This window comes from Meleagris gallopavo, chromosome 32 (assembly GCF_905368555.1).
Source record: "Meleagris gallopavo chromosome 32, MGAL_WU_HG_1.1, whole genome shotgun sequence".
NCBI classification, from domain to species: domain Eukaryota; kingdom Metazoa; phylum Chordata; class Aves; order Galliformes; family Phasianidae; genus Meleagris; species Meleagris gallopavo.
The window spans coordinates 559374-834222 of NC_139436.1; the positions used below are offsets into that span (position 1 = coordinate 559374).

Sequence of the window (274849 nt, forward strand, 5' to 3'; positions counted from 1 at the left end):
GCCGTGCTGTGCCATGCAATGCTGTGCCGTGCCGTGCTGTGCCGTGCTGCGCCATACAATGCCATGCCGTGCTGTGCCATACAATGCCATGCCGTGCTGTGCTGTGCCGTGCTGTGCCGTGCTGTGCCATACAATGCCATGCCGTGCCGTGCTGTGCCGTGCTGTGCCATACAATGCTGTGCCATGCCGTGCTGTGCCATACAATGCCGTGCTGTGCCGTGCTGTGCCATGCTGTGCCATACAATGCCATGCCGTGCTGTGCTGTGCCGTGCTGTGCCATACAATGCCATGCCATGCCGTGCTGTGCCATACAATGCCATGCCGTGCTGTGCTGTGCCGTGCTGTGCCATACAATGCTGTGCCATGCTGTGCCGTGCTGTGCCATACAATGCCGTGCCGTGCTGTGCTGTGCCGTGCTGTGCCATACAATGTGCCATGCTGTGCCATGCTGTGCCATGCTGTGCCATGCAATGCCGTGCCTTGCTGTGCCATGCCATGCCATGCTGAGCTGTGCTGTGCCATGCCGTACCATGCTGTGCCATACAATGCCGTGCCATGCTGTGCCATGCTGTGCCGTGCTGTGCCATGCTGTGCCGTGCTGTGCCGTGCTGTGCCATACAATGCCATGCCGTGCTGTGCCATGCAGTGCCATGCTGTGCCATACAATGCCGTGCCTTGCTGTGCCACGCTGTACCATGCTGTGCCATGCTGTGCCATACAATGCTGTGCCATGCTGTGCCGTGCCGTGCCGTGCAATGCCATGCCATACAATGTGCCATGCCGTGCCATGCTGTGCCATACAATGCCATGCCATACAATGCCATGCAGTGCCATGCTGTGCCATCCAATGCCATGCAGTGCCATGCTGTGCCGTGCTGTGCCATCCAATGCCATGCCATACAATGCCATGCAGTGCCATACAATGCTGTGCCATACAATGCTATGCCATCCAATGCCATGCAGTGCCATGCTGTGCCATCCAATGCCATGCTGTGCCATACAATGTGCCATGCAGTGCCATACAATGCTGTGCCATGCTGTGCCATACAATGCCGTGCCATGCAGTGCCATGCAGTGCCATCCAATGCCATGCAGTGCCATGCTGTGCCATGCCATGCCATGCCTTGCCATGCAGTGCCATGCCATGCCATCCAATGCCATGCAGTGCCATGCTGTGCCATCCAATGCCATGCAGTGCCATGCTGTGCCATGCCATGCCATGCCATCCATTGCCATGCAGTGCCATGCCATGCCATCCATTGCCATGCAGTGCCATGCTGTGCCATACAATGCCATGCCGTGCCATGCTGTGCCATCCAACGCCATGCAGTGCCATGCCATGCCATCCATTGCCATGCAGTGCCATGCCATGCCATCCAACGCCATGCAGTGCCAAGCCACGCCGTGCCACGTTGCGCCACTCGGTGCCCCAGCACGGCCTCATCCCGTGCCTGGATACGGGCATCCCTCCAGACAACACAACTCCCACGCACCACAAACACTGCGCCCAAACGCAGCGCTTCCCCCCCCCCCTCCCCGCACCGCGACCCGCATCGCCCGGCGGCCCCCGGAGCGCCCGCAGCACCGCCCAGAGGCGAAGCGGCGGCTCAGGGTGCGGACGCGGCCCGGCTGGGGGGACCCCGGTTCCGGGCACCTCCAGGTGGGGCGACGGCCGGGTCCGGGCTGGGGGCACGGCGCTGCGGGCGGGGGCTTGGGGTCTCTTCCTAACGCTGCTCGGCCACGGGGGGCCGGGAGCGAGGATTCGGCACCGAGTGGGCACTGCAGAGCGGTGCGGGAGGGGAAGGCGGGGGGGGGGAGGGGGGACGCGCCGGGATGTGGGGCTGCGGTGCTTCTGGGGTGCGGGGAGAGCAGCTGGGGTGGGGGGGGGGAGGCCGATGGGTTGGGGGGGGGGAGGGGGCGCACAGAACCCGATATCACCTCCAGCACAGGCAGCACTGTTCACGGATGGGGTTGGGGTTGGGGTCGGGGTTGGGGTCGGGATTGTGGTTGAGTTTGGGATTGGAGTTGGGATTGGGAATGGAATTGGTGGTCAGAGTTGGGATTGGGGATGAGGTTTGGGTTAGAGCTGGGTTGGGGTTGGGGTAGGGTTGGGATTGGGGTCAGGGTTGGGATTGGGTTTGGGGTTGGGGGTTAGGATTGAGTTAAAATTGGGGTTGGGGTTTGGGTTTGGGGTTGGGGTTGGTGGTCAGGGTTGGGGTTGGGGATGAGGTTTGGATTAGAGTTGGGATGGGGTTGGGGTTGGTTTGGGATTGGGGTTGGGGTTGGGTTTGGGTTTGGGGTTGGGGGTTGGGGTTGGGTTAAGGTTGGGGTTGGGGTATGGGTTTGGGGTTGGGGTTGGTGGTCAGGGTTGGGTTTGGGGTTGGGGTTAGGATTGGAGTTAAGGTTGTGGTTGGGTTTGGGGTTGGGGTTGGGGTCAGGGTTGGGGTCAGGGTTAGTGTTGGGGTTGGGGGGTAGGACTGGAGTTTGGTTTGGGGTTGGGATTGGGGGTTGGTGGTCAGGGTTGGGGATGAGGTTATTGTTGGATTTGGGGTTGGGGTTGGTGTTGGGGTTGGGGTTAGGATTGGTTTTGGGGATGGGGTTTGGGATGTGGTTGGGGTTGGGGTTGGGGATGAGGTTGGTGTTGGGGTTGGGGTCAGGGTTGGGTTTGGGGTTGGGGGTTAGGATTGGAGTTAAGGTTGTGGTTGGGGTTTGGGGTTGGTTGTCAGGGTTGGGGATGAGGTTAGTGTTGGGGTTGGGGTTGGGGTAGGGTTGGGTTTGGGTTTGGGGTTGGGATTGGGGATGGAGTTGGTGGTCAGAGTTGGGGTTGGGGATGAGGTTTGGGTTGGAGTTGGGGTGGGGTTGGGGTTGGGGTCAGGATTGGGATTGGGTTTGGGTTTGGGGTTGGGGGTTAGGATTGAGTTAAGATTGGGATTGGGGTTTGGGGTTGGTGGTCAGGGTTGGGGTTGGGGATGAGGTTGTTGTTGGGGTTGGGGTAGGGTTGGGTTTGGGGTTGGGTATGGGGTTGGTGGTCAGGGTTAGGGTTGGGATTGGGGTTGGGGTTGGGGGTTAGAATTGGAGTTAAGGTTGGGGTTGGGGTTTGGGATTGGGGTTGGTGGTCGGGGTTGGGGTTGGGTATGAGGTTAGGGTTGAGGGTGGTTTGGGTTTGGGGTTGGAGATGGGTTTGAGTTTGGGGTTAGGATTGGTGTTGGGGTTGGTGGTCAGGTTTAGGGTTGGGGTTGGGGTTGGGGTTGGGTTTATGGTTGGCAGTTTGGCTGGGGTTGGGGTTAGGTTTGGGGTTGGAGTTCGGTTGTGCTTAGGGGTCAGGGTTAAGTTCTGGGTTGAAGCTGGATTTAGTGTTGGGTCGGCGTTGGGGTTAGGTGTGGGTTTGGGATCAGGGCTGGGCTTGGGGTTAGGGTTGGATTTAGGTTTGGGGTTTAGCTTAGGTCTGGGGTTAGGGTTGGGATTAGGCTCAGGATTGGGGTTGGGGTTTGGCTGGGGTCAGGATAGAGGTTGGGGTTGGGATCAAGTTTGACGTTGGGGGTCAGGATTAGGGTCAGGGATGAGGTTGGGTTTCGGGTCCGGGTTGGATTTGGGTTTAGGATTAGGTTGGGTTTAGGATTAGGTTGGGTTTAGGGTTAGGGTTGGGGTTAGCTGTGGGTTTAGGGTCGGGATTAGGATCGGGGTTGGGGTCGGGGTCAGAGCTGGGGTTAAGCGAACGGTTTCGGCACTCGGGGTTGGGCTCACGTTGGGCTTTCAGGGTCCCCCCCGCCCCCCCCGCCGGTCCTCCCGAAGGGCGCGGGGCACCGGACCCTGACGTGTTTGGGGAGGGGGGGGGGAACGGGGGGGGTTTGGGGAGCGCCGCCCGCGTGCCGAAGGTGCGGGGTTGGGCCGGTTGTGTCATCCGCGGGGGCGGGGAAGGGAAAGGTATTAAACGCGCCCCGATCCCGGGCAGGAAAACGCGGCGGAGGCTTCGGGACCGCGGGCACCTGCAGGGCGCACCCGAACCGAGAGCGCCGCGGGGAGGTATGCGGGGACGGCACGACGAGCAGCGGCCGCGGGGCTGTGCGGGGGCAGCGGGAGCGCAGCCGGGAACGCCAGGAATGCGGCTCCGCCCGCACCGGGCTGAGGACGGAGGCGGCGGGCGCGGGGCGGCGGCTCGGGGCGGGGGGGAGAAGCGGGGGGGTCCCGCGTGGGCACGGAGCGAACCCCGCACAGCACGGCCGAACCGACGGCAGTCGGCGCCGCGGGGCGGCGAGACGGAGCGCTCCGGGTGTCCTCCGGTCGCTCGGCGGCCCCCCGCCTCAATTCTCGCCTCCCAGGGACGCCCCGCATCGGCCCCGACGCCCGGCGCTCCGCGGCGCCCAGCCCCGCTCCCCACCCGCAGCTCCGCCGTTCCGTCCCCGAAGCGGCGCTGCCCGCACTCGGACGATCCCGGCCCCCCTTCCCCCCCCGGCCCCCCTTCCCACCCACCCGTGGGAGAGAACGCGTGGCCGTGCGGGACCGAGCGCCGCGCTGATCGCGGCAGGGAGGGCAGGGAGGACTGGGGGAGCTGGGGGGGGCTGGGGGGCTGTGCACGGAGCCGGGGCTGCGGGGGGTGTGCAGGTGTGCAGCTGGTAGCAGCGGGGTGGTGCTGCGTGTGGAGCAGAGAGGAGCAGTGTGTGAAGCAATGCCTGGAGCAATGCATCGAGCAGTGAGAGGAGCGATGAGCGGAGCAGTGCGTGGGGCGGTGCCCAGAGCAATGCATGGAGCAATGCATCGAGCAGTGAGAGGAGCGATGAGCGGAGCAGTGCGTGGGGCAGCGCCCAAAGCAATGCATGGAGCAGTGCGTGGGGCAGTGCCCAAAGCAATGCATGGAGCAATGCATCGAGCAGTGAGAGGAGCGATGAGTGGAGCAGTGCGTGGGCAGCGCCCAAAGCAATGCATGGGGCAATGCATGGAGCAATGCATGGAGCAATGCCCAGAGCAATGCAAGGAGCAGTGCCCAAAGCAATGCCCAGAGCAATGCATGGAGCAATGCACAGAGCAATGCACAGTGCTGTGCACACCGTCGCCAGGTTGTGCAGTGCTGTGCAGGGCTGTGCAGGGCTGTGCTGTGCTGTGCTGTGCCATGCAGTGCTGTGCAGTGCTGTGCAAGGCTTTGCTGTGCAGTGCCATGCAGTGCTGTGCAGTGCTGTGCAAAGCTTTGCTATGCAGAGCTGTGCAGCGCTGTGCTGTGACATGCAGTGCTGTGCAGTGCTGTGCAAGGCTTTGCTGTGCTGTGCAGTGCAGTGCAGAGCTGTGACATGCAGTGCTGTGCAGAGCTGTGCAAGGCTGTGCTGTGCAGAGCTGTGCAGTGCTGTGCAGTGCTGTGCAGTGCTGTGCAGTGTTGTGCTGCGCAGCGCTGAGGAGCACCTGGAGCGCAGCCAGGAGCCGCCCTGCCCAGAGCTCACCTTACTCACAGTTTCCGTGGGGCTGACGCCGTGCAATGGAAGGGAGCAGCATCCCTCCCTCCCCCCTCACCCCACTGCCTCCTCCTCGTGCCTCCCCCGCCCCCCCATTCTCCACCCCATCGCCTCCTCCCTGTGCCTCAGAGGGCTGCTGAGCTGCGAGCCTCCTTTCCTGCCGGCCCCGCGGAGGCTTTGTGCCAAACCTGAGCACTGCCCCGCTCTGGGCTGAACGTCTGGGGCTATGGAAGCATAAAATCAGAGAATCAGAGATGGTTTCTGAGCCCACAGCAGGGTGGGTTCAGGCTGTGCGAAGCCCTCCGGTGCCCGCTCTGCTCAAGGTGCACGTGGGGCTCCCCGAGCCTGCATGCCCACAGCTGCACCGCCTGCATTGCTGCTGTTTGCTCTGCTGGCGCCAGGCAGGGCTGTGAGCCGAGGGTGGGACCCGCGCACGGCTGCCGCTCAGCCCTCACCTCGGTGCAGCTGCGGCGCTGCAGCGTTTGGTGCCTCGCATTGCCATCCTGCTGCGGCGTCGCAGCCCCGTGCCGCAGGGCTGCCCCCCGCCGGGGGGGCTGTGAGGAGCCGTCCTGAGGCCCCGCAGCTCCGCACAGCCCCCACATCACCACGGAACACAGAGCCGTGCCATGGTTGGGTTGGAAGCGTCCTTCACAATCGCAGAACTGCAGCGCGGCCGGGTTGGAAAGGAGCCCCCAGAGCTCAGCCCCAGCCCTGCGATGCGCTGGGTGACCCCCACCAGCTCAGGGCCCCATCCACAGCCTCAGACACCTCCAGGGGTGGGACACCCATGGCTCTGGGGAAGGGATTCCCCCCCCACATCTGATCCCATTCTCCCCTCTGTCACTTTAAAGTCGTTCCCTCTGGTTTGCACAGCGCGGTGCTCAGCCGCCTCCTGTTGCTTTGGCGGCCCCTGCACACCCAGCAGCTCTCCAAAAACACCTGAGGTCAGCAGTTCCCACACCTCCAGAAGGGTCTGCAGCGCTCACCCGCTTCTCCGTGCCTTCTTGGGGCTTTGCCCACCTCACCCCGGTGCCCTCAGGTGCAGCCCTGAGCTCTCTGCACAGCATCACATCCGTGTGCATCCTGCACGGAGCCAGCGCTGCAGCTCAGGGAGCAGCAGAGGTGTGCCTGCAGCGGCTCCAGCTCTGTGCACCAGGGAGACACACAGTGAATCACAGAATGACAGAATGGTTGGGTTGGAAGGGACCCCAAGGATCACGAAGCTCCAACCCCCCACCAATGCAGGGCCACCAACCTCCACATCTCACAGCAGCCCAGGCTGCCCAGGGCCCCATCTAACCTGGCCTTGAACACCTCCAGGGATGGACGGGGATCCACAGCCCCTCTGGGCAGCCCATGGCTGCTCACCCTCGCTGCCCACGAGATACTTTTTTTCTTCCCCACATGTAGCTTGCAAAGCATAGAAAAGCGGATTTCTCCCTGATTTTCCCCATCCTCTCCCCTCTCAATAGATTGCTGTGAACGGGACACGGCAGGAGGATGGCGAGCAAGGCAGTGCTGAACGGGGCAGCGATGAATGGGGCAGCGATGAATGGGGCAGCAGTGAACGGGGCAGCAATGAATGGGGCAGCGATGAACGGGGCAGCGATGAATGGGGCAGCAATGAACGGGGCAGCGATGAACGGGGCAGCAATGAATGGTCACAGTGAGCACAGGGACGCGCCAGGAGCAAAGTGCCGGGATGCTCTGCCAGGTAAGCAGAAGGCAGCAGCTGGCAGGGATGCAGCAGCGATGCACCTTGATGGTGCAGCTGGCAGGGATGTGGCAGCAGTGCAGCCTGGAGGATCACCCTTGGCGGCAGCTGTCAGGGATGCAGCGGCAGTGCGCAGCAGCGGCACAGCTGGCAGCATCGCCGGCGTGTACGTGGAGGCTATGAAGAAGATGATGAGCTTTTATGATGCCACCAGAGAGCATCTGCTGAGCCTGGAGCCGGCGCTGCTTCTCCTCGAGGCGCAGGCGGCCACGGGTGGCATTGCTGATGTGGGGCAGAAGTCACACGTGTCCGTGGCAGAGGCCGTGCAGAGGGGGCTGGTGGGGCTGGAGCTGAAGGAGAGGCTGCTGGCTGCCGAGAGAGCAGCTGTTGGCTTCACGGACCCCTACACGGAGGAGCAGATCCCTCTGTTCCAGGCACTGCAGAAGGAGCTGCTCGGGAGGGAGCAGGGCCTGCGGCTGCTGGAGGCCCAGTTGGCAACCGGGGGCCTCATCGATCTGGCCACCGGCGGGCGGCTCCGGGCAGAAGCTGCCTGCGAGAAGGGGCTCCTGGATGAGGAGACGGGGCAGCTCCTGTCTGACGGCAGCGAGGAGAGCAAAGGGTTCCTCGACCCCAACAGCATGGAGAGGGTCAGCTATGCGGAGCTGAGGGGGCGATGCGCGGTGGATCCGGCCTCGGGGTTCCTCCTCCTGCCCCTGCAGCTCACGTTTGCGGGGCTGGGAGGGCGAGTGAGCGGCACGGAGCTGCGGGACGCCGGCATCATCAGCCCCGACGTGCTCAGGGCTCTGCAGGAGGGGAAGCTGTCGGCCCGGGAGGTGGCAGAGGACGACGCGGTGCAGCGGTTCCTGCGCGGCGCAAGGAGCGTGGCCGGCGTGGTTCTGCCCTCCGGGGAGCGGAGGAGCCTTTACCAGGCACTGCGGGAGCACCTCCTGCTGCCCGGCGCTGCGCTGGCGCTGCTGCAGGTGCAAGCCTCCACCGGCAGCCTGATCGACCCCGTCCAGAACAGGAGCTTCTCCGTGGACGAGGCCGTCAGGAGCGGCCTCGTCGGCCCGGAGCTGCACGAGAAACTGTCTTCAGCAGAGAGGTCCATCAGCGGCTACAGGGACCCCTGCACCGGGGAGATGCTGTCCCTGTTCCAAGCCATGAGCAAGGGCTTCGTCCCCAGGGACCACGGCCTCCACCTCCTGGAGGCTCAGATGGCCACGGGCGGTGTCATCGCTCCGGGTCGGCACCTCCGCGTCCCCGCCGAGACCGCGTGCCGCTGGGGGTACCTGGATGAGAGCAGCCGGCAGCTCCTCGCCAATCCCACCGAGGAATGCAAAGGGTTCTTCCACCCCAGCTCCCAGGAGAAGCTGAGCTACGCAGAGCTGCTGGCGCAGTGCGTCACCGACCCCAGCACCGGGCTCCTGCTGCTGCCGCTCGGTGACGGAACCGAAGGAAGGCGCCTCTTCCTCGACCGCAGCACCCAAACGGCTCTGGAGAACACGAAGGTGCCCGTGGCTGTAGGCAAGTTCAAAGGAAAGTCGGTGTCTCTCTGGAAGCTCCTTTTCTCTGACTACATCCAGAGCGAGCAAAGAGCCGCCCTTGCCCGGCAGTACCTGGAGGGAGCGCTCTCCATGCAGGAGGTGGCCAAGGCCGTCCGTGCCGCTGTTGAGGAAATGGCTTCCGCGGCCAACATCACCTTTGAAGGGCTGAGGGGACGCGTGACCGCCGACCAGCTCCTGAGCTCCGAGATCATCAACAAGGATCTGTTCAAGAAACTGAAGGAGGGGGAAACATCAGCCAAGGAAGTAGTGGGCATGGACACGGTCAGGAAGTACCTGGAAGGGACGGGGAGCATTGCTGGGCTGCTGCTTCCCGAATCGCAGGAGAAGATCAGCATCTACCAGGCCAAGAGGAAGGGGCTCCTGAGGCCAGGGACATCGCTGATCCTCCTGGAGGCGCAGGCGGCCACCGGCTTCGTCATCGACCCGACGGCCAACAAACGTTACTCTGTGGATGAGGCCTTAAGGGCAAACGTCATCGGCCCCGACGTCTACGACAAGCTGCTGTCAGCAGAGAAATGCGTCACCGGGTACCGAGACCCCTGCTCAGGGGACAAGATCTCGCTGTTCCAGGCCATGCAGAAGGAGCTGATCGTCAGGGAGCACGGCGTCCGCCTGCTGGAGGCCCAGATCGCCACCGGCGGCATCATCGACCCCGTGCACAGCCACCGCATCCCCGTGGAGGCGGCCTACAAGCGCGGCTACCTGGACAAGAAGATGACCGTCATCCTGTCCGACCCCAGCGACGACACCAAGGGCTTCTTCGACCCCAACACGGAGGAGAACCTCACCTACCTGCAGCTGAAGGAGAAGTGCGTGACGGAGCCGGGCAGCGGTCTCTGCCTGCTCCCCCTGAACAGCGGGAGGCGGCAGTTCGTGGATGCTGCCACACGTGAGCTGTTCTGCAGCTCCTGGCTGCCCGTCCGCTTCGGGCGCCTGCGCGGAGAGAGGGTCTCCGTGTGGGAGCTGCTGACCTCCGAGTATTTCAGCGAGGGGCGGCGCCGGGAGATCTTCAACCACTACCGGCTGAAGAAGCTCAGCCTGGAGCAGATCCGGGCCATGCTGGAGGAGGAGATGAAGAAGTGGGCCCCCATCAAGTTCCCGGCCCTGAGGGGCAGTGTCAGCGCGTACCACCTGATGGAGACGGGCATCATTGACAGGACCCTGCTGGAGGAGGTGCTGGAGGGGTCCGTCAGCCCCGAGGAAGTCCTGCGCATGGACTCGGTCAGAAAGTACCTCTACGGCTCCGGCAGCATCGGGGGCATCGTGCTCCAGCCCTCCAACCAGAGGATGAGCATCTATGAGGCCATGAAACAGAACATCGTGGTACCCGGAGTCGCCCTACCGCTCCTGGAGGCGCAGGCTGCCACGGGCTTCATCATCGACCCTGTGAACAACCAGAAGCTCCGTGTGGATGAGGCCGTCAAGGAGGGCGTCATCGGGCCGGAGGTGCACGAGAAGCTGCAGCAAGCAGAAGGGGCAGTGTCGGGCTACAAAGACCCCTTCACGGGCAGGAAGATACCCCTCTTCCAGGCCATGAAGAAGGGTCTGATTGCGGACAAGCAGGCCATGCAGCTGATGGAGGTGCAGATGGCGACCGGAGGCATCATCGACCCAACGTGTGGCCACCACGTCCCCATCGAGGCTGCCCAGAAGCGCGGGTGCCTGGATGAGGACACAAGCAGAGCCCTTTCTGAGCCCAGCGACAGCAACAGAGCCTTCTGCGTCCCAGACAGCAAGGAGAACGTGAGCTACGCCGAGCTCATCCAGCGCTGCCAGAAGGACGAGGAGTCTGGCTTCCATCTGCTGCCTCTGCTGCAGACGGCCGCTCCTGCCTACACGGACGAGCAAATCCAGCAGCTCTTCCAGGAAACCGTGGTGAAGGAGAAAGGAGTCTCCCTCTGGGCGCTCATCCACTCCGGGTACTTCACCGAAGAGCAGCGCAGGGGCTTCGTGGAGAGGTTCCGTGCAAAGGAAATGACGCTGCAGCAGCTGATTGCGCTGGTGCTTGGGCTGGTCGGGGAGATGGAAATGAAAGCCCGCACCCACATCGTGCTGCGGGGTCTGCAGGGCAGCGTCCCTGCCGTCTGGCTGCTGGAGGCCGGCATCATCACAGAGAAGATGTTTGAGGAGCTGGCTCAGGGCATCCGAACTCCTGAGGAAGTGGCTGAAGTGGGCAGCGTGAAGAAGTACCTGCAGGGCACGGGCGGCATCGCTGGGGTGGTCCTAGAGGAGTCCAAAAAGAAAATGAGTTTTTACGATGCCATGAAGAACAACCTCCTCCTGCCCGGGGCTGCCCTGAAGCTGCTGGAAGCTCAGGCGGCCACGGGGTTCCTCACCGACCCCGCCACCAGCCGCAGACTCAGCGTGAGGGACGCTGTGCGGGCGGGCGTTGTTGGCGAAGAGCTCACTGAGACGCTGCTCCGTGCAGAGAGGGCGGTGGTGGGCTACACAGACCCCTACACCGGGAGCCCCATCTCCCTGTGCCAGGCAGTCAGGAAGGAGCTCGTTCCCATGGCTGATGCTCTGCCTTTGCTGGAGGCCCAGCTGGCCACTGGAGGGGTCATCGATCCCATCCACCACCATCACCTCCCACTCCAGGCTGCATACAGGTACGGCTTCTTCGATGAGGACTTGAACCAAAGCCTCGCGCAGCTGAACGACAGCACCCAGATCTTCTTCGATCCAAACACGAAGGAAAACGTGACCTACCAGCAGCTGAAGGACCGGTGCGTTTATGAGGCTGAGACGGGTCTCTGGCTCCTTCCTCTGTCCAAAAATGCGATGTTCTGCGTGGATGACCAAACCGTGGAGGTGCTGAAATCTGTGACCGTCTGCATCAACGTAGGGCGGTTCAAAGGGCAGACGGTGTCCGTCTGGGACCTCCTCAACTCTGAGTACATCACGGACAGCAAAAGGAGAGAGCTGGTGCAGAAGTACAAAGATGAGAATGCCGAAGCACTGCGAGAAATCGTAACGATCGTCACCACAATTATCACAGAGACCGAGGCACAAGGCAAGAAGTTTGCATTCAAAGGTCTGCGGAAAAAGGTGTCTGCCAGTGATCTCTTCCGGTCCCAGCTGATAGACAAAAAAACCCTCGACGAGCTCAACCAGGGGAAGAAAACGGTCCAAGAAGTCACCAAAATGGACTCTGTCCGCATATACCTGGAGGGCAGCAATTTCATAGCGGGGGTCCTCATCCAGCCGAGCAATGAAAAGATGAGCATCTACCAGGCCATGCGGAAGGGCATCCTGAGGCCGGGCACGGCGCTGGTGCTGCTGGAGGCGCAGGCGGCCACCGGCTTCATCATCGACCCGGAGAAAAACAAGAAATTCTCAGTGGAGGAGGCGCTGAAGGCTGGACTCGTTGGAGTGGAGGTTTATGAAAAGCTGCTCTCTGCAGAAAGAGCTGTGACGGGCTACGTTGACCCCTACACAAAAGCACCCATGTCCCTCTTCGAAGCCATGAACCAAGGGCTGATCGTGAAGAGCCACGGCGTCCGCCTGCTGGAGGCCCAGATCGCCACCGGCGGCATCATCGACCCCGTGCACAGCCACCGCATCCCCGTCGAGGTGGCCTACAAGCGCGGGCTGTTCGACGAGGAGATGAACCGCGTCCTGTCCGACCCCAGCGACGACACCAAGGGCTTCTTCGACCCCAACACGCACGAGAACCTCACCTACATGCAGCTCCTGGAGCGGTGCGTTCAGGACGCGGAGACGGGGTTGTACATGCTGCAGGTTGTGCAGGAAGGGGGAAAATACTTCTACATTGATGAACTGACAAGACAGGTTCTGCAGTCAAAGCCTCTTCAAGTGAAAGTTGGAAGATTCAAGGACCAAACCGTGTCTGTCTGGGAGATTCTCTACTCTCACTATATCTCTGAGCAGAAAAGAAAAGAACTGTTAAAGCAATACAAATGCAAGACTCTTACTCTGGAAGACCTTATAACTCTCATCCTCAAAGTAATTGAGGAAACAGAGCAAAAAGGAGAAGCCCTCAAGGTTAAAGGGCTGCGGGGCGAGGTGTCGGTGTCAGAGCTGTTCAACTCGGAGATAATCGACAAGAGGACTCTGGAGCAGCTGCAGGATGGGAGCCTGACACTTGACAGCCTCACCAAGAAGGACGCAGTCAGAAGGTACCTGGATGGCACCGGGTGCATCGCCGGAGTGCTGCTGCCATCGAGGAAAGAGAGGATGAGCATCTACCAGGCACTGGAGAGGGGGCTCCTCTCCGAGCAGTGTGCGCTGGGGCTGCTGGAGGCGCAGGCGGCCACCGGCTTCCTCATTGACCCAGTCACCAACCAGAAGCTCTCCGTGGACGAGGCCGTCTCATCCGGGCTGGTGGGCAGGGAGCTGCACGAGAAGCTGCTGTCTGCAGAGAGAGCCGTGACAGGATACACAGATCCCCAGCTAGGCACTAAGATCTCCCTATTCCAGGCCATAAGGAGTAAGGTAGCAGCCAAGGAGCACGGCATCCGTCTGCTGGAGGCACAGATCGCCACAGGTGGCATCATTGACCCCGTGCACAGCCACCGCCTGCCTGTGGAGGTGGCCTACCGGCGTGGCCACCTGGACGGGGACACGTTCCTCCTGCTTTCTGATCCCGACCATGGCAGCAAAGGATTTATAGACCCAAATGTCCACGAGAAAAGCAGCTACAGTCAGCTCCTGAAACGGTGTTCCAGAGACACGGACACAGGACTGTTCCTGCTGCCGGTCCTGGAGAAAGAAGAGGACTATTTCTACATCGATGAGCAAACAAAGAAAGCGTTGATGTCCACAAAGGTAGAGGTGTCCGTTGGGAAATACAAAGGCAGCGAATTATCGCTGTGGGAACTTCTGTGCTCTGAGTACATCACAGAAGAGAAAAGGAAAGAACTCGTGAAAAAATACAAGGAGGAATCCCACCACATCGTACAGAGGATCATCGACATCATATTGAACATCATCAGAGAGAAAGAGCAACACAGAAGCGACGTTTGGTTCCAAGGCATCAGACAACAAATAACAGCGTCAGAACTTCTCAGTGCACAGATAATAACGGAAGAAACCATGCAAAAACTCAAGGAAGGAAAAGAGACTGCAGAAGAAATAGCACAGAAGGAGAATGTGAGACGATACCTCGAGGGAACGGGCAGCATCGCCGGCGTGCTGGTGCCCTCCAAGGCCGACCCCGCCAAGATGGAGAAGATGAGCATCTACCAGGCCATGTGGAAGGGCATCCTGAGGCCGGGGACGGCCCTGGTGCTGCTGGAGGCGCAGGCGGCCACCGGCTTCATCATCGACCCAGTAAAGAACCAGAAGCTCTCCGTGGACGAGGCCGTCTCCTCCGGGCTGGTGGGCAGCGAGCTGCAGAAGAAACTGGTCTGTGCAGAAAAAGCAGTGACGGGATACAGCCACCCGTGCACGGGACAGAAGATGTCCCTCTTCCAGGCCATGCAGAAGGAGCTGATCGTCAGGGAGCACGGCGTCCGCCTGCTGGAGGCCCAGATCGCCACCGGCGGCATCATCGACCCCGTGCACAGCCATCGCCTGCCCGTCGAGGCCGCCTACCAGCGGGGCTACTTTGACCGCGAGATGAGCCGTGTCCTGTCCGACCCCAGCGACGACACCAAGGGCTTCTTCGACCCCAACACGCACGAGAACCTCACCTACATGCAGCTCCTGCGCCGCTGCGTGCCCGACCCGGACACGGGGCTGCTGATGCTGCAGCTGATGGACAAGGGCTCGGTGCTCTACCAGCTGAGCGAGGACGCCCGCAGAGCCCTGCAGACCGCCCGCACCAGCGTCAGCGCGGGGCTCTTCCAGGGCCAGAGCGTCACCCTCTGGGAGCTCCTCTTCTCTCGCTACGTCCCCGACCGCCAGCGCCAGGACCTCCTGCGCAAGTACAAGGCGGGCACGCTGAGCATCTCCGACATGACCGCCCTTCTCACCGCCGTCGTCACCGGGGCCGCGGGACGGGGCCATGCTGCCTCCGGCCAGGAGACGACGCAGCAGGAGGCCCCGACTGCGGCCCACAGCGGCGATGCCGGCAGCTCCCGGCAGGAAGGCGAGCGACACGTGAACTCGGACGCGGCCGTGGAGCTGGAGCTGGAGCTGGAGCTGGAGCGGGCCCTGTCGTCGCGCTGCGTCGAGGTGTCAGGCGGCGACTTCCACGGCAGGAAGGTCTCCCTGTGGGAGCTGCTCTTCTCCAAGTACGTCTCCGAGGCCAAGAGGCGCGAGCTGCTGGGGAAGGCCCGCGACGGCAGCCTGACGCTGGACCAGCTGGCCAACCTGCTCGCCCTCCTGGTCCAGGAGGCGGTGGAGCGGAGCAGCAAGGTGACGTTCCGGGGCCTCAGGCGGCAGGTGACCGCCTCGGACCTGCTGGACTCGGGCATCATCGACAAGGACACGCTGGCCGACCTGGTCCAGGGCTCCAAGACGGTGGAGCAGGTGACGCAGATGGCCTCCGTCAAGCGCTACCTGGACGGCACGGGCTGCATCGCCGGCGTGCTGGTGCCCTCCAAGGCCGACCCCGCCAAGACGGAGAAGACGAGCATCTACCAGGCCATGCGGAAGGGCATCCTGAGGCAGGGCACGGCCCTGGTGCTGCTGGAGGCGCAGGCGGCCACCGGCTTCCTCATTGACCCGCTCACCAACCAGAAGCTCTCCGTGGACGAGGCCGTCTCCTCCGGGCTGGTGGGCAGCGAGCTGCACGAGAAGCTGCTGTCGGCCGAGAGGGCCGTCACGGGCTACACCGACCCCTACAGCGGCGCCCAGATCTCCCTCTTCCAGGCCATGCAGAAGGAGCTGATCGTCAGGGAGCACGGCATCCGCCTGCTGGAGGCCCAGATCGCCACCGGCGGCATCATCGACCCCGTGCACAGCCACCGCCTGCCCGTCGAGGCCGCCTACCAGCGCGGGCTCTTTGACCGCGAGATGAGCCGCGTCCTGTCTGACCCCAGCGACGACACCAAGGGCTTCTTCGACCCCAACACGCACGAGAACCTCACCTACATGCAGCTCCTGCGCCGCTGCGTGCCCGACCCGGACACGGGGCTGCTGATGCTGCAGCTGATGGACAAGGGCTCGGTGCTCTACCAGCTGAGCGAGGACGCCCGCAGAGCCCTGCAGACCGCCCGCACCAGCGTCAGCGCGGGGCTCTTCCAGGGCCAGAGCGTCACCCTCTGGGAGCTCCTCTTCTCTCGCTACATCCCCGACCGCCGGCGCCAGGACCTCCTGCTCAAGTACAAGGCGGGCATGCTGAGCATCTCCGACATGACCGCCCTTCTCACCGCCGTCGTCACCGGAGGAGACGACGCAGCAGGAGGCCCTCGAGGTGTCGGGCGGCGACTTCCACGGCAGGAAGGTCTCCCTGTGGGAGCTGCTCTTCTCCAAGTACGTCTCCGAGGCCAAGAGGCGCGAGCTGCTGGGGAAGGCCCGCGACGGCAGCCTGACGCTGGACCAGCTGGCCAAGCAGGTGACGCAGATGGCCTCCGTCAAGCGCTACCTGGACGGCACGGGCTGCATCGCCGGCGTGCTGGTGCCCTCCAAGGCCGACCCCGCCAAGACGGAGAAGACGAGCATCTACCAGGCCATGCGGAAGGGCATCCTGAGGCAGGGCACGGCCCTGGTGCTGCTGGAGGCGCAGGCGGCCACCGGCTTCATCATCGACCCAGTAAAGAACCAGAAGCTCTCCGTGGACGAGGCCGTCTCCTCCGGGCTGGTGGGCAGCGAGCTGCACGAGAAGCTGCTGTCGGCTGAGAGGGCCGTCACGGGCTACACCGACCCCTACAGCGGCGCCCAGATCTCCCTCTTCCAGGCCATGCAGAAGGAGCTGATCGTCAGGGAGCACGGCATCCGCCTGCTGGAGGCCCAGATCGCCACCGGCGGCATCATCGACCCCGTGCACAGCCACCGCATCCCCGTGGAGGCGGCCTACGAGCGCGGGCTGTTCGACGAGGAGATGAACCGCATCCTGTCCGACCCCAGCGACGACACCAAGGGCTTCTTCGACCCCAACACGCACGAGAACCTCACCTACATGCAGCTCCTGCGCCGCTGCGTGCCCGACCGGACACGGGGCTGCTGATGCTGCAGCTGATGGACAAGGGCTCGGTGCTCTACCAGCTGAGCGAGGACGCCCGCAGAGCCCTGCATGTCGTCGCGCAGCGTCGAGGTGTCGGGCGGCGACTTCCACGGCAGGAAGGTCTCCCTGTGGGAGCTGCTCTTCTCCAAGTACGTCTCCGAGGCCAAGAGGCGCGAGCTGCTGAAAAAATACAAGGGGAAGGCCCGCGACGGCAGCCTGACGCTGGACCAGCTGGCCAACCTGCTCGCCCTCCTGGTCCAGGAGGCGGTGGAGCGGAGCAGCAAGGTGACGTTCCGGGGCCTCAGGCGGCAGGTGACCGCCTCGGACCTGCTGGACTCGGGCATCATCGACAAGGACACGCTGGCCGACCTGGTCCAGGGCTCCAAGACGGTGGAGCAGGTGACGCAGATGGCCTCCGTCAAGCGCTACCTGGACGGCACGGGCTGCATCGCCGGCGTGCTGGTGCCCTCCAAGGCCGACCCCGCCAAGACGGAGAAGACGAGCATCTACCAGGCCATGCGGAAGGGCATCCTGAGGCAGGGCACGGCCCTGGTGCTGCTGGAGGCGCAGGCGGCCACCGGCTTCCTCGTCGACCCGCTCACCAACCAGAAGCTCTCCGTGGACGAGGCCGTCTCCTCCGGGCTGGTGGGCAGCGAGCTGCACGAGAAGCTGCTGTCGGCCGAGAGGGCCGTCACGGGCTACACCGACCCCTACAGCGGCGCCCAGATCTCCCTCTTCCAGGCCATGCAGAAGGAGCTGATCGTCAGGGAGCACGGCGTCCGCCTGCTGGAGGCCCAGATCGCCACCGGCGGCATCATCGACCCCGTGCACAGCCACCGCATCCCCGTGGAGGCGGCCTACGAGCGCGGGCTGTTCGACGAGGAGATGAGCCGCGTCCTGTCCGACCCCAGCGACGACACCAAGGGCTTCTTCGACCCCAACACGCACGAGAACCTCACCTACATGCAGCTCCTGCGCCGCTGCGTGCCCGACCCGGACACGGGGCTGCTGATGCTGCAGCTGATGGACAAGGGCTCGGTGCTCTACCAGCTGAGCGAGGACGCCCGCAGAGCCCTGCAGACCGCCCGCACCAGCGTCAGCGCGGGGCTCTTCCAGGGCCAGAGCGTCACCCTCTGGGAGCTCCTCTTCTCTCGCTACGTCCCCGACCGCCGGCGCCAGGACCTCCTGCGCGAGTACAAGGCGGGCACGCTGAGCATCTCCGACATGACCGCCCTTCTCACCGCCGTCGTCACCGGGGCCGCGGGACGGGGCCGTGCCGCCTCCGGCCAGGAGACGACGCAGCAGGAGGCCCCGCCTGAGGCCCACAGCGGTGATGCCGGCAGCTCCCGGCAGGACGGCGAGCGCCACGCGGACTCGGACTCGGCCGTGGAGCTGGAGCTGGAGCTGGAGCTGGAGCGGGCCCTGTCGTTGCGCTGCGTCGAGGTGTCGGGCGGCGACTTCCACGGCAGGAAGGTCTCCCTGTGGGAGCTGCTCTTCTCCAAGTACGTCTCCGAGGCCAAGAGGCGCGAGCTGCTGGGGAAGGCCCGCGACGGCAGCCTGACGCTGGACCAGCTGGCCAACCTGCTCGCCCTCCTGGTCCAGGAGGCGGTGGAGCGGAGCAGCAAGGTGACGTTCCGGGGCCTCAGGCGGCAGGTGACCGCCTCGGACCTGCTGGACTCGGGCATCATCGACAAGGACACGCTGGCCGACCTGGTCCAGGGCTCCAAGACGGTGGAGCAGGTGACGCAGATGGCCTCCGTCAAGCGCTACCTGGACGGCACGGGCTGCATCGCCGGCGTGCTGGTGCCCTCCAAGGCCGACCCCGCCAAGACGGAGAAGACGAGCATCTACCAGGCCATGCGGAAGGGCATCCTGAGGCAGGGCACGGCCCTGGTGCTGCTGGAGGCGCAGGCGGCCACCGGCTTCATCATCGACCCAGTAAAGAACCAGAAGCTCTCCGTGGACGAGGCCGTCTCCTCCGGGCTGGTGGGCAGCGAGCTGCACGAGAAGCTGCTGTCGGCCGAGAGGGCTGTCACGGGCTACACCGACCCCTACAGCGGCGCCCAGATCTCCCTCTTCCAGGCCATGCAGAAGGAGCTGATCGTCAGGGAGCACGGCGTCCGCCTGCTGGAGGCCCAGATTGCCACCGGCGGCATCATCGACCCCGTGCACAGCCACCGCATGCCCGTCGAGGCCGCCTACCAGCGCGGGCTCTTTGACGACGAGATGAGCCGCGTCCTGTCCGACCCCAGCGACGACACCAAGGGCTTCTTCGACCCCAACACGCACGAGAACCTCACCTACATGCAGCTCCTGCGCCGCTGCGTGCCCGACCCGGACACGGGGCTGCTGATGCTGCAGCTGATGGACAAGGGCTCGGTGCTCTACCAGCTGAGCGAGGACGCCCGCAGAGCCCTGCAGACCGCCCGCACCAGCGTCAGCGCGGGGCTCTTCCAGGGCCAGAGCGTCACCCTCTGGGAGCTCCTCTTCTCTCGCTACGTCCCCGACCGCCGGCGCCAGGACCTCCTGCGCAAGTACAAGGCGGGCACGCTGAGCATCTCCGACATGACCGCCCTTCTCACCGCCGTTGTCACCGGGGCCGCGGGACGGGGCCGTGCCGCCTCCGGCCAGGAGACGACACAGCAGGAGGCCCCGCCTGCGGCCCACAGCGGTGATGCCGGCAGCTCCCGGCAGGACGGCGAGCGCCACGCGGACTCGGACGCGGCCGTGGAGCTGGAGCTGGAGCTGGAGCTGGAGCTGGAGCGGGCCCTGTCGTTGCGCTGCGTCGAGGTGTCGGGCGGCGACTTCCACGGCAGGAAGGTCTCCCTGTGGGAGCTGCTCTTCTCCAAGTACGTCTCCGAGGCCAAGAGGCGCGAGCTGCTGGGGAAGGCCCGCGACGGCAGCCTGACGCTGGACCAGCTGGCCAACCTGCTCGCCCTCCTGGTCCAGGAGGCGGTGGAGCGGAGCAGCAAGGTGACGTTCCGGGGCCTCAGGCGGCAGGTGACCGCCTCGGACCTGCTGGACTCGGGCATCATCGACAAGGACACGCTGGCCGACCTGGTCCAGGGCTCCAAGACGGTGGAGCAGGTGACGCAGATGGCCTCCGTCAAGCGCTACCTGGACGGCACGGGCTGCATCGCCGGCGTGCTGGTGCCCTCCAAGGCCGACCCCGCCAAGACGGAGAAGACGAGCATCTACCAGGCCATGCGGAAGGGCATCCTGAGGCAGGGCACGGCCCTGGTGCTGCTGGAGGCGCAGGCGGCCACCGGCTTCCTCGTCGACCCGTTCACCAACCAGAAGCTCTCCGTGGACGAGGCCGTCTCCTCCGGGCTGGTGGGCAGCGAGCTGCACGAGAAGCTGCTGTCGGCCGAGAGGGCCGTCACGGGCTACACCGACCCCTACAGCGGCACCCAGATCTCCCTCTTCCAGGCCATGCAGAAGGAGCTGATCGTCAGGGAGCACGGCATCCGCCTGCTGGAGGCCCAGATCGCCACCGGCGGCATCATCGACCCCGTGCACAGCCACCGCATCCCCGTGGAGGCGGCCTACGAGCGCGGGCTGTTCGACGAGGAGATGAACCGCATCCTGTCCGACCCCAGCGACGACACCAAGGGCTTCTTCGACCCCAACACGCACGAGAACCTCACCTACATGCAGCTCCTGCGCCGCTGCGTGCCCGACCCGGACACGGGGCTGCTGATGCTGCAGCTGATGGACAAGGGCTCGGTGCTCTACCAGCTGAGCGAGGACGCCCGCAGAGCCCTGCAGACCGCCCGCACCAGCGTCAGCGCGGGGCTCTTCCAGGGCCAGAGCGTCACCCTCTGGGAGCTCCTCTTCTCTCGCTACGTCCCCGACCGCCGGCGCCAGGACCTCCTGCGCGAGTACAAGGCGGGCACGCTGAGCATCTCCGACATGACCGCCCTTCTCACCGCCGTCGTCACCGGGGCCGCGGGACGGGGCCGTGCCGCCTCCGGCCAGGAGACGACGCAGCAGGAGGCCCCGCCTGCGGCCCACAGCGGCGATGCCGGCAGCTCCTGGCAGGACGGCGAGCGCCACGCGGACTCGGACGCGGCCGTGGAGCTGGAGCTGGAGCTGGAGCTGGAGCTGGAGCGGGCCCTGTCGTCGCGCTGCGTCGAGGTGTCGGGCGGCGACTTCCACGGCAGGAAGGTCTCCCTGTGGGAGCTGCTCTTCTCCAAGTACGTCTCCGAGGCCAAGAGGCGCGAGCTGCTGGGGAAGGCCCGCGACGGCAGCCTGACGCTGGACCAGCTGGCCAACCTGCTCGCCCTCCTGGTCCAGGAGGCGGTGGAGCGGAGCAGCAAGGTGACGTTCCGGGGCCTCAGGCGGCAGGTGACCGCCTCGGACCTGCTGGACTCGGGCATCATCGACAAGGACACGCTGGCCGACCTGGTCCAGGGCTCCAAGACGGTGGAGCAGGTGACGCAGATGGCCTCCGTCAAGCGCTACCTGGACGGCACGGGCTGCATTGCTGGCGTGCTGGTGCCCTCCATGGCTGACCCCGCCAAGACGGAGAAGACGAGCATCTACCAGGCCATGCGGAAGGGCATCCTGAGGCAGGGCACGGCCCTGGTGCTGCTGGAGGCGCAGGCGGCCACCGGCTTCCTCATCGACCCGCTCACCAACCAGAAGCTCTCCGTGGACGAGGCCGTCTCCTCCGGGCTGGTGGGCAGCGAGCTGCACGAGAAGCTGCTGTCGGCCGAGAGGGCCGTCACGGGCTACACCGACCCCTACAGCGGCGCCCAGATCTCCCTCTTCCAGGCCATGCAGAAGGAGCTGATCGTCAGGGAGCATGGCGTCCGCCTGCTGGAGGCCCAGATCGCCACCGGCGGCATCATCGACCCCGTGCACAGCCACCGCATCCCCGTCGAGGCCGCCTACAAGCGCGGGCTGTTCGACGAGGAGATGAACCGCATCCTGTCCGACCCCAGCGACGACACCAAGGGCTTCTTCGACCCCAACACGCACGAGAACCTCACCTACATGCAGCTCCTGCGCCGCTGCGTGCCCGACCCGGACACGGGGCTGCTGATGCTGCAGCTGATGGACAAGGGCTCGGTGCTCTACCAGCTGAGCGAGGACGCCCGCAGAGCCCTGCAGACCGCCCGCACCAGCGTCAGCGCGGGGCTCTTCCAGGGCCAGAGCGTCACCCTCTGGGAGCTCCTCTTCTCTCGCTACGTCCCCGACCGCCGGCGCCAGGACCTCCTGCGCGAGTACAAGGCGGGCACGCTGAGCATCTCCAACATGACCGCCCTTCTCACCGCCGTCGTCACCGGGGCCGCGGGACAGGGCCGTGCCGCCTCCGGCCAGGAGACGACGCAGCAGGAGGCCCCGCCTGCGGCCCACAGCGGCGATGCCGGCAGCTCCCGGCAGGACGGCGAGCGCCACGCGGACTCGGACGCGGCCGTGGAGCTGGAGCTGGAGCTGGAGCTGGAGTTGGAGCGGGCCCTGTCGTCGCGCTGCGTCGAGGTGTCGGGCGGCGACTTCCACGGCAGGAAGGTCTCCCTGTGGGAGCTGCTCTTCTCCAAGTACGTCTCCGAGGCCAAGAGGCGCGAGCTGCTGGGGAAGGCCCGCGACGGCAGCCTGACGCTGGACCAGCTGGCCAACCTGCTCGCCCTCCTGGTCCAGGAGGCGGTGGAGCGGAGCAGCAAGGTGACGTTCCGGGGCCTCAGGCGGCAGGTGACCGCCTCGGACCTGCTGGACTCGGGCATCATCGACAAGGACACGCTGGCCGACCTGGTCCAGGGCTCCAAGACGGTGGAGCAGGTGACGCAGATGGCCTCCGTCAAGCGCTACCTGGACGGCACGGGCTGCATCGCCGGCGTGCTGGTGCCCTCCAAGGCCGACCCCGCCAAGACGGAGAAGACGAGCATCTACCAGGCCATGCGGAAGGGCATCCTGAGGCAGGGCACGGCCCTGGTGCTGCTGGAGGCGCAGGCGGCCACCGGCTTCCTCATCGACCCAGTCAAAAACCAGAAGCTCTCCGTGGACGAGGCCGTCTCCTCCGGGCTGGTGGGCAGCGAGTTGCACGAGAAGCTGCTGTCGGCCGAGAGGGCCGTCACGGGCTACACCGACCCCTACAGCGGCGCCCAGATCTCCCTCTTCCAGGCCATGCAGAAGGAGCTGATCGTCAGGGAGCACGGCGTCCGCCTGCTGGAGGCCCAGATCGCCACCGGCGGCATCATCGACCCCGTGCACAGCCACCGCATCCCCGTGGAGGCGGCCTACGAGCGCGGGCTGTTCGACGAGGAGATGAACCGCATCCTGTCCGACCCCAGCGACGACACCAAGGGCTTCTTCGACCCCAACACGCACGAGAACCTCACCTACATGCAGCTCCTGCGCCGCTGCGTGCCCGACCCGGACACGGGGCTGCATTTCCTTAAGATTTTTGCTAAGTAATCATCATTATTGTTTGTTTTTTTCTCTGTTCTTACCTTGGTGAACAATTTTCCGTCTGTTCCTACTTGCTTTACTTCTTGCATTTTTTTCTCCCTTTTTTTTTCTCACTGACTTACCTTGTTATTCTTATTCTCCTGCGGGCACTTTCAGTATTTCCTCCTTCGCTTTCATTTTTTCACAGTACTCAGGCATGAAATATGGGTTTCAAGTGACTCAGTGATGCATTACGTTATAGCGTCTAATCCTTTTTCTTTTATTACCTTCCTGGAATTCATGAATCAGCCTGGCTTATCTCCGGTCGTTTATGTGCAGTATACTGTATGCTTTCTTCTTATATGGACAAAAATCTCTTACAGTATTAGCTGACGTGAGAACTGAATTTTTGTTTCCCATCTCATGTGTATTCTTTTCGCACTGAACATGTTTGCACCCATCTCGGTGGCACTGACACAGTTTTAGGTTTGCACATCCGACGCTTCCACGCAGGCACAGCATCGTGCTTACGTTGGCTGCTCCTGGAGGGGCTCGCTGAGCTTCCTCTCACTGCCTCAGCCCATCCTGTTTCCCCGGGGGTCTCTGGACCACTTCCTCTCTCAGCTGAGTGCTGGTTGCTTCGCACACTGCAGTCACTTGGTACTTACTTTCATAGCATCACCATCACCGAGGTTGGTTCCCCTCCCTTCAGTTCTCTTGCTCTTCAGAGAGCGCCCATACAGTTGTTCCATGGGATCCTCTGGGAGACAGCAGTGGGTGCCGTGTTGCACTGCTGGCCAGGGCTGTGCTGGTAGCAACAAGGAGCTGCAGGAGGGAGCTGTGCCTCTGCCGCTTCCTTCCCTCATTTCTCAGCTCTGCGATTCCCTGTGTTTCACTCACCTGTCCTCCTCCAGGTGCAGCCCGTGTGCGTGCTCCCACATTGGAGGCAACCCCGGCACTGCTGTACAGTTCTGGGCTGAATAACTCTACTCCTGTTTAATAAAAGGAAACTTAGAATCCTCAGATGCACTGCTTGTGGATGTTTGTAATTAACCCAGTTACGTTCTGGAAAAGCAAGTTTTCACTGTTGTCTTTGGAGCTGACAATAGAAAACAAACGTAGGTGAGATGTGGAAAGTAGCAATGAACCTCAGCGGAGCGCCAGGGATGTGTGGGAGTCCCCATCCCTGGAGGTGTCCCAGAGGTGAGCAGATGTGGCATGCAGGAACAGTGGGCACGGTGGGGATGGGTTGGGGTTGGACTTGGTGGTCTTGGAGGTCTTATTCAACCTTAATGACTCTGAATGTAGGATTGTATGAGTGGGCATGGAGGGGATGGGTTGGAACCCGAACATCTCCACTTGGACCACTGTGATCCTGCTCACCACCCTCAGCTGAGAGCACGCAGTAATTAATGTGAATAATTACACACTACAGCCACAAAGAAGAGCGGCACACACTTTCCTGCCACACGATGCTTTGGGCCAAAGTGCCCTAAAATGCCCCATTTGGAGCAGGATGGGAGATGTGTGACCACACGCTGCCTTTTTGGCCATCACACTGGGCACCACGGATTTCTGATGGCAGAGCTGCATGTTTGCAGTACGGCGCGCGTCCCAAAACGTTGAGGTGCCGCACTGAGGGACATGGTTTAGCAGGAAATACTGGTGATGCAGTTGGACTGGATGATCCTGGTAGGTCTTTTCCAACCTTGGCCATTCTATGAGTGATTCCATAATTCTCTTGGCTGCAGGGTGAACCAAATCCCACCTGCTTGGCCGTCCTGCTGCCTCTGCAGCATCTCTGAACTGCCCTGACCCCATTGCAGGAAGAACCATGGTCTCTTACGGTGCTGCTCTACCACGAGCACAGTGCGAAGCCAACAGGGTGCACAGAGCTGGGGGTGTCTGTGACCTCAGAACACCCAGACCAACCAACAGCCCCAACCCAACCAACAGCCTCAACCCAAAGCCCCAACCCACAGCCCTTCAGCACATTTGAGGTCTGCAGAATCACAGGATGGTTTTGGTTGGAAGGGACCTTTAGGATCACCTGGTTCCAACCCGCTGCTTTAGGCAGGGACACCTCCCTCTGGCCCAGGTTGCTCACAGCCTGCTCGAGTGCTTCCAGGGGAGGGGGCATCCACAACCCCACTGGGCAACCTGTTCCAGTGTCTCACCACCCTCACAGTAAAGAATTTCTTCCTAAGTATAAAACTTCCCTCTTTCAGTTTAAAGCCATTTCTCCTCGTCCTGTCACTACACGCCCTTATAAAAGTCCCTCCCCAGTTTTCCTTCAGGTACTGGAAGGGCTGTAAGTTCTTTCCAGAGCCTCCTTTTCCCCAGGCTGCAGAGCCCCAGGTCTCTCAGCCCATCCCTGTAGGGGAGGTTCTCCAGCCCTCTGATCATCTTTGTGGCCCTCCTCTGCCCCCCTCCAACAGCTCCACGTCCTTCTTGTGTTGGGACCCCCAGAATTGGATGCCGCGCTCCAGGCAAGGATCACGCAAGAGCAGAGTAGGGGGCCTGCAAAGCAGGCAGCTCATTCAGCTGCTTGCAAAGCTGAAAGAGGAGCAAATGTGAGCACCTCGGGTCCAGGTTCCAGAGCACCTTGCAGATTTCCCAGGGCACCACCAGCAGCTCCTGGCAGAGCGACGTCTGCTCCCGCCCTGGGAGGAGAGCAGCGGTGCGAGGGGTAATCGTGCACCACGAGCGGATGGATGGATGCCCTCTGCTGTGCCCGGAGATGCAGAGCAAACTCTCATGCCAGGACTTTATGGGAAGCCGGGAGATCAGTGAGTTCTCTGGAAAGGCTGCAGGAAGTCGCTGCCGGCAGCGCCCCAGGCTCTTTGCACGGCTGCGTGTGCCGCGGATCTGAAGCACCGGCAGAACTTCCACTGATCCGCATCGCACGTCTGGGTGAAAGATGCTCAGAGTTCAGTTCCCACAGAGCTCCGAGTTGTGCAATCGCTCAGAATAAAAAGGATTTTTGTCTCTTCTGTTTGCCCATAGCTGCTGCTCGTGCCCATCCCTCAAGTGCTGGGCTCGGCCGGTTCAGCGTGCGTTCCAAAGAGCTTTAGAATTGCAAAACATCCTGAGCTGTCAGGAGGGACCCACAGGGACGGAATGGCTTCGACTGGAGGGGGTCCCAACCCCACTGCAGGGTCACACAACCGTTAAGGTCGGAGAAGACATCCAAGATCCCCAACCCATCCCACCGTGATCATGCCCCCAAGCGCCACATCTCCACGCTCAGGGTTGGGGACTCCATCGCCTGCCTGGATCCCTGTGTGAAGCACAGCAGATGCGACGTGGGCACCCGCAGCCGTGGGGAGGTTCCCCAAACCCCTCACCGCAGCTTCATGCATCCCCTGCATCATACGGGCCCTGAGCTGCCCCCTACGAGCAGCTCCAGGCGCATCGGCCACAGGGAATCCCGGTGCAAGAGCTCCACCGTGTGCCGCCTTCCGCAGTGCGCTGGGCACCAGGGCAGGTTGGGGCTGAGTTGATGGAAAGCAGCTGTGCTGGAAGGACCTGGGGGTCCTGGTGGCCAATGGCTGACCAGGAGCCAGCAGTGTGCTCTGACTGCCAAAAAGACCGATGGGACCTGAGGTGCCTTGCACAGAGCGTGGCCAGCAGGGCACGGAGGTTTTCCTCCCCTCTGCTCCGCCGTGATGGGTCACAGCCAGAGCACTGCGCCCGGTGCTGGGCTCCCAGTTCAGGGCAGGCTGGGAACTGCTGGAGAGAGCCAAGCAGAGGGTGCGGAGATGGTGGGAGCCCGGAGCACCTGATGGGAACGGGCTGAGAGCCCCGGGGCTGTGCACCTGGAGGAGAGGAGGCTGAGAGGGATCTGATCAGCGCTGATCGATATCTGAAGGGTGGGGTCAGGAGAATGGGGCCAGGTTGGACTGGAGGATCTCCGGAGATCCCCTCCAACCCCTGCAGTTCTGGGGTTCTGTGTCTGCTCTGAGCCCACAGCCGTCCATCCTGGGCTGTGCGGCTGCACGGTACGGCTGCAGGGGAGCCGTGTCAGCACCTCCAGCAGAGGACATTTCCCAAATCAAACATCGACGGAAAGCAACATCCCCCCATTGCCAAAGCATCCTTGAGGAAGGATCTCATCTCTCTGATGTGGTTGGCAGCTGCTCCAGCCAAGGACACCCACACCTTCCGGCAGGTGAGGCCATGCCACCGGGCTGCGATGCCCGTGAGTCCCTTCCAGGCTGCCCTGGAAGCTGCAGGACCAGCTGCTGCGTCACCCAGCACTGCGGGGCTGCGCTGCAGAGCATCCCGTGTGTCCAGGCTTTGTGCAGCGAGGGGCACTCCCTGTGCCCTGCACCCTCACTGGTTTTTTTCCTTATGATTGGCAGCCGTGCGTACAACCAAACGAGGCAGGATGCGGCTGCATGGCACCACAGCACTCCAGTGCCTCGTGCACTGACCCCAGAGCGATGCTGGACAGTGATGCTGTGCTTCTCTGCCTTCTCCTCCAGCATCCCTCCTTCAGATGTGGTGTCATCCGCATTCTCGCAAACTTCCAGCTCCTGGCACAGCAAAACGTGCAGTCACTCCATTTTGGTTGTAAACCAAAAACGGGAACTGCAGCCCAACTCCAAACCCTCTGTTGGTGTGCAAAGTACACGAGATGTGGTGTCGGCTTGCAGCGGCAATTCAGCTGCCTTCCAGAGAAGGACAAAATAGGTAAAACTATCAGTGCTGCTCAGCAAGGACACTGCTTGCTAAATTATCTGCAGGTTTTGTCCTCGTACCAACCCTTGCCAAAGCAAGAGCACCACATCTGCCACTCAGAGGGGCCACACCATGAACACAGCATGGCTGCCACTGAGATCATATCATAGAATCACAGAATCCCAGCATGGCCTGGGCTGCAAAGGAGCCCAGCGCTCATCAGTTCCAACCCCTACTGTGTCGCCAACCAGCAGCCCAGGCTGCCCAGAGCCACATCCAGCCTGGCCTCGGATGCCTGCAGGGATGGGATGAGCATCCACAGCCTCCTTGGGCAACCTGTGCCACTGCCTCACCACCCTCTGCATGAAAAACTGCCTCCTCACATCCAACCCAAACCTCCCCTGGCTCACTTTAAAGCCATTCCCCTTGTCCTGTCACCACCCACCCTCACAAACAGCCGTTCCCCTCCTGTTTATCCGCTCCCTCCAAGCACTGAAGGCCGCAATCAGGTCTCCCTGCAGCCTCCTCTTCTCTTCTCTTCTCCCAGCTGAACCAGCCCACTTCCCTCAGCCTTTCCTCACAGCAGAGCTGCTCCAGCCCTCTGAGCATCTCAGTGCCTTCTCTGGATCCGCTCCAACAGCTCCCTGTCCTTCCTATGCTGAGGTCCCCAGGCCTGTGGCTCCGTGTCCCTGTGGTGCTCAGCGCTCAGTGAAACACAGGGAGGCTCCTGGCACCTGGAGATGCCACCGACGGCCACAGCCCGGTCCTGAGAACCACAGAACCACACTCAAGATGGGCCACACCGCGTGCCTCTGCACCAACCCCAAGGAGCAAGATCCTCCAAGATATCCACAGGACGTGGTGCAGATGGGGAGCAGCTGGAGGAGCAGCTGCAGGGAAGGAGGAGCTGGCCCCATTATGCCAGCATCCCAAGGTGAGGGGCTGGTGCTGCTCCCAGGATGGGATGGGAGCTCTCCTTTAAGCCTCAAGGCTAACGTGGAGCTCCAGGAGCAGCGGAGAGGGACGGGTACAGCACAGCGCAGCACAGCACAGCTGCACACACACAGGCACTGGCTGTAGAGCTTCAGCTCAGCCACTTCCAAACAGCCGCTGGGAGTGCCTTAAGGCTCTGGAGAAAGCAAACTGCCCAGGGGCTGAAAAAGAAAAGGCAATGTCACATCTCAGGAATTGGCCAAGGAATGGGGAGCAGCAAGCAGGATGAAATGCTCAGTCCTCATCAGTAAAGAACGACCTAATTCTCTGCTAATGAGGGAATAGGGCGCAGGTGAGGCACCATCATTTCCAAGGGATGCAGCTCCCGGGATCCGCGGCTGATTCACTGCAGGAGGTGCCTGCATGCAATGCTGTCACCTGGCTGCCCCAGGCGGGTCCACACGTCCTGCAGGAGATGTCTGCTATCGGAGCAGTCGTGCTCTGCTCTCTGATCCGCTCTCCACAGCTGTAGTGGAAGCCTGGGCTGTGCTGCAGTGAAATAAACCACAGCCTCTGCTCTGATGAGTGCAAAGTGATGCATCTCTGAGGGAAGCCGCCAATTGCAGCACTCGGCGCCGGGTGTCCAGGATCCAAGCTGGTGGCCCAAATGAGCTGCGTGGCTCTGGGTGGTGGTCCGGAGTCACTGGGACCACTCAGGGGAGCAGCTGCAGTCAGTGCACGGAGAGCACAGGGCAGTGCCACACTGCCTGCTGCTGCCCCCAGCCAAGCTCGTGCCCAGGGCTCGTGCTGCTCAGAGCAGGGCGTAGAGAGGATCCTCCTGCTGGCACAGGCACCGTTTGCAGCCCTCATACCCAACTCCTGCCGAGGACCCGGCCCTGAACAAGGCTCTGTCTGCAGCACAGCCCAAATATCGAACCTTCAAACCTACACTGAGGTGCACTGGCTCGTGGCATCAGCAGCTGGAAGCAGATTTTTGGTAAGGAAGAGCTTCTGGGGAGGGAGGAAAGGCAGCAGAACCGGGTCCTGTGCGCAGCTCCATCCCCACACGCAGGGACCTCCTGCCCAGGTGCACTCAGCAGAGCCAACCTCTGCGGTGACTCAGAGGGAAAAAGCTCTGTGTGCTGCTCATCCAGTCCGGCGAGCACCCACGCAGGCAGGAATGTGCACCCACAGCAGAGCCCAGGGAGGGAAGGGCAGGGGCTGGGAACGCCTCTGAGTGGGGCACCACCTCACACGCACCCACACGGGGATGGGCGCGCACACACACACACACACACACACACACACGTGCAATCACACAGGTGTAGGTGTGTGAGCGCACCCGTGCTCTCCTTCGCACGTACACCATCAGACGTGCACACGCGTTTGAGTCGCACACCTCAGAGGCGCAGTCACACGTGTGGGTTTACGTGAGCACGTGTGCACGCCGTCGGCGTCCGAGCACACGCACAGCTGCGCCATTACACACCTGAGCAATCCAGCCCAAACCACACTTCTGCTCAAAGAAAGCACCAGGAGAGCTACGTTCACCAGAGCCGTGGCTGTGGTCCGATGGCGCGTGGCTCAAACAGGGGGCAGAGCCTCAGCTCCATCCAGCCCAGTGCTGGGCAGAGCCCCTCGCTCCCCGCTCCTGCACATCCCACGCCAGCGAGCGACCCAGCGGGTGCCCTGAGCCCCCAGGCGGGTGCTGGCCTGGCACTGTGCTGGCTGCCCTGCTCTCCAGGAGCTCAAAGGTAACAGAGAGGCACTGCCCGGAGAGGAGCGTCCTGCTTGGAGACCTTCAACTGCTGCCCGGATCTGACCCAGGTGCACCCACTCTGGGCGGCCCTGCCGGGGTCCCTGCCAACCTCCACTGCTCTGTGATTCCATCGTTTTGAGAGATGTCCATCCCAGGGCACCTCCAGCCTCAAGGACCATCCAAATCCATCCATCGAAAGGATCTCCAGTGCCTGCATGGTCCCAGCCCCACCGGGGGGCAGGCTGGACCTCCGTCCCCCACGGGGAGCGAGGAGGGCCACGGGAGGTGGCTGCAGCTCCTGCCCCAGATGAGGGGCTCAGCCAAGGTGGGCTAGATGAGCCCAGACCCATAGAGACCCCCGGGATATCAGGTCACACATCAGGAGATGGTGGTAGCAGAGCCCAGAAGCGGAACCCTCCACGGCCATCGCTCACTTGACCTCCTGGGGCAGGGGCAGCTGCAGCACTGCCGAGGCACGGGCATGCCACAGTGGTGGGCTGTATTTTGGCTGGGCTCGTGGCACGGGGCAGGGCCCACGTGTCAGCCCCTGGGGCGGGGAAGCCGAGGATTTAAATCGGGAGCCTGCCTCGGCTGCTCGTCCTGCCTGAGAGGCGGTGGGAGGAGGAGAAGTGCAGCCCGGTGGGGAGCAACGGCTCCGGATCGGCGTCCAGCAGGTAGGACACGGCCCGTCTGGGGAGCTGGGGGGCACCGGGACCACTGGGCAGCCTGGTGCAGCTCTGGTGTTGGGTGCACTGGGTCACCGTGCAGATCCCAGAGGCTTGCAAGGGAGAGAGACCCCTCCTCCACCGCTGCCATTTGGAGGGCAGCTGAAGCCGTGGGCTCCAGGTACGGCACAGTCCTTGCTAAGAAGAGACGAAGTGATGGAGCGGCTCTAGAGCTGGTGGAGCTGGTGCTCCATGCGATGCGCTTCGTGTCATAGAATCATAGAATGAATCACGGAATCATAGAATGGCCTGGGTTGAAAAGGACCTCAAAGATCATCTGGTTTCAACCCCTCTGTCACGGGCAGGGTCGCCAACCACCAGATCAGGCACCGGGACAGGAGGATTTGGGGGGAAGCGGCCATTGCTGTGGGACCCTCCTGATCCCGCAGGACAGAGGAGGACAGAGGGCTGTGCTGAGGTCTCAGCTGGGAGCCTGGCAGCGGGGCTGTGAGCACCAGGCTGGGGTGCAGCAATGCGCACACCGCCCGGGGTGCAGGCAGGGCAAGGGGCCACGGCTCGCCCCAGCCAGAAAACCGCTTCCACCACAGCCTCGAGCTGCTGTGACAACCAAAAAGGACTGCGGCTGCTGCCCCGGGAGCTGCGTCTGCAACCCAGCCCCGGCATCAGGAGCGCTGATTAGAGACGGCTAATGATAGCCTGCCACCGGGCAACGTCCTCCGTATGGGGTGTTCACACGACATCCGTGTCCTACATAGGTGTCTCCTGCTCCGGGGTGTGACACTGACTCTGCTTTGCAGTGCTGAGGTGGCACAACCGGCCCCGCACCTCCAGGGGGATTCGGGTGCAGGGAAGCGGCTCTCCGGGGCTGGTGCTGGGGGGTGGGCTGCGGCCCCTCAGCCAGAGGGAGCCCGGAGCCAGGACAGGTGATGCAGGGATGCAGTGTTGCAGCAGCGTGATCAATCTCCACCAGCATCGATGCAATATGTAAATGGATCGAAAGCAATGACTCAGAGACTTCTGGACCAGTTAGGTAAACATCAGGGAACTAAGCTGTGTCCTCCTTGATAATTAAACTTATCATTAACGTCAGTCACTGCAGCTTTATGGGAGATGGGTGTTCCCAGATAAATGTGAGTTTTGTTTTTGCCGTGCTTACGAGATCCATGGCCTTATCACCAAATGATGCTGGGGATGCTGAAAGCTTGCAGAGCTTTCATAAGAGCCTGCTTGGGAGCGATCCCTTCAGAAACACTGAACAGACCCTGAATGTGTTCAGCTCCTGAAATCCACTGAGCCCAAAACAGAGACTGCCGTGGGAAGCAGGGAAACATTACACGTCACCTCATTCTCCATCCTTCCCATTGTCCACTTCCAGCTCAGGATGGAAATGAGGCTGTGGGCTGCAGGGGCCCTCGGTCTGACCCCGCACAGCTCTGAAGAGCACAGCTGTCGTCCTCCAGCACAGCCCAGACAGCACAGCAGGTATCTGGGTTGGGGGCTGCATTTCTGTGTGAAGGGCACTGCAAGACTGTGACTTGTCACGCTTATTGCAAAGCATCCGTGTGAAGGGGAGAGCCCCCTGCAAACAGCTCTCACTGCGACGTCCCGAGCAGCTTTCTGTTCTTAGCCCTCCCTGACTCTGCGTTATATATGCATATATCACTCCAGCTGTCATTTCATCTCCGTAACAATTAGCTAAAAACAAAGAGTGACCGCTCAGTCCCCCCTGCAGCCCAGGGGCTGGGAGATATTTCCTAGAGCTGTGTCCCCAAACATCTGCAGAGCACCCCTGCCACGCTGCAGGGAGAGCACACAGCCAGACCAGCCCTCCCAGTGACCCTGCCCTTGTCCCCAGGCTCTGGAACTGGTTGGAATGGTCCCAGGCTGGTAATGGGCACAGGCCACCAACCTTCCCTCAGACCATCTCCAAGTGCACTTCAAAGTCAGTTCTGGCCACAGAGCCGTGTGAGCGTGCCTGTGGCACCAGCCCTCGGTTAAGGAGGTGAGGAGAGCGTAACGGGACACGAGATGGGGCTCTGCCAGCCCTGGGGCCTCAGAGCCAGCAGAATCCCTGGCACACCTCATCCACAGCAAACCTCGGCCTTACAGAAGGTCTCAGCTAGTTCAGATTCTCTCTGCTGCATTGGATCTCAACAGCCCCCTGCACCCATCTGTCCAACCCCCATGGACCAATCCCACGGGCTGTGTCACACCGGGGTGCCTTGAGAGCACGGGGCAGGAGGATCCCTACAGCACTGAGCTGGGCCGTGTCCACAGCCCACACTCACAGCCCACCAGTGCAAAGCCAGGCAGTGTGATGAGGACGAGGGGACGAGGGCAGGTGACGCACAGCACTGGCCAGCAGCTCTCTGCAGCAGGACAGCGGCCAGTGGCAGCAACACTGGGAAGTCAACACTGCTTCTTGGCATGACTTGCTGCCCAGAGAGGCTGTGGATCCCCGTCCATCCTTGGAGGTGTTCATGGCCAGGTTGGATGGGGCCCTGGGCAGCCTGGGCTGCTGTGAGATGTGGAGGTTGGTGGCCCTGCGTTGGTGGGGGGTTGGAGCTTCATCGTCCTTGGGGTCCCTTCCAACCCCGGCCATTCTGTGATTCTGTGATTCTGTGATGACTTCTGCTGGTCGGGTGATCGCTGGTTAAATCTGCCAAGCCCAGGGCAGCACAGCAGCCAGAAAGAGGTGAGCAGGGGCTGTGCTCACTTTGTGCCCCGTGCCCAAAGCAGGCAGCAGCGGCGTTCCTACTCAGGAACAGGAGCGGAAGCTCTCAGAAGCCAAAGATCCGGGGGTCCAGGAGGCCAAGCAGCTCCTCGGAGGACTCTGAGAGAGGCCAGGTTGTCCGTGCCGCTTCCTGCTTTCCATTGGGCTGCCACGGGGCTTCTCTTCGCTCACACCACGAGAATGGCTCAGGAACCCGTGTCTCACCAGGTCTTTTCTTTCCCTCTTGCCAGACAAACACGGTGCTCCACGGCAGCAGGACTGTTGCCCAGAGACAGAAGATGAGTGGAGCCCTTCAGGACAACAAGCCAAGCAACGCGGCAATGAACCCTACTGCAAGCAAGTGCACAGAGATGCGTGGGGGTGGGAGTAACTTCATAGCTGGCGTCTTCATCCAGGCGAAGAACAAGAAGCTGAGCATCTACGATGCCATGATCAGGGGGCTCCTGACGCCGGGCACGGCCCTGGTGCTGCTGGAGGCACAGGCTGCGTCAGGGTTCCTCACCGACCCCATGAGCAACGCAAAGCTGTCAGTGAAAGAGGCGCTGAGCGCTGGACTCATCGGCAGAGATTTCTACGAGAAGCTGCTGTCAGCAGAGGGAGCCGTGAGCGGGTACACGGAGCCGTACACGGGACACAAGATCTCTCTCTTCCAGGCCATGCAGAAGGAGTTCATCGTGAAGGAACACGCCATCCGCCTGCTGGAGGCCCAGATCGCCACCGGCGGCATCATCGACCCCACCACCGGCGACCGCCTCCCCGTGGAGGTGGCCCAGCAGCGCGGCTACTTCGACCGCGAGATGTGCCAGTTCCTTCTGAACCCCAAGAACCAAACCAGGAGTTGTTTCGACCCCAACACGCATGAAAACCTCACTTACACGCAGCTCCTGCGCCGCTGCGTGCCCGACCCCGACACGGGGCTGCTGATGCTGCACGTGATGGACAAGGGATCCGCGCTCTTCCAGCTCAACAAGGACGCCCGCAAAGCCCTGCAGGCCGCCCGCACCACCGTCAGCGTGGGGCTCTTCCAGGGCTCCTCCAGCGTCACCGTCTGGGAGCTCCTCTTCTCTCGCTACGTCTCTGATCACCAGAGAGAGGAGCTGCTGAGGAAATACAAAGCAGGGACAGTGACCATCCCGGAGATGATCATCATTCTCACCACCATCATCACTGGGGTGGAAACGGGAAGCGGAGACCTGGACTCATCCACAGAAACAGCTGACGGTGAGATAGGAGAGTCACAGCCGGTGCAGGACACGCGCTCCCAGGAGCAGCAGTTGAGAAAGTCTTTAAAGTCTGCAACCATCTATGTCACTGCCGGTGAGTTCCAGGGACAAAATGTCTCCTTGTTGGATCTGCTCTTTTCCACATGCGTCCCTCAGGAGAAGCGGCAGGAGCTGCTGGAGCTGTACAGGGCAGGGATACTGAGCACTGAACAGGTGGCTGCTGCTGTCAGCACCGTCATAAACAAAACAGAAGCTGCAAATATCACACCCACAGCGAACGCTGGGAATCCACAAAATGCAGTGTCAGGGGCAGAGGAAAACGGAGACGGTTGTTCAGCACAAGATAATGTCTTGAAGTCTACCACCATTGACATCCCAGCCGGTGAGTTCTCTGTGTGGGACCTGCTCTTCTCTGACTACATCCCTGAGGACAAACGGCAGGAGCTCCTGGTGCTGTACCACGGAAGGGTATTAACCCTGGAGCAGGTGATAACTGCTGTCACCACTCTCATTAAGAAAAAAGAATCTACAGGCAGGAAATTCCAAATCACAGTCAAGCACTCCAGCAAGGACACTGTGCCAGCAGCCGGAGAGAAGGATGATGACTCCTCCAAAGAGGAGCCACGGGAAACAGCCTTGAAAACCACACTTGTCGACGTGGAGGTCGGAGAGTTTCGGGGCCACAAGGTCTCTGTGTGGGACCTGCTCCACTCCAAGTACATCCCTGCGGAGAACAGGAAGGAGCTGCTCGAGCTGTACCAGGCAGGAGAGTTAACCCTCGAGCAGGTGAAAACCGTTGTCAGCACCATTGTGGCCAAGACAGAAGCAGCAGAGGCAGAGGAGTCAGCACATGTGAGTGGTCCAAGTGCAGAGATGGCTGTCATAGAAGCGGAGCACACCCATCACCTGCAGGACACGACCTGGGAAAAAATCTTGAAGTCCACCACAGTTGAGATGGCAGTGGATGAGTTCCAGGGGAGACGAGTCTCCGTGTGGGACCTGCTGTCCTCCGACTACCTCCCTGAAGACAAAAGGCAGGAGCTCCTGGCGCTGTACAGTGACGGGCACTGCCCTTGGAGCAGTTAATAGCTGTTGTCACCACTCTCATTAAGAAAAAAGAATCTACAGGCAGGAAATTCCAAATCACAGTCAAGCACTCCAGCAAGGACACTGTGCCAGCAGCTGGAGAGAAGGATGATGACTCCTCCAAAGAGGAGCCACGGGAAACAGCCTTGAAAACCACACTTGTCGACATGGAGGTCGGAGAGTTTCGGGGCCACAAGGTCTCTGTGTGGGACCTGCTCCACTCCAAGTACATCCCTGCGGAGAACAGGAAGGAGCTGCTCGAGCTGTACCAGGCAGGAGAGTTAACCCTCGAGCAGGTGAAAACCGTTGTCAGCACCATTGTGGCCAAGACAGAAGCAGCAGAGGCAGAGGAGTCAGCACATGTGAGTGGTCCAAGGGCAGAGATGACCGTCACAGAAGCGGAGCACACCCATCACCTGCAGGACAGGACCTGGGAAAAAATCTTGAAGTCCACCACAGTTGAGATGGCAGTGGATGAGTTCCAGGGGAGACGAGTCTCCGTGTGGGACCTGCTGTCCTCCGACTGCCTCCCTGAGGACAAAAGGCAGGAGCTCCTGGAGCTGTTCCGTGACGGGACCCTCACCACTGAGGAACTTATCCGGGCTATAAGCAGCACCGTGACACACAGCAAAGAAAGACATCTCGCAGCCCTTCCTCAGCAGACAGTGGATCTCCTGCAGTCAGAAGGCTCTTACATTACCTTTGGGCAGTTCCAGGAGCAGAGGGTGTCGGTGTGGGAGCTCCTCTCCACCAAGCAGGTCTCTGAGTACAAACGAGAAGCGTGTCTCGACATTTATGGCACGGGAGGGCTGACTGTGAACAAGATCACCATCACCACCACCGTTGTCACAGGCACACAGGGAAAGAAGAGGCAGCACCAGGACCCCTAGGACCACCCGCCCCAGGGGAGGAGCGAGCTCTGCCTCGTGGGGAAAATACCAGCTGGGGGCTGGTGAGCGCCGGCTCTCCAGGTAGCACAATTCTGGGCAGGAAACAGTGGTGTTGAAGTGCTGTGTGGAACGATGCTGCTGCCTGGTTAAACTCCTTCCTGTCTCAGCTGCTGCTTCCCTGAGATTTTTTTTTCCCAGTGGAGCATTGCTGGGGGGTTCTGGGGAGGGCGTGGGGAGGCTTGTGCCTGTGGACCCACACAGGCATTGACAAAAGACAGGGAAAGAAAAAGGCAGGTGTGTCTGGCACCCACAGCAGATGGGTCAGAGATCACCATCAGTGGGAGCAGGCAGAGACCCCAAAGCAGGAGCTGTGGGCAGCACAACTATCAGCTACAGAAGAGTGCAGAGGGACAGACCACCTCTGGCCAGGATAGCTGGGACCCCGGCCTGGCTGAGGGGAGAGCAGTTTGGGTAGCACACATGGCTGTGGCCGCCTGTGAGACATTTCACCCTGACCCATCCACTCCACTGAGGAAAGTTGGGGCTGTGGGGATCTGCGGGGCTGCTGGAGCTCACTGCATACAGTCGAGGTGGGAATGGGTTTCTGTTTCTGGAGCTCTGATGCAGTCAGCTCCTGGGTGTACTCACAGGAGCCAAGAGCTATCAGGGCCAAGGGGATCAGAGAATCATAGCATTGTTTGTGTTGGAAGGGACCTTGAAAGGCCATCTAGTCCCACTCTGCTGCAATGAACAGGGATAGCACAGCTCAGTCAGGGGCTCAGCACTCCATTCAGCCTGAACTGGGATGTCTCCAGGGATGGGACATCTGCCACCTCACTGTGCCAGTGCTTCGCTACCCTTAGCATAAATAACTTTTTCCTTATATCAAACCTAAATTTCCCCTCTTTTAGTGTAAAACCACTTCCTCTTGTCCTGTCACAACAGACCTTGCTAGAGTCTTCCCCTTCTTCCTAAGAACCATAGAATCATACAGGTTGGAAAAGACCTCAGGGACACGATTTAGCAGAGAGTTCTTAGTTGGGGTAGTATGGTTTGGTCATGATTGGACTCGATGATCTTTAAGGACTTTTCCAACCTGAGTGATTCTATGATTCTACGACATCCAAGATCCCCAAGTCCAACCCCAACCCATCCCTACCGTGCCCACTGACCACGTCTCTCAGTGCCACGGCTCCAGAGCTCTGGAACACCTCCTGGGGTGGTAACTCCTCCACTTCCCTGGGCAGCTGTTGGTGCATCACTACTCTTTCAGAGAAGAAATGTTTCCTAATACCCAACCTGAACCTCACCGTCGCCTCTCATCCTATTACAGCTCCCTGGGAGCAAAGGCCAATCCCAACCTCACTCAGAGCTCCTCTCATGGAGGTGTAGAGAACGGTCAGGTCTCCCCTGAGCCTGAGGATGCCGCAGGGCAGGGCTACCCTCACAAGTGCCAGGGCATCGGGGAGGGGAATCACGCGTGTGGGAGCATCCCCACACTGCCCAGCGCTCCAACGAGCAGCCGTGTGTGTGTGCCACGTAGGCACAGACCACAGAGCATGGGCACGGAGAGTGCATGCAGGCTGTGTGCGTGTGCGTGTGTGTGCCTTTCACCACCACAGGTGTGTGACTGTGTGTCCATGTCCCTGTAACAGGGCAGTGAGTGACACAGAGCTCTCACCATGTCTGTGTGGATGTGACATTGAGTGTCACCCTGCTGCTGCCCCCGATGGCACAGCAGGCCTCAGCAGCTGGGCCTCGGTGGGGCCAATCCCTCAGCTGGGCCTCAGTGGGACCAATCCTTCAGCTGGGCCTCAGTGGGGCCAAACCCTCAGCTGGGCCTCAGTGGGACCAATCCTTCAGCTGGGCCTCAGTGGGACCAATCTCTCAGCTGGGCCTCAGTGGGACCAATCCTTCAGCTGGGCCTCAGTGGGACCAATCCTTCAACTGGGCCTCAGTGGGACCAATCCTTCAGCTGGGCCTCAGTGGGGCCAGTCCCTCAACTGGGCCTCAGGGGGCCAAACCCTCAGCTGGGCCTCAGTGAGGCCAGTCCCTCAACTGGGCCTCAATGGGGCCAGTCCCTCAACTGGGCCTCAGTGGGGCCAATCCTTCCTCTGGGCCTCAGTGGGGCCAATCCCTCAGTTGGGCTGCAGCCAGGCCACAGCCAGGCCCACAGTGGGAGCCTCAATGAGGCCTCAGCAGGGTAAGCCCTCAGCAGGGGCCTCGCCCAGCCCCTCACCCAGCCCCTCGCCCAGCCCCTCGCCCAGACCCCCAGTGGGTCCCTCAGTGGGACCCTCAGCAGGACCAGGCCCTCCACCAGGCACTCATCCTGGGCCTCTGCCAGCCCCACAGCTGGGACCCAGCCGGCACTCAGCCCCACACATCCTGGCTTCAGCTGGTTGGGCTGGAGCCAGACCCTCAGACCACAGACCTGCAGCTGCCCAATGCCCTGTGCTGTGCCGGAGCTGCTCTCCGTGTCCTCCCAACTCGGCCACGTCAGCCCCTCTGCAAAGCCAGGCTGTGCAGGGCATGGCTGCCATCAGCCTGACCCCAGGGCGTGCTGCTCTTCCCTGCAACAGCAGACACGGGCTGGGCCCGCAGCACTCAGCAGCCAAACCCATGCAGGCCCCAGGATGTGCTGCCCACATCCCAAAGCCCCTCAGGGCCCTGTGAGTTCCCATGGGTGAAGGTCCCTGCAGCGTGGGTCCCTGCAGCCTCCAGCATCCCAGCCCTGACTGGGGCACCCAGGCCTTGGCCCATGGGGTCTCATTGCCACCCAGCGTGGGGCCCCATGGTTCCCTGCTCAGGGCATTCCAGTGAACACTGGTGAAGCCTGCACCGACACCAGGAGCTGCAGGAGGTGCCAGCAAGTCCAGCTGGCAGGTTCAGCCATCCCAGCAGGCACAGTGCCTATGACACGGCTGGCACCCGCCCTTGAACTCTGCAGGGAGCACAGAGAGGCAAAGCGAAGCGCACTGGATGTGCCACCTTTGGAGGACACTCCCCATGCACAGAGCTCTGCAGCCGTGTGAAAGAGAGACCCACGGGCAGTCCCTGGGGCTGAACGGCTGAATGGCCCCATCCCAGACACCTTCGTGTGCCACATGGGGACGGCAGTGCAAGTCCTGTGTGCCACACACAGCCTGCAGCCCGGGGACACGGCCATGGGCACCCATCCCTGCTGGGGAGGCACAGAGAGGTGCTGGCAGAGATACCTAAGAGTTACAGCACTTCAGTCTGAGCACCAGGAGAGCCCCTCCACGAGCGGGAGCTCACTAACAAACAGACCAACTAATAGAGATGTGCAGCAGCATGGGCGCTTCAGGCTGAGCCACGCTGCTCCAGAGGGAACGGAGCTGCTGTGAATTACCAGGAAAGGAGCAGAGAACGGAACAGCACCTCCTGAGGTGTTCATTGTCACATCTTATTGTCCCACATCATGAGAAATCAGTCAAGTTCAAGAATGATGAAGCACAGGGAAGCACTGAGTGGGCTCCACATGCTGGAAGAGGCAACCAGGAGGTGCAGGACACAGTCTGGAAGAGGTGACCAAGAGGTGGAGGATGCAGTGGCTGGCGGTGGGGTCGTGTGTTCAACACAAGGACCAGGGATATGGCAGAAGCCATTGGATTGAAGGAAGTATTTTCTGGGCAGTGGAGCTGAGGGAATCCCTGCAGCGTGATGAAGGGCAGAAGTTTGTACTGGTTCAAAAAGCTGTTGGTCTAAGCCATGGAGGAAAACCCATTGAGGATTTAAAAATAAATTACAAGGCAGAGCTACGTGCCAGGAGCCACCAGAGCCACAACTTGGGCTGGAGAGCAGATACCAACCTGCTGTATTCTGCTGCTGTGCTCTCATGCTGCTCACTGCACGCGTGCCCTTGGCTGGCACTGGGGCTGGAAGGACCTCACAGACCCCCCTGCTAATGGCACCAGTCTGTGCCATGGGTTCAGGCAGGGCCATGGGTCTGGTATGGGAAAGGGGAAGGGGAAGGGGAAGGGGAAGGGGAAGGCGAAGGGAAGGGGAAGGGGAAGGGGAAGGGGAAGGGAAGGGAAGGGAAGGGAAGGGAAGGGAAGGGAAGGGAAGGGAAGGGAAGGGAAGGGAAGGGAAGGGAAGGGAAGGGAAGGGAAGGGAAGGGAAGGGAAGGGAAGGGAAGGGAAGGGAAGGGAAGGGAAGGGAAGGGAAGGGAAGGGAAGGGAAGGGAAGGGAAGGGAAGGGGAAGGGGAAGGAAAGGGAAGGGGAGGGGAAAGAAGGGAAGGGGGAGGGGAAAGAAGGGAAGGGAAGGGAAGGGAAGGGAAGGGAAGGGAAGGGAAGGGAAGGGAAGGGAAGGGAAGGGAAGGGAAGGGAAGGGAAGGAAGGGAAGGGAAGGGAAGGGAAGGGAAGGGAAGGGAAGGGAAGGGAAGGAAGGGAAGGGGAAGGGGAAGGGGAAGGAGAACAAAGGGGAGGGGAGGGAAAGAGAACGAAGGGGAGAGGAGGGGAAGGGAGGGGAGGGGACAGAGGATGGTGGGCAGGAGCCCCAAAAGGAGCCCTGGCCATTCCCTGCCCCAGCCCGTTCGGTGAGCCAGGAGGCTCCAGATGGCTTCCCTGGGCTCCAACTGCACTCTCATAGGAAGTGCTGGATTTCCAAAAAAGAAGCTGAATGAAAACAGGACGTTGTGTAAGGAGAGATCTGCATACATTTGCATAGTTATGAGCTAGTTGCATAACGGAATGCATCTGAATAGCATCTGAACACTCTTTGGAGGCATGAGGGCAGTGGGAAAATAAAAGGTCGGGTGGGAAGGAGCTGCTGCCCAGTCCCTTTGGGAGCATCACACCACAGTGGAGCACTGGAGAGCTCCTCTGTTCGATGGGAGAAGATTGGGTTTGGGAGCTGAAGCCCCCAGCACACCATCGCTGTGCCCACGGGTCAGGCCAAGCCGCAGCCACAAGCAGGGAAGCAGCAGCACACCCGCAGCACGGGCAGCTTTCCCTACTGTGATGGCATTCCCTGCCGTGGGGGCCATAGACCCCCTGAGTTGTGCCCCCAGCTGTGGGAAGTCGAGCCCACCCACCCCGCTGCCTCCATTAGAACACACCAGCAGCCAACGCGGGCAGCAGGCCGCCTCCCTGCCCCACAAACACCTGCAAAAGGGGGTGGGCATCCTCTGCCTCTGCTTCAGGAGTCGTTCCAGCCTCCCTCCCCAGCAGCCCCCACGCTTTCAGCCACTCGGTACCATCCGTCAGTTGGAGCAGATCTCCTGCTGCTCAGCTGCTGCGTGCTGATAAACCACCCCGAGCAATCTTATCGCCTGTTCCACCGCGCCGCCACTCCGTGCTGCTCCCACCTCCTCTCTGCATTCCCTCGGCTGCTCTCCTCTGCTCCTTTCCCATACGAATGTCGTTCACCATGTCTGCTCAGTGTCTGTGAGTTGAGCTCTGTTCAGAGGCACTGCTTCTCCCGGACACACATCCCAGCAGAGTTAACACACAGCATCTCTAGGGCTGCAGTCTGCATTCATTCCGGGGCTGCTGGTTGCATTCAGGCCTTCTCCTCCCCAACCATTTCTCAACCCGGGCTCCTAATGTATGGCACAAACGTTTAGTTGGTGAGTGCAGGGCATGACTTTGCATTTTGTACCGTTCCATTTCCTCCCGTGACTCTCAGTTCAACGTCATCCATCGCTCTGAGAGCTGCTCCAGCCCTCACCTGTTGGCCGAGCTCGCTGACACACACCTGATATTGTGCCAAGGCCTGTGATGAAGATACGGCATAGATTTGGCTTTCAGAGTCCATATTCCCCTTTCAGCACAAAGCAATCTCCTGGCAGCAAGGAGGACCTTGGCTGTGCTTACCCTGCTGCAGCCATGAGGCTGATACAGGAGACCAAAGTTATCTTCTGCTTTTGCTGCTCACCAGCTCTGCTGTTGGGCGCAGCTGCTCTGGTTTTGTTTTAACATCACAAAACCAGGGGTCAGCAGTAACACTCCGGGGTGTCTCTGCTTTTGTCTCCTCCTCCAGAAGGGAACTCGGTATCACCTTTAAGCTCAACCTGTTACTTTCTCCTAATGAAAGAAGTCAGACGGGGAAAAGGAACAGAAGATATCGTCATGATGAAATCCCAGCTTAATTTTCCACTTAACTGGTTCTACTTCTTTTTCCAGTCAAAATAAGTGTTTGAAAGCTGTTGGGACGGGGAGCTCACCAGCTCTGATGTGCACTTAACTCCTTCCTGCAGTCACAGGATGGGGCCACGTCCCCCACGTCCCCCTGGGCTGAAGCATCCCAGGTGCAGCAGGCGCCCGCCCTGCTCTCCCCGTGCCCACTGCAGGGTGGGGGTGCTCGGGCTGCACCTATGGGTGCTGCTCCACTGCACCCACCAGCATTCCCCACGGCCAGAATGTCCATGCAGGGCAGGGGCAGAGCCTGAGCCTCAGGACGGGAGGTTGCAGGGCGGCTGTGAGAGCTGGGGAGCTGCGGGGGGGAGGAGGGGGGCAATCCTGGAGGGATGGAAAGGAACCGGCTGAGATTTGCGAAAGGAAACCACGGGCTGAGGGGCAGGAAATTCCCTGGAAGCCGAACACAGAGGTTGGAAAAACAGAACGGTGGGGTCTGGGGCAGCTCAGCCCTGCAGGCACGGCGTGTGCTGCTGCACCCAATGCCCTGCGCTCCGCTGGGCATCGCTACCTGCAGCCCTGCTCTGCACAGCAGGAAGGAGGCAGCAAACGGAGGGGCTCTGAGCAGCCCGGGGCTGGGAATCATAGTCACAGAAGTGCCCAGCTTGGAAAAGACCTGAAAGATCACCGAGTCCAAGCACAGCCCAGCCATCCCAGCCCAACTCTAAGAGCCCTCTGCTAAATCACGGCCCTGAGCACCACCTCCAGACGGTTGTTCAACACCTCCAGGGATGCTGACCCAACCGCCTCCCTGGGCAGCCCATGGCAGTGCTTCACAGCCCTTTCTGCACACAAGTTCCTCCTGACATCCAACCTAAACCTCCCCTGGCACAACTCGAGGCTGTTTCCCCTCCTCCTGTCCCTGTCAGCAGTGAGAAGAGAGCAGCCCTGCTCTGCTGCAACCCCCTTTCAGATACTGGCGCAGAGCAATCAGGTCTCCCCTCAGCCTCCTCTTCCCCACACTGAACAGCCCCACTTCCTTCAGTCTCTCCTTGCAGGCCATGTTCTCCAAGCCCTTCCCCAGCCTTGCTGCCCTTCTCTGGCCCTGCTGCAGCACCTCCACGTCCTTTCTGTACTGAGGTGCCCAAAACTGAACCCAGCACTCGAGGTGAGGCCTCACCAGTGCCGAGTGCAGGGCAGGATGACTTCCAGTCCTGCTCACCAGCCCTGATCCCAGCCAGGATGCCGCTGGTCGCCTCGGCCACCTGCGCACACTGCTGGCTCACACTCAGCCCACTCTCCATCACTGCACCAGGAAACTGCAACCAAGTCTCTGCTGGGGCTCTGAGCACCCCGAGCCCTTTCAGCTGCTGCGAGGAGGGAAGAAAGGAGTTCGGTCTGGCAGAATCCAAGCACTCTTTGCTACAAGCAGAGAACAAAAGGCAGCAGCCCTCTCTGTTCCAGCAGCACCCGCACACCTCGGCAGCTGCCAATGGCTGAGTGCTCCTCCAGACCCCTGGGGTTTGGCCCCAACCCCTGTGTGCCCCATAGCACTGCGCCTTTCACCCCTCTGTGCTGCTGTCCCTCTGCTCTCCCCACTGCCACCTCCATGCCCTGCTCACCCGCAGGGCCTCAGCCGCTCCAATTTTAGCCCTGAGCTCACTGTGAGCAGAACAGCGTGTGCCCCATGTGGCTCACAGCCACACCGTGTGTCCAGCTCTGCCCGTCTGCATGGAGCGCTGCCACTTGTGCTGCTCAGCTTTCCTCTTATGGAAGCACATGTGGTGAGCTGAGGATGTGCAGGAGCTGCCAGGAACGTGCCACGGCCCAGAACGGCAGCACTGAGACCTTACAGAGCGTGCAACCTTCCCAGCTCCATGGGCACAGCTCAGCCCTCCCAGCTCCATGGGCGCAGCTCAGCCCTCCCAGCTCCATGTGCACAGCTCAGCCCTCCCAGCTTCATGGGGCACAGCTCAGCCCTCCCAGCTTCAGGGGCACAGCTCAGCCCTCCCAGCTCCATGGGGCACAGCTCAGCCCTCCCAGCTCCATGGGGCACAGCTCAGCCCTCCCAGCTCCATGTGCACAGCTCAGCCCTCCCAGCTCCATGTGCACAGCTCAGCCCTCCCAGCTCCATGTGACACAGCTCAGCCCTCCCAGCTCCATGCGCACAGCTCAGCCCTCCCAGCTCCATGTGCACAGCTCAGCCCTCCCAGCTCCATGGTGCACAGCTCAGCCCTCCCAGCTCCATGGGGCACAGCTCAGCCCTCCCAGCTCCATGTGGCACAGCTCAGCCCTCCCAGCTCCATGTGCACAGCTCAGCCCTCCCAGCTCCATGGGCACAGCTCAGCCCTCCCAGCTCCATGGGGCACAGCTCAGCCCTCCCAGCTCCATGGTGCACAGCTCAGCCCTCCCAGCTCCATGGGGCACAGCTCAGCCCTCCCAGCTCCATGGGGCACAGCTCAGCCCTCCCAGCTCCATGTGCACAGCTCAGCCCTCCCAGCTCCATGTGCACAGCTCAGCCCTCCAGGCTCCATGGGACACAGCTCAGCCCTCCCAGCTCCATGGGGCACAGCTCAGCCCTCCAGGCTCCATGGGGCACAGCTCAGCCCTCCCAGCTCCATGGGGCACAGCTCAGCCCTCCCGGCTCCACTGAACACAGCTCAGCCCTCCCAGCTCCATGTGCACAGCTCAGCCCTCCCAGCTCCATGTGCACAGCTCAGCCCTCCCAGCTCCATGTGCACAGCTCAGCCCTCCCAGCTCCATGGGGCACAGCTCAGCCCTCCCAGCTCCATGGGGCACAGCTCAGCCCTCCCAGCTCCATGTGCACAGCTCAGCCCTCCCAGCTCCATGGGGCACAGCTCAGCCCTCCCAGCTCCATGTGCACAGCTCAGCCCTCCCAGCTCCATGTGCACAGCTCAGCCCTCCCAGCTCCATGGGGCACAGCTCAGCCCTCCCAGCTCCATGGGGCACAGCTCAGCCCTCCCAGCTCCACGGGGCACAGCTCAGCCCTCCCAGCTCCACTGGGCACAGCTCAGCCCTCCCAGCTCCATGGGCACAGCTCAGCCCTCCCAGCTCCATGTGCACAGCTCAGCCCTCCCATCTCCATGGGCACAGCTCAGCCCTCCCAGCTCCATGTGCACAGCTCAGCCCTCCCAGCTCCATGGGGCACAGCTCAGCCCTCCCAGCTCCATGGGACGCAGCTCAGCCCTCCCAGCTCCATGTGCACAGCTCAGCCCTCCCAGCTCCATGTGCACAGCTCAGCCCTCCCAGCTCCGTGGGGCACAGCTCAGCCCTCCCAGCTCCATGTGCACAGCTCAGCCCTCCCAGCTCCATGTGCACAGCTCAGCCCTCCCAGCTCCATGGGGCACAGCACAGCCCTCCCAGCTCCATGGGGCACAGCACAGCCCTCCCAGCTCCATGGGGCACAGCTCAGCCCTCCCAGCTCCATGTGCACAGCTCAGCCCTCCCAGCTCCATGGGGCACAGCTCAGCCCTCCCAGCTCCATGGGGCACAGCTCAGCCCTCCCAGCTCCATGTGCACAGCTCAGCCCTCCCAGCTTCAGGGGCACAGCTCAGCCCTCCCAGCTCCATGTGCACAGCTCAGCCCTCCCAGCTCCATGGGGCACAGCTCAGCCCTCCCAGCTCCATGGGGCACAGCTCAGCCCTCCCAGCTCCATGTGCACAGCTCAGCCCTCCCAGCTCCATGTGCACAGCTCAGCCCTCCCAGCTCCATGTGCACAGCTCAGCCCTCCCAGCTCCGTGGGGCACAGCTCAGCCCTCCCAGCCCCCTGAACCCCTCCCGAGATGTCTGCAGAGGATGCACCTCTGGAGGGTGAGCAGGAGATGCTCTCAGCAGTGACCGTTGTCAGAAGGGCTTTCAGGAAACTGCTCTGCTTTGCTCCCAGGAGGGCTGTGGTCCTGCAGCATTAATGCACGCCGTGTGCCCCGCTGTGAGCACAGCTCTGGGTTAGCAGCAGGGCTGTGCATTTGTGCAGAGGAGGTACAGCCCGGCGCATTCACACAGATCCCTCATTTGCTGCCTCACGTTTGCCTGGCAGGAGCTGCTGAGTGCTGAAAGGAGGCAGTGCAGAGGATGTTTGTCCACCCCCACGGGCTGTCTGCCACCTGGACTGACCCTTCCTCTGTGACAAAGTGCCACTTGTGCAAAGCCACACGGCGTCACCGCGTCCCAACCCCATCCATCACATGGACGTAAACAAAAGGAAAGCAAAGGGTCTCGAGCAGCCAGGAGGGAGGGAAGGAGGGAGGCAGGGGGTCCGGCCCCAACCTCGGTGCTGCCCACATTTGCACCGCTGGAGCCCTGGAACAGAAGGGGGGTGGGGGGTTCCAGCTGCGTCCCTGCATTTCGCTGCCAATCCAGAGCCGGTGGAGCGCTCTGCAGAGGTCTGCGTGTGAACCAACCCTGAAAGGGGCTCACAGATCCCCTCACACTGGTTCAGTTTAAATGCAGGCTGCGCCCAAATGGTACCGAATCACAGAATGGCAGAGGGAGGTAGGATGGACCTCCAGAGGTCACCTGCTCCAGGCCCCAGCTCAAGGGTGGGCACAGTTATTGCGCATTAAACAGCACCAGGAGCTCCTGCCCCACTGCTCCGTCGGGACCACGGCTCTTTGAAGCTGCTTTCAGATCCCCACTCTCCTCCATCCAAACCACAGCTGGAAGCACAGCGGTGCAGTTCCAACCCAAGTCCTTGGGGCAGCAGCGTCTGAAATGTTGACCAACCCGGACCTGAGACAGGCAGGACAAGCAGGAGATGCTTGAATGTGGACAGGCAAGGCAAACGGAGGCTCCACTCTGTGTTTGAGTGGTGAGATGCTGGAACAGCTGCCCAGAGAGGCTGTGGATCCCCGTCCATCCTTGGAGGTGTTCAAGGCCAGGTTGGATGGGGCTCTGGGCAGCCTGGGCTGCTGTGAGATGTGGAGGTTGGTGGCCCTGCGTTGGGGGGGGTTGGAGCTTCGGGATCCTTGAGGTTCCATCCAACGCAGGCCATTCTGTGATGCTATGATTCTGTGATTTTTCCAGTGAGGAAAAAGGATGTCGTAGAAAGAAGATTAAAAGACATAGGAGTGCAGGGGGTACTGAGGATAAGGGGTGAAGAAACGGCGATGGATGTGGGTGTGCTGTGCAGTGATGGGCACCGATGGCCCTGGGGAGGATCACTGCAGCGGAGCATCCACTGACCCAGGAAGTCACAGTGCCACGCTGGGAACCTGCACTCAAAAAGCTGGGGTTGGAATGCAGGACCTCAGCAATCCGTGCTGCCAGAGGGGATTTACATTCCTCAAAGGATCTCCAGGATTTGTGCAGGAGCCACCTGTGCACGGGAAGCACTGCGGCTTCGGGGCGCAGCCAGCGTGAGTGCAAACCACAGCCGAGCTCAACCAAGGCCTCGTGTGGATGGAAAGGGTTTCCTCCCCACAAAACAGGCAGCAGAGAGCAGCACCCCTGGGCAGACCCACAGATCCCCGATCCCATCTGTGCCCCTTTCTGGCGGCTCATCCCAAGGGGAAGAGGTGGGGGCCGGGCAGCGATGGCCCCATTGCAGACCTGCAGCTTCTGGCGCAGCGCAGCTCGGGGCCCTCCTGAGCCGAAGGCTGCATCTGCATCCCGCTGTTTAATGGCCTTCAATCAATTTCCCTCCCGCCAATTTGCCTAATGGCTTTGAAAATCATTTTCTACTTTGGCTGCCATAAACACCCGACGGCGATGAATTCCACAGCTATAAAGAATTGCTGCCCTCGTGCGCTGTAAAGCCCGCTCTATCAGGCGTCCCAAATACTGATGCTGTGTGGCTGCGGGTTCCCACTTCTGTGTGCTGCCCTCATTCTGCACATCCGCTCAGCTGCTTTCCCAGCTTCCAGCTCTGCTTTGTGCCCGGGCTCTGCTGCCCTTCCTGCACCCCGAGAGCCTCTGCAGCTCTTTGCAGCTTCAGAGCTGAGTGTGCCCACACTTGGTGGCACCTCCAAGTGCTTCCAGCTCCGCTCGTCCCTCTTGCATGATTTGTGAGCACTGCACAGCGGTGCCAGCTGCCATCCGCAGCACAGCCAGCGCTCCAGCAATGGGATGTTTGCTCTCCTCCAAACCTATTGGGCAAACGTTTCGCTCCGGCAATTTGTCACCATTTCTGGTATGGGTTTGTTCTATACATAATTCTGATCATTTGCCACCGCATTCGGAGGCTGCTCCTCCAACTTGCCTTGCACAAGGACTCCATCCGTGACCGCTCTGCAGCCAATGCCACACTTTGCTGTTTTCTTGTAGCAACACCTCCCCGGTGACCCCACTGAGACCCCCTCAGCTCTTCACACCCTCTGTTCAGGTTCTTCCCTTCCACGTTTTTGAGCACCGCTTTTTATCTCCGGCCCACGCTTGGCCTGTGCTGGGATTGAGCTCCCACCTGCTGAGGGCAGCTCCTGGAGGCAGGCGGTGCTTCCCAGCACAGGGTTTGCACTGAGGCTGGGAATGGGGGACGGCGGCAGCAGGAAGGCAGCATCCAAGGCCAGGTTGGATGGGGCCCTGGGCTACGAAATGCTGTGAGATGTGGAGGTCGGTGGCCCTGCGTGTGGTGGGGGGTTGGAGCTTCATCATCCTTGGGGTCCCTTCCAGCCCAGCCATTCTGTGATTCTGTGTGTGACCCACAGATGGGGGCATTCACCAGAACACCGCAGGGACGCGTGGGGACGGATGCTGTAGGAAGGGCTCTGGGGCACAGCGTGTGCTGCTGTCTGTCCCCAGCCCTTCTATTCCCCGTGCTTATTGCCAGCCAAACTTTTACGCTCTGATAAGAAGCAGTGACTTCCTTACCCGCAGGGCCGGTCTGGTGCAGGATGGGGTCACCCAGGAGCTCACAGCTACAGGGCAACAATGGTGTAACTGGGGGGGGGCACTGGAGGGATGGTCTTCTGCAGCTGGGAGGTGATGGCAAAACTGCCATAGGGCGTTCTGTGGCACGGTGTCCCTGCAGGCACCATATAATAGAATCACAGAACCCTTGCAGCATGGCCTGGGCTGCAAAGGAGCCCAGCGCTCATCAGTTCCAACCCCTGCTGTGTGCAGGTCGCCAACCAGCAGCCCAGGCTGCCCAGAGCCACATCCAGCCTGGCCTCGGATGCCTGCAGGGATGGGATGAGCATCCACAGCCTCCTTGGGCAACCTGTGCCACTGCCTCACCACCCTCTGCATGAAAAACTGCCTCCTCACATCCAACCCAAACCTCCCCTGGCTCACTTTAAAGCCATTCCCCTTGTCCTGTCACCACCCACCCTCACAAACAGCCGTTCCCCTCCTGTTTATCCGCTCCCTCCAAGCGCTGAAGGCCGCAATCAGGTCTCCCTGCAGCCTTCTCTTCTCTTCTCCCAGCTGAACCAGCCCACTTCCCTCAGCCTTTCCTCACAGCAGAGCTGCTCCAGCCCTCTGAGCATCTCAGTGCCTCCTCTGGACCCGCTCCAACAGCTCCCTGTCCTTCCTATGCTGAGGTCCCCAGGCCTGTGGCTCCGTGTCCCTGTGGTGCTCAGCGCTCAGTGAAACACAGGGAGGCTCCTGGCACCTGGAGATGCCACCGACGGCCACAGCCCGGTCCTGAGAACCACAGAACGGGGCTGGGCTGCGGCGATGGAACGTCTCCCAAAACAGCAACCAGGCAGCCGGGTGGAGCGAGCAGGGTGGGACAAATAATGAACGTGCTGAAAGGAACCAGAACGGCCAGAAAGAAAAGAAAAAACAGCAAACGAGCCAGGGAACTGACAGAGGAATGAGCACAGCCGGGAAGTTCCTTGCTTAATGCAGCTGAGTGGTTCCTGCTGCAGAGCGTGAGGCCCCGCGGGGGTGCAGCTCTGTGCCAGCTCTGCACCCCAGCACAGCACTGATGGGCCAGGAAGGTCCTGAGCTCCACTCTGCGCCCGGCATTGGTGCAGAGACCCCACTGAGAGGGGATGGGGTGGGGAGTGGTGGAGGTGGGGGCAAGGAGAGGGCTGGAAGGGATGGGGACGGCACCGCGCAGCGGCGTGCGGCGTTTCTGCAGCTTGTGTCACGCACCGGGTATGAAGGCTTGGCCACGGAGCTCTGCTTGGGGCTCTGTTGGGTTTTTGTTGTTGTTACTCTATTTTTTCTCCTTTAAATTTAGAAATTGATGAGGTGGAGACCCCATTCCTGTAGGTGCCGGAGGCCGTGGATGGAGCCCTGGGCAGCCTGAGCTGGTGGGGAGCAGCCAACCCACGGCAGGGGTTGGAGCTCAGTGCTCTTCGAGGTCCCTTCCAGCCCAACCGCTCTGTGTTTCCGTGATTCTGTAAGTCCCAGAGCCGCAGCCCTGCTGCAGGCCGCATGGACACGGGGCGGGATGGAGGTCGGACATCCACGAAGGGCAAAACACAGCATTTGGCTTCATCAGACCGATGGCTGCAGCACACCGCAGGCACACCTTTGGTCCGGTCCCACACCACACCCCTATCTCCAAATTGGGGAGAGTTGGGTTTGATTTCAGCTTGATATTGGGAAAAAGTTCCTGTCCAAAAGAGCGGTGATGCCACCGCACAGCTGCCCGGGGAGGGGGGGGGGGGTCCCCATCTCTGGGATGTTCCAGAACCGGGGAGATGCGGCCCCCTGGGGACACGGTCAGCGGGCATGGGGGGGGGAGGGAGGGGTCTCCGGTTGGACGTGGAGATCTCGGAGATCCGCTCCAACCTCAACGATTCCGCGGTTCCGAGCCCCGGGGCGGGCGCTGCGCGGGGCGGCCCCTCCTCTCCCCGCGGGGCGGTCCGGGGGCGGTCCGCGTGCGGCCTCACGTCGGAGCGGGGCGGAGGGGGGAGGGAGGGGGGCAGAGCCCGATCCGTCCAGCCCGGAGCGGAGCGGTGCGGGGATGGCGGTGCCGGAGCCCGACGCGCGTTTGGCGCAGGAGAAGGAGGAGGAGAGCGAGGAGGAAAGCGAGATCCTGGAGGAGAGCCCGTGCGGGCGGTGGCAGAAGCGCCGCGAGCAGGTGGGGGCCGGGAGCAGCTCCCGGGTGCGGGCGGTGCCGCGGGATCCGCCGGAGGGCGGTGCGGGAGCGGCCCGCGGGGAGCGGGGGGAGCGGGGAAGGTGCGGAGAGCGCGCGGCGGGGAGCGGGGCTCGGCGCGTCCCGGTGCGGGGAGCGGGGCTCGGCGCGTCCCGGTGCGGGGAGCGCCGCGCGGTGGCTCCGGTGCGGGCCGTCCCGGTGCGCGGCGCTCCGCGTCCCGTCGCGGCGGCAGCGCGGTGTCCGCGGGTGAATCGCGGAGAAGCACCGCCGCGGCCGCCGCCCCCGGGGCGGAGGATCCGGTTCGTCCTCTCCGGAGGAGCGCCTCGGGCCGCCGCAGCCCATCCTCCGATCCGGGACCCCGCAGGGCGCTCACGCGGTGCCCGCCCGCGTCCCGCGGACCCGGGGTCGCCCTCGGAGCTCTTTCCCCGGCCGCGTCCCCGTACCCGTGCGACGCGCCCTGGGAGCGGTTCCCGAATTCCCCCCCGCCCCCATCGGGGCGCCCGAGAACGGCGCCAGAGCCGCGGTAAATCCTCGCCCCGGGCGGAGGTGGGACGGCGGTGGCAGAAAATGGCCCGGCCCACAGTAATCCCCTCTGTATGTCCCGCGAACAGCCCGGTGCGGCTCCCGGCGCTCTGCTCTGCCTTTGGGCGCCCCTCGTTCAGGGTCAGACATCAGAGAACCATTCAGGTTGGACAGGATCCCCAAGTCCGCCCTCCAACCCATCACCACTGTGCCCATCGACCACGTCCCTAAGCAGAAGCATCGACTTATTAAGGATGGTGAAGATTTCCAAGTCATGCCCGTCCCACCGTACCTGTCCCCATGGGTGTCCTCATGGCCGTGTCCCCGTGTGCCACATCTCCACGGTTCTTGAACACCTCCAGGGCCGGGGGCTCCATCACTTCCCTGTCCCGGCCCAGTCTGTGCTGTGCTGAGATGTGGGTCACCCTCCTGTGGTGGTGCTCCCACCAGCACCTGCCCGTCCCGTGTCCCCCTCCTTCCCTGCATCACCTCCGTGCCCGTGGATCACAGTTCCATCCCTCTCCCCGCCTCCCCTGCTGCACATCAGGGTCTCAGTAGCTTTGCCTGATGCAATGACCAGCGTGCCACATCTGCACCCCCAGCTTGTCCCGTGTGCTCCCAGCCCAGCATCCTGCCCACGGCTCCTTTGGGATGGGCTCTGGAGGTGCCCACCACCATCACCTGAACGCTGCACCCAACGGGTGCTGAGCTCCGGCTCCGGTGCTGCGTCGCAGTGTCCCTCATACCCAGGGGTCACGGTGTGGAGTGGCTGCTGCAGATCCCAGGTCTCTGTGGGACAGCCTGAGGGGTGGGGAGAGCTGTTGGGAAAGCAGATTTTCGGCTGAGAACACCACGATGCACCTGCAATGAGAGCTATGGGCACCAAATGACTCCTGCTGCGTGAGCCGAGCGGCGGGGACACGATTCTTCCAAGCAGTGCATAATGGCTGGGATGGAATCGCAGCTGACCCGGGGGTGGGCTGTGTTTTATCAGAGCTCTGGATGATGAGTGTTAATTGATGGCCCACCATCAGAACACCCTTGTTGTCCGTGGCAGAGGGACGACCTGCAGTCATTTCTCATTTGGACAACCCATGTTGTCCGTGTTCCTCCTTGCCCAAGGAGGCTGTGGATGCTCATCCCATCCCTGCAGGCATCCGAGGCCAGGCTGGATGTGGCTCTGGGCAGCCTGGGCTGCTGGTTGGCGACCTGCACACAGCAGGGGTTGGAACCAGGTGAGCGCTGTGGGCCATGCTAGGATTCTATCGTGATTCTATGATTATGGCACCCCATGTGTCCCTGCGGCATTCTGTGTGATCCCTGTGTCACTTTACGCATCCTTATGGCACCCTATGGATCCTTATGGCACCCTATGGATGCTTATGGCACCCTATGGGTTCCTGTGGCACCCTATGGGTTCTTACGGCACCCTTTAGATCCTTATGGCACCCTATGGATCCTTATGACACCCTATGGATGCTTATGGCACCCTATGGGTTCCTGTGGCACCCTATGGGTTCTTATGGCACCCTTTAGATCCTTATGGCACCCTATGGATCTCTGTAGCACCCTATGGATCCTTATGGCACCCTATGGATTCCTGTGGCACCCTGTGGATCCTTATGGCACCCTGTGGATCCTTATGGCACCCTATGAATCTCTATAGCACCCTATGGATCCCTATGGCACCCTATGGGTTCCTGTGGCACCCTGTGGATCCTTATGGCACCCTATGGATCTCTATAGCACCCTATGGATCTCCATAGCACCCTATGGATCCTTATGGCACCCTATGGGTTCTTATGGCACCCTTTAGATCCTTATGGCACCCTATGGATCCTTATGGCACCCTATGAATCTCTATAGCACCCTATGGATCCCTATGGCACCCTATGGGTTCCTGTGGCACCCTGCGGATCCTTATGGCACTCTGTGGATCCTTATGGCACCCTATGGATCTCTATAGCACCCTATGGATCTCCATAGCACCCTATGGATCCCTATGGCACCCTATGGGTTCTCTGGGCAGCCTGGTCTGGTGACTGGTGACCCTGCACACAGCACGGGGTTGAAACTCACGAAACCCAATTATCATTATGGTCCTTTTCAACCCAGGCCATTGTAGGATTCTGTGATTCTGTGTCGATGCTGACCCGTAATGATGTATATTTTAATGCCACGAGGGCGCTTTCGGCAGCAGTGCCGTGGCCAGAACTGACCCCAGACTTTTGTCCCCTTGTCCTCTGCTGCAGCACGTGGCAGAGCTGCAAACAACCGTGGCACCGTCGGTGGCACAGCCAGCAGAGCTGAGTGGCCGCATCACAGAGACGTGGCAGTGGTGCCTGACGGTGCCAGCAAATGTGGGGGAAGTTCTGTGTGAGACATCGCTGGTGCTTCGGTCGTGCACCAGGAAGAAAACACGCTGATGGTTGTGGCTGCTGTTTCCTAGCACTCACACAGCCCTTCTGTTTCACAAACATTCTGATTTCCACGAGCACAACACGCCTTGCCACCACAGGGATTCCCTCTCGCTGCCCCGATGATTGGCTCTCGTTATTTATGCTCTTTCATTTGCTTTTGCAGAACAGCCGTGGCCCTGCACGGGTCCTGCATTGCTGTCCTGGGTGCATGGCGCAGCGTGCTGAGTGCACGGTGCTGCACGTTGGATGTGCAGTGCTGTGCTGGTGCTGTGCTGGGTGTGCAATGATGTGCAGTGCTGTGCTGGGTGTGCAGTGCTGTGCTGGGTGCACAGTGCTGTGCTGTGCTGTGCTGGGTGTACAATGATATGCTGGTGCTGTACTGGGTGCACAGTGCTGTGCTGGTGCTGTGCTGGGTGCTGGTGCTGTGCTGGTGCTGTGCTGGGTGTGCAATGACGTGCTGTGCTGTGCTGGGTGCACAGTGCTGTGCTGGTGCTGTGCTGGGTGTGCAATGACGTGCTGTGCTGTGCTGGGTGCACAGTGCTGTGCTGGGTGTGCAATGATGAGCTGTGCTGTGCTGGGTGTGCAATGATGTGCTGGTGCTGTGCTGGGTGCACAGTGCTGTGCTGGTGCTGTGCTGGGTGCTGGTGCTGTGCTGGTGCTGTGCTGGGTGTGCAATGATATGCTGTGCTGTGCTGGGTGCACAGTGCTGTGCTGGGTGTGCAGTGCTGTGCTGTGCTGTGCTGTGTGTGCAATGATGTGCTGGTGCTGTGCTGGGTGCACAGTGCTGTGCTGGTGCTGTGCTGGATGCCAGTGCTGTGCTGGTGCTGTGCTGTGTGTGCAATGATGTGCTGTGCTGTGCTGGGTGCACAGTGCTGTGCTGGTGCTGTGCTGGGTGTGCAATGATGTGCTGTGCTGTGCTGGGTGCACAGTGCTGTGCTGTGCTGGGTGCTGGTGCTGTGCTGGATATGCAATGATGTGCTGGGTGCTATGCTGGGTGCTGGTGCTGTGCTGGTGCTGCACAGTGCTGTGCTGGGTGCTGGTGCTGTGCTGGTGCCATGCTGGGTGTGCAGAGGTGTGCTGATGCTGTGCTGGATGCATGGTGCTGTGCTGGTGCTGTGCTGGATGCTGGTGCTGTGCTGGTTCTGTGCTGGCTGTGCAATGATGTTCGGTGCTGTGCTGGGTGCACAGTGCTGTGCTGTGCTGGGTGCTGGTTCTGTGCTGGTGCTGTGCTGGCTGTGCAGTGCTGTGCTGGTGCTGTGCTGGATGCACGGTGCTGTGCTGGTGCTGTGCTGGATGCACTGTGCTGTGCTGGTGCTGTGCTGTGTGTGCAAAGGTGTGCTGGTGCTGTGCTGGGTATGCAATGATGTGCTGTGCTGTGCTGGATGCACGGTGCTGTGCTGGCTGCTGTGCTGGCTGTGCGATGAGGTGCTGTGCTGTGCTGGATGCGGGTGCTGTGCTGGTGCTGTGCAGGGTGTGCTGTGCTGTGCTGTGCTGTTCTGGGTGCTGTGCTGGATGTGCTGTGCTGTGCTGGGTGCTGTGCTGGATGCTGGTGCTGTGCTGGTGCTGTGCTGGATGTGCTGTGCTGTGCTGGGTGCTGTGCTGGGTGCTGTGCTGGATGTGCTGTGCTGTGCAGGGTGCTGTGCTGGATGCTGATACTGTGCTGGTGCTGTGCTGGGTATGCAGTGCTGTGCTGTGCTGTGCAGGGTGCTGTGCTGGGTGCTGGTTCTGTGCTGGTGCTGTGCTGGGTATGCAGTGCTGTGCTGTGCTGGATGCCGGTGCTGTGCTGGTGCTGTGCTGGCTGTGCAGTGCTGTGCTGTGCTGGATGCTGGTGCTGTGCTGGATGCACGGTGCTGTTTGGATGCATGGTGCTGTGCTGTGCTGGATGCACGGTGCTGTACTGTGCTGTTCTGTGCTGGTGCTGTGCTATACTGTGCTGGTGCTGTGCTGGATGCACAGTGCTGTGCTGGTGCTGTGCTGGATGCATGGTGCTGTGCTGGATGCACGGTGCTGTGCTGTGCTGGATGCACGGTGCTGTGCTTGATGCATGGTGCTGTGCTGTGCTGGTGCTGTGCTGGATGCATGGTGCTGTGCTGTTCTGGTGCTGTGCTGGATGCACGGTGCTGTGCTGGCTGCATGGTGCTGTGCTGTGCTGGCTGCATGGTGCTGTGCTGTGCTGGATGGACGGTGCTGTGCTGGATGCACGGTGCTGTGCTTGATGCATGGTGCTGTGCTGGATGCACGGTGCTGTGCTGTGCTGTGCTGGTGCTGTGCTGGATGCATGGTGCTGTGCTGTGCTGTGCTGTGCTGGTGCTGTGCTGTTCTGTGCTGGTGCTGTGCTGGATGCATGGTGCTGTGCTGTTCTGTGCTGGTGCTGTGCTGGATGCATGGTGCTGTGCTGTGCTGGATGCACGGTGCTGTGCTGGATGCACGGTGCTGTGCTGGATGCACGGTGCTGTGCTGTGCTGGATGCACAGTGCCGTGCTGCTGCTGCTGTTGGGTCCAGCGGGGTGGCAGAGCCCCAGGCACCCACACAGGGCTCTGCTGCTGTGCCGTGAAGTCCGAGCGCAGGAGGAGTGCTGTGGTGATGAGCTCAGCACGCGGGCACCGCAGAGATGCACGCAGGGCTGCACTTTGTTTTCCCCACTCGCAGTGCTGCGCCGCTCTCCAGCTGTGCGTGCAGCAGTGTGCGTGCAGCAGTGTGAGTGCACCGCGTGCCAGGAGCAAGGAACGTCACGGCTTCCTCTGCGTTCTCCTGTTGCATTTCATTGTGGTGCACGTGAAGTTGTGGGTGAGGAAGCAGAAGCATTTGAAGTACTTTGCAACGAATGTGGAGGAGCGGCCGCCAGCCCTTCCATGCCTTCGCATCAGCGCAGCTCAGGTGATGCCCCCTCACCTCCCTGCCCCTCACTGCTCTCACAGCAGAGCTGCTGTTGCAGATGTTTCCACTTCGGAAGGATTTGTTTTCAGCATTGGTTTGGTGACTGCGTTTACTTTTTTCCACCCCCCCTGAGCAGTCGGAGCAGCGGGGCCGGCAAAGCAGCGCTTTGTTTCTGCTGGAAGTTTTGCAGGGCTTTGGCAAACTCTGATCCCGTGTTGCTCAAAACAAATGTTTTCGTATCCATGCGGCGTTGCTTTGGCAAACACGTGTGCAATGGGAAGAGGCTGCTGCCCCTGGGGTATTTGCTGCTGCAGCTCTGCCCCACATCTCCTCCTTTGGTCACCGTTTGGTACGGCGTTAATGCCCATCAGGAAAGGGTTAATGACTGCGTGGGCCCTGAACTCTGAGCTTTGGTTCACCTCTACGCCCAACAGGCGGGGAAAAAAAGGAAAAAGAAAGAGCAGTAGAAAGAGGAGAAATGCAAAAGCAGATTTTAGGGAGAACGGAGTGGGAAACCTGCCGGGTGGGGAGGTCCAGAAGCGTTCCGAAAGGCCCCAAAGCAAAACAGAAGGCAGGGAAACAACCCAATGTCTGCAGGCACCGAGGGGCTGCAGCTTCCCCATTTTTGAGTGTTCCTGGAGGCTGTGGTGAGGATCAGCGGCGCTGCGATGTGTTCTGCTGGAAAGCCTCCAGCTGTTTAATTTTTGCCACCGGAGCTATTTCTGACAGCCGCGCTGCTGCCAGCCCTGCTGGGAGGGAGGGCTCCGGGCTGCCGGGCTCCGCTTTGCTTTTGCGCAGCCGAGAAGCCTGGAGGACTTTGCTCCTTCTCCACACACCGTCTGTTTTCCTTCCCTCTGCTTTGGGGGCATTGCAGTTTGTGGGGGTCCCGGCAGCCCGCTGAGCCCAGCGAGCAGAGGGTTCTGTGGCACTGCAGCGCTGCGCTCCGTGCTGGGATGGAGGTGTGGGCATCGCGGGGGTTTGCTGAGCGCTTTGTTTGCAGCGTGGCACAGCTCACCGACGGGTGACCTTTGCTGCAGGGAGGCAGCGCAGCCTCTCCTCATCCCGTCGGTTTGGCGGCGAAGTGAGCTGCTCTCGCTGTCCCACTCATGCCCTCCCAGTCTGTGTGGGTGATGCACCGAGGTGGTTCTGCATTTGTTTCAGGTCCGCTTTCCGTGCAGCTTTCCCCATCCCTGGGATCCCTCCGTCCTCCCCAGCCACGACAACCCGTGTTCTCGGCGCTGGGTGGGCGCTGACGTTGGCTGCCCAAGGTGGGTGGAGGGGTGCAGGAACGTCTCCTTCCTCCTGCAGCGCACACTGCTTTATTTCCATCCGTTCTCCCCACCGGAACGCCGTCAGTTTGCAGTTTGTGGCTGCGTGCTGTGCTCCTCGCTGCCCATCTGCTCCAATCCTCACCGTGTCCCAAATGCACGCAGCTGCTCCCTCTGTGCTCCTCAGCCCACATGCCAAGGAGGGCTGCTAAAATTACCCAGGCTCTCCGTGTTCTGTCCCTTCCTGTTTTTACCAAGCTCGTTTCTGCCCTTCCGCTTGTTTTTGCCTGCAGGTATTTTTGTGTGCAGTGGCCAAGTGCGTAGGAGCCTCGCGGGCTGTGCACCTCGTGTGCCCGTCATCTCCTTCCTTGTTTTGCTCCACTGCAACCAGGGAACACACACACGGTCCCGGGAGCCTTGGTTTTGTACTGCTGGGACGAAGGAGGTGCCCTCAGCCATGTCACAAAATGGTGCAAACACCGTTGGTTTGCTCTTCCATTCCACACGTTGGCCCTGGGCAGTAAGGATAGGAGAGGTGGTGCTGGAGCGTTCCCCAGCGTGGGCATGCGGGGGTCAGATGTGAGGTCCTGGTGCTTTCAGGGAGGAAGAGTGGTGGCATCGTGCAGGTTGAGCTATGGTTTGTGCTGCAAAGGACCCTGCCAACCCAACCATCCCATGGTTCTGTGATCTGTAAGGACCCTGCCAACCCAACCATCCCATGGTTCTGTGATCTGTAAGGACCCTGCCAACCCAACCATCCCATGGTTCTGTGATCTGTAAGGACCCTGCGAACCCAACCATCCCATGGCTCTGTGATCTGTAAGGACCCTGCCAACCCAACCATCCCATGGCTCTGTGATCTGTAAGGACCCTGCGAACCCAACCATCCCATGGCTCTGTGATCTGTAAGGACCCTGCCAACCCAACCATCCCATGGTTCTGTGATCTGTAAGGACCCTGCCAACCCAACCATCCCATGGTTCTGTGATCTGTAAGGACCCTGCCAACCCAACCATCCCATGGCTCTGTGATCTGTAAGGACCCTGCCAGCCCAACCATCCTATGGGTCTCTGATCTGTAAGGATCCTGCCAACCCAACCATCCCATAGTTCTGTGATCGGTAAGGACTCTGCCAACCCAATCATCCTATGGGTCTCTGATCTGTAAGGACCCTGCCAGACCAACAATCCCCTGGCTCTGTGATCTACAAGGACCCTGCCAACCCAACCATCCCATGGCTCTGTGATCTGTAAGGACCCTGCCAGCCCAACCATCCCATGGTTCTATGATCTACAAGGACCCTGCCAATCCAACCATCCCTTGGCTCTGTGATCTGTAAGGACCCTTCCAACCCAACCATCCCATGGTTCTGTGATCTACAAGGACCCTGCCAACCCAACCATCCCATGGTTCTGTGATCTGTAAGGACCCTGCCAACCCAACCATCCCATGGTTCTGTGATCTGTAAGGACCCTTCCAACCCAACCATCCCATGGTTCTGTGATCTACAAGGACCCTGCCAACCCAACCATCCCATGGTTCTGTGATCTGTAAGGACCCTGCCAACCCAACCATCCCATGGCTCTGTGATCTGTAAGGACCCTTCCAACCCAACCATCCCATGGTTCTGTGATCTGTAAGGACCCTGCCAACCCAACCATCCCATGGTTCTGTGATCTGTAAGGACCCTGCCAACCCAACCATCCCATGGCTCTGTGATCTGTAAGGACCCTGCCAACCCAACCATCCTATGGGTCTCTGATCTGTAAGGATCCTGCCAACCCAACCATCCCATAGTTCTGTGATCGGTAAGGACTCTGCCAACCCAATCATCCTATGGGTCTCTGATCTGTAAGGACCCTGCCAGACCAACCATCCCCTGGCTCTGTGATCTGTAAGGATCCTGCCAACCCAATCATCCTATGGGTCTCTGATCTGTAAGGACCCTGCCAGACCAACAATCCCCTGGCTCTGTGATCTGTAAGGATCCTGCCAACCCAATCATCCTATGGGTCTCTGATCTGTAAGGACCCTGCCAGACCAACAATCCCCTGGCTCTGTGATCTACAAGGACCCTGCCAACCCAACCATCCCATGGCTCTGTGATCTACAAGGACCCTGCCAACCCAACCATCCTATGGGTCTCTGATCTGTAAGGACCCTGCCAACCCAACCATCCCATGGCTCTGTGATCTGTAAGGACCCTGCCAACCCAACCATCCCACGGCTCTGTGATCTGTAAGGACCCTGCCAACCCAATCATCCTATGGGTCTCTGATCTGTAAGGACCCTGCCAGACCAACAATCCCCTGGCTCTGTGATCTACAAGGACCCTGCCAACCCAACCATCCCATGGCTCTGTGATCTACAAGGACCCTGCCAACCCAACCATCCCATGGTTCTGTGATCTGTAAGGACCCTGCCAACCCAACCATCCCATGGCTCTGTGATCTGTAAGGACCCTGCCAATCCAACCATCCCTTGGCTCTGTGATCTGTAAGGACCCTTCCAACCCAACCATCCCATGGCTCTGTGATCTACAAGGACCCTGCCAACCCAACCATCCCATGGTTCTGTGATCTGTAAGGACCCTGCCAACCCAACCATCCCTTGGCTCTGTGATCTGTAAGGACCCTGCCAACCCAACCATCCCATGGTTCTGTGATCTGTAAGGACCCTGCCAACCCAACCATCCCATGGCTCTGTGATCTGTAAGGACCCTGCCAGCCCAACCATCCCATGGTTCTGTGATCTACAAAGACCTGCCAACCCAACCATCCCATGGCTCTATGATCTGTAAGGACCCTGCCAACCCAACCATCTCATAGTTCTGTGATCTGTAAGGACCCTGCCAACCCAACCATCCCATGGCTCTGTGGTGATTCTATGATTCCTTTGCCCTTCAGGAGGAAGTCCTCTGCCCTGAGGTACCAACCAGGCATTGCCTTCAGCCCGCAGCGTTGTGCCTGGCTCTTATCTGAGCCAGCAGTGGAAAAATAGACTTCTGTGCCCGCTCAGCAGTGGAACAGAGGTCAGGGATCCCAGGTTTGCTGCAGCAGGTGCAGGGCAAGAAGGAGGGGCAGGCTTCAGCATGGAGAGAAAGGCACCAGGCCCCCACCGCTCCGGTGGTGGTAGGGCTGATGGTTGGACTGGGTGATCTTAGAGGTCTTTTCCAGCCTTAATGATTCCGTGATTCTATGAGTGGGCTCGGTGGGGATGTGCTGGGGTTGGATTTGGTGACCTTGGAAGTCTGCTCCAACTCAGTGATTCTATCATTCTTCTTCTGCCCGTGGTTCTGCCACCTCTCTCCTCTTTGAGGTCCACCCGTGCAGGACAGCTGTTGTTCACCCGAGCATTTCTCTCCATCACAGCACGGCGTTGAGCTGCAGCACAGTGACTGTGCACGGCTCCCTTCCATCCCGGCTCTGCTAAGTCCTGCAGCTGGCAGCGCGTTCACCCTCTGCCCACCCGGCTCTGATCTCGTGCTGAGCGTTTGTTTTTGTGAGAGCAGGATCAAATGCTTCACTAGGATCAAAATATTTTCCATCTCATGTGTTCCCCTTCACCTGCTCATTGTGTAACACGATCGTGCAGAGAAAACAGGTTTATCTGGCAGCTCAGATCCCTCGTCCTGCTGCTGCTCCGCCGCCGTGGGCTCAGGCTGTTGTTCTGCTGCAAACCGCAGATAGCAGAGGGTGGATGTCAGCCATCAGCTTCTGTCACCTGCTGCCAGGTGAGGTCCCACAGCAGCTGAGCACATCGCAACCTGGGCAGGAGGGGCTCGGGGGAGACCTCACCGCTGTCTCCCACCCCCTGAAATGAGGTTGGAGCGAGGAGGGGGTCGGCCCCTGCTCCCAGAGAAGCGCGATAGGATGAGAGCTGATGGCCTCACACTGCACGAGGGAGGGTCAGCTTGGATGTTAGGAACAACTTATCCCTGGAAAGAGAGGCGATGCACCGGCACAGGCTGCCCAGGGAAGTGGGGCAGTCACCGACCCTGGAGGTGTTCCAGCACTGTGTGGATGTGGCACCGAGGGCAGTGGGCACGGCGGGGTGGGTTGGGTTGGACGTGGGGATCTTGGAGGTCTTCTCCAGCTGCGCTCAGCATGCAGCCAGAGCTGTCTGTCACCCACAGCCCTCAGTGAGCTGAGACGGGCAGCACAGCTGTCAGCGTGGCTTCAGCCATCTGAGCTCCTTTTCCTTTTTACGTAGACGGAGGATTCGTTCCCGTGTTGCAGCATTTCCCCCCACTCCAGCACACAACTCTGCGTCCCTGCGTGCGCTGCTCAGAGGGCGCAGGCGCTGCACCCAGGTGTCCCTGTGCAGCTCTGTGCCATCCGTAACTCCAGCAAAGCCCCCGAAGACCCACGTGCACATTTTGCTTTTAGCCAGACTAATGAGATCCCAGAGCGGAGGAGCGGGTCGGGATTTGCTCTGCTCTCCTGGGCACAGCATTCCCTGCTCAGCCCCAGGAAATCCCAGCAGGGACCCCACTGTGTGCCCACTGTGAGCATCGCCGCCTCTGTGCCCTGCGTGTCCCCCCTGCTTGCAGCTGGGCTTCTGCTCCATGCCGTGGGGTTGGGACCCGTGGCACAGCAGATGCCTGCGGCCACCAAACAACCGAGGCATCAGCGCTGCTGCTGGTGAGTTTCGTTCTGTGCCCGCCCTGCAGCCCCCTGCCCAGGGAGCCCAGGATGCTGACGTGACCCTGTGCTGCTCAGGCTGAGCGCTGAGGCTTTGCCCTGCTCAGTTGCCTTGGAGACAAAGCAGCAAAGCCGTGCCAAATTTTGGAAGTGCTGTGAGTAAAGCTCCTGCAGGCAGGAGGTGGCCTCCCCGCGCCTCTCCACCCCCGGGTTGGTGCTGTGCTGTGTGCACACAGGAGGGCAGATCCGGATGGGAAAGGGATCTGGGGGTGCTGGTGAGAGCCAGCTGACGTGCGTCCAGGTGGCCAAGAAGGCCGACGGCATCCCGGCTTGTATCAGAACCAGGGAGCCTCAGTGCTCAGCAGCGGTGAGAGTGCATGGGCAGAGAGCAGCAGTACAGCTGGAGGAGGGAGCAGACGACACAAGGGGAGCAGGGGAAGGAGCTGGGGCTGCTAATCTGCAGAAGAGGAGGCTGAGGGCGGACCCCATCTGCAGGGACGTGAAGGGAGGTCGCAGCAAAGAGGGTCGGTCTCTGTTTGCGGGTGGCGATGGGATGTGAGGAAGCAGCTTCACGTGCTTCGGGTTGGATCAGCATCTCTGCACGGAGGGGCGGCTGGGCGCTGCTGTGAGCATTCCCAGCCCTCCTGGTAGAACCGCTGCTCCCCCACGGCCCCGGTGCTCCATCACCAAACCTTTTTCTGTCTGCAGTTTCAGCCTCCGTAATGTGAGAAGCACAAAAGGAGCGATTTATTGTAAGACGCAATCTGATCTATCGTAACCTCCGCTTACCCGTCCCCATGGTCCCCCCACGCAGCCTCAGCTCCTGCCAGGGCCTTTCTGGAAGGAACCCGAGAATTTCCCAGTCCGCTGCAGGAGGAGCTTTGCCTCACAGAGCTGATGGGCAGAGAGCCCTGAGAGGCGCAGGCTGAGATCACAGCCGTGGCTGTGGCCGCTCCTTTTGCCCTCAGTCCCCTCCGTGATCATAGACAGCATTTATTTAGAGGTGCAGCTGGGAGCTCCGTGCGTGGGGCTGCTGCCCAGCCTGAGTTCTGCGGCCGTTCAGCACACAGTGGCTGCTCGCTGGTGTCAGCTCGGGGTTTTTCTCAGGACCGTGAGGTGGTTTTCCATTGGTGTTTTTTGAGGTGGACAGAAGAGCAGCTTCATGGACACTGAAGGAAGCACAGGGGCTTCCCTCAGCCCTCCCCTCCCAGCACAGCCTCATGGAATCGTAGGTCATAGAATGGGTTGGTTGGAAGGGACTTTAAAGATCACCCAGAGGGTGGTGAGGCAGTGGCACAGGTTGCCCAAGGAGGCTGTGGATGCTCATCCCATCCCTGCAGGCATCCGAGGCCAGGCTGGATGTGGCTCTGGGCAGCCTGGGCTGCTGGTTGGCGACCTGCACACAGCAGGGGTTGGAACTGATGAGCGCTGGGCTCCTTTGCAGCCCTGGCCATGCTAGGACTCTACAATGATTCTATGATTATGGGTCCCTGTGGCACCCTTTGGATCCTTATGGTACCCTGTGGATCCCTGTGGCACCCTAAGGATTCTTATGGCACCCTGTGGATTCCTATGGCTCCCTATGGATCCTTGTGACACCCTTTGGATTTCTGTGGCACCCTCTGGATCCCTATGGCACCCTATGGATCACTGTGGCTCACTATGGATCCTTATGGCACCCTGTGGATTCTCTGTGCAGCCTGGGCTGCTGGTTGGCGACCTGCACCCAGCAGGGGGTTGGGACCAGATGAGCACTGTGCTCCTTTGCAACCCAGGCCATTCTATGATGAGATCACAGAACTGTGTGATGGGATGTGTTGGAAAGGTCCTTAAGGATCACAGAACCGAAGACTGGTTGGGCTGGAAGGGACCCTCAGCCCCACCCCCGCAGTGGGCTGTGTGCCCCCAGCTCAGCTGCCCAGGGCTCCATCCACAGCCCTGAGCACCTCCAGGGATGGGGCACCCCCACTTCTCTGGGCAGCGGAGCCGGGGCCTCACCGCCTCCGGGGAAACAGATTTCCCCTTCGCTTCCTACCCAAATCTGTTCTCCTTCACCTTGTCCTGTCCCCACCGGAGCAGCTGAGCGCACGGAGCCCCGGCAGGCTGAGCCCATGCAGGCTGAGCCCAGGCCAGCTGGCTGCATTGCTGAGCTCTGCTGGGCACGCGGAGCCCGCGGGCGGGGGGAACAAATAATAGAAGCTCTTTGTGCCCTTGCAGCAGGAACTGGGCCACGAGCGCCCATCTGTTCCCTGCCAATGAGCCGGGGGTGCTGCACACCCCCCCGGCGCCGTGCCCACGAGCTGCCCCGTGCCACAGCGTCCGAGCCCCGAGCAGCAGCAGAACAATCCTGCATTCATCCGCATGCCGGCAGCTCCACGCCGTGCCGGAAGAGGCAGGGGGTCCCATCCGCCGGGAGGGGGATGCAGGGCTGCTCGTGTGCAGGGGGGACTCTGCTCCTGGTGGGGAGAACCCCCTCACGGAATCACAGGTGCTTTGAGTTGGAAGGGAGCTGTAAGAGCATCCGGTCCAACTGCCCTGCACTGAACGCTTCTGATGCAGCCTGGGGTACGGTTGGCTCTCTGGGCTGCGAGGGCACAGTGCTGGCTTGAGCCCAGCTGCCAACCACCAGCACCCCAAATCCTTTTTGGCGGGGCTGTGCCTTGCCTTGGGCTTGTTCAGCCTGGAGAAGAGAAGCTGCGGGGTGACCTCAGTGCAGCCTGCGGGACCTCAAGGGAGCCTGCAGACAGGAGGGGATCAGCTCTTGGAAAGGGGAGAGAACAGCAGGACAGGGGAATGGTTGGAAGGTGAGGGAGGGCAGATTTCAGTTGGATGTGAGGGGGAAGTTGTTTGGTGTGAGAGCGGGGAGGTGCTGGAACAGCTGCCCAGAGAGGCTGTGGATCCCCGTCCATCCCTGGAGGTGTTCAAGGCCAGGTTGGATGGGGCCCTGGGCAGCCTGGGCTGCTGTGAGATGTGGAGGTTGGTGGCCCTGCATTGGTGGGGGGTTGGAGCTTCGTGATCCTTGGGGTCCCTTCCAACCCAACCATTCTGTCATTCTGTGATTCTACCCTTCCATCTCCCAGCTCACACTGATAGCCGGGTTGCTGTGACCCACGTGCTGACCTCACATTTGGATTTACTGAACCTCCCTGGGTTCCCGTGGGCTCAGTCCCCCAGCCCACCCCCATCCCTCTGGTGCCATCCCTTCCTTCTGTTGGGTCGGCCGCACCCCACGGCTTGGTGTCACCCAACCCCTTTGCTGAGGGAGCACTCAGTCCCACCGCTGCCGTCACTGATGATGATGCTGGATGCAGTTTGCAGCCTTGCTGATGGCAGAGTCGCTGTCTGTTGGGGTCACAGCTCAGGGGATGGGAGCTCATCAGATGTACCCCGGGTTGTGATGTAGCCACAGTCAGCCTGAGATCATGGAATCACAGAACCCTAGAATGGCCTGGGTTGCAAAGGAACACAGTGCTCACCTGGTTCCAACCCCCTGCTGTGTGCAGGTCACCAACCAGCAGCCCAGGTGCCCAGAGCCACATCCAGCCTGGCCTCGGATGCCTGCAGGGATGGGATGAGCATCCACAGCCTCCTTGATGTTGACAAGGCTGATGTGATGCCTTTGGTTGGTCTGGACCTTCCAGTCTGCCCTGTCCACTGCGTCTGCAGCCATCAGCTCAGAGCGTGGGACGTTCCCCAATGTCTGCTGGGGTGTGGGGTCCACATGGGCTGTGGCTTGGAGCTGGGTGGCTCTCACGGTGACATCCTGCTGTGCTGGGAGCTGCTCCCAATGTCTGGCTTCGTTCTGTGCCCTCGTGTCCCGGGGACCTGAGCCCCCAGGAATGGGGGTCCTGAGGGCCGGGCAGGGCAGGCTGGGTGCCTGGGTGCTCCTCGTGTCCCAGCCTGAGCGTCCTGTGGACGGGGATCCCGGAACAGGAGATCCACGCACATCCATGTAGTGCTGGGCGTGAGTCTGTGTGTGGGGTGGGAGCTGCGGGCAGGGCACGCTCGTGGGCGGCCTCACAGCTTCTCGTGCCTCGCAGGTGAACCAGGGGAACATGCCGGGCATCCAGAGCACCTTCCTCGCCATGGACACGGAGGAAGGCGTGGAGGTGGTGTGGAATGAGCTGCTCTTCACTGACAAGAAGGCCTTCAAAGCACACGAGGTAATCACCCCTCGTGGTGAGGAACGTGCCCACGGCTCCCTGTGTCTTCTGTACCCCAAAAGCAGCTTTTCCCCGACCTGGAGCTGCTCCCCACCTTCCTGTGCTCTCTGTGGTGTCCTGCCGTGCCCCCAGAGCTGCCATCTCAGCTGTCCTTTCTCTGCACGTAGGAGAAGATCAAGACCATGTTTGAGCAGCTGGTGCTGGTGGACCACCCCAACATCGTGAAGCTCCATAAATACTGGCTGGATGTGAAGGACTCGAAGGCACGGGTAGGGGGATGTGGGGGTCGGATGCCAGGCTGGGAGGGATGGCGGTGGGATCCCGGGGTCCTCTGCTCACCCTGCTCCCAGGACTGCCCTGCTTCAGGTTGGAAATTAGGAAAAATTTCTTCTCTGAAACCGATCGGGCATTGGCTTGGGCTGCCTGGGGAAGTGGAGGAGTCTCCATCCCTGGAGGTGTTCCAGAACCGCGGAGATGTGGCACTTCAGGGCACTTCAGTTTAGTGGGCAGGGTGGGGATGGGTTGGCAGTCAGACTCGATGATCTTGGAGGTCTTTTCCAACCTTAATGATTGCCCAGGACACGCAGCAGGACGCTCAGCCTCAGCCTCGCGTGGTGCAGCACGTGAGCTGGGCAGGAAACTGACACCTCTGTCCCCCCCAGGTCATTTTCATCACAGAATATGTGTCTTCGGGGAGCCTGAAGCAGTTCCTGAAGAAAACCAAGAAAAACCACAAGGCCATGAATGCCAGGGTAGGTTGCCTAGGAGCGCATCCATGGAAGGGAGCAGCTCCGTGCCTGCTGGGAGGGTCTCGGCTCTCTTACAAAGCAGAGCAGATGAGTGCTGTTCCAACAGTGATGTTCATAGCAGTGGTGGCCTCCCGTTGCTCCGAGGGATGTTCAGGTTGGATATTAGGAACAATTTCTTTCCAGAAGAGTCAGGCATTGGTACAGCTGCCCAGGGAGGTGGGGGAGTCACCATCCCTGGTGGTGTTCAGGAGCATGGAGATGTCCATGGGGTCATGGTCAGTGCACACCGTGGGGATTTAGCCCTGCAGGGAAGGACCTGGGGGTCCTGGGGGGTGAAGAACTGAACGTGAGGCAGCAGTGTGCTCCTGCAGCTCGAAAGCAAATGGGATCCTGGGCTCCATCAGCAGAGGGGTGGCCAGCAGGGACAGGGAGGTGATCGTCCCCCTCTGCTCGGCTCTTGTGAGGCCCCACCTGCAGCACTGCGTCCAGGGCTGGAGCCCCCAGGACAAGAAGGACAGGGAGCTGTTGGAGAGGGTCCAGAGGAGCACAGAGATGAGCAGGGGGCTGCAGCACCTCCACTGCGAAGCCAGGCTGAGGGAGCTGGGCTTGTTCAGCCTGGAGAAGAGAAGCTGCGGGGTGACCTCAGTGCAGCCTGCGGGACCTGAAGGGAGCCTGCAGACAGGAGGGGATCAGCTCTTGGAAAGGGGAGATAACAGCAGGACAGGGGAATGGTTGGAAGGGGAGGGAGGGCAGATTTCAGTTGGATGTGAGGGGGAAGTTGTTTGGTGTGAGAGCGGGGAGGTGCTGGAACAGCTGCCCAGAGAGGCTGTGGATCCCCGTCCATCCCTGGAGGTGTTCAAGGCCAGGTTGGATGGGGCCCTGGGCAGCCTGGGCTGCTGTGAGATGTGGAGGTTGGTGGCCCTGCATTGGTGGGGGTTGGAGCTTCGTCATCCTTGGGGTCCCCTCCAACCCAACCATTCTGTGATTCCGTGTGCGTGATGGGTTGAGGTTGGACTGCATGGTCTTAGGGGACTCCAACCTCCACGACTCTATGATCCCCTGCATCACCCAGCTGTGATTCTGGGATCTGTGCTGATCCCATTGCCCTCCCCCAAGCCTGAGCTCACTGCCACAGCCGTGCAGCGGTAGAATTGGGATTCACCGTTGGTACAAACCGTGTGCACGGACCCCATGAGCGCGGCGAGCTTTTGCCCCCTCTGTGGTGCGTGTGTCCACACTCCCACTGGGTTTTGGTGCCCTGCAGAGCTGTGTCTGCCATTGAGGATCGCAGCACTGAGGTTCTCAGCTTTGCTGGTGTTCGCTGAACCAGGACTGGAAAGGAGGCTGTTGTGGCTGGGGCAGTGCGTGGCTCATCCTCGAGCTGCGATCCCTGCGGGGCGGTGGGGGGCCGGGTTCCCAGCTGCCGGGCGATAGGTGGTCCTGGGTTGTCTCACACAGCTCTGGTCTCTGCCGTAGGCCTGGAAGCGCTGGTGCACGCAGATCCTGTCCGCTCTCAGGTAAGTTCTCTGCCTCGCCGTCCTGCTGCTGCGGGCTGCGTTGGGCAGCGTGCTCAGGGCAGCTGTGTGCCCCCCAGCTTCCTCCACTCCTGTGAGCCCCCCATCATCCACGGCAACCTCACCAGTGACACCATCTTCATCCAGCACAACGGGCTCATCAAGATCGGCTCCGGTAGGACGCGGCCCCGCAGCTCTGGGGCTGGGGATGGGGAGGGCAGCGGGGAGCTGTGGGGAGGGGTCAGAGCTGAGAGTCCCCTGAGGGATCACTGAGCATCACGCGTGCGCAGTGCCCTTGTGGCACAGAAGGAACTGGGGGTGCTGACCATGAGCCAGCAGTGGCCCAGGTGGCCAAGAAGGCCGACGGCAGCCTGGCTTGTGCCAGAAACAGTGCAGCCAGCAGAGCGGGAGGTGATCATCCCTCTGTGCTCAGCTCTGGTGAGGCTGCACCTCAGTGCTGTGCTCAGTGTTGGGCCCTCGGTGCAGGAAGGACGCCGAGGCCCTGCAGTGCGTCTGAAATGCTGGGTCAGAAATTGGCACGGCTGCCCTGGGAAGTGCTGGGGTCACCACCCCTGAGGGGTTACGGAGCCATGGAGATGTGGCACTTGGGGACGTGCTTAGTGGGCACGGTGGGGATGGGGTGGGGGTTGGACTCGATGATCTTAGTGGCTTGTCCAACCTTAATGATTCTACGGCTCTGAGGCGTGGCATTACCTTGTCTTCTGTTTGTGTCCCCTGCTCTGCACTTCTCACTTACCTCCTTTGGCATCGGCGCTGACCGGCAGTGTGGCACCGGGTGTTTGCTAACGGTGAGTGTCCCTCTGCTCCCCCTGCAGCACATCCACCTCATCACCGGGTGGATTTTGTCCCCACTGGGCACCAAGCAGTGGTCCTGGGGCTGCAAGCAGGAGGGGAACCGCCGCTGCTGTGGCCTCTCCTGGGGGAGTGGGTGCCACGCTGCTGTCTGCGCGGGCAGGGACACACTCCAAAGTCCCATCTGTGCTCACTGCAGAGCCGTGGCTCAGATTATTTCTTGTTCCCCTGCAGCCCTTCCAGACGACCTGCGGAGCCCCATCCGGATCGAGAGGGAGGAGCTGCGCAATTTGCATTTCTTTCCCCCGGAATACGGCCGTGAGTGGGGCTCAGTTTTGGGGGGGTGAGGGAGGGCTGTGGTTCAGTGTTTGGCCGCTGCGGGTTTGCAGTTTGGTGCCTTTAGAGCTGAAGCTGTCAGCCGAGAGAAGATCTTGTGAGTGTGGATGGTTGTGCCAGCACTGTAGGTGAAACATGGCGCTGATGAGCACGGAGCGCATGGGGAATAGCCGTGCCCACATAGCGGTGAGCTGGGCTGAGAGTTGGATATTGGTGGTTCAGAACCAGGTCTCAGCACCACCTCGGGTCGCTGTCTGAAAAGGTTCTGGCTCAGAAGCGCTCAGCAGCGCGTGAAGTGTTCGAGTGAGTGGGAAAAAGGAGCAGGGAGCCTTTGTGCCTTGTGCACACACAGCGCGAGCCCCATCTCGGGTCTTCTGAGTGAATCGGGGAGGTTTGTGCAGAGCTCCGGGTGTCGGGGCAGGGAAGCAGGCACAGGTAGAAGTGTGTGGGGAGAAGGGTCCGTAGGTGGGGACGTCGGCTGCTCCTGGGGGGGCGGGGAGAATCCCACCACAACTGGGCTGATGGGCTCCTGGTTTGGTTCTGCAGAGAAGACCGACGGGACCGCCGTGGACATCTTCTCCTTTGGGATGTGCGCGCTGGAGGTACGGAGCTGGGCTGCTGCACAGCCTGGGAACCTGCGGGACCCCCACTTATGGGGCAGGGTAGTGCCTTGTGGGGCCTGCTGGCTGCCCGGGAGCTCCCCACACCTGGCTGTGAGCTGCGGGTCCAGGCTGGATGTGGCTCTGGGCAGCCTGGGCTGCTGGTTGGCGACCTGCACACAGCAGGGGGTTGGAACCAGATGAGCATCGTGCTCCTTTGCAACCCAGGCCATGCTAGGATTCTATGATTCTATGATTCTATGATTCTATGGAGGTGGAGGCACTACTGCTGGGCTCAGCAAAGCATCCACTGCTGCTCTGGCTCAGCCTCCACGGGCTGTGGCACCCCCAGCGAGGGGAGCACATGGGACAGGGACATTCAGTGCTGCTGTGAGGGGCTGCGGGGCTGTTGGCGTTACCTGTGCAGCACCGGGGTAGAGAAATGGGCCCCGAGGACTGAGCCAGGGCTTGGCTGCCTGCAGACACAGCTGCGCTCCTCCTTCCCCAGATGGCAGTGCTGGAGATCCAGACCAACGGTGACACGCGGGTCTCGGAGGAGGCCATCATGAGGGCACGGCATTCTCTGGATGACCCCAACATGAGGGTGAGTGCGGGCAGCCGAGCTGTGGGACGGAGCCACTGGGACACAGCCGGACCCGCATGTTTCGGTGGCCCTGGAGCAGCCTCCTGGGAGCACGGGCAGCAGTCTGGCAGGCTGAGGGGCACCAGGATCCTTCCTGCTCGGCTGGTCGTGATGAGATCTTGTCCCCACATGTTGTCCCACTGGGACAACAGATCCAGTAGGTGCACGTGTAGACACGTGTGCACGCTCTGTAGAGAAGGACCTGGGGGTTCTGGTGGCCAGCAGGCTGACTGTGAGCCAGCGGTGTGCCCTGATTGCCAAGGGGACTGATGGGACCCTGGGGTACATTGCGCAGAGCGTGGCCAGCAGGGCACGAGGTTCTCCCCACTCTGCCGTGCCCTGGGGGGGCACCGCTGGAGCACTGCGCCCAGCACGGGGCTCCCAGTTCAGGGCAGGCTGGGAACTGCTGGGAGAGCCCAGCAAAGGGTGCGGAGATGGGAGGGGGTTGGAACATCTCCCGATGGGGAGTCTGAGAGCCCTGGGGCTGTGCACCTGGGGGAGAGAAGGCCAAGAGGGGATTTGATAAATGCTTATCAATATCTGACGGACGGGGCTTGGTGAGAAGGCAGGGCAGGCTGAAGTGCTCGGTACGGGGCTCAGACGGCAGCGTGCATCTCTCCGTGTTCATCCCCAAAACGTTCCGTCGTGTGTGCATGCGTGTTCCCCCCATTCTCTTGTGTCATTCCGCAATTCTCCCAGGCATCCTACGAGGTAAGGCAGGATGAGAGGTGACGGCTTGAAATTGACCAGGGGAGGTTCAGGTTGGATATTAGGAACAATTTCTTCACCAACAGAGTTACCGAGCACTGGAACAGACGTGGAACGGGGCTTTGCCTCCAGCTCATGCTTTGTGTTTGACCCTCAGGAGTTCATTCTGTCGTGCCTGACCCTCAACCCCGACAAGCGGCCGACGGCCAACAGCCTCCTCTTCCACCGCGTGCTCTTCGAGGTCCATTCCCTGAAGCTGCTGGCAGCACACTGCTTCATCAACAACCAGTGTGAGTAACAGGAGACTGCCCTGCCCCACTGAGCTCGTGCTCCTGGCCCCGCAGAGCTGGAGGGATGGAGGAGCCGTGGAGAACGGCCGCGAGCGCAGAGCCCAGCCTGCAGCACCTCCGGGCTGATGCCCCTCTCTGGCTCTGCCCTAGATCTGATGCCAGAGAACGTGGTGGAGGAGAAGATAAAGGAGCTGGACCTGAACATGGTGATGGCAGAGATCCGGCGTGAGGGTCGGCCCGGAGCACAGTGGAGGTGAGGGTTTGTAGCCCAGGACCTGCATCCACCCTGACCGCGCTGTCACCACCGCAGCCCTTCGTGCTGCTCTCCTGCCCTGCTCTCGCGGTGACATTCCCATCCTTCCCTCCCAGGTACTCGGAGGTCTCGTTCCTTGAGCTCGACAAGTTCTTAGAAGATGTCAGGTGGGTTTTGGGACATCCCCGGATCCCATCACACGGAGTGTCCCGCTGGCAGGACCGTGCTTAGTCGCCCATTTGAGCCCCTCTGTGGTCTCCGCACGGACGGACAGAGCTTCACCGTGGCAGCAGGAGGACGGGGCTCAGCTGGTTGTCTCCTCTCTCTGTGTCTGTACCAGGAATGGGATTTACCCTCTGATGAATTTCGCTGTTTCCAGACCCCATGCCCTCCCACGGGCACTCTCTCAGCCCCCGGAGGACCCTCAGAAAGCCAAAACCCCCACGCCAGAGCCCTTTGATGTGGAGACCAGGAAGGTAAGGTCAGCCCAGGTACGGTCAGAGTGGCTGTCGGAACAGGAAAGTGGGGGGTCTGCATCCCTGGAGGCACCTGGTGGCACCTGGTGGCACCTGATGGCACCTGGGGACGTGGGCAGTGGGCATGGTGGGATGGGTTGGGGTTGGACGTGGGGATCTTGGGGTTCTTTTCCAACCTCAGCGATTTGATGAGTGTATGAGTGGGCACAATGGGGTTGTGCTGACAGGTGGCCTCGATGTTCTTAGAGGTCTTTTCCAACCTTAATGATCCTATGATTCTCTGGGATGGTGTCCTGAACCCTTTTAGCTCTTATTTTCAGTGATTCTGTGGTGGCAGCTTAGTTTTAAAGTCTTCTTTCGCAATTTTCTGTATTATTAGCATCCTGGAGTCAGTTTCAGGTGCCAGGAATAAGCTCTGTGAGATCATCTCTGTCTCCCAGGTTGCTGGATTTCACTCAGCATCTTCGATTCAAGGGCTTTGTGTGTTTGTCCCAGGGTTGTTTGCAGGAAGGGTGGGCGCCGTGGGTCTGACAGCATTTTGAAGTGCTGAATCCACTTCTGGTCTCAGGAGCAGCTTCCTGGATTAATCACTGCTGAATGAACTAAATTGGGTATCCAGTGCTGGGTCTCATTCTGCCACGCAGTTGCTAAGCTGGGAAAGGACATCAGGAGTCCAACGGGGTCCTGAAATCCTCAAGGGATGGAGATCCAATAGCCTCTGTGGGCCCCTGGTCCACTGTTTGAACATTCTCACCAAGAAAAAGGATTTCCTTGGGTCCACCCAGAACATCCCTGTTCAGGTCTGTCTCTTCTCTCCTTTCTCTCCGCCAACAGCCCGGTTCCTCCATCCTCTCAGCACCCAGCAGCTACAGGCGTGCTGCCATTGGGTTCCCCAAAGCCATCGGGCAGAGCAAATCCTGCTCCCTCTGCCTCCCCTCCCAGCGCTGCAGCCCTGCACGGTTTTGCCATCTCTGCACTGAACTCGCTCCATTTTATCAGTGCCTTCTATTGGAAGCCCCGAGTTGGAGGCAGTAGGGGCACTTTGCTGACAAGCGCATGGGTAGAGGAGGGTTGGCTGCTGTCAGCAGGACGCAGCCCCAGCGCGGCACGGCTCAGCTGGCTTCCATCTGCAGAGCTGCAGAGCTTTGGGATCAGGCGTAGGTCTGCGTGCACCTCTGTTCCTTAAAACAACGTTCTTGCCTTTATTCCCTGTACGGGGTATTTCCCTGCGCTGCTGCTATCATGCCATTCGCCATCCGTCGCCTGTGGCACTCTGTGCTACCGTGGATGTTACGGATGCAACTCCATCCTTGCACTGAGTTAATGTTAAAAATACTACGCGGGCCCCAAACTGGTTCTCGTTCCTGCAAGGTGCTGGGAAACGCCTCCTACAAAGCATCTCTTCAGTGGTTCCATCACGGCTGTAAATCAGCTCTCAGAGCACTTAACTTATGGTTTATTCATAGCGCTCCGGGCTTATTTTTAGAGCTGCTCAGTTGGATCAATTGGAGGAATGTCAGTGTAAACCCAAGCATTTATGCTGTCTCCCCCTCTGCATTTGCTATATGCTGCGTTTTCATCCAGTGCCCCAGTTCTGCAGGCGCCTGGTCTGGCTAACCAGAAACAGCTGGTGAAAAAACACACATTGATTTCACTGGGGTTGAGGGGGGTGCGGCGATCTGAGTTTCATTGCATGAAATCTTGCATCTGGACAAACCTGCAAGTGCCAAAGGAATGTGACCGCAGCGCTGACAGCTGTGGGAGGAGCAGTGGGGTGCCTGGTGAGCCCCATGGACGGACCTGAGGGCACCCGTGCAGCCCTGAGCGGCATTTCTGAGCACAGGAGCGTGCCTGTGGGCAGCTGATGGGTGGGCTTGGAAATAGCTCTGCACTTCAGCCACATTTTTAGTGCCACGCAGAGGGTGCTGGTGCTGCTGGTTATCGGCCCCTGGCATTGCCTGGGGTAATGTTTGCGAGGGTGGGTGGTGACAGGACAAGGGGAATGGCTTTAAAGTGAGCCAGGGGAGGTTTGGGTTGGATGTGAGGAGGCAGTTTTTCATGCAGAGGGTGGTGAGGCAGTGGCACAGGTTGCCCAAGGAGGCTGTGGATGCTCATCCCATCCCTGCAGGCATCCGAGGCCAGGCTGGATGTGGCTCTGGGCAGCCTGGGCTGCTGGTTGGCGACCTGCACACAGCAGGGGTTGGAACTGATGAGCGCTGGGCTCCTTTGCAGCCCAGGCCATGCTGGGGTTCTACAATGATTCTATGATTATGGGTCCGTATGGCACCCTATGGATCCTTTTGGCACCCTATGGATCCTCATGGCACCCTATGGATCCTCATGGCACCCTGTGGGTCCTCATGGCACCCTATGGATCCCTATGGCACCCTGTGGATCTTCATGGCACCCTACGGATCCCTATGGCACCCTCTGGATCCCTATGGCACCCTATGGATCACTGTGGCTCACTATGGATCCTTACGGCACCCTGTGGGTTCTCTGGGCAGCCTGGGCTGCTGGTTGGCGACCTGCACCCAGCAGGGGGTTGGGACCAGATGAACACTGTGCTCCTTTGCAACCCAGGCCATTCTAGGATTCTGTGATTCTATGATTGCCTCCGTATCCAAAAGGTGTTGCAGCACAATCAAGAACCCGTGTTGCTGAGCTATCACTCACTACAATTAATTTAAGTGGAAGTGAAGTTTCCAGCCTCTTTATGCTTGCTAAATGCACTGCAGGGAGATGTTTCCTCACTGAACCTGTGTGGAGCAGAGTTCTTTCTAGGTCGCTTTAGAACTTGTGAGATAGCATCGCTGTCCTGTGCTGGTGACTCAGGCTGGACGTTAGGAAACATTTCACCTACAAAGAGTGGTGATGCAGTGGCACAGCTGCAAAGGGAGGCTGGGGAGTCACCGTCCCAGAATGGTGGAGATGTGACACATGGGGATGTGGTCAGTGGGCATGGTGGGATGGGATGGGATGGGATGGGATGGGATGGGATGGGATGGGATGGGATGGGATGGGATGGGATGGGATGGGATGGGATGGGATGGGGATGGGATGGAATGGGATGGGGATGGGATGGAATGGGATGGGGTTGGACGTGGGGGTCTTGGAGGTCTTTTCCAACCTCAGTGGTTCCATGATTCAGTGGCTCAGTTGGGCTGGCAGGAGACTCATTCAGGGTCTCTGCACAACTCAGGTGTATCCTAAGAGCTTTGAACAATTGGTTGTGTGTTTTCACGTGGAATCACAGTTGAGATTCTGTGTCCAATCTCCCTCCTCAGGCTGTGCCACCCAGAGCAGTTTGTCTGGGACCATGGCTATAACATGCACATCAACCCATTGGGTGTTCCTGTAGCCCACACACTTGTTTGTGGGCTCAGCTCTTTGGTATGAGATCAGAGAGCAGCCAGGCTGGGGAAGATGGCAGAGGGTGCTCAGGAGTGCATGGAGTGAGGTTCCAGTGCTGGAAGTGGTGGCCAGCAGGAGCCTGATGGAGGCCTCCATCTGTACCGCTCCATTTAGCAAGCAGAAGAGATGTGAAAAGCAGAAAAAGAGGTGAGAAGGAGAAGTGAGAGTGAGAGGAGATAAGAGAGGCGGTGCTGATGTGTGAGTCCTGGGGAGGGAGATTGGACACAGAATCTCAACTGTGATTCCACGTGAAAACACACAACCAATTGTTCAAAGCTCTTAGGATACACCTGAGTTGTGCAGAGACCATGAATGAGTCTCCTGCCAGCCCAACTGAGCCGCTGAATCATGGAACCAATGAGGCTGGAAAAGACCTCCAAGACCCCCACGTCCAACCCCATCCCATCCCACCCCACACCACCCCATTCCATCCATCCCATCCCATCCCACCCCATCCTATCCTATCCCATCCCACCCCACCCCACCCCATCCCATCCCATCCCATCCCATCCCACCCCACCCCATCCCATCCCATCCATCCCATCCCATCCCACCCCACCCCATCCCATCCCACCCCACCCCATCCCATCCCACCCCACCCCATCCCATCCCATCCCATCCCACCCCACCCCATCCCATCCCACCCCATCCCATCCCATCCCATCCCACCCACCCCATCCCATCCCACCCCACCCCACCCCATCCCATCCCATCCCATCCCATCCCATCCCATCCCATCCCATCCCACCCCACCCCACCCCATCCCACCCATCCCATCCCATCCCACCCCATCCCATCCCATCCCATCCCATCCCATCCCATCCCACCCCATCCCATCCCATCCCACCCCATCCCATCCCATCCCATCCCATCCCATCCCACCCCATCCCATCCCATCCATCCCATCCCATCCCCATCACCTCCTCTGCTCTGGAACCAAATATTTGAGCTGCATCAAAACTGCAAAGTCAGCAACAGGAGGTGATGACTGATGGAAATGTCCATCTCAGGGGGAGCGCGGCTGCTTTCTGCAGTGGTGGAGCGGGTCAGGAGTTCAGGGTGAGAACTCACTGTGCTTCCCCAGAGCACTGCTTTCTTCAGCAGCCAAATGCCTTCATTCCCTGTGACTGCTGAGATCTGTCTGAACGCAGCAGACTGTGAATAAAACTGCATAGGATGAGGTATCAGTGGGATCGTGCTCAGCAATGGAACATCCACGCTGTCATTATTCTGCATCTGGACAAGACAGGAAGACACTGAGAAAGTGGAACGAGCTCAAAGGAGGGCAGCAAAGTGATGCTGGGCAGCCTCCTCTGAACTCACTGCCTTCTTTTGGGCAGGGGGGGGGGGTCTAAAGAGCTCCTGATGTCCCCTCCCACAGGATGATGATGTGGGCATCAGACAAAGCATCTCTGGTGTTACTCAGTGTAAGGAGGGGGCGTCCACCTTGGGCACGTCGTCGTGCTGGAGCTTGAAGCTGACATATTAAGGAAAAGCCGTACTGGTCTATTTAATTTCAGTGTGCTGCAGTGCAATGCCGCGTTCCCAAAAGGAACTCTGTATCATTTCAATAGTTTTTGACATTTTGGTTTTGTTTTAAGAAGTTGTCATCCCTCGGGGACATGAACTAAAGCACAACACTGAAACGTAACCGAGAGTTTGGGCATGGCCTCGAGGGGAAAACCCACCCAGACAAATAAAGCAGAGGAATTCATCCTGATGTAATGCTGCCCCTGAAATGCACCTCCTGCAGGGCTCCCACCCAACCCCCCATCAGCTGATGGCAGTTTGTGGCCGGGTGTTGGGCTCAGCGAAGCCTCAGCTGTTCTGGACAGCACCTGGAGATGTGGGCAGAGGAGAAGATCAGGCCGGTAGCCGGGTTTTAAGTGGGATTTTGAGAGCTGTGCTTGGAAAACAGGAGCAAAGCAGACCTGGGGGAGTTCAAGGGGCTGTGTCCAGGCTGACCCTCACTTTGGCCTCTTCCAGGTGGTGCAGATGCAATGCAACATGGAGCTGAATGAGGACAAGACTCAGTGGCATGTGAGTGCGCAGCCCCACCAGGATGCAGCGGGCAGCATCTGTTCTCTGCAGCGTGGCACGGCTTGCTCTCAGTTCGCTGCAGGACCCGCAGGACCTGCTCTTCTCTCTGAGGCAAAAGAAGCCCAGAGAAGAGCAAAGCCGACAGACGCCTCTGCTACAGCAGTCCGTGACGTCTTTGGACACCTCTCAGCTCTGCTTCTTTCCAGCTTAACAGAGAGAGCATCTCTCTGAGTCACCCAAACTATGCCCCAAAGACACCCCACGTGTTGGCGTTGACCAGCATCTCCCTGCCCACCCTGCCAGCAGCTTCCAGCATTGATACTGTCTCTTACTGAACGAACGTACAGAGCTCTCTCTTCTCTCTGCAGCTCACGCTCCTGCTGATCCTGGAGGACAAGCTGCACCGACAGCTGAGCTACGACTTGCTGCCCAGTAGGTCTCCTCGTTTCTTGTGCCTGAAGTATTTCCTGGAAGCCCCGGTCAGGTTTGGGGTTAGGGCTCGGCACAGACCGATGCACTCAGCTCTTCTCTCCTTCCTGTGCTGGGAGAGCAGACCAAACTTCATATCCTTGTGGCACCATTCTCGTTCCCTTTGGCGTGCGGTGCCAACCTGCAGCTGAAGTGAACTTTGTGAGTCCCGTGGCCATCAGGAGGGTGCACTTAACCCAGAGATGTGTGACTGGGGCAATACCATGAATGAGTGCATTCTTTGCCTTTTCCCAGCTCTGGGGCAGTCTCTGCAGCACCTTCCAAGGAGCTGCTGCGCTCGTCTCTTGGGGAGCCCCATGGCTCTGGGGAAGGGCACTTCTCCTGGGGTCTGTCCATCGCAGCAGCTCCTTCCTAAGGTGTGCAGGAGCCCTCTGCAGGCTGCACAGCTGGAGTCCCTTCCAGGCAGAACAAAAACACAAAGCTTGGAAACCGACGCTTGGGATTTGCTGCTCCACCGGCTCCTCCTGTTCCTACCTGCAGGAAGTGGCCTGCTTCCTTTTCATGCTGAGCCCAAGCATGGCAAGCCCATAGAGCTGACGGTGACGCACTGCCAAGGCATTGTGCTGCGTGATGTGGGGCTGGAGCTCAGTCCCGGCTCTCACTCGCTCCCCTCTCTGCTCCGTTGGCCCCAGCGTTACTCAGAAGTGTGAGCAGAGCACGCAGTGTGTGCCCATAACGCGCAGCGAGGCGCAGCGCAGCTGTGCCGTGGGCCGGAGGGGTGTGCTTTGTGGGGAGAGGATGAGCTGGGATGCACCAATGTTCTCACTGTTCCTTCCCTCCGCAGCTGATAACTCCAAGGACCTCGCCACAGAGCTGGTGCACTATGGGTTCATCCACGAGGTGAGGCTGCTTGTACGCCGTGCCACTGTCATTGTGCCACACGGCTGATGCCTCGTGCCTTATTCCCCATCTGCAGCCAGGAGCAGCCACGTGGCCCAGGCTGCAGCTCTGTGCTGCGCTCCTGCCTTTGCTCAGTGCCTCTCTGTTCGATTTTTCTGGGCTCCGTACTTTGCTCCCGTTGTTTTGAAGGGTCAGCCGTCTAGCAGTGACGGGTCACCACACCCGCTGCATCAACTCACTGCCTTTCTGAATGTGAAAGCCTGAGCAGTGCCAGGGAGAAGCAGCCAGGACCCAACAGCCCACGCTGCTCTCGGGTCCCTTTGCAAACTTCTCCCTGTCAGAAGTGCCCTACGGCAGCACTGCTGCTTCTGCAGCTCCAGGCTCTCCCTTGGTGTCTGCAGACCGACTCGAGGAGGAATGCAGAGCTGTGCAGTCATTTGGGCAGCCTGGTCTCAGGGTAAAGGAGTGTGGAGAAAATGAAAAATGCATTTATTTCTTTATTTTGTACAAGTTAGGAATTCTGGGGCTGTAGGCAAAGTTTTGAAGCGTTTCTCACTCTGGATGTTGACATTAGACAAGGCAGGGGTTAGCTTCGCTCACTGAAAAATGTATGTGAGTATGCCTGGAAAAAAAAAGTGTATTTAGACTTCCTTCTTTTCTTCATCTGAGCACAGCAACTGCACAGCTTGGAACTGAAACAGCAGAGTGCTTTCTCCTGTCTCCTGGAAAAAGCATGGCAAACTAATCTGTTGGCTTGCTTTTTCTTCTATATTTAGGACGACTGTGAGAAACTGGCTAACTTCCTGGAAAATGCCTTCCACAAGCACCGGTCTCCTCCCTTGTGAGTCACCCCCGGGCAGTGGGGTCCCTGCGCCATGGGGACGGGCACATACCCAGCAAGGAGCAGCCATGGGCTCTGGAATCAACTCCTCCAGCGGAGCCGCTCCAGACTGAACCTTTGCAGCCCACGAGAGGTGTATGCCTTTGTTGTGGCGTGGAAAGACAGCAGCAAGTGGAATAGCAACCAGCTATAACACAAGGAATGGCCTCTGCACGAGCACGTGCCCCGGCCCCTACTCCTGGAGCAGCAATCCAGGGGGAGTTGCGGGGCCTGGGGGAGTGCTGACGGTGTTTGTGAAGACGTGGAGCTGCTGCAGGAGTCCCACGGACTGATAAATTTGCCTCTGGGAGTGATAAGCTTTTCTCACCGCAGGTCCTAAAGCTCTTTTTTTTCCTCTTTGCCAGCTGGTGATGGGTGCGGAAGGGAGGAAAGCTCCAGCACAGTTTGCAATCTGCCACGTTCCATCCTCTATCTCCATTTCCTGCTGTTTCGTTAACGTTTCCCACGCACAGATGAACCACTGTGATGCCTTTCAGTTAGAAGCTCGCATCTTGGTGTAAGCCGACAGGTGGACTTTGTGAGCTGGACTTGGCACGGCAGGAGAAGAAACTGCAGCAACCCAAACCCACCAGCTGGATCCCGACACAGGGAACAGCAGAAATGTCACTGGTGCTGAACAGAACCGTTTTCACTCCTGTCTGTCTCATGGCCTTCAAAAATCTTACGGCATCCTAAGGGGAAAAACCCCCGTGTCTCTTCCTTCCCTGTGTGTGTCCTGGGGTGTTTGGAACTTCCATCGCTTGTGCGTAGAAGGGGGCAATCGTAGCTGCTGCACATCGGCTTCCATTGGTAAAAATCACCAACAGAAATTATTCGTGTAGCAAAAGCTGTGCTGCGCTCACGTCGTGCTGTGAGCAGCCCTGCTGCCGTGCTGCGCTGTGCCGAGTCTCCCATTGCCTGCATCGTGCTGTGTGGTGTTGCACCAGCTGTATGGCTGGGTCTGCCGTGCTACCACGCTGCGCTGAGCTGTCAGCTGTGCTGTGTTTCCCAGTCGTGCTGCGCTGTGCCAACCTGACAGAACTGACAAATCAATAAAGCCATTGCACGCAGCTTATCTCATGCGAGGAGCTGGTCTGCTGAGCGAGCACTCCGTCATCTCTTAGTCACTCTTACAGTTAAGAAGAGTGAAACAGCTTCCTCGAGTTCAACGCCGATCCAACACAGTCGGGTAGATTGGATAGAAATTATTCACAGGCATTCACAGGAAAAACAGCATTCAGCTGTGTGATGCAGAAATTGCTTTCTCCAGAACAAGCTTGCACTTGCCTTTGCAAACTAAGAAATGCCTTCATACACCAGCTGCTGCTTCCCTGATCAGCCAGTGAGCCCTTCTTAGCACATTTCACCTGTCTCAATTCTTTGAATGTCATTACGACTCAGCTCGAGTGATGGATCTCCCTCCTACTGGCTGCACTCAGCAGTTATAAGTTTGTTAACTGGCAGCCACAGGATGTTTCATGCACATGTCAGGCAGCAGTCACAGCCTCACAGAAGATCTGAGGTTGCTGAAGACCACTCGAGGTCCAGCCACCCTCTGCGGTCCTCCAGCCCAGTGTCGGGTGGTCCAGTGCCATGTACCCATGGCCAGTCAGGTCTGAGAACCCCCACAGGTGGAGACATCCAGCCTCTCTGGATAACCCGTGCCAGTGTTCAGCCAACCTCACTGAAAAAAATATTTTCCCATTTTTCAATTTGGACCCATTGCTCAGCCTCTTGTCCCAGTGCTGGGACCACCAAGAACAGCCCAGCTCCATCTTCTTGTGTTGGAACTGGATGATCTTTAAGTCTCCTTCCAATACAAACCACTCCATGGTTCTGTAGACTTTAAAGACCCTTCCAACCAAACCTGTTCTATGATTCCATGATTCTTCACCCACTGATCAGGCATCTGTTCACAGTGATGTACAGCCGCCCCAGCTTTCACACTCTCCCATCACGCCTGCTCCAGGCCCTCTGCCATCTAGGCAGTCTGTGCTGGGCTCTGTGCTTTGGATGGAGCCTCATCAGCGGAGCAGAGGAGGGTTCTTCCCTCAGTCAGCTAATGAGGCTTTCCTGGGGCAGCTCAGGTGGCCGTGGGCCTCCTTTGCCGCAGGAGTATTGCAGGCCCACAGCTCAGCATCCAGAGAGACCTGCATGGCCTTCTCTGCAGAACTGTCACCAGGGCAAGAATGGAAATCCTGCCCTCGTGTTTGCAAGTCAGCCAGCAGTCCTGCCAGACAAGGGAGGGGATGTGTCCTTGGCACTAATGGTCAGGTCTGTCAGCTCACGATGCCTGAAATTCCTGTCCGTGTATCATAGTTGCGGTATGGCACATAGAATCATAGAATCACAGAGGTTGGAAAAGACACCCATATCATCCCGTCCAGCCTCCCACCTCTCCCTGCCCACAGAACCACGTCCCTCACTATATCTAAACGTCCCTTCAACACCTTTGGGGTCGGTGACTCCACCGCCTCCCAGCGCCGCCCGTTGCAGCTCCCGACCACCTTCTGGAGCAGAAGTTTTTCCCAATACCCGACCTGGATCTCCCCTGGCTCCGCCTGAGCCCATTCCCTCTCGTCCCATGGCTGTTACACGGGAGCGACGGCCGAGCCCGGCTCCCCGGCCTCCCTCTCTTAGCGACACAGGTCACTGCAGGGAGCAGTCGGGCCTCCCCTGAGCCTCCCCTTCCCCTTCCCCACGCTGAACAAATCCCGTTCCCTCGGCCGCTCCCCGTAGGATTTGTGCTCCGGACCCCTCACGGCTCCCTGCCCTTCTCTGCAGCACTGCAGGGCCTCGGCGTCCTTCCTGCACCGAGGGCCCAGCACTGAGCACAGCACTGAGGTGCAGCCTCACCAGGGCTGAGCACAGAGGGATGATCACCTCCTGCTCTGCTGGCTGCACTGTTTCTGGCACAAGCCAGGCTGCCGTCGGCCTTCTTGGCCACCTGGCTGCCATGTACTCTACGTCTTGCAGAGTATCTACTAGAAGATCTGCTAGATCTACTAGAAGGTGTTCTGGAAGAGCTACGGTCATTAGCAATTGCACAGTGTAGGAATCCACTGAGCCTCAGGAATTAAAGTCTGCCAGTGGCTAACTGCTCTCACTTAAATTCAGGCTAGAAATAAGGCAGATAGGTTTTGTGTTCTAATTCACACTTGCACCTTTTCTGCTAGCTGAAAAAAAGATGCTTTGCAGTGCAGAACTTCCTGACCATCAGCACTGAGACGTTCATTCATCACACTGCCTTTGGGAAGCTTTATTGGCTTGAACTTTCTGAATCGTTTATCAGAACCTTAAGGATCCGCAGAACTCCTCTGGCATTTCCACCCTCTGTGGCAGAAATGGCATTTCCACTGCTCTGACCTCGCCCGTGCATTTAAATCTGTACCTAAAAGATTGGGCCACCCTAGGATGAGCAGGGTCACAGTGCTGCAGCAGCCCCACACCGCACATCGGCCCCACATCGCACATCAGCCCCATATCGCACATCGGCACCTATCGCACTCCCACAACACCCAGCGCGGGCTCAGCGCTCCGCCCAACGCGCAGGGGGCGCTCTGCGACGGGGGGGGAGGGGTGGCAGCGGAAGCGGAAGCAGAGCGAGGCTGGCGCCAAGTCCGTCGTCCCGCCCGCTCTCACGGGAATTCTCGCGAGATGTTTTCCCAAGTCTTTCTACAGGAGCTCTCGCGAGAGTTATCCCTTTGCGCGCCCCGAAGGTTCTCGCGAGAGTTCTGTGCCGATCGCCGACGGGGTGGACAAGATGGCGGCCACGACGACCATCTCCTTGGTGAGTCGCAGCCCGAGCCGGCTCAGCTCCGTGCGACCCGGGCTGGATCGGGCGGGCGGCTCGGCTCGGCTTCCTTCGTTCCGTCCTGCGGCTCTCCGAGGCCCGGCTGCTGCTCGGGGCCCTCTGCTCGCCCCGCGCTGGGTCGGGCCGGGGCTGCGGCCTGTCCTGGCGCTGCCGGCCGGCGCTGCGCTCTGCAGGCCGGCGCGTCGCTCCCGGTGCTCGAGGTTCGTTCGGGAAATAAGTTCTCGCCGTTGTCATGAGAGGATTTTGGGGTATTTTAGAATGTTTTCCGGCCCGAGGCCTCGTAGCGTATGGCCCCGAGGTTGGGCTGTTGGCTTTAGCTCTGATGGAAGGGCTTCGTGTGCCTGAGGCGTTGGTGTTTTTGTGTTCGCTGCCAGGTTATCTGCTCGTGAAGGGATCCCAGCCCTGCCGATCTCTGTAGGAGTCCGTCGTGTTTTCGGAAGGTTCGGTAGTTTTCTTCTCAAGGAACCGCCGATGCTGTGCGAAACCAGAAGTCTCATTTCAGAGGCTTGTTTGTTTTCTATCTGAGCGAAGTCTCAAATTTTGAAAGCGAAATGCTTCGTTCAGGTGCTGTTCCACCTTTCTTGGACTGATTTGTTTTGTTGTCGTTTTGGTGTTTTTTGTTTTTTGGGTTTTTTTTTGTAAATGGAATTGTGTGAAATGGAAACCTGAAACCTCTGCTGTGTCACACCGCTGGGGGAGCCCGTGGGGTGAAAACTGGACGCTGGGGAGCTACCAAAGGGATGGCCGTGCTGATGTGCCTCCCCAGACACCATCTGATGCTCACAGCTTTGCATGGACCACTGGTGTGACTCAGCGGGAGGCTTCATAATGTTTTTCTGTTTTCTGCTTCCTGACCCCGCCATCGTTTTCATTAATTGGATTTCTGTTGTGAACAGAACTGATTGTAAAGCTGTTAACCTTCAACCCACACGAGGGTCTGCCTTTGTATTATGAAGGAGGTGTTTCTTAGAGCCCTCCTTGTTTGACTTCATGAATGTTGGTGCTCAGAATCAGGAGTAAATACAAATAACTCACAGCTTGATTTCTATCTTGTTTAATGAGGTCTTCGTTAAGTTAGGTGATTAGCCAAATTAGTGCTGGGAAGAAGCACTCAAGCTTTAAGCATGTAAGGCTAAATTTGATTCCAGTGATGTTGAAGGATGAAAGGAATGTTATGTTGCTCAGGAAATATGAGAGTAAAATGTTAGTTCTCCCTCAGAGCTGAGGCAGTGACTGTTCTTTGTCTCTTGAGTTGCTTTCCTACAAATCTAACATTCGGATTGACTCTTCTTAGGAGCAAAGCATAAGGAGTTGGATTATTTTTGTCTAATTGCCTTCTAATGCTGAGTACTCAGGTTGAGCGGATCTCAATAGACTTGAAAGGTGGGCCTAAGTGAGGGTACTGAGGTTCCCAGGCATTTATACAGACTAGAAAGAGAAGTCTAGGAGAGCAGCCTTGCAGGGAAGCACTTGGGGGTTCTGGGGGGTGAAAAACTGCACGTGAGGCAGCAGTGTGCTCCTGCAGCTGGAAAGCAAATGGGATCCTGGGCTCCATCAGCAGAGGGGTGGCCAGCAGGGACAGGGAGGTGATCGTCCCCCTCTGCTCGGCTCTTGTGAGGCCCCAGCTGCAGCACTGCGTCCAGGGCTGGAGCCCCCAGGACAAGAAGGACAGGGAGCTGTTGGAGAGGGTCCAGAGGAGCACAGAGATGAGCAGGGGGCTGCAGCACCTCCACTGCGAAGCCAGGCTGAGGGAGCTGGGCTTGTTCAGCCTGGAGAAGAGAAGCTGCGGGGTGACCTCAGTGCAGCCTGCGGGACCTCAAGGGAGCCTGCAGACAGGAGGGGATCAGCTCTTGGAAAGGGGAGATAACAGCAGGACAGGGAATGGTTGGAAGGTGAGGGAGGGCAGATTTCAGTTGGATGTGAGGGGGAAGTTGTTTGGTGTGAGAGCGGGGAGGTGCTGGAGCAGCTGCCAGAGAGGCTGTGGATCCCCGTCCATCCCTGGAGGTGTTCAAGGCCAGGCAGGATGGGGCCCTGGGCAGCCTGGGCTGCTGTGAGATGTGGAGGTTGGTGGCCCTGCATTGGTGGGGGGTTGGAGCTTCGTGATCCTTGGGGTCCCTTCCATCCTGAACCATTCTGTGATTCTGTGCAGTTCCCAGTGTCAGCTTAATGTGGGTGTTTCCACTCAGAGGGCTGCAATCCTGTTACAGACAAAGCATTTCATGGAGCCCAAGCAGGCCTTAATGAAGCTGGTGTTACTCTTGTAACTGAGACCAAGAGTTAACATTGGCTCTCTGAACTGAAATAAACTTTAGGTTCCTGTAATGGCTGTCCGTGGCAGCAGCAGCTGGGAGGTAGCACTGATGTGCAGGTGGAATTGGCAGCAGCAGTCCTGGGACTGAAGCTCACACCTCAGCGTGTGACAGGGATGGGAGGTGAGGAACGATGCGCATGTTTTGGGTGTATGAATTTCTTCACAAAAAGAGTGGTCATGAGCTGCAGCAGGCTGCCCAGGGAGGGTGATGGAGGCCCCCTCCATGCAGGTCTCAGAGGTGTGGATGTGGCATGAAGGGATTCTTAATGGTCTGTGTGGTTTTTATGTGAGTTTTGTTCTGATCTTACTGGAAACCAGCTGGATCTGACCATCCAGTATGGTGTTAATTCATCGGGATTGGAGGCACCGCGTGTTTTTACTGACCCACACTTGTTTATAGCCCTTAAGATACAGACTGAGTTAAACACCCCAGCCATCAGCCATGCTGTGTGTGATCACTGGCACCTTTCCTTCCGAGTTCAACGTTGGTGCCTCTCGCTGCTTTCAGTCTCCCCTCTGTGCTGGCAGGGAAGCAGGCTGCTCTGATGTGCCAGGAGTCAGTTCAGTGCTGCTGCACAAACTGCTTCTCTCAGTGCAGCCCCAGTGCTTTTCTGTTGAGATTGAGATTGAGATCGTGGTGGCTGGCTGGGAAAGCTGGAGAGTGAGGGACAAAATAAGTTCAGTGAAGACAAACAAACGGAGCTCTGGGGTTTTGCAAACACAGGTTTTGTTCTCAGCTTACTTTCTGAATGGAGATGTCCAGTGTGGGCTCTGCTGTCGTACTGGAAGCAGTTCATTGGGAAAGCAGTAACAAATGGAAAGGAGAGGACGTTCCTTTGTCAGAAGCAATGCATCCTTTAAGGAGATTGAATTGGGTCTTATAAATCCTGTGAAAGCTGTGCAGTGTTTGATCGCTTTCATGTTCATTGCGTGCTTATCTGGTGCCACAGATCTACCAGGTATTGAGTCAACCAGTTTACATTTGTTGAATGTATTTTATGTAAACGTCACACCATTCTAGCAGACAAGATATCCTTTATCATCTGGCTTCTTCCATCCCTCCTTTCCCAACGTGTTCTTTCCCTGATCTCTGTGTCACTGAGAACAAGGATCCTTATTTCCCACACCTGGACTTCACGTGGAAGCAGGCTGTGTACTGAGCCGATTCCACAGCTCTAGCTTTCTGAATGCCACACGCAGTCAGTCAGCACCAAGGCTCTGTTAGGGCTTTTCCTTACCAGAATGTCACTGTTGTTTACCCAGGGTGGCTCTGCTGTTTCTTCTTCTCCATCTGCATTTATTTCTCAGCGCTTCCTTTGGATCCCTTCATCCCCTGCTGTTACTGTAGGCCGTGTGTCTCTGCTTGCAGGACAGGCAGACAGGTGACACGCTATTCCACACGGCATCGTGTCTGTAATTCTGGAATGGCATCTTTTCCTTTCTTTAGGGCCTGGACAGCAGCAGCTGCACTCATCCATTCAGACCTTTGCTGTTAGAGCAGCGCTGTGGAAATGTCACTGCACATTGCAGCTTGGAGTATTGGCTCTTGATGTCATTTCATTGCAAGTCCTGCCTTAGTGCAGCACCTCTGGGTGCCCCCCTGGCTTTGTCCTCTGTCCACAGTGCTCCCTCCCAGGTGCTGTGCTTTGCGGCTGACGCACTGAGACTCCATTGGGAATCAGTGACTTTTCCCCAAGGGACTGAGATGATGGACAGGAGGGCAGTGTGTAGTGAGTAGTGCTGGAAGTCATCCTGCCCTGCACTCGGCACTGGTGAGGCCTCACCTCGAGTGCTGGGTTCAGTTTTGGGCAGCTCAGTACAGAAAGGACGTGGAGGTGCTGCAGCAGGGCCAGAGAAGGGCAGCAAGGCTGGGGAAGGGCTTGGAGAACATGGCCTGCAAGGAGAGACTGAAGGAAGTGGGGCTGTTCAGTGTGGGGAAGAGGAGGCTGAGGGGAGACCTGATTGCTCTGCGCCAGTATCTGAAAGGGGGTTGCAGCAGAGCAGGGCTGCTCTCTTCTCACTGCTGACAGGGCCAGGAGGAGGGGAAACGGCCTCGAGTTGTGCCAGGGGAGGTTTAGGTTGGATGTCAGGAGGAACTTGTGTGCAGAAAGGGCTGTGAAGCACTGCCATGGGCTGCCCAGGGAGGCGGTTGGGTCAGCATCCCTGGAGGTGTTGAACAACCGTCTGGAGGTGGTGCTCAGGGCCGTGATTTAGCAGAGGGCTCTTAGAGTTGGGCTGGGATGGCTGGGCTGTGCTTGGACTCGGTGATCTTCCAGGTCTTTTGCAAGCTGGGCACTTCTGTGATTCTATCCAGAATGGTGTTGGTTTGAACGTCTCGGTTCTGATGCAGCTGAGAGTAGTTTACAGAGCATCCCAAGAACTGTGTCAGGGGAGCATGATTCGTTTGTTTGTGTGTGTTTTTAAGACTTCCCATATTTTCAGAAATTAGACTTGCATTGAATTTAGAGCTCTGGGAGAATTGAGTAAGCTGCCAGTTAGCATCAGTGAAATATGTTGCAGAATTTCCTTTTTCACTTCTGTGGAAGAGGTGTTGCTCACACAGACGGGTGGTTATTCAGGCACTCAGGATGCTGGAAGGATGCTGTGTTTCAGAAGGTTCAAATGCCTGCCCATTCTCTGTGCAGCACTGTTGGAAGGACTACTTTTAGGTGAAGCTTCTTGTTGGTTAATTACTCGTCAAGTATCATCAGTCCTTCTTCCACTCCTGCCTTATTTCATCTCCTGTGTTGCTCACTTGCTGTGGTTCCTAAAATAAACGAGCCTCTGTATTTTTTTTCTCTTGTGTTTGTACTTCAGAGAAGTGCTCAGCCCTGTAATAGCTTTCCAAGGGATGTGCCTGAACTCATGGAGTTCAAACCACGCAAAGGGCCCCGCAGCGCTCAGAAGCAGTGTCCGTAGCACCAGGTATAGTTTGTGTTTCTCTCTCTGTAAAGGCAGCTCGCATCCTCCCTCCTGCTGGCAGCGTGGCACCCGTTCCTGCTGCTCTCTGCTGTTGGAATCAGGCAGTTTGCAAGGAGTGCGGTGTGAGGCACAGCCTGCTTTTTCAGAGCTGCCGTCCTGCTGCTGCCTGACAGCTCCACCTTCATCGTGCTGAGGCTTTTCTTGGTAGTGCTGTTACCCTTGGGAACACGTTGGCTTTTTTTCAGCCTTCCGTGGTCACAATTAATCCTGGTGATGGCGCAGCTTTCCTGCACTGCACAGATCACCGTTGCTGTATGGCTTTGCTGATTGCTTCCTGCTCTCAGTTTTAGTGTGGGCCGTGCAGTGCTTCCTTCTGATCAGCAGTGTGCTCCTGAGCTTCCCAGTTTGAAGGCTGCAGTGGTTCCAACTGCCACTGTTTTTATTTGGGTGTCAGCTTTTCTTTTTTGCTCTTTTTAATTCACCTCAGGTACCTGTGTGTTATTTAATGGAGTTGTGAACAGTCCACGGGGTCCAGTGAAGCAGTTGCAACTCCAGAATGTTGTGTTCCGATGCTTGTGTAGTTGGTATTTATGTTAGCAGGGTTTATTTCCTTCCAGTGCTTGGAGGGAGCGGATAAACAGGAGGGGAACGGCTGTTTGTGAGGGTGGGTGGTGACAGGACAAGGGGAATGGCTTTAAAGTGAGCCAGGGGAGGTTTGGGTTGGATGTGAGGAGGCAGTTTTTCATGCAGAGGGTGGTGAAGCACGGGAACAGGTTGCCCAAGGAGGCTGTGGATGCTCATCCCATCCCTGCAGGCATCCGAGGCCAGGCTGGATGTGGCTCTGGGCAGCCTGGGCTGCTGGTTGGCGACCTGCACACAGCAGGGGTTGGAACTGATGAGCACTGTGGGCCCTTGCAACCCAGGCCATGCTGGGGTTCTGTGATTCTGTGATTATGGCACCCTGTGGCTCCCTATGGCACCCTGTGGCTGCTGGTTGGCGACCTGCACCCAGCAGGGGTTGGAACTGATGAGCGCTGTGCTCCTTTGCAGCCCAGTGCTGGGGTTCTGTGATTTCACATCTGCTTAATGTTTGTTATACCAGAAAATGCTCACAACCCCCTTAGGGTGAGCTCGAGACTGACACGCAGTCAGGATTTGCTATGGAATAGGCTATGAATGATTTAGGGCATCTCTGGATGTCAGTGAGCTCACCCTGCAGCTCCATTTGCTGTCCTGGCATGCAGCTCCCTGCCCTGCAGAGCAGCAGCTGTGCTGTGACCTGCTGGGAGGCAGCATGCAGACCTCAGTGCTACACTGGGACAGGCGGGCTGAACTGGGAGGAACCTTTCAGTGTGTTAAGGATGGGTTTACATTCATGCATTCTGTTCTTAGGTTTGCCTGGTGGTGATTTTTATACTGGTACCACTTTGCGTGCGGAGGTCCATTCAGCCTGATACCTCTCTGCTGCTGGACAGATGGGGATATTTGTTCATTCTAGGGTTTTCAGCTGGGTTGGGAGAGGAGCTGAGTTCTGCTTTAATGGATGGTGCACAGAGCTGATAGGAGCAGCAGAGCAGGTTCAGGTGTGTGGCTTCAGGCCAAGGATGCAGTCCTGGTGTGGGATGGATGGCTGCAGCTGTGGGGCTGCGGTGCTGTGGTCCATTCTCACTTCTGCTTCTGTAGGAAAGCAGTTTCTGCCATGGCCCGGTATCTTTCCTCTTCTCCCAAGCAACAAATAGGATCCCTGAAATGGCCAAAAGTTGTGCCGGAGGAGATTTAGATTAGATGCAAGGAAAAACAACTTCTGTCAAAGAGTGGTCAGGTGCTGGGATGCCCAGGGAAGGGGTGGAGTCACCGCGTTCAGGAAGCGTCCGCATGGGCTGCTCTGAGATATGGTTTGGAAGCTTAGTGGTAGTGATGGTGATAGGAGGACTAGATGATCTTGTAGGTCATTTCCGACCTTGTGGTTCTATGATTCTCCATCCACATGAAGTCAGACCAGTTCTGCACAAGGAATGAGCAGAGTTCTGTTGGGAAAATGAGGACTGTTTACTCGTGGTAAGGAATCTGTCGTCCAGCAGGGTGCTCTGGTGGCTGTCACGTAGGCTGGAATAGTCCCCATAGCGAGGCCTACAGCAGCGGGTGGGTCTGGCTGTCAGACTCCTCAGGAGCAGCCTGAGGTCAGGGCGTCACTGAGAGCATTTCCAGATGTGTTTTAAACACCGACAGGCACGGGGCACAGACACCTCTAGGAAGTCTATCTTAGAGGGCATGCCACCCCACTTTATGCCCAGCTTGAGAAACAAGAAGCTGGTTAATGAGCTGGCTGGGCACCCATCAGCACTGCTTTTCCCCAGGTCTGCTGGTGGGAGGATCAATGGCTGCACTGCCTGCGGGGGAGGGAGCTGAGTCCTGGGGCAGCCCCAGCTGTTGGTGCAGAGCAGTGGATCAGGTGGGCCCTCAGGGGAGGCGCTTGGTGGCACTGCTGTTAAGGATTGCTGCATCTGAGCTTCTGTTGGTGCAGGTGGAGTTTGCAGTTCTGTAGGTAAGCAGGATGCAGAGGAGGCCCTGAGCTGAGGGCCCTTCTTCCACTCTTTCCAGTGGGGGGCTTGAGGATGGCTGTGTTGGCTCTGTACCTCAGGGTGTCTGCAGAGAGCACAGGTATGTGGCATTTCCCTTCTCTCTGCTGTTCACTTCTTGGACTTGGCAACCTCTGTTATTTCCATGGCAATTTAAAAATCAAATTGAGTACTGAGAATAACACGAATGCACTGGAGCTGCATTAGTGTTGAGGTGGTGTCCGTCACTGCTATGGAAGGAATTTGTCTGGTTAAAGTTTGGGAGCGCTCTTGCAGTGCCTGTGGCTCCTGAGGGGGACGTGTGCGTGCTGTGCCTGACCCCAGAGCTGGTGCTGGGTAAAACACAGCCCTGTGCTTCACAGGGAGCTGCAGCAGCAGCTGGTGGCACTGCACGCTGCCTTTGCTTGCGGTGGGATAAAGAGAGCACAACAAAGTGCAGAGTTTGTGTGCAGGTGTGATGCAGATCTGCTGCTTTTGGCAGAACGGCTTTTTCTCTCCGAGGCGTCGGCTGATCCCAAGAAGCAGCTCTTTGCTGTTCTCTGCTTTGGGATCAGGGCCGTAAGACCTCGATGTGTCAGTGAGATCCTTTTTGTGGGGAGGACCGCTGGTCTGTCACAAGTGTTTGTGCCTGCAGGGAAACTCTTCGCTGTTGGTCAGTGCTCAGTTGGAATGGATGGGAACCCGATGAGCAGAGGGGATGGCGGTACTGCTGCTAAGCTGCTGCTTACTTTCATACTGTTGTTTTTTCCTGGCTTTGTTGTGGTGCCAGGGGAGCTGTTCTTGTTTTACTGACTGAACCTGAGTGGGTCTTCCTCCTTCCTCCTTCCTCCTTCCTCCTTCCTCCTTCCTCCTTCCTCCTTCCTCCTTCCTCCTTCCTCCTTCCTCCTTCCTCCTTCCTCCTTCCTCCTTCCTCCTTCCTCCTTCCTCCTTTCCTCCTTCCTCCTTCTCCCCAGTACTGTTCTTGTTGGAGAGTTCTGCCATATTTTTGCATTTGTTTTTAACTGGAGAACTGAGATGCCCACTAAAAGGATCTCAGTGCCTGGCAGAGCTGTGATGGGGATGGGATGCCAGAGCACATGTCAGGAATAGGAGTTGGTGGGGGCTTAGCAGGAAGCTGTGAGCTGTTGCAGTGCAGGTGCTTTAGAGAAGTGTTACTACGTGGTGGGGATAATCAGTCAGTTACGTCACAGGAAGAAACCTTGGCATAAAACACAAGCACGAAGGCAGGAGGGTACGTTAAACCCAAAGAAGGATTTCGTACATCAGTAAAACCATGAGAAGTTGGTTCAGGAGCCCAGCACCTCCGTTTATTCCTGTGTTGGGTGTGGGACTTTGCACGTGCAGCTAATGTGCATTGTAGCAGGGGTGAGAATGGTGGTGTGTGGCTCGGGACCTACGGCAGTGTTTGAATTTGGGGAGCTGAGAGAAGATTGAAAACGAGAATGTGAGAAACCGAGGGTAACAAACCGGTGTGGGGAGTGATGGAGAGAATGGTGGTGATGTTTGGTGGAGTGGAGCTGTTGGGGGATGGAATGGAGGTGGCGTAAGTGAAGGCTGGGAGTTATTTAATTTTTCTTTGTTGAAAATATGATGGTTGGGGAACTCTTCAGGTTGAGCTGCCAAGTTGTTTGGCACTTTGTAGAGTGGTTGGATGGTGCTCCGTGGAAGGGGCCATAGCATTTGAGAACAGGGTTGCATGACATACCAGCAGGTTTGGGAAGGCTTTTTAGCCCAGGTTGACGTGTTGGGATTCTGGAAATACAAAATCTGCATGGTTTTGTCAGAACAGCTTTTCCACGAGTGCTTTTCTATTTCTTTAGGGTACAGAGTCCATTAAGATGGAAAATGGTCAAAGCACAGCAGCCAAACTGGGGCTCCCCCCCCTCACACCAGAGCAGCAGGAGGCCCTCCAGAAGGTGAGTTTACCCCACGTCACTCTGTGTCTCACACTTAATCACTCTTCTTCTTTCTTTGTTTGCTTTTACTTTTCTGGTTTAGTTTTATTTGCTTGATGGTTGCTGTTTTTTTGCTGTGTTTTGAAACACACCTTTGTTGTTGATGTTACAAGAGCAGAACTCCCCTGCCAGCAGTGTGCAGGGGTAACGTCTTTCCTCCCTCTGGATTCACTCCTTCGGCGCTGTGCCCAAGGATTGCATGGTTTAGCTTGCAGTTTAAAGATGATTTTTGAAGAGCACATCGTGGAATTACCATTGGGGCAGGAGCTGTAATTTTTTTAATAAATCCCAATCATAAGTAGGTAACACTTCAGATCACACTATAATTCTGAGACAATATGTAACTGGCACAGAGCTCCTGTGAGGAGCAGCCTTGCACCACAAGCAGTAGGATTCTGATATGCTCCAGCTATTTCATTTGGTCCACACGAGAACGCATCACAAAACACCAGTTGTTCCCTTATCCTCCTTTCCACGTAAGGAGACCCAGTAGCACGCAGCAATTTGCAATCCCACTCGAGCCCTAACGTAGATGAAACTTCAGTCCAGCTCTGTTTCTGGAACCGCTTTGTGCAGCTGGTGGGGAGCTTACTGCTGACTTGTGGCCCACTTTGCTGCTGAGAGCAAAACTGGGAAAAGGGGAGAAAGAGAACCAAAGCAGGGGGTGTGGGAGCTGTGGGGCAGGCGCCTTCTGCATCCTGGTGAGGTGAGCCTAGTGTTGTTGTGGCTAGGCTTCATGTGAATGTTCCCGTTGTGCTGAAGCTGCTTGTGTGTGTGTTTGGCTCACAGCGTGAGACGGCCTCGTTTCCTCTGGCTTCTCTGTAGCTGACAGATGTACATCCTCCCCTTGTCCATTTCCAGGTTTCCGAAGCACACGTCTCAAATCCACGGTTTAGAGCCTACTGTTCCCTGGCACCTCCCAAACACGTACAGCCATGGACAGCAGGTGCCTGAGGGGTTTTGGCTGAAGGTGTTTGTCCCGTGGGCGCAGGCACATCTGTGGGTGTTAGGTTTCCTTTGACGAAAAGCCACCGTTCTGACACCGCTGGGTGTAACGCTCGGGCTTTGTCAAATTTCTAGAAGACTGGAAAAAGAAAAAAAAAAAAAAAAAAGACGAATCAGCTTTGTGTCCATAGGCTAGGAGCTGGAATGCTGGAGCATTTCAGCGAGCGTGAGCAGTGGGTCCTTCAAATCGGAAGAGGACAGATGCAATGAGGCAAGGGAGGGGTAGTGCAGAGCCGAGAGACTGGGCACGGGCATTAGGAGCCCCTTTCCCTTCTGTAGAACCTCTTTGTCCAGATGTTCTGAGTGGAAAGGATTTGAAGGAGGCTATCTGTGCTGCCCTCATCCCAGCAGGTAAGGTGCTGCGGTGGGATCTGAGGGGCAGAGGGAGGAAGAGGGGAAATACTGAGTGTGTAGTGCATGCTGCTTTCCTAACATTGCGCCTGCTGCAGACTGAGTCCATCCAACCCTCTGCTCGAGCGTTGTGCTGTATTTCAGGGCTTGCAACTCCGAGGTGCAGACCGAGACGTTAGTGAGCTGCTGGCTGCTGCCTAACGTACCGTGCCGTAGTGCTTAGGGCTGGAGCACCAAAAAGCACCATTGGCAGCCAGCTGTGTGGTTCTGGGGAGCGATGGTGTGAAGTCAGACGCCATCCCGTGTCCTGTGGTATTGCCTTGTGATTACAGAGCCTGTATTTCCTCGTAGGCAAAGAAGTATGCGATGGAGCAGAGTATCAAGAGTGTGCTGGTGAAGCAAACCATCGCCCACCAGCAACAACAGCTAACCAACCTGCAGGTGAGAGGCCTTCCCAGATGCTCTTTCTGTCTTACTCTCCCCAACAAGGTGGAGTTCTTTTTACACTTAGAAGCAGAGCACAGCCCTGAGGCATGCCCGGAGCCAGGTACAAGCACTTCTATTTCCACAGTGAAATCGAAGTATACTGCCTTCAGCCCTGTAAAGAAATGCCCTTTGCTCACCTGTACAAATTGCCCCCCCAGTTTCACGTATTCAGAGAGAAAGTCGTTAAGAGTTTCTCTCCTGTTAGTTGGCCAAACACTTCTCAAAACACCGGAAGCTAAAGAATTAGCTGCGGGTTTCCCCTTCAGCTTACGTGGAAGGTGGTGTCTGGGGTTACTGAGATCCCCTCGCCACCTTTCCCACCTCAGGGGAGGGTGCCCTCTCTCCTCTGTTGTTGACAGTGCTGCCCCACTTCCTTCCCCTTCAGCCAGGTGCCCTGCCGGCCTCGCTGGGAAGTCATTGGCTGTTCCTGAAATTTAGGCTGCAATGCTTACATCCTGGGAAAGGATTGCAATTGAACTGCCATTTACATCTCCCTTCTGCTGGAGATTTCAACACATCTCGCTGCTTTCTATTCAGTTGGGGAGCCCAAAATAACGGTTCTGGGGTCCGGATGTGTTTAATGAAGTGTCACTGTGGATGTGCTTGCCACGTTAGGCAGCTCCGGCCTGTCAGGGCCGTGCGTGCTTCTGAGTGGCCGCTCTGGTTTGAGGGGCTTCTTTTTAAATGCTGGGGGTGAATCAACGACAGTGGTTGCAGAGGTTACTATTGCCTTGAGTCCCCCCTGGGAGAAGACCCTGCTTCCTGAGGCAGTGGCAGCAGCACAACTCCACCCTGACCTGGTGGCCTGGAATCTGCAGGGTCCCAGCGCTGGACAGTCCTTGGGACCAGGCAGTGAGGGGCGAGGAAGGAGAGGCCTCTCTCACAGGTTCCCTGTGCCGCCGCTCTGCTTGAGTTTGTACAAACAGCCGTAGTATGCTCAGCTCCAACAGACTGAACTCTGTCTTTACTGTCTTTCAGATGGCAGCAGTGACAATGGGCTTTGGAGATCCTCTCTCACCTTTACAATCGGTCAATAGACATATTCACTTCTTCTTGGGCACTTAGTCAGGGACTAGAATGGGGAAGTATGTAGCGGTGATACAATGCTCTTAATTCAACCCAGCACAACCCTCCCACTTACCCACCTGTTATGGACAAGCACAGCAAGCAGAGGCAAAGTGTAAACTCCCCAGAGGAAGACCCTGTGGGCTGAGTGCAGTCTGCTGGGACACGGGCAGTCGGGGCCCTGGAGTCAGTTGGCAAAGACAGCTTTAGATTTCGAACAGTACTGAACACACCTGTGAAATTGTGGGAGCTGCATTTCTAGGGACGCTACAGTTCTGAGGTCCTGACCTAAAACTAACTGCCAAGGTAACTCACAAATGGGCAATTTCTTAACGAAGCAAACTGACAGCAGCAGAAACCTGGCAGCCGCAGTGCTGGGGAAGGCTGGGGCACTGCAGGCTTGCAGAACATACTGTAGCCGAGGTGTAAGAGTGTTCTTACTGTACAAATGTCCAGACTAGGGGAATACGGTACGTTTCAAGTCAAGTGAAAGCCTAATGAAAGCGACAGAACCGCAGAGCTGCTCAGCTAACCCGTGTCTCGTTAGTGCTGCAGTTTTTAATGAGCTATCGCAAAGAAATCGATGACCCTGATTACCTGGCATTATCCACCCCCTCCTTTTTCCTAGACGTGTCGGACAGTGGCCACTGCAGAAAGTGTCCAATAAGCTCCACTCTGCATGCAAAGGTTCATTTGCAAGTATTTTCCATCTTGTTGGAATATAATGTTTCTGTTGGGTGTAAAACGCATCTGGTGGCCCGTCCTCCAAAGTGTAAAATAGAAGTAAAACTGCCTGTTTTCCCTCCTGTAGTGCTGTCATGGTAGGTAGCAAGTCAGCAGGACAGCCAAGATAAAACTGATGGATGTGTGGAATGGAACAGGAGCAGGTATCTCAATGTGAATTGTGCACAGGTGGTTTCTGACCCCTTGTGCCCAAGAAACCTTTACCACTTAACGTAGATGCTTACTTCCAGCTTTAACCCCACCAATTTTCGCTTAAATTTTATAGCTCATTAATAAATGGGCAATAGATGAAAAGTACGTAGCGATGGCGTAACAACAGGAAAGGATTGATTTCTCACTAGGCTCAGGGGCGTAGTTGGTGTTACGAATCCTTTCCCTCAGACTGTGGGCAGTTGGAGAGTGCTGCTGATGGGGCAGAACCTGGAGGCAGGAGCCTGCTCTGAATCACTGCGCTGTGCTACGGCTCAGTGCAGTTTGGGTGTGCTTTACCCAGCAGGAATGTAGGAAATGCATCTGGCTGCGTCCAACACGTCCTGTTGGTGAGATTCCTCATTTCCTGTGTGAAGGAAGTGCAGCCTGAGCTTCCCATTGGGATATCTTAGTGCCTGTCATTAAAGCTCCCTGTCTACTTAATCCTCCAAGTATTACAGCTCGAGATTTCGATTTTGCATCAGCAAGATGAGCACAATTTCCTGGCGTTGCTGTGTTAAAACCGAGGCTGGTGGTGATGGCTTTGCATCGCCTCCTGCATTTAAAAGCAGCATTCCAAGGTGATGTTTGGGCTTCTCCTTAAAATCACCTTCATAAACACTTAGCAACATTACACTGATAAAAATATTAACTGTTGCCCGTGTGATGAGGATTGCAAGTACCTTAAGCTCCGTTTGGAGATGGAGTAGGAGGATCAGTGGCCAGCAAAAAACAACTTGATGTAGTTAGTGAAAGGCAGGGCTTTTCTGTCCGTGAGTTTCGGACGCACAGGTGTGCATTACATCATTCCCCCAAATTGGTGCTACTGAACCGTGTCAGTGATCTACGTCTGCCTGTAGTCATGATGATCTGTCTCAAATTCTGCCTTTGTCAGACCGGTTTTCCAATGTGCTCCAGATGTAACAGCCCTAACGTGGCCCCACCTATTTCAGAGTCTGTGCAGCAGTGTAAGATGTGGATATCCTCTTCTGAAGGCTGCTGCCTTGGGAGAAGGCAAAGGCCACGTTTCTTGCCACTGTTGCATTGATAACTGAAAAGAAGGGAGCCGTTAATTTTAAACACAGTCTTCAGAAGGTGGGGTTCGCCTCTGCCCGGCGCAGGGCTGCGGTGTCTTGTCCAGAGCACCCTAAATTTGTCTCACAGTCTGTGTCAGTGTGGGTGAGGCGCTTTGCTCTGACACGGGGTTAGAATGGTGGTGGCTCTGAAGCGATACACGGATGCAGCGCACAGACTGAGGGTCTGCTGGTCACTGGCTTTCATGCACCAAAGCTGGGAAGGTGGTGGAGAACCTGGGAGACAACACGTCAGCTGTCGTGCTCGTGCCCTGGTCCTCCCGGTCACAGCACTGCAGAGCTGTTGACAAACAGCTGGTTTTTAATTGTGTGAAATACTTAAAACCCAATCAAGAGGCAAGTTTAATATCGCTTCAGGAGCAGCAGTACGGGGTGAGAACCGTTCCTGTTTATAGTATCCCTGTTTTGTGCAGTAATAGGAGTTGAACCTTCACCGTTTGTTTCCTCCTATGGTCAGGGAGAAGAATTCCTTCAGGTACAGTTCACGTCTACAGTGCCACGATTGTCAAAGATGGAACACTGCCCTTCTGTTCTGCCATGCGAGCCGTGGCATCCCCAGACACGTCAGAGCTCATTGTGCTCATGCTTGTTACAGCACTCTGAAAGTGGGTCACTCATAAAGGCCTCGATTGCAGACCCCTTCACCGGCAGCGGTGGGGGTGACGTGGTCGTCCAGCACTGCCCACCTCCGTGCCAGGAGTTGTGGTGCTGGGAAGGGAGAGGCATCAGGCTTAACGCTGCCTGCTCTGCTACAGCCCGTGGGCCGTCCTGCCCTACGTTTGTCCCATCTGTTCCACGTAGAACAGCAGCGCAGCCCTGTGCACACCTCCATCACACCAACTCAGTCCTGCTGGTTGTAGGGAGCTGCCTCTACAGAGACTTCCCTTCTGCCTTGGTCCCAAGACGTGCTCGTAGGACATGCTGGCCAAACTGTGACTTTAGTAGGCAGTGTCTTCCCAAAATAACGTTAATTGGTGTTAGTATTCTAGCATTGCCATATGGGTGAAAAATAATTGAAGGATACTGCTTTATTGGATACCTGCTTTAAGAAATGTCTGGATTTGTCTTGTAAACAGGTTTTCAGGCATACTTAGGAGAAAATAGCACAGAGACCTTCTCTGCACCGAAACTGATAAGGGCGGAGCCTTGGGGGGCTGCACCACTATCTGAGCCAGTAACGACAGGCAGTGATAAGTACTAGCACCACACACTTAACTGAGAAGTTTCGTTTAACTTTTTTATTTTATTTTATTTTTTTTGCTTTAGCTTCTGTTTTGTTTTCCTTTTGAAATGTGCGGTGGAAGTGGTGCCTAGTACTGGATCTCATACTGCCTGGGGGGGGTGGAGGGGAGGAGGAGGTGTGTGATGCTCGAGGGGGTGGGGAGGAGGTTCCCAATTCCAGATCCTTTGCTGTCTGGGAGGATGGGGGGGGAGGGAGTGAGCAGGTGGTGCCCAGTGCTGGATCTCTTGCTGCCCCATGAGGGAGGGAGCGGGAGGGATCGCAGTAGTGTCTAGAACTGAGACCTTTGCTGCCAGGAGGGGGTAGGCTGTCCTAAAATGAAGTGATTTCCTCCTCCTGCAAGCGTTGCTGGAGATGTGATCACGCTGGGGAGGGTCAGACCTTATCACTGGGGTTGGAGTTAAGGCTCCTGCGGTGGCAGACCCCAGCAAAGATTTGACTGCCCCGGGAGTGAGCTGTACCGCTTATCCGCTCCAGCAGTCTGTGCATTGAGCAGGAAAATACTTCTTTATCACTGCGTGTGCCAGGCTGTGCTGCAGCCCAGTGAGGAGCTACTTGCTGTTGGGTCAGAGCTCCTGGGAGGGAAGGAGGAAGGGGAGGAGGTCCTGACGTCCATGACCACCCCCTGATCTAACCAGACAGTTCTTCTTTCCAATACAGATGGCAGCCCAGAGGCAGCGCGCCTTGGCCATCATGTGTCGTGTTTATGTGGGCTCCATATACTATGAGCTGGGAGAAGACACCATTCGCCAGGCCTTTGCCCCGTTTGGACCTATAAAAAGCATTGATATGTCCTGGGACTCTGTTACCATGAAGCACAAGGTTGGTTAACAGCCCTTGAGCTGTGCGTGTTCCTTTTCTCGAGGGCCTTACGGAATTTATCAAGGAGCAGAAGGAGCCTTTATTCTCATAGGTGGCTGCTTTAGTGCTTTGACTTGAGATAAACGTTTGCAGCTGCCTGCTCTGCCCACTTTGCTCAGGATTCTGTAGGTGTGCACAAAGATGCTAAACAGCTGGCAGCCCTGCATGTAATGTCTGTTAGGTCTCTAGATCTGAGAGGCTCTGAAAACAGAACAAGTGGCCTTGGATCTGCTCCTCAGCTTGCAGATTTCACTTCTAATTCCTTGAAGTCTTGTCAGGCCACGATAGTCAGAATCTGGAAGATGGGAAGATGTTAGCTGGCACTGGTGTTGAGACAAGGTGCAGCTGGCAGGGCTGAACACGAGCATCCTTCTCTCCTAGGGGTTTGCCTTTGTGGAATACGAGGTGCCTGAAGCTGCACAGCTGGCCTTGGAGCAGATGAATTCCGTCATGCTGGGAGGAAGGAATATAAAGGTGAGTAGCAGGCGTGCTCTGAGAACTCTCAGCTCTCTTTACTGTGAATAAAGACTTTCTTGCCTAGAAACGCTTCCTGTAACGCTGTTCTGTGGAAGAGAATCTAAAATCTGTTCCCTGACAGATCTTGGTTTTCAGAGCACGGTGGTGTTGGTCCCTTACCAGACCCCTGTAGCACGCTAATAAAAGCAGGAAACTTGTTCTTGTAAGCTGGCAGTGTTACACACGTGCACACCATGAGAATTTCTCGAGGACAAAACCAAAGGCGATTCCCGATGCTTCGTGCATTTTGTATACAGTCGTGTGTGGGTGGTAGGTGGTAGCATCAGGCTCTTGTTCCTCAACAGAGTGAGGAATTTCGAGTACCACTCCACCCTTCAGCACAAACTAAAAAGAGCAGTAGTTTCAGCTGTGTATTTTCAGGCAATAACAGATGATCTCTAAAAGGTGAAACTTTGGAGATTGAAATTTTGGGGTGAAAGTTAGTATTTTTTGTGACTTGTTTTATATCTTGCATTTCTCTGATGCGTTTTTGCAGCGTACTGCTTCCAAGGGCTTTTAGCAGTCTTGAAAGGAAGGACGTAGAAGCGTTACATTTTGCTTTCGGCGTTGTTTTTGCTCCCTGGAAATTGTTCTTCTGCCGGTCAGGGAACAAAGCTGCTTAGCTTGAGGGAAGTGTGGTGGAAGGGAGGGCAGTCAGTCCAGGCTGTTCACACTTCTGGAGTCGTAGTGCAGGTTGTATCCCAGAGCTGAGAGTCAGCTGTTGCCCTTTGCTGATCGTGAGCCTACGAGGGGTTATGTGGTTTGAAAAGGAAGTGGTTGTTTGAGTGCTTGTGTCTCGGCAAGTCGTGCTTCAGATGCTTCACAGACTGCTGTGTTCTCTGCAGGTGGGGAGACCGAGCAATATAGGACAGGCACAACCAATTATAGACCAACTGGCAGAAGAGGCACGGGCTTTCAACCGCATCTACGTGGCTTCTGTACATCAGGACCTGTCAGATGATGACATCAAGAGCGTGTTTGAGGCCTTCGGAAAGATCAAATCCTGCACGCTAGCCAGGGATCCCACAACAGGAAAACACAAGGGCTATGGTTTCATTGGTAAAATGGCTCTTTGATATTTGCTCTGGGGTAAAGAAAGTTGTTGGGATTGTCCTCACCAATTTTAATTCGGTGCAAGGATTACTTGAAACGGTGGGACAGAGATAAATTTGGAGCAGATAAGCACCTGTATCCAGAAATCTAATGAGTAATTGGATGTTTTTACTCAGTATTTACGTGGATTAAGTGGTCTTACTGCATCTACTGTTCTCAACACCTCTGCAGTCAGAGGGCTGACTTGAGCAGGCTAAGCAATGAGGGGCTTCTCGCTGGAGCTCTCAAGTCAGTTGTATTTGTGTGTTCTTGGTTTTTGTTGTTTTTCTTTTCTTTACAAATACAGATCACGTTTGTGCAGTGAGGGTGTTGTATTTAGAAGTTAAATACTCCTCCTCCTCCTTGCAGAATATGAGAAGGCACAGTCTTCTCAAGATGCTGTTTCCTCCATGAACCTCTTTGACCTTGGGGGTCAATATCTACGAGTTGGTAAAGCTGTGACTCCTCCGATGCCTCTCCTGACACCTGCCACACCAGGGGGATTACCTCCAGCAGCAGCTGTTGCTGCTGCAGCTGCGACAGCAAAGATCACAGCACAGGTAAGACACCGGCTGGACTGAGGGAAGTGGATGTTTACTGTCCCCCTACTAGAACCAAGCATGCATGCTCTTCCTGCCAGTTGTCCTGGCTAGTTTGAGTGGAGGCTCTTGGCCTTGATCAGTCTGATTCCAAGACTTCACGTGTAGAAACTTGCCCAGGACACTTGTGAGCATTTGAGGAGAAGGATTTGGGTGTGTTGGTGGGTGAAAGATTCAACGTGAACCAGCAACGTGCACTTGCAGCCCTGAGGGCCATCTGTACCCTGAGTTGCATCAAGAGAAGCGTGACCAGCAGGGCAAGGGAGGTGATTCTGCCCCCCTGCTCTGCTCTTGTGAGACTGCACCTGGAGCACTGCATCCAGTTCTGGAGCCTCCGACACAAGAAGGAATGGAGATGTTGGAGGGAGTCCAGAGGAGGGCCGCAGAGATGATCAGAGGGCTGGAGCACCTCCCCTGTGAGGACATGCTGAGAGAGCTGGGGCTCTTCAGCCTGGAGAAGAGAAGACTCAAGGAGACCTTATAGCACCTTCCAGTACCCGAAGGGGCCTACAGAAAAGCTGGGGAGGGACTTTTTATAAGGGCACGTAGTCACAGGATGAGGAGAAACAACTTTAAACTGGAAGGGAGTAGATTTAGGCCAGATAGTAAGAAGAAATTCTTTAAATCATAGAATCACGGAATCCTGAGAGTTGGAAAGGACCTGTGCAGGCCATCTAGTCCAGCTCCCTTGCAGTGAACAGGGACACCACAGCTTGATCGGATTGCTGGGACCTGATCCAGCCTCACCTTGGAAGTCCCCAGGATGGGGCATCAACCACATCCCTTGGCAGCCTGTTCCAGTGCCTCACCACCATCACAGCAAACCCTCCAGCTATGGGAGGCGTCACAATTGCAAGCACTCATCCTACTGAGGGGACTTCAACCACCCAGCCATCTGCTGGAAAAGTAGAGCAGCAGGCAATCCAGGAGGCTCCTGGGGTGCACTGGGAACAGCCTCCTCCCCACCAGAGGGGTGCAGTACTGGACCTGTTGCTTAGCACTGTAAATGAACTGGTCGGTGACATCAGGATTGGAGGCTGCCTGGGCTGTAGCGAGTGTGCTTTGGTTGAGTTCATGCTCCAGAGGGTAAAATCAGGAAGCTAAACTTTAGGAAAGCTAAATTGCAGGTCTTCAAGGAGTTAGTCAACAGAACACCCTGGGAAACTGTCTTCATGGGCAAGGATCGTGGGGAAGGGCAAGAGCTGGCATCTCTGTAAGGAGGCTTTCTTCAGGGCGCGAGAGCTCTCCGTCCCTGGGTGTAACAGGTCAGGAAGGGGAGGCAGGAGACCAGCGTGGCTGAACTGGGACCTGTTGGTCAAACTGAAGAGCAGTAAGAAGACGTACAGGCAGTGGAAACAGGGACAGGTATGTGGTGAGAGTATAAGGAAGCCGTTAGGCTGTGTAGGGGTGGAAAGCCAAGGCTGAGCTTGAACCGAACTTGGCTGGGGATGCCAAAAAGAACAAGAAAAACTTCGACAGTTGCCTTAGCCAGAAGTTCCCTCCTAGTGAGTGACACAAGCAGGCTGGTAACAGCAACCAAGGAGAAGGTTGAGATCCAGCTCTTAAGGGTTCTATGATTCTATGACTCTTTGTCTGGGGAGATATATCAACAGTTAGGAAAGTGGTTATAGTAGAGGCTAAAAGAGTGCATTGGTGTGAATGGGCAGACAGGTGTGAGGGCAGTAATAGTTGCACAAGAACAGTGCTGTTGGAAAGGACCCTTGATTGTATAGCAAAGTGGAAATTGGCCAGTCATGGCTTTCAGCTGTTCGGAAAGCAGGAAATGCAGTGGATTCAGCAGAATTGGATGTCAGTGCAGGAGTCTGGCAAGGTTCAAAACTTATTTTGCTCGAATAGAAGCTCCTGACTGACTGATAGGTACTGATGGGAGATTACCTTTCAGAGTAACCCCTGTGTCTGTGTCTGTATTCCTTGCCGTGGGGGCAGGATCTCCACCAAGAAAGCAGGGAAGCTGGTCGGCAAACTCAGCAGGGCAAAAGAAATGAGAAGCAAGAGAGGGAAATTTTAAGTCAGAAATGCAACTTTTATCTGGAATTCACATGCAAGCCAAGGAAGAAGAAAGAGACTCCATACTTAAAAGAAATTAAGAACAGAGAGTGGTTCTGAGCAGCAGAGGAAGTTGTCTGTGACAGTCACAGTGAAAAGGTCCACCTTGAAGCCAAAAGTAAGAAAACCGTTTTGCTATTTAAGAAGAAATGAGGCAGCTAATTGCCAGGGTGGTCAACGTTTTGGTAGTCTTAGAGAGCACTGAATGCTTACTGAAGTGTAGCTCCCTACCTGGTGTAGGGAACCTGCTTTGGCAGGGGGGTTGGTCTCGATGATCTCTAGAGGTCCCTTCCAACCCCTACAATTCTGTGATTCTGTGTTCTTCCCCTTCATTAGAAGCATAAGGCAGACTGGCTAACGATGCAGACAGAATTATTGCGTCCTCCCTTGGTGGGAGGTTGCCACGTGTTGCCACGTGCCGGGTTCTTTGTAATTAATCTTATCAAATCAGGGATATTACTGTGTGGTGAAGAATAGCTTATGTGGCACTTCTGCGTGAGGTAGCATGGGAGTAATTCTGTGATACCTGCAGACTCTGCTCTGACCCCAGCAGTAGGGAAAGGGCGAAGACGAGCTTTCAAGGAATAAAAAACTGCTGAAGAAACAGCTACCTCTTTATATCTGGATGTTTTAGGACAATATCTCTGCCAAATGGACATAACTTCCTTGGATAAAACTGCTGTTACACTTGATAAGGAGAAATATTTACTGCACGTTCTGTCAACAATTCAGGAGCTGGTGGAGACCCATAAGCACGTGAGAAGCTGCTACGTACAGGAGTGAGACTGCTGAAATGAATTCTGAGGTGCATAACCATGTGAGAAGAGGTGGAAATGAGCTCTGCTTGGAAACTGCTCACCCTTCACTCTCCTGGTGAAGTCCTTAATTTATCTCCGTTCACAGAAATGTTACTGACCTTACTGTGCACATTAGGAGAAGAATGCTAATTAAATTAGCTGGTAACGCATGAGAAGCATAATTAATGTAGAGTATAATTGTAATATCAGAGAAGAATGGAGAAAGAACCGTACAGAACTTACTGGTAGAGTTCAAAATAAATACATTTAAGGGGCAGAACCCCAAAACGTTTGCACTGATCTGTCAGAAGTTACAGGAGCTCCATGAGAAAGGAAGAAAGAAGGATCTAGATCGAGAAGCAGTGGCTATAGCCACTATAGCAAAAAAATACTGGAAATAAGTGCCTGTTATATCCCGTAACTCCAACTGTGTTATGGAAGTGGGCTCATTTAACCGGGTGTTCATCGGAAATGTTTGAATTCTGGCAGAATCTACAGTCAGATGCTTCCGTGGAATACGAAAGGTAGAAAGAAATCCCACAGTTCTTCAGGAAAATGGAAAGTGATATGCAGGGAGAAAACAGGGAAGTGACCTGGAGTAGCTGTAGAAAAAAACTGAGAAGTGCATCAGACCACTTGAGTGCAGTTCATGGAGGCAAAGGAGGTGAGAAGATGGAAGAAAGAGGTGTGGACACAAGGAGGTGGTTAAAAAATTCTTTAGTTATCAAGGCTGGAAGTTTGAAGCAAGTTTCCAATCATCAGTAGGGATGAAATTCCATGGGACTTCACCAGGAAAAATGGTGGTGGCAGAAGTTAATGAGAAGTTAATTTCTCATTCAGAAACTTACGTTGTGATATTGGTCTGCAGTCGCTGTGATTGCGCTTCACAGGTGATGACTGGAGAGATGAGATGCTTGGTTTCAGCCAACCTGGAGGTGTTTTGTAAAGAACACGGCCATGCTCTCTCCTGCCCTGCCCTTGTGCTTGCAGGAGCACCTCTGACTGCTCCGTTCCTTGAATCAGACAAGTTATCTGGTGGGGGGTTAACTCTTAAGAAAAGCTTTAGCAGCACATGGAAACAAGTAGACGTTATTCCTCCTCTGAAATTGCCTACACCTTGCAGGGCACGTACCAGAACCTCTTGGTGTCCTGGCAGCTTGAAGGAAGGCTGAGGGAACTGGGCTGGTTCAGCTGGGAGAAGAGAAGAGAAGGCTGCAGGGAGACCTGATTGCGGCCTTCAGTGCTTGGAGGGAGCGGATAAACAGGAGGGGAACGGCTGTTTGTGAGGGTGGGTGGTGACAGGACAAGGGGAATGGCTTTAAAGTGAGGCAGGGGAGGTTTGGATTGGATGTGAGGAGGCAGTTTTTCATGCAGAGGGTGGTGAGGCAGTGGCACAGGTTGCCCAAGGAGGCTGTGGATGCTCATCCCATCCCTGCAGGCATCCGAGGCCAGGCTGGATGTGGCTCTGGGCAGCCTGGGCTGCTGGTTGGTGACCTGCACACAGCAGGGTTTGGAACTGATGAGCGCTGTGCTCCTTTACAGCCCTGGCCATTCTGTGATTCCTTCCACTGCTGATATCTTTTACAGTTCCTGTATATGGCCTAAGTTTGTTCTTCTGTAGTAGCCCTGGAGAGCTGTCATCCTCAGTATCTGTGTACCTGGTATTAAATGTGACAAGGGCTCGGCCTCAGCTGGATCCCCCTGTGCACATCTTAGCGACGCAGAATTAACGCTTGTTTTTTCTTGCAGGAAGCAGTGGCAGGAGCTGCAGTTCTCGGCACTTTGGCCACCCCTGGGCTCGTATCCCCTGCGCTGACTCTTGCACAGCCCCTGGGGGCATTGCCACAGGCTGTAATGGCAGCACAGGCACCGGGAGTCATCACAGGTGCGTTTGCTGCTCGTTGTGTCACTTGTTATAACTGTTAAAACACAGTTCTCCACAGCTGGAGTCAAGATTAAAGAGAATTTAAAGCTGAAATCCTCTTCCCTGCCTGCCCTTGTTGAGAACTGTAATTTGTGCAGCATAGCAGGAGCTGATGTTGATGTGCAGTAGATACAGCAGGGGCACGAGCTTCAGAGCAGGAATGCATGAGCCCTGAGTGAAGCTGGGAGAGTTGCTACCTCGTGCAGAGTCCTGCGCTCAGTCTCGCTTCAGGGCACGTGTATGGTGAATGTATTGAGTGCTTACGAAGGCTTGTTGTTGGCTTAGAGCAAATAAAGCCGTCTAGATGCTGTGGTCCTGCTTATCACCAGTTGATGTGTATCTGAATGTTGCCAAACATCAGTTCTTTGTGCTACAAAACTTGTTCCCTTATAGGTGTTACTCCTGCCCGCCCTCCCATTCCCGTCACCATTCCCCAGGTGGGAGTTGTGAATCCCATCCTGGCCAGTCCTCCAGCTCTGGGCCTGATGGAGGTCAAGAAGGAGAAGGAGGAGGAGGAGGTGTTCCAGGAATCCGAGAGGCCGGAGATGCTGAGTGAACAGGAGCACATGAGCATATCTGGCAGCAGTGCCCGCCACATGGTGATGCAGAAGCTGCTTCGTAAACAGGAGGTGAGTGCAGCGTGGCTGCCCCGAGCTGCTGTCAGCAAGTTAGACAGCTGGGTTTATGCTGGAATATCCAAAGCTAGCTCTGCAGCTTTGTATGCGATACTGGCTTCCTGCAGCACTTGTACAGGTGCTCCACTTAGCTCGTGTGGGATTACAGAGGCTGCGTACTCATTTTCTGCTGTGAAGCTTCTCATTCTGCCTTTGGGAACTTCTCTGAGTTTCTCTGGGAGTGCTGGTCGGTCACCAGGCCGGGAAAGGCTTGGCTAGGAGGTCTTTCTGATTAAACCGTGTTTGCTCAGCATCATTAAAGGGCCATCATAGTTTGTTTTGGCTTGTAATTAAGGAAGTGAGACTGGCACACTGTGACAGAGGCAATCTGTTCCAGGTTATTGAGTCCACCTTTTCCCTACAGTGTTTTACTGTACAGTGAAACCATGAGGTGTTTACAAAATGAAACTTCACCAAAGATACGATGGGAGAGAACAAGTTGGAATAGCAGAAGAGGCCTGCACACTAGAAAGTAGAGCGTTAGGTCTGGAACGCAGGCTGTGTTGTATCTCACCAGGTTTCTTGCTTGAGCATGACCACTGGTTTGTTTCTGTGCATGACTGAGGCACGCAGATTTCCCAGGCTTTGACACTGAATGGACAGTGTTTCTTCTCTGTATGCAGAACAGGGATAATGCTTCCACTGGCTTCACGAGGGAGGACGGATGAGTTAGCTTGCGTGTGATCTTTATTTCTCAAAGACCAAATAATTAGAGATGTCCCAAACCTTCCGATTTAATAGGTAGCTTTTCTCCGGCGGCTGTCTTTCCCAAGTTATTCATTTGGCATACTTGAAAAAGCATTTAGTAGTATCAAAAAAGAGTCTTGAAACTGCACCATTCTCAAAGATGTTTTGCATTCTTCAGCCTAGACGTGCCCTTCAGATCTTGCTGATTTGAGTACGCTTGAAGAGGCAGTTGGGCAGATGTGCACGAAAGAACTGGAGCGAGTGTTTCTTAATTATACTGATCCCAAAACACTGTGGCCACCAGGCTGTGACATCAGGCAGAGGCAGTGGTGGGATGTGGTGGAGCCGGGTCTGACGCACAGAGCCATACGGAGGCTGCTCAGAGGTGTTGGAGTCTCCATCCTTGTAGATGCTCAGAAGCCCTTCCTGAGGGCTGGGTTTGGACTGGAGACCTCTGGTTTTTCCCTTACAACATCCACAGTTCTGTGCTGCAGAGAGGAACTTTGTAACAGGGGGGCTTAACGGAGGGATGTGTACCAAAGGAATGTTGTGGGCACTCTGAAAGGTTCGTCGTGCGCTGTAGTTAAACACTGGGTCAGCCATTGCCTGGTAAGTACTGATAAGTACTGCTCACTGAACGGGCTGTGGGCATCAGCAGTATTGCGTGCTCTGCTTTTTTTGAGAGTTGGGATGATTGGGCTTGATGATCTTGGAGGTCTTTTTCCAACCTAAATGATTCTTTCCGTTGTCTGAAGTTTTAGGGGGAGAAAAGAGTTGGTTAAACTTTCTATGTTACTCTGACACAAAAAAGAGTTTAAATACGTGACAGTGGTGAAGAAGGTATCGAAGCAAAGAAAAGTAACTGGACAGCAACAGCTATCCAGAAAGTGGGATCTTCAGGCTGCCCACCCTTCAGAGACGGGGTATTGGCTGACCGTGAGCCAGCAGTGGCCCAGGTGGCCAAGAAGGCCGATGGCACCCTGGCTTGTGCCAGAAACAGTGCAGCCAGCAGAGCAGGAGGTGATCATCCCTCTGTGCTCAGCTCTGGTGAGGCTGCACCTCAGTGCTGTGCTCAGTGTTGGGCCCTCGGTGCAGGAAGGACGCCGAGGCCCTGCAGTGGTGCAGAGAAGGGCAGGGAGCCGTGAGGGGTCCGGAGCACAAATCCTACGGGGAGCGGCCGAGGGAACGGGATTTGTTCAGCGTGGGGAAGGGGAGGCTCAGGGGAGGCCCGACTGCTCCCTGCAGTGACCTGTGTCGCTAAGAGAGGGAGGCTGGGGAGCCGGGCTCGGCCGTCGCTCCCGTGTAACAGCCATGGGACGAGAGGGAATGGGCTCAGGCGGAGCCAGGGGAGATCCAGGTCGGGTATTGGGAAAAGCTTCTGCTCCAGAAGGTGGTCGGGAGCTGCAGCGGGCGGCACTGGGAGGCGGTGGAGTCACCGACCCCAAAGGTGTTGAAGGGACGTTTAGATATAGTGAGGGACGTGGTTCTGTGGGCAGGGAGAGGTGGGAGGTTGGACGGGATGATATGGGTGTCTTTTCCAACCTCTGTGATTCTAAAAAGCACCCAGGATGGCTCAGCCTTTCTTAGCGAGACCAGCTGCAATATAGCTGGCAGCAAATGAGACTTGTTCGTGTTTCTGATACCTGGGGAGAAAAGATAAACATTTTTCCTTAAGAGTTTGGGATGTTATTGACGCTGTTGCCTTCATGCAATACATTTGTAAGGACGTGACGCTGGGAAATCTGGTGATCTAATTAATTTGCCCTGTTCCTTCTCTCTCCAGTCCACTGTGATGGTGCTTCGCAACATGGTGGATCCAAAGGACATTGATGATGACCTGGAGGGAGAAGTGACGGAAGAATGTGGCAAATTTGGGGCTGTAAACAGGGTCATCATCTACCAGGAGAAGCAGGGAGAAGAGGAGGATGCTGAGATCATCGTCAAGATCTTCGTGGAGTTCTCCATGGCCTCAGAGACTCACAAAGCCATTCAGGCTCTGAACGGGCGCTGGTTTGCTGGCAGAAAGGTGGTGGCAGAGGTGTACGACCAGGAGAGATTTGATAACAGCGACCTGTCAGCATGAACTCTACAGGAAGGACTTGGCCCCTGTCCCCTCTGCCTGTCTGTTTTTTTAGCCACGTGTAAAGAATGCTCCCAAGCGGGCACAGATCTCTGTGATGTACTCGTAGTTTGGATAAAAGCACCAAGAAAGTTAACCTGTGTTTTTGTGTGTGTTAAAGGGACGAATGAACGCCCGTCAGCCAGGGCAGGTGGGTGAGCTGCATCAGCCTGCAGGAGCGGAGCCGGAGCCTGAAGAGGGGCCCTGTGTGCCCTGTGTGGTCGCTGCAAAAGCGCTCGAGTCAGGATCCCGCCGTGCCTCAAGGGCTGGAATCGTGTTTTGTTCAGAAATGGGCCGCGGACAGTTGGGATGGAGGAGGGAGGGGTCTCTCAGTGATACAGCAGCGCTCAGAGTGCTGCTGAAATACTGTGAGCCACAACGGAGGAGAGCTGGGGCAGTGCTAGGAGGCTGCCTTCCTGCTGAGGACTTGCTGAGTTTCAGCTCCCGGGAGCCCCAGCGTGGAGCAGAGCCCAGAAGTGAACCGGCTGGATCTTCTTGGTGTGTTGGCATCCTATCTGTCCCGATCCACGGCTAGGTCTCGGTTTTGTTGATGTGTCAGTTACCCACACTGATTCCTCCTTAAGGTGCCCAAATCAGAGTGTCAGGTCAGACCACCAGCGTCACAGCTGGGGTGAAGGGGGGAGTAACTCTGATTTCCACCACGTAAAGTGCTTTTATTAAATATCCAAGCCTTGTGTTGCAGACAGCAACGGGGAACACAGTAATATGGAAAAGACAAGTTGGGTTTTTTGGGGGGCCCAAAGGTTTTGTAGTATTTTCAAAACCTGAATGCATGTATTTCAGTATCTTTCTGTCTAATTAGGAATAGAAATAGCTTGTGTTAACGCTTCTGAATACTCTAAGCATATAAGGGGGTATTGTGTGGTTTGTTACGCAGAACTGCAAAGACAGCACAGAGCTGAAGAAAAAATAATGTAGAAATTCTAATAACAGAAGAAGGATCCCAAAGGAATTTCAGAAGGGCGGTCTGAGTTGAGCTGCACGCTGCTTCTAAACTTAGAGACACTAAAAATTACCTTGTTTTAAATACTCCAACTTCTATTGTAGGTTAGAAATCCGTATTTGAAGCCTAATTTACAGTTAATTTATGGACTTATTTTTGTTCTCACGTTGCCCCAGCTCTCAGTCTGGCTCCGTAGCAGAGGTGCTCCAACTCCTGAGCATCTCTGTGGGCCAAGCCTGGCGCTGCTCCCGTGGCTCTGTGCCCTTCTCACGCCCATTTTCTTGGTAGTAGTTAATTAAACCTGATGAATGCATTCCAGATGAGACCTTTGCAGGGCCTGGTGCTGGCATTCCTCTCTTAGTGAGCTGGCAGGGCCTCATCCCACACCACCTGTGATCCCGTCGACCTCTTTCACAGCTCGCAGCTTCCTTTCATTTGGCAGCACATCACCACTTCCTCGCTGCTTTTGTCTGTAATACGGAGGAAAGTTCACCGTTTTCAGCTCGTTTCTGTGTTACCCTCGTTCTCTCTAGCTTCCATTTTCTGGTGCTCATTGCTGTGGGCTGGATGCAGAGGTGTGAGGTGGCACCGGATGCTTCCTTACCTGGGTGGTGGTTCTAAAACAGCGGGGAGGGGAAAGAAAGGGTAAAAGTTGATGCAAGGATCCAGCATGTGTTAAAGGATGACTGGCTGAGAGCTAACAGTTGTAACACAATCGGTCTTACTCTGACACCATGATATTTTACAAATTGAAGGGACTTCAGATTTGACAGCTCAGCTGTGCGACGGAGTGGGAAAGGCAGAGAAACATCTCAAACTAAAAATGGAAGTAGGGAAAAGATCCCGCACTAAGAAAGGGCTTTTTCCCCTGGGTCCTATAAAGATGTGAGGGAGGCCAGATGTGTGCATCTCTAATGCTGTAGGATTTGGAAGCAGGGGTGTGTGTGACAGGTCACCGGGATGATAGGGATGGTGTGACAGGGTGCAGTCTGCTTTATTCTGTGTTCTGTGTGTAAACTGGCCTATTCCTCCCCTAAGGAATGGGAGATTGTGACTTGGGAAGCCGTGCCATAAGAAAAGAATGAGGTTATGGGGGTGATGCCTCACCAACCCCTCACTTACGTGCTTCAGAGACGTCTGTGGGAGATTCCCCTGTTGGCAGAATGCACGCTGCAGAACAGGGGCTGTTTCTTAGGGCTTCCTCGATGGACCCTTCGGCAGTGTTGGTCATCAGGGCGAGCGGGTTGGGAGATGGGAGCACACGGGCGTTTTGCAGAAGCAACTTGCAAGTCTCGCCCTGTGGCTCCACACCACCGGCCTCACCTTCATTTGCTCACCTAAGCTGGGAACAGCCCTCTCGTTAGCACCTGCGGTAATTGCTTGGGAGACACCAGGAGTCGAGATGTGTCCCGAGTGTTCTTGGGTTCCTACGGTTCCCGGGGTCCGTGTTGGTGTGCCAGTACCGAGGTGATCACAGGCTGGGAGGGGTGGCGTGCCAGGGCTCTTCCTTATCTGGAGTGAAACCCAGCTGCTCCAACAGGGATGGAACTGGGTGCATCGTGCTTTACTTATTGGTGGCCTCGAGCTGTGGAGATGCGGCTGCACCAAGTACTGACCAGCTCTGTCTGGTGGCAGCTGTCGGAGGAGGCTCTGCGTTCTGCTGAAAGCGTCCCCAGAATGTCTGGGGTGAGGAGGAAGGAAACCCTTTTACCAAAGTGCTGGAGCTCTCAGCCTGGGCTTGATCATTAGTTTTTCTGACCCCTACAGGAAACAGCACTGGTGCAAAGCAGAGCCAAGAGGCCGCTCTGGGCTGGGCCTTCAGGTGTTGGCTCCAGCTCATCAGCTCTGTGATAGAATCACTGAGGTTGGAGAAGAGCCCCAAGATCCCCACGTCCAACCCCATCCCTCCGTGCCCACCAGCCGCATCCCCAGGTGCCACATCTCCAGGGCTCTGGAACACCTCCAGGGATGGAGAGTCCCCCACTGCCCTGTGCAGCTGTGCCACTGCATCACCGCTCGTTGAGAAGAAATAGTTCCTAATATCCAACCTGAAGGGGGTCTGAGCCTTTCCTGGCACCCCATCAGCACTGCCTCGAGAGAATGCAGCTTAAAGAAAGAAAAATGTTGTGTCAGAGAAGCCTGGGACAATCTTTGAGCCTGGAGGAGTGGTCCTTAAGTTCTGAATTGGGTTGTTTCAGCACAGCAGGGAAAAAAGGAAGTTTGTCAGATTCTGCACCTCTGCCATCTGCTCAGACCTGTGCCTGTGCAGGATTGCTTCTAAGGTTTGAGGTGTCACCCCAATGGATAAAGGTGCTCCATGAGCTCTGTCTGGCGTTTAATAATTCCAGGAGACTCAGCCAAGTGCATTCCTCAAGTTCCAGCCTCTTCCTCTTTCTGTTCCTCCTGTTTCTCCCTACCCAACCCCACCAATGAAACGCATTTTTCTGAGTCTCCTGATTGAGATTTCGATGCTTGGACAAAAAGGGGCAACCGCTTCCTGAGTGACACCGTGCATGGATGCACCTTATTATAGCACTGCATTCCACCCGTGTTTTATTTGGTCCCAGACCTCAGATTTCAGGTCTTCTATGTATGGAATGCTGTTCCCTGTCTGGTTCCTGCTGGTGGTCTGTGAAAGTGCAAAGTGGGTAAATCCTGAGGATTGCTGATCCCGGGAGCAGAAAGAGATCAAGGCTGAAGTTTCTTTAGTATTTCAGTGTCTTTGGGAATACTCCATCCACGTAACCCTTATCCCAGGTAAATGGTTCAACTTCCCCTATGACTAAAGGTAAAACTCCAACTTGTCAGTGGTTTCGTACACATCCTCTTATGTGGGTCCTCAGTTTCCCTGCTGTGGCAGTGGCAGGGCTGTGTTGCTAACACAGCAATGGGCGTCCTCATCATTCTGAAAGAGGATGCCAGCAAAAAAAGGAAGTCCTTTACAGGGAGGGGGTGATGCTGTGGCACTGCTGCCCAGAGAAGAGTGGATGCCCATCCCTGGAGGTGCCCAAGGACCTCCCCACTCTCACAGCAAACAACTTCCCCTCACATCCAACTGAAATCTGCCCTCCCTCAGCTTCCAACCATTCCCCGTCCTGCTGTTCTCTCCCCTTTCCAAGAGCTGATCCCCTCCTGTCTGCAGGCTCCCTTCAGGTCCCGCAGGCTGCACTGAGGTCACCCCGCAGCTTCTCTTCTCCAGGCTGAACAAGCCCAGCTCCCTCAGCCTGGCTTCGCAGTGGAGGTGCTGCAGCCCCCTGCTCACCTCTGTGCTCCTCTGGACCATCTCCAACAGCTCTAACTGTTGGGAAGTGGGGGCACTGCTGGCCCTGGAGTGCCCCAGAGCCATGGAGATGCAGCTCGGGTTGATGCACTCAGAGGTGCGGTGAGGATCTCGGAGGTCTCCTCCACGCTCAGAGGTTGATGCTGTGTGTCAGTTCTGCGGTGCTGCCACATCTCTGGTGCTCCTCGTCCTGTGACCGCACCAGCAACGCAAAGGCCATCAGAAACGTGAAATGGGTTCTCCCAGCTCAGTGCCTCCTCAGAAATAGGTGAATTGCGGGCACTGAAAGTACTGATAGCAATAATCAGGTGATGGGTTTGGAATCTACGCACGTGTTCAGATCCGGAACGTGGAGCCATGGGATTTCTTCTTGTGTGCGTTGTAACAAAGGTGTGAGGCTCCTGCCTTGTGTTATCCACATATCAGCGTCGTCCTCTTGTTCTCATCTTGGATTGCTTCTCAGCTTCCCAGTCTCTGGGGCCCCCAGCACAAGAAGGACGTGGAGCTGTTGGAGCGGGTCCACAGGAGGGCACTGAGATGCTCAGAGGGCTGGAGCAGCTCTGCTGTGAGGAAAGGCTGAGGGAACTGGGCTGGTTCAGCTGGGAGAAGAGAAGAGAAGAGAAGAGAAGAGAAGAGAAGAGAAGAGAAGAGAAGGGGAAGAGAAGAGAAGGGAAGAGGAAGAGAAGAGAAGAGAAGAAGAAGGAAGAAGAGAAGAGAAGAGAAGAGAAGAGAAGAGAAGAGAAGAGAAGAGAAGAGAAGAGAAGGCTGCAGGGAGACCTGATTGCGGCCTTCAGTGCTTGGAGGGAGCGGATAAACAGGAGGGGAACGGCTGTTTGTGAGGGTGGGTGGTGACAGGACAAGGGGAATGGCTTTAAAGTGAGCCAGGGGAGGTTTGGGTTGGATGTGAGGAGGCAGTTTTTCATGCAGAGGGTGGTGAGGCAGTGGCACAGGTTGCCCAAGGAGGCTGTGGATGCTCATCCCATCCCTGCAGGCATCCGAGGCCAGGCTGGATGTGGCTCTGGGCAGCCTGGGCTGCTGGTTGGCGACCTGCACACAGCAGGGGTTGGAACCTGATGAGCGCTGTGCTCCTTTGCAGCCCAGGCCATTCTGTGATTCTGTAGTACATCAGTCAGGTATATTTTCCCTGCACAGTTTTTTCTGCTCCCTTCACATTCCCCACCTCCAGCCCAGCTGTGCCCCACAATCATTGCACATCTCCCCACACGCAGCCACAGCGGTGCAGCTCCAGCATTCCATGCACTGCCCTCATAGCACACAGCCAAAAGCATCCCTGCTTCAAACAGCAATAAAAGTGGTTAACGAATGGGTGACACTAAAGAGCAAGGCTTTGTGAACAGCAGGATCGCGGCTTATCCCAGTGACTGCAGAGCATTTCCACCCCATCTTAGTGAGGGGAAGCAGCAAAGAGTGGGGAGTTCAGAAGGAATTTAAAAACATTTGGGTTGGTGAAGCTGCCCCAAGTGCACGGTATTCCCTGCGTTAACGTGCGATGTAACATGGCTCTTTGTTTTGTTTGTTTGGGGGAAAGCACCACCCGGTGTTATACAGCACAATCACAGAATCACAGAACTGTAGGGGTTGGAAGGGACCTCCAGCGATCATCGAGTCCAACCCCCTGCCAAAGCAGTTCCCCACACAGGTCGCACAGGTAGGCGTCCAGGCGAGACTTGAGCGTCTCAGAGCAGGAGACCCCACAGCCCCCTGTGCAGCCCGTCCCAGTGCTCCGTCACCTCACCTACAGAAGTTCTTACGCACATTGGTGCAGAACTTCCTGTGCTGCAGCTGATGGCCGTTTCCCCTCGTCCTGTCTCCACGTACCACTGAAAAGAGCCCGGTCTCACCGCTATGGCCGCCACACCTCAGATATTTATAAATCTGGATCAGGTCCCCTCTCCGTCGTCTTTTCTCCAGGCTGAACAGACCCGGTTCACTCAGCCTTTCTCCATAGGGGAGATGCTCCAGGCCCTTCACCATCTTTGTGGCCCTCCGCTGGACTCTTCCCAAGAGATCCCTGTCTTTTTTGTACTGGGGAGCCCAGAACTGGACACAGCACTCCAGATGAGGCCTTACCAGGGCAGAGCAGAGGGGGAGGATCACCTCCCTCGACCTGCTGGCCACGCTCTTCTTAATGCACCCCAGAATGCCATTGGCCTTTTTGGCCACGAGGGCACACTGCTGGCTCACGGCCAACCTGTCGTCCACCAGGACGCCCAGGTCCCTCTCTGCAGAGCTCCTCTCCTGGAGAGCGATGGCCACAGGAGCTGCGCAGGTGTGTCAGCATTGGGAAAAAGAAAGGTGAGATTTCAGTTTTGGATCAACGTTTCACCAAAATGTGGGGATGTTCATAGAATCATCATAGAATCATAGAATCATAGAATCACAAGGTTGGAAACGACCTTGTGATTCTATGATCATCCAGTCCAACTCTCTTCTCATCACCACTGCTACCACAGCACCAAGCCAGATCTCACAGCTCCTCGTCCAGATGCCTCTTGAGCACTGCCAGGGACGGCGACTCCACCACCTCCCTGCAGCCATTCCAGTGCCTGACCACCATCTGAGAGAAAAGTTCTTCCTCATGTCCAACCTAAACCTCCTCTGGTACAACTTGCGGCCATTTCCCTGGGCCCTGGTTGTTGCCTGGGAGAAGAGGCCAAAGCCCTCCTCACCCCAGCCTCCCTTCAGGAAGTTGTGCAGTGCAGTCAGGTCTCCCCTGAGCTCCTCTTCTCCAGACCGAACAACCCCAGCTCCCCCAGCCGCTCCTCATAAGACTTGTGCTGCAGACCCCTCATCAGTTTCATTGCCCTTCTCTGGACACGCTCCAGGGCCTCAACATCTCTCCTGTAGTGAGGGGCCCAAAACCGAACACAGCACTCGAGGTGCGGCCTCACCAGAGCTGAGTACAGGGGATGATCACCTCCCTGCTCTGCTGGCCGCACCATTTCTAATGCGGGCCATGATGCTGTTGGCCCTCTTGGCCCCCCGGGCACACTGCTGGCTCGTGTTCAGCCGAGCATCAACCAGCACCCCCAGGTCTCCTTCCTCTTCACAACCATCCAAGCCTGTAGAGCTGCTTGGGGTTGTTGCAGCCAAAGTGCGGGACCCGGCCTGTTCCTGCAGCACAATCTGGAAAGCAGAGGAGCAGCAAACGGGGTCAGAAATGGAGAATTCTGCAGACTGAGTCCCTCCTCAGGCTGAACACCAACGCAAGGTTACAGCAAAGGCCAAGAAGGGTTCTGGTTATACTTAAGCTCACCAGTTAGGAATTACATGGAGGCGCAGAAGCAATTCACACGGAATGGAGAACAGCCCCAAAAGGTGTCCAGGATGGGGCTGAAATGATTTGGGTGCACTCAATTAATACAGCAGACAGATAAGTGAAATTGTGTCTGTTCAGACCAGAACCATCAGAATAACAGAAAACTTGTAAGGAAGGAGATTGTATTTATCCAGTTATTAAAGCACTAATAATTGCAATAAATCATATTCTGTGAAATCGCACTGATAAGAGAATAACCAATAAAACCTGAACCATGGAAGCTAAATGCAGATGTTAAGAGCAGAGCGGGTACGAAACCAGCTGCTGATGTTGGGTTTCCAACTTCAGCACATTGGGAAAAGGTAAATCTCAGGGTTTCAGATGAAGACCACCTCTCCGAGTCTGAGCCTCCAGCTGCCTCCTTGCCCACAGAGCATTCCATCCATCACATCCTTCTTTCTCCAGTGTAGACACAAGGACGGGACGGTGCTCAGTTCTGTGCACAAATCCAGGTAGATCACATTGGTTGCTCTCATCCACCAGCGCTATAACTGTGTTGTAGAGAACCAACACATCTGACCGGACTGAGGGAGCTGGGCTCGTTCAGCCTGGAGAAGAGAAGCTGCGGGGTGACCTCAGTGCAGCCTGCGGGACCTGAAGGGAGCCTGCAGACAGGAGGGGATCAGCTCTTGGAAAGGGGAGATAACAGCAGGACAGGGGATGGTTGGAAGGTGAGGGAGGGCAGATTTCAGTTGGATGTGAGGGGGAAGTTGTTTGGTGTGAGAGCGGGAGGTGCTGGAACAGCTGCCCAGAGAGGCTGTGGATCCCCGTCCATCCCTGGAGGTGTTCAAGGCCAGGTTGGATGGGGCCCTGGGCAGCCTGGGCTGCTGTGAGATGTGGAGGTCGGTGGCCCTGCATTGGTGGGGGGTTGGAGCTTCGTGATCCTTGGGGTCCCTTCCAACCTGGGCCACTCTGTGATTCCCCAAGCATCCTTTGCCAGCACATTTTGCTGTTCTTTCCAAGGAGGAATCGTTCCGTCTCCATTCCGAACATTCCCAGCACAACACGAGGCCATCGCCAGCCGTCCTACAGCAGCTCCCCGGGGCACAGCGTGGCCTCCTCTCGCTCCCTCCTCCCTCTCCTCTCCTCTCCTCTCCCTCTCCTCTCCTCTCCTCCTCTCCTCTCCTCTCCTCTCTCTCTCTCCTCTCCTCTCCTCTCCTCTCCTCTCCTCTCCTCTCCTCTCCTCTCCTCTCTCCTCTCCTCTCCTCTCCTCTCCTCTCCTCTCCTCTCCTCTCCTCTCCTCTCCTCTCCTCTTCCTCTCCTCTCCTCTCCTCTTCTCCCCCTCCCTCCCCGATCGCCCAGCCGCCCCGTTCCGCCCCCCCCCCTCCGCCGCCCCTCCCGCTCCGCTCCGCACTCCGTTTCCCGACGCCGCCCGCGGGGGGCGGGCCAGGCCGCGTCCCGTCGGTGGCGGTGCTCTCGCACGGCGGTCCCGCGGTGCCGCCCGGCCCTTCCCCGCTCGGCGCCGCCCCCTCCGCACGGCACATCCGGGCCCTCCCCCCCCAACCCCGGGCGGCCCTTCCCGGCGCGGCTCTCCCGGTTTCTCCCCCCCTTCCCCTCCCCGGACCGATCCGGGCCGCGATGCTGCGCTGCGTCCCGCCGCTCTGGCGCTGCAACCGGCACGTGGAGGCGCTGGACCGGCGGCACTGCTCGCTGCAGGCCGTGCCCGAGGAGATCTACCGCTACAGCCGCTCGCTGGAGGAGCTGCTGCTGGACGCCAACCAGCTCCGCGAGCTGCCCAAGGTGAGGCCTCGGCCCGGCCCCGCCTCGTCCCCGGGACCGCGGCCCGGCGCTCCGCTCCCTTCCCCCGCCCGTCGGCGCGGCCTTCGCGGCGCTCCGGCGGAGCTCCGGGCCTGGAGAGCCCCGCGGGCTGCGGCCCCGAAGCCGCCGCGAACCGCGAGCCGGGCCGGCTGCGGGCTGGGAGCTTCGGCGCTTCGTTGCCGGGCGGGGGCAGCGCGAACGGAAGGATTCGTTTCGGTCCGCGGGTCGCAGCGGGTAGGGAGGAAGTTTGTTGTTATTTATTGCCGTGTGCGCCGCTCGGCTTCTGAGTGCAGAAAACGCACCGGGAGCCCGCAGTGCGTCCGGAGAAAGGCGGCGGGGCCGGGGTGGGGCGGAGCGGGGCTCGGGGAGACCTCGGTGCTCCCTGCGTGCGGCCCGAGAGCGGGGCTGGAGCGGGGGGGGGTCGGCCGCTGCTCCCAGGGAACGGCGATAGGACCGGAGGTGTCCTGCAGGGAAGGACCTGGGGGTCCTGGGGGGTGAAGAACTGAACGTGAGGCAGCAGTGTGCTCTTATAACTCAGAAAGCAAATGGGATCCTGGGCTCCATCAGCAGAGGGGTGGCCAGCAGGGACAGGGAGGTGATCGTCCCCCTCTGCTCGGCTCTTGTGAGGCCCCACCTGCAGCACTGCATCCAGGGCTGGAGCCCCCAGGACAAGAAGGACAGGGAGCTGTTGGAGAGGGTCCAGAGGAGCACAGAGATGAGCAGGGGGCTGCAGCACCTCCACTGCGAAGCCAGGCTGAGGGAGCTGGGCTTGTTCAGCCTGGAGAAGAGAAGCTGCGGGGTGACCTCAGTGCAGCCTGCGGGACCTGAAGGGAGCCTGCAGACAGGAGGGGATCAGCTCTTGGAAAGGGGAGAGAACAGCAGGACAGGGGAATGGTTGGAAGGTGAGGGAGGGCAGATTTCAGTTGGATGTGAGGGGAAGTTGTTTGGTGTGAGAGCGGGGAGGTGCTGGAACAGCTGCCCAGAGAGGCTGTGGATCCCCGTCCATCCCTGGAGGTGTTCAAGGCCAGGTTGGATGGGGCCCTGGGCAGCCTGGGCTGCTGTGAGATGTGGAGGTTGGTGGCCCTGCATTGGTGGGGGGTTGGAGCTTCGGGATCCTTGGGGTCCCTTTCAGCCTGGGCCATTCTGTGATTCTGTGCAGTTCCCAGTGTCAGCTTAATGTGGGTGTTTCCACTCAGAGGGCTGCAATCCTGTTACAGACAAAGCATTTCATGGAGCCCAAGCAGGCCTTAATGAAGCTGGTGTTACTCTCGTAACTGAGACCAAGAGTTAACATTGGCTCTCTGAACCGAAATAAACTTTAGGGCCATTCTGTGATTGTGTGTGAGGTGATGGACTCACGTTGGGAGTTCAGGTTGGATATTTCTTCTTAGAAGAGGTGGTGATGCGGCAGCACAGCTGCACGGGGAGGTGGGGGAATCACCATCCCTGGAGGTGTTTAAGAGCCATGGAGATGTGGCCCAGGGGGACACGGTCAGTGGGCATGGTGGGGTGGGGTGGGGTGGGTTGGACCGGTGATCTCGGAGGTCTTTTCCAACCTTCATGATTCTGTGGTCCTTCCCTAATTCCGATCCACCCCAGCACTCTGCACAGATATTTCCAAGGTTAATTGTTTGTGTGTTGCCACAAACGGTGCAGATCCGATGTTGGAGCAGACGATGGAGGTTTATAGGTGTCTGTGGGCAGGACCTGGACATCTCCCATTCCCGTGGTTTCCTTCATAGAATCACAGAGCCGTAGAATCCTTGGGTTGGAAGGGACCCCCCCTGCCCCTCAGCAGCTCACCCCATCCGTGGCCTTGAGCAGCTCCAGGGGTGGCACCCATGTTTCTGGGCAGCGGTGCTGGGACCTCACCGCCTCTCAGGAAAGGATTTCCCTCTCACATCTCACCCAAATCTCCCCTCTTAATTTGAAAGCCGTTCCTCTTGCTGTCAGTCCGTGTAATAGGTCAGTCCTGCTCCTGCTTAGAATCTCCCTTCTAAGGAGATTCAGCCTCTGAGAGGCTGCAGTGATGCCTCCCTGGAGCTTTCTGTTCTCCAGGCCAAACGAGCCTCAGTCCCTCAGCCTTTCTCCATACGGAGGTGCTCTGGTCCTCTGAGCATCGCTGCGGATCTTTGTGGTGATGGTTTTTGTGGCTTTCCACAGGGAGGGCTCTGAACACAGCCGTGCTCCTTTGTGCCGTGAAGTTCACAGCTGAAGTGGTGGTGATGTGCCGGGTGATGAGCAGTGTGGGACACAGCAAGTAGGAGCTGCAGTGTGAGCCTGTGCTCTCAGGAGGGAGAGAACCTCGAGACAGGAGTGGAAGGAGTTCTGGAAGGCATTCTTCATGCACCCCTTGCTGATTGCACCTTCCTTAAAGAGGTGGTTAAGTGTTGAGCTGGAGAGAGGGAGTGTGTGTCACTGCCGTGTGTTTGGATAGGAGCTCATAGGAGGAAATGTGAGCTTAGTTGCCTTTTTATTGAAATTATCGAGGGGAAAATGTAATGATGATGTTGTTCTGAAGTTTCTTGTTGGACTTCTCTTGTTTCCCCATCCCTGGAAGCGCCCGAGGCCGTGGCTGGAGCCCTGGGAAGCCTAACGTGGTGGGGAGCACCCAGCCGGTGGTTGGAAATGGGTGATCTTCAAGGTCTCTTTCAACCCAACTATTTCATGGTTCTGTGATCTTTAAGGTCCTTTCCAAACCAACCGTTTGATTCGTTCTCTGAACTACTGGCGTGTTCTTATTGCCATCGAGACTGAAAGAAAAAAAGATCTGGGGGGGGGGGGGGAGGAAAAATGTCCAAACCCTTGGTTTTAATTCAGGCCACAGTGATGTGTTTCATTTTTGCTCCACTGAACCATGAGAGCATCGCTGTCTGTACGGATTCTGCTGCAGTGGTGGCACTTCTGTGTGCCTTCCTGCCCGTTCTTGTTGGAGGCACCCTGAGCCAGTCTGGGTCAGGGATGGAGCGGTGGCTCTTCCTCTGCTGGCCCTCTCCCATCGTGTCTGTAGGGATGAGCTGCAGGCAGAGATGTCTCTCAGGCTGCTGGGAGGCTGGTGTCGCAGGCAGGTTGGGGCTGATGGATGAGTGTCCTCTTGCAGAGGAGGCCCATTGCGACACATCTCAGTGAACCTGCTGATCCTCGCTCCTCCTCAGCCGTGTGAACAGTCCCAGCCTTAACTCGGTTCACGTAGAGCTGTTTGGACTTCTGCCTGAGCTGCAGACGCTGTTTTTTCTTAGCTTTAAAGAGCGTCTTTTGGGTGATAAATGGGAATTTGATGCCGAGGCTTGGCTTGATCGGACCCACCTGACCGCAGAACCTGCCCACGAAAGCAGCACTTTGCATCTGTCCTCGCCTCTGTGCCTCCTTCCTGCTGTCACTCTGACTGTACCGGTGATGCAGTTGCTGAACTCCGGCTGTTACGTCTGCTCTGCTCTGCAGCATCAGCGCTTGTACCGTAACCTGTGCCGGCATCTGGCTGCCGTGGCGGCAATGGAGTGTCCTCAGTTTTTAGACTTCTCTGGTGAGGAGTTATCAGAAAAGCAATAGAAAAGAGAAAAAAAATAGGACCGTTGTCTTATGAATGGTGCTTGTAGCCCTGCAGTCCCAAAAGTGGTGGGAAAGTCAGAAGAGGTGCAGAAAGGAGCTTGGTGGGAGGTGTGCAGCAGCTTTTGCACGAAGAAAATCGAGGTTTGCTCAAAATTTACGTGGGCTTAGAAAAGAGATGGACCTGTTCATGGAATGAGTGTGTGTGGAGGCACTGCCTGTGGCTGAGGTGAGGCTCTGCTGCGCATCCTGGCAGAGACGTGGAGGAGAAGTGCTGTGCTGGACTTGGCGTGGTCGCGCTCTTCTTTACGAGCAGAGGTGAGGGTCAGAGGGTGCGCAGCTGGGAAATGGGCTTTGCACCTCCAGTGCTGCCCAAGGAGCTGCTGGGGGCTGCCATGTGGGGAGGAGGGAGCAGAAATGGTCCCACGGTGTTTCCCGTTGCAGCCACCCCAGCAGATCTCCTGCCGTGGAGCCGCCGATGTCGCGTGGTGCAGGTGGGGCTGATGCACTCTGGCAGAGCAGGGATGTGTTGTTACAGAGCCACCCGAGGGGGTCGTGATGTGAGCAGGGAGAGCTGCGCTCCTCGGTCCCAGGTGGTGGTCCGACACACACATCTCGTGCAGGAGGACCTTGCCGGGGGATACGGCTGCAGTGTGGGCACAAACTGATCCTCCAGCAGAGGAGGGAGCGTCTCCGTGTTATGCAGGGTGGTCGATTACTGAAATGTGTGTGTAGGGCAGGGGCAGGAGAGTAACAAATGGGGAGAGGACGCAGTCACTGTTAGCACGCCCAGCCAGAGCGGGTTTGTTTTCAAGGGTGCAAAGCAGGATTTTGGGAGAAGGCAGTGGTGGTGGATTTGAAGTGAAGGAATGGAGGGGCGGCGTGGTTTTTTTCTGGACCAGCACTTCCCACGTCCCTTTCTGATGCTGTTTAGCCCTGGATCCCATGAGAGGGCCCGTCTGCCTCTGGCATTGCTGAGTGACACGGCTGCGTTTCCTTGGACTCTTCCTTCCTTGGCTGGAGAGGTGAACGTGTGTTTCTCTCTTCCCAGCAGTGCTCAACTGCCTGCTGTCTGCTGCTGCTCCTCTTTATTTGTCCCACGTGGAATGTTGTCTGTGCCGAGTCTGGGTTTCGCACCACGGTGGCTCAACTCTGCTTGCTTGCAATGATGGATGAAATCAATGCTGGGAGCATCTGCTGCCTCGCCGCGGGGATTTGCTGCAGGTGATATGGGTGGTTAAATGGGAGGTGATGGATCTTATTTGAGAAGTTCCCCGTGCTCCTCACTGGGCGCCTGAGATCCAGAGATCTGCCTTGCTCTGTGCTGACCTCTGCTCTGCCTTGCTGGCGTAGTCCACAATGTGGAGTTCGGAGGTGCTGATCTCAGAAAGGACTGAATCGTAGAATTCCAGTTGGAAGGGACCCGTAAGGAGCACCCAGCATGAAGGTAGTGTGGCATTTGGACCGTGGAGGTGGTGGATGGAGCAGAGTGTGGTCGGTGGGGGTCTGCTCTCATCCAGAGCCTGGATGTGGACTCGGGGATCTTTATGGGTCTCTGCCAATGGGTGACGTTCTGTGATTCATTCCTTTCTGATGGGATTGGAACCTCAGAACTGCTCGCCACGGGCTGTGTGGGTCCGGTGCCTTCTGCTGAGGAGCGCTCAGGTTTGGGGCATGGGGAGGCACCGGGAGTCAGGAGACACCTGGGTGGAGCGGAGACTGGGACCTGCTGGAGGAGGAGGAGGAGGAGGAAGAGGTGGAGCTGAGCAGGGACTGCAGATAAGGAGCCAGGTGATGGGCTGGGAGGAGGGCTGGCAGGAGGCCTCGTGTCGGCAGCAGCATGCAGAGGGACGTGGGGACCAGGGGCTGCAGGGACACCTGGACGGGAAGAGCTGTGAGTTGGGGATGGGAAAGAGGACGTATGTGGCTGATTGGAGGCCACGGCTGACGGGGTCCCCAGGGTTCTGAGCAGTGGTGGATCTGGAGAGCTGTGCCTGACGGAGGGATGCGGTTTCCCCACTTTGCTTCACCCTTACCAAAAGTCCCCCGGTCAGTTGTGCGGTGCAGAAGATGTTCGGTTCCCTGCTGCACGGCGAGCTGTTTCCATCTCACGCTGAAGAGCAGAGGAGGCGCACGCCTGGCTGGAGCAGCACGGGGGAGGGCAGCCCTGCAGACCCTGCAGATCCCGTCCTGTTGCTGTTTGCGCGGCCTCAGCCTCGGCTGCCAGAGAGCTCCGGGCTCCTCCTGCTGCGCTGCAGTTTGCCCAGGGTGAGAGCATCGCTGCCCTTTGTCCGGAGCAGGACAAAACCCAGAGCCCTGTTTGTCACTTTCCCAAGACGAGGTGGAGCCTCCGAGCCTAATTAAGCTTTTAATTTTCTGGCATCTGCGGCTCGCAAGGAGGACGGCGTCTTTTATTTACTTGCATGGCGGAGCGGAGCTGCTCCTTTTAATCTGACCGTGCTAATAGCCCTTCCCTGAGAAAGCTGGGAGCCGTGAATCACCCATCCGTGCTGGCCCTGCCCAGCGAGAGCCGCCGTGCTCCGTGCCCAGCAAGGGCTGCGGCGGGCACCGCTGTCATGGTTGTGTCAGATCTGCCTTGGTTAGCAGAACCAGCCAGCAAACTGGTTTGGCTTGATTGTTACCTGTGCACAGGGCTGGCACTGCTCCGTGCCTTTCAGGGGCTGTATAGTTAATGTGTACACATGGATGTGGGTTTGGTGCTCTGAAAGCCGACTTTCTGGCTGTGCTGCTACCCAGATGATAAACGGTGCGGGCTGTGTCACCCCGGTTCTCCTCTGTGTGCTGTAACCGTCCGTCTTATAAATGATAGAATCCCAGCATGGCCTGGGTTGCAGAGGAGCACAGTGCTCATCCGGTTCCAACCCCCTGCTGAGTGCAGGGTCGCCAACCAGCAGCCCGGGTTGCCGAGAGCCACATCCAGCCTGGGTGGTGAGGAGGGGAGGTCTTGTGCTGGAGTGGCAATAGCTGAGAATCAGCTCATTGATGGGGGGAAAAAAGAGCTCATGCAGCTCCAGGACTTGAGGAGCAAGGAGGTGATTTTACGTAGACTTTAATGGGCTACCAACAAGAGCTGCCCATGCACTTGTCTGTGAGCTCCAAGGTGTGTGATTGCCTGCGTGTTGGCGTGCCCTGCGTGCTGCTCGGAAGAAACTCGGCTCTTGGAGGAGGAGGTTCAAGTGAGTGCAGCAGTGAGGCAGGAAGGCGGACAGGGAGATGAGGATGAGTGAAGCAGAAGGTTTTGGTGCTGTGGCTGAGGTGATGCTGCCTCTCACGTGTGCTTCCCCTTTGCTGGTTTTGCACTACAGAGTGAGGTCATCAGCAGGAGCACCCACTCGGTCTTTCCTCTGGGTTCAGCGATCTCGTAACTGCAAACCTCCAGATGTGGCTCTGTAATGTGGTTTGCTGGTGTCTCCTGTCTGCGGCTGCGTGGGATGAGTTTGCACCTTTGAGTTTTTCCTGTTCCTCAGTGATACCACTGGCAAAGATTTACCTTCTGTTGCTCCTGATCGTGGGCACTGCCTCTAAATGGATGAATACGGTATCGCCGTGGCCCCGCGGCTCGTTTGGTAATTACCCGATCTGCTGACATCTCTGAGATCTCTCCTCATTCCCTTTGGCTGTTCTCTGATTATCTGCTGGGGATGATTGGGGTGGTGTTTAATTGATGATTAGGGGTTAACCTCCTTAGGTCTCACCCGACCTGCTACGCGTGTTCCCCTGAATATTCCTGAATTTCATGGGATCGCAGAACAGTTTGAGGCTGGCAGGGACCTCAGGCTCCATCAGGCCCACCGCAGGGATACCCAGAGCAGGTGCCCAGCAGCTGTTGAACATCTCCAAGGAGGAGACCCTGCAGCCCCTGGGCAGCCCGTGCTGCTGCTCAGCCATCAGCAGTGCTTCCTGATGGGCAGAGGAGCCTCTCGTGCCACAGTTGGTGAGGCTGCCTCTTGTCCTGGTACTGAGCAGTGCTGAGCAGAGCCTCCTCCATCCTCTGTGCCCTCCCAGCAGCATCTGTGGGCGCTGATGGAATCCCCCAAGCTGCTGTTTCTCCAGGCTGAGCAGCCCCAGCATTGACCCTTGAGGCACGTTGCTCGTTCCTGGCCTCCGCCCAGACCTTGCACTGCTGGCCACCATCACTGGGCTCATCCGGGTGGTTCTCAGTCCTCCTCTCCATCTCCTCCCCGTCGTTCTGTGAATCTGTGATCTTTTCATCCAGGCCAATGCTCAGCAGCTTCTCTTTGAAGGCGTCTGGGGGGCTGAGTGTCGCTGTACTGTCAGAGCTGCAGGAAGATGACCGTACCCACTGCTCCCCTCGTCCATTCCTTACAGGATGGATTAGGCATGATGGTCAGGCATGATGAACCCACGCTGTCTGCTCTGGGTGGTTTTTACCCTCTCCTGTGTCCAGGATTTGCTCTTGGTCACCTTCCCAGGGTCTGAGTTGAAGCTGACCAACCTGGAGTCTCCTGCTCCTCCTTTTGTCCTTCTTGAAGATTGGAGTGGCATCACTGCCCTCCAGCCTCCAGGGTCTGATGGCCTTGGGTTTGGTGGCTTTACTTCTGCGTCTCCAAGACAGAAACAGGGATGAGGAGGAGCAGTGAAGGAGCACGGTGGGTCCTCAGATGCTCTGTGCGTGGTTCATGGTGTGCGTGGCTCTCAGCTGTGCTGTTTTTTCTGGTTCCCGACTCCTCCTCCTCCCATTTCCAGTTCTGGGCATTTCGTGGTGTCTGAGCTGCTCCTGGAGAGCCCCTTAGACACCTTCCTATTTGTGTCCTTCCTGTCCACGGAAGCTGTTGGTGCCTTTTGTCTGAGGATCTCCCGTTCCCTCCTTCCACACAGGGATGTTTCACTCTTCCCAGAACCTTTTCCAGCCCCCAGATGCACTCCTCTGGACCCCAGGATTGTGATTTGCAGTGCTGTGGTTGCCCTGCTCAGTATCGGCTCATATTCCTGGCCTTGCCTGCCCTGCCTGCTTCCCAGCTCCGGGATTAGAGTTTATTTGTGGTTTCATTTGGTTCGGGGTTTTTGTTTCTGTTGTGCCTCTCAAAGTGACTTGCAGTGCTGGAGATGTGTGCTGTATGAATGCACGGGGCGAGATGATTTCAGCTGCAAGCAAACGCACTCCTACTTGAAACAGTTGGGCCAGGTTATTGTCTGACTCTTGGCATTACTCCCTATTGCTAACATTTGTGACATTACAGATAAGGAAATTGCCTTTGTAATTGCTGGCTGGCTCTTCTTTGGTCAAAAAATGGCTGAGGAGGAGGAGGAGGTGGTGAATCGGGTCTCTTTTTGACTCTGATGTGGAGGTTGGAGGGGACCACAACGAGAGATGCTGTACTGGGGAGGGGCGGGGAAGGATAGGATGGGTGAGAAAGGATGGGTCTGGAGAGCGAATGGGTTGTTTGCTGTTGCTTCTTCATTTGAGATGCACTCTGAGGCGATGAATTACTGCAGTTCTGTGAGAAACAAAACAAAAAAAAAACCAAAAATACAATAAAGCCCCAAACCCGCAGCTCTTTGCAAGAGCAGAGCATTAACTGTGGTGATCTCATTCTGACTTGGGGATTTCCTTTCTGCAGCTCTGACTTAGTTTGTTGCTTCATTTGGCCCAGAGATTCCACTTTGCTCCTGCATCAGATTCTGGGGCACTGTTGCCGTCTGCAGCCCAACAGTTGCTGCGTCCCCCCCGGGGGGGCTGCATTCCTCTGTCCCACTTAAATGCCCATAGGAAGAGGCAGCTGGCTGAGTGCTTGGCGTGGAGGCAGCTCGCTTTGTCTCAGCTGGAATGCGCTCCTGATGGTGAAGCACTTTTATATATTTCAAGTGCATTCCTCAGGGCCTGATCCGTGGGGTTAAATAGTCGGAAATCCGGCTGGGTCGCATTACGGAGGGCTGCGGTGCTGCGGCGGTGGGTCTGCAGCCCGGTGCTGGTGGGCCCAATGCTCAGCTGTTGCAGAGCAGTTTTTCCTTGGGACTGCGGAGCTGCTGCCTTTCGGGTGCTGTGATGTGTGCCTGTGGTCAGAAGGGGCCAAAGCTGCAGTGTTGAAGGAGTGAAGGATGGAACGCTGCCACTGTTGGATTTGCTATTTGGCAAGATCCCTTGTTTGGGATGGCAAATGGATGTGTGACTGCTGCACGGGGTTTTGTGCTTACTCGGGTGAGTCTGAGTGTCCCGACAGTATGAGGGGGGGTCTCTGAGGACCGCCCTGGTGTGAGGTGTACATGAGTGGTGGTAGCAGAGCCCCGGTCATTACGGTTGGAAAGCAGCACTACCGCCACCAAGTCCAGCTGTTGGCCATCTGTGCCATGCCCGCTGGCCCCACGTGTCCCCAGGTGCCACATCTCCACGGTCTTGAACGCCTCCAGGAATGGTGACTCCCCTGCTTCCTTGGGCAGCCCGTGCCGGTGCATCACCACTCTTTGGAGAGGAAATTCTTCCTAGTGTCCAACCTGAACGTCTCCTGGTGCAACGTGAGGCCATCACCTCTTAGCCTATCGTTGTTACCTGGGAGCAGAGGCCGACCCCCGCCTGCCTACAGCCTCCTTCGGGGAGTGGTAGAGAGCAGTGATGTCTCCCATAAGGGCTGATGAGGTCTCTTGGCATCAGGGCTTCCCTTCAAACCTGGGTGCTGCCCTTCAACTGAGCTCCATGCTGTTCTGATCTCTTGGTTACGGCGGTCCTGTTTAAGCCCGTTAACCTCACTCCATTTCAGGTGGAATAATTCCTTTTTCTTGCATTTTGCATTCTGGGAACACGTATTGCCGGGACCATTTCTCCCAGGGTAGGGAAGGGTGTGCGCTGAGTTCTGCTCTGGCGATGAAACGCAGCAGGCAGTGCTGTGCTGCAGCTGGCTGCTCCTGCTCTGCTCCAGGGCTGTCCTTCTGTCTGCGTGTCCAGCTGAGGGTGGAAGTCTTTCTGGTTCTGTGGGCTCACCTGTGATGAGTTGGCTTTGAGCGCAGTGACTTGGAAGGAGCGAGTTCAGCCCTACAGGCGATCAGCTCCCGAGCGCTTTGCTTTGTAGTTCTGCTCCCAGCTCAGCGCGGATCTCTCCCATGCAGCTGCCTTTCCCCAGAGGCAATCCTGCTGGCGCTGCCATCAAAGCTTGGCTCTTCCTTTCATCGCAGGTGGAGGAGGAGGAGGAGCCCTGCTCTCTTCACACTTCTCATGGCGGGTTTGACACATGCTCCACACGTTGTCGCCTTGGCAGCAGGGCAGTCCCTCTGTGCTCTGGTTTGGCTGTGGGCTCTGGGGAGCTGCTCACGCTGCTGACAGCTCTGCCCGTGGCAGCCGAGTGCTGTGCCTCGCCTCTGGCTGGGGACAGGTGGTGAGCTCTGCTGCTGTGACCCGGGTTCTTGGAGCATGGGAACCAGGTCCTGGGCTTGTGAATCACCGGGAGGGTTGTAATTACCCTCCTGCTCCAGAGTCTGGTCTGGCTTTTAATTAAACAAGTGCTGTCCTGCTGAAGGCAGTGGGGCTGTTCCAGCAGGGCCTGACAGCTGGGCTTGAAGTTCTCCTAGGAGTTCTGAGGTGTAGGGAGGACCTGTCCTTGTCTCTGTGCTGTGAGGAAGGAGAGCAGGAGCTGTGCCCGGAGCCCCTCCAGCTTGGGCTGGAAGTGCAGAAGCACTCTGGCATCCTCACCTGATCCAACGCCTGTGGCTCTGGGCCTTTGTCCTCAGGGCAGCCCTGGGCTCAGGTTGTTTTTGAGGAAACGAGGAGGGGTCCAAGCCCGGCTTGTGGCCCTGGGAGCTTAGAACACACCGCTGGTTCTGCCTGCCAGGGCAGGGATGTTCTGTGCAGTTCTGGCAAAGGCTGTGTTTACATGGTGAAGGCAGTTCCTGGTCTCCAGATGGAGAAGTTGTTGCTCCCTTATCTGAGTAGCATCACAGGCAGGGTCATTGTGGTTGTGTAAGGTGGGTGTTGGACTCCTCTTCCTCTGACCTGGCTTTGTTCTGTGATGCTGCAGCCTTGGGAAGCGCTCCTCTCTGTTGGGTGTTCTTCTGCCTATAGCAGAGCGCTGCCCAGAGAGTGGTGGTGGTCAGTGCCTCAGGTCTGGATGGAGATGACGTGGTGACACACCTGAGGGACAGGATGACGTCCTGAGAGACCAAAGCAGCGGGGCTGCTTCACTGCGTCTCCTTGGAAGGGGCTGAGGGAGCAACTTGGCCATTAACCCTATGGGAATGGTTGGCTCTCCAGGTCTGCCCTCGGGATCTTGTTGTTTCTGGGAAATGACGTAGTCGAGTGGTATTTCAAAGGGTTTATTCTGATCTTTTTATCCATTGTCCTTTCTCCTTTTTGCATTTTCCACTTCTTGATTCCTCTGAATGAGTGAGCAGAGGGAGGAGGCAGGGCCCTGCCGAGCGTTGCCCTGCAGTAGAGGCAGCCCTTGGGGGTGGGTCCCACCCTGGCATCGTGCTCTGAAAGCTGCTGTTCCTCGAGCTGACCCGGTATTCTTTTAACCCTTTATTCGTGTCCTGGGGCCTTGTCACAGCCTCAGTGGTAACGCTGGCAGCTCCACAGATGCGAGTTGGCAGCCCGTGGCTGGGATGGCTGCTCTCTTTGCTGGATGACAAATGGCCAGGACCTGAGAGAGGTGGTGAAGAGAGTTCCTCTGGGGTCGGTACTGGGGATGGCCCTGTTCAATATCTTTACTGACCATCTGGGTGAGGGCATTGAGTGCACCCTCAGTAAGTTTGTGGGGAAGCCAAGCTGGGAAGAAGCACCGATCTGCGTGGGTAAAGGAAGGCCCTGCAGAGGGAGCTGGATGCTGGGCCTGAGAAAATGGAAAGCTGGGCCTGAGAAAATGGGATGAAGTCCAAGACCGAGTGCCGGGTCCTGCTCTTTGGTCACAACAGCCCCATGAATTGCTGCAGGTGTGAGATGGAGTGGTGGAAAGCTGTGCGGAGGAAAAGAGTCTGGGGGTATTGGTTGATTTTTGGCTGACCGTGAGCCAGCAGTGGCCCAGGTGGCCAAGAAGGCCGACGGCAGCCTGGCTTGTGCCAGAAACAGTGCAGCCAGCAGAGCAGGAGGTGATCATCCCTCTGTGCTCAGCCCTGGTGAGGCTGCACCTCAGTGCTGTGCTCAGTGTTGGGCCCTCAGTGCAGGAAGGACGCCGAGGCCCTGCAGTGCTGCAGAGAGGTTGGAGCGAGGTGGGGGTCGGCCTCTGTGCCCAGGTTACAGTGATAGGATGGGAAGTGATGGCCTGACTTTGTGTCCAGGGGGGTTCGGGTTGGATATTAGAAACAATTCCTTCTTGGAAAGAATGGTGATGCTGGTGTGGGAGTCGCTGTCCCTGGAGGTGTTTCAGGGTAAAGATGTGGCACTGGGGATGTGATTAGTTAGCATGGGGTGGGCTTGAACTGGATGATCTTTGTGGTCTTTTCTAACACGAATGATTGTGTGATTCTGTGGCACGCTGGTGCTGCAGAGCACCCGTCCTTGTAGCTGTTTAGAATCACCTGGACGCAGTGGTGGGCAGCTCTCTGGAGCTGACCTCGAGGAAACCCTTCCAGCCTCAGCCGTTCTGCATTTCTGCTTGACCCGCTGCAGCAATGCTGTTTTTGGGGATCTGCGTCCCCTGCTTGCAGCCCTCACTGCACGCTCATAGAACCCCAGCATGGCCTGGGTTGCAAAGGAGCACAACGCTCATCAGTTCCAACCCCCTGCTGTGTGCTGGTCGCCAACCAGCAGCCCAGGCTGCCCAGAGAATCCACAGGGTGCCATAGGGACCCATAATCATAGAATCATTGTAGAACCCCAGCATGGCCTGGGTTGCAAAGGAGCACAGCGCTCATCAGTTCCAACCCCTGCTGTGTGCAGGTCGCCAACCAGCAGCCCAGGCTGCCCAGAGAACCCTCAGGGTGCCATGAGGAGCCACAGGGTGCCATAGGGATTGATGGGGTGCCACAAGGATCTATAGGGTGCCATAAGGATCCAAAGGGTGCCACAGGGACCCATAATCATGGAATCATTGTAGAACCCCAGCATGGCCAGGGCTGCAAAGGAGCACAGCGCTCATCAGTTCCATCCCCTGCTGTGTGCAGGTCGCCAACCAGCAGCCCAGGCTGCCCAGAGCCACATCCAGCCTGGCCTGGCCTGGATGCCTGCAGGGATGGGATGAGCATCCACAGCCTCCTTGGGCAACCTGTTCCTGTGCTTCACCACTCCTCTGTGGTTTTCTGTTTAATCAGAAACAGCCTCAGTAGACTCACACAGTAGTTATTTGTCATGGTTTCTGCCCGCTGTGCGAGACAAGGTTAGCGTTGATTAGAAAAAGGAATAATTACTGCCCTCCAAAGGGAGGTTTGCTTGGGCTTTCATTCTTAATCCCAGTGACAATTTTAAAATTAATTTGAAAAAGAGTCTTCTGGACAGTGTACAGACTGTAAGGAGCAGTTCTGGAGAGCAGCCCTGCAGGGAAGGACCTGGGGATCCTGGGGGGTGAAGAACTGAACGTGAGGCAGCAGTGTGCTCTTATAACTCAGAAAGCAAATGGGATCCTGGGCTCCATCAGCAGAGGGGTGGCCAGCAGGGACAGGGAGGTGATCGTCCCCCTCTGCTCGGCTCTTGTGAGGCCCCACCTGCAGCACTGCGTCCAGGGCTGGAGCCCCCAGGACAAGAAGGACAGGGAGCTGTTGGAGAGGGTCCAGAGGAGCACAGAGATGAGCAGGGGGCTGCAGCACCTCCACTGCGAAGCCAGGCTGAGGGAGCTGGGCTTGTTCAGCCTGGAGAAGAGAAGCTGCGGGGTGACCTCAGTGCAGCCTGCGGGACCTCAAGGGAGCCTGCAGACAGGAGGGGATCAGCTCTTGGAAAGGGGAGATAACAGCAGGACAGGGAGTGGTTGGAAGGTGAGGGAGGGCAGATTTCAGTTGGATGTGAGGGGGAAGTTGTTTGGTGTGAGAGCGGGGAGGTGCTGGAACAGCTGCCAGAGAGGCTGTGGATCCCCGTCCATCCCTGGAGGTGTTCAAGGCCAGGTTGGATGGGGCCCTGGGCAGCCTGGGCTGCTGTGAGATGTGGAGGTTGGTGGCCCTGCATTGGTGGGGGGTTGGAGCTTCATCATCCTTGAGGTCCCTTTCAGCCTGGGCCATTCTGTGACTCTGTGGTGTAGAAATGGGGGTCACTTGCATTCTCGTTACTTTTCTTTTCTTGCAGGTATAAAATCTCAATTCTTGCACAGCAGCACTGCGTTCTGCTCGTGATCTGGTGACCTCTGCCTGGTTTGAATTCTTGTCACATCAAAGTGTGTTGTTCAGGTCCAGCTTCACTTACACTCAGGTCGTGGAATGTGCACTCTGTTATTTTGCTGTTTGCTGAATGGAAATTCATGCACAGTTCTGATGATGCTCTCTCAGTATTGGCTCTGCAGGAAGGGATAGGTGTGAGAAGGGAGTGCACAGAATGGGATGTTTTGCAATATTGCATTTAGCAAGGGGCTCCAAGAAGTGAGGTGGGATGGGAAGAACTGAAGGTGTCACGGTAGCACAGTGCTTGGGTTGGTCTGCAGTTGGTTCACAAGCATTTGCAGTAGCGTAGGTGTGCTGGTACAAGGCAATACATCATTCCCACGTATCTTGCAATATACATGATTTTATTCCAGTAAATTCTGTTGTATTTTATCCAGAAGTCTGCACAAGTGATCTGAGATGCTCACAGTCCCTACCAGAAGCACAGCAGTTCGGGCTGTGGGCCGTGGATGTTCTCTTCCCTTTGTTGTTCTCCAGCAGATATTCTTCCCCAGCTCAACACAATGTCTTGCTTGGAATTTCCTTGCATTCTAAAATTAGGAGAAGGATTCAAGGAACAATGGCAAATCAAACTCTGAATCTCCTGCTCTGCTTGGGGCTTTGTTGTCATGTAGACTTTCACCTACTTCCTTTCTTCTTAAACTGATTTTGCATTAGATAAACTGAATTAAAGAGAGCTCGTGCTGCTTGACGTCAAAAGGGCTTTGCTTTTCTGCAGCAAAGCTTTTGGTCCATGGCAGAGAAGGGTCTGCAGTCAGATGCTGGACCTCATCGTGGTCCAGCATACGGGGAGAGCTGCTCTCCTGGTGGTCTGTGCATCTTTTTCCTGATACCTGGGGAGGGTCAGGTTGGGAATCAGGAAAAGGTTCTGCAGCAGAGGGCGGTGGATATGGAGCAGCTCCTAAGGGCAGCAGGCACAGCCCTGAGCTGCCGGAGCTCAGGAGGTGTTGGGATGCTGCTCTCAGACCTGGGGTTTGGAGTGGTGCTGCGTGGGGCTGTGGGCCGAACCCGGTGGTCCTTATGGGTCCCTTCCAACTAGGGACGTTCTGTGACTCTGTGTTTGTCACTCCACAATCACCAGTTTGTTCCTTGTGCTTCGTTGGCATCGTGGGTTATTACTTGTAAAGGCTTGGTCATCTGAACTGTTGGAGACAACCCAGAGCACTCTGTAGTGTGGCAGAAGCCAAACACATACAGGCAAAGGCTTCAGCACTATTGCAGATGTGTGGAATGGGCTCTGGATGTACTTGTGGGTTATAGGTGAGCTTTTTAAACTGTCTGGCTTTCCGCAGTGCCTTATGACTGTTTGTAATCCCAGCACAATCCAGGAAATGCAGCAAACAGCACAGCCTGGTTTCCATCCTGTCCCATACCCCATATGCAACAGTAGAAGCTGCAGGACTGAGGAGCTGATTACTGAGATAGAATGTGTTTGGTGGTAAAAATACTGAGAGCTGTTAATGTCTGGAAAGAGGGTGTCTGATGGGATCTTCCAGTTTGCCACCAAATAATTAATTTCCGAGGACAGGGGTGTGAAGAAGTCGGGTACAGTTGGACCAGCAGACCTCTGGGGTCACTCAGTGCACGTTTCTATGAGAAATGTTTGCTTTCCTCCTCCAGTTCTGGGTCCTGCAGGCAGTTTACTCTCCCTTTCTCCAGTCCAGGTGGTACAAACATTTCCCTGCAGGTTGGGAACCTGTTTTTGATGTCCTGACAAGACGAACTGCCATAAGCATCTGCTGTACAGTGAGGATGGGAGTTTGGTTGGGATGTCCGTTTGTTTTTCCTCCTTTCTTGGCCTCTCTGAGCCGTGCCCATGAACATCACAGGTCTGCTGGCAGCTGCTGTGCAGTGACCCCTGCACTGTGCACTGCCTGAACGCCTGGGATGGGTGCCCTGTTTCGCGGTGCATTGTCCAAGGGAAGGAGAAGGGCAGTGGTATGATGGAGATGTGAAATCAGTCATTAAGTTAACCTCACTAAATGCTGACTTTCACCCTCGTCTCTGTAGACTGTAATTGGGGTTCCCATCTGTGCAGCAGTGCACTTTGAAGCCTCGCCAGGGCAGGCACTGAGAGGAGAGGATGGATACCTGGGTTTACCCTGAGGTGAGAATTGCTCACGGAGCTCTGCTGACCCGCTTTTGTTCTCTTTCTGTCCCAGCCTTTCTTCAGGCTTTTGAACCTCCGTAAACTGGGCCTGAGCGACAATGAGATCCAGAGGCTTCCCCCCGAGGTGGCCAACTTCATGCAGCTGGTGGAACTGGACATCTCCCGCAATGGTAAGGTCAGCTCCGTGCCCCTCAGCCCCACATCTCTGCACTTCTGCTCTGAAAGAGGCATTTCCCTTTCGCAGTGCTGCAGAGTGGTCCATCGTGGGGCTGGAGCTGTGAACATTCACTTGTCTTGCTGTGTCTCAGGCTGTCACTGGTACCGGGTGTCCCATTTTCCACACGATAGACTCTTCCCAGGCCTCCGTTTCTTTCATGTCTTTTTTTTTTTTATTTTTCCCCTCCTAGACATTCCAGAAATCCCAGAAAGCATCAAATTCTGCAAATCCTTGGAGATCGCTGACTTCAGTGGGAATCCCCTTTCCAGGTAGGAGGGTGCATTGCGGCCCCTTTGTGTAGCTGGGAATGAGAGCTGAAGTTCTTCATCCTTTCTCTGGTCTGCATCTTGCAGTCGTCTCCCCTTTGCCAAGACCTTTGCTTGTCCGCTCCGTGACACGTGAGACATTCAGCATAGGAAAGAGCTGGTGCCAGCCCCTTCTTCTGCGGGGTCTGTGGCTTGGGCTGCTGAGGCTTTGTTCATGTCGATGCCACTGGGGTGGGTGGCAAGGACTTCTGTCCTCCTAGAATAGGTTGGTTCCTCTCTTCCTCCTTCACTGTGCTGCACAAAGCAGAGTGGATGAGGACTGATTGGATCACAGAGGACTGTAAGAAAGCTGCATGTTGTCATTCGTTATCTGTTGGACCTTTTTGCTCTTTGCTTTATTTATAGCTTAGGATGGCCATCCCTTGAAATCGATGGGTTGTTTTGGTATCGCGGTGGCCAGAGCTATGCCCGACAGCAGCACTTTGCCTTCTCTTCAATTATTCTGCCTCTATGGCTCTGAATTTGCAAAGTTCTGGCTTTTCTGCCTTGAGGAACCACGCTTTCAGGCACCCATGTCGTGGTGTATTGTCTGCTGGAGCCCCTGGAGATAAGTGCCAGTCTGCTTCCCCATGCCCACTGCTCTTCCCACTGCTGGGCAGGTGCTTCCCGAATCACGGTTAAATAGATTCAACTCTCTGCTTCCCTCTGGTGGTGCCAAACCCTGACATGGGAAGGGCAGAAGCTTTTCAGTCGTTGGGGATCCCCAAGCACAGGTGTGACATGTAGTACCACGGGCACTGCTAACCCTGCAATGATTTGTCGATTTTTTTGCGGCTCAGAGTTGTGAGATGTGTGTCATTTGCTCCAGGAACAGCCTGTAAGCAGGAAAGGATTTCTGCTCTTTAAGGTCTTTCCTTCCTCTGCGATACCTCAAACCTGTTTTGGTAATACTGCCCGATTCTGGGCAGTGCAGCAGTATCCGTTGCTGAGTGGTTGGGTTAGTGGCTCACCCTCCCTCCTTTCAAGTTTTTGTGATGACCTGGCACAACTTGGCATCCATGCTTAAATACTTCAGAGACGTGTTTGTCACTTGGACGTGCAGCAACTTTGGTGCAAGGGAGTGATGTCATGCTGGAAACGGAGCATGTCCTGGGTCAGGACTGGTTCCTGCTTCTCTCTTTCACACCTGCTATACCAGTTGGGGTAGGACTGGCTGCTGGGAGCGCGAGCAGAGAGCTCAGCACTGATGGAGTTTTGTTCTGTTGTCTGTTCACAGGCTTCCTGAGGGCTTCACGCAGCTGCGCAGCCTGGGCCACTTGGCCCTGAACGATGTTTCCCTTCAGAGCCTCCCCAACGACATTGGGAAGTGAGTGTGGCTCTGCTCCTCAGCAAGGAGGGGAAGGTGGGAGCGGGGCACCACGCTCACCGTACTCACAGGGCTTGTGCCCTCCAGCTACAGAGTGCTGCTCTCCTGGACGTACTGCCTGATAATGCACCCCTGGGTATTATCCTTGTTGTGAAAGGCAGCCTGTAAGAAGGTTCCTTTCCTGGATCTCAGCTGCTTACGCTTCCTACAGCCAATGGCAGAGGCGAGGAGTAAATCCAGGCCTCCCAAGTCCTCCCTCTCCTTTTGTGAGCGCCCCTTTCCAAACAGCTGTGGTCCGTCCTGTGATGATGGAGTGATCCATGCACTTGTGCAGGCCGCTGGGGGCTGTCTCAAGGGAAGGGACATGAGGATCTTCTTGTATTTTTGTCCTTTCAGTGAGTCTGGCCTTCTCATTCCCTTTTCTCTTGCAGTCTGGCAAACCTGGTGACTTTGGAGCTTCGGGAGAACCTGCTAAAGACTCTACCAACGTGAGTGTCACGTGGCTTCAGGGGTCTCCTGCCCCATCTCTCCTACTGATCCGTTGTGGACTTACATAAGGAATCTGTCATTTTGCTTGGGAGAGCTGAAAGCTTTGATTAGGTCAGCTGCATCTTGCTGCGTGTCTCTAAATTGCCGTCAGGAGGGAGAGAAATGGCACAGGGCTCAACAGCAGGGGAAGGTACTTACGGCCTCTGTGTCGGGTCTGATTTTTCAACAGACAGGATTCCATGAGAATCCTTATTCCTCCTAAGGATGGTTGTTTTGGAAAACGAGGAAAAAAGTGTAGTGCTGTGGGTGTTGGAAGAGCTCAGTTTGAAGCCTGTAAGGACTGTCTGCTGCATCTCCAGCAGCTCTGTCAGCTTGTGTTCTGCCTGCCTGTCCATCCAGCTAACACTCCTGTACATCAGAAGGGATTCCAACTGACTTTTTTTGAATAGCAGTGAGTTTTGTGGCCACACTCTGTCCTCAGTGGCTGTGCTGTCACCCTTCCTTAGCATCCTTACTGTTTGTGGCAAGTATTCGGTCTGGCTGCCTGTGTTTTCTTCTACGCTCTCTTGCTTTGCTTTAAAAAGAGGGCAGAAGAAGCACCTAATGAGACAAGTACTGCAAGTATTTGGGGTTTTAGTCTGCTGCTTCTGTGATAGCTGCGCCTCCCCCTCTGCAGGACGCTGCTGTGACTCACGTGTGCTCTTACTGGTAATTATTTTCCTGTGAGATCTGCAGGCACGGGGTTTGTATGGCATCAGTTATATCTACCTGTAGAATCAGCTGAGACCGTTCAGGCAGTCCTTTCCAAAACAGAGCTGAGTTTGCACTGAGCAGCTCCCAGCCATCATGCCTGGTGAGTGTGTGATGATAGAAGCTTAGTTCAAATTAACTCTGTCATCTCATCCTGATCCCAAAGTCCCAAAGGTCTTTTGTGCACAGAAGCTGAACGCTGAAGCCCTGCTGCAGGAAGGTCGTGTCCTCGTAATATCTCCAGCTGAGGTGAACCCACAAGGAATAGGGCCAGAACAGTGAAGGCAAGAGCTGAAGCTGGATAAGTTCGGATCTGGTGGTGATGCCCACTGCTGTCTTTGGAGGAGTTCAGTGTTCCTGCAGGCAGAGGCTACCACTGTGATAAACTGCATGAGAAAAGAGGTCCAAAAGCTGCATCCAGAACTGGGCTTCCGAGATGCGATGAAGAATGATGCCAGTGGCTTTTCACCATCTGGGAACACCAGGAAGCGTACAGATTTTGAGAACTCCATCTGTGACAAAACCCAGATGGTTTCCAGGAGATCTCAAACACCCCCATGTTCCTTTGGCTCCCTGAGTTCCCTTGTAACGTGCTCTGAGTTTGGGGATTTTTCTCTGAGCATTAAATGCAGTCTGCATGCTCGTTCTGCAGTGCAGCTTCTTTCCATGTGCCACTGTTGACAGGATCATTTCCAGAACTAGAGTCCTAAAGGCCAAGGCAATTTGTGTCGGATCTATTTATCAAACATGAGATCTGTACTTAGTCTGGCTACAAACTGTGCCCAGGCATGACTTTAAACAAGTGCAGGTGATCTTGCCAAAAATCAGAATGTCTCATCAGAATGAATGGCTTCAGTGCTGCGAATCTGTGACGGCACAGTTTATCAGCGTCCTTCTGCTTTTTTATTGCTCTTCCAACTTGCAGTGACCTTAACTTGTCAAAGTGTGAATTCGTTGGCTGGCCTTCAGTTCATCCTGTACAGCTGCTACTGCTCCTCATCTCTCCCACGTGGTGGGACAGGTCTTGCCGATCAGCTGGAAGCGTGGTTTGTGCTGATGTGCTCCCATGAATGGTGAGGGGTGCTCTGTGCTGGTGCATCTTGTAGGAGCTCACATCAGCTTGAATCCCACGGTTCACTCAGCCCTGTTTTGGAAACCAAACTGTGAAGGTGCTGAGGTAGAGTCAGGGCTGCTTCATGCTTAGAGAGGTCAAAGAGCAAATGTACAGTTAGAGCAGGAGTCCAGGCGTTGGATGCGATGATCTTTATGGGTCCCTTCCAGCTGTCATTGCTCTGTGGTTCTATAATGGGATGCTGCTATCCAACGGAATCCTTCTGGCAGTGTAACTGATAAACCTTTGCTTGAGTTAACATCTCCAAATCCACTGCTGGGAAATACAAGAACTTGTCTTCCCATGCAGTGCCCTTATTTTACTGCCTGTGTCCAGCAGGCCAGACTTCTTACTGCTTTCTCACATGTTTTCAGCCTCCAGTACCTTGGTGTGGGAGCTGCTGAGATGCAGAGCTGTACTGGCAGACTAATGCAGCGGTTTCCTTATGAGCACAATCCCTTATAGAGATAATAAAGAGGTCTGAAGTCTCTCACTGTGGAGCATAGGCAGGGTTTAAATGGGATTTGTGCCTCGCTGCAAAGCAAGAGCCAGCAAGCCCTGTTTAAGGGAGCAGTTGTTGGAGCTGATGGGTAGGACTGAACTGAGAGCCACCTGGGCCACGTCAGAAGAACTGAGTCCTGCAGTTGTGGGGCTGCCTTTGATATCAGCAGTGTGTTTTGAATGCACAGGGCACCTCTTTGGGCCGCTGCTGTTGGCTGACTGCGGTTCCTTGCGGGCTTCTTGCAGCATCTTGCCTGATGATCTCCTTGTCTGTGTGTCTTAATCTCAGCTGAGGCATCCTCCCCCTTCCCCCAGGCAGCATGGCCATCCCACTGGGCAGTTCAGTTCAGGGCTGCTAAATTTTTCATTCTTGCCTCTCCCTGCAGTTCTGCTTCCCTTGTCTCCTGGGATACGTGTGGTCCTCTGCTGTTTCCCATGGTTTGTTGCTCTGTGATCCCCTTCTTGCAACAAAATGGGCAACAGTGTTGAGGTGTGGACTGTTGACTGTCATGTTTTTGCTCAGGTGATGCTTTGTGGTGGGAGGGGGAGAGGGCAGACGGGTGACAGTGGAAACTGCCTACCTTGGAGCTGTGATGCTGCTGAATGCAGTTCCCTGTGCAGACAGTCTGATGTCAGGAAGGTATCAGTGTCCCTAAACTGGGTGGCTCAGACTATGGAAGGGGTGGGGATGCTCCGTCAGGTTTAGGAATTAGTCAGAATTGTGTGATTATTTTATTTTATTTTATTTATTTATTTATTTATTTTGAGATGATGCTAACCCTCTGTTCTTCCTTTCTCTCCTCTCATTTCTACTCCCTGTATTTTGCAGTTCGCTCTCATTCCTTGTCAAGTTAGAGCAGTTGGATCTTGGTGGCAATGACCTGGAAGTCCTGGTAGGTGAGGGGTGGTGGGGAGGCAACGTGGGTGGGTGGGAGGGGCAGCACCTGCACCTCTGTGCACGTGAGTGGGTTTTTGTCTGAAGTGCACAGAAGCAGACCCTGAAGCTGTATGGAAGGCTCTGCCCAGTCGTCGTTCCCAGCACAGTTTTCCTTTGGTGTGTTGGCCCTTCCTACTGTCCTCATGCACACCTTGTTCTGCTGTAAGTTCTCCTGCTCTGAGTTCTCTTGTTATCCAGCTGCCGAAGGATTTTCCTTTCCAGGGAGGTTTTGTCTGCTGCTTCCTTTCACTTCTGTGCTGTGCTGTCGCTCCTTTTTGGGCCAACTTTATCTTTCCCCTTTCTGATGTAATTTCTCAACCAGAAGGTGAAGGACCATCCCACGTTAGTCCTGGCAGCGGTGTCAGCCCAGCACACGGTGTGTGCCCTCAGACAGGAGCGTCTCCATGGAGCGCTGGGAGCCAACGCTCAGTCCTGAAATCCAGCTCTCCTTGACTTTGGGGGAAACCCAGTGATATTTTTTCGTTTTGCAGCTGCGAATTAAATTGTTCTTCAATTCTGCTTTTAAGTCCTGGAAGGCTTTTTGGCAGAAAGCCCCTCCAAATCCCTGTTTCCCTCTTGTCTTGCCCGCTGCTGGGAGGTGTTTGCTGTTGTCTCCCGTGTTTCTTGCTGGAGCTTTGCAGCCCGTATGGCAGCCCAGACGTTCCCAAACAGATTGCCGCGTTCTGACGCAAAGAGTTTGCACACCTTTGGATAAATGGTTTAGGAGATGCGAAAACAGCAGGAGTGCCAAGCTTTGCAGGGGCTTGGTGGGATTTGGAGGATCGTAGAGCAACTTCTCCTCCTGGGAGGGCTGACGCCGTACTGTCGTGCTGTGTTACAGCCGGATACCCTGGGAGCGCTGCCAAACCTGCGTGAGCTGTGGTTGGACCGCAACCAGCTCTCTGCTCTGCCTCCGGTGAGTACCTGTTCGGGACCACTGCCTCACCACTCTGCTCCCTCCCTGTGCTGCTGCTTTGAGCCACAGGGTCTCCTTTCTGATCCTAGGAGCTGGGCAACCTCCGCCGTTTGGTTTGCCTGGATGTGTCGGAGAACAAGCTGGAGCAGCTGCCCAACGAGGTCAGTGGGCTGGTAGCGCTGACAGACCTGCTGCTGTCACAGAACCTGCTGGAGTGCATTCCGGATGGGATCGGTGAGTACTGGGATGGAAGTGGGGCAGGACTCCTCCTTTGGGGAGGCTTCAGGCACAGCTGTGCCCGTCAGAGCATTTGGGCCTGATGGATGTGCTCACTGGGAGAGGGCAGAAGCAGTAAACGGTGCTGTTGAGCAGAACTATGCAGGGGGTGTTTGGGTTCTTGATCCGTGTTGTAGAATCACATCCTAGAATGGTTTAGATTGAAGTAACCTCAGAGATCATCAGTTCCCACCCTGTGCTGTGGGCCGGTTGTTCCTCAGCAGGTCAGGCTGCCCAGGGCCCCATCCATGGCTTTGAGAAGCTCCAGGGATGGGGGCATCCATGCCTCTCTGGGCAGCAGTGCCAGGGTCTCAGCGCTTCTGGGTAAAGGATTTCTTTCTAACACTAACCTGAATTTCCCTTCTTTTAGTTTAAAGCAATTTCTTCTCTTTCTGTCGTTCTCTGCATGTATAAATAGTCAGTCTCCCTCCTGCTTGTCAGGTCCCTTCAAGTTCTGGAGGGATGCATGGATGAAATCTGTGGAAAAAGTCTGGCTGGGAGGAAGAGCCTATGTTCTTGGGTTAGGAAACCCCTCTGGGGAGGTATTTAGAGCAGGTAATCATAGGACACGTAGCTCTCCGTGCCCTACTTCACATTTGCTTGTTGCCCTGAGCAGGTCAGCTGAAGCAGCTCTCCATCCTCAAGGTGGACCAGAATCGGCTGACAGAGGTGACGGAGTCAATTGGAGACTGTGAAAACCTAACAGAACTCATCCTGACAGAGAACATGCTGACAGTAAGTATACCAGCAGCCATCCCGAGGTAAATAGTTGGCACGGAACAGGCTGTGAACCTGAGGGAGAGCCTGTCCCGAGGCTGTAGTGAGAATTGCTGGAATCTCGTCTTGTTAGGACAGAAGGCAGTTCTTTTCCTTGTAAAGAAGGCTCTATACCCGTTCTGCTGTCCTTTATCAGCCTCTGAATTGTGTCCTTTCTAGGCCTTACCCAAATCCCTTGGGAAGCTAACCAAGCTGACAAACCTGAACGTGGATCGGAACCGTTTGACGTCCCTTCCAGCTGAGATTGGGGGCTGCGCCAACCTGAACGTCCTGTCTCTGCGAGACAACCGCCTGGCCCTGCTGCCAGCAGAGCTCGCCAACACCACCGAGCTGCACGTCCTGGACGTGGCAGGAAACAGGTCAGCAGGAGGGCGAAAGGCTGTGGGCGTCCAAAGTGTCCGAGCTGCTCTTAGGGTGTGAGGTCAGGCTCTGGCACAGCTGCCCAGGGAGGCGGTGGAATCGCCGTCCTTGGAGGTGTTCAGGAATTGTGGAGGTGTGGAACTTGACTCGGTGGGGATGAGTTGGTGGTTGGATTTGATGCTGGAGGTCTTTTCCAGCCTTTATGATTCTAAAGAGGCTGCCTCAAATAGGTGCCATGATCTGGGTCCTGGTTTGTTTTGGGAGATGCTGGATCTGTGCTGATCTCATCAGCAGTTTGGAGGAGCTGCACAGGGATCTGAAAAAGACTGTGTCCCTCCAACTTCCTGCCTGCCTTTTTGCCTTTTCCACGATGCTTGAACATTAAGTAGAATCTATTTTGGGTTGGGCAGATATGTGGGGACATTTTGCTGTGTGTGAAACAAAGACCTGGAGAAATCCCCGTCCACAGAATCACAGAATCACAGGGTTGGAAGGGACCCCAAGGATCACGAAGCTCCAACCCCCCACCAATGCGGGGCCACCAACCTCCACATCTCACAGCAGCCCAGGCTGCACCTCCAGGGATGGTGATTCCCCCACCTCCCCGTGCAGCTGTGCTGCCGCATCACCACCTCTTCTAAGAAGAAATATCCAACCTGAACTCCCAACGTGAGTCCATCACCTCACACACAATCACAGAATGGCCCTAAAGTTTATTTCGGTTCAGAGAGCCAATGTTAACTCTTGGTCTCAGTTACGAGAGTAACACCAGCTTCATTAAGGCCTGCTTGGGCTCCATGAAATGCTTTGTCTGTAACAGGATTGCAGCCCTCTGAGTGGAAACACCCACATTAAGCTGACACTGGGAACTGCACAGAATCACAGAATGGTTGGGTTGGAAGGGACCCCAAGGATGACGAAGCTCCAACCCCCACCAATGCAGGGCCACCAACCTCCACATCTCACAGCAGCCCAGGCTGCCCAGGGCCCCATCCAACCTGGCCTTGAACACCTCCAGGGATGGACGGGGATCCACAGCCTCTCTGGGCAGCTGGTCCAGCACCTCCCCGCTCTCACACCAAACAACTTCCCCCTCACATCCAACTGAAATCTGCCCTCCCTCAACCTCAAACCGTTTCCTCTTGTCCTGCAGACAAGGGGACTCCTGCAGACATTCCCCTTGTCCTGCAGACAAGACTCCTCCCGTCCCCTGTATTCATGCCTCCAGATTTTGAAGTGTTGTGTCAGCGATCCTCAGGTAATCGGTGCCAAAGCTTTCTGATGTGCAGGAGATGCTGCTGTGGCCTGGGGCACTGAAATGTGCCTCCGGAGCCTCTCCTTGGGCTTTTCTCAGGGCAGCAGAAGAGTGCCTCCTTCTCCTCCTGTTCTCCTTCGCTTTCCTCGCTCAGTGCCCACGCCTGTGCTCCTCATCACAACATGCACGCTTGAGAGTGGCTTTGGCTGTTTCCCACCTGCTGTCCTGCCTTCAGGCCCTGGCAGTGGACTGCAGTGGGTGCTGGGCTCTCTGTCAGTTTTGTGTGAATACAGATGTGTTTCTGTTTGCTTGATTACATGCAGCTGAGGGCTACTGTGGGCACACCTGGTTCAGAGTTCTTAGGGCCAGCTCAGTTTCTCCATTGTTTTGGCAGTGAGGCTGGGCTTATAGCAGTGCTTTCTGTGCCCTTCAGGTGTCTCTCTGGGAATATCAGTATCTACAGAATAAAACTCAGTCCAAGCAGTGGACGTGTACAAAGCACAGCCTGGGCAAACAGCTGTTTGTACTGCAGGTCTGCAGTTGATGTGGGAATGGAGACTGTTTTCTTCCCACTTTTGCATCTGGTTCACTGCGCGTTTCTGTGCTCGAACCTCGGGAAGATGAAAGTTCTGCCAAGGGCCACGTCCCGCGCAGCAGGATTTGAGGCTTTGCTATTTAGAAAGCATCGAATTCATTGGCTGCAGGTAGAAGAGTTCAAAAACGTCCATTTAAAACAAACCAACAACAGGAAGGGGCTGTCCTCTGCTTTGAGCTCCTTGTGTTTGCAGAGTCCAGTGTGTGGTTGTGGCAGAGCCACGTGCAGCACGAATCACTGCTTCTGCGCGTACAGAAGAGGTGGACCTGCAGTGGTTCCCTCTGTCTTTGATGCAGTCTGGAGCTGAGTGGGTTTCGTCATGAATAAGTTTAACTATCCTTCTTCCTTTCTCTTGCAGGCTGCAGAATTTGCCCTTTGCTTTGACGAACCTTAACCTGAAAGCCTTGTGGCTGGCAGAAAACCAATCCCAGCCCATGCTGAAATTCCAGACAGAGGATGATGAAAAGACGGGAGAAAAAGTTCTCACGTGCTACCTGCTTCCCCAGCAGCCCTCTCCTAGCCTAGGTAAGAGGTGCTTAGTCTGGGGCTGTTCAGTGTGGGGAAGAGGAGGCTGAGGGCAGACCTGATTGCTCTGCGCCAGTATCTGAAAGGGGGTTGCAGCAGAGCAGGGCTGCTCTCTTCTCACTGCTGACAGGGCCAGGAGGAGGGGAAACGGCCTCGAGTTGTGCCAGGGGAGGTTTAGGTTGGATGTCAGGAGGAACTTGTGTGCAGAAAGGGCTGTGAAGCACTGCCATGGGCTGCCCAGGGAGGCGGTTGGGTCAGCATCCCTGGAGGTGTTGAACAACCGTCTGGAGGTGGTGCTCAGGGCCGTGATTTAGCAGAGGGCTGTTAGAGTTGGGCTGGGATGGCTGGGCTGTGCTTGGACTCGGTGATCTTTCAGGTCTTTTCCAACCTGAGCAGTTCTGTGACTCTATGCTGTGATTCCCCCCGTCTGGGGATCCCATAAACCAGACCGAAGATTCCACACCCAGACTGGGGCCCCCATATCCCGAACCGGAGACCCCATAAGTCAGACTGGGATCTCCGTAACTCAGACTGAGGACCCAAATCCCAAACTGGAGACCCATTAACTCAGACTGGACCCATAGCCAAGACTGGTGGCCCCATGGGACCTCCTAAATCAGACTGGGGACCCCATAACCCAGGCTGGGACCCAATAATGCAGACTGGGGACCCATATCCCAGACTGGGACCCCATAATTCAGACTAGAGACCCATAACCAAGACTGGGGACCTCATGAGTTTGGATTGGATGTCAGGAGGAACTTGTGTGCAGAAAGGGCTGTGAAGCACTGCCATGGGCTGCCCAGGGAGGCGGTTGGGTCAGCATCCCTGGAGGTGTTGAACAACCGTCTGGAGGTGGTGCTCAGGGCCGTGATTTAGCAGAGGGCTGTTAGAGTTGGGCTGGGATGGCTGGGCTGTGCTTGGGCTCGGCGATCCTGAAGCAGTTCTGTGATTCTATGAACGCTGTGTACGTTGGTCTGGAGGGTGATGTAGAGGAGAGATCACAAACCTCTCTTTGCCTGGTTGCAGCGTTCTTGGTTACTGCAGTGGCTGCAGCACACTTGGACTCCTAATGGGCTGATGCCAACTTTCCAAGGCAGAGACTGCTTGGAGAGCAGCAGAGTGCTGCAGCCTTGCTTTCAGGTCTTCTGCTTGTGTCTGTTGACCGAGTAGTGCCTTATCTGTGAGGTTTGCTTCCTCTTGTGGCAGTATAACTGTGTTAGCGCTTCTCATCTGTTCCTTCATCCGACCTTTTCCTCTGGCCCTTAAGATGTGAGCCTGAACCCTTCACTAGGTTCTGTAGAAGCTGCCACGTACAGAGGTGAGAAGATCTGGAGGTGCATCCGATGCCCTCAGAGCCCTCTGCTACGGGCTGATAGAAGTGCCCTGATGGGCTGAGAGCTGTCTTTCATCCATGCACACAACCCTACGTGTTCAGACAGTAGCTCCCACTCTGTTGTCTTTCTCCCCAGAGAACCTTCTGCAGAACAGCGTGGATGAGAGCTGGACGGACACGAACTTAAACAGAGTCAGTGTGATTCAGTTCCTGGATGACCCCAAAGGAGACGACGAGGAGGAATCTGGAGCTGAGAGGCGGGTAAGGAGCTCCTGGAGGGTTGTGACCTTCCTGTGGAAACGTGGGCACATCGTTTTAATTGCAGACAGACTCAAAAAGGATGGCGGATCGTTTTCCTTGAACTACAGGTGCAAAGGGAAGGGTAGAAGTTCCAGTTTACAGCAAATATTTATTGGTTTAAATCTCTTGCAGAATACTTTCTCCTTTTTTTTTTTTTTTTTTTAATCTTGTGAAGAGAAATGATCTTAATCTGAATCATTCCAATAAAATGTATTTGCACCTGTCCTTCCAGCACAGAGATGGTTTTCGCTGCTGCTTGGAATGTCATCTCCCACTTCTTTCCTCTTCCCAGCTGTACAGTAGTGCAGAGATGAGGTCCTGCAGTGTGACGTTTGGGTCTCATCCAGCTGGGGCTCCACTGGTCTGATAGAACACGTGGTTTGAACTGATCCCCTTTTAGGGCTGCTCTCTCTGTGAAATCCCAAGCTCTGTGTTCTCCTTTGGTAGGGCTTACAGCGCAGAGCAACCCCTCATCCCAGTGAACTGAAGGTGATGAAGAAAGTGATCGAAGTTCGGCGCAGTGAGGTCAGTGCTGCAAAGCCTGGCGCAGACCTGAATTCATCCAGCTCAGAAGTGAGTGCTGTTCGCTAAGAAAGGGACTACAGAGAGCGTGCAGCAACCTGGGGAACGGGGAGGCTGTGTTTGTGAGCTGGGCAGAAAAAAAAACCTTTGGGAAGTGTGGGAACAGGCTGAGGATGGACTGCTTGCATTCCATGGGTTAGAACCCACCTTGGGTCAGCGGGGCCACTGAGATGGGGCAGGAGGTGCAGCCGGGACGCAGAGAAGGGCGTAAGGGGGGTCGTGTGCTACTTCTGTCATAATGCAGGGAGGGGAACTCACTGATTTTCTGAACGAAGACTGGACCAGGGGACTGGGGGGTGGTGCATTGCTGCACAGGTGTGACGCTGACCGTAAAGGCCCGCATCGGTGGTGACACAGGTGGAGCTGGGTGAAACGGCAGCCCGAGGAAAAAGCCGGTTCCGTTGGCAGTGGAACGTATTCCATTTTGCAGCGGTCTCATTGCAATGCACCACCTCCTGCCTGGGCTTCCATCTTGACTTTTACAATCTGTCATCATCTCAGGAAAAGAGACTGAGTGCCACATCCAACCGCAGCGAGGATTCCCACCTCTCCAACAGCACCGTCTCTGCTGACTGCAGGGCGGAGGAACAGGGAGAGGAGAGGCAGAGGAGCCGGCCGAACGGGCAGGTGCTGGAGATGCAGGAGCTGGAGAAGGAGGCCAAGCCAAGAGCTGAAGAAGAGCGTAAGGAAGCGGTTGTCCAGGAGGATGAAGATGTGGAAGTGGAATACAATGAGGTAGGAATCTGGGAAGTGCCGTGGGATCCAGTTAAGAACTGGAAGGATTGAAAGTTTCTGAGAAAATGGTGAATGGATGTACAGAGTGCGATTTGGGCATTGCTGGAGGCAAATAAAGGGCATGGCATGTGACTGCAGGAAGAGATTTGGGGGCCCTGGTGTAGCTGGGTTCGTTGAGGACTAGGGGGGATACATGGGAGCCAAACAGCAACTGTGGGAATATCAGGAGTACAGTTTTGGGCGCCCATGGAACTGACAGATGTGTCTGGGGTGAAGGGGCTGATACTGGGGGGGTGGGGGAGAAAAGCAGTTAGAGGGAGATCGAGATGTAATCCTGCATCTTCTGTGGTGTGAAAGCAGAAGTGCTGGCTTTGCCTGTGTTGGTGTTGGAGGGAGAGCAGATGTTCTGGCTGTTATCTGAGGCTCACGGCCTTTCTGGGCCTTTGCCATTGCAGCCCACTGTACACTTTGCTGAGGACACACTGATAAGGAGCGAGGATGAAGATGAAGATGAAGAGCGGCCGTTCCCAGTGGAGAAACAGAGGCTCATCCGCAAGGACACGCCCCACTATAAGAAACACTTCAAGATAACTAAGCTGCCCAAACCAGAGGCAGTGGTAGCACTCCTGCAGGGGCTGAACAGCGATGGAGTCCCCAAAGAAGAGGAGGAACTGGGGGGCTGCAACAACAACGCGGAGCCCGAGGATGAGGAGGAAGCGTGGGATGAGGATGACAGGAAGAACGGATCTTTGTCTGCTCAGCCATCAGTGAAGGTAAGGTCTTGTGGGAGGAGAGGACCGGAGGGTGCCAGGGCTCCCTTCTGCTCCAAACTGCCAAGCAGGTCGATGTGGCACCAGTGAAAACACTGCAGGCTCCAGCACTTGGGTAGAGACGTGCTGGGGGTGGGAGAGCTGGAGCTCATTCTGGGGCTTTTGCAGTCAGTTGTCTGAGCTGTGCCACGCTGTTCGTGTCTGACTTCTGGTGCTGTGAGCACACGCTGCCCGTTACGTGTGATGTTGTGATCTGTGCTGCGAGAACAGTTCTCTTACTGCTGACAGTTCCTCCGTTCCTCTCCGTGTCCTCACCTGCTCTTGTTGCCCCTGGGATGATGAGCTGTGTCTCTGGATGGACCTAACCTCAAGCTTGGGTTCGGGCTGCTTACCACTGCCTTTCTGCCACAGTTCTTCCTGTGCTGTGAGAGCAGGTTGCAGCACCTTCTCCTTAGTGCTCCCTGTGCCTGCCCCGGCACGGGTGAGGTCTGACGGGGGGTGTGTGCTACTTGGGGGGGCTTCTGCTGTGGAGTTCCCCCATTTACATGGGACGGCAGTGGGCCTTTCTGGTCGTGCAGGGGGCTGATGAGTCGAGAGGTCCTTGGCTCTGCTCAGATGAACCCCACCACGTTTGTTTGGTTAGGGACTCAGATTCTTGGTGGAGGGAGCTGCTCGCAGCGACAGAGGGGTTTACTTCTAGGGGACACCGTGTGAGATCAGAGCAGTTCTTGCTGAAACTGATGACGGTTTTATGAGGTGTGCTTGGGAGGCAGAGGTTGGAATGCAGGTGGATCTCCATCGCATTGTATGGCACCAGCAGGTCGTATGGGTGAGGTGTAGGTAGGATGTGCTGGAGTAAAACCTGTTTTGTTGCATGCTCCAGGCTGTTGGGATCATTTCAACCCCATTCTGGAGTTCAGGCTGCACAGGGAAAGCTCCTGTGCTCGGGTTTCCTTAGGAACCTTTCCCTCAGTGCATTCTGCCTTGCTGTCTGAGGCGATGTTTGCTCCTTAGGGATGAGGTATGCAGTTTCCTTTACTGCCTCTGAAGCTCTTCAGAGTGAAAACGTGTTGTGGCTGCTGCTGTTAAGAGCACGTGAAGCTGTCCTGAGTGCCCTGCACCCACACCTGCCGTGGTGGGGCAATGCTCTGACCCAAAGGCTTGTTTCGAGCTGGGACTCAAAGCTCATTTGGTATCTGTTAGGAAAAGTCATCTCTGTTACTAGTTCAACCTTCTGCTTGGGAGCCACAGTTCTCATTTTCTTGGGCTGGGCTGGATGCCCACTCCAGATACGAGCTCTCCTCCCGAGCTGATGGAGAAGTGGGAATGTGGGGACGCGGCGTCCCACTGGAGGTTGATGCAGTGAGGAAGGAGGTCGATGCAGTGAGGAAGGAGGTCGACCAGGGCACGCGGGACGCAAGGTCCTTAAACCAGGACAGCATTCTTTCAGGGGACGTTCCTGCATTTGGGAGCCAGCAGCGTTTCCCTGTAGGTTTGGGCGCAGCGCAGCTGGGTTTGGGCCGGCCTCGTTCCGTGGGCCACCAGGGGGCACCGCGAGCCATTTCTCCCGGGTCGTTCCATCCTCCTCCAGCACCCTGCAGCTCTGTCCGGGGGGTGAAGGCGGCCAGCGGTGCTTTGAACTCGGCGGCCACAGCCTCGGTGCGTCGGCACGGACGAAGGGAGGCCTTTCGGGGGCAGCTTGCGGCCGGCCGCCCCGTGCCGACGTGCTGCACGCTGTAAGCGTGGGAGCAGCCCCGTCCCCGTCCTCGCTCGGAGGCGGCTGCGAGGAGCAGTGTGAGCAGGGTCTGCTCGGTGGGCAGCCCTGCCAGAGCGGTGTGCGTCTGTGTGTTGTGTTGGGTGGTGGTGGCGGTTGTGGTGGTGGGTTTGGTTGATGCTCCACTAATCCGCATGCCTCTTTGCTGGTTCCTGTCCTAACAGGGGGTGTCGTTTGATCAAGCCAATAATCTGCTGATTGAACCTGCTCGCATTGAGGAGGAAGAGGTCTGTACCACTCCCACTGTTCTCTCTCTGCCGAAAATCATTCCGTCTGCTTGATTTGCTTCCCAGGCTCGCCCCTTGTTGTAGGGGAACTCTGATCTATTGGGGTCAAGTGGCTTCTGGACCTGACCGATCACCAACACCATGATTGTTTCTTCCTCTGCTTTCCTTCTCCCTGCTCCTTTCCCTCCCTTTCCGTCCCCGAGGTGAGAATGGCTGCTGCAGATCCAGACTGAGAAGGGAGAAATGTGAAAGAACAGAGGGGTCACGGGTGGAAGGCTCAGTTCCTATTTGCTGTGCGCTGAGGAAGGAGGTGGAAGAACTGGTAGACGTGCATTCAGGAGTTGATGGTAGCCCAGGCGGAGCAGAGGGCGCCAGGATCTTCTGGGTGCGGTGGGATGACCCTCAGGGGTCTGGCAGAGAACGGATCTCAAGGCATTGTGCCATTGCATGAAGGAGGTGGACTGGAGTTAGTTAATGATGCTTGCATCTTATGCAGCCCCTACGGACACCCCCCAGGTGTTCTCGCTCAGTGCTTTGGGACATCAGAAAGGTGTAGGTGGCACGGGAGGTGCTGTAAAGCCTCTGTCATGTGTCGCGTTCCGCACCCTGGTTTAAATGCTGTTTTGCTGTCTTAGCTCATCCTCTGACTGCGATTATTTCCCTGATTTTTTATTTTTTTATTTTTTTATTTTTAAACACAAGTTTTCAGCAGGTTTGCTTAATCCCTTCTATCAGTGGTTCTCTGCAGGCAGTGTTCACAGAGAGCTGTTGGAGGCAGAATGCTGCTGCCCCTGGCAGGAGGCAGACACTGTGTCAGTAGAAACTGCTCACATGGAGGATGCTTCTCTTGGAGACAGCACAGTGGCACCAGGCCCGTGTCTTCAGTCCTAGAGCTGCTGGCCTGTCTGACCATGAATGTGCCTCTCTGCTCCTCCCTCAGGTGCGGGATGGGGGCTCTTCCTCCTTAGTGCTGGGGGAAGGCTCTGGAAGGGAGACGTCAGATACTTTATTTCTGCTTCGAGTGGAATGGGAACTGGCTCGACCTGATGGCACTGTTTGTGTGTGCTAAAGGTTTTTTTTTTTTTTTTTTTTTATCTCTTTAGCTGTAGGTCACTGAAAAACATATTCACACGTCTTGCATTTCTCTTTGTGCAACTCTGCAGTCACAGGTGAAGAGGCAGCAGCTCAGTGCGGACACTTCCAGGTCCTCTATTTGGGAACTGCTCTTGTTCCTCGCTGAGCACTGCTAGACCTCGAGGTCAATATGAGGAGGTTACTGCATATGCAATAGCCAGGAACCCTCAGCCTCGTACCAGCAGGCATGCTGCCTGCCCTTCCTTGTCTCCTGCCTGTGCTCTGCCTGCATCTGATGGAACTGCCCAGGACTTCTTGGAGACCTGGGGGGGGGGCAGCTGATCAGAGGCCCCACGCTGTTCTGGTGTCCATGTAGTGCTGTTCCTTCTTTGTGCAGTGCCACGTAGGGTGTGAGGTGGTGCTGCAGCTCCCAAGGACAAAACGCAGAAGATCCCCCATGCGGGTGGGGGCTGAAGGTGCCCGCAGCAGATGAGCTTTGGGGAGCAGATGGTCGTAAACTCGCAGTGCTGTGATCGCAATCCTTCTCTATTTTTATGCAACTCTTAAAAGAAAATACTGAGTGTTGATTATGGTTTATTACTTAACCCTAATACTGAGCTCTGACCTCGTGGAGACATCAACCTGACTTCTGTCAGCACGGCACCATCAGGGATAGGGAGCACCGCGCTGTGCACGCAGCTGGCACCTCGGAGCTCCTTGACTGTTAGGGCCAGGGAGACTCTGCTACAGAGGAAAACAGAACTTTGTAGAAGCACAGGAGTGGCTGATGCTGAGATTCCACCTCTGCTACAGAGGAAAACAGAACTTTGTAGAAGCACAGGAGTGGCTGATGCTGAGATTCCACCGCTGCCTCAGTTGCCAGTGTTTTGGTTTAGTCTGCAGCACAGATGGAAATGGCCTTTTCTGAATCACGAAGAGGCTGCTGGAGGTGTGACGTAGTATATCAAGGCATGAGGTTTGCAACTGAATTTTGCCTGATTTCAGAGGACTTTCTAAGAAATAGTCTCAAAAGAGCTGCTGTGGGAATGGAGGATTGCAGTGCAAAGGGAGTCCCGAGTTCTGCTTGGTGCTGCATTGTCTGCGGTGATAGCAGAGCACAAATGTCCTCCCCTTGTGTTTGCCTGGTCTTAATGTGTCTTCTACGGAGCACCTGAAAATAAAAGCCAGGAGGTGCTTTGCAGAGGCAACTTGTGTTGGCTGAGGAGCTTTGTAAGCTTTTGCTTCTCCTGTGATGCGTTCTCCCAGCTGTGCGAGGCCGTTTGGAGAAGGTATGGTGGTAATTTCTCTCCTTAGAATCCCAGAGTGGTTTTGGTTGGAAGAAACCTTTCAAGACCACGTGGTTCCAAGCCCTGCTATAGGCAGGGACGCCTCCTGCTCACAGGCTGCTCACAGCCCCATCCAGCCTGGCCTTGAGCGTCTGCAGGGACGGGGCATCCACAGCCTCGCTGGGTGCTGGCAGAAATTCTTTTCCAGTGTCTCCCCACCCTCACAGCTCCGTGTCCTCCTTGTGTTGGAGGGGCCCTAGGAGAAAGCTGGGCTGATGGTAGAGGTTTAGAGGTCGCTGGTGGATGGTGGAAAAGATTCTGTCAGCTTCCTCTGCTCTTATGTCACTCTGGAGCCAGGAGCAAGTCAGGTCATCTCCCTGGAGCAGCTTTACCCTGTGGGAGCTGCTCAGGACAGCCCTCCTCCTCTCCTGATGCTGCTGCAGTGCTGCCTTTGCCGCTCTGTGTCGTAGCCTCGTTTGCTGGGTGGCACCGCTGTACCTATCAGGACACCGTCACGCTTCAGGTTCTCATGTAGAAAATTCAGTTTTCTCACAGTGTGATCTGCGAGTTTTGAACCCTGAGAAGGCAAACTTATTTTGTATAACGCAAGAAATCGCGTGCTCAGCTGACGGGAGTAGGATATACTTTTTGAGGGAGCAGTCCTCTCGCAGTCTAAGACGTTACACTTGGATTTGTTGGACCTCATGAGGCTCCCCTGAGCCTGCTGCTCAAGCCTGTCGAGGTCCCTCTGGATGGCACCTCAGCCCTCTGGAGCTTCACCACAGCCCACAGCTTGGTGTTATCAGCAAACTTGCTGAGGGTGAACTCAAGCCCACTGTCGATGTCGCTGTTTGAAGAGTATTGGCCCCAACGCCGGCACTGGGGTGTCTCCATCCAACGGTGGAGCCATTGACCACCACTCTCTGGACTCGATCCTGCAGCCAGTTCTTCATCCATTGAACTGTCCACCCGTCAAATCCATCTCTTTCCAATTTGGATGTTGTGGAGTACCATGCCAAAGGCCTTTCTGAAGTCCAGATTACATGAGTGGCTCTTCCCTTGTGCATTGATGCAGTGACACCATCATAGACAGCCACCAGGTTGGTCAGGCAGGATTTGCCCTTGGTGAAGCCATGCTGGTTCTCCCGTATCAACTTCTGGTATCACGTCAGCCAATTCCCTCGGGACTCTGGGATGCACCCCATCAGCACCCATAGACTCGTGGATGTTCGGGTTCATCAGGTGGACACGAAGCTGATCTTTGCTTACAGTGTGGAGGGATGTTGCTTCCCTGATCCCCTCCTACCAAACCAAATGTTTGAGGGCTGTGTGGGGAGCAGTTATCAGGGAAGACAGAGGCCAAAAAGTTAAATATCTCAGCCTTCTCCTTGTCTGTTGTTACCAGCCTGCCCGTGTCACTCGCTGTGGGGGTACGCTCTTCTGGACATTCCTTTTCGGATGCTCTAATAGGAAAAAAAGAAACCACAACAAAAGCAAAAAGCAATAGAACCATCTGATCTTCTTTTCTGAAACAGCAAAACAGAATGTATTTAACTGATAAAAGTCTCACTGTTTAGGCCCAGCGTTACACCAAAGCAACAGGTGTCAGTAACCTCTCTAGAAGTAAGTGGGGCATTTGCACGTCTTAAAACGTTGGTTCGTATTTGCAAACTGAACAGCATTTTCTGTGTCAGGATCGGAAAAAGACAACTTGTGGTGTAGCTTTAGACCTCGTGATGGAGGATGTAATCTCTGCCTGTGATCCAGGAACTCAAGTGAGGCAGAGCTGTGATGGGTTGGCACTTCTGGAAAACAGACTTCATCCCCCCCCAAAACCCTCGGTGTTCAATTCAGGAGCAATTAGCTAAATTTAAGAATGAGGTGTGCAGGTTTTCTTCCAGTCGAGTCTCCTGCAATCACACCACCCTCACAGGTTGAGGCTGGCAGGGACCTCAAGGTCCTTCAGGCCCAAGATGTGCTGTAGCAGGGATACCCGGAGCGGGTGCCCAGAGCCACGTCCCTGCAGTCCCTCAGCTTCTCTCCCCAGCAGAGCTACTTCAGGCCCTTCATCTTCCCTGCAGCCCTCTGTTGGACTCTCCCGCCTGTCTCCAGGTCTTTATTATGCCTGGGAACCCGCACCGATCCCAGCACTGCTGAATGGAGGGGCAGGATCGCGTCCTGCTGTACCGCTGACCTCCCCGGCGGTGGGATCTCATCACTGCCTCACGTCGTGCCTGGATCCTACCGGGATCCCGTGTCCTTTTCCAGCCAGGTACCCCAGCACATCCTGCTGTGGGGCTGTTCCTCCCCACGTGAAGGCTTTGCGCTCTTGGTTGGATCCTGTGAGGTTCCTTCAGCCCATCTCTCAGCCTGGCCAGAGCCCCAGGATGGCAGCAGGACGCTGATGTACCCCCTGCTCCCCGTGCTGCTGGCTGTAAACTTGCTGAGGGTGCTCTCTGCCCCGTCGTTCGGACCAGTAACCATATGCTGTACCCCATTTCATAAACTCTTTATTAAACGCCAGTCGTTTCCTCCTGCTCAGGTTTCTCTGCTGCACAGCTTCTCCAGATTTCTTATTCTGGAATGATGAGAAAGCAAAAAGTTGTTTTCCAACTCAAGTTGTTTTTATTAAATTTAACCTGTAAAGCGTATTTTCTGCTGCAGCAGGAGCCTTTGTCCTTCTGTAACTTTATGCCATCAGCCACAGCTCCAGCTTTCATTACGTGAGCTTGATGAAACCAGGTTCTGCTTTAAGATCAGTTCTCCATTTGATGTCTTTCTCACTGCCCTTTCCTACACCTGTTCTGCTCGAACTTTGTTGGCTGTGGATGACGTGGCACTGTGATCAGCCTTCAGTACTCCGTACTCCGTAGTTTTTCTTCCATTTCCCATCCATGAAGCAAAGCTCTCTGCAGCCACCTCACTTTTGTTTCTCCGTTCAGCATTGGGCTCTCAGTGAGTTTTGTTCTTTGTGCCACTCCTGTACTTCACAGTGAGTGAGGCAGTAGTTTTCATAGCATCACAGAACGGCCAGGGTTGGAAGGGAGCCCAAGGATGACGAAGCTCCAACCCCCCACCAATGCAGGGCCACCAACCTCCACATCTCACAGCAGCCCAGGCTGCCCAGGGCCCCATCCAACCTGGCCTTGAACACCTCCAGGGATGGACGGGGATCCACAGCCTCTCTGGCAGCTGTTCCAGCACCTCCCCGCTCTCACACCAAACAACTTAGGAAAAGGGATAAAGCATCTCAATGTCACTCTACCTGCATCCCCAGCACATACAGGTGTTGGGCTTTTGTTCTATTTCTAGTTCCAGAAATGCTTTAGTGCTCTGTATATTTGTGCAGTATGGATTTTGTTTGTCCAGGAAGTGGAATATTTTCATTTCCAGAAGGACTCTGCCTTGTTCTGTACCATGGTGCAGCCAGCCCAGTTCCTTTTGGGATCCGCATTTTACTGCTGACATTCCCATTGCTGTGGCAAACCCCGGCGCCTGCTGTGATGAGTTCCTTAAATCCTTATTTCTGGAATTCGTTTAAGAAGGAACTCATCATACCTGTATGTGCCTGGAGGGCTTTTTATTCATGGTTCCAAAACCACCGTCAATGTGGATATTTATAAAGACTGGATGCTATGCTGGGGGACGTGGTTCAGTGGAGCTGTTGGTAATGGGTGAACGGTTGGACTGGATGATCTTGGAGGTCTTTTCCAACCTTGGTGATTCTATGATTCTATGATTTAACAAATTGCATCCTTTCTGTCATCTTCACTTATTGAGATTTGGATCACTGTCCTGGGGCCTCCCCAGGGGCTGCGCAGGAGCACAGCTGAGCACATAGCACTGCTCTGCTGTCCCAAACTAACAAACCATCTTAAAGGACAAATGAGCACCGTCGCAGCCAGAAAACCCTCAGCTCGGCTTCTTTGCCAGGGCAGGACCTTTCCTCCACCTTCCTTTTTCCATTGTTCATTTTTAGCTTGTTTCTCACCACCTCATGCATTGGTTCTCTCACCTTCCATTTGCTCATCGTTATTTTCAGCCTGGCCACGTGTTCTCACGAGTCACTGCTTACCAAGGACGTATTTAGCTCCTCTAATCTTTCCTGGTGAGTCAGAGCCTCTGGCTCCCAGCGTGTCGCTTTATGAGGACCTCTGTTTTGTAGAGGTGTTCCTGGAAAAAGACACGGAGTTGAGTGATGTCTGTGTAGAGGTCCCTGATGGTGAGCATGCGGGTCTTCCTTTGGGGATGACGTATTGCAATCTGTAGCAAGGCGTGATGATCCCTTACTGATAATTTCTCCAGCTCCTTGTAATCTGTGATTTAGGATTTCTGGACTGTTAATTTCTGAATAATCATTTCCTAGGAAGTCATTAATGGCATAAAAAAAAATATAAAATTAAACACTCTGACCTGTCCCATCCCCTCCTATATCAGAAGCATCCTGGCCTCCCTCAAACACAACAATTAACATTATTTTTTGTTGGGGATTTGGAATATTTGGAATTTGGGGGGATTATTTTTTCTTTTTTTTTTTTTTTCTGTGATTCTGTTAAGTTGAGGGAGGGCAGATTTCAGTTGGGTGTGAGGGGGAAGTTGTTTGGTGTGAGAGCGGGGAGGTGCTGGACCAGCTGCCCAGAGAGGCTGTGGATCCCCGTCCATCCCTGGAGGTGTTCAAGGCCAGGTTGGATGGGGCCCTGGGCAGCCTGGGCTGCTGTGAGATGTGGAGGTTGGTGGCCCTGCATTGGTGAGAGGTTGGAGCTTCGTGATCCTTGGGGTCCCTTCCAACCCAACCATTCTGTCATTCTGAGCTTTGGAATAAGATCAGGCTTGATAAAATCTCTGCAGAACCCCACCTACATCATGGTTCTTGGCTGGTGACCAGTGCTTGGTTCTCAGCTTGTGTGATGTACGCACAGCACCAACGTCCCACGGTGTCAGGAAGGATGCTTGGAGATAAGATGCACCAAGTTTTATTAGTTTTGTTGTATTACATTATCAGATGAGTTCAGCGTCCGGTCAAAGAACAGAATCACAGCGGTGGTGGGTTTTTTGTCTGTTTGTTATGACAATGAGGTATTTCAAAAGGTTGAACTGCTTGGTATGAGTAGTATTTGTCTGCCTGGATAGAGGCATGTGTACTGGTTCTTCAGTTACTCCTCTGGAAATGGTGCTGGGATGGCTGCCAGGTAATTGCAGGCATCATCCCATGGAAGTTTCAATCCAGCAGCACAACAGAAATGCTATTTCAGGGTGTCAAAATCCCAGAATTTTGTAACAACTCTGAGCACATTGGGGGTCTTGGCCAGTTGTTGGGACTCTTGGGCACACGCTATTTAGTCCTCCTGGCTTTTTAAGTGGATTTCCCACATTGGTCATGTTTAATGGGTTCTTTAGCTTGTGTTGGGGTGTGATTCTTTGTGACATGCATGCATCGCTGTGTTTCAATCCGGATACAGATGGGAAGTATTCATTGTATATTTGCCTTTTCTGTGTCACTGTGGTCAATTCAGTCCCACTTAAAGCTTCAAGCTCTAGGGATCAGACACCTGCCTCCAAATGTACATTTAAAAGATGTGCATGCAGAAAACTGCAGCCTTATCAAAATAATATCTTTAAACCCGACTGCTTTGGTTATGCCTGGAGAACCAGTTTGGTCTTTCAGCAGCTCTGAAGTGCAGCAGCTCCATGCTGTGCCAGTAGAAACCTGTGAAAGTCAGGTTTGCTGCCTCCCTGCCTGCTGTGCCCCCGCTCAGAGCAAGCTGTAAAAACCCTTAATGGGCAGTTTACAGAACACAGCAAACTGTCCCAGATGTACTGGGCAGTGTTCCTATATCCCTGGCAGCTACTGGAAGAGTAAACCTGCCCACGAGTGCAGCATTTGTTTCTTTGTTCGCTGCCATTTGGGAAAGCTAGCAGGATCTGGAGACTCTTAAAAGATAGCTCCATTGGGTCCATGGAAAATAGGTGGGAATGGAGGCAGTCCTTATTTGAGTGTGTTCCTCAGAGACACATAGGTGGAAACACAGATGGGACCAAGGGGGGCATAGGAGCAGGCTGGGGAGTGTGGCTGCTTCCTCGGCTTGTACTTCGGTGCAGCCATAGAGTCATTATGGATCTCCACGATCCCCACATCCAACCCCACCACGCCTGCTGACCGTGTCCCCGAGTGCCACATCTCCATGGTTCTGGAACGGCTCCAGGGATGGTGACTCCTCCACTTCCCTGGGCAGCCTGTGCCAGTGCATCACCACTCCTTTGGAGAAGAAATTGTTCCAAATATCCAACCTGAATTCCCAACGTGAGGCCATCGCCTCTCCTCCCGTCGCTGATCCCTGGCAGCAGCCGATCCCCATCTCACTGCAGCCTTCTTTCAGGGAGCTCGACAGGGCCACGAAGTCTCTGCTGAGCCTTGTCTGCTCGAGGCTGAACCACCCCGCTCCCTCAGCTGTTCCCCACAGGACTGTGCTCCCAACCCTCCACAGCTCTGCTGCCCTTCTCTGGATGTGCTCCAGGGCCTTAATATCTTCATAGACTCACAGAACCCCAGCACGGCCTGGGCTGCAAAGGAGCCCAGCGCTCATCAGTTCCAACCCCCTGCTGTGTGCAGGTCGCCAACCAGCAGCCCAGGCTGCCCAGAGCCACATCCAGCCTGGCCTCGGATGCCTGCAGGGATGGGATGAGCATCCACAGCCTCCTTGGGCAACCTGTGCCACTGCCTCACCACCCTCTGCATGAAAAACTGCCTCCTCACATCCAACCCAAACCTCCCCTGGCTCACTTTAAAGCCATTCCCCTTGTCCTGTCACCACCCACACTCACAAACAGCCGTTCCCCTCCTGTTTATCCGCTCCCTCCAAGCACTGAAGGCCGCAATCAGGTCTCCCTGCAGCCTTCTCTTCTCTTCTCTTCTCTTCTCTTCTCTTCTCTTCTCTTCTCTTCTCTTCTCTTCTCTTCTCTTCTCTTCTCTTCTCTTCTCTTCTCTTCTCTTCTCTTCTCTTCTCTTCTCTTCTCTCTTCTTCTCTTCTCTCTCTTCTCTCCTCTCCTCTCCTCTCTCTCTCTCCTCTCTCCTCTCCTCTCCTCTCCTCTCCTCTCCTCTCCTCTCCTCTCCTCTCTCCTCTCCTCTCCCCTCTCCTCTCCTCTCCTCTCCTCTCCTCTCCCTCTCCTCTCCTCTCTCTCTTCCTCTCCTCTCCTCTCCTCTCCTCTCCTCTCCTCTCCTCTCCTCTCCTCTCCTCTCCTCTCCTCTCCTCTCCTCTCCTCTCCTCTCCTCTCCTCTCTCTCCTCTCTCTCCTCTCCTCTCCTCTCCTCTCCTCTCCTCTCCTCTCCTCTCCTCTCCTCTCCTCTCCTCTCCTCTCTTCCTTTCCCTTCTCTTCTCCCAGCTGTCTTCCTTGCAGTGAGGAGCTCAAAACTGAAAACAGCACTCAAGGAGCAGCCTCGCTAGGGCTGAGTGCAATCATTATAAATGGTTTTTGCCTCGTCTCTGCTCGTCTCAGGGAAATACCAACTTCAGGCTGAAGTGGCAGCTGTTGCCATTTTGCCTTTCCTCCTGTCCCAGTATCATACATCCATGGAGAGGTTTGCATACCTAGGATGTGAAACCCTGGATTTGTTGTCATTTAGTGACGATTTGCCCTTTCTGCTGCTGTAAGGAATCAGAATCAGATGAGCAGCGTGTTTCTATGCGGGGAATTTCACAGACCTGTTGTGAACTGTGAGATGAACCATTGCTGGATGGCTGGTGATGGATATTGGTGGTAAGGGCAAAAATGGAAGAAGAGAAAAAATACAGAGAGAAGTCACTGATAGATGATGCGGAGATGGGACTGTGCCATCCCTTGCAGCATGGACAGCTGCTGCTGTGCTTCCAGCCAGTGGATGTCAAAGCAGCTCTGAAGCAGCCCTGTGGCTGGAGGCTGCTGTGGGGAAGGTGTAGCTCAACTCAAGGAGCTTCAGGCCAACACGGAGAGCTGCAGTCCAGTATATGAGGAGCTGCAGGGCAACATGAAGAGCTGCAGTCCAATATATGGGGTGCTACAGACCAACATGAAGAGCTGCAGTCCAATATATGAGGTGCTACAGACCAACATTAAGAGCTGCAGGGCAACATGAGGAGCTGCAGTCCAATATATGGGGTCCTACAGACCAACATGGAGAGCTACAGGGCAACATGAAGAGCTGCAGTCCAGTATATGAGGAGCTATAGACCAACATGAGGAGCTGCAGGGCAACATGAAGAGCTGCAGTCCAATATATGGGGTGCTACAGACCAACATTAAGAGCTACAGGGCGACATGAAGAGCTGCAGTCCAATATATGAGGTGCTACAGACCAACATAAGGAGCTGTAGGCCACCCCGAGGCCTCCCCTCAGTCTCCTGTTCTCTGGGCCGAACAATCCAAGGGACCTCAGCTGCTCCACACTCCTATTGCCCTCCAGACCCTTCACCATCTTCATAGCCCTGGATTGAAAACTGAAGGGCACGCATAGGCTGCTGGGGCCAGCTCCTTTTTTTGTCAGCTATGTACTCATTTCATATCGTTCTTGTAGATTTCAAACAGATGTTCACCAGTTCAGCTTCACAGAATCGCAGGGGTAGGAAAGGACCTCGGGAGGTCACTGAATGCAGCCCCCTCCCAACAGTTCCCTACGGCAGGTCTCGCAGGCGGGCGTCCAGCTGGCACTGAGTATCTCCATGGTGGAGGCTCCTCCACCTCTCTGGGCAGCTGTTCCAGTGCTCTGCCACCCCTGCCGTACAGAAGTCCTTCCGTGTGCTGCCGCGGAGCTTCCCGTGGTCAAGTTTTAGGCTGTCGCTCCTTGTCCTGTGACTGCACGCCACTGAGAAGGGCCTGGCCTCATCCGTCTGCCTCCCGCCTCCCTTGAGAAATTGATAAACATTATCAAATCCCCTCTCGGTCCTCTCCTCCCCAGGCTGAACAGCCCCGGGTTACTCAGCCTTTCCTCGTACAGGAGCTGCTCCAGGCCCTTCATCATCTCTGTGCCCCTCCGCTGGGCTCCTTCTAGGAGATCCCCTCTTTTTGGACCTGGGGAGCCCAGAACTGGGCACAGGACTCTAAATGCGGCCTCACCAGGGCAGAGTACGGGGCTGGGATCACCTCCCTCCATCTGCTGGCCACGCTCTTCTTATTATTACGGTGTTTTGCGGGAGGACTCATTTGCTCTGGGAGTTTGAAATCCCCTTTCTAAACACACTTATATCCCATTCAAGCCCATTTGCTGTTCTGGCAGTGTCTTTAAACCTGGTTACATCTGATTCCTCCTTGGTGGTCTGTGTTTTCAGTTTACACTGTTGGACGTGAGGTGCACTGAGGTTCTTCACCCTTGGCCCAGTTGTTTTGTTGTTTTTTTTTGTTTGTTTGTTTTTTCTGGCAAATTTTTGTCTGGTTTCAGTGGATTTGTGAAATCTGTCATTCTGTGACTTCTCTTTCTGTTAGTTTCAATAACCAACACGCCGTGCAATGGAAGTGACTTCAACCAGTGGCGTCGTTTATTCCCCGCTCGTTGTCAAAACCAGGACAGAAAGAGCGATTTGGACGTAATCATCCAGTCACTGATTGAAACCATCAACTATCTTACTCGGAAACATCTCCATTGCATTACTAAAGCCGTCTGTTGTCCATGTGTGGGAATCTAGTTTTCTGTGATTGCTGAAGGGTTTTGCATCCTTAGATAGAAGCCTTGAGAGTATTGTCAAAACCTGGTGAGGCAGGAGGAAAGAAGGTGGATGTTTTTAGTTGCAGCCTAGTAAAGGTTTGTAAAGCAGGGTGTATCTAATCTATAACTGGCTTCAGAGCGTGCTGTCAGTGATGCAGAATGCTGTGGAAAGACCACCCCTTTTTATCTCGCTTGAATAAATCCATGTTTTTGGGGTTTAATCCAGCCTGCAGGTCTCGCACTACAGACGTACTAAGGAAATGGCAAAGAGCCTCATTCCAGTTCTGCATTTCCTGGGGCTTTTGATCTTGGTAGCAGGTGAAGGCCCCGCAGGATGTTGCTTTTGTCCCTGTAGAAAGTGAAGAAGGGTTTGAAGGGAGAGCATTAAGGAAGGTGTTTCCTGCTTCTTTGCCCGCCGTGTTATCTGGCCGGTCCAGACGGACCTGATGGTGCAGCTGGACACCTCTGCAGCAGCCTCTCTCCATTCTGGACTTTGTTTCCAGAGAACTGACATCTGGAGGGCAGCACCTTCGGTTCTCTCCAGAAGTCTCCGTGTATTTCTGTCCCTTCACCTCACCGGCTCCTTGGCCCTGACAGATCCCAGAGTCTCCTGTCTATCCCATTCCTTTCGCTTTCCTACTGCATGCTCCCTTCCTTCCTTCTCGGGTCTGGGGCAAGAAGAACAGTTTGTGTTGGTGTCCTGGATGTAGGCAATTTCAGTTAAAGTTTGAGGAGATTTTTGCTGTTGGAGGGGGCCGTAATTCAGTGTGTGGAGGTGGGAAATGGGAAGGAGAGACTTCTGGATTGCACAGCCACGTTTCTGAGCTTGCACATGCAGAGGGGAGGAGAGGAAGGAGCCACTGGACAAGACAAGTGGCTTTTCCAGAGTCACACATTGATTTCCATCAACGCACTAAAGCCAAGTGTCCCTCCAGGTGTTCTAGCTGTGCCATTCTTGTGCCTGCATGCTTCATTGGGACAGCCCTCGTCTCCCAGCAGCTGTACAGCATGCACCCCAAAGGGAGCTGTGTGCTAGAGCTGGGCTGTGATAGAGCCCCGTCCCTGTTTCCTCACCCAGTCCTGTCCCACTGCTCAGTTTGCTTTATGGTGGACATCTCATTCCAGTGTGTTCATTGCAGGCAAACTGACTCTTGGTCTTGAGATGGAGTTCAGGACTCGGCTGTGAAAAATGCTTTAACCATATTGTAACGTTGGTCCCTTTGAGACACGGATACCAAGCTTGCATAAATACACGAGCAGAAGCATGCAGATAAAGTCTGTGCTCTTGTGCATGTTCTCTAAGTCGTCACCCTTTGCTCCTCAAGATGTTTGTGGCATTCTCGCTGCCTGTGCTGATGTGTAACTCGTGTCCATTCTGCTTCCAGCTGACACTGACTATCGTGCGGCAGACGGGGGGGCTGGGCATCAGCATCGCAGGGGGCAAGGGCTCCACCCCCTATAAGGGTGATGACGAGGTAAGGCTCTGGGCTGTGTCATTATGGAAGCACCCCTGTCAGGGACTGCCTCTGTAGCTGTGTGGTGGATGTCCGTATGTAGGAGCTTTGTGACTGGGGTGGGATTTCGCAGAGCAGTTGGGAGCAGCCCTCGACTGCCCGGTAGCACGGTGTAAAGGACCAACTAAAGGCACTTTCTGGGGTCTGCTCGCTATGTTTCACCCCTGGGCTGGAGTGCAGAGGCGCAACTTGTCGAGCCTTCGTGCTACTGACCAGCAGCAGCGATGAGAACAGCAGTTTCTCTCCCACCTGTCGTTGTACACAGGACTCCAAAGGAGAAAGGTGCAGCGTTGGCTTAAGCATTTGTGATTGCATCAGCTGTCCTGTTCTCCCCACACTGGAAAAGGATTCGTGCTCCCCTTTTCCTTTTTGTCACCTGTAGGGTAGCCACGGGAGCGGAATATCTTTTCCCCTTCTTATCGTTTCCTGATGGGGGTGATGTGAATGTCATGTCCTCACATCCGGGGTATGGGGCTGGCAAGAAATTTCCCTTTCCCATAAGGCGGATGAGATGGGCTGTTCTCCTCCTGTGCTTTACAGAGTTGAAGAATGGACTCCATCTCCTTTAACACACTTCTTTTTTTCCAGGGCATCTTTATTTCCCGTGTCTCAGAGGAGGGACCTGCAGCTCGTGCAGGGGTTCGTGTTGGGGACAAGCTTCTGGAGGTAAGAGCCTAGCTGCTGTGAGGACATAAATAACTTTAATGAGTAGAGAGGTGTGGGTTGATGCTTGTATCCATTACGCTGGTCTGGAGGCCATATCGAGTATCAGGAGCTGTGCAAGAAGAAAACAAAATCCTCCTGACTCCAAGCGTAGGTTGTTTAATTAACATTACCCTGAATCTTTTGCTTCTTTATAAGGATAGAAATCGCTCCTGCATTCACTCTCCCCCAGGGAAGTGTTTCATAAGTGAGGGTGGTGAGGCACTGAGCAGGTTGCCCAGAGATGTGGTGGATGCCCCCATCCCTGGAGACTTGCAAGGCAAGGCTGAACCAGGCTGGACCAACCTGATCAAGCTGTGCATGTCTGTGTTCACTGCAGGGGAGTTGGACCTGACGACCTTTAAATGTCCCTTCCAAATCTAAGGATTCTGTAGTTCTATAAATCAGGGAGAGAAAAATGCACATGAGTTCGTCCATGTGCCCAGCAGGCTGAGCAGCCAGCCTCTACGTGCTGCCCTTTCTACGTTCTTATAAAGGCTAAAAGTGAACCTTGCAATATAAGTCTTAACCTCCCGCCAGCCAAATGCCTATCTCCAGATTATTTGAGGCGTGATTAATTGTACAAGATTGGGATCCAGTTGAGGAAAGATTGATTGCAGGGAATAGATGTCACTGCAGCACTGGGTAGTGACCAGAAGAATAAGTGCAGTGCATTTGGAGCTTGTGAGAGCTGATGTGGTGTCCCTGGGAGTCTCATGCCCTCCTGCTACTGTGGTCTGTATATGGGCAGTGGAGATCTGGCATCCGCCTGACTACGTTCCCTTCTTTTTCACCACCCGACCTGGCACTGACTGTGGTAGAAGACAAAGTACTGTGTGGTTATGTAATTTGAAGTTTTATATTGATTTGGTGAGGAAAAACTTGATTCTGGCATTCTAGAAGCTACCTTGTTTACTTCTGCAGCTGTAAGATCGATTGTTCGGAGAACTCCATGAAATTTTAGCTCAGAAAGAAGTATCCACGTGATCATCTAGTCTGATTTTTTCTGTATTCCAGGGTTTTAAGTGCCACCCTGCATCCTTGCGCTGCATGCATTGTATTGTATTTTGCTGCAGAAAAAGCAGAAAAGTAGAAAAAGTAGAGTCAGCTCTAGAGGATTTTGAGAGATGAATGAATATTCCTTTTTTCAACAATTAAATTTATGGCACCATGTGATTTCATGCAAGATGGATACCTTTCCAGTTAAAGATTTGGGAAAAGATTCTTTGTCAGTTCTAATTTCCCTCCCCGTGATGTCCATTCATCTGTGCCTCCTGCAAAATCACTTGTACCCTCTCAACATTACTCTTATTCTTTCCCAAATACATTTGCTAGTCAGGCATTGCTGAGGCATGTCAGGTCTGGGCTCTGTTCTCGTTGGCTTTGAGTGGTATGGGATATCTCTTCCCCTCTAGAGTGAGGATAGTGTTGCTCACTAATAAAGGCCACGGTGGGATAAAGGATCTTAAATGCCCTGAAGTAGGAGAGATTAGATTTGAATTAGATTTGGGACCATAGAATTGTAGAATATTGTGAGCTGAAGGGATCTGTAAGGATTGTTGAGTCCAATTCCTGGCCCCACGCAGGACCACCGCTCCTTCGAGTCCTGTATTCAAGGCACTGATGAGGAATTCAAAGAGAAGGGGCCCTAAGAGCCCCGCAGAGCACCACCAGCCTGATGGAACCCATTGACTACACCTCTTTGAGGCCAACCCGTCGGCCAGTTGTTCACCCACTGTGTTAGGATTTAGGCAGCTCATGCACGAGGGAAGCTTCCTTGAAGGGCAGCAGGTGATGTCTGTCCCAGTGGGGACAGTGACAGCACAGAGCTTTGCAGGGAATCATAGAATCGTAGGATGGTCGTGAGTTGGAAGGGACCTTTAAAGGCCATCTGGTTCAACTCCACTGCAGAAAACAGGGGCACCCACAGCTAGATCAGAGTGCTCAGAGCCTGGTCCAGTGTGATGATGAACTGTGCTTGTGCTGGGGAGTGGTGTCCACTGGTGACAGGGCCAGGAGGAGGGGAAACGGCCTCGAGTTGTGCCAGGGGAGGTTTAGGTTGGATGTCAGGAGGAACTTGTGTGCAGAAAGGGCTGTGAAGCACTGCCATGGGCTGCCCAGGGAGGCGGTTGGGTCAGCATCCCTGGAGGTGTTGAACAACCGTCTGGAGGTGGTGCTCAGGGCCGTGATTTAGCAGAGGGCTCTTAGAGTTGGGCTGGGATGGCTGGGCTGTGCTTGGACTCGGTGATCTTTCAGGTCTTTTCCAACCTGAGCAGTTCTGTGACTCTATGCTGTGATTCTATGGGACCCCAGAACCCAGTCGGGGGATCCCATAAACCAGACTGAAGACTCCACACCCAGACTGGGGCCCCCATATCCCGAACCGGAGACCCCATAAGTCAGACTGGGATCTCCGTAACTCAGACTGAGGACCCAAATCCCAAACTGGAGACCCATTAACTCAGACTGGACCCATAACCAAGACCGGTGACCCCATGGGACCTCCTAAATCAGACTGGGGACCCCATAACCCAGGCTGGGACCCAATAATGCAGACTGGGGACCCATATCCCGGACTGGGACCCCATAACTCAGACTAGAGACCCATAACCAAGACTGGGGACCTCAAGAGTTTGGATTGGATGTCAGGAGGAACTTGTGTGCAGAAAGGGCTGTGAAGCACTGCCATGGGCTGCCCAGGGAGGCGGTTGGGTCAGCATCCCTGGAGGTGTTGAACAACCGTCTGGAGGTGGTGCTCAGGGCCGTGATTTAGCAGAGGGCTGTTAGAGTTGGGCTGGGATGGCTGGGCTGTGCTTGGGCTCGGCGATCTTTCGGGTCTTTTCCAAGCTGAGCAGTTCTCAGAAGGCTGTAGCTATCCATATGGGCTGGTGGAAGCAGTGCCGGTGAAGGGCAGGGTTGTGCCTGGCTCTCTCCATCCCCAGGTGAACGGAGTGTCCCTGCACTGTGCCGAGCACCACGTGGCAGTGGAAGCGCTGCGTGGGTCGGGGAGCTCCGTGTCCATGACGGTCCTGAGGGAGCGGATGGTGGAACCGGAGAACGCCATCACCGTCACCCCGCTGCGCCCTGAGGACGACTACAGCCCTCGAGAGAGGAGGGGTGGCCTCCGCTTCCCGGAGCGACCCGAGGGGGCACCTCCCACTGAGAGATACTCCACCTGCCTGATGCGCAACGAGAAGGGCCTGGGCTTCAGCATCGCTGGTGGCAAAGGCTCCACGCCGTACCGGGCTGGTGACACGGTCAGTGACGGCTCTCTGGGAAGAAAGGGGCTCCAGTCTCTGCACCTCGGCACTGCTTGAGCAGGCAGCACGGGGTCTTTTCCTCGCTGCGTGCAAGAGGCAGCAAGGCATGGCCCGGGGTCTCCGAGCTGCCCTGCGGTGCTGAGAGGCAGAATCTGCTCTTAACTCGGGGAAAGGGAGAAGTTCAGAAGGAGGTGGGGCTGAGGCTTGCAATCCCTGCCAGTGACATTTAATCCTGCTGCTGTCCTCTTGACATATGTTCTGGGCTCTTGGCCACGTGAAGGCTATGCTGCAGGTGGCTCCGGAAGCAGAACGGGGTTTGCTGGAGTGAGGAACGAAGGGAAAGTGCCAGGGGAGGCTTCTGCGAAGGGGAATGGGCTGAGACCCGCCTGGTGTCGGGGAGCAAAGCCTTGGGGAGGCACGGGAGTCTCTGATCCATCTGATTGCATTTCAGGGGATTTTCATCTCACGGATTGCAGAGGGAGGTGCAGCCCATCGGGACGGGATCCTGCACGTAGGAGACCGGGTCATCTCGGTGAGTGCGGGTGGCTGGGGAGCAGCAGGAGGGAATGGGAAGGGGCTGACTCTGCCCTTGGGGCAGCAGGCTCAAGTACTGTTCCCTGCCCTGCCTCAGCTGTTTTCTTTAATCTTTATATTATTTTCTTTAATCTTTAATACTGGATTTTGGAGTCCTTTTTTAAGCTCCTCAAAGGGAAGGGATGTGAAGGGGCAGCGCTGGCTGGAGGAGAGGGAGGGCAACGTGGAGCTGGGCAGGGCGCACGGAGTGCTTCCCCTGCTTTCGTTTCGACCTCTGGCCCCAGCTCCCCTCCTGTTCGTGCTGTGATACGGATCTCACTGCTGCCTCTAACCTCAGTCTTTCTGCCTAACGTGTCTCCGGCTCCCCTCCTGCGGGGAGAGCCTGCTGAGCCTCCTGACCCTCCTCCCAAGCTCGCATGCTGCCTCCAGGTGAAAGCTCCTGCCTCTCGGTGCTGGTGGTGGGTTTCTGATCCAGCTGTTGTGGTAAGAGCACGTGTTACCACCCAGCTGGCGTGGGTAAACACTGATACAGCCTCGTCAGTGCTGGCTTCTGTCTGCTCTATCCCTAGGCTGGGGGCTGCGTTGTATTTGCTCTGGCACAAAGCTTTGTGTCTGGCACAGAGCTTCGGCCTTGGTCTGGCAGTCATTTCCTGCCAGGAGACCTGAACTGCTACAGCATCTCTCCTTGTTTCCTAGTGCTCCTCTCTCCTCCCAAAACCAAGCCTTGGTTGTTGTCAGACAGAATCGTGGAGTCGTGGAATGATTTGGGTTGGGTGGGACCTTAAAGACCATCCAGTTCCAACCCCTGTGCTGTGGGCAGGGATACAACCATCCAGCCTGGCCTTGAACACGTCTCACACTTCTCTGGACAACCAGTGCCTCACCACCCACACAGTGAAGGTTTTCCTATTGTCTAATCCAAATCTGCCTTTTTTAGTTTAAAGCCATTACCCCTTGTCCTGCTATTACACTTCCTGGTGAAGATTCCCTCCCCGTAGCCGAAATTATTTTGGTTTTGCTCTTCTTTCGATGCTCCGCTGACACGGAGGCATGACTGAGAGGCACGATTGCCCATTGCATGGCTTTTGTTGGCTCTGCCTGTGGCAAGAAGGAATGATGACATTTCAGAATGGAGTCAGAAGTCAAACCCTGTTGCATCTTTATGGTCACATCCATGGGCATTTCCATTCACATCAAACTGTTCGTAAACATTTGCCCCAGCAGGCATTCCTCCTGGTAGCAGCTGCTCTTCTGCCTTTCCTTCCTGTGGGTGCAGTGCTAAATGTGAGATCCACGTGGTGGTGGTGTTACATCCTGAGACCTCTCGTATCTCCTCGGTGATATTTGTTCCTTGAGAGTTTCTGCTCATTCGAAGAAATGCGTGAGCAGCCCTGTGAGTTTGACCCCATCTCTGGACAAATCCACAGCAAGGTCAGGCCCGTGGAACTGCCCTGGATGCTGAGAAAACCTGTTCACCTCGAAACCGTGTCAATGTGACAGAAGTCCCTGTTTGTCACAACTTTTCTGAAGCAGTGATTGCCCTTTTTTTGTTTTTTTTTTGTTTGATTTGGTTTATTTGTTTGTTTGTTTGGAAGACTTTTCAGGACATGATGATGAACCAGATGTGCTCTGCAGGCTGCTTGTGTTTTCCTACAGGGAGAGCAGGAGGGCTCTGGTTAGGATGCAGTCTGTAGGTCCAGCAGGCAGAAGGCTACTGAACGAAGTCATCCTAGTCGTGCTTGTTTCACTTTGCCAAAGAATTCTTGGCAAGGAAGTTTTTCAACCAGAGGGTGGTGAGGCAGTGGCACAGGTTGCCCAAGGAGGCTGTGGATGCTCATCCCATCCCTGCAGGCATTCAAGGCCAGGCTGGATGTGGCTCTGGGCAGCCTGGGCTGCTGGTTGGCGACCTGCACACAGCAGGGGTTGGAACTGATGAGCGCTGTGGACCTTTGCAGCCCAGGCCATTCTAGGATTCTGTGATTCTGTGATTATGGGTCCCTGTGGCACCCTTTAGAACCTTGTGGCACCCTGTGGATCCCTGTGGCATCCTAAGGATCCTCATGGCACCCTATGGATCCTCATGGCACCCTATGGATCCCTGTGGCACCCTCTGGATTCCTATGGCACCTTGTGGATCCCTATGGCACCCTATGGATCCCTATGGGCACCCTATGGATCCTTATGGCACCCTATGGATCCCTGTGGCACCCTATGGATCACTGTGGTTCACTATGGATCCTTTTGGCACCCTGTGGATCCTCATGGCACCCTATGGATCCCTGTGGCACCCTATGGATCCTTGTGGCATCCTGTGGATCCTCATGGCACCCTCTGGATCCCTATGGCACCCTATGGATCCTCATGGCACCCTATGGATCCCTATGGCACCCTATGGATCCTTATGGCACCCCGTGGATCCCTATGGCACCCTATGGATCACTGTGGCTCACTATGGATCCTTATGGCACCCTGTGGATTCTCTGGGCAGCCTGGGCTGCTGGTTGGCGACCTGCACCCAGCAGGGGGTTGGAACTGATGAGCGCTGTGCTCCTTTGCAACCCAGGCCATTCTAGGATTCTGTGATTCTTGAGGAAAGAAAACCAACACAGTTTCATGGTCTTCCCCTGTGCTCTGCACTGTCCTGGACTTCTCTGCAGGGAAGGGCCAGGAAAACTCCCTTTATTTTCTTCAGGGAACTTTGGGTGCACAAACTGAAGAGCCCAGTCTGTATCTCTTCAAAGTTAACACCCCACGAAGCTCACCAGTGACTGATTACAAACTCTCCAGCCTTCTCCATGTTCTTAGTTCTCTTACGAGTCAGACCCTGACACAGTTTTGCGATGGACATCTTGAGAGTCACCTCGGTGGTGGAAGACGTGGGGCAGGAAGCGTGTGGGGCAGGGAGGTAACGTTGGAGAGTTTGAACATTGCTCGATAATCATAGAATCATCAGGGTTGGAAAAGACCACGGAGATCATCAGTCCAACCATCAGATCTAGCAGGGAGGTTCAGGACTGGGAGCAGTGGCCAAGGGCAGCTAGTTTTTGGGGATAGGTCTGGGATTAAACAGAAGAACCCTTATCTGGGGGAGGCTGAGGGCAGTAGTAGCAGCAGGTGATGCACGAGAGTCCTACTGAGCAATTGATGCAGAAAATTCTGCCAAGGGCTGTTAGATGGGAGGTGCTGTGAGTGAAGGACCCCTTGTGTCCTCATCCATTGGCATCTGGGGAAATGCCACTGTATACCTGTGGTCCGACCACTCGCATCAGTGGTGGGAAAAAATAAAAAAAAGCCATAGAATATTCCCAGTTGGGATGTTATCCATGAGGATCACGCAGAACCTCCCAAAAATCAGGCCATAATGTTACCATATGAGCAGTTTGTTTCACGATCCGTCTGTGAGTGCCCTGAGTCTTGTCTCCGATCTGCTCTTCATTAGCTTTGTGCGTCTGTTTGTCTTTCCTGCTTACTGCCTTGTCTTCTATGCTGACCGGCCATGGCCTGGGTGCTTCCTTCCTGGAGCCTCTTCCTGTGTGCTGATGTGCAGGCTGACCTCTTCACCTCCGTGTTGCTCCTCAGTGGTCGGTGCCAAAGGTGTACTTTGGGGACAGATGTCTCAGTGTACGAGGAAAGGCTGCGGGGATGAGAGTTTCCCATCTGTGTCACAACCGGGAGCTGCCTCACGTGTCTGTTTGTCGTGGGGCTGTCGGGTGACGGCGCTGTGAGCAGGCAGCATTGCTGGGAGCCCCGGGTAGGGTGACAGAATCCCTGCTGAGGTCTGAACCCCCATTGCGTTGGCAGAGGAGCACAGCTGGCTTGGATGCGATGGGCTGAGCAGTGGTTGTGTTGGTCCCCCTCAGACAGCGTGCAGCCAACTTTGCCCAGAAACTCTTATTTTGGAAGGAGCCTGGGAGTCGTTATTATAATTCTGGGGGTTAGATAGCGGGCAATCAGGCTACAAAATCCAGCTGCTGTGACTGTTAGAAGTTATGCTGTTATTTCATAGGCTTGATCTGAGCAGCTGCTGTTTTCACGTCTTTGTTGTTCGTTTTGGAAAGTGTTTTCGGAACGTTAAGAACCTTTTAATTTTTAAAGTTAGTGTTTCCGTGGCACATCTGGTCCTTTTGGCATCCAGCTTAGCTCTCCTCTCAACTTAATGTCCCTTGTATTCTCGTGGAGAATAGCACATCCCTTCTAGTCAGGCTGCTTTATCTCTTCTTTCTGTAGGCAGGGCTGTTCCTGTGCTTGCCCTGCAAGCTTTTCCTTGCACATTTTGTTCACGCTGTTAATTTGTATTAGATGTTCTTATTTCCTTAGGGTGAAGAATGACAACAGTGCAGTTTTTTAGATGAGGTCACTCCAGTGCTTTGCAAATGACATTGCTGCTTCCCTCTGCACTGCAAGTGCCTCTTTGTCCAAAGCATTTGTGTCTTTCATTTCATGATATCGTGTGATGCCGTAGCAAGGTTGCAGAGCGTATTGCATTACGTTTCCTTCTCCAGAAGAATTCCACTTTTCCTTTTGTCCGCCAGCCGTTTGCTGTTGACTGATTGAATCTCACCCTCGGTGCTTCCAAATGATTTTATACCCGTAGTCCACTTTTTACGACTTCAAACTGGGGCCATCCTCCCATCATTGCCATAACGTTGCCCAGTGTGGGCGGAGAGCAGCCCAGCGGCTCGCAGCAGGTCCCACCGCACATCAGATTCTGCCCTTCAGCTCTTCATCGCCTCTGTCCAAGCGTGGAGTGATTGATACGGGCAAATGCCCGCGTTCAGAGGCAGCTGACGGCACGGTGCGTTGGTGTGCCATGACATCACTTCTGGGAATCGCTGCTTTGCCTTCTTCCCTTGTTAAGGTCACTGGATCCATTCCTCTAACGCAACCATTTGGGCTTCTTTTTTTGTGACCCGGTAGGGAAGCTGGAGTGCCAACAAGGAGTGGAAGGGATTCTCTTGGTCATGAATGTGCAGATAGTCTTAGCAATAGCTGAAGTGACCGTAGCTAGCTTGGGAGCATCCAGGAGGTGGTGCATCGCCATCGGTCTTTGTAGTCCCCTGGAGCATCGTTGGTGCTGCTAGAGCTTGGAAGTGTGCAGGGAGGTGAGAGGGGTCGGTGAGCTGTCTGCAAGGAGGATTGTGCTCAGCCAGGAATGAGAAGTTGCCCGGGTCCCTTTGCAAGGCAGGAAGGAGTGTTCTGAGCTACGCCGCGCTTTGGGAGGCGGACTTTGAGAGGGGCAGGGCGTCAGCGTGGGTCTCGGGGGGGGTGTGTTTGAAATGCCAGGCGTGCCCAGGTGATGGTCTGACGCTGAGTTTGCGGGTTGTTCTAGATCAATGGGGTAGACATGACAGAAGCCAGGCATGATCAGGCCGTAGCGCTGCTTACCGCGTCCTCCCCCACCATCGTCCTGCTGGTAGAGAGAGAGGCTGCAGAGCAGCCCGGCGAGGGAGACCCGCCTGGCGCACCGTGGGTGCGCATGCACTCCCCACCGCCACCCCCCAGCCATGGGGAGAGCCCACCAGAGGAGATGCCTTCGCTGCAAAGGAGCCAGCTCTCTAAAGGCCTGGAGGATCAGTATCCCATCGAGGTGAGCCACTGGAGCGGGGGGTGGCGTTGGGTAGTAGGTATGTAGAATGGGAGAACCATGGAGTCACTCCAGTGGAGACTTTTAAGTGCACAATCATTCCTGGCTATAGCTTCCAAGCCCGCAATATCCAGAGGAATGATAGACAGTAACAGCTCCTTTGTTAGTGTGATGGCATTATCCTGTAATATACCCATGTTACCCTGACTTCCCAATGCAGTACTGCAAACGCTGCGGTGCTGAGAAGCTGCCACTGCAGAGGGCATCACTGAGAGGAGGCTTCCATAGAGTCACAGAAGTGCCCAGCTTGGAAAAGACCTGAAAGATCACCGAGTCCAAGCACAGCCCAGCCATCCCAGCCCAACTCTAAGAGCCCTCTGCTAAATCACGGCCCTGAGCACCACCTCCAGACGGTTGTTCAACACCTCCAGGGATGCTGACCCAACCGCCTCCCTGGGCAGCCCATGGCAGTGCTTCACAGCCCTTTCTGCACACAAGTTCCTCCTGACATCCAACCTAAAGCTCCCCTGGCACAACTCGAGGCCGTTTCCCCTCCTCCTGGCCCTGTCAGCAGTGAGAAGAGAGCAGCCCTGCTCTGCTGCAACCCCCTTTCAGATACTGGCGCAGAGCAATCAGGTCTCCCCTCAGCCTCCTCTGCCCCACACTGAACAGCCCCACTTCCTTCAGTCTCTCCTTGCAGGCCATGTTCTCCAAGCCCTTCCCCAGCCTTGCTGCCCTTCTCTGGCCCTGCTGCAGCACCTCCACGTCCTTTCTGTACTGAGGTGCCCAAAACTGAACCCAGCACTCGAGGTGAGGCCTCACCAGTGCCGAGTGCAGGGCAGGATGACTTCCAGTCCTGCTCACCACACCAGCCCTGACACAAGCCAGTATATCAGATGTGGTATTGAGTGTCTTTTGTTTGAAAATGTGGTCGCGTGATGAGGGCTGGGTGGGTTGTTGGGGTATGGAGAAGAAATGGGGAGCCTTCTTGTCCCGTGGGACCTTGTCTTGTGCTCACTCACACAGAGCATCCCTGATTCTTAATGTGATGTTCTTCGTTCTCCATGACTCTGCTTCTTGTTCCTTCCAGGAAATTCACCTCGTAAAAGCAGGTGGTCCTCTGGGGCTCAGCATCGTGGGAGGCAGCGACCATTCGAGCCACCCGTTTGGGATTCATGAACCAGGGGTTTTCATTTCAAAGGTAATGCCCAGCGGTGAACATTCCTGAGTTGTTTTCATTATTGGGGTTAAGACGGAGGATTTTGATGCAAGAATCTGAAAAGTATAATGTAGGTTAAAAAAAAAAAGGAATGGGATGAGGAGGAGGAACGCATGCATATGTAGGGAGTTAATTTCTATTAAATATATCTCTGCTGTTTTAGAAATCTGAATGATTTAATAATAACCTGTCGAAACCTCTCTGTTGAAAGACAGGGAGCTGTTGGAGAGGGTCCAGAGGAGCACAGAGATGAGCAGGGGCTGCAGCACCTCCACTGCGAAGCCAGGCTGAGGGAGCTGGGCTTGTTCAGCCTGGAGAAGAGAAGCTGCGGGGTGACCTCAGTGCAGCCTGCGGGACCTGAAGGGAGCCTGCAGACAGGAGGGGATCAGCTCTTGGAAAGGGGAGATAACAGCAGGACAGGGAATGGTTGGAAGGTGAGGGAGGGCAGATTTCAGTTGGATGTGAGGGGGAAGTTGTTTGGTGTGAGAGCGGGGAGGTGCTGGAACAGCTGCCCAGAGAGGCTGTGGATCCCCGTCCATCCCTGGAGGTGTTCAAGGCCAGGTTGGATGGGGCCCTGGGCAGCCTGGGCTGCTGTGAGATGTGGAGGTTGGTGGCCCTGCATTGGTGGGGGTTGGAGCTTCGTCATCCTTGAGGTCCCTTCCAACCTGGGCCACTCTGTGATTCTGTGATGCAGCTGTAAGGAAAAACAGAACTCTCCTGCATCCAGGCCAGTGTCCTTCAATGCTGCCTTACATTGCTGCCAGGGTTCTGTAAAACACAAACTAACACAGCACTGATATTTGTCAGCCTTTGCTAAGGCTTTTCAGCTATCAGTGAGCTTGAGATTACACTAGAAAATATTGCAGTCTTCAACTGGATTGTCACACTGGGTTTTGAATACACCATGCTGGTGCAAAGCCAGTGAATCTAACAGTGTACGATCCCCGTAACCTTACATCTGCCTACAGACTTAAAAATTGAATTCTTTTTTATCACGTTTTCTTCTGGCAGCGGAAAAGAATTCTCTTAGGAAGGGAAGATCCACTAAAAACGACCTCCTCTCTCCCAAACTGCCCGCACCTTGCACTGCAGCTGGCTGCTGTTCTCCAGATCTCCGTCTGCCTGCAGACATTCCCGTTGCCTTTTTAAGGAAACCACTCTGTGAATGCGAATGTGAAAGCTGGTTGAGCCTTTCAAAGGCTCGATAGAGGGGCAGAGCCCCCAGCACTGACAAAAAGGGTTAAAATCCTACCTTATGGTCCACCGTCAAAACGGAGATGGGCGTAAGGGTGTGAGAGGGATTGAGATATCCAAAGTAAGGAGTTGAATCTGGGGTGAACCCCCTGGCAGTGGCTGGCTTTTATGGGCTCAGCAGGTTTCTGCCATTGCTGGAGGCAAATGCTTTGGGCAACGTGGTGTCCATTCGTGAAGAGCTTTGGGGGTGTGAAGATGAAGCCTGAGCTCCTCCCAGCACTCCCAAGGAGGGCTATGGGCTGGGTTTACGTCTCCATCACCTTTGCGTGGACTTCCTCGTTTGGGGAAGGTTCAGGTTGGATATCAGGAAGAGGTTCTTTGCTGAGAGGATGGCTGGGGCTCAGCAGGCAACCCAGGGAGGCAGTCACAGCACCAAGCTTGCCATAGTTCAAGAAGTGTATGGACAACACTCTCAGCTGTATGGTCTTACTTTTGGGTGGTGCTGTGCGAAGCCAGGAGTTGGACTTGATGATCCCTACGGGTCCCTTCCAATTTTCTATGGTTCTGTGATTCAGCCTCACATTCTCTGTCCAGTGGTAGCACTGGCGGATCTTATTCAGGGGCAGTGCCCAAGGCACTCACTTCTTGCAGCCCTTTTCCACGAAAGGCAGCCGCACTCATTAGATCAGAGGTGCTGGGGAGGATACCCCTGCCCAGCCCTCTCTGCATCCATGCATCCCTCTTCCCTTGGAGGATTCTGTCTTCTGCAAGGCTGCAAGTCCCAGAACATCTTCACCTGTCAGCGAGGAAGCACGCTCGGCTCTGCTCTTAGCCCATGTCCCAGTGGTTTTTCTGAGTGTCCCATTCTTCTACTGCTGATTTGGTGATCAGGAGTCCCGTATTTGGGTTGTTCGCCACCTTCATATTCCTTCAGCTTTCTGTCCAAAATCAAGAGTTGTGGCCTTTGTTCCTCCTTACAAGGTGCTGCTTCGTTCTCTTGTTATTTTAGGTGCCTTTCTCTGAACCTTCTCCACCGTGGCCTTCTGACATGTGGGATAGAGGATCATTTGAGTTGTAAGGAACCCGTAGAGGTCATTTGATCTCAGCTCTTAGAGGACCTTGCTGAGGTCCTTGTCAGGTTCCGAGTGCCACCAAAAATGGAGATCCTGCATTCTCTCTGGGCACCCGTTCTAATGTTCAGCTACCGTTACAAAGAATGTTTTATTCCTAACACTTAGCTTCCTGTGTTCCATCTCTTTTCCCTTGCCTCTCTCCCTTCGGAGAGTCACGAATCCCAGAATCCCAGAGCCATAGGGGTTGGAAGGGACCTCTGAAGCTCGCCCAGTCCAACCACCCCCTCTAGAAGTTCCCCAGAGCAGCTTGCACAGGAAAGCATCCCAGATGGGTTTGCCGATGTCTTTCTATGTCTTTCTTGTACCCCAGATGCAAGTGCTGGTTAATGGGGGATAATAATCACTCCTCTCTGTTACAGTTTACTCCCTTGTAGTCCAGCCCAGCGTGTACCCTCTGCTATTGCAGGGTTCCCTGCTGACTTGGCTTAGCCCTCTGCAAGGACGTGCTGATGCCCTGTTTGTTTTCCCTGGCACTGTGCAGTGCATTCTCTTCCTTTTGTAGCTTCTTCACCTGATAGCTCAGCGCCGTGTCAGAGGCCTTGCTGACTTACAGACAGATTTAACCAGTCATCTTCCCATGTCCATGGCAGTTAAGCCATCACAGAAGGCCACCAGGTTGCTCAGGCAGGACCTGCCTTCGGTGAAGCCACACTCGTCGTCCTGTATCACCTTTCTCCCTCCGAAAACTGGCAGAGGAATTAGATTCAAATAATAATAAGAGAAATAAGAACACGCTGAATGGCATTTTAGAGCAAATCTTGCTTCATTCGTTGTTTGTTACGGGTGAAGTAGCTTGGTATTTGCTGTGATTTTTCTGGTGATTGCATCAAAGTACCGCGCAGTTTCTCTTTTGCTCCCTGTCCTACAGAGGATGGGGGGAATAAAGTGAGATGGGAAAGAACTTGCAAGGTTTTGAGATAGGAGCAGCTTAATGAAGGGAAAGCAATAGCTGTGCACATTGACTGTTCCAGAAAGTCAGCACCGTGTAATTACAGTGCAGAACGTACTAACCAGGCTGAAAATGGGGCGACAGTTTTCGAGCAGAAGCCATCAGTGGAGTGTCAGTGAGTTGGAAGGGTGTCCAGGCAGACTGTACAAGGATTTGTACCAGACCTGGCGCTATTCAGCTTCAGCAACACTGTGGAAGCAAATCCAAAATTGCAACCGAGAAACGATATGTGGAAATATTAGAATTGTAATTTATAATGGGTAGAGAACAGTGATGTTGATCGCTTTTTCCTCTTCAAAGAAATACACTTCAAGGTAACCAAGAGTGATGTTTTGCATCTGGAAATAAACAGTGTAGACCGGTTCCCCTTTTGCAGTATTTCTGCTAGAGTTCTTCCAGAAAGCAGTGACTTTGGAAATTGTTGAAGCGTCGCAGTGAATGAGCTGCAGTGTTCGGTCACTCAGATAACGAGCAGTTATCCAACAGTACTTGGACGTGTAATAAGGGACAATGAGGATGGAGTTTCCCTTTTTGTGCAGGCTCTCTGAACGCCATTAACCCATCAGTGCGCTGAGCTGCCTCGTCACAGATGGATTAATTACCTCTTGGGGAGCTTCGGTTGCAGAGAGAAGGTCAGAATGGCCTCAGAGGATGTTGGAGGCTTGCCTTCAGACACCGTAAAAATTGGCCCTTGAGCTTTCTGCTGCCCAAGCTGTAACACTCACTCACTTGCTGTTCATCAGGAGTGGCCGCGGGTTTTGTCAGTGCCCCTCCAAGGACAAATTTCCTTCTCTGGTTGTAACACGAGCTGTTTTTTGCAGGTCATTCCCCGTGGGCTGGCGTCTCGCAGTGGGCTGCGGGTAGGGGACAGGATCCTGGAGGTGAACAGCATCGACCTGCGCCACGCCACGCACCAGGAGGCAGTGAACGCTCTGCTCTCCAACAGCCAGGAGCTGAGTGTGTTAGTAAGGCGAGATCCACCGCCGCCTGGCATGCAGGTGGGTTCCGAGCGGGGATGGCTCTTCCTTCCCCGGATGGCTCAGCTCTGAGGGCAGTTTCTTATCTTGCTGGAGGTCTGGGTCTGTGGTACAACTCAACTTCTATCTGAACTTTCTGGATCCGGAGGAAGGCCATGAAGATGATCTGGAGCACCTCTCCTGTGAAGAGGGGCTGAGAGTTGGGGTTGTTCAGTCTGGGGAAGAGAAGGCTCTGGGAAGACCTCATTGCAGACATCCACAACCTAAAAGGGGCCTACGGGAAAACTGGGAGGGGCTCCATTGTGGATTATAGTGATAAGACATGGGGCGATGACTTTAAACTAAAAGAGGGGAGACTTGATTACGTATAAAGAAGAAGAGAGTACATCTATACTACGTAGAAAGCACTCAGAGAGAGCTGAGGCCACAGGCTGCCCAGAGAAGCTGTGGGTGGGTGCCCCGTTCCTGGAGCTGTTCAAGACCAGGTTGGATGACGGGGCACTGGGCAGCCTGACGTAGTGGAAGGTGTCCCTGCCCACAGCCAGGGGGATTGGATGACCTTTAAGGTCTGTTCCAACCCAGACTGTCCTGTGCTTGTCTTGTGGTGGAATCACAGAATCACAGGGGTTGGAAGGGACCCCAAGGATGACGAAGCTCCAACCCCCACCAATGCAGGGCCACCAACCTCCACATCTCACAGCAGCCCAGGCTGCCCAGGGCCCCATCCAACCTGGCCTTGAACACCTCCAGGGATGGACAGGGATCCACAGCCTCTCTGGGCAGCTGGTCCAGCACCTCCCCGCTCTCACACCAAACAACTTCCCCCTCACAGCCAACTGAAATCTGCCCTCCCTCACCTTCCAACCATTCCCCTGTCCTGCTGTTATCTCTCCCCTTTCCAAGAGCTGATCCCCTCCTGTCTGCAGGCTCCCTTCAGGTCCCGCAGGCTGCACTGAGGTCACCCCGCAGCTTCTCTTCTCCAGGCTGAACGAGCCCAGCTCCCTCAGCCTGGCTTCGCAGTGGAGGTGCTGCAGCCCCCTGCTCATCTCTGTGCTCCTCTGGACCCTCTCCAACAGCTCCCTGTCCTTCTTGTCCTGGGGGCTCCAGCCCTGGACGCAGTGCTGCAGGTGGGGCCTCACAAGAGCCGAGCAGAGGGGGACGATCACCTCCCTGTCCCTGCTGGCCGCCCCTCTGCTGATGGAGCCCAGGATCCCATTTGCTTTCTGAGTTATAAGAGCACACTGCTGCCTCACGTTCAGTTCTTCACCCCCCAGGACCCCCAGGTCTTTCCCTGCAGGGCTGCTCTCCTTACAGTCTGTATAAACGCCTGGGATTCCTTGGCCCAGGTGCCAAACTTTGCACTTTGCTGTGTTGAACCTCATCAGGTTCACGTGGGCCCACCTTTCAAGCCTGTTGAGGTTATCAAGTCCAGCCCCTCGCTAAAGCAGGTACCCTAAAATGAATCACAGAATCTGCTGTCCTGTCAGTTCATATCCAATTGTGAGAATATCCAAGTCTGCAGGGAGTCTCTTGCCGTGCCAATGAAGATACTGTGATCAGATCTGATTCTTCTCATGTTTTGTGAAGACCTGAGGTAGAAAGTAGACAAAAATACAAAGCCATATAAAAAAGAATCAACTGCCAAATGAGTGAAACGTCCAAGTCAGGATTTTTAGAATATGGCCATCTGCTAAAAACTTCCTCTACAATTCCAATCTGATCTTAAGCCAGAAACAAGGAGATCTTTCTGTATTTTCAGGAAATATGCATTGAAAAGGCTCCTGGAGAAAAGCTGGGCATCAGCATCCGGGGTGGAGCGAAAGGTCATGCTGGAAATCCGTTTGATCCTACTGACGAAGGCATCTTCATTTCTAAGGTACCAGGCCACAAATTCTGTGATGCTGTGCACGCACTGCGAGGGAGAACGATGATCCCTGAGACAATTTGTGTTGTGTTTCGTGCTCTCTCCATTTTTCACTGGCTGCACTGATTCTCTTTTAGTTTTCTCCATCCACTGAAGCATGTGAATGTGTTTCCTTTCCTATTCCCTCCTTTGCTTTTCTTTCATTTCCCGTGTTTGCCTTTTTTTGCTATGCAGTTTTTGGTCCTTTTTCCGTTACGTGAACCCATGCATTTTTCTTTTTGCTCTCAGTTCCTATTGCTACCCCTCTTCCTTGTGGCCTTCCTTCCCAATCAGAGGTGCGTTTGCCTTTGTCACTGAACACAGTATGAATTCCTTGCTGTGCCTCCTGTGCTGTGTTGCTTTCCTTTGTGTGCATACTTATTTGTGGTGTCACTTTTCCCCAGGCAGGAGCACACACTTTTCAACACAGAGCTGTGTATGAGCCGATGCTTTTCTGACCCTTATCAAAACGTCTTGCAGCTTCTTTGCTACCAAACAAGAGAGCATGGTGGTGAACAGTGCAGTTTCACATCTCTTGCTTGCTTTGAATGTTCATATTGATGTCACTGTTTCCTTCTCTGGCTGCTGTGTTAAGGGCAGAGACGCTGTCCTTGCTCTAAAGAGTCTTAATCCTTGCTGAATGGTGGACTCCTCATGTCTGCCAGTTGATCTTTCCTAATAATGAGCCTAGGGAGATGGTGGAGTCGCCGACCCTGGGGGTGTTCAGGAGCCACGGAGGCACTCAGGAAGGTGGTTTAGTGGGCATGGTGGGGTGGGTTGGGATTTGGACGTGGTGGTCGTAGTGATCCTTTCCAACTTGAGTGATTCTGTGCTTCTACACTGTCACACTCCAGAGGAAAGGCAACATCTTTAGGGATCCTTGGCGGTCTGAGGGCTGACTGCAGGGTCGTGGTTGTAATTTGCTGTGAATTAAACAAGGATTTAACAGCCAGCGTAGCTAATTATCACCTTTTCTAGCACTTAGTGTGGCTTACAGTTGTACAGCATCCTTAGAAGTCTCAGTAACACAGGCTTGTCTGTCATCTGGGCAGACCCTCTGTAGACCAGGACGTCTCCCTGTCAGTCAGCATGAGATACAGTCATCACCTAGACTCAGCTTTTAGGTAAGACAACGCGAGGCACGACTTAGGACTCAGAGAAGACAACACTGGATGCGTCCCAGGCCACAGGGAATCACAGGTTTTGCCATCCAGCAGCAATTCTGTTGTGAGTCCCGCTGAGGGCTTAATGCTGCCAGATTTTATAGGCAGTGCTCCCAGTGCTGTCACATTTCCCTATTCCAGGAGATGGATGTCAGCACTGGTGAGCCTGTGCCTCGAGCGCTGTGTTCAGTTCTGGGCCTCTCAGTACAGGAAGGACATCGAGGCCCTGGAATCACAGAATCACAGAATCACAGAACTGTAGGGGTTGGAAGGGACCTCCAGAGGTCATCGAGTCCAACCCCCTGCCAAAGCAGTTCCCCACACCAGGTGGCACAGGTAGGCGTCCAGGCGAGACTTGAGTATCTCAGACAAGGAGACCCCACAGCCCCCTGTGCAGCCCGTCCCAGTGCTCCGTCACCTCACTACAGAAGTTCTTACACACATTGGTGCAGAACTTCCTGTGCTGCAGCTGATGGCCGTTTCCCCTCGTCCTGTGTCCACGTACCACTGAAAAGAGCCCGGCCTCACCGCTATGGCCGCCACACCTCAGGTATTTATTACTTGTAGACTCACTCATAGACTCTGAGACTCAGAGACTTATAGGGCTCAAATACTCATAGACTCAGACTCACAGACTCATAGGGCTCAAATACTCATAGACTCAGACTCACAGACTCATAGGGCTCAAATACTCATAGACTCAGACTCACAGACTCACAGGGCTCAAATACTCATAGACTCAGACTCACAGACTCATAGGCTCAAATACTCATAGACTCAGACTCGTAGACTCGTAGGCTCATGGACTCGTTGGCTTGTAGACTCACAGACTTGTAGGCTCATGGACTCATAGACCCGTAGGGCTCATACAGTCATGGCTGCATAGGCTCAAAGACTCAGCGACTCATTGGCTTGCAGACTCGTGGGCTCATAGACTCAGAGACTCATGGGCTCATGGACTCATTGGCTCGAAGCCTCACAGTCTTGCAGCTCATGGGCTCATAGGCTCATTGGCTCCTAGACTCATAGGTTCATAGGCTCACAGACTCATAGACTTGTGGGCTCACTCATAGACTCAGATATTTATAAACCTGGATCAGGTCCCCTCTCCGTCGTCTTTTCTCCAGGCTGAACAGACCCGGTTCACTCAGCCTTTCTCCATAGGGGAGATGCTCCAGGCCCTTCACCATCTTTGTGGCCTTCCGCTGGACTCTTCCCAAGAGATCCCTGTCTTTTTTGTACCGGGGAGCCCAGAACTGGACACAGCACTCCAGATGAGGCCTTACCAGGGCAGAGCAGAGGGGGAGGATCACCTCCCTCGACCTGGAGTGTGTCCAGAGAAGGGCGGTGGAGCTGCGAGGGGTGCTGTGGGGATGACGGAATGGGATGGTTCAGTCTGGAAAAGAGAAGGCTTGGGGGAGAGTTGTTCTCTCCAGCTCCTGAAAGGAAGTTGGAGCGAGGTGGAGGTTGGCTTTTGCTCCCAGGTAACAGCAGTAGGATGAGAGACGATGGCCTCACGTTGCAACGGGTGAGGTTCAGGTTGGGTGTTAGGGAGCATTTCTTCTCGGAATAGTGGTGATGCGCAGCTGCACAGGGCAGTGGGGTGCTCAGCATCCCGGGAGGTGCTCAAGAACCTCAGAGATGTGGCACTGAGGGACGTGGCTTCATGGGCGTCGTGGGCTGGGTTGGGGTCGGACGCGATGATCTGTTTCAACATGAACGAGTCCGTGATCTCCTGGCAGCCAGCCTGCAGGAATTGACACTGCCGATGGGTTTAACCGTGCTGTCAGTGGCTGCTCTTCAGACCCCCGTAGTGACCCGGCCCTTGGGTCCCGAGAGCACCTCTGCCCTTTGGCACCCTGACAGTGGGGGTCCCCACAGCCCGGGCAGAGAGGGGGTGAGGGGAGGAGGCAGGGCTGTATGTTAGCAGCCATTTACGTGCTGTGGATGCTCACTTTATCTTTGGTTGTGCTAACCCTGCTGCTGGTAAGGAGCAGAGGGCACTGATCACAGCAGCTTTGACAGTGTCATTTCAGCTTTGCCTCTCAGCTCCCCAGCCCAGTGTGCTTTGCCTTATTCTGCCTCTCCATCTCTGCCAGCTGAGAGGTGGAGCGGTGTCCCTGCTCAATGGGACAGATGGCCTTGAAGGGTCCTTTCCAACTCAAACCATTCTGTGGTTCTATTATTTTGCAGCTAACTAAAGGTGTTGTTCAGCACTCATGAGCTGGACCACAAACCCAACTTTCTCCTTGTTTTTGTGTTTTTTCCCAAGAGTAATTCACAGAAGACTGTGTTCTTGTGCCCACACTTGCCCAGCAGTGTGCTCTGGTGGCCAAGAATGCCAATGGTATCCTGGAGTGCATTAAAAAGTGTGTGGCCAGCACTTTGAGGAAGGCAATCCTCTCCCTCTACTCTGCCCTGGGGACTACTGTGTCCAGTTCTGGGCTCAGTTCGAAAAAGACAGGGGTCTTCCGGAAGGAGTCCAGTGCAGGGCCACAGAGATGATGGAGATCATCTCCCTTATGAGGAAATCTTGGAAAGAGTCCAGCGTAGGGCCACAAAGATGGTGAAGGGCCTGGAGCATCTCCCCTATGGAAAAAGGCTGAGTGAACCGGGTCTGTTCAGCCTGGAGAAAAGACGACGGAGAGGGGACCTGATCCAGGTCTGTAAATATCTGAGTCTATGAGTGAGTCCACAAGTCTATGAGTCTGTGAGCCTATGAACCTATGAGTCTAGGAGCCCATGAGCCTATGAGCCCATGAGCCTATGAGCCCACGAGTCTGCAAGCCAATGAGTTGCTGAGTCTATGAGTCTATGCAGCCATGACTGTATGAGCCCTACGGGTCTATGAGTCCATGAGCCTACAAGTCTGTGAGTCTACAAGCCAACGAGTCCATGAGCCTACGAGTATTTGAGCCCTGTGAGTCTGTGAGTCTCAGAGTCTATGAGTGAGTCTACAAGTAATAAATACCTGAGGTGTGGCGGCCATAGCGGTGAGGCCGGGCTCTTTTCAGTGGTACGTGGACACAGGACGAGGGGAAACGGCCATCAGCTGCAGCACAGGAAGTTCTGCACCAATGTGCGTAAGAACTTCTGTAGGTGAGGTGACGGAGCACTGGGACGGGCTGCACAGGGGGCTGTGGGGTCTCCTTCTCTGAGATATTCAAGTCTCGCCTGGATGCCTGCCTGTGCGACCTGTGTGGGGAACTGCTTTGGCAGGGGGTTGAACTCGATGATCTCTGGAGGTCCCTTCCAACCCCTACACTTCTGTGATTCTGTGATTCTGTGATTTTCTTCTCTTTCCTCTTTTTTGGGTGCCCGATTACTAAATTCTTTCCTCTCAGTCTCCCTTCATTGTTGTTTTTGTTGAGTCTCTTCATTATCATATATTTTTTTAAGCTGTAACCTGGCTCTTCTTTCTTAAAACCTTATTGGTGAAGTGTTACGACTTGAATACGATCAGAAGCCTCAAATATATCCACAGTTTGAAGTTCTTGGTCTGTTGCAATGGGAATAGCATAGTCTCCCCTGGTGAGCTACGAATAATACAGATGACTGTTAGCATTATGGGCATACTTTTCCACGCGCTCCTCTTCCTCCCATTATTTCAGCCTGTCTTACTGCCATGCTTGTGCATTTGCTCTCCCTGGGGAAGAAAATGGGAGTGTTTGGTCGTTTTCCATTTAGCTTCATAGAATCATAGAATGATAGAATCACCAAGGTTGGAAAAGACCTAAAAGATCATCCAGTCCAGCCGTTCACCTGTTACCAACAGCTCTTCATGTGACACCTTCTACACGCGCACGTTCCATTCACGCGTTTTCCTGTTTTCCTCTCTGTAGGAAATTGTCTGTATGCATGCATCCCTCCTGAAAACCGACAAAAAGATCACATGCAGCATTCCCTTCTCTTTTTCCAAGTACTTCTATCTTCTATAAAATAATAAACCAAATAGATACTCGTCCTTTGCTGGTTGTTTTTTTTTTTTCCCCCTCCCATTGCTGTGTTCTCTGCATTGTCTTTGCCTTAGAATGGAATTATTAAGGTTGGAAAGGACCTCGAAGATCTTCTCATGCTCTCTGTGCCTCCCTGCTGCTCTGACAACCAGCCCTGCATGCCCTTGCATTTCCCCCACCCCTCTGGTGCCCCTCTGCTCTCCTTATTCTCTTGGCATAAATCTGCAGGCTGTGCAGAAGGTCCCCCACATTCCCATACTCTTTTTGCAAAGCCTTTGTGTAGCGCTGGTCGTAATTCATGTTGGTTCTTTGGTTTGAGTCTGGGCAGTTGAATTAAAGCCATTATTTGACTCATGTTCCCAGCGACATCTGCTTGTATAGCCAGTGTAGCAAGACCTTCATTTGAGCTTGGCCATGCGTGCATCCCGTTTTGTTACAAGGCTTTGGTTTCCCATTAGAAGTAAGGACCACTTAGGGTTCTGCTCCTTTCCCCTGCTGTTTCTGTTCCTTTCAGCCGAATCCTCTATTTCTGCACAGTCTCTGGCAGCATCTTCTCCTAAATCCATCATTCAGTTTCTTTTTCACTTCCCCAGCTTGCACGTTTCTCCTACACCAAGCGTCATACTTCTTTTTCCTCCTTTCCACGTTGTACCCACAGCAAATCTTGCAGTCTCTTTTCCGTGTCCTAAGGGGGAAAATATTAATAAGATGTTTTTCCTTTACTTCCTTTGTTCTGGTGACAAAGCATGCACTTTCATTCTCCTCTCAAACACACATCGATATTTGCAGTCTCTAAGGCAAACCCTGGCATTTCTGCATTGCTTCCCCTGATGGCACTGCTAACGTGAGAATCATAGAATGGCTGGGTTGAAAAGGACCTCAAAGATGATTGAGTTCCAACCCCCTGTTATGTGCAGGGTCCCCAACCACCAGACCAGGCTGCCCAGAGCCACATCCAGCCTGGAAATAATGACATATAATATAGAGCCTGTTGAAATACACAAATTCTTCCTTTTTTGCTCTCTCTGTGAACGTACCTAAGTACATTCAATCGCTTTCCCTGACACGTAGCCTCAGCCTTTTTTCCGTGTTTCTTTTGTACTCCTTCTCCCTGATGTGGTCCTTGTGCTCCCTGACCTTCTCTTTTCTCCTTGAGTAAAGCCACCGTTCCACCACTGATCACAGGTGAGCTCCTCTGGGGCTGCAGCGCGGGACGGCCGTCTCAAGGTGGGAATGCGGATCCTGGAGGTGAACCATCAGAGTTTGCTGGGGATGACGCATACAGAAGCAGTGCAGATACTCCGCAGTGTGGGTGATGCTCTCCTGGTGTTGGTGTGTGATGGCTTCGATCCCAAGGCTGCAGCTGCCATTGAGGTGAGAAGGGAGGTGCAAGGAGCCCTGCAGAGACCAACCAACATCATTAGAATCACAGACTCATAGAATGGCCTGGGTTGCAAAGGAGCACGATGCTCATTGAGTTCCAACTCCCTGCTGGGTGCAGGTCGCCAACCAGCAGAACAGGCTGCCCAGAGAACCCTCAGGGTGCCATGAGGATCCACAGGGTGCCATAGGGATTGATGGGGTGCCACAATGATCCATAGGGTGCCATAAGGATCCAAAGGGTGCCACAGGGACCCATAATCATAGAATCATTGTAGAACCCCAGCATGGCCAGGGCTGCAAAGGAGCCCAGCGCTCATCAGTTCCAACCCCTGCTGTGTGCAGGTCGCCAACCAGCAGCCCAGGCTGCCCAGAGCCACATCCAGCCTGGCCTCGGATGCCTGCAGGGATGGGATGAGCATCCACAGCCTCCTTGGGCAACCTGTGCCACTGCCTCACCACCCTCTGCATGAAAAACTGCCTCCTCACATCCAACCCAAACCTCCCCTGGCTCACTTTAAAGCCATTCCCCTTGTCCTGTCACCACCCACCCTCACAAACAGCCGTTCCCCTCCTGTTTATCCGCTCCCTCCAAGCACTGAAGGCCGCAATCAGGTCTCCCTGCAGCCTTCTCTTCTCTTCTCTTCTCTTCTCTTCTCTTCTCTTCTCTTCTCTTCTCTTCTCTTCTCTTCTCTTCTCTTCTCTTCTCTTCTCTTCTCTTCTCTTCTCTTCTCTTCTCTTCTCTTCCCTTCTCTTCTCTTCCCTTCCTTCCTTCCCTTCCCTTCCCTTCCCTTCCCTTCCCTTCCCTTCCCTTCCCTTCCCTTCCCTTCCCTTCCCTTCCCTTCCCTTCCCTTCCCTTCCCTTCCCTTCCCTTCCTTCCCTTCCCTTCCCTTCCCTTCCCTTCCCTTCCCTTCCCTTCCCTTCCCTTCCCTTCCCTTCCCTTCCCTTCCCTTCCCTTCCCTTCCCTTCCCTTCCCTTCCCTTCCCTTCCCTTCCCTTCCCTTCCCTTCCCTTCCCTTCCTTCCCTTCCCTTCCCTTCCCTTCCCTTCCCTTCCTTCCCTTCCCTTCCCTTCCTTCTCTTCTCTTCTCTTCTCTTCTCTCTCTTCTCCCAGCTGAACCAGCCCACTTCCCTCAGCCTTTCCTCACAGCAGAGCTGCTCCAGCCCTCTGAGCATCTCAGTGCCTCCTCTGGACCCACTCCCACAGCTCCCTGTCCTTCCTGTGCTGGGGGCCCAGCCCTGGATGCAGGGCTGCAGATGGGGCCTCACAAGAGCCGAGCAGAGGGCGGAAAGGTGCCCACCTATTTCTGCACAGAAGATTGCTGCATTTTCCAGCCTTTTGCTGTAGATTTTTTTGTTGGTTTGTTGGTTGGTTTTTTTGGGGGTCTCAGATTTCAAAGTTTGCTCTCTTGCTTTATGATCTAGAAGCGATGGCCGTTTCAGAGCTGTTTTCACCGTATCGCTTGGCTGCATAGAAAGGTGGTTTTCTAACAGATTTTCTGCAGTGTGCTTTTAGCCTTTTTTTCTTGTATTGATGCTATATTTATAGTAAATTTCCTTTCCGTTCGTTGGTGTTCACCTTTCCCCCCAGGGAAACACCCACAGTAATTCTGTGCCTTCTCAATTTTCTTTTATTGAGGTTTAGAAAGTTTTTTTTTCATCCTTTGCTGGAATGTATCCTTGGTTATCTCATCCCCTTTCTGTACCTGTTCTAATTGAATTGTTCTAATTATCCTTCCTAGCCCTCCATTTCCTTTTGTAATTGACAGTTGCAACAAGGTTTTGGGCTGGGAAGCAGTTCTGTCTCGTCTAGGAGCATCTCAGCGCTCTGCATCTGATAGCCCAGAGCATGGAATCTTGGATGGTACACTGTGGGCTTCTGCCATGCTTTATTGTGTTTTTGCTTCGTAGATGTCTCCGGGAATCATTGCAAACCCTTTTGCTGCTGGTATTGGGCGCAAGAACAGCCTGGAAAGCATCTCATCTATTGACCGGGATCTGAGCCCCGAGGAGCTGGAGGTGCTGCAGAAGGTGGGTGTCCTGGCTGTGGCTGGGAGAGTGGTGTGGAATGGAATACTTGTTAAATGCCAAGCGTTTCCCCGCAGCATCACAAGTAGCGGACTTTGTGTTTACGGGGTCAGCAGCTCCCAGCACACGTGCCAGCGGGCGCTGAGACGCGCTCTGACTTCTTCCTGGGGCTGCCGTCCTCCGTGCAGGGAGAGAGAGCGCGGGGAGACGTGGCTCTAACTTTGGTCTCTCCTAGGAGATGGAAATGGTGAGAGAAGCGACTCAGTGGGAGAGAGAAGAAGTGGAGAAAGTGGTGAGAGATGTTTCGTGTGGTGGAATTTGTTCTTGACAGCAGTTCCGCCCGGGCTGCGGGCCCTGGCGCAGATCTCCTCTACCTGCCTGTGATGGGGGCTGTGGGGGCTGTGGGCCTTCTCTCTCCACAGCGCGCCTCTGGTTGCTTTTTGGCTTTGGCGTGCCTTCCTACGTGCCTCTTTGGTGGTACTTCCCTGTTATTTGTGCAGTTTGTCTTTGTTACCCGCTGGGACTTCCTGGCCAAGGTTTTCTTAAAGCTGCAGCTTTGAGGAAAATGGCCCATTGGCTCGGGAGCCCCACGTTTCATCGCTTCTCTCCGTGATCTGACAGCTTTCATGAGCAGAGATGAGAACGCACAGCTCAAAGCCTGGGGAATCAGCCCCATCCATCAGTCAGGAGTTGGTGCCCCTCGGTTTCCGTGGCTGTTGTTGTGACTGGGCACCAGAGCTTTGTCCCTGAAGGGGTTGGATTTTCCAGTTCTCTCTCTTAAAAAGAGATTTGTATTTATTCAGTTGGAAAACGAGGGAAAATGGAGTTCTTTGGCATTGTCCATCGTCAGTCTGCTCTCCTGGCAAATAAGTATGTGCACATTTTGCATTTCCTCAGGTTTCCAGTTTAGATCTGTTTATCGTTCTGGGTTCTCTCTGTTGTTCAGTCCCTGAGCTGAGCGAACTCACCACTGTTCCCATAGGAGTTTTCAGGAACTCTGTGTACGCCTTCCAGGTTTGGTTCTTTGATAATTCCAATTCTAAGAGACTCCGAATCTCCATGGGCTGATCCATGGCACGTTTCTCTATCTCAGCTCTGCTGCCAGTTATTTCTGTAACCTTACTGCAGAGCTGCCCCAGATGGCTCGGATGTTGCAGGGATGGACTTGCAGCGTTGCCCAGCTCCATCAGCACTGCCTGGAGCTCCTGTTACTTTCCACTTTATGACCTCCAGTTCTGCAGATGATACTTGTCCAAAGCCTACATACCCAGCTTAAAAGTCCCTGAATATCCCTTTGGGTCCTGCAGTTCTCTGGAGCATTGGCGTCTTCTCATGTGGCTCATCACTGTCTGGAGATTGGGAGCGTGATGCTGGGCGTTGATTATTTGCTGGTGGAAACGCACAGGATAGCCTGATAGCTGATGAGAACTCTCTCTGCTCTCCCTGTTCCTCAAGCTGCATCCCATCCATCGGCCTTGTGCCCTCAGGACCCTCTGGGGGCTGCTGATGGAGAGAAGCAGTCGGAAGGGCTGAAATACGCCGTAGGGCAGAGCAATTTCATGCCTTTTGTCCACAGCCCCCACTGTGCTGCAGAGGCTCTGGGCAAAAAGAATATAAATGCACAGATGTAATTCCTCTTGAAATTAAGCACTGGGTATTATTTCTTTCCTCCTGCAGCTCTGAAGCTGCAATGAGTTTGGTCACTGGTGACTTTCATGCCATTCATGCCTACATTGAGCGCTGTGCTCACCCACTGGCTTCAAGCCCTCTGTACAGTTGCCGTCTCTGTAGCTCTGTGGCTGTGATGCTATTAACAAGCATGTGATTTTTCAGGACTTTTTCCTCGGTGGCCACCAGCTCGTGCTCCGTAGATTTGTTTCTCTGTGCCCTTACAGCTTCCCCGCTCTGTGCTCTGCCAGGATCCCTCTTGTAGCTGTCAGCAGCCTTCTCCCATCCCCCAGTGACACCGCATGGGGTTCAGCTCCACTTCCTCTCCCCTAGGAGTTGCCCTGCTGAGGTTCTTAGAGCCACGTGCCCTCTTCCCTCCCCTGGCGACCCCCTGTCTTTACTTGTATGGGATGGCTGTTGCCATCTGCAGTGCCCAGCAGAACGCCAGCTTCTCCTTCCCCGGGCCAAGCTGACGTGCTGATGTCTGCTCACCTCATCCTCTCCACACCCCTCTCCATCCCCCTCTGTTCTCCCTCCGGAATGATTGCCCAGCATGCAGCTGACCTCTCTCCCTCTCTCTTTGCCTGCACTGCTTGGATGCTGGTCTGGCTCTGTCCTGTGGCATGGAAGGAGTGGATGCGTAGGGAGCGGGATGCGGCCACGCGGCAGCTTGAGGAGGCGGCAGAGGTGAGGAGCGTGGTGGGAGGGATGGAGAGATGGAGAGAAGAGGCAGAGCTCAGCCTGAGGGCTGGAGGAGCCCCCGAATGTAGAAGCACTCATTGCCCTCTGCATGTGCTCTCCTCACACCCCTGGACCCTCCAAAAAGCACAGCTTCAGCCTATGAGGAGATAGCAGAAATTGAGAACTCTTCAATGCGGTTGAGGAAGGGATGGTGAAAACCAATGGCTAACGTGTGAAAACAAAATAGGAAGTGATACCAGGCACGATTATACAAGCAGTGTGAGTTAATGCTGAAAATAGATGCCACAGGGGAATTGCGGACTGACTTTCTTAAATATAGAATCATGGAACGTGCTGAGTTGGAAGGCTCCCATAAGGATCATCGAGTCCAATTCCTGTATCTCCAGACTGGAAATCTTTCTGGATTTGGTGAAAACTGGTTATATATATTCAGTATTCTTTTCTCTTTCTTATGAGGCCAGGCTGGATGTGGCTCTGGGCAGCCTGAGCTGCTGGTTGGCGACCCTGCACACAGCAGGGGGTTGGAACTCAATGATCACTGTGGTCCTTTTCAACCCAGGCCATTCTAGGATTCTGTGATTCTGTGAGAGTGGATGCGTGCACTGCACAGGAGAAATGGTGAGGACCAGCATCCCAGTGTGGCTGTTCCCTGCAGCATTTCTCCAGGCCTGTCACTTTTCCCTGTGGCTGCGTTTGGATCACTCCCAGGTTCCCATCCCAGCAGTGGAAGCTTCCTGCAGTGTTAGGAGACAAAGCCTTGGCTGCGACTAGGGGTGGTTTCCTTTTAATTGCTGTCTGTGGTTGATGTAGCTGAATTCTGGCCTGATCTCTTCCTGGTGTTTCTGTTTTGTTTTCTGCTTCCCCCTTCCCCCTTCTCCAGAATGTCACGAGTGAACCTTTGCGAATGGACTATCGGACCCTGGCTGCTTTGCCCAGCAGTGGCTCACAGAGAGTCAATCGCACTGTAAGTGATGGGTGCTGAGTGGTGCACATCCCTGCTCCCTTTCCTGCCCTCTCCTCTGCCTTCGTGTGATGGTAGCGGTGCTCTGCGGAACTGCAGTGGACTTCAGGTGTCTGAAACAGGAGGAGCTGCAGCAGAAAGATTAGAAGGAGAAAAGACGGGGGAGGTTTGGGTTGGATGTGAGGAGGCGGTTTTTCATGCAGAGGGTGGTGAGGCAGTGGCACAGGTTGCCCAAGGAGGCTGTGGATGCTCATCCCATCCCTGCAGGCATCCGAGGCCAGGCTGGATGTGGCTCTGGGCAGCCTGGGCTGCTGGTTGGCGACCTGCACACAGCAGGGGGTTGGAACCAGGTGAGTGTTGTGCTCCTTTGCAGCCCAGGCCATGCTGGGGTTCTGTGATGATTCTATGATTATGACTCCTTATGGGTCCCTATGGCACCCTATGGATTCCTCTGGCACTCTGTGATCTCTGTTCCACTCTGTGTGATCCCCCTGGCACCCTATGGATCCTTATGGCACCCTATGGATCCTTATGGCACCCTATGGATTCCTGTGGCACCATATGGATCCTTACGGCACCCTATGGATCCCTATGGCACCATGTGGGTTCCTGTGGCACCCTCTGGATCCCTATGGCACCCTATGGGTTCCTGTGGCACCCTATGGATCCCTATGGCACCCTGTGGGTTCCTGTGGCACCCTATGGATCCCTATGGAACCCTGTGGGTTCCTGTAGCACCCTATGGATCCCTACGGCACCCTATGAGTTCCTGTGGCACCCTATGGATCCCTATGGCACCCTGTGGGTTCCTGTGGCACCCTATTGATCCTTATGGCACCCTATGGGTTCCTGTGGCACCCTATGGATCCCTATGGCACCCTGTGGGTTCCTGTAGCACCCTATGGATTCCTGTGGCACCCTGTGGGTTCCTGTGGCACCCTGTTGATCCTTATGGCACCCTATGGGTTCCTGTGGCACCCTATGGATCCTTATGACACCCTATGGGTTCTCTGGGCAGCCTGGTGTGGTGGTTGGCACACAGCAGGGGGTTGGAATGAGATGATTGTTGTGGTCCTTTCCAACCCAGGTCATTCTGGGATTCTGTGATTCTACGAAATGGTGGGAGCAGAGAGCCAGGTTGCTTCCCACTGCAGAAAGGGAAGTGGCTTCTGTAGTTGCTTTGGTGCAGGAGATGATGTGAACAAGGCAGAAAGAACAGCCCAGCAAGAGGGAAGAATATACACAAATGAGAGTGTGGGGGCACTGGGGGGGGGAAAGAAGCAAGTACTGAAAGCTGCAGAAGCAGGAGGGGAAGATGATGCCAGGCACGGAAGACAACAACGCTGTGTGGAGAGGAAGCAAGGAGTGCAGGGCTCTGGTCCCAAAAGGTTTAAAGCAAGGTTAGGACCCATCTAGAACCGCAAAAGGCGAAGCAGAAGTGATTGCATATCCCATCTAGCACAGGTAATGCCTTTGGCACTACTGCTGCCCCTCTGCCCTCCGGCGTTGCCCTCTCTGATACGTGGTGGGAACTCAGCAAAGAGACAGTCCTGATTCCACGAATGTCACAGATTACAGAGCTATCTGTCCTTCCTGGGTTGTTTAAAATGTCACATCTCTGTCTCTGTTTCCTTTGTCTTCCCTGCATCACATTATTCTGCTGAGTTGCTGCCTGCTCCCTTAGAGCTTCGCGTCCTCAGGCTTTTCCCCAATTCCTTCCCTGCTGTTACAGGGAGGACCAACCCTTTGCTGATGTCATCAGAGACAGAGTATCTCTTTGTTCTCCCATTGTTTCAGATCGTCTCTTCTACCCATCTCTGTTTCGTTCCATTGAGGCAGCTCTTCTCTCGTATTTGTCTATCATCTCGTGACTTATCACCAATTTTGTCTTATTTTGTTCCTCCCCATCCTCCCAAGCATTGCCTTTTCTCTCCTGGCTGTCCACAAAAAAAAAAAAAATTTTTTTCATCAGAAGAACATTTGAAGTATTTCCAGCATCTCTTCATGTAACTGAGTAGCTGGAAGCGAAGGGAGAGCCAACCCTGTGCAAGCAGCTGTTCCTTTGTGAGCAGCCCAAGAGCTGAGCAGCATTTGGGAGCCTATGGCTGAGCCTGGGAGCGCCTGGGGCTGGAATGTGCAGCAGAGCACTGGAATGCTGCGTGTGGGGCAGCGTCTATAAATGTCCCATCTCAGGGGCATTAGTGCAATTAGTGCACGTTTATCTTCTCCCAGCTGTCTTTTGCTCAGCCCTACCTTTGCTCTGTCTGAAAAAATCCCACCTGCTTTGATTGTGAGATATGGGCTCCAATGACAGCAAGGTTCTGGTTGCATCCAGCCCATGTGGTGACAGCCTGGAAGATTCAAGCAGTCCGAGCAGCAGAAAAGCATGCAGCTCGTAGGGCTGCTCTTTCCAGTGAAGAGAGACTGAGAGAGTTGGGGTCCTCCAGCCTGGAGAAGAGAAAGCTCTGGGGGGACATCCTATAGGAGCCTTCCAGTACCTAAAAGGGCCTACAAGAAGCTGGAGAGGGACTTTGTACATAGGTGTGTAGCGATAGGGCAAGGGGTAACAGAAGAAGGTAGGTTTAGATTGGATATAAGGATAAATATTTTCACAGTGGAGGTGATGAGGCCTGGCACAGGCTGGCCAGAGAAGTGTGAGTGCTCCATATCTGGAGGTGCCCTGGGCAGGCTGATCTGGCAGAAGTGTCCCTGCCGTGGCACGAGGGTTGGAAGTAGATGATCTTTAAGGACCCTTCCAACCCAACCCATTCTATGGTTTATAATCTTTAAGGACCCTTCCAACCCAACCCATTCTATTGTTTGTAATCTTTAAGGACCCTTCCAACCCAACCCATTTTATGGTTTATAATCTTTAAGGACCCTTCCAACCCAACCCAACCCATTCTATTGTTTATAATCTTTAAGGACCCTTCCAACCCAACCCATTCTATTGTTTATAATCTTTAAGGACCCTTCCAACCCAACCCAATCCATTCTATGGTTTATAATCTGTAGGGACCCTTCCAACCCAACCCAACCCAACCCAACCCATTCTATGGTTTATAATCTTTAAGGACCCTTCCAACCCAACGCAACCCATTTTATGGTTTATAAAATTTAAAGACCCTTCCAACCCAACCCAACGCAACCCATTCTATGGTTTATAATCTTTAAGGACCCTTCCAACCCAACCCAACCCAGCCCAACTCATTCTATGATTTATAATCTTTAAGGACCCTTCCAATCCAACGCAACCCATTTTACGGTTTATAAAATTTAAGGACCCTTCCAACCCAACCCAACCCAACCCAACCCAACGCAACACATTCTATGGTTTATAATCTTTAAGGACCCTTCCAACCCAACCCAACTCAACGCAATCCATTCTATGGTTTATAACCTTTAAGGACCTTCCAACCCAACCCATTCTTGACTCAATAGCAGATTGTCTACCTGCAGACAACATGCCTGTATGAAGATGCCATCGCCCCATTCCCACAGTGTTACTCTGTTTCAGCTGTTTGGCAGCTCTCACACCAAGCACTTTCTCCTCTAAGCTGTCTTGCATGTTTTCTGCTGCTGTATGACGCCCTTCAAGGCCGTGCAGAGCCGCTCTTCACACTGCTGAGCAGAAGGACGTAGGGTCAATCTGTCACGACTCTGCTGTAGGTTGCAGTGGAATTTCTTACGGGGATGCCCCACGAGTAGTGCCTGGAGAAGGGGCAGATGTTTGTCCCTCTTGGGTTAATCTGTATTGCTGTGTTGGTTGTTCTGGGAGTAGGAGTCCTAAATATGGAACGCATTTTGTGTTTGTGCGGTTTGTACAGCTGGAAGGCTGCATGAAAATTTGCAGACAACACCAAGCTGGGAGGAAGTGTTGATCTGCCTGAGGGGAGAAGGGCAGTACAGAGGGACCCGGATAGAATGGATCGATGGGCAGAGGGTAACTGTATGAGTTTCAGTAGTGCCAAGAGTTGAGGCCTGCATTTTGGTCACAACAACCCCAGGAAACCCTACAGGCTTGGGGAGGAGCGGCTGAAAGCTGCCTGACGGAAAGGGACCTTGGTGCAGTGATGGAGAGTGGGCTGAGTGTGAGCCAGCAGTGTGCGCAGGTGGCCAAGAAGGCCAACGGCATCCTGGCTGGGATCAGGAATGGTGAGCAGGACTGGAAGTCATCCTGCCCTGCACTCGGCACTGGTGAGGCCTCACCTCGAGTGCTGGGTTCAGTTTTGGGCAGCTCAGTACAGAAAGGACGTGGAGGTGCTGCAGCAGGGCCAGAGAAGGGCAGCAAGGCTGGGGAAGGGCTTGGAGAACATGGCCTGCAAGGAGAGACTGAAGGAAGTGGGGCTGTTCAGTGTGGGGCAGAGGAGGCTGAGGGGAGACCTGATTGCTCTGCGCCAGTATCTGAAAGGGGGTTGCAGCAGAGCAGGGCTGCTCTCTTCTCACTGCTGACAGGGCCAGGAGGAGGGGAAACGGCCTCGAGTTGTGCCAGGGGAGGTTTAGGTTGGATGTCAGGAGGAACTTGTGTGCAGAAAGGGCTGTGAAGCACTGCCATGGGCTGCCCAGGGAGGCGGTTGGGTCAGCATCCCTGGAGGTGTTGAACAACCGTCTGGAGGTGGTGCTCAGGGCCGTGATTTAGCAGAGGGCTCTTAGAGTTGGGCTGGGATGGCTGGGCTGTGCTTGGACTCGGTGATCTTTCAGGTCTTTTCCAAGCTGGGCACTTCTGTGTCTCTATGGAAGCCTCCTCTCAGTGATGCCCTCTGCAGTGGCAGCTTCTCAGCACCGCAGCGTTTGCAGTACTGCATTGGGAAGTCAGGGTAACATGGGTATATTACAGGATAATGCCATCACACTAACAAAGGAGCTGTTACTGTCTATCATTCCTCTGGATATTGCGGGCTTGGAAGCTATAGCCAGGAATGATTGTGCACTTAAAGCCTCATTTTGCTTTCTGGACCATAGGAAATGAAGATGACTTTACATCTTTCAGTAACGGGTCACCATCGTTAGTTAATTAATCTATGCTTTCCGATCTGAAGCTTTTGATTCCTGGCCAGTGGTTCTCTCTCTGTGGCTGTTTGATTTCAGATTAAATTTGTCAGCATCCGAAGCAAAGCTGTGGGTCAGAATTGCAAACGCGTTTCTTCTGTATTTGCTCAGAGGTCGCAGAGAAATATTCCTGTTCTCTGTGCTGGGGTGTAGAGTGACAGAGCAAGGCTGGGAAAGGCACACTGCATTGCCAGAATTGCTGCCTCCCCGAAATAGAAATTGTTGCTCGTCTGATAAAAATAGTCCACGTGGAGCTGAGGGAGCAGGGCATCCTGCACTGGGCCGCATGCAGTGCTGGAGATCAATGTGAGGAGTGGGTGAAGCTCAGCTCCAATCACGTCCATCGTCAGAACGGGACTTTGAGGTCCACCAGCCCTTGTGCAGCCCATCTCCGCAGGGCCCTAAGAGCAGCATTTCCTTTTTTACCCTGTGTCAGCAAACTGAGCTTTGGTGCTGCGGGATGGCTTGGAATGAGTGATAATCGAGTGAGATTTCTGCTGTCTGCTTGGCGAGGAGAAGCAGCGGCAGGGTGACATGGCTGCGGGATGGCAAACCCTCCTCATGCTGCTGGACTGCTGACATAATGAGTGCCTCCACAAATGAGCAACGTTCCTGAAAGCACTTTTAGCCTGATGTAACTTTGCGTTAGGATAATTTCGTAGAATCCTACAATGGCCTGGGTTGAAAAGGACCTCAAAGATTCGTTGAGTTCCAACCCCCTGCTGTGTGCAGGTCGCCGACCAGCAGCCCAGGCTGCCCAGAGCCACATCCAGCCTGGCCTCGGATGCCTGCAGGGCACTGTGGGAAAAGAAAGTTGGATTCTGGTGGGGAGGAGGGGGATTTTTTTGATCGGAGCCTTTTGCATTGGGGAGGGACGCGGTGCAGTAGCATTATTTCTGGGGGTAGCACCGACCTCGGTGACAGAAGAAACAGGATCTGAGCCGCAGCTCTGCCGTTCGCTGCGTTGGGTTGGGGTGGGGGTGAGGGCTGGGGGAGGGCAGCAGGAATTCCTGAGCCTCTCAGCTGCCATTGTAAGCCAGCAGCCCACCCGGCCACCAGAGCTATTTTGGTGAGCGCTGCCGTGACACAGGAACTGGGGAATGTGCTCTGGGCTCAAAGGGTCTTTCTGCTGCTCCGCCGGCAGCTGGGAGGAGGAGGCTGCAGCATTGTTCTCCCATTATCCCCACTTCGCTGCTGAAGGCTTCGGTGGGGTAACAAACACTCTTTTATGGTACTGAAGGAGAAGAGGTCAGTGCTTCGGGTTCCGTTCAGCGTGTAGAGGGGTCTGTGCTCTGTTCCCCACTGTTGCTGCTCTGAGTGCGCGTGGAGATGAAATGGGCCCATAGAGCAACGAGTGTGCGTGTGCAGATGGGACGGGTCAGCGTGGAGAGCAGCGATGTGGTGTGACTGCGTGGGAGCTCAGCGGAGCAAGAAGAGAGATTTATGTTGTGGTGTGTGCCGGGGGTGCATGGAAGGAAGCTGGGGTGAGACAGATGGTGTTTGGCAGTGTGGTGGTGGAGCTGGGAATGCTGCAGGAGGGGGAAGGCCACGTGCTGCTCTTGGAGTCGCTTTTGCAGGAGAGCAGCAGAGTTGCTGAAATGCAGATAGGAGTGTAAATGAGAGCAAGGAGTGTGCACGAGACTGCTGGTATCTCAGTGTGCGCATTGCTTGCTGATAGCAAAGTAAGCAAGGCTTGGTCTTGTCCCCCTCTGCTCGGTTCTTGTGAGGCCCCACCTGCAGCACTGCGTCCAGGGCTGGAGCCCCCAGGACAAGAAGGACAGGGAGCTGTTGGAGAGGGTCCAGAGGAGCACAGAGGTGAGCAGGGGCTGCAGCACCTCCACTGCGAAGCCAGGCTGAGGGAGCTGGGCTCGTTCAGCCTGGAGAAGAGAAGCTGTGGGGTGACCTCAGTGCAGCCTGCGGGACCTGAAGGGAGCCTGCAGACAGGAGGGGATCAGCTCTTGGAAAGGGGAGATAACAGCAGGACAGGGGAATGGTTGGAAGGTGAGGGAGGGCAGATTTCAGTTGGATGTGAGGGGGAAGTTGTTTGGTGTGAGAGTGGGGAGGTGCTGGAACAGCTGCCCAGAGAGGCTGTGGATCCCCGTCCATCCCTGGAGGTGTTCAAGGCCAGGTTGGATGGGGCCCTGGGCAGCCTGGGCTGCTGTGAGATGTGGAGGTTGGTGGCCCTGCATTGGTGGGGGGTTGGAGCTTCGTGATCCTTAGGGTCCCTTCCAACCCAACCATTCTGTCATTCTGTGATTCCGGTGTGGATTTCCAGCTACGTTCAAAGAAACAAATCAGTTTTGAACAAAACTAGCAGAGAGCCTGGCCTCTAAAGGAAAACTGCTGCAGCTCAATTCAGAAGCCAGTGTGGCTCTTCTGCAGCTGAATAACCCCAAGGGCTTCCACGAACTGAGCTAAAATTTTTTTCTTCTCTCCTATGAGGAAAGGCTGAGGGAAGTGGGCTGGTTCAGCTGGGAGAAGAGAAGAGAAGGCTGCAGGGAGACCTGATTGCGGCCTTCAGTGCTTGGAGGGAGCGGATAAACAGGAGGGGAACGGCTGTTTGTGAGGGTGGGTGGTGACAGGACAAGGGGAATGGCTTTAAAGTGAGCCAGGGGAGGTTTGGGTTGGATGTGAGGAGGCAGTTTTTCATGCAGAGGAGTGGTGAAGCACGGGAACAGGTTGCCCAAGGAGGCTGTGGATGCTCATCCCATCCCTGCAGGCATCCGAGGCCAGGCTGGATGTGGCTCTGGGCAGCCTGGGCTGCTGGTTGGCGACCTGCACACAGCAGGGGTTGGAACTGATGAGCGCTGGGCTCCTTTGCAGCCCAGGCCATGCTGGGGTTCTGTGATCGTATGAAATGGCACTTGGGCTCCCAGAACTGGCGATGGAGCAGAAGGTGGAATGACGCCGTGCGCATTACTACTGCAATTCCCCTCTCCCCTGTCCTCCAGCTCTCTGTGTTTTCTCTTCCTCTCCTTTTCCCTGCTCTCTTCATGTCTTTCTGACCCTTCTGTTTCCTCACAGCCCGTTCATTGCGATAGGGCCACCTCCGGCACAGGGACTGACCGCACTATGCTGTCCCTGCCGGTGGCACAGGACAGCCAGGACGGCTCCCCAGCAGCAGCAGCAGCAGCAGCAGCAGCAGCAACATCCCTGACCACCAGATGTGAGCCTGGCCCACCCCAGGACCCCGCGTCGCCCTGCCGGCGCACGTGTGGGGCAGAAAAGCCCCCTGTAGACCAACGGGATCCCAACCACTGCTCCCCGCCCCGGGAGCCGGAGGCAGCAGAGCAAGAGTGCATGATCGACTCCCAGCCCATCCTCTTCAGCGAGAACCCCTTCGTGGTGGCCAACCGGAGGGGGAAGGCGGCGGGCAAGGCCTGCCTGGGGGGCCCCCCGCTGGGCTATGGCAGGGAGGGAGTGCTGAAGACCAACCTTTACTCCAAGGCAAGGGCTCTCACGGCGCGCAGCATGCGGTCACACAGGAGCCGCGCAGCTCCTACTAAACCACGGGGCGGGCGAAGGCAGCACGAGGCCTGGGCTGCTCCCCCCCTAACGCACGTGATCTGTGTGTGCCGTCTGACTGCGGTCGTCCTCCAGCACTAACCGACCGGCTGTGCATGTGCCCTCTGCCAGGAGGCCGAGACGTGGGGCTGCGGAGGATCTCCTCCCGTCACGGGCGGCCTGCAGGAGCGGCAGCGTTGCTGTGGGAGCAGAGAGCTGCGGGGTGATGGTGCCACGTGTGTCTGAGGGCTTCAGCAAGCACGGATGTTTTTAGTCTGGGCTGCATTAAAAAAGGGGCGGCCAGCAGGGACGAGGAGGTGATCGTCCCCCTCTGCTCGGCTCTTGTGAGGCCCCACCTGCAGCACTGCGTCCAGGGCTGGAGCCCCCAGGACAAGAAGGACAGGGAGCTGTTGGAGAGGGTCCAGAGGAGCACAGAGGTGAGCAGGGGGCTGCAGCACCTCCACTGCGAAGCCAGGCTGAGGGAGCTGGGCTTGTTCAGCCTGGAGAAGAGAAGCTGCGGGGTGACCTCAGTGCAGCCTGCGGGACCTGAAGGGAGCCTGCAGACAGGAGGGGATCAGCTCTTGGAAAGGGGAGAGAACAGCAGGACAGGGAATGGTTGGAAGGTGAGGGAGGGCAGATTTCAGTTGGCTGTGAGGGGGAAGTTGTTTGGTGTGAGAGCGGGGAGGTGCTGGACCAGCTGCCCAGAGAGGCTGTGGATCCCCGTCCATCCCTGGAGGTGTTCAAGGCCAGGTTGGATGGGGCCCTGGGCAGCCTGGGCTGCTGTGAGATGTGGAGGTTGGTGGCCCTGCATTGGTGGGGGGTTGGAGCTTCGTGATCCTTGGGCTCCCTTCCAACCCCGGCCATTCTATGGAAAGTCAAAGTTTGTGCTTTGGACTCATTTTGATGCATTTCTAGATTTATAGTCGGTGGATCAGGAAAGGCAGATTAATCCGCATCCAGCGATCATCAGTCAGGATGTGACTGTCACACTTAGCTTAGGCTAATCTAATTCCACGCTGCTGTCACGAAAGGCCAATTCCCATCGTCTGTTCTCCTGTGTGCCGGCAGCAGAGCTGTGTCAGGTGGGTCAGGGAGCTGAAGGGTTTTCTTTGTAGGATGAGTTCTTTGCAGAGCAGCACCCTCCTCCGCGGGTGAACGAACAGCACATGGAGGCTTTGGGCAGAGGATGACGGAGCCAAACAGTGGGAGCACTGCAGTGGTGGCACGGAAGTGATGGGTTTGAGACTGCCATGTGCTTTCAGGGAGGTGTGAGGAAGGAGCAGATATTTTCTCCGGTGTAAGCCTTAGATTACATCCCCTGGCTTGGGATGTAAGAATAAATACCACTGCCCACAGCTGATCCAAGTCACGTTAACGGGGCTCGCTACTGCATGAGTATAATAATTAATAATTGCAAAACCCGTGGATCTGCTTCAAAATTTGCTTTGGGTTGAAATCCCAAAGGGCCCGTTTCCACTTTTAGGCATCTAACAGGCTTTTTAACGGAGTTCCTTAACCAGCATGACGATTACTGGGACTCTGCCCTTGTGATGCTGCTGCGGGGGTTCCTGCAGAAGGGATGAGAGCTTTGTCCTTCCTGTGCTCTGCCCTGCTCTGTAGCTGCAGGCCAGCTGCAATGGACACGGCTGTGAAAGAGTCTCCTTTTGGTTACGAGTGGCTTTTGTTGCTCCGAGACATGAAGTTTGTCTGGGGGAGGGGATCCCCAGCAATCCTTACAAGGCAGAAGTCTTAACCTGATGCAGTTGGCTGCGCAAGGTGTTCGGATGCGATCTGAGCTCTGGTGTTTCATACAATTCTCCTGCTGTTCCCAGTATTTCAGTATTGCTTTTTGCTATGTGGCTCTGCCTCCTTGTGGTGAAGTGATCCGTGGTTCCTTCAGCCTGGATAGCAGAGCTGTCTCCTGCTCTGACCGCAGACGGAGACGCGTGGAAGCTGCTGCTGCACAGTAATTCTCGAGCTTTGTCTTCTCTCTTGCAGGCTCCTGAGTCGGGGACGGGGAATTCAAGGCGAGAAACTCCTTATTCTCCCAGTAACCAGCAGGTGAGGCTGCACCTGAGGCAGGCAGCGGGGAGAGGGCAGGTGTGCTTCCAGGGCAGCACCGGGCAGAGGGAGCTGAGGATAATTCCTTTATTTGAGAGTCATTCCTGTATTTGTCAGGGGGAAGTTGTTTGCTATGGGAGCGGGGAGGTGCTGGAACAGCTGCCCAGAGAGGCTGTGGGTCCCCGTCCATCCCTGGAGGTGTTCAAGGCCAGGTTGGATGGGGCCCTGGGCAGCCTGGGCTGCTGTGAGATGTGGAGGTTGGTGGCCCTGCATTGGTGGGGGGTTGGAGCTTCGTGATCCTTGGGGTCCCTTCCAACCCAACCATTCTGTGATTCTGTGATCCTGTATTTGGGAGCGATACCTTTGTGGTGGAGAAGCATCCCTTCCAGGATGCAACTGGAGAACAAGGGAAGGAGCTCTTCTCTTTCAAAATGTTTCTGACACCCAGGATTTTAAGTAGTTGGTCATAAACTCAGTGGAGAGCTACTGCTCTGAGGATTAATTATCAGAGTAATTAATGAGCCTAACCCTAAGGTGGCTACAAAGTGGTCGTTGCTGTCTGTTCTGAGAATGGCTTCACCAGTGTGACGAACGGCCCGGGTTGGAAGGGACCTCAAGGATCACGAATCTCCCACCCTTCCCTTCCTTCCTTTGCCTCACGCAGACTGTGTTGAATTCTGTGCATCAGAAAAAGTGGGGAAGTGAAGGTTTGGAGAAACCTCAGCCCTGTAAACCACTGCCGCTCAACCTCCTCCGTCGATCCCTGTTCTGTTGGTGGCTCTGCCAGCAGCTCACATGGGCTCTTCGGAAGAGAACCAAAGGACCCCCTGCACACACTTATGGGCCGACCTGCCCTCGGGGACTGATTTTCTGAAACACTTAAGCTATCTTTCTCTCTGAATTTTTGATTTTTATCTTTAAAATTTCTTGTAACTTTTGGTTTGTTTTTGGCAGCATTCCCTATTTGCTCTAGCTCTTCTTATTACTCGTACAAACTGTGATCTTTCGCTTTACATCTCATGAAGTCTTTGATTTCGGTGTTTCTCCCACGGCGGTGGGTTTCACAAATCAGCTGAGCCTTTTGAAATGAAATACTCTGAAGTGGATGCTGAAATTTTCCCGTCACAGACGTTATGGGGTTGCATGATGAGCTGTAATGAAGTGAAGATTGTGCCGTGCGCTCTGTCCTCGGTTATTTTGCATCCATTGGGAGTCTGCAAATATTGGGACCAAAGAGCTCTGGCAGTCACCTGGTCTCTGGTTGAGCCATTCCAGCAATCTGAGCTTGACAAAATTGAACTGCCTTTTTTGCTCAGTTAATTTGGAAGCAACTCGGTGAGGTGAATTGCATCATCTCGGGGCGAGATGACCATTAACAGTGACAGCAGTAAGAGTCAGGAATAAGAAACAGCAGAGCTGTAATGGGCAGTAGTTCACTCCGTTCACTCCATCCGAGGCCAGGCTGGATGTGGCTCTGGGCAGCCTGGGCTGCTGGTTGGCGACCTGCACACAGCAGGGGATGGAACTGATGAGCGCTGTGCTCCTTTGCAACCAGGCTGTTCTATGATTCTGTGACTCTCTGAGCCTTAAGAATCATTTCAAGCCGATGCATTCTATCATTCCATGGCTCTATCACCTTCCAGGACACTCCCAATCCATTCTATGCTTCTGTGACTTTCCAGGACCCTTCCAACCCAACCATTTGGTGGTTCTGTCATCTGTAAGGACCCTTTCAATGCAACCCAACCATTCCGTGGCTCTATGATCTTCAAGGACCCTTCCAACCCAACCCAACCCAACCCAACCCAACCATTCCGTGGCTCTATGATCTTCAAGGACCCTTCCAACCCAACCCAACCCAACCCGACCATCCTGTGGCTCTATGATCTTCAGGGACCCTTCCAACCCAACCCAATAATTCCATGGCTCTATGACCTTTTCCCCCAGAAGGTGATGATGTACTGGCACAGGTTGCCCAAGGAGGCTGTGGATGCTCATCCCATCCCTGCAGGCATTCGAGGCCAGGCTGGATGTGGCTCTGGGCAGCCTGGGCTGCTGGTTGGCGACCTGCACACAGCAGGGGTTGGAACTGATGAGCGCTGTGCTCCTTTGCAACCCAGGCCATGCTGGGGTTCTGTGATTATAGTAATGCAGTGTCAGTGCATTCTCTTCCAGCTCCATCATTTGCTTTTCCGACAGAGATGTACGCTCAGAGGTGTATCTGGGGCTCTTTGCCTCTAAGTCTTCCTTTGACCACAAATGCCAGCTTTCTTTGTGTTTAGGGTCCTTCCATCTAGAGGTGTTCTTGGGGTGGAGATGGTACTCCTCGTTCTGCAGTGGACAGAGATCTGGGTATTCATTTACTTCATCCTTAGAGAAGCTCAGCTCCCGGTTAGGGACGGTCTGCATCTTTCCAGCCAGCAGCTCCAACGTGCGACAACCCTCGCTGTGAGATTACTGGTTTATTATTATAATAATTGGTTGATTATTATTATTTTAAATATAAACAAGTATTTGGATGGGGCGTTCCTAGTTCCAACTTGTCATCCTTTGTGATACTCTGGTACTTTTTTGTAGAAGTGTGTTGGCAGTGAAGGCACAGTGACACGTCCTTGCCACCAGCCACCCTGCAGCTCGTGCCATCTGCATCCTTAACTCTGGAGGGGCTTGCTCAATGGTAAATCACTGGGCATTAGAGGACCCTGGTGGATTCTTGTTATTTGATTCCTTTGGCAGTAGTGGTCATCTGTCTTTTCCTAGCAGTGGCTGTTAGAGGTTTACTTTCCAAGTAAAACCATTCGCTCCTTCCTCCTTGAGTTCTGAGACGAATAAAACAGACGTAACTTTGTTCTGCAGAGGTCAGAGCATCCCAGGGGCGTTTCTGCAGGTGCAGGTTTCCCACTTCTAAGTTGGATCTCCCTGTTAGGTAGCACTGGCTGTACTTTATATTCTGTCACTTCAGCTTTTTTGTGTCATCAGTTCCCTGTACCTTGAGTGAGCCATTTCGAATAATCTCTCCAGCTTTTCTCTTGCTTTCCTGTGTGGGGCTTGAGAGATTCTGTTGATTTCTTAAAACGCTTCTGACTGTCTTTTGAGTTTGTCATTCATTCATTCATTCATTTCAGCCTCTTAAAGTCCTTAAAGAAAGCTTTTCCTCACTGCTTTGATTTCTGAGATCCAACCTTTGTGTTGTTTTAACAGCCTTTTTTCCCTTACTTCCCCTGTGGCTGTTAGGAATTCGTAACTTGGGCACTTGTTTCCTAAGGTGCCATGTGTCACAGTGCTGAGCAAGGCTCATGGCTCTCTGCACCCATCTTCTGTTCTGTCCACCAGTTTTCTGTCACACAGGCGTGTGATTTAATGCTTCTGAGTCAGAGCCTTGTACAGCAGTCTCCTGCATGTCAGGTGTGATGATATCAGGTAGAATTAGTTCTCGAACGGTGAATGTTATGCAGAATGTCAGAATCATAGAAGCATTCACTTTTCAGAAACTTCTTTCAGAAACTTTTTTCAGAAAGTTTCAGACACTTTTCAGAAGGGGTGGTCAGGCACTGGAACAAACTGCCCAGGGAGGTGGTGGAGTCGCCGAGCCTGGGGGCGTTCAAGGAAAGACTGGATGCTGTGCTGAGGGACGAGGTTCAGTGGGAGCTGTTGGTAATGGGTGAACGGTTGGACTGGATGATCTTTGAGGTCTTTTCCAACCTTGGTGATTCTATGATTCTATGATTCAGCTTGGAAAAGACCTGAAAGATCACCGAGTCCAAGCACAGCCCAGCCATCCCAGCCCAACTCTAAGAGCCCTCTGCTAAATCACGGCCCTGAGCACCACCTCCAGACGGTTGTTCAACACCTCCAGGGATGCTGACCCAACCGCCTCCCTGGGCAGCCCATGGCAGTGCTTCACAGCCCTTTCTGCACACAAGTTCCTCCTGACATCCAACCTAAACCTCCCCTGGCACAACTCGAGGCCGTTTCCCCTCCTCCTGGCCCTGTCAGCAGTGAGAAGAGAGCAGCCCTGCTCTGCTGCAACCCCCTTTCAGATACTGGCGCAGAGCAATCAGGTCTCCCCTCAGCCTCCTCTTCCCCACACTGAACAGCCCCACTTCCTTCAGTCTCTCCTTGCAGGCCATGTTCTCCAAGCCCTTCCCCAGCCTTGCTGCCCATCTTTGGAAGAAGTCACCCAGATGTTCCCAAAGGACGTAAGACAATCACTGTGCTGCCCTGCACATGCCACGTGATTGCACTCAAGATGATCTATTCCACGACCTTCCTTGATACTGAGGTCAGGCTGGAGGCTTGTAGTTCCCTGTAGTCCTTTGTCCTGAGGCACAGGAGTGTTGCCTGGACTTGGTTCCTGCAAGGTATGAAGAGGAAGGAGCAGTTTGCAGTGGGTTTGGGCATGCACTGGGTCTCCCTGTCGCTGGCTGGGTGGATGGGGGCAGAGCAGTGGATGCAGTGTACCTTGATTTCAGCAAGGCGTTTGATACTGTCTCCCACGACATCCTTATAGCAAAGCTGAGGAAGTGTGGGATGGACGGGTGGACAGTGAGGTGGGTTGAGAACTGGCTGAGTGGCAGAGCGCAGAGGGTCGTCGTTGGCGGTGCAGAGTCCGGCTGGAGACCTGGAACCAGAGGTGTTCCTCAGGGGTCCGGTCTTGTTCAACATCTTCATCAATGACCTTGATGAGGGGATAGTGGCCACCCTCAGCAAGTTTGCTGATGGTACGAAGTCGGGAGGATCGGCTGACACGCCTGAAGGCTGTGCTGCCATTCAGTGAGACCTGGACAGGCTGGAGAGCTGGGCAGGAAGAAACCGGATGAGGTTCAACAAAAGCAAGTGTAGAGTCTTACACCTAGGGAGGAATAATTGCGTGCACCAATACAGGCTGGGGGATGAGCTGCTGGAGAGGAGCTCTGCAGAGAGGGACCTGGGCGTCCTGGTGGACGACAGGTTGGCCGTGAGCCAGCAGTGTGCCCTCGTGGCCAAAAAGGCCAATGGCATTCTGGGGTGCATTAAGAAGAGCGCGGCCAGCAGGTCGAGGGAGGTGATCCTCCCCATCTACTCTGCCCTGGTAAGGCCTCATCTGGAGCGCTGTGTCCAGTTCTGGGCTCCCTGGTACAAAAAAGACAGGGATCTCTTGGGAAGAGTCCAGCGGAGGGCCACAAAGATGGTGAAGGGCCTGGAGCACCTCCCCTATGGAGAAAGGCTGAGTGAACCGGGTCTGTTCAGCCTGGAGAAAAGACGACTGAGAGGGGACCTGATCCAGGTTTATAAATATCTGAGTCTATGAGTGAGCCCACAAGTCTATGAGTCTGTGAGCCTATGAACCTATGAGTCTAGGAGCCCATGAGCCTATGAGCCCATGAGCCTATGAGCCCACGAGTCTGCAAGCCAATGAGTCGCTGAGTCTATGAGTCTGTGCAGCCATGACTGTATGAGCCCTGTGAGTCTATGAGTCCAAGGGCCTACAAGTCTGTGAGTCTACAAGCCAACGAGTCCATGAGCCTACGAGTATTTGAGCCCTATGAGTCTCTGAGTCTCAGAGTCTATGAGTGAGTCTACAAGTAATAAATACCTGAGGTGTGGCGGCCATAGCGGTGAGGCCGGGCTCTTTTCAGTGCTACGTGGAGACAGGACGAGGGGAAACGGCCATCAGCTGCAGCACAGGAAGTTCTGCACCAATGTGCGTAAGAACTTCTGTAGGTGAGGTGACGGAGCACTGGGACGGGCTGCACAGGGGGCTGTGGGGTCTCCTCTGAGATATTCAAGTCTCGCCTGGACGCCTTCTTGTGCCACGTGTGTGGGGAACTGCTTTGGCAGGGGGTTGGACTCGATGATCGCTGGGGGTCCCTTCCAACCCCTACAGTTCTGTGATTCTGTGATTCCCCCGTGGCTGACAGCAGAGGTGGGCAGTGAGCCTTCCTTTGAGGCAGGGAGCAGTGGGGCACTGAGAGCCCCTGGCGAGGGCATTCCGTGTGCTGGGGAAGCTCTCGGTCTCACCGGGGCACGCCGGTCTCTCCATTTTCTCTCCATTCTCTCCCCTGGTGTTTCCCCCCCTGCAGATGCCCGCAGCTGCTCGGCCAGGCAGGGAGACACGCTTTGTAAGTTCCCTCTGGTGTGCAGTGTGTGCTGCTGCTCCGTGCTGCTCCGTGCCGCTCCGTGCTGCTCCCACCTGGCCCTGCTCGTCGCTTCCTTTAGCTCCGTGCTCCCCGGCTCTGGGCTTGGGGTGCCCTGGGCGCTGCCGGGCAGCTGCTCTGCTCCCAGGGCTGTTCCCTGCTCCTTCTGCTGAGATGGCCAAGAAGCTGCAGCGCTGATGACTTTGCTCGAGCGCAGGGGATGCAAAGAGGGGCCCCGATCGGCTGAGCTGGAGGAGAAGTGGGGAGGGTGGGGGTTAATGGGTGAAGTGCAGAGAATTGTGAGTGTCTTCTCGCGGAGGAACTCGGAGAAGCTGCTCTTTGAGCTGCTCCCCACGTGGAGAAACGCATTGCAGGGGTTGGTGTGGGACGTGAAAGCTTTGTGCTGTATGGGAAGGAGGGCAGGGGGAAAGAGTTTGGTGAGTCTGTTTTTGTATGGAGCGCGGTTAGCTGAAGGGTTCCATTACGGACTCCGCATTGACACTTCTGTTTCTGCTTTCAGGCTTCCATTAACTTCATTGCGTCGCAGGATGACAGCAGATCAGTAAGTACAGCTGCCCGGAGACCTTCCAGTAGTGTCCCCTGTGTATCCTCCAGCATGTAAAGCTTGCCCCTTCCTCCTGTGCCTGAAGGGCTTCCTTCCTTCCAGCCTGGTTACTTCTCACTGTTGGCTCTGTGTTCTCTTTCTCAGCGTCCCTCCAAGTTTGTACAAACGCACTGTCTTCAGTATTCCTACACTGACAACTCAATGTTTGTAGCTTTTATTCCTGCTTACATCAGCAGTTCACTCTCGTGGTTTTTCTGCCCAGTGGTGCTTCTGGTCCCTTTAAGTATCTGGAGTTTTGTTCACTTCCACACAACACCCAGCTCAGCGGACATCTCGGCCTCCCGTCTCCACTCTTTGCTCCTATCTGTCTGCATTCCCAGCTCGAGGCCTCGCTGGTCTTTGGTTCATTGCACCCCGACTTTTGCCAGTGCCCATTCCTGGCCGACGTTTGCCAGCTGAGTTTCCCATTCACGATGCTTTGGTTCCCCATTCACGATGCTTTGGTTCCCCATTCACGATGCTTTCCTTCCCAATTCACGATGCTTTCGTTCCCCATTCACGATGCTTTCGTTCCCCATTCACGATGCTTTGGTTCCCCATTCACGATGCTTTGGTTCCCCATTCACGATGCTTTCGTTCCCCATTCACGATGCTTTCGTTCCCCATTCACGATGCTTTGGTTCCCCATTCACGATGCTTTGGTTCCCCATTCACGATGCTTTCCTTCCCAGTTCACGATGCTTTCCTTCCCAGTTCACGATGCTTTCCTTCCCCATTCACGATGCTTTCCTTCCCCATTCACGATGCTTTCCTTCCCCATTCACGATGCTTTCCTTCCCAGTTCACGATGCTTTCGTTCCCCATTCACGATGCTTTGGTTCCCCATTCACGATGCTTTCCTTCCCCATTCACAATGCTTTCGTTCCCCATTCACGATGCTTTCCTTCCCCATTCACGATGCTTTCGTTCCCCATTCACGATGCTTTCGTTCCCCATTCACGATGCTTTGGTTCCCCATTCACGATGCTTTCATTCCCCATTCACGATGCTTTGGTTCCCCATTCACGATGCTTTGGTTCCCCATTCACGATGCTTTGGTTCCCCATTCACGATGCTTTCCTTCCCAGTTCACGATGCTTTCCTTCCCAGTTCACGATGCTTTGGTTCCCCATTCACGATGCTTTGGTTCCCCATTCACGATGCTTTCCTTCCCAGTTCACGATGCTTTCGTTCCCCATTCACGATGCTTTGGTTCCCCATTCACGATGCTTTCGTTCCCCATTCACGATGCTTTCATTCCCCATTCACGATGCTTTCCTTCCCAATTCACGATGCTTAGGTTCCCCATTCACGATGCTTTGGTTCCCCATTCACGATGCTTTGGTTCCCCATTCACGATGCTTTCGTTCCCCATTCACGATGCTTTGGTTCCCCATTCACGATGCTTTGGTTCCCCATTCACGATGCTTTCCTTCCCAGTTCACGATGCTTTCGTTCCCCATTCACGATGCTTTGGTTCCCCATTCACGATGCTTTCGTTCCCCATTCACGATGCTTTCATTCCCCATTCACGATGCTTTCCTTCCCAATTCACGATGCTTAGGTTCCCCATTCACGATGCTTTGGTTCCCCATTCACGATGCTTTGGTTCCCCATTCACGATGCTTTCGTTCCCCATTCACGATGCTTTGGTTCCCCATTCACGATGCTTTGGTTCCCCATTCACGATGCTTTCGTTCCCCATTCACGATGCTTTGGTTCCCCATTCACGATGCTTTCATTCCCCATTCACGATGCTTTGGTTCCCCATTCACGATGCTTTGGTTCCCCATTCACGATGCTTTGGTTCCCCATTCACGATGCTTTCCTTCCCAATTCACAATGCTTTCCTTCCCAATTCATGATGCTTTCGTTCCCCATTCACGATGCTTTGGTTCCCCATTCACGATGCTTTGGTTCCCCATTCACGATGCTTTCGTTCCCCATTCACGATGCTTTCCTTCCCCATTCACGATGCTTTCCTTCCCAATTCACGATGCTTTCCTTCCCAATTCACGATGCTTTCCTTCCCAATTCATGATGCTTTGGTTCCCCATTCACGATGCTTTGGTTCCCCATTCACGATGCTTTGGTTCCCCATTCACGATGCTTTGGTTCCCCATTCACGATGCTTAGGTTTCCCATTCACGATGCTTTGGTTCCCCATTCACGATGCTTTGGTTCCCCATTCACGATGCTTTGGTTCCCCATTCATGATGCTTTCGTTCCCCAAGCTCTGACATATCTGTGCCGTTCCCCTCTGGCCACTGCAGCTGCCGTTTCCATGGCAGGCTCTGCCTTGGCGCTGAGGACGGACTCTTCCAAAGGTTCTGCTGCTAAAACACCAGCTGACAGACCAGAAAGTGCAGGTCCGAAACCCGACACGAAAGGCTTTGTAAAACCACCCTTTCTAAGTGAAAAAATCCTTTTGCGACTGTGAAACTCAGACCAAAGGACAGATCAGCACCCACTGTTCGATGAATAGATGACCCCTATATGTATTTCCTCCTTACAAACATCATTTGCAGTAATGACGATTGCCGTCTAAACTTGTTCTAAAAATTATTTAAGTGTAATTACTGTAAAATGGAATCGTAGCGGTATGGATGTCTGATTTTTAAAGGCGTTCTTTCTAATGAGGCTGTTGCTCTGGGCTGTGGTTGGAGCAGCTCAGCTTGGTTCTACAGCACGCCTTCTGCAGGAGATGGAATTGCGGAGCTCCTGCAGATCGTTTGGATGCTCCAGGCAATCTGACTAACTAAAAGACCACGGACCCGAGGATTTGGCGTTTGTTGTTTAGAAATCGGGCATCGCTTGACTCATTGGTGTTGCTTTGCCTGGTGTTGCTTTGCTTCTCCGGATGCTTGCACCAGAGGCCTGCCTTTGTGTTTGGTGTTTGCTGCAGTCACCTCCTTCCCAAGGACGCACCTCGCTGCCCTGACCGCTCAACTCTTTTCTCTCCCTCTCTCTCTCCCTCTGCCTTTTCCTCCCTCGTGTGGCACTGACACAAGCAGACCAAGCCAGGCGTCATTCAGCCTCTTTCCCGAGTGCGACAAAACGCTGCCTCGCATAACCCGGAGGAGGGGGACAGCCCCAATCCCTTCCAGCAGCCCGAGCCAAGCTCCTCTGTCCACAACTCTGTAAGTGGCCACGGTTCCTTCTCACTCAGCTTCTCCTAGGCTGCTCCGCTGCCACTTAGAGCCGTGCTGAGGACGAAGCCTTGGCTGTCAGCACCCTGCGCCTCGGAGCAAAAGCCAGTGTCGCCTGTAGCAAGTTTGGCGATGTGCAGAATGATCCGTTTTCTTGCAGAGATTTCCCATTCTCGGGGCTTTACGTTGATGGGAAGGGAGGATTTGTGTATTTTGGTCTTGGCCTGGGTAAGAATCGCTGCTGCGTATTTGTAGAGTACGGATTTATTCCAAATCAGAAGTACAGCAGCCGCTGGAGAAGAGGGAAAAGACGAGAAAAAAGGAGTGACGCTGGTAGAGCTCTTCCAACCAGAAGGTGCCGTTAGTCAGAAATACTGGATAAGGCCACAGCTTCTCTCTCATTTCCCAGTGGACTGAATTTGGCTTCTTCAGGTCCCTGTATTCCAGCTCCAAAAGCCCGTTGATCCAGATGGGTCCGTGCTCATTGAACCGGGTGGAAATCCTGTAGGACCGTGACATCGGTTTGGTCCCGTGGTCACGAAATTCTGGTGAAGTAGATGAAGGTCTGTGCCACCAGAATTACCATTCCTCCACCAGCCAAGAAATAAAATGAGGCTGTGGTACTTGTCCTGCTCTACAGCATATGCACCACGCACTGCTCTCCTTCCTGCCCACGGCTGCAGCAGCCCTCCCTTCCGTATCGCCCTGTTCAGGCTCTGCAGGATGAGGATTTGGAAGTGTTTCCCCCGTGTTGTGTTTTTTTATAACGACTGTGATTTTTTTTATGTCCTGTTTTTCTTGTCGCTGTAGCCAAAGCCACCATCACCACCCTCTCCTGATGAGATTCCCATCAACGTCAAGCAAGCATACAAGACTTTTGCAGCAGTGCCCTTGTCACACCCTCTGCTCGAGACACAGGTAAGTGCTGCTGGCTGGGGGCAACGTCACCCAAAGGGTGGAACACGGAGAAGGTGGAGAATTGATGGAAGGGAACCTTGGGGTTCTGTTGGCTGAGTGTGAGCCAGCAGTGTGCGCAGGTGGCCGAGGCAACCAGCGGCATCCTGGCTGGGATCAGGAATGGTGAGCAGGACTGGAAGTCATCCTGCCCTGCACTCGGCACTGGTGAGGCCTCACCTCGAGTGCTGGGTTCAGTTTTGGGCAGCTCAGTACAGAAAGGACGTGGAGGTGCTGCAGCAGGGCCAGAGAAGGGCAGCAAGGCTGGGGAAGGGCTTGGAGAACATGGCCTGCAAGGAGAGACTGAAGGAAGTGGGGCTGTTCAGTGTGGGGAAGAGGAGGCTGAGGGGAGACCTGATTGCTCTGCGCCAGTATCTGAAAGGGGGTTGCAGCAGAGCAGGGCTGCTCTCTTCTCACTGCTGACAGGGCCAGGAGGAGGGGAAACGGCCTCGAGTTGTGCCAGGGGAGGTTTAGGTTGGATGTCAGGAGGAACTTGTGTGCAGAAAGGGCTGTGAAGCACTGCCATGGGCTGCCCAGGGAGGCGGTTGGGTCAGCATCCCTGGAGGTGTTGAACAACCGTCTGGAGGTGGTGCTCAGGGCCGTGATTTAGCAGAGGGCTCTTAGAGTTGGGCTGGGATGGCTGGGCTGTGCTTGGACTCGGTGATCTTTCAGGTCTTTTCCAAGCTGAGCAGTTCTATGAAGGCTCATTGGTTTTTATAGCACTGTTCTCCCAGGGCATTAGGGTGCTGTCTTAACCTTCCTGTTCCGATACAAAGAGACCTGCTGAGCTTCCGAGCTATAGGGCCAGGCTAAATCTGCTCCAAAACATTCTGGTTGAAGGTAAAGCTGAAACTGAAGGTCTGCTTGCTCTCCTCCTATGATTCATTTTCATTTATGTAACTAAAGAGCATCTTATTTGTAATAACTCTTGGCAGTTCTCATTTTAGCCTTACAGTTTCTAATCTCTGGTCCACAAACGGATTTTGTGGATCAGTTTGTTTTACCCCTTACAGTTCTGTTCTTCTGATATTCTGTTATTTATTCTGTTAAATATGGATTTACTTTCTCGACGGCGAAGCTTCCTCTTCTTAGAATTAAATCAGAGGTAGATTTACCGTTCCAACAAGTGGTGTCCCCGACCGTTGCTATCGATGACCTTTGGTCGTGGGGAAGGGATGATGGCAGAAATCCCTCCTTTTAGGGCATGTCCATTTCTCAGCATCCCTGGGGACCCAAACCTGCCCCAGAGGTGAGGTCTGGTGGCTGGAGCAGCAGCTGGGCCAGCACCTCAGAGAGGATTCAGGCTCTTGGAACTGTGGATATGGAGAAAGGATCCCGGTGCTGGCACACGGGGAAGGGGTGCTATGGAGCACATGGCTGAGCACAGGGCTGAGGCTGGGGCTTGGCTCGGTCCCTCTGTGAGCCCTGCCTTTGTGGATTTTCACAGGTGCCAACGCAGAGCGGCCTGCACAGCCCCGAGCAGCGATCCTTCCGTGAGAGGCAGAAGTACTTCGAAGTGGAGGTGAAGCAGCAGCAGGTGGATAAACCTCCCAAACGTGTCTCCTTGGTGGGAGAGGATGACCTGAAGAAAATGAAGGAAGAGGAAGGTACGCTTCATTCTGTGAAGGGAAATCTGGCCTGTGAAGTGAAGCCTTCTTCCGTGGGAGGCGCTGGGAATCCAACCCCTGCTAAAGCTTGTAGGCGATTATTAATAGTTACAGAGTCGTTAAGATTGGAAAAGACCTTTAGGGTCGCCAGGTCCAACCCCAACCCGTCCCTACTGTGCCCATTAATCACGTCCCCAGGCGCCACATCCCCGTGGTTCTGGAGCACTTCCATGGATGTGACCCCACACCTCCCTGGGCAGCCGTTCCGATGCCTGACCGCTCTTCCTGAGAATTAATTTTTCCTGACATCAGACCTGACACTCCTCTGACACAACTTCAAGAGGCCACCACCTCTTGTAATGGGGGATTGGAGCTCGATGATCTTCAGGGTCCCTTTCATAGAACCCCAGCATGGCCTGGGCTGCAAAGGAGCCCAGCGCTCATCAGTTCCAACCCCTGCTGTGTGCGGGTCGCCAACCAGCAGCCCAGGCTGCCCAGAGAATCCACAGGGTGCCATGAGGATCCACAGGGTGCTGTAGGGATCCATAGAGTGCCACAAGGATCCATAGGGTACCATAAGGATCCAAAGGGTGCCACAGGGACCCATAATCATAGAATCATTGTAGAACCCCAGCATGGCCAGGGCTGCAAAGGAGCCCAGCGCTCATCAGTTCCAACCCCTGCTGTGTGCGGGTCGCCAACCAGCAGCCCAGGCTGCCCAGAGAATCCACAGGCTGCCATGAGGATCCACAGGGTGCCGTAGGGATCCATAGAGTGCCACAAGGATCCATAGGGTGCCAGAGGAACCCATAGGGTGCCATAGGGACCCATAGGGAGCCATAATCATAGAATCATCACAGAACCCCAGCATGGCCTGGGTTGCAAAGGAGCACAGCGCTCATCAGTTCCAACCCCCTGCTGTGTGCAGGTCGCCAACCAGCAGCCCAGGCTGCCCAGAGAACCCTCAGGGTGCCATGAGGATCCACAGGGTGCCGTAGGGATCCATAGAGTGCCACAAGGATCCATAGGGTACCATAAGGATCCAAAGGGTGCCACAGGGACCCATAATCATAGAATCATTGTAGAACCCCAGCATGGCCAGGGCTGCAAAGGAGCACAGCGCTCATCAGTTCCAACCCCTGCTGTGTGCAGGTCGCCAACCAGCAGCCCAGGCTGCCCAGAGCCACATCCAGCCTGGCCTCGGATGCCTGCAGGGATGGGATGAGCATCCACAGCCTCCTTGGGCAACCTGTGCCACTGCCTCACCACCCTCTGCATGAAAAACTGCCTCCTCACATCCAACCCAAACCTCCCCTGGCTCACTTTAAAGCCATTCCCCTTGTCCTGTCACCACCCACCCTCACAAACAGCCGTTCCCCTCCTGTTTATCCGCTCCCTCCAAGCACTGAAGGCCGCAATCAGGTCTCCCTGCAGCCTTGCCTTCTCTTCTCTTCTCTTCTCTTCTCTTCTCTTCTCTTCTCTTTTCTTCTCTTCTCTTCTCTTCTCTTCTCTTCTCTTCTCTTCTCTTCTCTTCTCTTCTCTTCTCTTCTCTTCTCTTCTCTTCTCTTCTCTTCTCTTCTCTTCTCTTCTCTCTTCTCTTCTCTTCTCTTCTCTTCTCTTCTCTCTTCTCTTCTCTTCTCTTCTCTTCTCTTCTCTTCTCTTCTCTTCTCTTCTCTTCTCTTCTCTTCTCTTCTCTTCTCTTCTCTTCTCTTCTCTTCTCTTCTCTTCTCTTCTCTTCTCTCTTCTCTTCTCTTCTCTTCTCTTCTCCCAGCTGAACCAGCCCACTTCCCTCAGCCTTTCCTCACAGCAGAGCTGCTCCAGCCCTCTGCTCACATCCAGCTCCTCGTCCACCAGGCCCCCAAGTCCTTCTCCGCAGGGCTGCTCTCCAGGAGATCTTCCCCCAGTCTGTGTCAATACCTGGGGTTTCCCCGACCCAATGCAGCACCCTGCACTTGGCCTTGTTGAACCTCAGTAGGTTTCCATGAGCCCACTTTGCAGCCTGTCCAGGTCCCTCTGGATGCTTCCCTTCCTTCCAACGTGTCGACTGCACCGCTCAGCTCGGTGTCACCCACAAACTCACTGAGGGTGCACTCGATGCCATCGCCTGTCGTTGATGGAGATGTTGAAGAGCACGGCTCCCAAGACCGACCCCTGAGGGACACAAACTCGTGACTGGCTGCGCCCTGACTCAGAACCATTGATCACAGCCCTTTGGCTGCATCCAGCCAGCCAGTTCCTAATGCATCCAACAGTCCATCCTTTAAATCCACACCTCTCCAATTTAGAGGGCAGGATGTGGTGAGGGGCCGTGTCAGAGGCCTTGCAGAAGTCTCCAGGTAGATGGCATCCCTCCCCCTCCCTCCGTCCACCAAAGCTGTCACTCCATCATAGAAAGAAGCGGGTTGGTCAGGCACGATCTGCCCTTGGTGAAGCCATGCTGGCTGTCTCAAATCACCTCTTTCAGCCTAAGCCATTCTGTGGTTCCATAAGGCCTGGTAATTGCATGATGTACGTTCAAATTAAGGATTTTATTGGCTGCTCCGCTGTTACAGCGTGGACAGCTGGAGGTGCGATGGGGTCAGGGGTTCAAAACGATTCTACAAAGCTACTGCAGCTGGTGATGTTTCTTTGCAAGATGCCAGAGGTGATTAGCAGCAGATTATATCCTGGATAGTCCTGCAGGGATGAAGGTGGGATTGCTGGCGATATCCTTATGCAGGATGTGACAGAAGAGTTTTCATTGCCTCTTACACTGCTGTGATTTTGCACAGTGCTTTCAGAGGAGGGAAAACCACTGCTGTAGTCTTTGATGTAATTTCTTCCTGTTTGGAAATGTCTATCAGGAAGAACTACAACGATTGCATAGAAGGGCTTCTAGTGAAGTCTGGTCCTGTTCCCCAAGAAAACAGTGGTGGGATTGAATTCCAGGCTTTGGGAGCTGCCACTCACTGCTCTGTTAGAGTAGAATTCCTGTTGTAAATTGGCTCCTTCGTTCTGTACATCGCTGTTCTTCCTGCCTTCCCTCCCTCCCCCGTGTCTGTTCAGAGGCTTTTTGTGAATCAGTGTGAAGCATCAGAAGCATTCTTAGTTTCAGGAACGTGAATACAGCTGAAGATAAGAGTAAGCTCCTAACAGATATCCTAACAGGTAGAAAGGAAGGTAAGGAAAAGAAATGGCAGCTGTCCTTTGGAGTTTCTTTGATGCGATGTGGCTGAAAGAATCACGCATCCAGCCTATAAAATGTTCTGGGTACATCAGATTCTCTGTGCACGAAGAACATGATGGGAAGGAGAGCTGCAGAGTTTCAGGGTTGAATTTGAGCTTGTTTTGAGAATTGCTGAGTGTGGTAGACGAGGAGGAACGTCGTCACCTCAAATCAGGAGCACTGGAACGTAAAAAGAAAATGCACCTAAGGGAGAGAGATGCCTTGTTGAGTAAAGGTGGGACTGAAGGAATGGGGTGGAGCTTTTTACATCCGAAGCATTGGAGGGGTGGAGGAGAAGCGTGGACTTAAAGTAACACAAACTTGCAGAAGTGGTGAGCATAAAGTCCTGCCCGGAGTCTGCATCCCTGTGGGATTTCATGGGGTTTAATGTGGTGTAAGATGAGTCCCTCTTGTTTTGGCAGCTCGAAAACTGCAGCAGAAACGTACCCTTCTGTTGGAGGAAGAAGTGGAGGAGGACGAGATGATAAAACAAGTGCCTGAGATGAGCGTGCAGTCCACCGTCATCATCGAAGGAGTTGAGTACAAGATTGAGAGGCTGAATGGAAGGAGCAGCCAGGCTCCAGCAACTCGGTAAGACTATGGAGCAGAGTCCCAGTGCCACCCGTGTGTGCCAGAGGTGTCTCAGCATCAGTGGTTGTCGGGGAAGAGGGCTGGACGTTACCTTCCCTTGGATGCAAAAGCCTGCCATGTGCAGTTCTGTTTTCAATTTTCTTTGCAGAAGAATGCCTCCCTCAGCTCCGGGCTCGGCTGCATAAAGCCATTGAGTTTTGGAGATAGCCAGCTCAGGTTCAGCCCTGGTGCTGAACACAGCTTTGCTCTTATAGCAGAAGATAGCTTTGCTCTTGTAGCCCTGCAGGGAAGGACCTGGGGGTCCTGGGGGGTGAAGAACTGAACGTGAGGCAGCAGTGTGCTCTTATAACTCAGAAAGCAAATGGGATCCTGGGCTCCATCAGCAGAGGGGTGGCCAGCAGGGACAGGGAGGTGATCGTCCCCCTCTGTTCTGCTCTTGTGAGGCCCCACCTGCAGCACTGCGTCCAGGGCTGGGGACCTCAGCACAGGAAGGACAGGGAGCTGTTGGAGAGGGTCCAGAGGAGGCACTGAGATGCTCAGAGGGCTGGATCAGCTCTGCTGTGAGGAAAGGCTGAGGGAAGTGGGCTGGTTCAGCTGGGAGAAGAGAAGAGGAGGCTGCAGGGAGACCTGATTGCGGCCTTCAGTGCTTGGAGGGAGCGGATAAACAGGAGGGGAACGGCTGTTTGTGAGGGTGGGTGGTGACAGGACAAGGGGAATGGCTTTAAAGTGAGCCAGGGGAGGTTTGGGTTGGATGTGAGGAGGCAGTTTTTCATGCAGAGGGTGGTGAGGCAGTGGCACAGGTTGCCCAAGGAGGCTGTGGATGCTCATCCCATCCCTGCAGGCATCCGAGGCCAGGCTGGATGTGGCTCTGGGCAGCCTGGGCTGCTGGTTGGCGACCTGCACACAGCAGGGGTTGGAACTGATGAGCGCTGGGCTCCTTTGCAACCCAGGCCATTCTGTGATTCTATGAAACGCAGTGAATCACGATTCTGAGGTCAGTCAGGGTTTGTCCCTACCCCAAACGTGCATTCACTTACAGTTCAGAGGGTTCATCCTTTGTTAACATTCATGCATATCCAACATCAGCAAAGGAAAAGGCTGAGAGCAGCCAGGCTGTCCATGATGCAAAGGGAGCTGGAGAGCATCATCTGTTACGAAGTGAACAAAGAAATGTTTGCAGTAATGGAGAGAAAAGCGTCGAGCAAAAACATTCTGAGTTGTGTCTTCGAACTGGGCTGTGTTGTGTTCTGGGGTGTGGGTCTATTCTGAACATTCCCTGGGGATGCTGTGTCACTGCTGGCTGATGTGCTCATCTGGTTTAGGTCCTCAGAGGTGAATGAGAACAACAGCTCACAGAGGAATTCGCTGGAAGAAGGAATGAAGGCTGAACAGAGAACGAACTCCATGTCTGGGTAAGGGGATGAGCAATGTACTTTGCCCAGAAATACCAGGTGATGGAGCACGGGGCTCCTACTTCTTAACAAATACAGTGTGGGGAAGGAAGGATTTTGTGGAGAAGGTGAAATTGGAATTGGAAAAAAGCCCAACCTTTTTAGCATCAGCTTACCTCCATGTTTGTGTTATTCTTCTTTCCTTCAAAATGACGTCCTTGGGCCTGGGGGTGGTGCAGAACAGCGTCTGGGGGGGTTGGTCCTCACCTTACCATTGCCTTGAGAAGAGCAGGCAGTACTGAAGTGATGAGGGCTGCCTGTTTCTCACCTCTTCTCTCTCTGCCCAGGTTGAGTCCATTAAGTCTTGCAGCAGGGGACGCATTGGCCCCGGTGCGGACAGCCAAAGCGGAGCGGCGGCACCAGGAGAGGTTGCGAATGCAGAGTCCTGAGCTCCTGAGCAGCCAAGAGAAGGAACTTTCTCCAGCAGAACGTCGTGCTCTGGAGGCAGAGAAGCGAGCGATGTGGAGGGCAGCACGGTGAGACAGAAGGAGCTTCATTGTTTTCTTTGCTAGGCCAGTTGAAGGAAGAATCCGGGGTGTTCAGATGGGGAACAAAAAAAACTTCCCTATGCCGTATGTTTGCAGAGGTTGTAGTTGCACATTTCTTCCATTCCAACAGTGCAGAGCATCCGCTGCTTGGCTGAGCTCATCTGCTTCTGACCAGCTTTGTGAGTGAGAAGTCCCATATTCCATATGGCCAGCAGGGACGGGGAGGTGATCGTCCCCCTCTGCTCGGCTTTTGTGGGGCCCCACCTGCAGCACTGCGTCCAGGGCTGGAGCCCCCAGGACAAGAAGGACAGGGAGCTGTTGGAGAGGGTCCAGAGGAGCACAGAGATGAGCAGGGGGCTGCAGCACCTCCACTGCGAAGCCAGGCTGAGGGAGCTGGGCTCGTTCAGCCTGGAGAAGAGAAGCTGCGGGGTGACCTCAGTGCAGCCTGCGGGACCTGAAGGGAGCCTGCAGACAGGAGGGGATCAGCTCTTGGAAAGGGGAGATAATAGCAGGACAGGGGAATGGTTGGAAGGTGAGGGAGGGCAGATTTCAGTTGGATGTGAGGGGGAAGTTGTTTGGTGTGAGAGCGGGGAGGTGCTGGAACAGCTGCCCAGAGAGGCTGTGGGTCCCCGTCCATCCCTGGAGGTGTTCAAGGCCAGGTTGGATGGGGCCCTGGGCAGCCTGGGCTGCTGTGAGATGTGGAGGTTGGTGGCCCTGCATTGGTGGGGGGTTGGAGCTTCGTGATCCTTGGGGTCCCTTCCAACCCAGCCATTCTGTGATTCTGTGATTCTGTATAAGAGCATTCAGGGACTCAGAAGAAATCTGAATTTGGTGGGCGAGAAGCTGGACGTGAGCCAGCAGTGTGGGCTTGCAGCCCGGGAGGCCAACTGTGTTCTGGGCTGCATTAAAAAAGGGGTGGCCAGCAGGGACAGGGAGGTGATCGTCCCCCTCTGCTCGGCTCTTGGGAGGCCCCACCTGCAGCACTGCGTCCAGGGTCGGGGGGGACCTCAGCACAGGAAGGACAGGGAGCTGTTGGAGAGGGTCCAGAGGAGGCACTGAGATGCTCAGAGGGCTGGATCAGCTCTGCTGTGAGGAAAGGCTGAGGGAAGTGGGCTGGTTCAGCTGGGAGAAGAGAAGAGAAGAGAAGAGAAGAGAAGAGAAGAGAAGAGAAGAGAAGAGAAGAGAAGAGAAGAGAAGAGAAGAGAAGAGAAGAGAAGAGAAGAGAAGAGAAGAGAAGAGAAGAGAAGAGAAGAGAAGAGAAGAGAAGAGAAGAGAAGAGAAGAGAAGAGAAGAGAAGGCTGCAGGGAGACCTGATTGCGGCCTTCAGTGCTTGGAGGGAGCGGATAAACAGGAGGGGAACGGCTGTTTGTGAGGGTGGGTGGTGACAGGACAAGGGGAATGGCTTTAAAGTGAGCCAGGGGAGGTTTGGGTTGGATGTGAGGAGGCAGTTTTTCATGCAGAGGGTGGTGAGGCAGTGGCACAGGTTGCCCAAGGAGGCTGTGGATGCTCATCCCATCCCTGCAGGCATCCGAGGCCAGGCTGGATGTGGCTCTGGGCAGCCTGGGCTGCTGGTTGGCGACCTGCACACAGCAGGGGTTGGAACTGATGAGCGCTGTGCTCCTTTGCAGCCCTGGCCATGCCGGGGTTCTACAATGATTCTATGATTATGGGTCCCTATGGCCCCCTTTGGATCCTCATGGCACCCTATGGATCCTTGTGGCACCCCATCAATCCCTATGGCACCCTATGGATCACTGTGGCTCACTGTGGATCCCTATGGCCCCCTGTGGGCTCTCTGGGCAGCCTGTTCCGCTGGTTGGCGACCTGCACCCAGCAGGGGGTTGGAACTCAATGAGCATCGTGCTCCTTTGCAACCCAGGCCATTCTAGGATTCTGTGATTCTATGATGATGCTCTCCTAAGCCTGCACATTAGCAGGGTCAAGGAATGCCATAAAAAGCCCTTGTTTATGACAGATACAAATGGAGACGCGTGGCAGTGCAAACCTCTGAAAGCAGAGCCATTGCGAGGACTCTGCTCACAGCACAGAATGCATGGCAGCTGCCCAGGAGTGAGTCCTTATCTGAGCTCGCTGATGCCAGCAGATAAAGAAATCTGAGAAGTGCTGCTATGCCATAGAAGAGTTTGTGAGTGTGAAATACGGAGTGTTGGATAGAGCGTGCGTGTCCACTGTGGGCAGAATAGAGATCACTGTATTCTCAACCTTCAGTCTCTTGCCTTTTAAGCACGGTGGGTCTGGGGGGGGGGTGTTCACAGGAGTGAGCTGGTGAAAGGGAAGCCTTTCAGAGCTAAGGAAGATGTGCTGAGGAGCCCTTTGCAGCTGCCTTGCTTTCCATCTTTTCACTTGTCGGGTTCGGTGTTCAGCTTACGATTTCTGCAGAGCAGCTTCTCAGCTTCATTCTGCTGCTGGTAGCAAGGTGTGGTTTTAATTCGGCTCCCAAAGAAGCGTCTGCTGTTGCTTGGGTGGCGTTAAGGCCTGGCTTAGGGGCAGCAGCGGGGGTCAGACGTCACAGTGAGCTCCTCCAGTCCGAGGACGGACCGTCCCTCCCCCCATAGATCTCAGCAAGGTGGTGATGCCAGGATCCACCTCCTGTCTCTGCTGCAGCGCGGTGAGGTGGTGGCAGCCAGGACTCACGTCTTGTTGCCCCGTGCAGCCCCACGGTGGGGAGGATTACCTTGCAGGCGGTGCCGCAGCCTCACTAACCTGTATTTTCTTTCAAGTGCATGAATTTGATTACTTTCTTTCTAATCTTCTATCTTCTGCTTCTTTCCAGTTCTCTGGTCTGTGTGCTGTCACTTGTGACCCCATCAACTCACACCACCTCGGGCTTTCCCTTTTCTCCCTGTGTCATCAGTGCCCTGCCAGGACATGCGATGCCCCCCACCACCACACACCCACTCCCCTTCCTCTGCTGGCAGAGACACACGGGGGCCCATCCTCCACAGGTGTTCTCAGCACACGCAGATGCTGACATTCGTGCCCCAGGAAGGCTGGGACCGAGGGGGTAAAGGCACGTGTTGAGAAGGAGCAGCAGCCCAGCCAGGCCGACGTGCGTCCTGGTGGTTTTTCCACCGCTCCTTCGTGGATGCACTCAGCTCTGAGATTGCACGTGTAATGGGCTCTGCACCAAGCAGACCCTGCACAGTGTACTCGTTCACTTGGCCTCACTTTGTCCAGTATACGTGGGCTCCACAGTATTAGAAGGATATAAAAACGTGAGATTGTGCCCAAAGGAAGACAACCGACAAAGTTGGTTAAAGGACCAGACAGGGAAATACTGGGGTGCATCCAGAGGAGGGCCACGAAGGTGATCAACCCTGGGAAGAAAGGCTGAGGGAGCTGGGCTTGTTTAGTTTGGGGAAGAGAGGGCTCCAGAGAGACCTCATTGCAGCCTTCCCATATTTGAAGGGAACTTAGGAGCAGAAGGGGGACCAACCTTTTACACCGTCTGATGGTGACGAGATAAGGGGAAATGGCTTTAAGCTAAAAGATGGGCAATTCAGTTGAGATGTTAGGAAGAAATCTTCTACTCAGAAGGTGGTGAGGTACTGGAACAGGATGCTCGGAGGAGTTGTGGATGCCCCGTCCCTGGAGGCATTCAAGGCCAGGTTGGATGTGGCCTTGCGCGGCTTGACGTGGCAATTGGCAACCGTCCCCGAGGCAGGGGGTTGGAATTAGATGACGTTTAAGGTCCCCTCCAACCTAAACCATCCTGTGATCCTGTGATATGTCAGAGGAGCAGCCACAGTTTGCCCAGCTTGGAGGAGACAGAGGGGAGGCTTCATGGCAGCCTGCAGCTCATTCGTGGCAGCCCACAGCCAACTTAGGACCTCCTACAGGTCCCAAAGAAGCAGCAGGGAGCTGTCAGGGGAGCGTCGGGCTGGGGACGGGGGAAGGGCTCTGCACCGGATGGTGGTGGGCTTGGAACAGGCTCCCCAGGGCGGTGGTCGTGGTTCCAAGCCTGTCGGTAGCGCTGAAGAAGCATTCGGACAATTCACTCGTGGAGATTTAACACTCACCTTGCCCTTTGTGGAGCCGGGAGCTGGACTCGGTGCTTGCCACGGGTTCCTTCCGCCCCACTGATCCCGTTTTGCAATGGTCAAGCAAAGGGGCGTTCGCTAACGGGTGGTGGGATGTGCGTGAGCGTGCAGCGTACGCGGAGGTGACCGAGTGCTCGTGCTCGTGCCCTGTGCTCCGCCAGTCTGCCTTACGCACGCGCACGCCTCCTCGCAGCCACCGCTGAGCCTTTTGCGTTGGTCTGCTGATGTCTCCAGCCCTCCCGGCGGGTGAGGACGGCCGTCTGCAAACGTGCGGGCTGTGAAATGAGCACTTCTGGGCGTATCGTCCCAGGTTGCCCTCTGGAGGTTTCTGTTTCTTCCGCAGCAGTCGGTGCTGGGAAGGACGAGGTGTAGGAGCCTGTTGTAATCATGGCTGCTCCCTTTTCAGACATGCATTTCTCCTTGCCAGGGTACGTTCCTGTATCTGTTTCTTTCTCTCCCCGTATTTGTCCACTGTAATGTTCATTACCATCATCTCCTCTTCCTTCCCCTCTTCCTCTCTTCCTCCTCCTCCTCCTCCTCCTCCTCCTCCTCAGATCCTCAACTCTTGAAGACAGTATTAAACAGTACGAGCAGGATCTGGCCAGGAAGCTGTACCAGTCCCGGCAATGGGCTCCTGCTCCCGGGGCCAGGCCAGCTCAGATGCCTAGTCCAGTGCAGAGTCACGCCTCGAGAACCCCTGGGTCAGGAAACCAATCCAGGTGTGCACAGCCCCATCCCTGCCAGCTGCATGCTCCGTCCTGTCTGTGTCCCCCCGTCCTAACGCCGTGCTCCCAGCTGCGTCCTTACAGGGTTAGGGAGGATTCGGTGAGCTGGAGCTCATTGCCCTCAGGTACCGCAGACGGCTGGCGGTCAGTGGGACGATGGGTGGACGCCGGGTCTGTCTGCTTGGGTGGGAGCCGACGTTTCTGAGGGCTGAACCCCCTTTTGTCAGAGGCGGTTTATAATGCCCCGGTGGCAGCAGAGGGATAAAGTGTGGCACGCTTGGAGAGTAAAGCCCTGAAAACTCACCTAGTCGCCGAGCCCTGGCAGTCCCCCTTCACGTTCCTCAGTTTGGATTGCTCTCTGTCATACGTGGCACCTCTGGGAAGGCCTGCAGCGTCTCAGTGGGTTGATGCTGAGCTCCGGGCTCTGCTCTGCACACGTGGCAATGTGTGCATTTCAGGACTGTAACGTCTGATGACAGCAAACCGAGCTGCTCGCTCCTGCTCTGAAAGTCTGTCTGCCGGGGGGAGCCAAGGGTTCATCTGGCCTTTCTGCTCTCAGCTTGTAGACTGCGGTCCAGCCGCTGGGCACAGAAGAGGACATTAATCTGGTATGGAGAAAGCAATGTCTGATGTCTTTTTCTCCTCCCTTCCCTCCTCCTTTCTGAGACAGGATGAAATCCCTTGAACAGGATGCTCTTAAAGCCCAAATGGTCATTGCCAAGTCCAAGGAGGGAAAGAAGCGCAGCACTCTGGAGCAGGTGACAGAGTCACCTTCGCCCGTTCCTACCCCGTCACCGACGCCACTGGAAGGTACTGTGCAGCCGTTTGGGGGAAAAAAGTTCGTGCTTTTGCAGGTTAACTTGCTTGAAAGCACATTTGCAGGGTGCAGTTTCTTCATTCAGTTTCTCTCTTTGAGAGCAGCCCTGCGGAGAAGGACCTGGGGGGTCCTGGTGGGCGAGAAGCTGGACGTGAGCCAGCAGTGTGGGCTTGCAGCCCGGGAGGCCAACTGTGTTCTGGGCTGCATTAAAAAAGGGGTGGCCAGCAGGGACAGGGAGGTGATCGTCCCCCTCTGCTCGGCTCTTGGGAGGCCCCATCTGCAGCACTGCGTCCAGGGCTGGAGCCCCCAGGACAAGAAGGACAGGGAGCTGTTGGAGAGGGTCCAGAGGAGGCACTGAGATGCTCAGAGGGCTGGAGCAGCTGTGCTGTGAGGAAAGGCTGAGGGAACTGGGCTGGTTCAGCTGGGAGAAGAGAAGAGAAGGCTGCAGGGAGACCTGATTGCGGCCTTCAGTGCTTGGAGGGAGCGGATAAACAGGAGGGGAACGGCTGTTTGTGAGGGTGGGTGGTGACAGGACAAGGGGAATGGTTTTAAAGTGAGCCAGGGGAGGTTTAGGCTGGATGTGAGGAGGCAGTTTCTCATGCAGAGGGTGGTGAGGCAGTGGCACAGGTTGCCCAAGGAGGCTGTGGATGCTCATCCCATCCCTGCAGGCATCCGAGGCCAGGCTGGATGTGGCTCTGGGCAGCCTGGGCTGCTGGTTGGTGACCTGCACACAGCAGGGGTTGGAACCAGGTGAGCATTGTGCTCCTTTGCAGCCCTGGCCATGCTGGGGTTCTGTGATTCATTCAGCTGAGGCTGAAGGACCTGTTTGATCGCACGACACTTCTCGGCACAGGAGATTCTCCTGACACACAGAGAGCAAAACATTGAAGTGATGGTCCTGGGAAACAAGAGCAGAGTTGAAAAGACAGGAAAGCAGCATTTATTTGGAAAGGGTCTGTTGTGAGTGTGGTCTTTTATCGCACTGAAATAAGTGCTGGATGGAAGGGACAGGCATGTGTGTGTGTTGCGTATAACCCAGGCGTTCAGTAGACAATGCTTGTATGTCATCTTTTGCAGATTGCAGTCCCAGGAACGTCACTTCACCAGGAAGGCTGGTATGACAGATTCTGCTTGCTTTCGTTCTCTCTGTAATCCTGGGGTTTCTCAGTTACTCACCTTGGGTGTGGGTCGTGCATCTGGGCCATGAGGTCCCTGTTTCAGTACTTAACCTGAGGCAGAGTTGTGAAGGAGGCACTGTGGATGGAGCTTTGCCATGCCCATTGCTAGAGACATCCCCTTCTGTGCAAATATACAGCAATATCTGTCTTCCATTTCTCCGTTTTATTCTTTTCCCAGTAGTACCAAACCAAAACCTTAAGCTGAAATCAGCATCTTACTTTTCCTAAGGGCTGTATAAATACAGCAGGACGTCGTTGCAGAGAACTGTCAGAGTTGGTGCAGCGGAGTGGTGGGACCTGGTTCTGCCCAAGGTCTCATGCTACAGCCAGCTCTGAATGAGGCGTCAGCTGTGCTGGAGCTGTCAGGAATCTTGTTCTTCCCTAAGCTGGTGTGTATGTGCAGCTCATGGGAGCACATCCTGTTTTCTATGCAACTTGGAGCACCTACCCTGACAGCAGGACAGACAAAACGCAGCGTCCCAATGTCCCTGAGATGCCTTCCTTCCCAGAGGCTGCATCCAGACACCATTGACATTAACTGTGAATGATGCTTTGCTGCTAACCCTCCGTCGATCACTCAGGGTGCTGCTGTGTGTCCATCCGTTCCTCTCTCCTCACTCTCTCTTTTCTCTTTCTTCTCATTTACTGTCCCTTCTAGTCCATGTCTGAAAAGAAGTTTGACTACCGGGAATTTGCTGCTATTCCTTCCTCCAAACCTGTTTACGAAATCCAGGTATTCACTGCATGCTGAATTTCTGCCTGCTGTTGGATTGGTCAGGGCTTGATTTAGTGGAAGTGCTGCATATGGTGTGATGACCCTCAGAACAGAGGCTGAATGGCGTGAGGAAGAGCTTCAGGATCCCCCTCGTGTACGGGGCAGTGACGATGAGCAGAGGGCTGGAGCAGCTCTGCTGTGAGGAAAGGCTGAGGGAAGTGGGCTGGTTCAGCTGGGAGAAGAGAAGAGGAGGCTGCAGGGAGACCTGATTGCGGCCTTCAGTGCTTGGAGGGAGCGGATAAACAGGAGGGGAACGGCTGTTTGTGAGGGTGGGTGGTGACAGGACAAGGGGAATGGCTTTAAAGTGAGCCAGGGGAGGTTTGGGTTGGATGTGAGGAGGCAGTTTTTCATGCAGAGGGTGGTGAGGCAGTGGCACAGGTTGCCCAAGGAGGCTGTGGATGCTCATCCCATCCCTGCAGGCATCCGAGGCCAGGCTGGATGTGGCTCTGGGCAGCCTGGGCTGCTGGTTGGCGACCTGCACACAGCAGGGGGTTGGAACCAGGTGAGCACTGTGCTCCTTTGCAACCCAGGCCATTCTAGAGTTCTGTGAGCTTTAAGAATCATTTCAACCCGATGCATTCTATCATTCCGTGGCTCTATCACCTTCCAAGACACTCCCAATCCATTCTATGCTTCTATGACCTTTGAGGACCCTTCCAACCCAACCATCTGGTGGTTCTGTCATCTGTAAGGACCCTTCCAACCCAACCCAACCCAACCCAACCCAACCCAACCATCCCATGGTTCTATGACCTTCAAGGACCTTTGCAACCCAAACCTGCCATCCCATGGCGCTATGACCTTCAAGGACCTTTGCAACCCAAACCTGCCATCCCATGGCGCTATGACCTTCAAGGACCTTTGCAACCCAACCCTGCCATCCCATGGCGCTATGACCTTCAAGGACCTTTGCAACCCAACCCTGCCATCACATGGTTCTATGACCTTCAAGGACCTTTGCAACCCAACCCAACCCTGCCATCCCATGGTTCTATGACCTTCAAGGACCTTTGCAACCCAACCCAACCCTGCCATCCCATGGTTCTAAGATCTTCAAGGACCTTTGCAACCCAACCCAACTATTCCATGGTTCTGTGACCTTCAAGGACCCTTCCAACCCAATCCAACCCAACCTAGTGGTTGGTGACCCTGCACATAGCAGGGGGTTGGAACTCAGTGATCATTACGGTCCTTTTCAACCCAGGCCATTCTAGGATTCTGTGATTCTGTGACAACAAGTAAGATTTTATTTAAATATGTCAGCAGTAAAAGGAAGAGTAGGGAAAATGTGAGTCCCCTACTAAATGAGGTGGGTGCCTTGGTAACAGGGGATGCTGAGTAGGCAGAGGTTCTGAATGCCTACTTTGCTTCAGTCTGTAATGGTAGGTCTGGCCCGTAGGAATCCCAGACCCTGGAGGTAAGAGGAAGAGTGTGGGGAAAGGAAGGCTTTCCGTTGGTTGAGGTGGATCAGGTCAGAGAGCACCTAGCCAAAATCAACAGACACACATCCATGGGCCCCAACGGGATGCACCCACGTGTGCCGAGAGAACTGGCAGAGAGAATTGCTGAACTGCTCTCTGTCATCTTTGAAAGGTCCTGGCAAATGGGACGGGTGCCTGAAGACTGGAAGGTGGCCAGCGTCACTCCAGTCTTCAGAAAGGGCAGGAAGGAGGACCCAGGAAACTACGAGCCTCACCTCTGTCCTTGTGAAGGTGATGGAACAGTTTGTTCTGGATGCCATCCCCAAGCAAACGGAAAGGAGAAGGTTATCAGGTGTAGTCAGTATGGGTTTACCAAGGGAAAGTCATGCTCGACCGACATGATGTCGTCACTGTCCGGGTAGATGGGAGGAGAGCAGTGGGTGTTGTGTACCTTGACTTCAGCAAGGCGTTCGACACCATCTCCCACACCATCCTGGTTGTGGAACTTAGGAAGTGCAGGATAGATGAGTGGATGGTGAGGCGAGTTGAGAACTGGCTGAGCTCAGAGGGTGGTCATCAGCAGTGCAGAGTTTGGTTGGTCGCCTGTAACCAGCGGTGATCCCCAGGGTTCGGTGCTGGAGCCAGTCTTGTTCAACATCTTCAACATCTTGTTCAACATCTGGATGAAGGCGTAGAGTCTGCAGTAAGTTTGCTGATGATACAAAGCTGGCAGGAGTGGCTGAAACACCTGAAGGCTGTGCTGCCGTTCAACTGGACCTGGGCAGACTGGAAAATTGGGCAGGGAGGAACCTGAGGAGGTTTAACAAGAGCAAGCGTAGAGTCTTTGCACCTGGGGAGGAATAACTGCGTGCATCAGTGCAGGTTGGGGGACGACCCGAAGAGAGGAGCTCTGCAGAGAAGGACCTGGTGGTCCTGGTGAACAAAGAGGTTGGCCATGAACCAAGCAGCGTGCCCTTGTGGCTAAGGAGGCCAATGGTATCCATTAAAAAACCGGCTGAGGGAGGTGATCCCAGCCCCGTACTCTGTCCTGGTGAGGCCGCATTTAGAGTCCTGTGCCCAGTTCTGGGCTCCCCAGGTCCAAAAAGAGGGGATCTCCTAGAAGGAGCCCAGCGGAGGGGCACAGAGATGATGAAGGGCCTGGAGCAGCTCCTGTACGAGGAAAGGCTGAGTAACCCGGGGCTGTTCAGCCTGGGGAGGAGAGGACCGAGAGGGGATTTGATAATGTTTATCAATTTCTCAAGGGAGGCGGGAGGCAGACGGATGAGGCCAGGCCCTTCTCAGTGGCGTGCAGTCACAGGACAAGGAGCGACAGCCTAAAACTTGACCACGGGAAGCTCCGCGGCAGCACACGGAAGAACTTCTGCACGGCAGGGGTGGCAGAGCACTGGAACAGCTGCCCAGAGAGGTGGAGGAGCCTCCACCATGGAGATACTCAGTGCCAGCTGGACGCCCGCCTGCGAGACCTGCCGTAGGGAACTGTTGGGAGGGGGCTGCATTCAGTGACCTCCCGAGGTCCTTTCCTACCCCTGCGATTCTGTGAAGCTGTGATTAGTGCTGACTTTCAGGCCACCTCAAGCTTTGGCCCACGACCGAAGTTTACCGTTCTGACATGGTGGCGTTGCTCTGAGCTGCTGAGCTGCAGGCACCTGTGGTTGGTTGCTGTCAGTCCTCGTTCCATGTTAAGCTTGCAAGAGGGGTCGAGGTTTAGTCTGGAGTCGAGCAGGCTCAGGGGAGACCTCATTGCTCTCTCCCGCTCCCTGAAAGGAGGCTGTAGGGAGGTGGGGGTTGGTCTCTGCTCCCAGGGATCGGTGATGGAACAAGAGGTGGTGGCCTCATGTTGCATCGGGAAGGCTCAGGATGGAGATTAGGAAACGTTTTTTCTCCATGCAGCGGCACGGCTGCCCAAGGAAGTGGTGGAATCTCCATCCTAAGGGGTGTTGGAGAGCCGTGGAGATGCGGCTCCTGTGGACGTGGTTTGTGGGCACGGTGGGGATGGGTTGGGGTTGCGCTTGGTGACCTATTAGGCCTCTTACAGCATAATGCTTCTATGATTCCATCCACAATTGAATAAAGAGAAAAAAAAACCCACACTGATTTTGCCTAAGAAGCCAGGCCTGAGAGCAGTGCGGGTGCAGAACTGGGATCCAGGACCCTCAAGGAAACATCACTGCCCCGTGTCATCGGTCCCCTCCCATGTTTCTGCTCCTTTTCAGCAGTCTTCATGCTTTTTGCCTTTCCTGTCGCTCACTGTCCCCTCCTTTCTCCCCAGACAAAGTAGTAGGAGAGCCGTGGTGGGCAGACCCAGCTCTCATCTCACAGTTGAGTCAACGGGCTGCTTGATGGCAGCGGAAAATTAGCATGTGAGGGCCGTGCCCTGGCTGCTGTGCCACCAGAGCCTTTGAGGCAAAAGGTTCTCTTGGAGGGGGAAATCACCTGGCACTGGTGGGACAGAGGCAAATGCTCATTTCTTCTTCTTTCCAGTCTCCTGATGCAGCTGATGAGCTCGGATACGTGGAGGACAGAAATAACTCAGGTAAGCCAAAGGCCAAAGGGAAGCTCTCTGTACCACCTTCATCCCATCCGTGGTTCCAGTGTTTCCTTGGCCTGTTTGTGGAGTCAACCCCGAGGACCTCGCCTTCTTGCTGCTTGAAGCATTATCCTTTTTTTTTTCTTTTCGCCCGTTCTAGAATGAAACCTTGAGATCCGCCACATTCAGTTTTGGGTAGGATATTTGCATCGTGCTTATTAACGGCCGATTTGCTGAGAACTGTTTGTTACAAGCATGCCTAACCTCGTGTTGTGCTCTCGACTGAAGAGGGGTGGTAGAATGCAAGTGGGAATTCCTGGCCTCTGACAGCTGCTACAAAGGGAGTAACATCCATCATTAGGGTTTGCTTTGTGCCCCTTCTGTTGGAACAGAAGCAGGCAGTGCAGGTGCTCGTCCCGCTTTGGCACTGGAGGGCATTTGGACGGAGCGTGGTGTGGTGACTCCCCAGTTCTAAGCTTATGGAGCTGTGTGCTCTGTCAGCTAAATAAGCACTAATTAAGGTTTTGGCTTGTGATTAATGGTTCTGCGTCAGGGTGGTCACAAGCGGTGTCCCTCGGGGGTCTTGGGATCGATGCTCTTCAGCATCTCCATCAGTGACAGATGATGGCATCGAGTGGCCCCATCTGCAGCCCTGCGTCCAGGGCTGGGGCCCCCAGCACAGGAAGGACAGGGAGCTGTGGGAGCGGGTCCGGAGGAGGCACTGAGATGCTCAGAGGGCTGGAGCAGCTGTGCTGTGAGGAAAGGCTGAGGGAAGTGGGCTGGTTCAGCCTGGAGAAGAGAAGAGGAGGCTGCAGGGAGACCTGATTGCGGCCTTCAGTGCTTGGAGGGAGCGGATAAACAGGAGGGGAACGGCTGTTTGTGAGGGTGGGTGGTGACAGGACAAGGGGAATGGCTTTAAAGTGAGCCAGGGGAGGTTTGGGTTGGATGTGAGGAGGCAGTTTTTCATGCAGAGGGTGGTGAGGCAGTGGCACAGGTTGCCCAAGGAGGCTGTGGATGCTCATCCCATCCCTGCAGGCATCCGAGGCCAGGCTGGATGTGGCTCTGGGCAGCCTGGGCTGCTGGTTGGCGACCTGCACACAGCAGGGGGTTGGAACCAGGTGAGCGTTGTGCTCCTTTGCAACCCAGGCCATGCTGGGGTTCTGTGTTGATTCTATGATTATGACTCCCTATGGGTCCCTATGGCACCCTATGGGTTCCTCTGGCACCCTATGGATCCTTGTGGCACTCTATGGATCCCTATGGCACCCTGTGGATTCTCTGGGCAGCCTGTTCTGCTGGTGGCGACCCGCACACAGCAGGGGTTGGAACTGATGAGCGCTGTGCTCCTTTGCAGCCCAGGCCATGCTGGGGTTCTGTGATTAAGAGCAGCGCCCTCCAACCACGCAGAGTCCTCCACCCAGTTTGAACGTCTCTCCACATGTCTGCCAGTGCCTTTGTTTTATTCCTGTTCGTTTTGTTTGAAAGTGAGCCCTCTGGCAGTCCCAGCATCCCTCGAAGGCGTCACACTGCTTACCTGTGTCCTCTTGGCTCCAGGTCCTTTTCAGACGACGGGTTGATGCTATGTAGCCGTTCAGGGAGGATTCAGGGTCACAGCCAGTGCTCCTACCTGGTTACTGTAAGGAGGAGGGCATTGCTGTGAGCATGGCTGCAGAGCAGAGGGTGGGCCATTAAGTAAGGCTCAGCACCTTTGACTGCACACCTCTGATCTGATAGATTTCTTTATTTGAGAGTCTCTGCTAAATTCAGAGACTTCGGAGGAGCTGCTCAGTACCTGGAAGGAAAAGTGACGTGGCTTGATGAAGCTTTTTCCTTCTTGCACGAGTACTTCATGGAAGTTGGGTGGGTTCTGTGGGCTGTGCAAGAGCACAACGTACCTCAGGCACAAAATCCGTCCCTGCAAAGCCTCAGACCACAGTAATTGAGGGTCTGCTCTGCCACGGTGGCCGCTGAGCGAGGCCCTTTGGTGGAGGAGCCGAAACGCAACCTGCAGAAAGTGCTTCGCTCATCCAACTTCAGCAGTGGGCAGAAGCAGAAGGCTCACCTCTCTCAGCCCCGTGCTGATGCTCATAGTGCCCTTCCGTGCCCAGTGCTCTGTTGGAACGACTGCAGCGCTTCGAGCGCGAGCGCGGACCTCAGTCCTTCTGGGTGCCGATTCTTGCTAAAGTTTGGCACTTCCGTGCCGTTTTCAGCGAGTCCTGGGCGATGGGGGAAGATGTCTGCTGAGGAGTGCAGCTTCCTTCCCAGAAAATAATAGCACTTCAGGTTCAGATCACCTAAAAGTTCTGGGCCTGGCATTGCTGTGATCTCCGTCTCGGCACGCGGAGCACCCTCGTGCCGTCGTTATCCGTCCACAGTGCTTAAACCGAGCACCTCCTCCTAAATCTGTTGCTTCTCTTATCTCCGCAGTTCCTCAGGAGCAAGACGGGCAGCCGGAGGAGGAGGAAATGCTATTAACACGTGACTCATCAACGCCAACCGCATCTGCACTTGAAGAGATGGCTCTGTACAGCAGCAAACGCAAACTGCGGCACGGCCGGCGCAGCCTGGAGGCCGCCGTCCCGACGTAGGCAATCCAAAGCTCCTGGGCTTTGGGATGGCCCGACATGGGGCTCCTGAACTTCCCGTGCTCCAGGAGCAGCACCAGACCGCCCGTAGCGCTGCCTCCGGGGCTCCGGGTGGAACTGAGCGTCCCGGGAGCGTTGCGGTCGACCGACTTCCTTAAGGCTGTGAAGCGCCCTGTTTTCTCCCCCAGTGGGGCACTGGGGCACGTCCTGAGCCCACGTGGGGCCCACTGATGGATGGCTAAGCAAGAGGAAGCGTGGGCAGGGCACGGGCAGCTGCAGTTTGTTAGCCTGTAAATATTGGGTAAGGGGGGAGGGAGGGGGCACGGTAGGACAGGGAGAGCGTAGAGTGTGAGTGCGTTGGGCTCCGGCTGTTATTTCCTCAACTCGGGTCTTTCGTTTAACGGTTTCGTATGAGAGAATCATAGAGTGGTAGAATTCTGTGAGAGCTTCTACTGCGGTCTGAGTGAGAAGGAAGTTCCAGCCTTCGCTCCCGTTGGGTTTCCAGTCTTTCGCCAAGAAGCGTCTTCTTCCACCTCCCACACTGCGTCACCCCGCTTTCTTTTGGGAGCGTGTGGAAGCTCGGAGGCAAAAAAAAAAAAAAAAAAAGCAAAAAAAAACACATAAAGAAAAGGAATTTTAGTGAAGTGCCTCCCTCTGACACTGACACCTGTGTGCTCAAAAGGAGACTGAAGGAGCTGGAGCTCATCCATCCTCCGGGGAGCATCAGCTCCGTTCCATTGCCTCTGTGAGCGCAGCACCTGTCCCGTGCAGGGAGCTGCTCCTGCCTGCAGTGCCGCACCGTTTGGGAGACGGGAATTTACCCCCAGGCACACATCACTGTGTGCTCGTGGCGTGCGTCTCCGTGCACGCTGCTGCCTGTCAGGCATCCGTCTGCTGCCCGCATCACAGCTGAACGGGGGCGGAAGTGAGGAAGGGGTTGGAAAGCTGTGGGAGCGATAGCAGCGTGAGCGTATGGCAGCAATAGGAAGCGGAATAGCGAGGGGCAGAGGTAGGAGGTGTACACAGCAAATAAGGTAGGGGTTAGGATTCAGGGAACGGGGAAGGGTAGGAAGTGGCGTTGCTGGGGTCAGGTTAGGATTAATGGGGTCTTGCAGGTAGGATGCTGGTGGGTGAGTTCCCAGTGGCTGTGAGGTGATAGGTGACGTTGTGAGGGCGCCCGTGGGGTCCGAAGGAGTGACTGCCTGCCAGGCAGGGAGCGCGGTGGGGTGGAATGGATCTGGGAAGAACCTGCAATAAGCGCACGGTGCTGCTGTCTGCCAGCGTGTCGACTTCAGGCCACTGCCTGCATAGGACAGGGCAAACGCACGCTTGTCCGAGCAAGAGGAAAAAAGAAAAATGAAAAAGGGACTTGGGTGTGATTCCTGGTTGCCACACGTGGACCTGTGGCCGTGAACAGCTTGCATCCGCTGTGCTCTGCAGACATGGAGGAGGCTGATGCTGCTCACAGCTCTGAAATCAGTCTCTGCTGCTCTACTGCCCACTACTGAAATAAAACAACATCCCTGTTCCTTTTTTTTTTTTTTTTTCTTTTTCTTTTTTAATGGATTTGGTTTGGGTTGGGTTTCCTTTTGTTAAAGCCTCTGATAGAGAGAAAGGCATCAGAGTTCAGCAGTCATTGATCTGTCCATCCAGATCCATTGGTGCTCTCTGCTGAACTCCAGCAGTAAGGCCAGGGCTGAACCTTACCTGGGACGTGGCTTGGGAGCAGCAGGCTCGTCTGCTTATGCATTTGCTGAATGACTGGATGCATTTTTTTTATGGTCGAGCATCTCCCTTCATGCCAAACCCATTTGTACTGACTCCACGTGGTTTAATTTGGTAGGGCTCTGAAGGGGGAACTCGGATATCTCAAGCTGCAGCTACGGCTGCTTCCATCATCAGCAATTGGAGCTTTTCCTTTTTTAAAGTCTAATTTTAGCGTATGCTTTTTAACAAGAGCAGTTTTGGAAGCGATCTCGGATTTGTTTTGGTGACTAACGTGATTCTTTCTTCTTTCCCTTTTTGGTACCCGCTGCCAGGCTCTGGGTTCTCTCCCCTTCTCTCCTGAGAGACTCTGAGGGAAAATTAATTAGCGCATCAAGACTGTAACTAGTGACATTTGTACAACCAAAGAAATCTATTTTGTGGTTCAAGGATAATAAAGTTTACTTTACGTTTTAGAAGCTGGAGTTCTTCTGTTTGCGCTGTGTGAAGTCTGCAATTACTCACGGGCTCGTAGGCTCACAGGCTGCTCATAGACTCCTAAACTCATAAACTCATAGACTCGATGGCTTGTAGACTTGTAGGCTCATAGACTCATAGGCTCATCAGTTCATAGACTTGTGGGCTCATTGGCTCATTGGCTCATAGCCTCATAGTCCTGTAGGCCCATTGGATCATTAGCTTGTAGACTCATAGGCTCATTAACTCAATGACTCATTGGCTTGTAGGTTCATAGGCTCATAGGCTTATGGACTTGTAGACGTATAGACTTGTAGATTCATAGACTCTGAGAGATTCATAGGGCTCATATACTCATAGACTTATAGGCTCATTGGCTTGTAGACTCATAGGCTCATAAGCTCATGGGCTCATAGACTCATAGGCTCGTAGACTCATAGGGTCATAGGTTCATAGACCATTGGCTCGTAGACTCATAGACTTGAAGACTCATAGGCTCATAGGGCACATAGAGTTATGGACTCATAGGCTCATAGACTGCTCATAGGCTGCTCATAGACTGCTCATAGACTGCTCATAGGCTGCTCATAGGCTGCTCATAGGCTGCTCATAGGCTGCTCATAGGCTGCTCATAGGCTGCTCATAGGCTGCTCTTAGACTGCTCATAGGCTGCTCATAGGCTACTCAAAGACTGCTCATACGCTGCTCACTGGCTGCTCATAGACTGCTCATGGACTGCTCATAGACAACTCAGAGACTGCTCAGAGACTGCTCATAGGCTGCTCATAGGCTACTCATTGGCTGCTCGTAGACTGCTCACAGGCTGCTCATTGACAGCTCATCGGCTGCTCATAGGCTGCTCATTGGCTCCTCACAGACTGCTCATAGGCTGCTTATAGACTGCTCACAGACTGCTCATAGACTGCTCATAGGCTGTGGACTCATAGGCTGCTCATAGACTAACAGACTCATAGGCTCAAATACTCATAGACTCAGGCTACTCGTAGACTGTTCGTAGGCTGCTCATGGACTCGTTGGCTGCTCATAGACTGTTCATAGGCTACTCACAGACTGCTCGTAGGCTGCTCATAGGCTACTCATAGACTGTTCACAGGCTGCTCATAGGCAGCTCATAGGCTGCTCATAGACTGTTCATAGGCAACTCATGGACTGCTCATAGGCTGCTCAACGTGGCTCATAGGCTCATAGGCCCATCGGCTGCTCATAGGCTCATAGACTCATAGGCTGCTCATAGGCTGCTCATAGGCTACTCATAGACTGTTCATGGGCTGCTCATAGACTCAGACTCATAGACTCGGCTTGTAAACTTGTAGGCTCAAATGCTCGTAGGCTCATGGACTCGTTGGCTTACAGACTCAAGACTTGTAGACTCATGGACTCATGGTCTCATAGACTCATGGGCTCATCGGTAATAGGCTCTTAGGCAAAGAGACTCATAGGGCTCATGGACTCATTGGCTCGTAGGCTACTAGTCTTGTAGGCTCATAGGCTTATAGACAGGCTCATAGAGTTATGGGCTCATAGGGCTCACAGAAATATGGACTCATAGGCTCATAGACTGCTCATACACTGCTCATAGACTACTCATAGACTGCTCATAGACCACTCATAGGCTCAGACTCATTGGCTCACAGGCTCATAGACTCATGGACTCATAGGCTCGTAGACTAAGAGATTTATAGGGCTCATATAGGCTCATAGACTCATAGACTCATAGGCTCATGGAGCAAGAGATTCATAGGGCTCATATAGACTCCTAGGCTCTTAGGCTCATAGACTCATAGACCAAGAGATTCATAGGGCTCCTGTAGGCTCATAGACTCATGGATTCATAGGCTCATAGGCTCATGGGCTCATAGACTCATAGACAAGAGATTTATAGGGCTCATGTAGGCTCATAGGCTCATGGATTCATAGGCTCATAGGCTCATGGCCTCATTGGCTCATAGACCAAGAGATTCATAGGGCTCATGTAGGCTCATAGACTCATGGACTCATAGGCTCATAGTCCAAGAGATTCATAGGGCTCATGTAGGCTCATAGACTCATGGATTCATAGGCTCATAGGCTCATGGAGTCATAGGCTCATAGCTCAAGAGATTCATACTGCTCATGTAGGCTCATAGGCTCATGGACTCATAGGCTCATAGATTCATTGGCTCATAGGCTCATAGACTCAGAGATTCATAGGGCTGAAGTAGGCTCATAGACTCATGGGCTCATAGGCTCATAGACTCATGGATTCATAGGCTCATAGACTCATGGACTCATAGGCTCATAGACCAAGAGATTTATAGGGCTCATGTAGGCTCATAGGCTCATGGATTCATAGGCTCATAGGCTCATGGATTCATAGGCTCATAGACTCATGGACTCATAGGCTCATAGACTAAGGATTCATAGGCTCATAGACCAAGAGATTTATAGGGCTCATGTAGGCTCATAGACTCATGGATTCATAGGCTCATAGACCAAGAGATTTATAGGGCTCATGTAGGCTCATAGACTCATGGATTCATAGGCTCATAGGCTCATGGCCTCATAGGCTCATAGACCAAGAGATTCATAGGGCTCATGTAGGCTCATAGGCTCATGGATTCATAGGCTCATGGGCTCATGGGCTCATAGGCTCATAGACCAAGAGATTCATAGGGCTCATGTAGGCTCATAGACTCATGGATTCATAGGCTCATAGACTCATGGGCTCATAGGCTCATAGACTAAGAGCTTCATAGGGCTCATGTAGGCTCATAGACTCATGGTCTCACAGGCTCATAGACCAAGTGATTCATAGGGCTCATGTGAGCTCATAGACTCATGGCTTCATAGGCTCATAGACTAAGAGATTTATAGGGCTCATGTAGGCTCATAGGCTCATGGATTCATAGGCTCATAGTCTCATGGGCTCATAGGCTCATAGACATAGGCTCATAGACCAAGAGATTTATAGGGCTCATGTAGGCTCATAGCTCATGGATTCATAGGCTCATAGGCTCATGGTCATAGGCTCATAGACCAAGAGTTTCATAGGGCTCATGTAGGCTCATAGACTCATGGATTAATAGGCTAGACGGATTCATAGGCTCATAGACCAAGAGATTCATAGGGCTCATGTAGGCTCATAGACTCATGGATTCATAGGCTCATAGACTCATGGGCTCATAGGCTCATAGACTAAGAGATTCATAGGGCTCATGTAGGCTCATAGACTCATGGATTCATAGGCTCATAGACTAAGAGATTTATAGGGCTCATGTAGGCTATGGACTCATGGATTCATAGGCTCATAGACTAAGAGATTTATAGGGCTCATGTAGGCTCATAGACTCATGGATTCATAGGCTCATAGCTCATGGCATCATAGGCTCATAGACATGGATTCATAGGCTCATAGAACAAGAGATTCATAGGGCTCATGTAGGCTCATAGACTCATGGATTCATAGGCTCATAGACTCATGGGCTCATAGGCTCATAGACCTAAGAGATTCATAGGGCTCATGTAGGCTCATAGTAGGGCTCATGTAGGCTCATACAGTCATGGATTCATAGGCTCATAGACTCATGGACTCATAGGCTCATAGACTAAGAGATTTATAGGGCTCATGTAGGCTCATAGGCTCATGGATTCATAGGCTCATAGGCTCATGGGCTCATAGGCTCATAGACCAAGAGATTCATAGGGCTCATGTAGGCTCATAGACTCATGGATTCATAGGCTCATAGACTAAGAGATTTATAGGGCTCATGTAGGCTCATAGACTCATGGATTCATAGGCTCATAGACTAAGAGATTTATAGGGCTCATGTAGGCTCATGGACTCATGGATTCATAGGCTCATAGACCAAGAGATTTATAGGGCTCATGTAGGCTCATAGGCTCATGGATTCATAGGCTCATAGACCAAGAGATTTATAGGGCTCATGCAGGCTCATAGACTCATGGATTCATAGGCTCATAGGCTCATGGATTCATAGGCTCATAGACTAAGAGATTCATAGGGCTCTTGTAGGCTCATAGACTCATGGATTCATAGGCTCATAGACTCATGGATTCATAGGCTCATAGACCAAGAGATTTATAGGGCTCATGTAGGCTCATAGACTCATGGATTCATAGGCTCATAGGCTCATGGCCTCATAGGCTCATAGACTAAGAGATTTATAGGGCTCATGTAGGCTCATAGACTCATGGATTCATAGGCTCATAGACCAAGAGATTTATAGGGCTCATGCAGGCTCATAGACTCATGGATTCATAGGCTCATAGACTCATGGATTCATAGGCTCATAGACCAAGAGATTCATAGGGCTCATGCAGGCTCATAGACTCATGGATTCATAGGCTCATAGACTCATGGGCTCATAGGCTCATAGACCAAGAGATTCATAGGGCTCATGCAGGCTCATAGGCTCATGGATTCATAGGCTCATAGGCTCATGGATTCATAGGCTCATAGACCAAGAGATTTATAGGGCTCATGCAGGCTCATAGACTCATGGATTCATAGGCTCATAGGCTCATGGATTCATAGGCTCATAGACCAAGAGATTTATAGGGCTCATGCAGGCTCATAGACTCATGGATTCATAGGCTCATAGACTCATGGATTCATAGGCTCATAGACTCATGGATTCATAGGCTCATAGACTCATGGATTCATAGTCTCATAGGCTCATGGACTCATGGATTCATAGGCTCATGGTCTCATAAAGCTTATAGGCTCATTGGCTCGTAGTCTATAGGCTCACTGGCTCACAGACACACAGACTCGGGCTCATAGACTCGTAGACTCATAGGCTCATAGACTGATCACAGGCTCACTGGCTTGTAGACTCGTAGGCTCTTAGGCTCATAGGCCTTGTAGGCTTATAGACTCGTTGGTTTGTAGACTCTTAGGCTCGTAGACTCATAAACTCGTGGGCTCACAGTCTCCTCATAGACTCATGAAGTCATAAACTCGTAGGATCGCAGAGTCATGGACTCATGGGTTCGTAGCCTCATCGGGGACCCATAAAGATCATTTGGTCCACCTCCCTTTCAATACACAGGGATACCTACAGCTCCAGCAGGTGCTCAGAGCCCCATCCAGCCTGACCTTGATCGTCTCCAACGATGGGTCAACCGCCACCTCTCTGGGCATCCTGTGCCAGTGCTTCACTACCTTTATTGTAAAGACTTCTGCTCCACATCTGATCTCAATCTCCTCTATTCCAGTTTGGACCCCGAGCAGACCCTGCTGAAGTGTCTGTCCCTTTCCTTAACATCCCTGCCTTACAGCTCCTTGCTTATTTTATAGCGTGCATCCGTTTGTTTTCTCTACGTCGTACGGTCAAGAGTCCAGCTAGCTTGGAATTCAAATGCCCTTATTAAGCTTTAAATAGAGTGCATACCAACAGCATTACACCAGCGCTCATGAAACGCAGGCTCCCAGCAAATTTAATTACATCGTTAATTCAGAAGTAATTAATTACTTCGATTGTTAATTCGGAAGTGACCGGAGCTGGTTCCTATGCTTTGGTTCTCAATGTTATCAAACCCATAATCCAGCAAACGTGTGTCAGTCCTTTCCCTGCTTCTGTCTGCTGAAGGGAGATGAAGTTTGAGCCAGGAGCTGCTGTTGTATTGGGAACCAGCAGGGAAGCAAACACCTGTGAAATGTCTACAGGGTGCGGTACGGAATATTGGGGTGCATCCATCCAAAGTGCGTCCAGGGCTGGAGCCCCCAGGACAAGAAGGACAGGGAGCTGTTGGAGAGGGTCCAGAGGAGCACAGAGATGAGCAGGGGGCTGCAGCACCTCCACTGCGAAGCCAGGCTGAGGGAGCTGGGCTTGTTCAGCCTGGAGAAGAGAAGCTGCGGGGTGACCTCAGTGCAGCCTGCGGGACCTGAAGGGAGCCTGCAGACAGGAGGGGATCAGCTCTTGGAAAGGGGAGATAACAGCAGGACAGGGAATGGTTGGAAGGTGAGGGAGGGCAGATTTCAGTTGGATGTGAGGGGGAAGTTGTTTGCTGTGGGAGCGGTGAGGTGCTGGACCAGCTGCCCAGAGAGGCTGTGGATCCCCGTCCATCCCTGGAGGTGTTCAAGGCCAGGTTGGATGGGGCCCTGGGCAGCCTGGGCTGCTGTGAGATGTGGAGGTTGGTGGCCCTGCATTGGTGGGGGGTTGGAGCTTCGTGATCCTTGGGGTCCCTTCCAACCCAGGCCATTCTGCGATTCTGCGATTCTATGGTTATTCCTTGTCCCAGTAAAACATGGAGTAATTAGAAACTAGAGCCCTCAGTTCCATGCAAAGCAGTTACAAGACTGAATCCCAAACTGTACTGCAACACCATAACTGCCCACTGCTGCTTCAATGGAAGCTGCATCCTACATTCTTCTGAAGATGTCCATTTCTAAGGAAGATTTCCATTCCTTCTGTGCTCTTCAAAGAATCACAGAACTGCCCAGGCTGGAAAAGACCTCAGAGATCACCGACTCCAACCACAACCCAACCATCCCAGCCCTCTGCTAAGTCATGGCTCTGAGCACCACGTCCAGACGGTTGTTCAACACCTCCAGGGATGGTGACCCAGTTTACCCCTGCCCAAATAATGCTAACTGGGCTTACTTAGGAAAACTCGGACACACGCACGTTTTTAAAAAAATAAATATATATATTTTTTTCTTCTGATTTTCGATGCTGACTTTATAGACCAGGGCGGCCTTTCTACAGGAATTGGAAAATGTAGGCTAAAAGAAGTGTTAGGGCGACGCCTAGTGGCCAGAATGGGGACTGCAACGGGCGGACTTGCGCTGCGGAGGGGGCGTTCCGTGAATTGAACTGAGGGGAGGGATGGGACAGAAATGGGGGGTGGGACAGAAATGGGGGGTAGGGCAGAAATGGGGGGTGGGACAGAAATGGGGGGTGGGACGGAGGTGAGGAATGCGACAGAAGTGAGGAATGGGAAATAAAAGAGGGATGGGAAATAAATGAGGGATGGGGAATAAATGAGGGATGGGACAGAAGTGAGGGATGGAAAACAAACGAGAGATGGGACAGAGATGAGGGATGGGGAATAAATGAGGGATGGGAAGGAAGTGAGGGATGGGACAGAAGAGAGGGATGGGGAATAAACGAGAGATGGGACAGAAGTGAGGGATGGAAAACAAATGAGGGACGGGAAGGAAGTGAGGGATGGGGCAGAGGTGAGGGATGGGGCAGAGGTGAGGGATGGGGCAGAGGTGAGGGATGGGGCAGAGGTGAGGAAAGCCGTGGATGTTCCGCACCCAAAGATTCAATCCTTGCAGCCTCACCCAGCATCGCTGCAGCAATGTTTGAAGGGACCCTTCAGGCCGTGCGGCGCCGCCCCGTGCTGTGGCCTGAAACGCCTCCAGGGAGGGGGCATCCCCACACCCCACCCCATATCTCACCCCGTATCCCACAACCCACCCCATATCCCACCCCATATCCCACACCCACACACCCACACCCCATCACCTATCCCCACACCCCACCCCATATCCACCCCATACCCAACCCCGTATCCCCACATCCCACCCATCATCCACCACCCCACCCCATATACCCACACCCCACCCAATCCCCACCCCCCATACCTATCCCCACCCACCCACCCCATATCCCCACATCCCACCCCATATGCCACCCCATATCCCACCCCGTATCCCCACACCCCACCCCATATCCCACACCCCACCCCATATCCCACCCCGTATCCCCACATCCCACCCCACATCTCGATAGCCTACTCCATATCCCACAATCCCACCCTACTTCCCCCCACCACATCCCCACATCCCCACATTGCCCCCCCAATCCCACCCATATCCCCAATCCCAAATATCCCACCCCGTATCCCCACATCCCACCCCATATGCCACCACCATATCCCCACAACCCACCCCATATGCCACCCTATATCCCACCCCATATCCCCACACCCCACCCCATATCCCCACACCACCCCGTATCCCACCCCGTATCCCCACATCCCACCCCACATCTCGATAGCCTACTCCATATCCCACCCTAAATCCCACCCTACTTCCCACCCCACATCCCCACATTGCCCCCACATACCCATATTCCATCCCAAATCCCACCCATATCCCCACATCTCACCCCATATGCCACCCCATATCCCCACAACCCACCCCATATCCACCCCATATCCCCACACCCCACCCCATATCCACCCCATATCCCACCCTGTATCCCCACATCCCACCCCACATCTCGATAGCCTACCCCATATCCCACCCTAAAACCCACCCTACTTCCCACCCCACATCCCCACATCCCGACATTGCCCCCCACATACCCATATCCCATCCCAAATCCCACCCCATATCCCACCCCATATCCCTATATCCCACTCCACGTACCCACATCCCACTGCCCCATATCCCACCCCACACCCCATCTCATATCCCCTTATTGCTTATCCCACACCCCATCCCCTCACCCCACACCCCATATCCCACCCCACATCCCCACATCCCACTTTATATCCCACCCCACATCCCCACACCCATCCCACATCCCGATATCCCATCCTATAACTTACTCCACCCACACCCCCATATCCCACCCCGTAGTCCACCTAAATTTCCCACCCACAACCCTATTTACCACCCTATATCGCACCCCACACCCCATATCCCACCCTACAGCCCCTCATCCCACTCAGTATTCCCATAGCCCACCCCATATCCCACCCACATCCCTATAAACCACCCATATTCCTAAATACCATCCATATCCCACCAACATCCCACCCACATCCCTATATCCTACCCATATCCCACCCATATCCCATCCACATCCCTATATCCCATCCCATATCCTACCCACATTCCCATATCCCATCCCACATCTCAATAACCCACCCCATATCCAACCCACATCCTTGTATACTACCCATGTCCCACCCATATCCCATCCCATATCCCACCCACATCCCCATATCCTACCCATATCCCACCCATATCCCTATAAACCACCCATATCCCACCCATATTTCCATATCCCATCCCACATCTCAATATCCCACCCACATCCCACCCATATCCCTATAAACCAACCCATAACCCACCCATATCCCACCCACATCCCACCCATATCCCCATATCCTACCCATATCCCACCCATATCCCTATAATCCACCCATATCTCATCCATATCCCACCCGCATCTCAATAACCCACCCACATCCCACCCACATCCCTGTATACAACCCACATCCCACCCGTGTCCCACCCATATCCCACCCATATCCCCATATCCCACCCATATCCCTATAAACCACCCATACCCACCCATACCCCACCCATATCCCACCCATATCCCACCCATATCCCACCCACATCCCACCCATATCCCTGTATACAACCCACATCCCACCGTGTCCCACCCATATCCCATCCATATCCCCATATCCCATCCATATCCCCCATATCCCACCCATATCCCACCCATATCCCACCCATATCCCACCCCACATACCACCCACATCCCACCCATATCCCACCCATATCCCTATAAACCATTAATATCCCACCCATATCTCACCTATATCCCTGTATACAACCCATATCCCACCCATATCCCTAAATCCCACCCATATCCCACCCATATCCCACCCATATCCTATAAACCACCACATCCCACCCATATCCCACCCATATCCCACCCATTTCCCACCCCACATCCCTATAAACCACCACATCCCACCCATATCCCACCCACATCCCTATAAACCATTCATATCCCACCCATATCTCACCTATATCCCTATGTACCACCCATATCCCACCCATATCCCTATAAACCACCCACATCCCACCCACATCCCACCCCATATCCCACCCACACTCCACATCCCACCCATGTCCCACCCTACACCCCACATCCCACCCACATCCCACTCATATCCCACCCATATCCCTATAAAGCACCCACATCCCATCCACATCCCACCCATTTCCCACCATATCCCACCCACATCCCACCCACATCCCACCATATCCCACCATACCCCACCCACATCCCACCCACATCCCACCCATATCCCACCCATATCCCACCCATATCCCCATATCCCACCCACATCCCACCCATATCCCACCCATATCCCGCCTATATCCCCATATCCCACCCATATCCCACTCATATCCCACCCACATCCCTATATACAACCCATATCCCACCCACATCCCACCCACATCCCACCCACATCCCACCCATATCCCACCCACATCCCATCCACATCCCACCCATATCCCACCCATATCTCACCCATATCCCCATATCCCACCCACATCCCACCCATATCCCACCCATATCCCGCCTATATCCCCATATCCCACCCATATCCCACTCATATCCCACCCACATCCCTATATACAACCCATATCCCACCCACATCCCACCCACATCCCACCCACATCCCACCCATATCCCACCCACATCCCACCCACATCCCACCCATATCCCACCCCACATCCCACCCACATCCCACCCCCATCCCACCCACATCCCACCCACATCCCACCCATATCCCACCCACATCCCACCCATATCCCACCCACATCCCACCCACATCCCACCCATATCCCACCCATATCCCGCCCATATCCCCATATCCCACCCATATCCCACTCATATCCCACCCACATCCCTATATACAACCCATATCCCACCCACATCCCACCCACATCCCACCCCCATCCCACCCACATCCCACCCACATCCCACCCATATCCCACCCACATCCCACCCATATCCCACCCATGTCCCACCCTACACCCCACATCCCACCCCACATCCCACCCACATCCCACCCACATCCCACCCCATATCCCACCCACACTCCCACATCCCACCCATGTCCTACCCTACACCCACATCCCACCCCACATCCCACCCATATCCCACCCCACACCCCCACATCCCACTCCACACCCCCACATCCCACACCCCCCCCCCAGACCCCCGGACCCCAGACGGCAGCTCGGATTTCCCGTTTTATTGTGAAGTGCAGCGCGGTGCCTTTTTGTGCTTTGATCCCATCAGCCCGGATCGCCCTTCCAGGTCCCGACTGCAGAACGGCCTCCGGGACCCCAGACCCATTTGGGTTCCGTTGGGGGGGCGAAGCTCTGGAGGCCCCTGCAGGCCTCCATGGACGGACGGACGGACGGACGGACGCAGATCCGAGTGCTGCCGAATACCTGAATGGGGGCGGGGATGGGTGCGGGGGGGTGGGGGGGGGGCCGCGGCGAGAGCGTGCACGCTGCGGGGCGGGTGGGGGGGGGCGTGCGAGGGGCGTGCAATGGGCGTGCAACGGGCGTGGGGGGCGCCGGGTGTGGTGTGTGGGTGTGTGTGTGTGTTGTGTGGGTGGTGTGTTGTGTGTGGTGTGGTGTGTTGTGTGGCGTGTTGTGTGTGTGGTGTGTTGTGTGTGTTGTGTTGTGTGTGTGTGTGTGGTGTGTTGTGTGTGGTGTGTTGTGTGTGTGGTGTGTTGTGTGTTGTGTGTGTTGTGTGTGTGTGTGTGTGTGTGTGTGTGTTGTGTGTGTGTGTGTGTGTTGGTGTGTTGTGTTGTGTGTGTGTTGTGTGTGTGTGTGTGTGTGTGTGTGTGTGTGTGGTGTGTTGTTGTGTGTGTGTGTGTGTGTGTGTTGATGGGTGTTGGTGTGTGTGTGGTTGTGTGTGTGTGTTGTTGTGGTGTGTATAAAGTGTGTGCAATGGGCGTGCAACGGGCGTGAGGAGCGCCGGGTGTGTGTGTGTGTGTGTGTGTGTGTGTATGATGTGTGTGTTGGTGGTTGTGTCGTGAGTGTGTTGTGTGTGTGTGTGTGTTGTGTGTGTGGTGTGTTGTGTGTGTGTGTGTGTGTGTTGTGTTGGTGTGTGTGTGTGTGTGTGTGTGTGTGTGTTGTGTGTGTGGTGTGTTGTGTGTGTGTTGTGTTGTGTGTGGTGTGGTGTGTGTGTGTGTGTGTGTGTGTGTTGGGTGTGTGTGTGTGTGTTGTGTGTGTTTGTGTGTGTTGTGTGTGTGTGTGTGTGTTGTTGTGTGTGGTTGTGTGTGTGTGTGTTGTGTTGTGTGTGTGTTGTGTTATGTGTGGTGTGTTGTGTGTGTGGTGTGTTGTGTGTATTGTGTGTGTTGTGTTGTGTGTGGAGTGTTATGTGTGGTGTGTTGTGTGTGTGGTGTGTATAAAGTGTGTGCATTGGGTGTGCAATGGGCGTGCAACGGGCATGGGGGGTGCCGGTTGTGGTGTGTGTTGTGTGTGTTGTGTTGTGTTGTGTGTTGTGTTGTGTCTGGTGTGTTGTGTGTGGTGTGTTGTGTGTGGTGTGTATAAAATGTGTGCATTGGGTGTGTAATGGGTGTGCAACGGGAGTGGGGGGTGCTGGGTGTGGTGTGTGGTGCGTGGTGTGCGAGGTGTGTAGTGTGTGTGGTGCGTTGTGTCTGGTGTGTTCAGTTGTGTCTGGTGTGTATAAAGTGTGTATAAAGTGTGTGCAACGGGCGTGCAACGGGCGTGCAACAGGCGTGCAGGGCACTGCTTGTGGTGTGTGTGTGTTGTGTCGTGTGTGTGGTGTGTTGTGTCTGGTGTGTTGTGTCTGGTGTGCATAAAGTGTGTGCAACGGGCGTGCAACGGGTGTGCAACGGGCGTGCAGGGCACTGCTTGTGGTGTGTGTGTTGTGTCGTGCGTGTGGTGTGTTGTGTGTGGTGTGTTGTGTCTGGTGTGTATAAAGTGTGTGCAACGGGCGTGCAACGGGCGTGCAGGGCACTGCTTGTGGTGTGAGTGTGTTGTGTCGTGTGTGTGGTGTCGTGTGTGTGGTGTGTTGTGAGTGGTGTGCATGAAGTGTGTAAAAAGTGTGTAAAAAGTGTGCAACGGGTGTGCAACAGGCGTACAACTGGCGTGCAGGGCACTGCTTGTGGTGTGTGTGTGTTGTGTGTGTGGTGTGTTGTGTGTGGTGTGTTGTGTCTGGTGTGCATAAAGTGTGTAAAAAGTGTAAAAAGTGTGCAACGGGTGTGCAACAGGCGTGCAAGGGGCGTGCAGGGCACTGCTTGTGGTGTGTGTGTGTCGTGTGTGTGAAAAGTGTGTATAAAGTGTATGCAATGGGTGTGCAATGGGCGTGCAAGGGGCGAGAGTGGTGTGTTGTGTGCGTTTGTGCAGTGCGTGTGTGCAGTGCGTGTGTGCAAAGTGTGTGCAATGGGCGTGCAATGGGCGCCGAGTGTGGCGCGTGGTGTGCGTGCAATGGGCGTGCATTGGGAGTGCGACAGGTGTGCAACGGGCGTGCAGGGCATTGAGTGTGGTGCGTGCTGTGTGTTGTGTGCATCGTGTGTGTGCAATGGGCGTGCAATGGGTGTGCAACGGGCGTGCAGGGCGCTGAGTGTGGAATGTGTTGCATGCAGTGTCGTGTGTGTGGTGCATAGTGTGTGTGCAATGGGCGTGCAACAGGTTTGTGTTGTACCGTGCTGTGGGTGTGCAGTGGGTGTGCAAAGTGTGCACAGTGGGCGTGCAACGGGTGTGCAACGGGCATGCGTGGCATTGAGTGTGGTTGTGTTTTGTGTGTCGTGAGTAGTGTTGTGCAGTGGGCGTGCGATGGGTGTGCGATGTGCGTGCAAATGGTGTGCAAAGGACGTGCAACGGGCAGGCGGGGCATCGAGTGTGGTGCGTGTTGTGTGTTGCGTGCCTGCGTGTGTGTAAACGTGTGCTGTGGGTGTGCAATGAGTGTGCACAGGGAATGCAGTGCGTGCAGTCGGTGTGCGATGGGTGTGCACAGGGGCTGTAATGGGTGAGGGGTGCGGTGAGTGTGCAATGAGTGTGCACTGGGCGTGCGGGGCATGCAGTCAGTGGGCAATGGGTGTGAAACGGGTGTGCAACGGGTGTGCAACGGGTGTGGAAGGCGCTGAGTGTGATGCGTGTTGTGTGGTGTGTGATGTGTGCCATGTGCTTATGGTGTGCTCTGTGTGTGCAATGAGTGTGCAACGGGTGTGCAATGGGTGCCTGGGGAGCTCTGTGCGTGTGTTGTGCGTGTCATGTGTTTGTGGTGTGTGTGTGCAATGGGTGTGCAAAGGGTGTGCAATGGCCGTCCGGGGAGTTGGGTGCATGTGGTGTGTGTGCAATGGGTGTGCAAGGGGTGTGCAAGGGGTGTGCGAAAGTGTGCAATGGGCGCCTGGGGAGCTGGGTGCGTGCGTTGTGTGTGGTGTGTGTACAAAGAGTGTGCAATGGGTGTGCGACGGTTGTGCAGTACATGCTGTGTGCTGCTGCGTGTGCACAAAGTGTGTGCAATGGGTGTGCAAGGGTTGTGCTGTGCTGTGCTGAGTGTGTGTCATGCATCGTGTGTGGCGCGTGTGTATAAATTGTGTGCAACAGGTGTGCAAGGGGTGTGCAGGGCACTGAATGCGTGTGTTGCGTGTTGGGTGTTGCGTGTGTGACGTGTGGGCTGTGCAGTGTTTGTGCAATGGGAGTGCAATGGGCGTGCAATGGGCGTGCAATGGGCGTGTGGAGCATGTTGTGTGTGCGTGGTGTGCAGGGAGTGTGCAAGGGGCGCCCTGCGATTGTGCTGTGCGTGCGTGTGTCGTGTTGCGTGTGTCACATGTGTCATGTATGTGTGGTGTGTGCCATGGGCGTGCAATGGGTGTGCAGGGCGCCGAGTGTGGCGCGTGCTGTGAGTGTGTGCTGCGTGTGTTCTGAGTGGTGTGTATTTTGTGTGTGTGAAGGGTGTGCAAGGGGAGTGCAAGGGGCGTGTGGGGCACGTTGTGTGCGTGCGTGTTGTGTGTGCGTGTCATGTGTATCGTGTGTTCAGTGGGTGTGCAAGGGGCGTGCAAGGCGCGTGTGGGGCACGTTGTGTGCGTGTGTGTTGTGTGCACATGGTCATGTGTGTCTTGTGTTCAGTGGGTGTGCAAGGGGCGTGCAAGGCGCGTGTGGGGCACGTTGTGTGTGTGTGTGTTGTGTGCACATGGTCACGTGTGTCTTGTGTTCAGTGGGTGTGCAAGGGGCGTGCAAGGCACGTGTGGGGCACGTTGTGTGCGTGCGTGTTGTGTGTGCGTGTGTTCCGTGGGTGTGCAATGGGCGTGCAAGGCGCCAAGTGTGTGCGGTGTGTGTGGTGTGGTGTGTGTGTGTGTAAAAAGTGTGTGCAGTGGGTGTGCTGTGTGTGTTGTGTGTGGCTGCCACACCTGTCGTGGGTGTCACGTGTGTTGCGCGTGTGTTGTCTGCCGCGTGCACTGCGTGTGGTGTGAACCATGCGTGTGCAACGGGCGTGCAACGGGCGTGTGGGGTGGGTTGTAAGTGTGTTGTGCGTGTTGTGTGGTGTGTGCCACGCGTGTCGTGTGTGGGGTGTGAGCAGCAGGCGTGCAATGGGTGTGCAATGGACTTTGGGGGGCTGAGTTGTGTGCGGTGCGTGCTGTGAGTGTGTGTTGTGTGTCACGTGTGTCACGTGTGTCAGACATATGATGCGTGCAGTGGATGTGCAATGGGTGTGCACTGTGAGTGCGCTGTGCGTGCGATGAGTGTGCATCGTGTGTGCAAGGACTGAGCAGCGTGTGTGAAATGTGTGTGAAGTGTGAGTGCCGTGAGTGTGCAACGAGTGTGCGCAAGGAGGGTGCACAGTGTGTTTAATGCGTGTGCAATGTGAGTGTGCAGTGTGTGTGCAATGTGTGCAGTGTGTGTGCAATGAGTGAGCGATGACTCTGCAGTGTGTGACGTGAGTGCAGTGAGTGTGCAATAAGTGTGCAATGAATGAGCAGCGTGTGTGAAATGTGTGTGGAGTATGAGTGCAGTGAGTGTGCAACGAGTGTGCGCAAGGAGGGTGCACAGTGTGTTTAATGCGTGTGCAATGTGAGTGTGCAGTGTGTGTGCAATGAGTGAGCAATGACTCTGCAGTGTGTGATGTGAGTGCAGTGAGTGTGCAATAAGTGTGCAATGAATGAGCAGCGTGTGTGAAATGTGTGTGGAGTGTGAGTGCCGTGAGTGTGCAACGAGTGTGCGCAAGGAGGGTGCACAGTGTGTTTAATGCGTGTGCAATGTGAGTGTGCAGTGTGTGTGCAATGTGTGCGGTGTGTGTGCAATGAGTGAGCGATGACTCTGCAGTGTGTGACGTGAGTGCAGTGAGTGTGCAATGAGTGTGCAATGAATGAGCAGCGTGTGTGCAATGTGTGTGGAGTGTGAGTGCAATCTGTGTGCAACGAGCGTAGAATGTGTGTGCGATGAGTGTGCACAGTGTGTTCGATGTGCGTGCAACGTGCCTGTGCAGTGTGAGTGCAATGAGTGTGCAATGAGTGTGCACAGTGTGTTCAATGTGTGTGCAACGTGTCTGTGCAGTGTGAGTGCAACGAGTGTGCAATGAGTGTGTAGTGAGTTTAATGGGTGTGCACTGAGTGCGCTGTGCGTGCAATGAGTGTGCATCGTGTGTGCAAGGACTGAGCAGCGTGTGTGTAATGTGTGTGGAGTGTGTGTGCAATGAGCGTGCACAGTGTGTTTAATGTGTGTGCAACGTGTCTGTGCCGTGTGAGTGCAATGAGTGTGCAATGAGTGTCCAATGAGTGTGCAGAGTGAGTTTAATGGGTGTGCACTGAGTGCGCTGTGCGTGCAATGAGTGTGCATCGTGTGTGCAAGGACTGAGCAGCGTGTGTGTAATGTGTGTGGAGTGCGTGTGCAATGAGCGTGCACAGTGTGTTCGATGTGTGTGCAACGTGTCTGTGCAGTGTGAGTGCAATGAGTGTGCAATGAGTGCGCAATGAGTGTGTAGTGAGTTTAATGGGTGTGCACTGAGTGCGCTGTGCGTGCAATGAGTGTGCATCGTGTGTGCAAGGACTGAGCAGCGTGTGTGTAATGTGTGTGGAGTGCGTGTGCAATGAGCGTGCACAGTGTGTTCAATGTGTGTGCAACGTGTCTGTGCAGTGTGAGTGCAATGAGTGAGCAAAGAGGGTGAAGTGCGTGTTCAATGTGCGTGCAATGAGTGTGCAGTGCGTGTGTGATGTGTGTGCAGCGTGAGTGCAGTGAGTGTGCAATGGGCGCGCAGCCTGAGTGCAATGCGTGTGCACCGTGTGTGCACTGTGTGTGCAGTGGGCGTGCAACGTGTGCCTGCAGCACGAGCACTGAGTGCCGTGGGCTCGCAGGGTGTGGTGCGTGTGCAACGAGTGTGCAACGGCTGTGCAACTGTTTGTGCACAAGGCACTGCAGTGTGTATGGAGCGTGCAAGGGGCGTGCAGAGGATGCAGTGGGTGTGCAAGAGAAGTGTGGAGCGTGCAGGGGGCCAGCAGTGGGTGTGCAGTGAGTGTACGCTGTGTGTGCAGGGGTCTGCAGCGAGCAGGTGTGCAATGTGTGCAGTGAGTGTGCAAAAGGAGCGCTGAGCGTGCTGTGGGTGCTGTGAGTGTGCACAGGGCTGCACTGTGAGCAAGGAGAATGCAGTGGGTGTGCAATGAGTGTGCAATGGATGTGCACAGGGAGTGCATGCATGCAGTGTGTGTGGAATGGGTGTGCATGGGGAGTGCAGTGTGTGTGCAAGGAGTGTGCTGGGTGTGTGCAAGGCATGTGCAGGGTGTGCAGTGTGCGATGGGTGTGCAAAGGGAATGCAGTGCATGCAGGCCGCGTGTGATAGGTGTGCACGGGGGTGTAATGGGTGAGCAGTGAGCGTGCAACGAGTGTGCAGTGGGTGTGCAATGGGTGTGCACAGGGAGCGGAGTGCAGTCAGTGTACAATGGGTGTGCAGTGGGTGTGCACAGGATGTGTAACGGGTGAGCAGCGCAGTGAGTGTGCAATGAGCGTGCACGAGGGTTGCACGGGGTGTGCAGTGCGTGCAGGCAGTGTGCAATGGGTGTGCAATCGGTGTGCACAGTAAGTGCAGGGAGGGCAATGTGTTGCCATGTGATCCTACTCACACGCGTGTGCAAGGCACAGTCTGTGCGCATGGCGCAGCTTGCGCACGCGTGCTGCTCACAAGCACTTGTGAGCAATGCTCAGCGCAGCATTTGTGCACGCTTGTGTGTGCGTGTGCAACAGCAGCACTTGCAGAGCACGGGGGTTTGCTCACAACAGTGTGTGCACAATGGGTGTGCAACACCAGCAGTACTTGCACAGCGTGCAAACACGCTCATGCCTGTGTGCACAACACGCGTGTGAGCCTGCCTGCTACGTGTGCGTGTGTGAGTGTGCAAGTGTGTGTGTGTGCGAGACATGCAACAGCAGCAGCACGTGTGGTGCATAGAGGCCTTGCACGACGAGTGTGTGTGTGTGTGTGTGTGCATATATAAAAGTGTGTGTGCAATGCGTGTGCAACACCAGCAGTACTTGTGAAGCGCACACGCGTTTCTGAGTGCTGCCACAAGTGTGTAAGGCTGCGTGTTGCATGTGTGTGAGTGCATCAGGAGACGTGTGTGTGAGTGTGAGTGAGTGTGCAAGGTGTGCGTGTGTGTGTGTGTGCAAGGTGTGTGTGTGCCAGGTGTGTGCAACACCAGGAGCACTTGCAGAGCGCACATGTGTTTCCGTGTGCTGACACAGTGCGTGTGCACAGCCGTGTGGAGAGTGTGAGCATACGCGTGTGTGTGTGTGTGTGTGTGTGTGTGTGTGTGTGTGTGTGTGTGTGCAATAGGTGTGCAACACCAGGAGCACTTGCAGAGCGCACTCGTGTTTCCGTGTGCTGACACAGTGCGTGTGCACAGCCGTGTGGAGAGCGTGAGCATACGCGTGTGTGTGTGTGTGTGTGTGCAATAGGTGTGCAACACCAGGAGCACTTGCAGAGCGCACGCGTGTTTCCGTGTGCTGACACAGTGCGTGTGCACAGCCGTGTGGAGAGTGTGAGCATACGCGCGTGTGTGTGTGTGTGTGTGTGCAGTAGGTGTGCAACACCAGGAGCACTTGCAGAGCGCACGCGTGTTTCCGTGTGCTGGCACCGTGAGTGTGCAAGGCTGTGAGTTGCATCTCTGTACGTGTGTGTGTGTGCCTACGTGGAAATGAGTGTGCAAGAGGTGTGCAACACCAACAGCATTGTGGTGCGTGCCGGCCTATGCACACCTGCTTGCACAGTGTGTGTGTGTGTGTGTGTGCACACTGGGTGCGTGTGCAAACATTGACATGGGTGTGCAAAACCAGCAGCACGTGCGGAGCACACAAGCCTGCTTGTGTGTGCGTGCAGAAGGCGTGTGTGTGTCTGCGCGTGCACACGTGCACGTGTGTGTGCAACGCCCACAGCACTCAGGCGGCCCTGCAGCTCAGATCCACTTGCACGACAGGTGTGCGTGAGTTTGTGTGTGTGCGTGCACGCACACGTGCGTGCAACACTCGCAGAGCACACTGTAGATCCTTCCGGTCTGCTTGCACAACGCGTGTGTTTGTGCGTGTGTGCATAATAGGTGTGTGTGCATACATGTAAGTGCACAACACACGCGTGCGCCTGCGTGCTGCATGTCTGTATGCACGCGTGTGCTCACACGTGTGTGTGCAACAGCTGCGCTGCACCATCATCAGTGGCAGAGCATGTAGGCTGACAGCTTCCTGCTGCCGTCACAGACACACACCTGTGCTTGCACACGCGTGTGCATATGTGTTGCATGTCTATACGTGCGCGTGCTCACACGCATGCGTGCAACAGCTGTGCAGCACTCAGTGTTTGTGAGCGGAGTGCTGCCTGCTGACACCACACGGGTCTGCGTGTGCTCACACACGCGTGTGCGTGCATCATGCGTGTCTGTACACGTGTGTGCTAATGTGTGTGTGCACAATGCACGCGTGTGCCTGCGTGATGCACGTGGATATGTGCGTGTCTCTGTGTGTGTACACGCGCGTGCAACCCCAGCAGCCCTTGTTCCTGTCTGCTTGCACGCTGCGTGTGCACACACTTATGTGTGTGTGCACGCGTGTGCGTGCAAAACACACACGTGTGCATGCGTGTGTATATGTGTGTGTGCTCACAAGTGCGTGTGCAACAGCTGAGCAGCACCCGCAGCACTGGCAGAGCATCTGAGCCCCAGCTGCTTGTGTGTTTGCACACGTGTGTGCATGCACGCCTGCATGTGTGTGCGCATACGTGTGCGTGTGTGATGCATGCATATTTGTGAGTTTGCTCACACGCGCGTGTGCAACGGCTGAGCAGCACCCGCGGCGCTCATGAGCCAACTGCTTCCTCCTGCACCACAAGGCTGCGCGTGCGCTCACACGCACGTGCACTCACTACGGCCTGTCTCACGTGCGTGCACACACGATGCATGTATGTGCGTGTGCTCACACGTGTGTGTGCAACAGCTGTGCAGCACCAGAAGCACTGGCAGGGCACACGAGCCGATTGCTGCCTGCTCACACACACCACAGATGCCCGTGTGCTCGCACACGCGTGTGCACACATGTCTATACGTGTGTGTGCCCACACCTGTGTGTGCAACAGCTGTGCAGCACCAGCGGCACTGGCCGAGCACGCGATCCAACTGCTGCCTGCTCACACACCCCAGCTGCACGTGTGTTTGCACACGTGTGTGCATGCATGTCTATACGTACGTGTACTCACACACGCGCGTGCCACAGCAGTCCAGCACTCACGGTGCTTGCGAGCCGACTGCCGCCTTCTGGCACCACACGGATGCACACACGCGGGTGCGCTCACACGACGGCCCCTCACACGCGCGTGCAAAGCCCGGGTGGGGGTGGGGGGTTGCGGGGGGGGGGGGGCGGTTGCAGGGTGTTGGGGGGGGGGTTTTGCTAGCGCTACTGTGACGGCATCCCTGATCTTCGTCGCTAGTGAGAAGTGGGGCCGGGCGGTCGTGAGTCCTCGTGAGCCCGCGGCGCACGACGGCCGCCCTCCATTATTGCTCTGAGAGGTTTCAGTCCTACGGAGAAATAACAAACAGTTTGGCGCTCCCACAGCGCCACCCAAAGGCCAAGGGGGGAATAGCAGCCCCGAGAGCGGGGGGGAAACGGCGCCCCCTAGCGGCGCTGAGCGGCGCTGCTTCGTCTCCTGCTGCTGCTCCTCTGCCTCGCTCTGTGCTGAGTCCCGTTATGGGGGGGGGTTGGGGGTCGTCGTCCCCCCCCCCGCTCTTTTCTTTTTGCTTTTTTTTTCTCTGTCTTTTTTTTTTTTGACTTTTTTTCTTCATTTTTTTCCTTTTTTTTCTTCATTTTTTTTCCTTTTTTTCCTCTTTTTTTCCTCCTTTTTTTGCTGTTTTTTTTCCTCCTTTTTTTTCTCCCCTTTTCACCTTTTCTTCTCCTTTTCTTCTCCTTTTTCTTCTTTTTCCTCCTTCTTTCTACTTTTATTCTCCTTTTTTCTCCTTTTTTTTCCTGTTTTTTCTCCAATTTTTCTCCCTTGTTCACATTTTCTTCTCCTTTTTTCTTCTTTTTTCTCCTTTTTTCTCCCTTTTTCCTGTTTTTTTTCCTCGATTTTTTTCTCCCCTTTTCACCTTTTTTTCTCCTTCTTTCCTCCATTTTTCTCCTTTTCTTCCTCATTTTTTCTCCATTTTCTTCACCTTTTTTCTCCTTTTTTCCTGTCTCTTTTCTCAATTTTTTCTCCCCTTTTCACTTTTTTCTCCTTTTTTTTCCTTTTTTTCTTTCAATTTTTCTCCTTTTTCCTTTCTTCCTTTTTTTTTTCACTGTTTTCTTTTTCTTCTTTTTTTCTCTCCTTTTTTTTCTCATTTTTCCTCTTTTTCTCCTTACTTTCACCTTTTTTTCCTTCCTCTTTTTTTCCTTTTCTGTCCATTTTCTCCTTATTTTCTCCTTTCTTATTCCATTTTTCTCCTTTTTCCTCTTTCTTCCCCCATTTTGTCCTTTTTCCCTTTTTTCCTCCTTTTTTCTCCTTTTTCTTCTCCTTTTCCTCTCTTTTTCTCATTTTTTCACCTTTTTTCCTCCTTTTTTCTCATGTTCCTCCATTTTTTCTTTTTTCTCCTTTTTTCCCCTCCTTTTCCCACCTTTTTCCACCTTTTTTCTCCTTTTTTCCCCATTTCTCCATTTTTCTCCTCTTTCTCTCCTTTTTCTTCCGCTTTTTGTCCACTTTTCTCCATTTTTCTCCTTTTTTCATTTTTTTCTCCTTTCTTTTCCTTTTCTCTCAGTTTTTCCCCTTTTTCTCTTCTTTTTCTCCTTTTTTTCCCTCCATTTCTCCTTTTTTTCTCCTTTCTCTCCTTTTTTCCCCTTTTCTCCCCATTTTTTCCTTTCTTTCTCCTTTTTTTCAGCTTTTCCCGTTTTTCCTCCTCTTTTTCTCCTTTTCTCCTTTTTTTTCTTCCTCTTTTTCTCCTTTTTTTTTTTTTTTTGGTATTTCTTCCCTTTTTTCCTTTCCCTCTTTCTTCCCCTCTTCCTTTAAAATCTCTCCTTTTTTTTTTTTTTTTTTTCCCTCCTTTTTTTCTTCTGTTTTCTTCCCATCCGTTCTGAGAATTGACTTTGGCATCGCGGCGGGGGGGGGGCGGCACCCCCAGGCCAAAGTCCGTGCTTGGGGGGGGGGAGGGAGGTGGGGGGGAGTTCGGGGGGTTCTGTGCTCTGGGGGGATCCCCAAAAAATGGGGAGGTCCCCAAAAAATAGGGGGAGGGGGGAGGGGAGAGGGGGCGCCGATGGGGGGGGTCCCCAAAGAAAAGGGGTCCCCAAGGAGCTCCTTCGAGGGGGGGAGGATCCCCGAGTTTGGGGGGGGGGTCCCAAAAAGGGGGGAGAGCCTGAGGGGGGGTCCCCAATGAGAGGGGTTTCCCCAAAGCGGGGGGGTCCCCAAAGGGGGGGGGGGTCCCCCAAAGGGGGGGAGGGGGGATGGGGGTCCTCATTGGGAGGGTGGAAGCCCGGAAGGTGGGGATCCCCAGGGTGAGGGGTCCCCAAATTGGGGGGAAGGGGGGGACGACGACGTGGGGAGGGGTCCCAGATGGGGGGGGTGGGGTCTCCCCAAAAAAAGGAGGGTACCAAAGGGGGAGGGGCTCCCAAGGGGGGATCCCCGGAGGGTCGTCAATGGGAAAAGGGGGAGCCCCGGGGGGGGGGGAGGGGGTTCCCCAAAATGAGGGTCTTCAGTCGGTTCTTTTCGGGGGTGGGGGGGGGATACGAGTCTGGGGGGGGGGGTCCCCAAAGTGAGATGCTGGGGGTCCCCAGTGGGGGAGGGGTGGTTACGTGGGGGGGGGGGGGGAGGGCACAAAGTGGGGAGCGGGGCAGGGGTCCCCCAAAAGAGGTGGGATCTCCAAATAAAGGGGTCCCTGAGGGGGGTGGGGGGGGGGGGTGACGTCGTGCCATGCTGGGGGGGCGAGGGGGGGTGATGGGGGGCCATTTTTGGGGGGGGGGGACCCCAATTTAGGAGAGGGGCCCCAGTTTAAGAGTGGGGCCCCAATTTAGGAAGGAGGGGTCCCCGATTTAGGAGGGGGGGGGGGGACCCATTTAGGAGGGGGGATCCCAATTTAGGAAGGGTGAGATCCCAATTTGGGGGGGAAAGGGGGGGGCAATTTTGACCGGAGGGGGTGGAAGACCCCCCCCCCCCTCTCCCCCCCCACCCCCCCACCCGAATATGGCATAGGATTGGGGTGTCCCCTTATTGAGAAGGGTGGAGGCAGCCCCTGGGGTGGGGGGGAAATTGGGGGGACCCCAAATCGAGGGGGGAGGACGTGGGGGGGGGGGGGGGCACCCACAGAAAAGAGGGGGGGGTCCCAGAGTTGTGGGGTGCACGGGGGACCCCGTAAAAGGGGGGGGCGGGTCCCCGAGTTTTAGGGGATGCGGAGGGACCCCATAAAGAGGGGAGAGGGGGGTCCCGGAGTTGTGGGGTGCACAGAGAGACCCTATAAATGGGGGGGGGGGGGGGTCCTGGAGTTGTGGGGTGCGCGGTGGGACCCCATAAAGTGGGGAGGGGTCCCGGAGTTGTGGTGTGGACAGGTGGACCCGTTAATTTGGGGGGCGGGGGGCGGGGGGTCCCAGAGTTGTGGGGTGCAGAGGGGGTCCCATCAGAGGGGAAGAGGGGGGGGGGGGTCGTAGAGTTGTGGGGTGCACGGAGGGACCCCGTAAATTGGGGAGGGGTCCCGGAATTGTGGGGCTGTCCCGGAGTTGTGGGGGTGCACAGGGGGACCCCATAAAGGAGAAGGGATCCCAGAGTTTTGGGGGCCCCCAACCCAAAGGAGGGGGGACCCCCGAGTTTTTGGGGTGCGCGGCGGAGTCGGGGACCCCATAAAGGTGGGGGACCCCGAGTTTTTGGGGTGCGCGAGGTACCCAGGCACCCCATAAAGGTGGGGGACCCCCGAGTTTTGGGGTGCGCGAGGTACCCAGGCACCCCATAAAGGTGGGGGACCCCCGAGTTTCGGGGTGCTCAAGGGGCCCCCGATTTTTGGGGTCCGCATGGGCCCAGGGCACCCAAAGAACAGTGAGGGGGTCCCTGAGTTTCGGGGTGCACACGGGACCCCCACGAAGACCCCGTAAATGTGGGGGACCCCCGAGTTTTGGGGCACCCCACCAAGGAGGGGGACACGGAATTTCGGGGTGTCCCGAGTTTGGGGGTGCGCACGGCCCCCCCCCCCATCCCCCAGGTTTTAGGGTGCTGAGGACGTCGGGCACCCCAGAAATGAAGGGGACCCCTGAATTTTGGGGGACGCACGGGACCCTGAGTTTTGGGGTGCGCCAGGTACCCAGGCACCCCGCAAAGGAGGGGGGGGGGACCCCCGAATTTCGAAGTGTAACTGGGACCCCCGGTTTTTGGGGTGCACGTGGGACAGGGCGCCCCATATCGGAAAGGGTATCCCCGAATTTGGGGGTGCTGAGGACCTGGGGCACCCCATAAATGAAGGGGACCCCCAACTTTTGGGGTACAATTGGGACCGGGGCATCCAAGGAAGAGCGGGGAGGGGGGGGGGGTCCCCGAATTTTGTGGTGCATATGGGACCCCCGAGTTTAGGGGAGCCCGAGGTACCCAGAGAACCCATAAATGAAGGGGATCCCCAAATTTTGGGGGTACACGTGGGACCAGGGCACCCGAGGAACAGTGAGGGGGTCCCTGAGTTTTGGGGTGCACACGGGACCCCCGGATTTGGGGGGTCCACACGGGCCCAGGTCACCCCAGAGAGGAGGGGGGACCTCTAACTTTTGGGGTACACGTGGGACGAGGAAACCCCATAAATAAGGGGGACCCCCGAGTTTTGGGGCGCACGAGGTACCCGGACACCCCAAAAAGGAGGGGGACCCCTAATTTCGGGGTGCACACGGGATCCCCCGACTTTTGGGGTCCAGGTGGGCCCAGGGTATCCCATAAATGAGGGGGACCCCCAAATTTGGGGTCCACGCGGGCCCAGGACGCCCCATAAACGAGAGGGATCCCCGACTTCGGGGTTACACACGGGGCCCCAGACTTTTGGGGTCCATATTGACTCAGGGAACCCCATAAACGGGGGAGACCCCCGACTTTTGGGGTCCACGAGGGCCCAGGGCATCCCATACAGGGGGGGAACCCCCAAATTTGGGGTCCACGTGGGCCCAGGGCATCCCATAAATGAGGGGGATCCCCAAATTTGGGGTCCACGTGGGCCCAGGGCATCCCATAAATGAGGGGGACCCCCAAATTTGGGGTCCACGCGGGCCCAGGACGCCCCATAAACGAGAGGGATCCCCGACTTCGGGGTTACACACGGGGCCCCAGACTTTTGGGGTCCATATTGACTCAGGGAACCCCATAAACGGGGGAGACCCCCGACTTTTGGGGTCCACGAGGGCCCAGGGCATCCCATACAGGGGGGGAACCCCCAAATTTGGGGTCCACGTGGGCCCAGGGCATCCCATAAATGAGGGGGATCCCCAAATTTGGGGTCCACGTGGGCCCAGGGCATCCCATAAATGAGGGGGATCCCCAAATTTGGGGTCCACGGGGGCCCAGGACGCCCCATAAACGAGAGGGATCCCCGACTTCGGGGTTACACACGGGGCCCCAGACTTTTGGGGTCCATATTGACTCAGGGAACCCCATAAACGGGGGAGACCCCCGACTTTTGGGGTCCACGTGGGCCCAGGGCATCCCATAAATGAGGGGGATCCCCAAATTTGGGGTTCACATAGGCCCAGGGCATCCCATAAATGAGGGGGATCCCCAAATTTGGGGTCCACACGGGCCCAGGACGCCCCATAAATGAGAGGGATCCCCGACTTTGGGGTTACACACGGGGCCCCAGGCTTTTGGGGTCCATATTGACTCGGGGAACCCCATAAACGGGGGAGACCCCCGATTTTCGGGGTGCACACGGGACCCCCAGCATATAAACACCGAGAGGCCCCCCAGACTTTTGGGGTCCACGTAGGCTCAGGACACCCCATAAATGAGAAAGACCCCCAATTTTTGGTGCCCCCGCGAGTCCAGGGCACCCAAGGAACAGCGAGGGGGTCCCAGAATTTTGGGGTACACAGAGGAGCCCCGACTTTTGGGGTACACGTGGGACCAGGGCTCCCAAGGAACTGCGAGGAGATCCTCAAGTTTTGGGGTGCGTACGGGACCAGAAGACCCCATAGGCGAGGGGGATTCTCGACTTTTGGGGTGCACGTGGGTCCGGGACACCCCATAAAGGAGGGGGACCCCCAAATTTGGGGTCCGCGTGGGCCCAGGGCACCCCATAGATGAGGGGGACCCCCAACTTTTGGGGTACACATGGGCCCAGGGCGCCCCATAAACGAGGGAAGACCCCAAATTTGGGGTCCGCACGGGCTCGGGGCACCCCATAAATGAGGGGGATCCCCAAGTTTTGGGGTCCACATTGGCCCAAGGTTCCCCAAAGAACAGCGAGGGGATCCCTGAGTTTTAGGGTGCATATGGGACCCCCGACTTTTGGGGTACACACGCGACCTCAGACTTTTGGGGTCCATATTGGCACAGAGCACCCCAGAAACGAGGGGCACCCCCAACTTTTGGGGTCCTCATGGGCCCAGGGCACCCCATAAAGCAGGGGGACCCCCGAATTTGGGGTCCGCATGGGCCCAGGGCACCCCATAGATGAGGGGGACCCCCAACTTTTGGGGTATATATGGGCCCAAGGTGCCCCATAAACGAGAGGGACCCCCAAATTTGGGGTCCACATTGGCCCAGAGTTCCCCAAAGAACAGCGAGGGGATCCCTGAGTTTTAGGGTGCGTATGGGACCCCCGACTTTTGGGGTACACATGTGGCCAGGACACCCCACAAATGAGGGAGACCCCCAAATTTTGGGGCAGATATGGGCTCAGGGTGCCCTATAAATGAGGGAGACCACAGACATTTGGGGTCCACAGGGGTCCAAGGCACCCCATAAATGAGGGATACCCCAAATTTAGGGTCCACGCAGGTTCAGGACACCCCATAAATGAGGGATACCCTAAATTTAGGGTCCACACGGGCCCAAAGGACCCCATAGACAAAGAGGTCCCTAATTTTGGGGGTATATATGGGCTCAGGGTGCTCTACAAGCAGGGGAGATCCCCAAATTTGGGCTCCACGTGTGCCCAGGGCATCCCATAAACGAGGGGATACCCCAAATTTGGGGTCCATATGGGCCCAGGACACCCCATAAATGAGGGAATACCCCAAATGTAGGGTCCACACGGGTTCAGGACACCCCATAAATGAGAGGATATCCCAAACTGGGGCTCCATATGCGCCCAGGACACCCCATAAATGAGGGAATACCCCAAATTTGGGGTCCATATGAGCCCAAGGCACCCCATAAATGAGGGAATACCCCAAATTTGGATCCACATGTGCCCAGGGCACCCCACAAACGAGGGGATACCCCAAATTTGGGGTCCACATGTGCCCAGGGCACCCCACAAACGAGAGAATACCCCAAATTTGGGGTCCATATGAGCCCAAGGCACCCCATAAATGAGGGAATACCCCAAATTTGGATCCACATGTGCCCAGGGCACCCCACAAACGAGGGGATACCCCAAATTTGGGGTCCACATGTGCCCAGGGCACCCCACAAACGAGAGAATACCCCAAATTTGGGGTCCATATGGGCCCAGGACGCCCCATAAACAAGGGAACACCACAAATTTGGATCCACATGTGCCCAGGGCACCCCACAAACGAGAGAATACCCCAAATTTGGGGTCCATATGGGCCCAGAGCACCCCATAAATGAGGGAATACCCCAAATTTGGGGTCCACATGTGCCCAGGGCACCCCACAAACGAGAGAACACCCCAAATTTGGGGTCCATATGGGCCCAGGGCACCCCACAAACAAGAGAATACCCCAAATTTGGAGTCCATATGGGCTCAGAGCACCCCACAAATGAGGGGATACCCAAAATTTGGGGTCCATATGGGCCCAGGGCACCCCATAAATGAGGGGATACCCCAAATTTGGGGTCCATATGGGCCCAGAGCACCCCACAAACGAGAGAACACCCCAAATTTGGAGTCCATATGGGCCCAGGGCACCCCATAAACGAGAGAACACCCCAAATTTGGGGTCCACATGTGCCCAGGGCACCCCGCAAACGAGAGAATACCCCAAATTTGGTGTCCACATGGGCCCAGGACGCCCCATAAACAAGGGAACACCCCACAAATGACAGAATACCCCAAATTTGGGGTCCACATGCGCCCAGGACACCCCACAAATGACGGAATACCCCAAATTTGAGGTCCATATGGGCCCAGGGCACCCCACCAACGACAGAACACCCCAAATTTGGGATCCACGCAGGCGCCCATACATGAAGGAGACCCCCAACCACCCGGCCTCCACGTGGAACCCCCAACCTCCGTGCTCCCCAAGCGCCCACCGAACACCCAGAAGCCCGAACACCTCGGCCACCCTCCACCCCCTCCTCCTCCTCTTCGCCCTCCTCGGGGTCCCCCGACATTTTTCACCCCCCCCCCCGCCCCCCTTCCCCCTTCCCTCCCCATCCCCCCCCCCATCGAATCTCAAGCCCTGAGGTTCGGTGCGGCGGTCGGGGCTCCTTTGAAGCAGGCGGACTCGTAGTGCTTGTTCAGGTAGGACTTGAGGGCGAAGGTTTTGCTGCACCTCTTGCACTTGAAGTGCTTGAAGGCCGAGTGGGTCTGCATGTGGGCGCGCAGGTTGGAGCGGTCGGCGAAAGCTTTGCCGCAGTGGGCGCAGCCGAAAGGCTTCTCCCCGGTGTGCGAACGCATGTGGCCCTGCAGCAACCAAGGGCGGCTGAAAGCTTTGCCGCAAACCTCGCATTTGTGCTTCAGGTCGTGGGTCAGGAGATGCATGGCCATAGCCGGCATGGAGACGTAGACTTTCCCGCAGGTCGGACATTTCTTGGCCATTTTGCTATCCAAACTTCGGTGCGTCTGTTTGTGACGGCTCAGGTTGGAGGAGGTGGCGTAGGTTTTGCCGCATTCGCCGCAAGCGTGGCGTTGCCTCGGGGGTCTGGGGGTCGAGGGGGCGGCGGCGGAGCCGTTGGGGGTTTTGCGACGAGAGCGGCCGTCGGTGATGAAGAAGGCGTCGACGGCGTAACCTTCGCTGACGGCCGCGTCGCCGTTGATGTAACCGCCGGCCAATGCGGAGCGCGGGCTGTCGGGGGGGTCCGAATCGGAGGCGGCGAAATCCCCCCCTCCTCGGGTCGATGGGTAGAGGGAGGTCGGTGACGGGACTTTGAGGGGGTCTGCGGTGTCGGCGTCGCCGGGGTAGGAGCTGGGGGCCATGTAGTCGCCGAGGTAGGGGGCTGTGGGGGGGGATGAGGTCAGAAAGGGGGGTGCGGGTGATGAATGGGGGGCCGGGGGCACCCGGGTGATGTGGGAGAAGGGGGAGACCCGCGGCATGCACTGAAAGTCAATGGCACCCATGGGACACCAATGGCACCCACACGAACACAACGGCACCCATGGAACAACAATGGCACCCACACGAACACAACGGCACCCATGGGACATCAATGGAACCCACACAAACACAACAGCACCCATGGGACATCAATGGAACCCACACGAACACAACGGCACCCATGGGACACCAATGGCACCTACACGAACCCAACGGCACCCATGGGACACCAATGGCACCCACACGAACCCAACAGCACCCATGGGACATCAATGGAACCCACACGAACACAACGGCACCCATGGGAAATCAATGGAGCCCACACGAGCCCAATGGAACCCATGGGACATCAATGGCACCCACACGAACCCAACAGCACCCATGGGACAACAATGGAACCCACACGAACACAACAGCACCCATGGGACATCAATGGAACCCACACGAACACAACGGCACCCATGGGACATCAATGGCACCCACACGAACACAACGGCACCCATGGGAAAACAATGGAACCCACACAAACACAACAGCACCCATGGGAAAACAATGGAATTCACACGAACCCAACGGCACCCATGGGACATCAATGGCACCCACACGAACCCAACGGCACCCATGGGACATCAATGGCAACCACATGAACCCAACGGCACCCATGGGACATAAATGGCACCCACACGAACACAACAGCACACATGGGACATCAATGGAACCCACACAAACACAACAGCACCCATGGGACAACAATGGCAACCACATGAACCCAACGGCACCCATGGGACATAAATGGCACCCACACGAACCCAACGGCACCCAAGGGACATCAATGGAACCCACACGAACACAACGGCACCCATGGGAAATCAATGGAACCCACACAAACACAACAGCACCCATGGGACACCAATGGAATTCACACGAACACAACGGCACCCATGGGACATCAATGGCACCCACACGAACACAACGGCAACCATGGGAAAACAATGGAACCCACACAAACACAACAGCACCCATGGGACACCAATGGAACCCACACGAACCCAATGGCACCCATGGGACATCAATGGCACCCACACGAACCCAACGGCACCCATGGGACAACAGTGGCACCCACACAAACACAACAGCACCCATGGGACACCAATGGAATTCACACGAACCCAACGGCACACATGGGACATCAATGGCAACCACACGAACCCAATGGCACCCATGGGACTACAATGGCACCTACACGAACCCAACTGCACCCAAGGGACACCAATGGCACCTACATGAACACAACAGCACCCATGGGACACCAATGGAACCCACACGAACACAATGGCACCCATGGGACAACAATGGCAACCACATGAACCCAACGGCACCCATGGGACATAAATGGCACCCACACGAACACAACGGCACCCATGGGACATCAATGGAACCCACACGAACACAACGTCACCCATGGGAAAACAGTGGAACCCACACGAACCCAACTGCACCCAATGGGACACCAATGGAATTCACACGAACACAACGGCACCCATGGGACATCAATGGCACCCACACGAACACAACGGCACCCATGGGAAAACAATGGAACCCACACAAACA

At 55.3% G+C, this 274849-nt stretch overlaps 7 protein-coding genes and 1 long non-coding RNA gene across 65 annotated transcripts in view; 5 read left to right on the top strand and 3 right to left on the bottom strand.

Annotated features, from left to right (window-relative positions):
• Positions 1 to 799, bottom strand: part of LOC146542090 (uncharacterized) — a 1208-nt gene extending 409 nt beyond the window's left edge. Inside the window, exons 1-3 of the mRNA XM_085214582.1 lie at positions 688 to 799; positions 81 to 653; positions 1 to 43 (exon numbers count right to left, since the gene is read on the bottom strand). The exon at positions 1 to 43 is cut by the window's left edge and continues 409 nt beyond it. Of these exons, the coding sequence (XP_085070708.1) occupies positions 1 to 43; positions 81 to 653; positions 688 to 799 (728 nt within the window). The remainder of the gene's footprint in view (positions 44 to 80; positions 654 to 687) is intronic.
• Positions 800 to 1464: 665 nt separating this feature from the next.
• EPPK1 (epiplakin 1) lies at positions 1465 to 24204 on the top strand. Its single transcript, XM_085214583.1, is given in 4 exon segments — positions 1465 to 1660; positions 3953 to 4023; positions 6914 to 16018; positions 16020 to 24204. Coding segments are annotated over 2 exon segments (16266 nt in total). The 5' UTR covers positions 1465 to 1660; positions 3953 to 4023; positions 6914 to 6941; the 3' UTR covers positions 23209 to 24204.
• Positions 24205 to 33916: 9712 nt separating this feature from the next.
• LOC104915409 (epiplakin-like) lies at positions 33917 to 37325 on the top strand. The gene is given in 2 exon segments (XM_031557461.2): positions 33917 to 36262; positions 36265 to 37325. Coding segments are annotated over 2 exon segments (2919 nt in total). The 5' UTR covers positions 33917 to 34254; the 3' UTR covers positions 37176 to 37325.
• A 14732-nt stretch (positions 37326 to 52057) lies between these two features.
• NRBP2 (nuclear receptor binding protein 2) lies at positions 52058 to 83291 on the top strand. 5 transcript variants are annotated; one of them, XR_014880718.1, is made up of 19 exons: positions 52058 to 52263; positions 68050 to 68172; positions 68340 to 68441; positions 68835 to 68924; positions 70398 to 70438; positions 70516 to 70610; positions 71221 to 71244; positions 71483 to 71566; positions 72131 to 72186; positions 72692 to 72787; positions 73692 to 73824; positions 73975 to 74077; positions 74194 to 74244; positions 74418 to 74553; positions 79954 to 80007; positions 80376 to 80439; positions 80977 to 81142; positions 81281 to 81336; positions 82113 to 82174. XR_014880718.1 is itself a non-coding variant. In XM_085214671.1 (18 exons), exons 1-18 carry the CDS (start codon positions 52147 to 52149, stop codon positions 82179 to 82181), a joined length of 1494 nt encoding a protein of 497 aa, XP_085070797.1. In that variant the 5' UTR covers positions 52059 to 52146; the 3' UTR covers positions 82182 to 83291. The 5 variants fall into 5 exon arrangements, 2 of the variants coding, with proteins under 2 accessions (XP_085070797.1, XP_085070796.1); XR_014880717.1 differs by lacking the exon at positions 52058 to 52263 and adding an exon at positions 57674 to 58098 and having other exon boundaries at positions 68340 to 68435; positions 82113 to 82194; XR_014880716.1 differs by lacking the exon at positions 52058 to 52263 and adding an exon at positions 57688 to 58098 and having other exon boundaries at positions 82113 to 82186.
• A 2570-nt stretch (positions 83292 to 85861) lies between these two features.
• Positions 85862 to 113404, top strand: PUF60 (poly(U) binding splicing factor 60). 5 transcript variants are annotated; one of them, XM_085214672.1, is made up of 13 exons: positions 85882 to 86006; positions 91159 to 91266; positions 95663 to 95758; positions 96659 to 96743; positions 97505 to 97594; positions 98618 to 98668; positions 102632 to 102793; positions 103214 to 103306; positions 104194 to 104407; positions 104810 to 105000; positions 109653 to 109788; positions 110221 to 110456; positions 112972 to 113404. In XM_085214672.1, exons 2-13 carry the CDS (start codon positions 91193 to 91195, stop codon positions 113269 to 113271), a joined length of 1728 nt encoding a protein of 575 aa, XP_085070798.1. In that variant the 5' UTR covers positions 85882 to 86006; positions 91159 to 91192; the 3' UTR covers positions 113272 to 113404. The 5 variants fall into 5 exon arrangements, with proteins under 5 accessions (XP_085070800.1, XP_085070801.1, XP_085070798.1 ...); XM_085214673.1 differs by lacking the exon at positions 98618 to 98668; XM_085214674.1 differs by lacking the exons at positions 91159 to 91266; positions 96659 to 96743 and having other exon boundaries at positions 85862 to 86006.
• Positions 113405 to 113806: 402 nt separating this feature from the next.
• Positions 113807 to 118131, bottom strand: LOC146542091 (uncharacterized). The gene is made up of 2 exons (XR_014880719.1): positions 115394 to 118131; positions 113807 to 114888 (listed from the first exon to the last, which is right to left on the bottom strand). It is a non-coding gene; the product is annotated as an uncharacterized LOC146542091 (long non-coding RNA).
• A 4234-nt stretch (positions 118132 to 122365) lies between these two features.
• On the top strand, positions 122366 to 243566 carry SCRIB (scribble planar cell polarity protein). 50 transcript variants are annotated; one of them, XM_085214619.1, is made up of 46 exons: positions 122367 to 122631; positions 139626 to 139743; positions 139981 to 140059; positions 141333 to 141422; positions 141854 to 141910; positions 145103 to 145166; positions 146052 to 146126; positions 146216 to 146360; positions 147019 to 147137; positions 147339 to 147538; positions 149748 to 149914; positions 151387 to 151511; positions 151998 to 152123; positions 152634 to 152867; positions 153323 to 153640; positions 155576 to 155638; positions 169056 to 169145; positions 169773 to 169850; positions 172829 to 173143; positions 173598 to 173678; positions 179010 to 179267; positions 180355 to 180465; positions 184581 to 184757; positions 186496 to 186612; positions 192944 to 193132; positions 195047 to 195166; positions 195399 to 195455; positions 197462 to 197518; positions 198414 to 198497; positions 206568 to 206990; positions 209046 to 209108; positions 215171 to 215209; positions 215745 to 215786; positions 218840 to 218968; positions 219788 to 219895; positions 221379 to 221538; positions 225166 to 225334; positions 226657 to 226746; positions 227073 to 227261; positions 231889 to 232053; positions 232730 to 232869; positions 233954 to 233991; positions 234713 to 234787; positions 238753 to 238804; positions 238959 to 238993; positions 241226 to 241365. In XM_085214619.1, exons 1-45 carry the CDS (start codon positions 122470 to 122472, stop codon positions 238961 to 238963), a joined length of 5763 nt encoding a protein of 1920 aa, XP_085070745.1. In that variant the 5' UTR covers positions 122367 to 122469; the 3' UTR covers positions 238964 to 238993; positions 241226 to 241365. The 50 variants fall into 50 exon arrangements, with proteins under 50 accessions (XP_085070737.1, XP_085070745.1, XP_085070733.1 ...); XM_085214611.1 differs by lacking the exon at positions 238959 to 238993 and having other exon boundaries at positions 122366 to 122631; positions 151998 to 152075; positions 241226 to 243566; XM_085214607.1 differs by lacking the exon at positions 238959 to 238993 and having other exon boundaries at positions 122368 to 122631; positions 241226 to 243566.
• Positions 243567 to 272365: 28799 nt separating this feature from the next.
• On the bottom strand, positions 272366 to 273261 carry LOC104915742 (transcriptional repressor scratch 1-like). The gene has a single exon (XM_010726664.3). It carries the CDS (start codon positions 273259 to 273261, stop codon positions 272377 to 272379), a length of 885 nt encoding a protein of 294 aa, XP_010724966.3. The 3' UTR covers positions 272366 to 272376.
• Positions 273262 to 274849: the final 1588 nt, after the last annotated feature.

Excerpts from the sequence above, each read along its gene's own strand:
- LOC104915742 (XM_010726664.3), bottom strand. The coding sequence starts at position 273,261 with ATGGGTGCCATTGACTTTCAGTGCATGCCGCGGGTCTCCCCCTTCTCC.
- NRBP2 (XM_085214670.1), top strand. The coding sequence starts at position 57,805 with ATGAGCTCAGCACGCGGGCACCGCAGAGATGCACGCAGGGCTGCACTT. Across the intron at positions 68,173-68,339 it reads AGGCCTTCAAAGCACACGAG|GAGAAGATCAAGACCATGTT; the intron begins GTAATCACCCCT and ends CTCTGCACGTAG. Across the intron at positions 74,245-74,417 it reads AAGTTCTTAGAAGATGTCAG|GAATGGGATTTACCCTCTGA; the intron begins GTGGGTTTTGGG and ends TGTCTGTACCAG.
- PUF60 (XM_085214672.1), top strand. The coding sequence starts at position 91,193 with ATGTGCCTGAACTCATGGAGTTCAAACCACGCAAAGGGCCCCGCAGCG. Across the intron at positions 91,267-95,662 it reads AGCAGTGTCCGTAGCACCAG|GGTACAGAGTCCATTAAGAT; the intron begins GTATAGTTTGTG and ends CTATTTCTTTAG. Across the intron at positions 96,744-97,504 it reads CGTACAGCCATGGACAGCAG|GCAAAGAAGTATGCGATGGA; the intron begins GTGCCTGAGGGG and ends ATTTCCTCGTAG.
- SCRIB (XM_085214607.1), top strand. The coding sequence starts at position 122,470 with ATGCTGCGCTGCGTCCCGCCGCTCTGGCGCTGCAACCGGCACGTGGAG. Across the intron at positions 179,268-180,354 it reads AGGATCAGTATCCCATCGAG|GAAATTCACCTCGTAAAAGC; the intron begins GTGAGCCACTGG and ends TGTTCCTTCCAG. Across the intron at positions 219,896-221,378 it reads ACCCTCTGCTCGAGACACAG|GTGCCAACGCAGAGCGGCCT; the intron begins GTAAGTGCTGCT and ends GGATTTTCACAG.